Source organism: Helicoverpa zea, chromosome 23 (assembly GCF_022581195.2).
Source record: "Helicoverpa zea isolate HzStark_Cry1AcR chromosome 23, ilHelZeax1.1, whole genome shotgun sequence".
Lineage (NCBI taxonomy): Eukaryota > Metazoa > Arthropoda > Insecta > Lepidoptera > Noctuidae > Helicoverpa > Helicoverpa zea.
This window is the reverse complement of record NC_061474.1, coordinates 8,065,243-8,333,327: the sequence shown is the minus strand read 5'-3', so window position 1 is coordinate 8,333,327 and position 268,085 is coordinate 8,065,243. Positions and strand designations below refer to the sequence as shown.

The 268,085-nt window shown below is 36.6% G+C and overlaps 13 protein-coding genes across 17 annotated transcripts; 7 read left to right on the top strand and 6 right to left on the bottom strand.

The window, feature by feature from the left end:
* Nucleotides 1-1,645: 1,645 nt before the first annotated feature.
* LOC124641981 (protein glass) lies at nucleotides 1,646-15,257 on the top strand. Its single transcript, XM_047180265.1, has 9 exons — nucleotides 1,646-1,890; nucleotides 3,037-3,224; nucleotides 7,301-7,418; nucleotides 12,141-12,272; nucleotides 12,908-13,312; nucleotides 13,843-14,060; nucleotides 14,391-14,474; nucleotides 14,808-14,912; nucleotides 15,151-15,257. The coding sequence occupies exons 1-9, from the start codon at nucleotides 1,756-1,758 to the stop codon at nucleotides 15,221-15,223; spliced, it is 1,458 nt and encodes a 485-aa protein (XP_047036221.1). The 5' UTR covers nucleotides 1,646-1,755; the 3' UTR covers nucleotides 15,224-15,257.
* Nucleotides 15,258-17,225: 1,968 nt separating this feature from the next.
* Nucleotides 17,226-46,144, top strand: LOC124641831 (protein O-GlcNAcase). Its single transcript, XM_047180064.1, has 22 exons — nucleotides 17,226-17,583; nucleotides 17,695-17,746; nucleotides 20,467-20,695; nucleotides 21,041-21,145; nucleotides 21,932-22,094; nucleotides 26,739-26,867; nucleotides 27,281-27,424; nucleotides 27,783-27,897; nucleotides 28,082-28,167; nucleotides 28,629-28,822; nucleotides 29,526-29,904; nucleotides 30,395-30,522; nucleotides 36,039-36,127; nucleotides 36,444-36,627; nucleotides 37,101-37,275; nucleotides 37,512-37,565; nucleotides 37,795-37,985; nucleotides 38,424-38,512; nucleotides 39,055-39,182; nucleotides 39,647-39,795; nucleotides 42,591-42,756; nucleotides 43,397-46,144. Exons 1-22 carry the CDS (start codon nucleotides 17,517-17,519, stop codon nucleotides 43,522-43,524), a joined length of 3,144 nt encoding a protein of 1,047 aa, XP_047036020.1. The 5' UTR covers nucleotides 17,226-17,516; the 3' UTR covers nucleotides 43,525-46,144.
* On the bottom strand, nucleotides 46,137-48,352 carry LOC124641830. The gene is made up of 4 exons (XM_047180063.1): nucleotides 48,133-48,352; nucleotides 47,099-47,808; nucleotides 46,504-46,843; nucleotides 46,137-46,283 (listed from the first exon to the last, which is right to left on the bottom strand). The coding sequence occupies exons 1-4, from the start codon at nucleotides 48,259-48,261 to the stop codon at nucleotides 46,215-46,217; spliced, it is 1,248 nt and encodes a 415-aa protein (XP_047036019.1). The 5' UTR covers nucleotides 48,262-48,352; the 3' UTR covers nucleotides 46,137-46,214.
* A 446-nt stretch (nucleotides 48,353-48,798) lies between these two features.
* On the top strand, nucleotides 48,799-64,378 carry LOC124641889 (negative elongation factor A). Of its 2 annotated transcripts, none has more exons than XM_047180142.1 (12): nucleotides 48,799-49,098; nucleotides 51,242-51,496; nucleotides 52,487-52,664; nucleotides 53,870-54,022; nucleotides 54,427-54,543; nucleotides 54,901-55,016; nucleotides 55,504-55,668; nucleotides 56,387-56,476; nucleotides 57,105-57,254; nucleotides 57,834-57,933; nucleotides 59,725-59,803; nucleotides 61,972-64,378. In XM_047180142.1, the coding sequence occupies exons 1-12, from the start codon at nucleotides 48,889-48,891 to the stop codon at nucleotides 61,988-61,990; spliced, it is 1,632 nt and encodes a 543-aa protein (XP_047036098.1). In that variant the 5' UTR covers nucleotides 48,799-48,888; the 3' UTR covers nucleotides 61,991-64,378. The 2 variants fall into 2 exon arrangements, with proteins under 2 accessions (XP_047036098.1, XP_047036097.1); XM_047180141.1 differs by having other exon boundaries at nucleotides 48,808-49,098; nucleotides 59,725-60,309; nucleotides 60,734-64,378.
* A 63-nt stretch (nucleotides 64,379-64,441) lies between these two features.
* LOC124641718 lies at nucleotides 64,442-67,797 on the bottom strand. The gene is made up of 4 exons (XM_047179883.1): nucleotides 67,768-67,797; nucleotides 67,104-67,256; nucleotides 64,855-65,008; nucleotides 64,442-64,515 (listed from the first exon to the last, which is right to left on the bottom strand). Exons 1-4 carry the CDS (start codon nucleotides 67,795-67,797, stop codon nucleotides 64,442-64,444), a joined length of 411 nt encoding a protein of 136 aa, XP_047035839.1.
* Nucleotides 67,798-68,363: 566 nt separating this feature from the next.
* LOC124642045 lies at nucleotides 68,364-69,867 on the top strand. Its single transcript, XM_047180342.1, has 2 exons — nucleotides 68,364-68,466; nucleotides 68,865-69,867. The coding sequence occupies exons 1-2, from the start codon at nucleotides 68,364-68,366 to the stop codon at nucleotides 69,842-69,844; spliced, it is 1,083 nt and encodes a 360-aa protein (XP_047036298.1). The 3' UTR covers nucleotides 69,845-69,867.
* An 8,825-nt stretch (nucleotides 69,868-78,692) lies between these two features.
* LOC124642065 (zinc finger protein 358) lies at nucleotides 78,693-79,610 on the bottom strand. Its single transcript, XM_047180365.1, has one exon. It carries the CDS (start codon nucleotides 79,608-79,610, stop codon nucleotides 78,693-78,695), a length of 918 nt encoding a protein of 305 aa, XP_047036321.1.
* A 30,242-nt stretch (nucleotides 79,611-109,852) lies between these two features.
* LOC124641887 (probable sodium/potassium/calcium exchanger CG1090) lies at nucleotides 109,853-145,132 on the top strand. The gene is made up of 16 exons (XM_047180138.1): nucleotides 109,853-110,232; nucleotides 135,398-135,578; nucleotides 136,135-136,289; nucleotides 137,245-137,349; nucleotides 137,675-137,816; nucleotides 138,703-138,813; nucleotides 139,298-139,475; nucleotides 139,900-140,046; nucleotides 140,318-140,412; nucleotides 140,748-140,854; nucleotides 141,207-141,335; nucleotides 141,719-141,800; nucleotides 142,118-142,282; nucleotides 142,816-142,918; nucleotides 143,235-143,365; nucleotides 143,704-145,132. Exons 1-16 carry the CDS (start codon nucleotides 110,221-110,223, stop codon nucleotides 143,901-143,903), a joined length of 2,043 nt encoding a protein of 680 aa, XP_047036094.1. The 5' UTR covers nucleotides 109,853-110,220; the 3' UTR covers nucleotides 143,904-145,132.
* Nucleotides 145,133-150,934: 5,802 nt separating this feature from the next.
* LOC124641962 (casein kinase I) lies at nucleotides 150,935-182,067 on the bottom strand. Of its 4 annotated transcripts, none has more exons than XM_047180234.1 (9): nucleotides 181,824-182,067; nucleotides 171,805-171,911; nucleotides 165,034-165,155; nucleotides 163,914-164,108; nucleotides 162,594-162,693; nucleotides 160,630-160,732; nucleotides 158,451-158,537; nucleotides 156,335-156,511; nucleotides 150,935-152,658 (listed from the first exon to the last, which is right to left on the bottom strand). In XM_047180234.1, exons 1-9 carry the CDS (start codon nucleotides 181,953-181,955, stop codon nucleotides 152,656-152,658), a joined length of 1,026 nt encoding a protein of 341 aa, XP_047036190.1. In that variant the 5' UTR covers nucleotides 181,956-182,067; the 3' UTR covers nucleotides 150,935-152,655. The 4 variants fall into 4 exon arrangements, with proteins under 4 accessions (XP_047036190.1, XP_047036194.1, XP_047036189.1 ...); XM_047180238.1 differs by lacking the exon at nucleotides 181,824-182,067 and adding an exon at nucleotides 179,978-180,273; XM_047180233.1 differs by lacking the exon at nucleotides 181,824-182,067 and adding an exon at nucleotides 176,610-176,964.
* Nucleotides 182,068-182,919: 852 nt separating this feature from the next.
* On the bottom strand, nucleotides 182,920-206,668 carry LOC124641961 (4-hydroxybutyrate coenzyme A transferase). The gene is made up of 10 exons (XM_047180232.1): nucleotides 206,343-206,668; nucleotides 195,593-195,755; nucleotides 190,817-190,955; nucleotides 190,302-190,392; nucleotides 188,067-188,255; nucleotides 186,574-186,700; nucleotides 186,165-186,253; nucleotides 185,712-185,831; nucleotides 185,086-185,232; nucleotides 182,920-184,545 (listed from the first exon to the last, which is right to left on the bottom strand). Exons 1-10 carry the CDS (start codon nucleotides 206,524-206,526, stop codon nucleotides 184,361-184,363), a joined length of 1,434 nt encoding a protein of 477 aa, XP_047036188.1. The 5' UTR covers nucleotides 206,527-206,668; the 3' UTR covers nucleotides 182,920-184,360.
* Nucleotides 206,669-212,717: 6,049 nt separating this feature from the next.
* Nucleotides 212,718-227,001, top strand: LOC124641848 (V-type proton ATPase subunit B). The gene is made up of 11 exons (XM_047180088.1): nucleotides 212,718-212,889; nucleotides 215,064-215,182; nucleotides 215,679-215,808; nucleotides 221,941-222,072; nucleotides 222,460-222,584; nucleotides 223,072-223,302; nucleotides 223,679-223,781; nucleotides 224,570-224,724; nucleotides 225,168-225,305; nucleotides 225,776-225,904; nucleotides 226,306-227,001. The coding sequence occupies exons 1-11, from the start codon at nucleotides 212,805-212,807 to the stop codon at nucleotides 226,441-226,443; spliced, it is 1,485 nt and encodes a 494-aa protein (XP_047036044.1). The 5' UTR covers nucleotides 212,718-212,804; the 3' UTR covers nucleotides 226,444-227,001.
* Nucleotides 227,002-228,592: 1,591 nt separating this feature from the next.
* Nucleotides 228,593-236,296, bottom strand: LOC124641869 (serine/threonine-protein phosphatase PP2A 65 kDa regulatory subunit). Its single transcript, XM_047180117.1, has 6 exons — nucleotides 235,926-236,296; nucleotides 234,046-234,280; nucleotides 232,526-232,712; nucleotides 231,797-231,951; nucleotides 230,175-230,292; nucleotides 228,593-229,819 (listed from the first exon to the last, which is right to left on the bottom strand). Exons 1-6 carry the CDS (start codon nucleotides 236,149-236,151, stop codon nucleotides 228,968-228,970), a joined length of 1,773 nt encoding a protein of 590 aa, XP_047036073.1. The 5' UTR covers nucleotides 236,152-236,296; the 3' UTR covers nucleotides 228,593-228,967.
* A 689-nt stretch (nucleotides 236,297-236,985) lies between these two features.
* LOC124642059 lies at nucleotides 236,986-237,758 on the top strand. Its single transcript, XM_047180358.1, has 2 exons — nucleotides 236,986-237,153; nucleotides 237,343-237,758. The coding sequence occupies exons 1-2, from the start codon at nucleotides 236,991-236,993 to the stop codon at nucleotides 237,756-237,758; spliced, it is 579 nt and encodes a 192-aa protein (XP_047036314.1). The 5' UTR covers nucleotides 236,986-236,990.
* The last annotated feature ends 30,327 nt before the right edge of the window (nucleotides 237,759-268,085 follow it).

Genomic DNA, 268,085 nt, shown 5'->3' with positions numbered 1-268,085 from the left:
TATTCGGAAGTAGCACAAGCTTATCGCGGAAGCAGCACATAAAAATCCGTTTCTATTCTGGTTTGAGTGCAAACATATGGCCGCCTTACAACCATTAGCATTTTTATATACCCAATGTATATAATCAAAAAAGTTTAGCCTTAGGATATCTGAGCCATTAGGCAATAACTAACTGTAAACCGTTTGAAACAATCTCGCATCCTTGGACAATTAGTTGACATAGGTATATGTAAATGATAATGTCCTCCTATCCGATTAACAGCCACTACGGCTGTTCTCATATACGTAAGGAGATCAGCCAACTGCACAGGGCACGAGCATTTGCGCAGACACAGATGGACTTACTATTCCTTCACTCTCATAGCGCGATGGGACGGAAAATCCAACACGACCGTAGAGAGATGAGGGGCCCGATTCTCCTAATTTTAGTTAAGCAACATACGATTCACGTTCGACTGCGATCCAATCCCGACTCGATTACGATTGTAACGTATGTGGCATTCCGCTATTTTTTCTATGAAATAAACGTTTTTATCCTTTTCTGTCATTCAATAATGAATCATTTTGTCTGCAAATGATTAACTATTGCAATATGATTGTAGAGCAATCTACCGTATAGATCAAAATCACCAAAATAGCAGAATTAGGAGAATCGAGCCCCAGGGCGTAGGACCGACAGTTGTCCTATTGGAACAATTGCACATCCTTGCATAATTAATTAGCGATAAGCACCTATTAAGTATTATTAGGTATATTTCCATTTAAAAATCATACATGCTTACCACAGGTTCTTTAAATCGAAATGAGTAAAGTTTTCCATAAGGTAGCGATCTTGTGGTGAGGAGTATTAAAACGTAAACTGATACGGGATAGCGAGCGAACGGAGGTGTTTTAAAGTAAGAAGGACAGCGCGTTTTAAGCTTCGTAAATACTATTATGTACCTAGTGTTATGTACCCGTAGGTTTTTTTTTAACAAAAGCAATGGTCAGATGACCCCTCGAGCTTTGGCGCACCGAGAGAGAAAGAGTGTCATATTATCTTCTAAAGAGCCGTTTTTGTACCAGGGCCGAGGCCTTTCGCACAATATGGCAGCCCTGGTAGGATGAATAGGTACACCTGATAAGTTAATTATTATATCGTTTGAAGTGAACATAACAAAGGACAAAGGACAGTTTTAATTTTACTTTAGAGCTCTAGAGAAATAGTTAAGCAAGAACGCGTCCTACTTTTTATTATAGGTTTCCTTTTATGAGCTTTTGTGGCAAACTAGTAACCCATTGACCTAAAAAGCCTTCAGCAGTTTTAAAATAGAGCTTTCTCTTATTTCAATTCAATTTCATATTCTTACCAACATTTGGACGATGTGATCGTATGACGCATCGTGCTTTTCTTTTTATTTTATGACAACGATGTTGTTCAAGGATACATTTTAAACTGAACGCAGTACAGTAAATAAATAGGGCTCTTTGTAAATGTTTTTCGTGTAGCCTATAAGTGGCAATCAGAGACAAACGGCAAAGAACGACTTATCCGAAAAAAGTGCACTTTTCATCTCTCGATTTTTATGACATACTTTTCTGACATATATATATATTCTATTCCTATATTATTAACTACCTAATAACTAAAACCAAACCTCCAAATTCCAGCATGCCAACCCGCGACTACAAACGTCGGAAACTGAGCATCTGTTAGAGAAAACAATGCTATCAATCTCCGCCCCTGCGCCATAGAGATGCGCGAAAGGCGGGGCCATGGATTGCTATGTGCCGAACAACCCCCAGTTCGGGCTCGTGGAGTACTGCGCGGACCACGGGCTGTGCTGCGACCCGCTCCAGTGCTCCTGTGTCGACAACTCCTTGAGAGACTTCCCCGAGGAGTGCTGTCAGGTGTGTATTTGGGTCAGCGTCATTTGTCATCTTGTGTGCAGGTGTGTAGGTGAATTATTTCAAGAGTATTTTTTGAAAATATTGTAGTCTGTGTGAATATGTATTCCAATCAAACAGTCCATTTATGTATTAGGTATCCTTCAAAAAAAGATTGTAAATGCGATAGGTGTAAGGTATAAAAGTAAGGTCCCATGTTGGGCGCCATATCAAAGCTATACGTAAGTAACTTTTGTTTATCCTCTGATTTATCTTCATGGTTGAAAAACAATTGAATTCACAATTGTATAAAGCACGATGAAAGAACATTTGATCTCTTTGAATGAGCGATACAACTCAGTTTTCCACGTGTTGATTTAAATGTGTAGGTTCTTGTGGTTGACGAACGTACTTAATTTTACTCATGTTGAGTAAATGTAGTTAATTGAAATCTTATAAATAAATAACTAGGTTTCACCATTAAACGTCACCATAAAATATGTAACTAAAACATTCTTCATTAAGAGTGTCAGTTACCGTGTTTGTTTAAATGGACGTTATACCTAAATACTTACCTACCATTGGATCTTAATTAAACTAGGATTTTTAATGTCACAACTGGACGTAAGAGTAGATAGTGGTCATCTTCGGCGGCTCATTCAATATCCTTAGTTTAAGCATGGCTCTATCAAGCAGACAAGAAAAGTTAATCAACTCGTCAGTAGCCGGTTTTGTCTGCAGGGTTAGTCAGTGTGCAAGCTTATATTTAATTTGAAGCTACATTTTGGTGTAATTAATATTCTGTTTATGAGAGCTGAAGAGTTGTTTGTTGGAACGCAACGCGCTAAATAACAACTGGTCCGATTTGAAACAATTCTACAATGTTAGATAGCCTACTTCTGGAGGGAGGCTATAGATAGACTATTTTCCATCAATATGTGCTGGTGAAACCGCTTTCAGAAATTAGTAAATAAACGATAGGTACTAATACAGCTTGGCCACGTAAGGGCGAGATTGAGAGCTGACACGATTATCCCGCGCTCATCTGTAATCACACCTGCTTCATACCTCCCACTGTCCGCAACGACCATGGCAGTGTCACTAACGAGCTGGCCAAGCTGTAGGTAATACAAATATACCCACGTTACTAATAAACACATCTTCTTACAGCAGGAAAACGAAAACTGCTGCCCAGAAAATGGCGAAGAGCTAAACGCGTTAGGCGATACCATCGCTTGCTCGGCGCTGTCGCCGGACGAAGCCTGGCCCCCGGAGGACATGGGGTCATTCTCTCTGCCCCCCCTCGACCTGGAGCCGCTGCCGTCGCTGTTCCCCTTCTCACCATGCTCGGGATACAAGTATGTGTGGTTTTGATTTATACACCATTATACTACAACCTTTAAAAACTTTGCTGACGTACATTTTAAGGTAACAACTTACTCCTTACAGGGTTAAATAGGTATTTTAAATAATCTCATAAATATGTATCTTGATATAAATGGTATTGAGGACATTAAATTAAAACGATCAGGTAAGTAACCGCAGCCGGTCGTGGCATCAAACCGACAAAAAGATCGAATTTACTATTATTTTCAAAATGAACTGTCAGTCAACCATTATCGGCCGACATTTTTTTTTAGTCTAAAGTTCTCTCTGGCTCTTCGGCTCTGTACGTCGATTCTACAAAATCTCACATTTCACTTCGACATCACTCTCACTTCGCATTCGTTCTAAAGGTAGAATTCCGTGGACGCGACAATAGTCAACCTATGAAAATGTATGGCACCGTTGCCGAGGCCCGTGACAGTCGCGCGCGGCCGACGAATTTCGTAAGCCGCTCGCGGCATTGTCTTGAAATTAGTAGATTTTGTTCGTCCGTTGCTTCTAGTCGAAGTGCTAATTGATATCCTTGAAGAAGAGGAGGATGACGTGATGCTGTGGCTGTATTATGAAAATAGATTACCAATCGACCCTATCTTTAAAAAGTAGAAATGAAGAAGGATACTACCATATACTGATTCAAAAGCATTTGAATTGTAATGAAAACAAAAGGAAGTTTTGCCGACTAAATACAAAACAATTTAATTCTGGTTTTACTAAAATTCTATAGATGTTATTAAGCGCTAGACCTTGAGAAGCGTACGGCCGCGAGCGGCTCACGAAATTCGTCGGCCGCGCGCGACTGTCGCGGCTCTCGGCAGCGGTGGTTTCATAGGTTGACTATTGTCGCGCGCGGCTGCGACAATCGCGACCCACGGAATTCTACCTTAAAGATTCGTGATTGACATTGTCAAACTACACTAGCGCTACTCTTTCGAGCGTGTTGACGAGTTGAACTAAATTAAACTCGAGATTTTGACAGATCTGTCAAAATCTGTCTATCTATAGGGGAGGTAGGGGAGAGATGGGCAGTTGGCAGACATGAGCACCCCCCTTTTATTCTGATTTGATCATAGTTTTGTTTTTTTTTATTGGGTAGTTCACGTTACCGACTGGTAACGGTGTTCATCCATAGACTATCTGTCTTTCTGTGAGTTGTCAAGAACAAACACTCGTAAAAGTAAATATTTTGTTGCGGTTTCGGATCGTTATAAAGAGAAAACTAATGAAAGGTATGTGTATTTTCTATTATTAATTACTGATTGTCAAAATCTCCAGTTACGATTATAGTAAGTCGATGCAATCCACACCTATTATACCTCTAGAAGAGAGTACTACAGCAATAGTTAATGGGCCCCACGTTTTTATTTTAGTCTAATATGACCGGGACCACCTACGTAGGTTGACAGGTAAGTAACTATTTTTTATTTTTTAGTTTTCAGTGCACATAAGATAAAACCGTTTAACTTAAAAGTTTTTTTACCGATTTTTTTTTATAAACTAAGTCAAAAGTGTCCAATACTCCCTATGGTAGGGAAGCTTGCACATATCATGTAATGTATGTAATGTAATTTGTAAATTTTTGTTCTTCTTCGTCAGTGAAAATTTGTGAGGTTATAAATCTGCGCGAAAAATCCTTTATAGAATCTTGTTTCAGGTACCGTTGCCAACTTGATCTAGGGACTCCATATTTATCAGCTGCTATTTTTATTTTTGAACCTTTGATACCTCTTGTATTGCTCGTTATATTAAATCATTAGGAATTTCCCGTCGCAAACCATTCTTTTTGAATTTAAACTGCATCTTTCTGTAATTAACAATAGTTAAAAATCCTCAACTGAACATAATAGGCGTTGGGCATGCCCAAACAAGTCTAGATGCCCATTTCTCCCTCTGTATACATTTTCGATATAAGTTACCGATATTTTTTAGAATCTACGTATTTAGGCTTGGATTTCAGTTTAATGTATAGATTAGTAAACAAACAATAGATTAATAGTGCACATAAGATAAAACCGTTTAACTTAAAAGTTTTTTTACCGATTTTTTATTTTCTAGTTTTTAGTATTTAATGAAAATGCCTACCGAATATTCCTCATTCTATCTAATTCATTTAGTGCATCATTATTACACGGTCTCTTACCTGATAATTTATTACAATCTAATTAAAAAAAAGTCTATTTTTTTTAACGACGCCAAAAATCATCTAGTGACCCCTCCCTGGGTCAGCAGCGGTAAGGGAATGCCAGACTTACTAACTAAAAACAGTTATGTTTCGTTGTAGGCCTTTTATGTACCAGGGCCAAGGTAACTCTTTCGAACAATCCCGCAGCCCAGGCAGGCCTTGGCCCTGTTGGGCCCCGCTGGGGTTGCTGACAGTATTCTACTTGTGTAGCCCTTTCATTTGATACCCATATTGAGGGGGTTGTGCCATTTTGTGCCGGCGGCCATATTGGATTTACAATGTTATTGATATTACTATATTGTATTGTCATCGGAATTAAAGGTGTATACAAAATTTCAGATCAATCGGTTGACAGGAAGAGGGTGAAATTTGAATGACTAAATTTGACCCAAGAATAAATAATAAAACAAAGGGGGTGAGCTAAATATAAAAAAAACCGTTTAAATATCTCGTAATGTTGAAACTGATTGTAATTTTTAGGAAAGCTCTTTGATTATATCTAGCCAAACATAAGAAATGGCAATAAAAGTTGATTATCTATAAAATCTGATTTTTTATGCAATAAATAGTGAAAAAGTGCCCATCCCTCCCCTACCTCTCCTAAAGTATGAAATGACTTTTAGAAGTGAAGTGAAATGCGAGTTGTTATTCGAATTTTATAGAATCGCAGTACTGTAAGAAAACACATTTCTTTCAAAGCCATTACAAATACTGACTTCAAGCTTCATCTCATTGTCACTCGTACTAACCAAAGCTGTTACATCTGAGTAGGTACAATGAGATTAACGTGTACGTGATTTTAACATATATGTGCGGCTTATATTTGCTTACCGTTACAAATGTACAGATAAACTAGTAAGCATTCCTAGTTTTATAAAAACCAGTAGCTGTTTTCCGCGGTTTTATCATCGTCCCGGGGAACTTCATCCCGTACGTTCCCAACAATTTAATATTTTTGGAAATTGATTCAGTTGTTTTCAATAATCAAAAAATACACACACAATCAAAAAATACAAATCTTTCCTCTTTATACGTTGAATTAACAGTTTTCCGCTATATTTAATTCCCAACCTAGGTACTTGCTGACCATCCAAAATTCGTACAACGAGAAAAAATATGTAAATTATCTAAAATCTAAAATCAATATAGATACTACTTACCTGAAAAAAGATTTGCTAAACCGCGTAGGTATACCTACTCAATCCTTTGCCATGAGTTTCGTAAATAAAGATTGATTCGCCCATTAAGATAACAGAGGGTTAACAGTTGAATCTGAGTTAAGAGTTAATTCAGACTTCTTACTAAAATCCACTTACTTACCTATATTTCTTATGGAGCCCTTTTTTTGAGCCGCCTTTTGGGTCCCGGTAGCATCTTTCGAATCGATCCCTAACAACGACAGGTTTTCATATTATGTGTTTTATTTTTAAGATTTGTATGTACCTTTGTAGATATAGAGTACCTATATATAGTTCGGCCATTCAGAGAATGCGTTCCTGACACGTCGCGATTGAACTGACGACGTAACTACATTCATTGATTATTGATATAATAATGTTGTTTTAATGCTCCTCAATTGTTAAAACGGTAAACAACCAGCAAAAATATTTTTATCGTAACTGCAACGCCATTGCAAAGTTACGTCGTCAGTTCAATCGCGACGTGTCAGGAACGCATTCTCTGAATGGCCGAACTATAATAGGTGGTATTTGTGTGTGCAAGAAATTTTTAATGTCTTAAGTCAATTGTTCGGGACGTTGTCCTGCTCTACCCAACTTCAACATTGGTAAATACACCATTCACCATTATCTGTGATCGTTAATCTGAGTTTAACAAAACGATGGAACCCAACACATCCCGTTTCACCAGCAGGAGCGGCGCGGGGGAATGCAGGGAGCGAGGAGGGGGCGAGGCGGCGGACGTCCTCCTCTCACTCAAACACGCCGTCGTCCATGGCGACTGCGCCTCCGAGGCCGTGCACCCACAGGTACAACCATCCCTTTCTCTCACACCAACTTCCCGACCAACAAAACAAGGACGGATGTATTTATCACTGTTCAATTTTGATAGAGTATCCCATCTCGTTCGTTCTTGTACGTTTTTGATTCGCCATTTCTGTTGTACAAAAGGGGTGTTTGGAGGGAAAATCTTTGTATGGAAAACTGTGGAAACGGGGGTTCCGCCCTACAAGGGTTTCGATATGAAATAATTGTAATTAATACGGCATCTTGGATTATTATCGGCTTCCCTTTACTAATGTTCCTGTGAGGCTTCGCAGGATTTATTGAAATTAGAAATTTTGATGAAATTATTAAGTCGGTGTATTGACATAGCAAATCCTATTCTCTGTGGTGGTTAATACAATTATGCAATATCTATTCCTGTTAACAAAACTTATTAATTAGGATACAGAGTTGATTGTTCAATGATAACATTTAATCTATTTCTGGGTTATTATCATGGGCGTAGCCACACTGGGGCAAGCTGGGGCACTTGCCCCACCCCGGGGCCTGGCTCTGACCTATAAGGTGTCTGATTAAACAATGTTTTTTTTTACTAACTCTAACTAACAACATCAACAATCATATCTACTATCCGTAAGTAATTGCACAAAAAAAATTGTCGACTTTGAAAAGAGCGCGATCAAAACAAAATGCACGCTCGAGTTCTCGAACGTGCGCGGTGCGCGCGTCATTTGAAAGCGAGCCGTATTCCCTAAAAGAATGGCTGCTATGTAGCGTAGCGAGCCGAGCCGTCCATCTAATCCAAAAAATAATGCATTGAAGGAGATGGAACTGGTAGATGTGGTAAAAATTTCAGAAATGCAATTTTATCCTAGTGTAAAAACCGCGCTCGCTATTTTGTTTGCCCAGCCATGTACAGGCAACTTCAGGTCAGTGGTAACAGTTTTATAGGAAAATCGTACTTATTACTATTGAGTCAAGGTGCATGACAGTTACCACTGATTTCCTGTACAATAGAACGATCGTTTAGCACAGTGGTTCTTAACCGGTGGTCCGCGGACCACTGGTTGTCCCTGGAGGCATTCCAAGTGGTCCGCGAAGCTTAGCTGCGCGACGTTGCTATTCGTTATCTAACTTTATTTTTATCGACTTATCTATGCGAGCGAGGGGGTTTTCGTATGGACGTAAATCGGGTGTCGTACCTAGTCCCCCTATTCGTGAAAATGTATGTTTGGGCTACATTTTACGTACTTTTTGGTTTTAAGTCTTAAAAAATAATTAAAATTTCGCGCTCGCTTCGCTCGCGTATTCAGAAACTATATTATTTTTGTATTTGTCAAGAAACAAAAAGTTAAGTACGTTTGGGCTAAATTTTAGGTAACATTTGGTTTAAGTCCGATAAAAATTTCACGCTCGCTTCGCTCGCGTATTCAGAAACTATATGCCCTTATTTTTGCATTTGTTAAGAAACAAAAAGTTAAGTACGTTTGGGCTAAATTTTACGTAATATTTGGTTTAAGACCGCACCGCGGATTTTTTTGATTTTAGATAGCTCCGCCCACTACACTTCCGCGTCTATCGCGTCGCGCAAGCTATACTCTTCACTCAATGTGTAAAATTTGAATTTCGCGCCAATCGCACACGCCGAGGTCAGCGCGGGGTCAGGAGAACCGAACAGGGAAGATAGGGAGCCGCAACTTACCTAAGTTTTTTATTTTTTGATCGGATTTTTTTTTGTTGTACTTACAAAAATTATTTGTAATGAAAACTTTTTATGAAGAGTAATATGATAATTTGGACGCGTATGGTTGTGTGTATGTATGTGTGGTGTGTCGTGTATGTGTGTTTGTATATCCAGAACGGATGAATCGATATGTATTTAGGTTTTTTTGTTTGAAATGAAATTAATCGGGAGTGTTCCTAGCTTTATTTGGTGAATATCGGCCCAAGATGGCCGCCGCCACAAAATGGCGAATAACATATTTTTTTTACAATTCCTTCAGTATGGATATCAAATGAAAGGGCTTGATTAGTATGTAGAATCATGTATAATATTATTTAAAGTCCAAGATAGCCACCGCCAGAAAATGCTGAATTGCATTGTTTTTTTATAGCTCTCTCAATATGGGTATCAAATGAAAGCGTTTGACCAGTGTTAAATAATTTATACTAATGTTATAAATGTTGTGTGAGTGTTTGATTGTTTGTTTCTGTGGATTGTATAAGCTCTGAAACTGCTTAACTGATTTGATTTGCTTTCATAATTAGAGATTTACACTATCCCCAGTGAATGTAGGCCATATTTTATCCGGGCACAGGAAGAAGTTCCCCGGGAATGCGGCTAAAATCGCGTTAAACAGCTTGTAAAAATTAAGTGGTTAAGGAATAAAAGCGTCGCAGATCTTGTGTGTTATGTATGCTATAAATGTATGTAGTGAAGCTGTAAGGTATCAAAGAAGTAATGAAGCTAAGTAATTCATTTTTAAACATATTTATTAAAACTGAAATATAAATAATAATATAATGTAAAAAAAAAGAATTTATAGTATAACACGGTCTCCATAGATTTTTTGTTCTCAGAGTGCTTATAGTAAGTTCAACTCAGTCTTGCGCGCGGTTATGTGTGGGTAACCCTTGTACATATACAGTGACTTTGTGTGCGTGACAAGAGGTACAGTCGGGTACAAATACAGTTATTTAGGGGTTACGGCTGTTTAAGGAAAAACAGTTATTACGTAATTTAATGTTTATTTATCTGTGTAAATATCTATTGAAATTATTAAGTTAGTTTTTGATTTGTTTAATACCCAATAAAAATATTTATTTATTTATAATGATTCTGAATAGCTACTTGAAAAATCAAATCCACACTTTTATTTATTGTCCTCGTACCCCGAGCTAGAAAATATGTAAGGAGTATTTAATTCATCTTAGATATTTCACCTCATTTATTTCTTAGATACTGTCAATGTCAATTTGAAAAAACTTATGAGAAAATAATGAAAAACTGTAAGATGTAATAATAAAAAGCTTTGGATGTTGTTTCATTTTTTGAAACGCTACCTGACTCCTTAAACATTTTCTTCGTGAACAACTAGACATTTTTGTAAACGACTGTACCCATAACAAAAAGCGATAAGAACACGTCATGCTCGGACGACGTCACTGTCACACGAGCGAAAGTTGTATATTTACAAGCCGACGCACACATAGGGCCGCGCGCAAATCTGAGTTATCGTCACAAATTATTATACCTACGGCCGGAGCGACAACATGCGCAGGTCCGACCTCGACGAGGGCTATCGCCGGACTGGCTCGTCTCCGTACACATTGTGTATCAATCGCTAGAGCACGGACATAAGGTTCAGAATTGCGTAGCGTCTATCATGATCGCTGCCGCTCAAAAAATCCAATATCTTAAAACTTTAATTAAAAATGTTTGGTAATAGTTATGGAAAAATGACTTTGACAGAACGTTAATAATGATGTTAAGAATATATTAGAGTAATTTTTAAACATAAAGATAGTGTAACTTCCTTGTAATTTCAAAACTAGTACTTTTTTAGACATGTTTTCGGAATTAATTATGATCGAGTAAAATTATCAGTATCGTGTTTTCGTTCTGGCAGAATCTAGATAAATATATCAATTTACCTATATCAAAATTTCAGATCCATTGGTAAGCGGGTAGTCCTATAATTTGGCATGGCAAACGGCTATCAAAATCACGGTGGCGTCTTAAGTCCGATAAAAATTTTGCGCTCGCTTCGCTCGCGTATTCAGAAACTATATGCCCTTACTTTTGGCTTTTGTCCTGTGTATGATTGTTTATTTTCTGTACCTGAAAATATAAACTTCTCAAATTAAGAGATTACCAAGTTTGAGATTAACGGCTTAAGATACAAAAATCGGAGGGCCCCCGCCCTCCCCCGGGGATAAGTTGACTGCTGCCCCACCCTGAGCCCAAAGCTGGCTACGCCCATGGTTATTATGAGGAATAATTCACAATTACATAAGAGGTTAAAACAATAAGCTGGAACTAAATGTTTAGTGGACCAGAATTTTGGTTAAATCTGCCATTCGAACCTATTACTTGATTTCAAAATCACGTATAATTAGGGGTTTGAAAACAATTGAATGAGCGTAGTCCTATCTTATCCAAAAAGTAAATTAGCTTAGTATTCATCTGCAGGTTGAATTTTTACCATCACAATTCCTATGTTGAAAAGTAATGTTGAATGGAGAATTAACTGCGACGGCTACGCAATCGCCGTAGCTAGGCGCGTAGCAAACCATTGTAGCAGCATAGTCAGCCGTGCTACAAATACATACATTATGTATAGCCACGCTTTTCCCTTTAAATATGTTTTTAGGGTGAACCGCATTTATTTATAACTGACCTTATTCCTTGCCGTCGGAGAGTAGTTCAGTTTTTGATAATAGTTCAATAAAAGTGATAGTAAAATGAAGGGAAGCTTGCCCGAGTTTACACTACAGTAGACAGATAGCGCTTGGTCGAAATCCTTTAGTAGTCTTTTGAAATTGGAGTCAGTGTAAATAGGTTGTGAGGTAGTACATACTATGATTACTATGTGTTAAGTATATCATATTCTTTGTACCTTTTCAGACAGTATATTTCGTACGCAAGAATTCTTCATTGATTTTCACACATCCACATTTATCACTTTGCTTTTATTTTTCCTCAATTTAATTGAAAGCTCCTTACCCACAACTCTTGAACCCAGATGATGGTGAACAACGGCGGGTACCCGTACTACGAGCACTACGGGGGGGCGCCACTGTTCCCCACCATGAGCGTCAACGTGAGCATGAACATGACCATGCATGGCTGTCCGCCGGAGCAGCTGTGCTCGCAGGTCAGTTGGATAAAGACAGTTGTATGCATTTGTATGTCTTAGTTATCTAGGCCTGAAACGTCCACTGCTATACTTTTACAAACAGAAAGGAAGATTTGGCAATTTTGTTGCTGGTGAAATTATGTGGTGAATAAAAACGTAGGTAACTCTTTGAGAAAGCGTGGTTTTTGTTATAGGTACCGTACCTAAGCATTTTTGGCGAGATTTAGTAAAGACAAAATTGCTGGTTAGTAGTATTTTTAATTGCTGTCATAATACAGTGACTTATATAGTGCATAAGTGAAGTGCTACTAACATAGTTTTAAGTTTTTATTTACTAACAATTTTGTATATCATATTATGTATGCTAGTTTTAAGGTATTTATCTATGGGCCTTTGATGCCTGAGAATAAAGATGATTTGATTTGATTTGATTTGATTTGAATACATAATTCCAATGGACTTAATTTATCGTGGTACAATCAAACCGATTTGTTGTTAATATGGATTAAATTATTGTATTACATTTCACAATAACAAAAGAAAAGAAAAGGTATCATTAAACAATTCGTGCTAAACACGACAGTTATTATAATTTAATTCTAATTCTGGACATATTTTTGTTGCTAAAGTTTCATTTTATTATTTATTTCTAGATGCAATGGAACCAGAACGCATCAACGCCATCAGTGAACGTGGTGTACCCTCAAACGCAGAACGTGATCAGCTCGTCTTCCTACCCTTCAGCCACTTATTCCTTCACCGCCGACTTCCGAGCGCCTAACCAGAGTGACCCCCTCATCACGGCCACTTCGACCTTCAAACCACTGCTGCAAAACCCTCAGAAACCAAACCCGAACTACTCGTTATTTCAGCAAAAACCAAACTTTGCTAACCAGAAGGGGTTAGGGCAGAGTCTAAAGAGGCCTCCCCCGAAGTTATATGCCCAAGAGACGCAGAAAGAACAGAATATGGGCAGTGGGTATATTCTTAATCAGGGTCAGATGCATCCTCAGGAGTATGGGTATGCTGCTTGTGTTAATTCTTCGGGGAAAGTGCCGGTAAGTGGTATAGTTTGTACCATGTTTTCGTTGTTATGAAACTGCGGCGAGAAATCTACCAATTTCAATATTAAATTCAGTTAATGTAAATACTTAAACGTATTACTTACCTATGTTAAATGCACTGCGCTTAAGTACATCCTTTTATAGATACTCTTTCTATGTACTCGCTTTACATATTCCTTCATGTTTTTTCCTTATGAACTTTCTTACACAATTTCTTCCTAATGTTTTCTCTCCATATATTCCCTTTATATTCTTCTTTCCATTTCTAGTTATGTACTTCATTATATACTATGTTATAAACTTATCTATGAACTACCTTATTTATTCCTACTATACCTATACTTTTAATGTATTCCCCCTACATGCTGTTGGACCAGAATTTAAGGAATGTTTTGAATGTATGTGAATTTTACGTCATACTCTCCGATGCACACCTTTTTTTGTCGGCTGAATCCACCGCTGCTAACATCACCTTATATGTGCAATCTTTATATAATAGCCAAGTCTCCTCATACTCTTCCCAGGTGGGAGCCCTCAGCACATGCTCAGAAGATGACGAACAGAAGCCAAACCTATGTCGTATCTGCGGGAAGACGTACGCCCGGCCCAGCACGTTGAAGACCCACCTTCGGACCCACTCTGGAGAGAGACCTTATCGATGTGGTGATTGTAACAAGAGCTTCTCGCAAGCTGCTAACCTGACTGCTCATGTGAGGACGCATACTGGTCAGAAACCTTTTAGGTGAGTTAAGATATCAGAATTTTGGATTAAATTTTAGTTTCGGTGGCAAAAATCTAATATATTTGAAAGACTTTGAGCCATCAGTGGCATCATCTACCTAGATTCGGTATGTAGTGACATACCTACTATTATTACCTATCTAGGTATGAACTGCCTAAGTAACAGGATGACTTGATTATAAGGTACTTTATCCCGTTAGAAAAATGCATTACCTACTCATGTCAAGGATGAAACCTAAAATTATGAAGATGGACAAAACCGTAGGAACTAATTTTTCTACTGTTGTGAAAATACTCTATATATTTATGTGTACGTTGTTAATTTCCTTAGGTGTCCAATATGTGACCGTCGGTTCAGCCAAAGTTCCAGCGTCACCACACACATGAGAACGCATTCTGGAGAACGACCCTACCAGTAAGTTTTTTTTATTTATTCCTACATTCGCAAACTTAATTGTTGAAGATCGTGATGAGATTTTCTAGTAAATAGTTGAAGAAAGCAGCGTTCAGCAGCTACTGTCTCCTTAATATAACACAAGCTTCCATCAGCTTTATCCGCAGCCAGATAAAAAATGCTTATAAGCCTTTTATTTAACACTGGAAGATTTTTTCAAAACGGTCCTGTTGTTCCTGAATCGAACTCTTCAGCTTTATAATATTAGTAGATCTAGCCACTGATGCTATTTACAGTTTTTTTCTTTTGCTTAGTTTTTGTATCTTTCTCTGTCATGTTTTTTGTGATTGACAGGTGCAGATCCTGCAAGAAAGCCTTCTCGGACAGTTCGACGCTGACGAAGCATTTACGTATTCACTCCGGAGAGAAACCGTACCAGTGCAAATTATGTTTATTGAGGTAATAAACAAAAACATTGTATTTCTTTCAAGGGGTTCCATTTTTGTGTGATTTTTAAGGGGTAAAGAAAAATTTAAAAAAAAACCAAGAGCTAAACAATCATCCATTCTCGTTACTTTAACGCCCTTTAACATTCCTGGTCTTTGATGAGATGACTCCTTTAAATAGCTAGAAGTTAGTACCCAGATTTCACAAGCAAAGCTCGTAATACTAAGGTCATTTAATTTCTGGTTCACAGGTTCTCCCAATCCGGCAACCTGAACCGTCACATGAGGGTCCACGGTAATATGTCAGGAGGCATGCTCGGCTGACACTTGCAGAGGTGCGGCCTCTCCGCCGTCTACTATTGAACTGAAGTTTACTGAAGTAAAACTGTCATGGCGCATGTCATGTTGAATCGGAAGAGACTTTAAAAAAAATGTGTTTTGATTTATTGAACTAAGTAGTCAAAAAATATGAACCAATATTACTTGTAAGGATTTTACGCTTAGCGCTGCAATTCGTAGTAAATTCATGAGTAGATCTCAGTATTTTTTTGTGTTTCAATAAAAGTTCTTCTGCTGTAAAAACGTTAGGTGTAGTGAGAGCATTTATGTTTGTATGCACGCATACACAGAAGTCATGAAAAGCCAGAAGCTATATTCCGTTTGACAGACATGGAGTATTTATGTATATTTACCATCACATTTTAATAAATTGCTCTATGCATCGTGTAAAAGTACCTTTTATGATTGACATAATGGGTCGATTACACCTAACGAGTACAGCAGCGAGTCAGTGTCCTCGGCCGAGTGCTCGGTTGGTATAAACACGTTAACGAGTGCTCGGCCGAGTACTCGGTCGAGAAGAGAGGCGAGAGGGTCACTAGAATCCCAATTTGTTTACTAGGCCGAGTAGCTTATTTACTGACTCACCACTGGGGCCCGATTCTCCTAAGTTAATAATGTCAAAATCTAATAGAAATCGAATCGCAATATGATCGCAATAGCAGTTTTAACCATATCGGTATTCTGCTACTAATAAAAGACCAATCGTATTCGATTGGTGTGCGATTGGTCTGCTATTTTGGTGATTTTGGTCTATACGGTAGTTTGCTGTACAGTCATTTTGCAATCGTAAATCATTTGCAGACAAAATGATTCATTATTGAATGACAGAAAAGGATAATAACGTTTATTTCAAAGAAAAAATAGCGGAATGCCACATACGCTTCAATCGTAATCGAGTCGGGATTGGATCTCAGTCGAATCGAGTCGAACGTGAATCGTATGTTGCTTAAGTAAAATTAAGAGAATCGGACCCCTGTACTCGTTAGGCGTAATCGACCCATAACAACTGAGACTTCATTGATTTGTGCGAAACGGCCCTTATACATCTACGGTTCGTTCTTCGAAAAAAGTCCAAAACCCAGTCATAGCATTGTACAAAAAGGGTTCCAGAATTTTGTATCTTATATCCAGTTTTGAAATGTTAACAATTTGTTGTAAATATGACGAAATTATGTGAAAATGTTTGTACATAAATATTGTTAGTTTATAGATATTAAGTAAATATTCCAATATATCAGTATTAAAATGTTCTAGTCATTAATTGATAGCATTATTAAAGTTACTTAAGTGATGAGAATTTCTGAAATTCTGTCCTACCTATATTATACTGGTATTGTGAATAAATATGAATAATTTTAGATTTACAGCTGCACTCATCAGTCACCTCTATCAGTATTATTGAATCTTATCTTTGTAAATGAAATTGTGAAATATACATAAAATAAATGAATACTTCAAATGTATGCATTGTCGATTTATTTTAATTTTTACGTTTTAATGAAACCCTGAAACCCTACAGCATTTTCACCATTTTCATCTAAGCTCGATGATTTTCATTTATTTAAAAAAGGCGCTCTGGTTTCGGGTTGCCAGCCATAGATCCAATGTTATTACCATTTCGTAAACGTGTTTAGTTTTGAGCGAATATTTATGTTAATAAACACGTAAACCTGTAAAAAATCAGGGTCCAACCCAATACTAATAAAAAATTTGATGCATTGTCTTGCATAATAAAAAAATTGCAGTTAAATCTTAAATCTGTCACCACCAGTATTTTATTTCGGAACGCAGAAGAAGCGTTCACAAATAAATTAACGTCGTAGGTTTTTTATAAGTCACGTACTCACTTTCTAAGACTTGATTATTATTTTTTTATAACAACAACGACGTCGAATTTATCAACCATCTCATTTAATATATAGCGGTGATAAAACATTTTAGAGTAATTCAGTCGCTATATTAAATGAAGTCTATAAAAATAGAAAGTTTTTAATACAACACAACGCAGACACTAAACGAACCCATCCGTTTGACACATCATGATAATCTCCGAGAGATTTCTATTCGGGAGTAAAGTAATTCAATAATTTACGCCTGTTACAGGTCAACCGATGCTCTAAAGTTAAGAAATTGATAATACAGTTATTTACACTGCCGCTGTTTGTTAGTGAGACAGTGTCGGAGTGTAAATATTCTATTATTACTTCGAAAGAAATTTTATCAGTATATAACACTCTTGCTTTTTGCGAAGTAAATCTTTAATTTACTAGTAAATATGACTGAAAGTTCGCCGGACGAGCCGAGTTCTAATCGAAAGGACTTCATTTGCGGTGTTGTTGAAGGTAAAACTAGTTATTTTGACGAGTAAATATGTAATAAGTACGTTGTACGTATTATACATTTTCTATATAAGTTTGCAATGGAGTGAATGACCTAAAACTTCACTTTTACAGGCTTTTACGGACGACCGTGGACTACTGAACAAAGGAAAGATTTGTTTCAAAAGTAAGTATTGTTTTTGATAACCTATTTACGTTAATGATTTATATGTCAAAGGCTTTTCACAACATTTAGAAAAATCATAAATATTTCTGTTGATTCAGACCACCTGCTGTTTTAAGTCGCAATAATTAATGCATTAATCTGTATTTAATTGATTACTCTCTATAATTTTTGCCTTAGGAACAAAATAAGCAACGAATTACAGTATTTATTGATGTCAAATGTATTTGGGATACACATCAGTGATAACATAAACAACCTATTTATAGCCTATTTTATATTTATTCTATAAAAATTCTTTCTAAAACCAATTTGGAAGTTCCAACAGACAAGCTATTGGTTCTTAAACCTTGCTTTAAGAAATTGGTCAATCTATTGATACCGGAATGAATTGGTTTGCCAAAGACTAAGTTATATTCGGTAAAAATTTAGTATCGTTTGGCAGGCGGAGGGGGAGGAAAAGGGGGGGAGGGTGGTGGGGGGCTCCACCCCTATCCTCTGGTACCACTCCCGTTACAAGGTAACGCATAATTTTTGAGAAAAATAGATATTTGTAACCTAACCTCAAAACACTATAATCACCCACTACGGTCGGAAAATTAAGTGCAAGTACTTCTAATCAATACGAACAAAGGCAAAGTCGACGGAGCCCCGCTACGCGGGGCTCCTACTTCTGGGTGGTTTAAAAAAAAATAACCACGAAGGGAATGGCGGGGTCTTGCAGACCCCGCCATCCCCTTCGAACCTAACCTATCCGAGTCGGGGGTGCCCTAAGTCGCGAGCTCGCTTCGCTCGCTCGTGCATACTAAGAGGAATAAGATGTTATTTGATATAACATCATAGTACATTCACGCAACTCGAAGAGATACGGAATGACACTAATGACAGCTAATCACAAATGACACTTAACCAGAGACATTTATTTATTTTTTGCGTTCCTTTTCACGGATTTGTACACCACAGACGATATACTAAAACACATTCGGTTGTCGATCGCCCATTTTAACGTTCCGTTTTACCGAATAACGTTGACATTACGCGTTTTATCTGATTTGAGGTTAGAAACATTTTTTGTAAATTTCTCGAAAAATATCCATTACCTTGTAACAAGAGTGGTAGCGTTATAATCGGAGACCCACCCTCTACCAGATTTAACCACTTTTAGCCCCGTCCGCCTGCCAAACGATACTAAAGCCAACCCTTATATTCTACTAACCATTGTTATGATAGTTTTCACTGCTTATGAACTTGATTATCTATATCCAAAAGATAAAGCAATATTGTTATAAACATAAACAATTTATGAGTCATGTTAAATACAAAAGTGAAAGTGTATTCTGCATTCCTGTTGTAAGCAAGTTGACATACTTTTTAATGTTTAATGCTTATCCAACCTGATTCTTACAAGTAGTGAGGATATTTCAACATACTTACAATATACAGTATAGGTTTTATTGTTTGAACATGAAAACCTATATCCTCTCGGAGTACCAACGGTGTACCATACAACAATCTATACTAATATTATAAAGAGGAAAACTTTGTTTGTTTGTTTGGCTGTAATGGATAAACTCAAAAACTACTTCAAATATTCTTTCACCATTAAAAAGCTATATTATCTGCGAGTAACATAGGCTATATTTTATCCCGGTGCGGGCAGTAGCTCCCACGGGACGCGGGTGAAACCGCGGGAAAACAGCTAGTATGTTATAAATTATCAAGTTGTTTTATTATACAAACAACCATGCTGCCATGAATCTCTTTTAAATTAGCTTTTTGATTTTATGTGTTGTATGACCGTCAACAGCTCAATTGACTTTTGTAAAAATCATTAATTAATTGTTATGTACATCCTTTTGACATTCATGCTAAATTTAAAGATGACACAACAGGTTTACTGAATATTATCCCACTATATGCATCATCTTCATCATCATTATTATCATGACGATGATGATGATGATGATGATGCATTTTACACAATACATTTACACAATTTTTTGTTAATTGAAAATATGCTATTGAAAATATTTGTATAGCTAAGTGCATTTGCCTTGTGACTCAGATGGAATTTTTTAAATGGTTTACTGCACTAATGTTTATTGTATTTACATTATCTTTGTAAATGATAATGAAGGCAACAGAACACTAACAAAGTATAGGATACTAAACCACAGACACAGCTATGAATTAGTATTTTATTACATGCTTGTTTAATTAGAATAAGGTTTCAACTTAACCTTGCTCAGCAGTCGTCATTGGCTGAGCGCAGCCAGTTAATTGAGTCATATACTATGTGCTCTACGCGATTGGTCCCTGGATGGGGTGTCCATCTTGTCATGACGAGTTCCCCCTTGTTTTTGAAGGCATGTTTTATTGGTCCCATCTGTCATTTGCTAATTTTTTTAAGTTGTTATGGGTAGTCAGAATTCAGGATCACAACAAGTCCTCTTAAGGGTTGCCATGCTAACTGGGTTGAGATCTGGTGGCAGTCATTCCAGGTAAAACACTGGTACTCAGCTGCAAACAGTAAATCTCTAAGGCAACCCCAAAATAGTTGGGAAAAGGCAGACAATGATTGTATTGATGTGTCGTAGCAATCCATCAAGAATATCAGATATTCCTTGCTTAATCTATCTATATAAAAATCCCATCGTTTACTTACGAAAGGTATCTATCATAACACCAGATCAACACCCACTAACTTAAACTCAACTCTGCAGGCTCAAAAAATGGGGCATGGACATGTATGTGTATGCTCCCAAGGACGACTACAAGCACCGAGCCTACTGGCGAGAGCTGTACACCGTGGAGGAAGCTGAACATCTGACGTCACTCATCACAGCTGCTAAGGACCAGGGCATCATATTCTGTTATGCTTTGTCTCCGGGGTTGGATATAACGTACAGTAGCCAGAAGGAGATTACTACGCTTAAGAGGAAGTTGGAACAGGTATGTAGATTATTTATAAAAGGTCTTGTGGGGCTTATCTACTTACGTTATACATTACTTGCCAGAAAGATCTGTCTCAAAACAAATGCGAGTGAGTCTAGAAGCTGTAGTACAGTTGACTACTTGCTTACTTGAAAATCAGAATTGTAACTAGTTACTATTGTAGAACTAAAGGAATTATGTGAGGCATTATAATGAAAAGTTATATCTCAGAAATGCCCTAGATATGCAAAATTTTCCTATAGAACATATTTTTCGAAGAACTTCATAACTTTATATTTTGTACCTATCTGACTAGCTTCTTGATAATTGTATTTCTATTTAAAATTATTCATTCTTTTCCAGGTGTCCCAATTCGGCTGCACATGTTTCGCTCTTCTATTCGATGACATTGAGCCAGAGATGAGTGAGGCAGACAAACAGATATTCCAGAGCTTTGCTCATGCGCAAGTAAGTACAATTGAAAAATATTGTGAACAATCGTAAAATAGTAAAGTAAGGCTCAAAGATCAATGAAATATGAGCGGAGATCCCATAACGCAGGTAGGTCCGGCGCCTTCTTCTAGGTCAAGTTCGGTGGGCGTTAACAAAACGCTCATTTACGAGTGATCTAATGATGCTTTTGGGTTCGGATTTTACAAAAAATGGGCGGGTTCCAAAGAAGGCGTAGCCAGTAAGGTTCCTCGTCCTCCAAACACCTGCATTTTGGCGCGCTACTTTCTTTGGAGATTTTCCGTTTCTGCTCGTCATTTTGTTCACCATGGCTATCTAAGATCATATATTTTTAAAAATCCGTTAATTAAAAGCCAAATCAACCGATAGCTTATTGAAATCCACAGTTAGTTATTTAATCTTTTAACCATGCATGATTAAACATCTTAGTAGGCGACGTTGCTAGGCAACGGCCTTCATAATACTAGGCCGCTTGAAACCGGTTCTGTTATCTGCAGTATCAGGTGTATTGATAGCATTATGCACTTACTCAGGCTAGGTTTCATTGAGTTTTATTTGGATAGAAAAATATTCCAAAAAGGCTTTATTGAACACCTGTAATCATTTATTTATAAAATTGGCCCTTTACAGAATTAGTTGCAATTTTAATTTTGGTACCCCCTGTTATTTTCGAATTAGAATGGGCGTGCCTCGTTTTCCAAATTAAAAAATGGACCAATTTTTTTTAAACACAAACGACCTCCTTTTTGGGTATTCGATTAAAAATTACTCCTTCATCCCCAGGTATCAGTAACAAACGAGATCCACCAGCACCTAGGCTGTCCCCGCTTCCTGCTGTGCCCCACTCAGTACTGTTCCACCCGCGCCGTGCCTTCAGTCAGCAGCTCGGAGTACCTCAACACTTTGGGCAGCAAGCTGTCGCAGCAGATCGACATCATGTGGACTGGTGAGTGTATACCTACCTAAAGAAGATTTTCTGTGTGACGATCAAAATCAAAATGTTTTTATTTCACATAGGCCTTTGCAGGCACCTATGAAACGTCACATTAGTTGCACGGTTCCAAACAGTTGGTCTCATGGAGAAGAGCCGGCAAGAAACTCCATAGACACTCTTTTTTAAAAAGTAATACAGTCTCAGTACAAGCAGTCTATTACATAACAATAATAAACTCACAAAATTATACAATGCAAGAAAGTTAAACTGTAAATCTATACAATGCAAAAGGGAAAAGAAAAAGTCGTTTAATTGCCAGGGAAGCCGCACATGGAGTGATGAGTTATCGCCATATATCTTTATCGTCAACAAAGTCTTGAATTTTATAATATTTTTTTTTAATTAGGGTGGATTTTACTGTGTTCTTAAATTTTATATCCATGAGATCGGTTACACACTTAGGCAGCTTGTTGTAAAAACGGACACAATTCCCTAGAATCGATTTATTTGATTTCGTTAATCTGAACAGTCTTTGGTCAGCTTTCAAAAAGCAGCTCGGAGTCTGGAAGTTCGTGATTAATACACCCGTGCATCGGAGAGCACGTTAATGTCGGCCCTGCGTCTGATATCTCTCCGGTCCAGATTGCCGTCCCTTCAGGCTATGAATAATTCTATAAACTAAGAGAATCATAATATAATCAATAGAGAAATAAGAGACGTACCAATACCAAGTAACTGTTACTCATATACAGTCATAGTAAATAAATAACCTGCTAATAATGTACTGACCATGTGGGCGCTAACTGAATGGAAAAGGTCGACCACTGCTAACATACTTAACGTACGTCATAGAAGGAGACAAAAATACGCCGATAAATTAACCTCACGCAATATAGCAGACATATTTCTTTAAGAATTTTATAATTTAACTAGCTTCTGTCAGCGGTTTCACCCGCATCCCGTAGGAACCCGGATAAAAAACCTATAGCCTTCCTCGATAAATGGGCTATCTAACGTCTTTGGGTTAAATGGAAACAATTAAACATTAAACACTACAATGAATTCTCGGAATGCAGAGCAACTTTCAAAGAGGCGTGTAAGACCTGCTATTCAAATTACATTAATTCAATCGAAGATAGTCTCACATCTAATGTTAAGCACTTTTGGAAATATATAGCAAATCGTAAAAACAAATCAGGTGTCCCATCCACGATGCATTATCAGAATACTCAATCAAGTGAACCAAAAGAAATTTGTGATATGTTTTCCAAATTTTTCCAGTCTGTTTTTGAATCTAACACATCCCCAATACCAGCCTGGGCCCCGCCTACAAACTGTAACGATACTGTTAATCTGCTTGACAACTTACATATTAATGAGGATAAAATACTCAAAGAATTAAAATTACTTGACCCAAACAAAGGAGCAGGGCCGGATGGGTACCCAGCACTTTTCTTTAGGAACGTTGCTGGCAGTATATGTAGACCACTTTATATCATTTATAATAAGTGTTTAACAGAGGGTGTCTTCCCGGAAGAATGGAAGCAGGCTAACATAACACCGGTGCATAAGAATGGCTCAAGGCATGATGTGGAGCAGTATCGTCCTATCTCGATATTGTCGACCTTGTCAAAGCTTTTTGAGAGACTAGTACACAATGAAATCTATCCCATATTACATAGCATCATTATCCCTGAACAACACGGATTTGTCAAGCAACGCTCGACTGTATCAAATTTGCTTATATTTTCCAATTACCTATTTGAAAAAATGGATGGGAGGTTGCAAGTTGATGCTGTCTATACAGATTTCAAAAAGGCTTTTGACAAGGTCGATCATGATATTTTACTAAATAAAATAGCATTTAATGGGATACGAGGTAGTTTGCTGCGCTGGTTCTCATCTTATATTAAAAATAGAACACAAAAGGTTGTCGTAAATGGACATCAGTCAGAAGTAGTACGTATAACTTCAGGTGTTCCGCAAGGCTCGATTTTGGGACCGCTACTATTCATTCTTTACATAAATGACATAGACAAGTGTTTTAAACATACAAATTTTCTGGTATACGCTGATGACCTTAAAATTTATAGATCTATACAGACCTTAGAGGATTGTCAGCTGTTCCAGCAAGATCTAAACAGACTCTCTGAGTATTGTCAGAATAATAAACTGCACTTAATTCTCCCTAAATGTAATTGTATTAATTTCACAAAAAATAAAGTGATTGTAAACTTTAAATATTCATTACAGAACACAATACTCAGGAAATTATCCGCTGTGCGGGATCTCGGTGTGCTGATTGATGACAAGTTATCTCTAAACCAGCATGTTGAGAAAATAGTTAAAAATGCCTTTAAAATGTATGGCTTTGTTATGAGATCGTCCACTGCATTTAAACGAACCTCTACTTATCTTTGTTTGTATAAGACGCTAGTCCGGTCACAACTGGAATACGCCGTGCCTGTCTGGAACCCGTTTTACCAAAAATATAAAGATGAAATTGAAAGAGTTCAGCGTAAATTTCTACGTGCTATGCATTACAGGTGCCACAAAGTATATTTATCCTATTCAGTGCTGCTTGATAAATATAAACTGAACACCCTGGAAGATAGACGTAAATACCTAGATGCATCTGTATTGTATGGTATCGTCCGTGGTAGCTTTGATAGCATAGATCTCATAAGTAAACTCTGTTATGCGGTCCCACGCACGGTTAATAAACGCAGTGTCCGTGCTGGTACTTTATTTGCTGTGAATTCTTGCCGAACTAATGCTGGTCTGCGCTGTCCTATCCGTCGTATGGTGGAATCTTACAACTGTAACTTTGTTGACATAGATATTTTTGTATGCTCTAAATCTAAATTCAAGTATGATGTATTAAAAATTATAAACAAAAATAAATAAAATAATAACTGGAATGTATACTAATAGGTAAATTTATCTAATTTAACGTACTCATTTAATTTAATATCTGTGTTAATCACTCATTTTGTTACTTTAAGCTGTTGTTGTTGTTATAAATTAAAGCAACATGCTATATTAATTTATTAATTGTTACTTGCATGATATTTATTTTTTCTTTTCTCATATTTATTGTACTGTTAATTTTAATTCTACTTTAATTTTATTGTATTGCCTTTCTAGCGGCACCCATTATTACCATATCTTTGCTAATATGTGGATAATGTAGTTGGCTGCAATATTGTTAAATTATAAGTAATTATTTTTGTAACATTTATATTGTAGCTGTTTATTGTCCCATGATGAATAAAATAAAATAAAAAGAAAATAACACTGAAATATTTTTTCAAATCGGTCCAGTAGTTCTTGAGATTAGCACGTTCAAACAAACAAACTCTTCAGCTTTATAATATTAGTATAGATCAGCGATGAAAGGAGCCACTGAGATTATTTTCCAAATCGGTCCAATGGTTCCCGAGTCTAGCGCGTTCAAGCAACCAAACTTCAGCTTATAATATAAGTAGAGTAATATGACTTTTATAACTTCACACCTAAATAAAAACAAGAAGGCATTTCCGACAAAAGTAACTTTGTACAAAATAAACAGTGACGTATATCCCATAACGTAAGCTAAGTATAGGCCCGCCGAGTTTTCCATAGATTACTCATAGTTCATAGTATTTCTTTAAATGTTTGCCATGTTGCTAACAGTACCTGTGGTTAGTTTCCTATTAGATTCTTATTGTTTTTCTATTATGAGGTCATTGAACCTTGGTGGTGGGTTAATGACCTTTAGAATGTGGTTTTTTTGTCCGTATGTATGTTAAGAGAATCCTTATAAGGTAACTAGTGTGTTAAAGTTCATATACGTTCAGTTACTTTATAGTAATACAGTCGACTCTCGTTAATTCAAACCTGCGATAATTCGAACCTCTCTTTAATTCAAAGTTATCACGAGTTCCCTAGAAAATCTCTTTATATTTCGAACTAAATCAATACATTTTTATACACTTGGTAATTCAAACGAAAAAATCATTGCTATGTATCAAAACGACGCGTTATTTCGAATTCCTAGTCGTCCAACACTTCGACAATTCAAAGTAGCAGAGAGAAAGGGGCGGAAAGATTGTAGGTTAGTCAGAGAGCATTCTGAAGTATTTCTGAGTAGCAGCAATCTGCTCTGAAGAAACCAGTATGACGACGGGGTTGTTTCGAAATTCATATTATGAATACATGTGTGTACACAAATGTATTTTTAAACTTTTGACATTGTTATACAATAGCAGTTAATAAATAATAATTGCTCAACCCTTGATAATTCGAAATTCTATTTATTTTCTCTCACAAATTTCGAACCATTTAATATTTCAAAACCCCGATAATTCGTAATATTTTTAGAGTCCCTCGAGTTTCGAATTAACGAGAGTCGACTGTATTATATTAAGGCTTGTGGTAATCACGAATGTTTGTGAATGATTTGATTAGGTACCTCTGACTAGTTCGTGGGCCTAACTTTATGTGTGCGTGATATGTTAAAAAAAAACCCTAATTCTTAAAGAAAATAAAATGTGACGGGCGTCATAAACGAAATCAGAATACAGTTCCAACTCTTACCCCAGTCTTTGTAAAGTATGCCATGTTAATAGAGCTAATTTGGTTTTTCTAATATTAGTTGATGATATTCTCTTGCAGGTCCCAAGGTGATATCGAAGGTGTTAACAACAGAAGCGATAGAAGAGATCACGCAAGTGCTTCGACGTCCGCCAGTCATATGGGACAACTTGCACGCTAATGATTATGATCAGAAACGAATCTTCTTGGGTAAGTACAAGCCATTTAAGTACATCGCTATCATAGAATACTATAAATGCATGAATTGCAAAAAGAAAGAAATGAATAAACAACCAATGTGTTAGATTTTTATATAATTGCAGGCAAATGTAAATCAAAATAACGGTAAATTAAAGTATCTTCATTATGGGTCTTGCAATCATTACCTATTGTAATAGAATCGACTAGAAGGTCTTTATAAAACAGTTGAAACTTTCTTCGCATTTGAATCTGCTGTATTCATTTTATGCCGTTAATGTATTTTGGCTGTTTTGCAAAAATAAGAAAGTCTTCTTGTATGTCGATTGTCAAAACAGCGCACTATGTAATTTTTAAGACATCGTTTATAATTTTCACCTATGTTAACGAACAAAGGACTATGATGATTACAATTAACCTTACAGGACCATACTGCGGCCGTTCACCAGAGCTGATTCCCTTACTCCGCGGAGTACTGACGAACCCCAACTGCGAGTACAACGCCAACATGATCCCTATCCGCACTCTCGCGCACTGGGCCAGCTGCAGCCTGGATGCGCCTGCGCATAGTGAGTTATATATAGTCTGTATAGTCCTCGGGAAGCAACTAGGGAAGAATTTATTGATAGAAGTCGTATTTCTGTCAACCATACCTGAATACAAAAAAATAGGGGAGACAACATGTGCCCGACAGTATTTTATTGACCTTGGCTTCAGGCATTGAAAAAATAGTTCTAATTTCATAATTAACAGGGACATGGTATATTAATTCGAAGCGTTGAAAACCCATTAAGTTATGTTAACCCCCGACGGCTTTGTTATAAACGTCTTTCACAGCAAATGTGCCTGCAATCAACGTCTAGAAAGAATCTTATAAGTTTGACTAGTGTTTCCAGATAAATAAGTGTATGTTTTTCCCTATTCTAGTGGAAGCCGTATCTTGGGACATAAAGTTAGAGCGAGAGAGCGAGCAAGGCGTGTGTGAGGATGAAGCACCGCTCACACTTGGCAAACATGTTTATCACCATAGACAAGCTCTCAGGTACATCAAAAATTATATCCGAAATACTCTTATGATCAATATGAAATGTCACTTGTGAAATTACGGAAGGTAGAAGAGTATGGAAGGAGAAAATGTTCTGCGCCGACTTCAAATTAAATTGGGTCGGAAGGATGGTGGTCACTATGTATAGAAAATATATTATTTAATTTCCTTTGTTTCACAGACAAGCAATCAATGAGTGGCTACCAGAGTTTTCTATACCGAAAAATGCTCAAGGACCTGTTATTAAACCACAAACTACTATTACAGGTAAGTATTCAAACAACCAAAATGTAAAAGTTAACCTTTAGTTTTGGATAAAGCCTTTGACAAGGTTATTCATAATGTTCGAGTTGGGTGGTCTACAAAGTAGTAGTAGATTTTATTTTTTCAGTTATTTGACAGTAACCTCTGCACTTTTAACTTGTTTAAATGTTTTCTGAGCTCATAGCGTTAAAGTTCTGTCAGATATGTGTAGGGAGTGCCACAGGGGCTTAAGCTCGGTCCTATGCATTTCAGTGATTTATAAATACGAATTGGTTACTTACACCACCATATTGGCATATATAATATTTTTTCTCAAATCTTTTTTTTTTACATTCATTATGGTTGTTTTGGTTGTTAGTGTCATCTCACCCATCACCCAATCATATTCCTAGTTAACACTCCATAATGCTGAACCTTTGTACATACAAACTCAGCGTATTTTTTTATTGTAGCTATACTTTCAGTGCCGCCGGTACCTATCATACCGATCCTACCGTCAGTGAACACTTGTATGTCGTTGATGACGGCAACTTCTAACACGTCGACAACGAGTACGGCTGATATGGCGCCGGCTATACCGACTGTTAATACGTCACAGTTACAAGCTCTGGCTGATGGCTGTTCAGCTTCTAATGATCGGCCTATTCTGTCTACTAGGGTGAGTTTTGTTTGGTTTTAATTTGACAGTGTCTGCTTTAGAAATAAGCTAAAACATTATAATGATGTTCAACATAAAAAAATAAGCAACTACATAAGTTATGTTCTAAAGGTGACGTCACTATAGTTCGGCCATTCAGAGAATGCGTTCCTGACACGTCGCGATTGAACTGACGACGTAACTTTGCAATGGCGTTGCAGTTACGATAAAAATATTTTTGCTGGTTGTTTACCGTTTTAACAATTGAGGAGCATTAAAACAACATTATTATATCAATAATCAATGAATGTTATAATTCAGTCAGTTCAATCGCGACGTGTCAGGAACGCATTCTCTGAATGGCCGAACTATAATGTACCGTATCAAATGTTATTTTCAAGTAATTAAAGTGATAGACTCGGCTTTAAATAAGAGGCAATTAAGCAACTTTCCAGAATAGAGCAAATAATTACCTCATAACTAATAAACAAGTCTGACTAAGTTTTTTTTCCCATTTTTACGTCGTCTCTTTATTTAACAGATTTACTTACACACTTAATACAAGCAAAAAATTACACGACAAGATGTCATTTCTAACTTGGCATTACAAAATGATTGTAGACTGACATACGCTGTGCGTTTTTAACGTCCCTAAATTTTTTAAAGAATAAAAAAAAATGATTATAATTGTCATTGCAATTAAAATTTTATTTTCTCTCCACAGGTATCGCCAATAGAAACCTTCAACCCCGTCCCCAACCCAGTCATGAACTCGCTAGTCTCCCCCACCAAAGTTATCCTCAACGAGTCCATCCCCAACCCCATCATCCCCATCGCTAGTTCCAACATATCCCTACCTTCAGAAATCCCAGTTTCCACTCTCCCAGTTCCCATCCTAGGTTTGAAGGCTTTAGAAGAAACAGCTAACAAAGATAGTATGGATAAAAGTGATAATGGTAATGATACGTTGTTAACGGATAGTATATTGGAAGGCAGTTTCGATATGAAGAAGGATAAGGATGGGGATGAAGATCAGATTATTGTGGATGATGTGGAAACTCCGGTTGAGGAGCAGCAGAGAAATGGCGATATGAGTGTTGGTGGTGAGTTCACTTTGAATATTTATAAAAATGTTAGTGGATCTAGAATTATAGATTAAATGGGTATTTCGTTCTAAAATATAACATATAAATGGTCAATCTGGCAATAAGCGTTATAATCTACATTCATAATCATTGTTAATTTAAATATTCAACATCACATATCCACCGTCACTTCATTTGCCATTAACTGCTTCCAATAAATAGGGAAACTTGCAAATACTCTTAGGTGTAATTGAAATCCAGCGTCAGGCACTAGTTGTCTGGCATAATGCTGCATTGGACTTATTTACGCTTTTGCTTATTTGTGTTCGCCTTTTGTCATGTCAACAAATGTCTTTTCCTTCCTTTCTTTATTTCTTAACGTAGCTGTGGCTATTAATTTAATCCACTATTGAACCTATCTCATTTCTTACCATTGTCACTTCATCAATCATTATAAACCAGAACAGTATAATTGTATACAAAGCAGGCTACGTGTTCTGTTGCCCAGACACGCCGCAGACGTTGAGCCCGAGTCGCCCGTCTATACCCGAGGTGGGGGTCGAACCACTGGATGTCGACCCCCCGTCGACTGCCGCTACCGATCCTGATATCGTCATGAATGATGGTATGAGTGAGGTAAGTACAAGCTGTAGAATTAAATACCAACATGATGTAATTATGAGAATCGACAGATGGCGCTGTCGGTATAAACATCTCAAAACAAAGGTTCTGTGTTAAAATTAAGTAAAAAATATAAATAGTTGAGTTATCTCCACAAAAACATTGTAAATATGTGTCCCAGTGTATAGACAGTGTGCACAAGTGTTATCCACGAAAACAAAGTGGCATCAGTGACGTAAAAAACAATTTAAATAGTGCCTAGTGATTTTCAATAAAAACTAGAAAGTAACTTTTATTGAGCAAACAAACAAAAATAACTTCCATAAATAGTCATAAAAACGTTGTGAGCCAGCTGTGCAAGTGATTTTATGGACAGAAAAAGTGTTTATAATAATTCAAAAAGTTTTTAGTGCAAAACAAACACTCACATGCGTCATTCTAACGGATTGCAATTATTTAAAAATCTGTCAATGCACAAAGTATTCATTAATTTCGAAAAAGTTTCTAATGAGCGCTTAGCCTATTCGTAGAAGAGAGCGCATGCGGAGCAATTGAACGTGAGATCGCGCCCGGCATCCTGCACGACTTTTTGTGATTCTTAGAAATTTAATTTGGAGTATTTATTTGTTCAACATGGATAGTGAATACGTAACACAACGCAAAAACAAAACTAATACGACAAATAATGATTCCCTCAATTTATCGTTCATATCGTCACATTCCGACTACCTATCAAGCAGCTTACCCGATCTATCTACATGTCAACAGTATAATGTAGATATTGAAAGTTATAAGGAAGAAATTCAACGCCTAAAGGAACAACCGGAAATTGCTCATGCAGAGATAGAAAATAAAAGTACGAAAAACCGCTTATTGAAACAACAGACTGTTGAGCAAGATCGTATTATAATCGAATTTAAAAAAATATGCACAAGTTCGCCGTATTCCCCCAAAAGTACACTAAGGAAAATCAAACAAACACAGCGTAATCCAATATTAAATAACAGTTGTGTAGATCTCGCACTGAAACCCGACGACGAAAGGGATGGATCTAAAGCTAACCTTGCTTGTAAGAACACCGTAAATACACAGTTGTATGATCATCAAACGAGTACTCAAACCAATCCGCCGCCGAATAATAATTCAAGTTTAACCCAGATTAGTGAACTTGATGCCACGACTTCTCCGGGGACAGCACAAAGTCATCCACAAATTATAATAGTCGGCGGACAACAGCTGTCTGGACTCGCGTCGGAACTTATCCACTCACGAATGGGATCCAATTATGGGAACTATAAGGTATCTTCTTTGATAAAACCCAATGCTACAACTCCAGAAATATTAAAATATTGCCAAAACTTACAACAATCTAAAGACAATTACTTAATTCTCAGTGTTGGTGAAAATGATGTTAATCCGAATAACTTACTATATGAACTTGTAGCTACTTTAAAATTCTTGGAAAATGTTAATATTATTATTGTTAATGTTTGTAGAAATAAAAGCCTGAATGAAATAATGTTAAATAACCTACTTAAAAACATTTGTCATAATTTTGAAAATTGTCGTTTCTTAGATATTGGTTCGAATGTACAATTCAAGAAAAATTATTTACTTAATGCGTGCAACAAAATTAACTTTATATTGGATAATGAATATTACACTAAACGTTTCCTGACCTTTAAAAACATTGCTCTTGTAAAAAAGTCTCAACCAAATAAAAAACAACCACTTAAGGGTACCATCCCCTTTTATTTTCCAATAATATCGAAGCCGCAAAACTCAGAACATACAAAAAATAATTCAAATACGCCTGATCAGTTATTTCGTTCGTAAAAATAATAATCGCATAACCAATAAAAAAAAGTCATACGGTTCGTCTATTTCATCAGAATATAGCAGGCTTATTAAATAAATAGATCAGGTAGAAATATGTCTGAATGAATTTAAAGAGAATAAAACTCCAATTCGTATTCTATGTTTATCCGAAACATTTGTAAAAGCTGGCGATGAGTATAATATTCGCTTGCATGGGTTTTATGTAGGTAGCTCTTTCTCTAGACAAAATGAGAAACGCGGAGGTGTATGTATATTACTTGATAAATCCTTAGGCTGTAAACCGATTAAGGTATGTGAGACATTATCTTGTGAAAAAGTATTTGAATGTTGTGGTGTTGATATACCAGCGTTACAATGTGTAGTAATTTGTGTTTACAGAATACCCGCATCTAACTTATCTATATTTTTTGATAAATTAGAATTGCTTATGTACAAACTTAACTTAAAAGATAACAAAAGAATAATTTTGACTGGTGACCTAAATATAAATACCCTTATAAATAATAACACAGTTTTAGACTTACAAAATTTTCTTCTAACACATAATTTACAGCTTCACATTACTGAACCGACCCGTAAGTATTCCTGCATAGATCATATTATTAGCAACATGAAAAACGTTATTGGTAAAGTTCACCATTTATATTTATCGGATCATGATACTGGGCAGACTCTAGATTTTCCTGCTAAATATCAAAAACCGGGACCTCTATTTATTTATGTAATGAAAAGAGATTATTGCGAAGATAACATCTTAAAGTTTAGAAAGCATCTTGCAAGTTTATCGTGGCAGGACGTACTAAATGAGCCAGATTTAAAGAGCGCATTTAGTTTATTCCATGAAAACTTTACAATGTTATATAATTTGTGCTTTCCTATTAACAAAATTAGGGTAAATGTAAACGTTACTTCGCCTAAATGGATTACTAAAGGTATTAAAAAATCGACAGTCACGAAAAGAAAATTGAGACAACTATGTTATAAGTTAAAGAACGAAAAGTCTAAATCAGAATATATACTGTATAATAAATTATTAAAAAAATGTATAGTGCACTCTAGAAGGCAAGTAAACCAAAAACATATTTCAATGGCTTCGAACAAATGTAAGGCTACATGGAAGATAATTAAAGATAAACATGAAATTAGATATGGTCAACAAGATATAAAGATTATTGAAAATGGGGTACTTATAAATGATCCATTAAAAATCGCTAACTTATTTAATACATTCTACATACAAAAAACTAATAAGCAAAATAATAGTTTACCAAATTATAATCTAATAAATAAAAATAATTCAACTATATTCTTAACACCATGTGACGAAGATGAAGTAAAAAAAGTCATCAAATCATTAAAAGACACTAGTGCTGTTGGGTATGATTTGATATCGACAGATATTCTCAAACATGTTTGTGTTGAAATTCCCCCAGTATTAAGCTATCTTGTAAATCTTTCATTTTGGCAAGGAGTATTTCCTGAAGAGTTAAAATTATCCATAATCAAACCACTGCATAAGAAAAATGATAAAGAGGATCTTAATAATTATCGACCCATAACGCTCATTCCAATCCTTTCCAAAATATTTGAAAAGTTGATGCACTCGCGTATTACTAATTTCCTAAATAAACATAATATTATTACTCAGGAACAAAATGGTTTTCAAAAGAACAAATCCACCACACTTGCAGCTTACTCTTTGGTAAAAACAGTCACAGAATATCTTAATAAAAGTAAACAGGTATCCGCAATCTTTTTTGATATGACGAGTGCGTTTGATTTTGTTGACCACAAAATATTGCTACAAAAGTGCGAATACTATGGTATCAGAGGAAATGCCCTAAAATGGCTAGAAAGCTATCTATCAAACCGCAAACAATGTGTACAGATTTCTAGAACTAGTACAAAAGATGAGGCACAAGTACATAGATCTACATATCTAACAAATACATTTGGTGTTCCTCAAGGGAGTGTCTTGGGCCCACTTTTGTTTTTAATTTATATAAATGACATTCCGAAGGTAACGGAATACAAGTGTACATTGTTTGCGGATGACATATCTGTGATAGTTCCTGATCTCACCACCACATCTGATTACAAGCGAATCTTGAATGATACGGTGGAAAATATTATGCGTTGGCTCGATCAAAATAACCTTACAGCCAATATATCCAAGACAAAAGTAATAAAATTTCGAAATTATAATAGTGTGGCCTCAAGTGTTAAATTAGAATACTGCGGACAAAACATTGAAGAATTGGACACAACCAAATTTCTAGGAGTGTTACTGGATAAAAATGTGAACTGGAAAGCTCAAGTAGCGAGTGTCTGCTCTCGTATAAATAAATTTGTTTATGCCCTTCGGAAAATTAGAAAGCTTACTTGTGAAAAAACGGCTTTACTAGCGTATCACGGTTATGTAAGTTCGGTACTCCGGTACGGGTTAATATTATGGGGTAATTCTACAGAAGTCAGTAGGGCATTCATATCTCAAAAAAAATGTATCCGGGCTATCTGTGGAGCTGGTCCAACAGAGTCGTGCAGACCACTATTTAGAAGATTAAATGTATTAACCTTAAGTAGCCTTTATATTTATGAAATCGGAGTATTTGTTAAAAAGCACAGTCAGTTGTTTGAAAAAGTGAGTGATAATAAAAGGTACCAATCACGCGACATAACAAAATTAGCTCTGCCGAGAATTCTAACAACTCTGTACAAAAAAAACTGTAGCTGTATGACGATCCATATTTTTAACACAATTCCAAAATCAATTAGAGAACTCCCATTATCCAAATTCAGAATCAAACTTAAAAAGTGGTTACTAGACAAATGTTTTTATACGGTTTCTGAATTTATTAAACACAAAAACGCATGATACAATGCGTAAGTAGTGTCTAACACACTATGATGATTGTTTGTAAGTAATATTAAAAAGATTATAAATTAATAATGTTTAATTTAATATTTTATGTTATGTGTAATTAAATAATGTTTAATTTAATATTTTGTGTTATGTGTAATTAAATAATGTTTAATTTAATATTTTGTGTTATGCGTAATTAAATAATGTTTAATTTAATATTTCGTGTAATTGAATAATGTTTAATTTAATATTTTGTGTTATGTGTAATTAAATAGATTGTGATTGTATAATCTCGATTGTTGAATTTTTATTGAATTGTCTGAAATAACACTTTTGTATGTGTATGACACTGTAATATTTATTTTTATTTATGTCAATGTAGTATGTACCAGTGTCTACTCGAAATTTGCATACCGATTGAGCGGTGAGATATGCATGTACGTTATGTAATTTACCAAAACACCTGTACCTAATACCGTGTCTCTGCAAATAAAGATTCTTATTCTTATTCTATTCTTATAAATGCGAAAGTAATTGTTGTAAATACATGCATATAAGAACGCATTTCTGTCAGTCGTCTTTATTTCTGCCGCTTCACGGCGTATTTTATATTATGATCTGTGGTAATTCTGACTTTCTTTATCATTCTATGTTTTACGTTCCTCTCCATTTTACTTTCTCGCAGTATTTTATAAAATACTCGCTTCATTTACAATAATCCTACAGTAACTCTGTCTTTTCGGTTTTCACGCCGAAACTACTGAAATAAACTGGATACACTGGGTACAGAAAAGACAGAGGACACATGTTACAATGTACTTTGTTACAGAATGGATCAATGCAAGTGGAACCTAGTCACAGTCCACTAAGTACTGACATGATGGTGGAACCAACAGAACCTTCGGAAGCCGTTGACGAGTGAGTACAATATACCTTACATTTAGGATCCCGCCAACCCCATAGATTGGCAATGCGTGACAGATAACTACATGTGGAACGAGTCCAAAAACCAACTCATGAGGGGCTCCTCACACTTGATGCAGATCAAGCGCAAATGTCAACAATAAAACCCGCGATATTAAATCATATAGTAATAAAAATGTTTTTTTTTTTTTTAATATTATATGTATGTTTAAAATCAATCAAAACAAAAAAAAATATCGTTAAAAATGTCCACACATAAAATCACCCTAATCTCTACTATGCCAATTAAATTGTATTATTTTCTCCCCAGCCCCGTAGACAACGAGGACCCATCAATAGACTCCAACGCTTTAGTAGCAGATGATCTACTGTTACTGTGCGATCTATTCTACTTGCCGTTCGAGCACGGATCCCGCGGTCTGAGGCTGCTGCATGACTTCAACTGGCTGACTACTCACGCTGCTAGTCTACTGCCCAGAGGGAATAAGCCTGAGGTATGTGGTCTTTTAGATACATTGTAGTTTATATTTAGAATGGTAGTCGATTTTTTGGACAGAAAAGTAGAATTTCGCAGGCATTTGCAGGTCTCATTACAAGTTAGTCGCGTTCTATCACCAGAAAATGCGTTTATGTAACAAATACCACAGAATGCTGATCTTAATATACCATTATGTGTACCTTGTGGAATGCCGCCGTAATTCAAAGAAAAATACTTGTAAATTCTTAGGGTGAATTGTCAAAGGCTTTGTAAAGGTCCCTTTACTATTTGGGAAGAATACCTGAAACTTTTACTATATCGTTTTATTTGAGATATAATCATGATTATATAATATAAAGCTGTTTTATACATTACACGGCTAAAATAGGGACAGTGGCAAATGCATTTCAGTTGCTTGTGCAACGACCAGGGAATATCTCAAACGTGTATCCCATGTTTCCAAACGCTAAGTTCGTATTCGCTCATCAGACAAGCGAGTGGCGCCGCCGCCGCAGCCGCTTCGCGTGGTGGATGTCCCGCACCAGACGCGTCGCCCGACGCCTCGCCGCCGCCGCCAACCGCGAGCTCAGAGCCGAGCTGCAGCCCTACCTGTGGGAGCTGTGTGCCGTGCTGGCGCTGCTCGACGCCTTCCTCAGGTGGCTAGGTGAGTGTTACATGTACTGTGCTAATGACACCCGTCATTTTAAGAGTACCCACTGTACATATAACTCAAAAAATTATAGAAAATATGTCCCAGAAACTTAGATCACTTCTGAGCAAAATTCGGGTTCGTTCATGTGTCTTTGAAGGTATTTTATTCCCCCGGAAAAAGTATACAAGCAAAAATTTAATTTTTCCAGGAATAAAAGTCACCTTCTTTATACGTTATTTTTGTTTCAGAACTCGGTAAATACCCCCAAAATATTGCAGCAAATACACAAGGAAGTTACACGTGTAAGTCCGTCATTTATTCATTAGATAAAATCCCCCTTTAATTTGTAAATAACGCACGGGTCAATTAAAATTGATTCACCTCTGGGTGTTGTAAACATGTGTGGTAAACATTTGTGAACAACATTGGAGAAATATACAATGTGTGAAAGAATATCAACACCTTTTCAGGAATGACAAAATTATCAGTTTCCAGAATGGCACAACTAATAATATCCCCTTTCCTCCATAGGGTTCTCAAAAGGCTGGCGGGAAGCCTTCGAGAGCGGTTGCCAGGAGCCCTGGGTGTTCCGAGGCGGCCTCACGGCGGACCTGCGTCGCCTACTGCCGGTGGAGTGCACCAGTGACGCGCTTAGGACTTTGCCCCCGCCCACGATATTACCGCTCACTATCAGGCCTTATACTCCTAGTGACGAAGAAGCGGTGAGGATTTGAAGACTATTTTTGTGTTATTGGGGTCTTTTGGGGGGGAAATAGTGTGACTCTGTTGTTGTAAAAAAACATCTTTAGTTTGCGTGATATATATTTTTTTATTTCTTATGCATTCATTGTTGTAAATTGGTCCTTTGCCACAAGACTTATAGAAACAATATTCAATAAGGATCTGATATCGTCTTTTCGACCTTCAAAAGGGCTTCACTGTACTTCTAGAACTTTCTTTTTTAACTTTGGAAAATTTGTATTGGCTTGAATTTGTATTGGCTTGCCCCACTTCTGTATATGATACAGATCATATCATATCGTTTATTGCATTCCAAAATGTACATTAGATGAAAAATATAAACCGTTTGTCACCTGCACCCTGAGTAAGAATCTTCTTCTGAAAAGAAATAATAGTGAAAACATTTATGTATTTATCAGGTATGCGCGATATGTCACAAGACATGTCGAGACGGCTCCGACTGCAGTGATCTGTTCCCTAGCGATCTACAGACATTGCCGGCTGACAGGTTTGTGGTATTTCTAGTTCCAGTTTTTTTTTGTTCCAGGATTTTTGAGAATATCATCAAATAACAACATATCAGGTTAGGCAGGCAGAAGACTTATCGAGCCACTCTTTTTATTATTGACTTTACTCGGGAGGTAAACTTCAGCAATAAAAATATCGAATTGGTTTTATTGTACTTAAAATTTTAGGGACCTTAGATTTTAATTTTAATTTTGCATATTGGAGGATCTATTTTCTCTACTTCTTAATGTCTACACTGATTTAAATTGACTTATTATCATCCTCCGAGCCTTTTCCCAACTATGTTGGGGTCGGCTTCCGGTCTAACCGGATTCAGCTGAATACCAGTGCTTTACAAGGAGCGACTGCCCTATCTGACTTCCTCAACCCAGTTACCCAGGCAACCCAAAACCCCTTGGTTAGACTGGTGTCAGACTTACTGGCTTCTGACTACCCGTAACGACTCTACTTCTTAGTGTCTACACTAATTTATATTGACTTATAATGGCTCACATAGCCATATCAACAAATGTTTAACCGTAGGCTAGTGGCACCATTCCTGACTCTAGTCCCGGAGCTGTGCATGGTGATAGAAGATGATGAAGAGTGTGTACCACAAGACGTGGTCAGCGGTGATGATGATGACAAGAGAACTGAACCTAGAGTTAATGGTAAGACGTCCCTTATACATGGTAGAAATTTTTATGTACTCATAATAGAAGTATGTAAGGTCAGACCGTTTTTTTTGGGGCAGTTGACAGTTGCTGCCAGCCAGTACAAAAAATACTATCCCTTGAAAACTGATAACTGTTAACAGTACAAGATCTAGTGGCACTACAATCGAGTCTTAACTGTAGCTAAATGAATCTTTTCACTCGTCTTGACAGATGAAAGTAAAAACTTATGAACTTATGAACTAAAAAAAAAAACTTATGAATTTAGTGTAATTTACGTTCTGTTTCTCGTTAAATTGAGTCGATTCAAAGAAATATTTTAATATATTTCGCCACAGCAGCGAATTGACTGAAATTGCATATGGAAGCCTTAAATCAGGGCCCTTACCCTTAAACTCCCTACAAAAATAGATTCTTTAGATTTCTGCTGCCGATTTTTAACCGTGAACAATTTACTTCAGGCATGAAACCCGAGATAGTAGGGTACGCGTGTGCAGTCCTGAACAGCAAGGAGTTCTACAAGCGCCAGGAGATCGCGTGGATCCCGGAGATGTGCACCAAGTACCCGGAACAGCTCACCGAGAGGCAGGACCTGAGTCAGGCTGCTAAGGTAAGAGTATAGGAAATAAAGATTTATTTACGCCGTGAAGAATTTTAAGGATAATATTGTTAATCATAAATTTTCCAGTTCTGAATTTATTTTTTGAGAAAAATAACAATCGCAGTACAAAGTTATAGTGATTTATAGAACTCAACAGTCTCAGTTGTGTTGTTTTTGAGTAGTCCGTCTACCAGTTTTTTACGACAGTTTCAAACGATTTTCGACAAATTGAGTTATCATAAACATAAGCGAAAGTCGCGAGTGTCGTATGTCTCGACATCATTTTAATGCATTCGTACACGTTGACAACTGTCGCGCGAACCGCGTGCGACTTTCGCGGGCCGCACCTCTTGAGGTAGCTTTTGGAGACGAGTTAAACGAGTCACTGCTGAGTAAATACTGTCCTTTATTGAACTGAATCAATGGTTGGATGTATATAATAGGTACTAGGATTATAAGTATACGGGGTACATATCACACTGTCGGAGTTATGCCCGCTTTACACTTAGGGTCAATTCCCACTGAAAGAGCAGCGGCCGGCAGCGGCCGGCAGCGGCCGTAATTGCAAGGGATTGAGCGCGAGCGCGGCGGGCCGCGCGGCGCCGCGTGGCGCCGCACCGCGCCGCGCTCTTACATTTTCCGTGCTCTTACGGCCGCTGCCGGCCGCTGCTCTTTCAGTGGGAATTGACCCTTAGCCCGTGGACTGCACGCAATATGCGAAACAGCTCCACATGCGTTCGCGCCCGCCCGCGGCCATCGCGCCCGGTCCTCGGGCTTATCTTGTTTTAACAATTGTAAGTCAACAAATTAATAAAAGTCGCATTAATTTATTATACGAATAAATTATTTATATAAATTATAATTCTTAAAACATAAACAACATATTTTTTTTTTATTTTTTTTTCTAGCGGTAACCCTGAACATTCTTGGCGCGTAATCTATTAAATCAATTTAAACTATTTAAATGGTGAAAAAGTGTTGCGTTTATACTTGTAAAAGTGAATCCTATGGTGGTTGCAATATATCGTTCCACAGGTTAGCTAATAATAACATTTTCGTAAACCAAACAACTAGGGTGCCCATGAATTCTTGTAATGAGTGAAAATATGGGTGATGGATTTTAAAACTGTTGTACTATTGTTATAGCTTCCCAAAAAATGAAGAAAGGCGACATAAATGGCTCAGCAGTCTATATATGAAGTAGAAATACAAAAAAAAAACAGTCTTCACTTCGAATCTTCCTGCTTTTATACTGCTAATTCCCGCTTATTATTAAAAGCCTTTATATCTTAAGGTCACAAACTGTGTAGGTTAAAACTTCAATACCAATCTGCGTTAAATAAATCTTACCAAATTCGGATTTGTCTCACATAGCTTAATCTCATAGTCACCCTATTAGAAAGGGACAGACAGCCTCCGTACTAACTGTTTCACTCGGCTCGTTTTTTGGGTTTATGTGCGCAGTCCTGTTTACTAATATTATGTCTATGGATGGCTTCTACTTGTTCATGATCATCCTTCAATGTTTTCCACCTGGTTTTTAGCTATAATAGGTTCTAAAGCTTGAGCCTGCCTCACTGAAAGGCCAATGAGCGTTTTGGTCTACCTCTCCTCTATAGAGGACCTCTAACATGAAGTGATATATCAATAGAAAGTTTGTGTTATGTAGAGTATTTTCTTGTATGGCGGCGATTGTCATTTGTTAGTATTTAGGGCGTTAGAACGTGTTTAGTGAAATAATATACATATGTCTAAAACTGCTGTAGCTTCTAAGGTACTGACAATTTGTTGGAGGTATTTTAGTACGAAATGTTATGTTTAAAAAGGCCTTTCCAGTGATATATAATTCATTACTAGAGAAGGAATCTAAGAACTTGAAACTGACTATCCATAAAAAAACCTTAAACATGTTCTAACATCTAAAGTACTAAGAATTGATAAGTATAGTATGTTAGTACAAAACTTTTTTACAAAAAAATTAAACCGACTTCCAAAAACACTAAAAAGCAAAAAAAAAAACCTAATTTGAGGTGCATCGGCCTAGAAGTCGGTGTCTAATGGATGTTACTAAGTTGATTTTGTTTTTGTTTTTGGAAGTCGGTTTAATTTTTTTGTAAAAAAGTTTTTTATTTACAGCTTTTTAGTGACACGAATAGTTGTCACTATCTATATTAGTGGAAAGTTCTCATCAATACAAAGAATATAAGTAATAATATTTCACATATTCAGTTGTCGAGTTCCCTCGACTTTCTCTGGTCTCCATCATCAGGTCAAATCCAAACCTTCACTGTTGCAAAGGTCTCGTCAATACAAATAATATGAGCCCAAACACGAGGTACTTTACATATTCTGTTGTCGAGTTCCCTTGACCCTCTCTGGTCTCCAGCATCAGATCAACTCCAAACCTTCACTGTTGAATAGTGTTTTCAGGCATACACCTGAGTGTCAAGTTTTTACTCTATGTATGCCTACAACTTTCGAAGGTTGCCCTCGATTTCTCAGGGTTTCCATCATCAGATCCTGACCTGATGTCTATGGGACCAACTGGCAGCAATTCCGCGTCGAACAAAAAAGAATCACGTAAATTGGTCTATAAACCTCGGAGTAATCGATGTACATACATAGAAAAAAAAAAACATACCGGCCGAATTGAGAACCTTCTCCTTTTTGGGAAGTCGGTTAAAAATGTAACTCTTGAAAAGACCTTTCAAATGATGTGTGACTCATTACTAGAGGGGGAGTAGACCAACATTCAAACATTTCGCCCATTGTCCTTTGATAATATTGTATGATATCTTTCCTAGGAGTGCGTCCGCCACTTCCACCAGTTCAGCGTGTCGGAGCGGGCGCCGGAGTCGGTGACGCGCGCGCACCCCGCGCTGCTGACGTGCTGCGTGCTGCCCGCGTGCCGCGACCCGCTCGCGCCGCCGCGCCTGCTCACGTGTCTGCTGGCCGCGCTCAGGGCACACGGTCCGTACCTTCCACCAGTTCAGCACGAATTGCTGGATCCGCATGTGCCTCAATATGCGCAAGCTGCTTGCACCGTGTAGATGCACCCTAAGTTATTTTGTAGCGAGTCCAAATTTGTATAGACATAGCATAGGTAGGTATCCCCCCAAGCGAGCCGTCACCGCCCAGCGCGCAAAAGAGACACACGAACTGTTCAAAACAGCGCACCATCGGCCCCAAGCCGAGTGTTCAGCTAGATTGGTGCAAAATCTAGGAGTCCGCGATCCTCTCTGTAGTGATACCACGTGCGCCACGACCCTCAAAATCCCATTGTTTTTACTTGATTTTAATGCTCAATCCTTCTCTGTGTGAGAGGAGGCCTGTGCCCAGCAGTGGGACGATAAAAAGGCTGTAACAGAACTACATATAGTTTGTAAATCCTTATTTGTGTTGTTTTAACATTCTTTTACATCATTTGCGTCTTTTTACGCTCTTAGTCGACCTTTTATATTTTTTTTGTCCCTGTACCCCGAGCAAGAGTTCATAACAATTGTTGTATGTATATGATATAGTTATATGTGTAGGTAACCATATTTTCTACGTGCCCTGGCTGCCTTAAATAAAGGAATAAATAAAATATAAAACATCTACCTTCTTACAGGAGCGAGCGGCGTCCACGCATGCATCAACGCGACCGACCACTACTTACACCAGTTCTACAGCAAGCTAGGCTTTACAGAAGTGACGCGTGGCTCGTGTGGCCGGGTATATCTCGCCCGCTCCTTCTAGCAGCCCCCGCTGCCGGCTCAACGGCATCGGAACCGCAAGTGAAATGATCTAGCACTATATTCTTCATGTATTAGGTCCCAGTTTACCAACAACATATACGTCAGATTTCTTATGAAATTCTACGTTAAATTTTTAAAACAAACATTTGTTTTAAGAAATTAGACGTTTATCTTGTAGGTGATTTGAGCCTCTTTTTACTGACCCGATTCATGTTTTTACCTACCCTCTATGATCAGTTCGAAAACTCAATTCATCACATGTATTGTTATTTGGCACGCTACAAGAAATGTAGCAGTCGTTACTTTGGAAAAATATGTAGCATTCATTACAGTTACATATACAAAAAAAAAAAACTAACGCCTGATGTCCTTCTGCAATACCCTTATTTCCATTTTTCGAAGAAGGTATCATTAAGTACATGCACCGCATACAATTGTATATTTTAAGTTCCCATTGAAGACGAAAGGAAAACTGCCAACTTCATATTATTTTTTTACAATAGCAACACTAACACTTTATTTTTCTCATATTGCAATGATCTGAAGTTCATATCAAACTATTTTGAAAAGTAATGTTATACAATTCTAAGCCCTTTTGTATAAGTAGTATAAACATGTATTAAAATATAAATAGTTGTATATTAATTGTATATTTAGCTTGTTGCTTTATAAGTATCACCGCGATTCGCTATTTGTTTCAATAAAGAAAGTGACTATTCAATTATTTTGTTTATGTTTTATCTTATAGTAAGTTCAGTAATTTTTCAACATAAAATTAAAAAGAAAAAAATATATTTAACGAACCATCTTATGATATTTTTTATAACAAAACAAAATGGCCGCTGTATATGCGTTTGCGCAAGTCAAGTGCTAATTTGTATCACTAAGCTTTCATACCACTCGGATAACTGCCTATCCACCGATATTTCGGTAATTCATTCAGCAAAATAATGCATGTGAAATTATTTGAAAGCTTTCGATGTGGCTACAGAATTAGGTAAGTAGATTATTGCCAATTACGCTAGCCAAATAATTCTGCCTTCCATTATAATGGTTATGTAGGTAGTAAAATCTACACACAATATACTAAGTTGTTTGATTGCATTTGAGAAGCAATTGCTTTTTGGAGACTTCCAAATCTAAAAAAAAAATGAAAATGTGGATTTTCTCTAAAAAATACTCTTTTGGTAAAATTGGAAGAATAAAGTTTGAAATTGTAATACAGAACCTTCTTAGTTGAAGTAGGTTAGAAAAACACGCGGGCAGAGATGCCACATTTTACAAAAAGACAAAACGTTTTTTGTAATTTGTTTGTTGACATTACATCCCTAGTCAAGTTTTGGGAAAGACTGAGATTATGTGAATGGTAAAGTATTGGTATTTGTTTAAAGTTAGATAGTATGATTGTAGCAATCTCTGAAACTGCTGAATACGCACGAATGTTAAGCAAAGTGCACCTTGATTTCTGCATATAGACAAGCTATATAAGGGTTTGATGTTTGTGAAACAAGATTGAATTGAAATCATATTTCTTTAAATATTTGATGGCTAACTATTATATAACTATTGCATTAGGCTTCAAGATTGTATGGTCAGGTTTAAATTTCTGTTAAAACAACACTGGTAAAATTGAAAAGATTATGGCAGCTGATAAAATAATTTTCCAACAGGCAATCATGTTTTCGAAGATTGTGTTTGTCCTATACACCTAGTTACTACATCATTTTTGTACGCTAGTCACACATTATGTTATCTTCCGTAGTGATGTAATCTCTATAATACACGTATTGATTTTGGAAATTACTAAAACAATCTGTTTTCTTAGAATAATCTGACATTTGCCAGATGAAGCATACTTTACGCTTATAAGACATCATTGCCATTTGCTAACACAAAATTGGTAAAACACTTGAAACATAATTTAATAATAAAATTGTATTGCATTTTCGTACGCAGTAACGCTAAAAACATTCATGAAATTACAGATAAATCTTTAATTTCACGTTATTTTATGATTACAATTAAATTTAATTCATATGAATATACTTCTAGTGAAATATTATGCTGTCTATATATGTTTTTTGCACAATTTTGCATTTATGTAGTTTGCTTTATATATCTTTAGATATAAGTATGATTTTTATATAATTAAACCCTTTGTATCGTCAATTACTTTCTGTGTTTTCAATATTAAAAAATATTTTGGTAAATTAAAAATTTAGAGACCTTCATCAATTTGTCAAAATTGCAGAAAAAAGTAGTTTTACAACCTAAATGATGTAGTCATTAGTTAAGATAAATTAACAATTTTATATGTCTAGATATATATTAATAAATATTCTGAATAATTCAAGTGTAATGTTCCTTTTGTAATATTATTTTAGTAGTCCCTGCTTTGTCAACATTGCCCAGTTTTACTTATAAAAACTATAGTATCTGGGCTGAGGTGGAAAAGTATGTTTTTAATATATGGCAAGTACTTTTATTACGACATATTGTGTAACCATTATTATTTTAATTATAGCATTAGTCCTATATTGTGTTGTTTATATATTATGCGTTTGTCTATGGTGCCGGCCATCTTGACGATAAATCGGTAATAAAAATTGTAAAAAACGAAATGTGTATTTTATTTTCTTAAACCTTGTGTAAATATGGGCCCTATACTAAACCTAAATAATTTAGCGTTGTTTAATCGGTCTCCACCGATTTAGTGTTTGTGGTAGAAAGTTCCATCAGCTTCTGCTTTATTTCAGAAATCTGGAAAGAAATATAATACTCTATAGTTATCTCTTCATGTCAATATTAATATGATAAAGAAGAAAGATATAATAAAAAAGTTTCCGACTCTAGAATATTTTTGAGAAATTCATTTGTAGCTTTTCGTATGTTTCAACAATCGATAATTTGGAAAATATCTACTCCCTACATATTTTCCAAACAGGTAAGTGGAAGTGTGAATTTAAATACCGAAACATACCTTTTGTATCTCATTCATGAGCATTTTCTGTTCAGTTCTGGGTGTCATGTCCTTTCTATTCAAATCGATGGCTTCTAAATTTTCAAACAGTTGTTTTATCTTCAAAGCCAAATGGACATCGTTATTACTCTTCCTAGGCACAGTCGGCTTGCTCCTCCGAACCAACTTCTTTCTATATTTGTCAGGTAAATCTTTCTCGATGTCATCTCTAGTTAGAAGCGTCATGTAGTCTGGGTGAGTGTCATAAGGATAGTCTTTGCGATCCAGTTTGTATGAACTTTTGGCTTTGCCTTTATTAATTCTGTACTCTGTCCGCCAGTTTTTGAGCATTTCCATGTTTCTGGAAGATAGTATTACAGTCAGATATACCTACTGTATGAAGATAAATGATGAAGAACTTTTTACTACAAATCAACAAAATGGGATGTAGGTAAGGTAAATTAGGTAAATAAAATTCTTAACAGCACAATATTAAACAAAAAAAATCATTTGATATTATTTTTCCACGAAAAAAAAAAAGATTTCTAGCCATGCAATAATAAAGGTGCAATAGGAGGTAAGTACTGAAAAAAGCTATCTGAATAAAAAAACAAACTTTCTCCCTTGCAGTATCTTGTCCCTCGTTGCTAATAATTCTTTGTGCTTCTTTACGGCTAACTCTTTCAAGTAACTCTGTTTTACTTTCGCCTCAAAAGTCTCTTTCTCGTCTGACTTCGACGGTCTAACATATTTCGAACTCTGATAATATGGCGGGATGGTACAGCGGCTCTTTGCCAACTTTGGACACTTTCCTTTAACTCTCGTATACAAATCTTCTTCAGAATCTTCTGATTCTTTCTCATTAAACTTTACCAACATAGCTTTTTTCAGTTTGGCCTCGTCAATTACTGAATTGTAACTCAAGCCTTCTTGACTATACGATTCGCGATAATTCCCACTTGTGCTTACCGTGTCCTCGGATATATCTGATTGGGACGCATCGACAAACATTTCTTCAATGAATTTACTATTTAAAAACTCCTTTATTTTTAAAACTCCCGCATTTATAACTTCCCTTGGCGGGTACATTAGTGGGTTCCCGCCTAATTGCAAAACTTTCAAATTAATGACAGTTCCTAATTCGTTCGGAAGCGAAGTTAGTTTGTTATTTTGTAATAAAAGGTGCGTGAGACAAGGATGATGTTTGATAGATTTTGGTATATCTGTTATTAGGTTGTCTCTCAAATCTAAGTACATGATATTTGGTAAAGTAACAAAGAAATCTTCTGGTAAAGTAGTGATTTCATTGTTTTGTAGATAGAGTACCTGCAATACAAACATGACCCAGTTGTTAATGATTGATTTGATTTTTAAATAAAACTACTTTTACGGATTTTATCGCGTTATATTAATATTATTTAATCCCGACGTTTCCCGAATCCGACGTGTTGACGTTTGAGTCTGCCCGTGACCATGGATGCTGTAAAGGATCCGAAACGTCAGGATTAAATAATAATATTAATATAACGCGATAAAATCCGTAAAAGTAGTTTTATTTAAATGTCTATATTAAATGTATATATTTTTTAATTAATTAAATCATTATCATAATCAGTAAACATTGATATGAAATTCATCACTACAACTTACACTTAAATGATGATTGTTTATTTCAGGCACACTTTGCAGACTTTGAGATGAGAAGTCCCACGTAGTATCTTGGTTAATGTCTTCTTCATAAATATTCAACGCCACGGGCGTATTTGATGTTTCAGACATTGTAATTAGCTGTGAGAACAATTCCTAAAATTGTAATGTTTGATCAATAAATGTAAATAAAATTTAAGTATGACGCGGAAAAATATGACTCCTGAACTCCTCTATGGTTACTGGGTTGTCTATGGCAGCATGGTATTTCTTTTTTTTAGTTAAGTACGAGAATATCTACCGTAGGTAGTAGTTCTCGCCACAGAGTACATTTGGTTTTCGTCTCGCTAAATTCTCGTAAAATTCTAGAACGCTCCGTAGCTTCATTCAAATAAAAAAATGCGCACGCAGCCATCATCTATTACTTATTACAAATCAATTACAGAAAAAGTATTTAAAAAGATGTCGCTTATATTTGCGAGAATGCCATTTTACATTCCAAGTGTTGAGCTGTACAACTCGCGATCAAGATTATATCGATATATCAAGTTTTTTGGAAAAAACAAGATTTTGTGATAAAACTGTCAAAATTAATATCTTTTTCAAACAAAATCAAGCAAATCAGTTTAGTCTTTCTTAGTTTAACATGTTTTATATCCTATAAAATGATTTTTGTATAAAAAACATATTTTTATCGATCTTCGTTTACGAGTTCGTTCAAAAGACACATGGCGAAAACGTCACTAGTTCAGTTGCAAGATGGCGAACGTTCGGGATAGTGACACATCTTTGTGGCTCCACAATAAACTCGGTACTTCGAATGATTCGTGGACAAGCGGCTCAATTTGTACGCAATTAAATGCTGAAGTGTTGAAAAATATCAAGGATTGTTTTCCAGATTTGCAAACGCAAGTGAAATTGAAATTATTGCTAAGTTTCTTTCATATCCCGCGCAGAAATGTTGAGGAGGTAACTTTTCTCTTTGATGTTCTATGGTTTTGCGTAACTGTATTGTGTTTTTTGTCCCTTTCATGTCATGTTAATAACGATGAGTACGAATGAGATGCAATAATACGCATGTATGTAGTAGTTTTATTTGTTGTCATCTATTGAATTTACATACTAACATTTTTGTTGAAATTATTTTAATTGGAATTTTACAGCAAACCAATTACAGGTTAGCTAGCATTTAGCATGGGCGGTAAATTTTCTCATGCCTGGTGGCATAGTTTGGTGTAAATCATGACTTATGACTTGGATATGGTGTTGTGACTATTTACGTTTCTAAATTACGAAACAAATCAGTTTTATTAGTTTTGTTCTACGATAAGAGTGTATTAGAGCCCACAATTATGGTTGTGTCTATGTTTACATGAAGCCCTCGAAATAGATATAACCTTTATGTAATTTTAGTCTTGTATTGTGAAATGTATTCAAGGACCTTGCTGTTAACTATTGGATTAGGCAAAAGCATACAGGTTGAACAGCCTACATGGCATAAACAACATTATTATTTCAATTTTGAAATTGGTTTTGAAAGAAGTATGGTGGAACTTGATACCATATGTTTTAGAATTTTTAATTTGATATTTAGTTTTTATAGATGAACACTTTCCATTCGAATATTAGGCCTTATAATATTATACTTGTATCAATGATATATAGAGAATGAATATAAAAAATTTAATCAACATTTCCCTCCATTATTTGTCATGTTAGAACAAACATGTTTTGAAATATTCAATGGTATTCTTGAACTGTGCTTCTGATATTCTTGAATTATTAACTTAAGTATAAGGATATTTAACTGGTCTTTGCAAAGCATGTCAAAACACACAATTTAAAATGCAGCATATACCTACAACATAAGCCATTCACTGGTACACACCATTAATACTACTTGTATCTTTTAAATTGCCTCCCAAGTTCTCTTTTGGTCAGCATCGTTATCATCCTGTTGCTTGTATCCCAATTTCATTTGGCTTCAGCACAGCATGTTTTCTCCTTCCACACTCTTCCACACTCTTCTGCAGTCATCTCACAAGTAACATTATTTCTAAGCATATTTGACTTTCACACAATTCATCCATTGTTTCTTTCATTTGATAACTATATTAATATGATAACCTAAAGTTCCGAAACTAACGAATTGATTTGAATGTTTCTTTGACTGTTGGAGAGGTACACGAGGTACACTCCTCAGAAATAATATAGGCTATATTTTATCCTGGTATGGGCATTAAGTCCCACCGGGCACAGATGAAGGCATGGGAAAACGGCTAGTTTGTGATACAATACATTAGAATAAGAACTTCTTACATTTGTTAGGCTGTTCATGTGTGTCACCTATTTGGAGTGTTGTATTATGATTCAATTGATCAATTGTAGGTATATTGAAAAATTGCATCCAACTCATATCAGAGTCATGCATCTATAGTAAAAATATGTATGTATTGATATGCTTTTTTATTTATTCTACTAGCAAGGTCATCACATTGTAAATTAAAATTTTGGAATATGAGAAAAGTTCATTGAATATGAAAGTATTTGTAAGCTATGATGTTTTAAAAAATGTTCAATTAATTTATAAAAATTACATTCGCTCTAAAGAAGTAGTATTGTGTATTACAATTGCTTACCTAATGTTCTATTGACCGTGAACTGTCTAGAATGATTGACACTGCAAATTGTAGACCAGTTGTACTGTAATTACAAGTTAATTACTCTATGTAAGATTAATTGTAGTCTGTATTGGAGCTGTAGTGTTTATAAGGCAACATAGAAAGTCTATGTTAGAGATTTATAACAATAGTTTTATTTATGACCTTATCACACCTGATGAGGCAATCAAATACTTCAATGAAGTCCCATGTCCCTCAAGTTGTTCCATTGGAATCAGCTTACGTACTATATTCCACTAATCTGTGCCCTAGGCCCATATCCATAGGAAAATAATCTTTGATCAAAACCCTAAAAAATAACATGATAATTATTTTTTACTATGCTTTTTCTCCTCCACCCAAAAGCAGAGTAGTAGACAACGCCCAAGGCTAAGTCGGCCATTATACATTCTGTGCAAAAAGTATTAAATGATTAACTTACTATGTTCCAGTGGAGAAATGAACTGGAAGAGATCATCGAAGTCGCAGCCGTGGACTCAGACCTCTGGGTGGCCATGCTCGCAGAGACCCTTAAGACGTTTCCCTCAGCGGGCACTCTCAACACCGAGATAGCGGAGTTCGATGAGACCAGGCCTATATTCAGTGATATGATCAGCGAGCTGAGGAGGGCTTTAGCTAAACACTCGGATCTTGGACTGTTGCCGTTAGAGTGCCTGTATTTAAATAAGAATGCTTTGGTTTCTGTGGTAAGTAGTATATAAACCTTTATTAAAAGAAGTAAGCATCATTCATAGCGACTTGTTGCATGAATACTAAACTATTACACACTAAAAGAAGGATGTCTTTTGTTAAATATTATAAGGCAACTTTCAATCAAAGATTTCGAAGAGCAAAGGAAAGGAAATCCGCACTGGATGCGAAGCGTGATGCTCTTAAGGCTAAAACACCAGCAGCCATTCATTATAACTACGTGGACGGTATCCTAACGTGCAGCCAATGCTCGCGCACGTTTACACATAAAATAGGGTACTGCAGCCATCAAAGGGCGCATAGAAGAGCTGATCATCCTAGCTCTTCTCTCAATGATAACTGAAAGCAGTCACCATAGCCGAAATCGGCAGGGAAGTATATATATAAGGCAACTTTTAAAGAGTGATTAACAGAAAACAACTCATTAAATATAAAGAACAATGTCAGACGTCCATAGTAACTTAGGCTCAATAAAAATATTTCATGTACAGTGAAAATTCTTACAGTTTTTTGTGTAGTTTAATGTCAGAAGCTTTTCTATGTTTTCCACTTTTGCATTGAACTTCTCAAAACCAAATTATTCCAAATTATTCAAACGAAAAACCTGAACTCGATAAACAAAATAATTACTTATTAACATGATATTTTTTTTTTGGAAAAGTTCTAGATAACAATTAAATATTTTATAAGAAGTTAGTATTTTATATGTAAATTGTTGTAGTAAAGAACTTTGTGTCCGTGAGAATTCAGTTTTAAAAGTTGATTGGGTGGGCCGAAACCTGACATTGTTCTTTAGAGTATTGAAGGTAATGAAGTTGGATTATTACCAAATCAGAATTCAAAGTGGGCAACACCTAAACTCTTGTTCTATGGTTTTCATATACTCTTTTTTTTTTTATTTACCCTCAAAGTGATGCTTTATTTCCCAAATATAATAAAGCATTAAAATATTCGTCACAACAGCTCAATAATTAACCTTATTCCAGGTGGGCCAACAACCGAATCCCGTAAAACATTTCACACTGAAACGCAAGCCCAAGTCAGTGGCACTCCGTAGTGAACTCCTAGCCAAAGCAACTGAAGTACAAGCCAATCAGAAGAAGGCTCAAGCACCGACCGTGCCTGTTCGCAGTAGAGGCATGCCTAGGAAGATGACTGATACCAGTGAGTTTTTAAATTATGCAGACTATGTAAAAGTTCTATAATTACTGCCGTTTGAACTGAACAAATAGCAAATTAAATACGTATGGTGCATATGTAGACATAGCAAGAATATTATGGGTCGATGTCTGTGCTCGACGTATCGCTCATATGCGCGTTAACTATAAAATACTAAATATAGTTTACCATTATTCTACAATATACCAGAAATGTAATATCTATACCAGTGGTTCTTAACCTTTTTGACATGAGGGGGACCATTTTAACTAAAATTTGTCTTGCCGGGGACCACCCCATCATTACCTAAATTGAGAGTTCTTTGATAAAGAATACAAGCATAGGTACTTTATAATTAGCACTCACTTCTTTATTATTTAGCAAAAAACTAAAAGTTATACAGATTTTAATTTAATGAGATTTTTGTGACTGCATTCTCTTTACAAATTTCTCAATTTTTGGTTCAGTACTACTCAAAGCTAAACGCATGTCGGCAGTTGTAGGTAAGCAAATGTAAAGAAAGATAAACACATGCCTATGTAGTTACCAAATGCGCGAGCGAAGCGACCGCGAAATTTTTATCGTACTTAAACCAAATGTTACGTAAAATTTTTCCCAAACGTACTTAACTTTTTGTTTGTTGACAAATGAAAAAATAAGGGCATATAGATTCTGACTACGCGAGCGACGCGAGCGCGAAAGTTTAATTATTTTTTAAGACTCAAAACCAAAATTACGTAAAAATGTATGTTTGGGCTACCCCAAACATACATTTTCATGAATGGGGGGGACTAGGTACGACACACCCGATATACGTCCATGCGAAAACCCCCGCTCGCATAGATAAGTCGATAAAAATAAAGTTAGGTAACGTATAGCAACGTCGCGAAGCGGAGCTTCGCGGACCACTTGGAATGCCTCCGGGGACCACCAGTGGTCCGCGGACCACCGGTTAAGAACCACTGATCTATACTGTATGCCGAATAATTCTTATCAAATCCACACATGATCCGTAATATCGGTTTAGTTAAATATTTTTGTAATCGGTTTAGTTTGTAAATAAACTAGATGTTTCTATAAGCAACATCAGATGGTTTTTACCTTATTCATCACATGCCTAACATTCACTGCTCGCATCGGTTGAAGCCGGTGGCCGCAAAAGATGAGACAGTCATCAGAATATGTAATAATAATATTTATTTCTCCCACAGCACCCCTAAAAGGCCTGCCGTCTCGTTTCGGCGGCGGGCGCGGCGGCACGTGGCGCGGCGCGGCCCGGCCGCCGCCCCGCGCCGGCATCAAGCTGCTGGACATCGCCGAGCAGCCCGCCACGCACGCGCAGATCAAGAAGCGGAGGAAACTTGGTATGTACAAATATATTATCTGCCTGGAATTACAATCCTAGAACAATAATAAGAAAAAAATATTTCAGACAAAAAAGTCCATAGGCCTGGCATAGTTCTTAGTTTTTTTACTGAATTTGGTGAAAAATTGGTACAAATCTATGTCATTTTATGAATATGACATTAACTCTTGCTGTAAAGTTTAAATAAGAAAATCAATTTATTTACTTACCAACTGTCCTCTGTTTAATCCACTGCATCCTTCTGTCATATCTCATTCTTTCATAAACATGTTGTATTACAATCAAAATTTTCTCCGATCAGTTAGTAAAAGTAATAAACTCAGATTAGAAAAATTAGTTTAGCAGTCAAACAACATCCTAATCTGATGATTCTCGAAACTTAATATATTTCCTAATGTACAGAAATGGAGGAAGGTGCTAAGAAGGCAGCGGCGGCCGCCCCGCCCTCGCCGCCGCCGCCTGACTACGCTAAAGGACTCAACAACTACACCATGCCTAAACCTGAGGAGAATACCAACCGTATGTACATTCCTATTATTTAATAAGCTAATCCTTATCTATAAGTAGGACAATTGATGTGTAGCACATACATATATGATATGATTCATGGGCCAGAGTCTCGGATAATGTATAGTATTTTATTCATGGCGACACTTGCACTAATGAAAATTAGGCATGTTCACATTAGAGAAAAATATTACAGAGTATCTGCAATTTTGTTGTTGTTATGTAAAAATTTAAATGCATTTTAATTTTATTTTATTTTCAGTATCAAAATACCTTCTCCTTTTACTTTTGTTCACCACCATCATCAAATATTTTACATTTTAGGGTGGGTAAATAAATATAACAACTAACAACAATTATATTTCACAGCGGAGCCGAGCACGCCAGCGCCAGCGGCAGCACCGGCGTCGCCCGGCGCCGCCGCGGCCGACGCGCAGGACCCCGCCGACTCCGCGCCGCCCGCGCCCAGCCCGCTGCTCGTACATGTATGTATTTATATATACCATAGCCTGCAACAAGCATCTGTGGAGATCTAAGGGGAGACCTATGTTCAGCAGTGGACGTCCTATGGCTGAGATGTTGGTGATGATGATGATGATAGCCGTTTTCCCGCGGTTTCACCCGTGTCCTGTAGGTACTACTGCCTAAACCGGGGTTAATTGGGGTCATGTAGCTTCCCAAGTCCGAACAGTAAAATAAATTTAACATATCGGTCATGCAACGGAGCTTTACTATATCTAACAAACAATCAAATCTTTTCTCTTTATGAAAGTAGTGTAAATGAGAACATCTACACTAATATAAGGTTGACAGAAATGAAATATTATTAGTAGTATAAAACAACTTAATTGAATTCTGGCATGCATCTGGATACACATGGTTTCAATTATCCATGGAATATTTTATGGATTAAAACATGTAAAAGATACATGATATTACGTTTACCTAAATCTATGTTCTTCATTCCCACAGGGTACCGGTGCAAAACCAATAGTAATAGGCCAACAACCCAAGCTACTGATAGCAGGCCCAGCAGGAGGCAAACCTCTACTGCTGTCCACACAGAACCTGCTCAACACGTCCACCGTGATCCTGCAGCCCGGCGGCAAGGCTGTGCTGCTGCAGAACATCAAGCCCGTGAGTATTACTGCACAGTAGCTACTGGTAGCCGCTACTGCTGTCCACACAGAACCTGCTCAACACGTCCACCGTGATCCTGCAGCCCGGCGGCAAGGCTGTGCTGCTGCAGAACATCAAGCCCGTGAGTATTACTGCACAGTAGCTACTGGTAGCCGCTACTGCTGTCCACACAGAACCTGCTCAACACGTCCACCGTGATCCTGCAGCCCGGCGGCAAGGCTGTGCTGCTGCAGAACATCAAGCCCGTGAGTATTACTGCACAGTAGCTACTGGTAGCCGCTACTGCTGACACACAGAACCTGCTGAACACAATATTATTTTGCTACCAGTCACAGTTACATAAACATTCATCTGACTAGCCTCTTCTCAACTATGTTGGGGTCGGCTACCACTCTAACCGTACGCAGCTGAGGACCAGAGTTGAACAAAGAACGACGGCTTATCTGACCTTTTCCACCCAGTTATCCAGGCAACCCAATACCTCTTGGCTTCTTACTATCCGTAACAACTTCCAAAGATGTTCAAATGATAGCCGGGATCCACCTGTTATATAATCGTGCCTTCCGAAGCACGGGGAAGAACTCGTCATGACATCCATCCACGGACTGACCGCACCAAGGGTTGCTTATTAGGTTAAGCAACGCTTGGTGCTTGGTGATGGATCGATTCTCGCGTCTTTGACGATATAACATCATAACGTTGTTGGTTGTTCCAGATGACACAGTCGGTGGTACAGCAAGCAGCGCGGACGGTGGTGCCGGCCGTACACACGCAACCGCCTCTGCAACACCAGATCGCGCAACCCGTGAGTAGTAATTATATATTTTTGAGTTTTAACTCGATGGAAGTGTTGTTAAAGATCATCAGGATAAAGTCATTTATTCAAAGTTGGCTGAAAATCAGCACTTTTTGAAGGTCAACTTTACAAAAGACAGCCACCAAAAGCGCTCGCCCGCACTTTCTGTGTTTTTGCTGCATTATATAAAACTAGCTGGTGCCCGCGACTTCGTCTGCGCAGGTTTAGTATTTCGAACAATATGTTTACAAATTGTAGCCTATGTGTTATTCTGATGTATAAGCTATATTATTGTAAAGTTTCATTAAAATCCATTCAGTAGTTTTTGCGTGAAAGAGTAACAAACATCCATACATCCATACATACAAACTTTCGCGTTTATAATATTAGTAGGATGCATAAAGTTAGTGGAATAATATAAGATTTTCTAGTGATTTATTTAAACTATTACATTACTTATTAATACTCATCCCTCTATGACAATATTTAACTACTCTTAACGACGGTATAAAAATATTTACTGGACTTCTCAGTAAGTTCAAAATATGTGAGTAAATAGAAGGTTATGAAATTGAGTCATCTCACAAAAACATGAAATGTAACAATCCATGATGATTAAAAATATTATGTTCCACAGGTACAGATAGCACAAACAGTGCAACAGCCACAGGTAGTGCAAGCGGCGGCGCCCGTGCAACAGCCGCAGCAACAAGCAGTGCAACAGCCGCAACAGAACGTGCAACCCGCGCAGCAGCCGCTGTTGCCGCGTAGAGGACTCTCGCTTACGGTCAGTTTATACATCCTCACGTGTGTCGCATATAGTGCAACAGCCGCAACAGAACGTGCAACCGCCGCGAATCACTTTTTCTGTTTCAATATTTATTCGATATTTACAGACGGAATAATGAAGACGTGACTGCCTCGTTGGTCTAGTGGTCGCAAGCGCGGCTGCTAAGCTCGAGGTCTCGGGTTTGAGTCCCGGGTCGGGCTGAAATCGCTTTGTGGGTTTTCTTAAGCAAAGCAGCCCGTAGTCTGGAAGTTGGTGATTGATTCACCCGCGCATCGGAGAGCACGTAAATGTCGGTCCTGCGCCTGATCTCTCTCCGGTCGTGTCGGATTGCCGTCCCATCGGGTTATGAGAGTGAAGGAATAGGGAGTGCACCTGTGTCTGCGCAAATGCTCGTGCACTATAATATGTCCTGCGCAGCTGGCTGATCTCCTTAAGTGAGAACAGCCGCCCTGGCCGAAATCGGCCGTGGACACCAATATTATTATAATTAAAACGATAAAAACGACAATAATAAATTCGATTCCTCAAGTATTAAAAAAAGGTTTTTTATTAATAAATAAAATCTATTTGTTGCAGCGCGAACAAATGTTGGAGGCACAAGATATGTTCCGCAATGCGAATCGCGTCACGAGGCCGGAGAAAGCGCTTATACTTGGTTTCATGGCTGGCTCCAGAGGTAAATATTATTATTACATACATTTAATCTGTCTAGCTTTTTTTATCCTGACTAGGGCATGCAATACCGGTTTACCGGTTTCGGTTTTACCGGTAAAACCGCCCATTTTCGCGATTTTTAAATTACCGGTAAAAATAATATGTTACCGGTAATTTACCGGTTTTTACGTTTTGTGATAAAATATAGCAATTGTTCATTTAACGTCAAATCTTTGTTATATAGCCTGAAAATAATGTAATATTGCATACATTACATATTGTAAGTGTGTTTAAGTTGCTGTTTTTTAGGAAAGTAAACTTGTGTCCCCTTAACTATCTCTAGGTTAGATACAAATCTTCATTCTCATCTTATTTTATAATATCTAAACAAATTTTATTCATTCGGTTATTCCGATTTTCCTCATAGCTGTCAGCTCATATTAGGTAAAAATGTAGCTTATGCTTATTTTACCTACTCTATGATCTTGCTGAGTAAGGGCTTTTACTTCACCACCATGCGGACAGCTCTGAGGACACGGTGGAGCACCCAGTCTAGGTGTGCACTGCCTGGGAAGGGTACCGCCGTGTCGTCGTCGAGGCAATAGGCAGCGGCGACCTCTCGCGTCCGGTCGTGGTTCAGGCCATGGTCCTGAGTGAATGGGAAGCCTCCTTCTGCGAAGCAGTCATGCTCGAGAAGGAGACGGCGGAGAGACTGCGAGATCGCACCTCTCATCCCAACCGCTGTAGTGGACCAGACACCACGGGCGCTGAGTGTCGAGAGACGACACCCGGCCACCGTAGGCGTCGGTCTGTGGACGGTGAGTTCGGGTGGCTCATCGTTCCTCCGTCTGCATAGATAACAGACCCGTGTTGGCTTCGCGTGTTGTAAAGGCGGGTCTAGACGAACCGAGCACGAGCGAAGTACAAGCGGAGCCGTTCTCGGTTTCATCGTTCGCGGCGTCTAGTGTGGACGCACAACGAACCTACAACGACCACTGTTAGCAAATCCATTTGTGTTCGACAAAAACCGACAACAGGCGGAACGCAGCCGAGCACGAAGTGCTCGCAGCGCGCTCGTTAGAGGCTTGTAAGTTGGTCCACACTTATAGACGAATTGTGTTCGGCTCGTGCTCGGCTCTCCTAGCGTAGACGCAGCTTTACACATTGTTCGAAAGAGTTACCGCGACCCTGGTCCATAAAATGCCTACGATTTACTTTAATGAAAAAAAAAAAATTTTCACAGTTATTCGTAGCGTTTATCCCGTCTTGTGACGGGGTCCGCTTTCCGTATCTACTTCTTCCATTTCATTCAGATGTTCTTTCCAGGACATCTTCCTCTTCGAGTACGCAGATTTTCATGTCATTCATTACGACACTCAACCACCACAGTTTCGGCCTGCCTCTGCGCCTTTGACCGGGTATATCGAGATTGAGTAGATAGCATTGGCGATGTATTCAGGTTGTCTCCTTTCTACATGTCCATACCATCGCAGCCGTTTCTCTTGCATATTGTCGGCGACATCGCGTATGGATGGTACTAACATGTTTTTTTGTTACGGCCCACGTCACAAAAAATGTTTACCACCTTATACCCTGTATTTTTATTTATTTTTTTGCTTTTAGACTACCCAATCTTATTGTTATAATATCACATTTTAAAAATTACAAAAATTACCGTTTTACCGGTAAAAATATTTTTATTACCGAATTTTAACCGGTAATTTTTATTTTACCGGAATTGCATGCCCTAATCCTGACTATCTTGGCGCGTGAACATTCCAAAAAATTTTGAAATTTAAAATTTCTTTCGCAGATAACCCGTGTCCAAACCTAGGCAACATAGTAACGATAAAACTATCAGAAAACATCGAGAATGTTCTACAGTCGGACGACACATACCTCACCATGTTGTCTGAAATGCACTTCCAAATGAACTATAACAACGGCCAGTGGACGAGGCTCAAGAAATATAGGCATATAGATGGCATGGTGCCTCAGAAAATACCTCCGGGCTCCACAGTCATCTCAACCAATAACCAACAGCCTATAGTGTCAATAGCCAATCAGAGTGTTAGTTAAGTGACAGTGTATGTGACGTTCAGTGATTCAAAAATGGAATATGTACTAAAGAAAAGTTGGAGGTTTTATTTCGAAGTAAGTCTGATTTTATTTTTTTCGTTCTTTTTTTTAAATAGTACTGGATGATGTGTCAATTAGGTTTTTTTTTTGTAAAATGGCTGGATTTTCAATTTGCTGCCTAGAAGATATTTACAGAGAATTTTGCCTGGTTTTCTTTAAACCTAGTTGAAGGTAAAGATTGTAATGATAATCGTGTGTATTAAAAAATGTCGGGCAATCAGATTTGAGTTATCTTATTGGACATGCAAAATCGAAGTTAGGCGATTATCACACTGCCCCGCATGATGCAGCGTAGTGCGTGGATGCGTTTTTTTCCGTTGTATGGAAATATCTCCGTTTGTATGGAAAACACGCATAGTCCAACACACTGAAAATGCATCCACGCGCGTTCATGCGGATCACGCACATACATGCGGAGAAACACGCACCCCCGCGCGTAGGTGCGGGGCGAGACGCAAGGTATGGCACACTGAATCCCGCAATGCCGCGCGTGATTTTGAATGGGCGTGACGTGTATATTTGAAAATGGAACTCGCTGTGCGTGAATTTACAAAACGCACCTACGCGCGTGAGTGCGTGAAAAACCCGCACGATGATGCAGATCTGCACTCCCGCAGGAACGCGCGCAGGTGCGTCGACACGCAAGATGCAGCGTGATGCGGGGCAGTGTGAAGATCACCTTTGAACGTCGTAACACCGCCATATTGGAAAATGACTTTTTTATGTTACAAGGTATAAAAATCGAGATACAAGCTAGGGTTTACATCAAAATACTGCGATTTGTCAAAGAGGACAGCAAAATTGTTATTTTTGAAAAAAAACTGTGTTCACAAAGTAAACTATAAACTCAGGCTGTGATTTCAAATTATATTACCACTTATTGGTTCACTGTTCGTCCCATTTCTGTGTTCTAACGAGTTTCTTATTCGATCGTCATTTAAAATACCAACAAGATTTTCAAATTCCCTTTAAATGATGCCCTATAAGAAGTGTTCGTAAAGAAATATTTTTTTGTAATATATCATGATAATTAGTAATATATTGTTACATTAAATAATACGAAAACACGAATAAAAAATATACACATTTATTATGTTTATGTGAATTCTTATAATTGTGCAATTTCAAATGAGATGCATTTTGAACTTTATCGTCGATGAAATAAGGTTTTACATGGAAATAATATGGTGGTTTTGTAATACATAGACATGGAGAACAAAATGAAAAGCGGAGATGTCATAACGGAAAATCTCCTAAGTAGCGCGCCAAAATGCGGGTGTGCGGGGGGACGAGGAACGTTACTGTCTCCGGCCTTATACGCCTTCTTTGGAGCCCGGCCGTTTTTGTTGATTGTCTGAAGAGACCCGAACACTTCGTTAGTATACTCGTAACTGATAATTTTGGTCACGCCCACCGTATGTATTCGACCTAGCAGAAGGCGCCTGACCATCATTCCTCCGCGTACCTAGTACAGTCGAGTCATAGTACTTGTATCGTTATGTAAAGCAGATAAAGTTCAAAGTTGCTGTCATCATGAAGTTATAAGACAGAGCCAGGATAATTTAGCCAGATGCGAGAATTTTCCATGTTTTTTTTTTTGTAAAGTGTCACTTGCGACCTTTTCCAAGTTGTAGGCCTGATATCATTTTCAACGTCACTTTATTTTAATTGGCTTATGTCAAGCTTTAATTAACTTCTTGGCTTATTTCGTTTTCAATTTACTTATAGAGATGGCGATTAGAAAAAAAAAACAATTAAATAATCGACTAAATACAAGTCAACAAAGTCGAATATTTAGAAAACTTTGAGTTCCTTCTCTAAATATATTTTTTCGACACACTTCGCAAAACATGCGGATTTCAATAACTTACCTATCAATTGATTTGCAAGTTTCTTGTAAGCAAATGTATCGATATATAGTTTATTGGAATTCGGCGTAAGTGTTGATGAGTTTACGTGTTCGAAAGGTTTTGAAGATAACTTTAAGTTGTGATCTCACTGGGATTTGACATAGAAATTGGACATTATTACTTTTCAGTATAATTTCTAGTGCCAAAATGAGTTTCGGTAAATAAATCTTGAGTAAAACTATTTGTGAATTAGTTTGTATTGTAAACTTTTATGTATATTTAGATTAGATTTTTGTTTTCCGTAGAATTGAATAATATGATAAATAAATATATGCCTACAGAGCCTTTCTATGTAACTAAGGTTAGTTATATCATTAATAACTTGCATTGTTTCGATAGAGCGGCAAAGATTATGCCTCATATGAGTTGGAAATGAGGCAAGTAGATATTTACAGCTGTTCAAATATATTGCGTGCGTAACCATTTGGATTTTACAAATAAATTTGATTATTTCGAATAAATTCGATTTGATTGAAGGAATACCAACTTTTTCGTTTTTAACAACGTACTTTTAGATGTCTTGATTAAAATGTCTGCTCTATCAAAATAATGCAAGAATATGCAGTTCGTGCCAGTTAACTTCGCTATTCTGAAGTTAGACATTTGACGCCTTACGCATGGTAGTGTTTTGTTCATATTTTTAACACGCTTATATTAGCGTCACTTGTAGCTATGTATGTAAGAAAGTTTTGGATTCTTAATTTGTTTGACTATAGTGGCTAACTTCGGACAAACAAAGCTTCTCTACAAGATCTGTGCAAACAAATTCAACGTGCAACGTCAAATTCCTAACTTCAGAAACGCAAATTTATTTGGTGCGAACTATTACAAGGATGCGAGATGGCATGAGTCTGTATTTCAATGTGTAACATGCTTTAGATGTTAAAAGTTTAATAAATGACCAATTGTGCGGAGTGAGATAGTTAATGTTCATATCGTGTTTATTGTAATGTACGTTCAATGACGCGTCAATTCACGCTGTGTTTTTATGTCAGAAATTGTACTTGACGACAAAAAAAATAAATTATCTTGAATAGCCTTTTTTGTGTTGATGGGAAATCTAAAAATGACCCCTCTTGTGGATGGTGCAGCGTGAGGGATTGTCAGAATTTAACTGACTAAAACCCACCATGTTCCTTCTGGAGCCCTTCATGTACCAGGGCCGCGGTAACTCGCGCGAACAATCCCGCAGTCTCGATAGGGTGTCAAATTTAATAGCCTACTGGCGGCAAAACAGCGAAAAAATCACGTATCTGCGACTTTAATAAAAAATAAGGCATTTTGCATGATTTATTGTATGTATATTATTTTCATGGTATTTTAGCAACTTTAGCGTTGTTTTGCCAATAAGTAGTTCAATGAAAATTATGTCTTGTACCTCGAATAGGGGTCGAAATAACCGCGTATGCCTCGGAACGAGTAACGAATTTTATCATGTTAAATTTATTTTCCTACAGCCTATGTATTCCTCTGTGAAAACAACAATAATAGTAAATAAATAATTAAATGTAAATGATTTTCTAAACAATGTCAGAAAGTACTTTTAGTAATAGATGCGATGTTTGTATCGATTTTGTATGTACCAAAATCATTGTTAAATAGTGGGACTGGGTCGAAGTTGTTTTGATGCGGGCATCGTGCCTTTGTATTATAAGCCTTATAGATAGATTCAGATTGACTGCGACAACAATTTTTATACATTTAACTACCACTTTTTATACATTAATTAATCCCAAATGGGCAGTGTCGATAAGTCATGACGTTTGGGTAGCCTGACCATTGTCGTTTAAAAGTATAATTTGCAAATATTATCGCGTCGAAATTGAACTTCGATTCAGTTTCACAGCTTTTGTTTCATATTGTTTTGGGAGCTATTTCGATATTTTGAAGTCGAAGCTTTTAAAATTATCTAGACAAAATTACATTTATTAAGCGGCTTCTCAAAAAAGGAGGAGGTTTTCAATTCAGATGTTTATTTTTGTCTTTGTCACTCGATTTCTCGATGGACCGATTTGGAAATTTTCATTTACCTCTAAATGGTGGATTTCGACAAAACAATGTACCTATTTAACCATGCTGACTGATTATTTGGTGCAATAACAACATTTTTTAAGAGTTCATCATTTAGTCTTGAGGCACTCCTTTATATGTAGATTAGTGAGACATATGTTTTCGAGCATAAATATAAAATAGCTTCCAAAATGTTTGGTACTGAAGAAGAGTAAGCGATTTAAGTTTTTTTTATATATAATAATAATTAAGTAAATGTGTGTATGCGTTCAGCGGGAACCGTGTTATTTTAGTATTCGCGTTAAATCTAAGTTTTGTTGTACGATGTTTTTTTTCTATAGATATTTAATATCCACATTGTATATAGTAGATAGTACAAAAATATAAAATGAAAAAGTTAAAAAATTATTTTGTGATTTTTTTATTTTTACCTTAATCAACAAAGTAATATAAAATAGTGTTATTTACAAGCTATGATGTTATAGAAGACTCGCCGCCGATGTGCTTTCTGTAAGTATCCACGAGAGGCAAGCAACGAAATATTACTGAAAACAAATAAATGGGCAAGTAATATTATATGTACTTGAAAATAAACAAGACACAAATATAGCCCGAAGGTTCCGCACATTGATCTACACGAGGTTTTGGGTTTTCGCAAGTGTCTATATATATTTTCTTCACGCGCAAATGGCTGAAAGGCTTTTAATGAAACTTGGTACCAATACCTACTTATAACTTATACATCAGAATAAAGCAGTCCGTTTTTACTCACACATGAAAAGTCACTCTACTGATGTATATCCGTTTTGGCTACACTAAAATCACTTGATTGAAAATCTATCTAATAATCTATTTAAAAAGAGAAATAAAAAGAGAGTGCTCACCAAATAAGAAGCAGACTTCAGTGACGAACCCGACGATGCAAGAGTTGCCTTGCGTCTTGTACTTCAGCAGAAAGTCCACGACGTTCACCACCAAACCCATGATCACGAACGCCAGGGTGTACCACACGTATAGTTGCACTAGGACTGCACTTTCCTGCGTTTGTCAGAGAGCTTTTATTACGTAAATAACACTGGTCAACAAATTATTATTTTTTTTTCGGTGCAAAGGTGAAATATACAATTTCTTGTAGAATATTTGATACGTAATCGAAGTCCAGAACATAAAGTTGCACTAGTACGTAGGGATTTAGAGATATACCCCTCCTAAAGTACCAAAAACGCGTTTTTTTTATGATATTTGATGTAATTTTTTGGGGACAGCAGAATTTTCTAGTAATTTATAACTAAAGCATTATATAGTACTACTTTCCCCGCATTAACCCCATTTTAGTATATATTTTTGCAAGTTTTCTTTCTCAATATATACCATTTTAAATATAAAGTGGAGTTTTTTCATACTAACAGGCCAAATAAAATATAGTGAAGATCGAACTATCGTAGCTGTATACATATTTCATGGAAAGAACAATGTCAGACGTCCATAGTAACTTAGGCTCAATAAAAATATTTCATGTACAGTGAAAATTCTTACAGTTTTTTGTGTAGTTTAATGTCAGAAGCTTTTCTATGTTTTCCACTTTTGCATTGAACTTCTCAAAACCAAATTATTCCAAATTATTCAAACGAAAAACCTGAACTCGATAAACAAAATAATTACTTATTAACATGATACTTTTTTTTGGAAAGTTCTAGATAACAAAATTAAATATTTTATAAGAAGTTAGTATTTTATATGTAAATTGTTGTAGTAAAGAACTTTGTGTCCGTAAGAATTCAGTTTTAAAAGTTGATTGGGTGGGCCGAAACCTGACATCGTTCTTTAAACTCTTAGCGTTCGAAATAAAAATGAATTTCAATCGGGAAGAGTAGTACTATATAATGCTATAGATAGAAACTAAAAAACAATTTTGCTGTCCTTCAAAAAAATCGTCAAATATCGGTAAAAAACGCGTTTTTGGTACTTTAGGAGGGGTATATCTCTAAATCCCTACGTGCTAGTGCAACTTTATGTTCTGGACTTCGATTACGTATCAAATAATCTATAGATAGTTCAACTCAGATTTGCGCGCGGCCCTATGTGTGCGTCGGCTTGTAAATATACAACTTTCATTCGTGTGACAGTGACGTCGTCCGAGCATGACGTGTTCTTATCGCTTTTTCTTATGGGTACAGTCGTTTACAAAAATGTCTAGTTCTTCACGGAGAAAATGTTTAAGGAGTCAGGTAGCGTTTCAAAAAATGAAACAACATTCAAAGCTTTTTATTATTACATTTTACAGTTTTTCATTATTTTCTCATACGTTTTTTCAAATTGACATTGACAGTACCTAAGAAATAAATGAGGTGAAATATCTAAGATGAATTAAATACTTCTTACATATTTTCTAGCTCGGGGTACGAGGACAATAAATAAAAGTGTGGACTAAAAATGCAAAATTCATCATTTGATTTTTCAAGGAGCGATTCAGAATCATTATAAATAAATAAACATTAAATTACGTAATAACTGTTTTCTTTAAACAGCCGTAACCCCTAAATAACTGTATTTGTACCCGGCTGTACCTCTTGTCACGCACACAAAGTCACTGTATATGTACAAGGGTTACCCACACATAAGGCCGCGCGCAAGACTGAGTTGAACTTACTATATAAGAAATGATATATTTCACCTTTGCACCAAAAATGCTGTTGACCAGTGTAATTCAAAAGGTAGACGGATTGTTTCATGAAAGCGGGTGCGATGTATGTAGGTATGTTACGCTTTCGAGAAATATATAAGTTCAGCCGCTTAATTTAGTTTAGGTGTATCCTATTTCTCATCGGCTAAAACTAGGTTTTCAGAGCATGTTGTTCATCGTGAGCGATACTTCTGTATGATTCTATTTATTTATAACTACCGACCCGCACCGACTTCGCACGGGTGCAAAGCTGATATAAAATGTTCACCACTATATAATGGATGATAGGTATTATACACATAAACCATCCTCTTGAAACACTACCTATCTGATAAAAAAACCGCATGAAAATCGGTTGCGTAGTTTTGAAGATTTAATCGTACAAAAGGACAGAAAAAGCGACTTTGTTTTATACATACTATGTAGTGATATGTAGTGAAGAATACTTACAACAATAGAAGCCAGCAGTAACAATAGGTTAGCCATCTGAAACAGTGTGATGAGTAGCTGTTTGGCGCACTCCACGTATGAAACAATCATGGCGCAGCTCGCAGGACATTGCGTGCACGTTTCATTGGTCACCACGTCTAGGATACAGGCTATCTGTAATAATAAACGTTCTGAGATTATAGGTTACTAGCTGTTTACCCGCGGTTTCACCCGAGTTTCCGGGAAACTTCCCGTTCCCAGATCAAAATTATGTATAGCTTATGTTAGCCGGAGGTATTATAGCCTACCAACTGTGAGGAATTTCAAGTGTATAAAAGTCCTAAGTGAACAAAATACTTAAATGAGTACTGAAAATGATTGAAGAATTAAAATGGTTTTAAATCTAAGTCTATGCTAAAGAAGAGATCAATGTTTGATTTGTAAGTGAACTAAGTTCAAGAATTGTTTTGTTCCTGAAGTCTGATCCTTTTACTTTGATGGTTTGCTATTTGGGCCTCCCCCGAATATCTACACAAACCCACTGATGAAGGAAGGTCCTTAGACCACAAACGTCGCTGTTTCTGTGTAGGTATCCACAGGATCTACTTTGCCTCCTATAGTAATAGGATCTAATAGAATAGCAGTACTTACTTAGATACGGTACATTAGCATGATATTAACTTACTAAACTAATGATAGATATGAGAGCGATCATGCTCCTGTGAGGAAGGCAGCAGCAAGAGCCATCTCCACACCGGGACATTACAGTCAACGAATCCATATTCACATTTACTAACTATTCTTAAACTGTTAGAGCTTATACGTTTTACATGGGTGCTTTGTTTTTTTTTTAACAATTTATTTATTAATTAAATGTGATTAATTATATTCTTCTGGACACTTCTTTTGATTGTTTATTTAATAATACACAATGTTTTTTCTTTGCTCTTTGACAAAGATTCTGACAGTCTCATGACAACAGAAAAATCTGCTGAAATGGGGCACGGGACATGCACGGGACCTGCATATTATGTAAATTCATGAAATAATGAGAAATATTTTTTAAAGATTATAATAAAAATATCAACTCACGTTTCCAGTGTAGGTATTTATATTGATCTAAATAGTTTTTTAGTTGTAGTTTAGGTAGGCAGTCCCCTATTCAAACTTTTCAGATGAGCGGTAAAGATAAAGATGTAAGTCCTATTTACGCTTTAACCTTCTTTTTCAACAGCAAATTCTCTTTGAATTTTTCTTTATTCTTCTGTCAATGAAAAGGACATGGGAATTGTAAAGATGTCTCGTATTTTAAGTTTAATTTGTGTTATAACGCTTTTACTGGACACCGTTACCGGTGAAGAAGTTACTAAAGCAACAATAGGAGGTAAACAATATTTTAATTTATTTTAATAGGGATATCTTTCGGATGCGATTCTTCCACATCTTTCTTGAAGATTCCAACAGTAGGTATTGTTATCTTCAAAAAAGTTCGGGCAAATTACATGTGGGCTTTCCGGCAACGGTACAAGACAGGCCATGATGAAGTTCAGGAGTCTTGTTAAGAGGAAGGTCACCTACCTGTAGACGACAGACATAATAAGTGTACCAAAAGTGATCTAGCTATTCGCCAGTGTTTTAGCATATACCTAGCGGGAGCATATACCTAGGCAACCAGCTCACTTTCCTGACAGACCTCTTCTATTCTACCAATTTATATATGTACATACTTCGCTGATGTAAATGGCATGTATTAAGTAAAATAATAATTAATCTTTATTTCAGTGGAAGCTCAAAAAATGGGTAACCAAGACCTCGATCTCGAGGATCTCATCAACCCCGACATAGAGACCGCGATAACAAAACTAGAAAAACTGGCAGAAACACTGGACCAACTGAACATCGATGATTCCAAGTTGATAGCAGACCCTGAAGAGATCAGTGAAGAGATGACTAAACTAGTTCATTACATCAACGAGGCTGTCAAACTGAATCCAAATAACGCATACAAATTCCTTAAAGCAAAGGGATTAGATAGAATCGTTTCTCAGGATCTCAAAGTAGACGATGACAAGCTTAAAGTTCACGTTCTTATCCTTTTGAAACTTCTTTTTGAAGTCGCTCCGACCACCACTTCAGCAGTGATACCCATAACTGTAGTTGACAGACTTCTAGATATTTTTGAGATTGATAACTTAGCGTTAAAAGCCCATTCCTTGGATGTCCTGTATCTTTGGCTACCTGACAATCCTAAGGTACAAGCTAGAGTTATGAAGCTTAAGGGTTTAGTACCTTTTTACGAGCAAGCAGCCAAATTAGATACGTCTGGAATTAAGACCCTTCTTGACCTCTTCAACAAGATACTAAAAGAGCACTTGATAGTAAGGGAGGATCCGCAAAAGACTATCGTCGAACCTGAGAAAATGAAGTTTTATGTACGAACAGGTTTATTGGAGCATATGGCGACTCCAGCGGTCTGCAACGGGCTCCTGAATATATTTATAAAGACCTGGACATACAGTACGGATGAGAACAACATTATTGCAACAGTTTTTGACATGCTGAAGGTAATGAAAAAGTTCTGTTTGAAGATGTATCGTGGGAAGGTGAAGGCGAAGAAACTGTTCGCGGCTCTACAGGAATACGTGAAGGAACCTGAAAATATTGATTATTTTGAAGCGAACGGTTTGAATGTGACCGATGTTTCGCTGGTAGTTGAAGAGTATGTCGATAAAATAAGATCTTCTGTCAAAGATGAGATGTAGGATTTGTTTTCTTATGTTATAGTTTCGTCATAATATAGTTAGTTAATTACGCATTAAATATTTTGTTTTTATTTTTGTTACTGAGCCTTCTTCAATAACTCTGTCACCAGTTATGTGTTTGTATCATTTCAACAACACATGACAGGCACAAGACTGCCTCAAAAATTCAAACCCCAACTTTTAATTACGCGTTCTCCATACCACCAAAACTTAGGGTGTTGCACCCCAAACCCAGTGGATATAAGCCCAACCCCACGTGTGGTCTACCACAACCACGATAGTACTCCGGGGTGCATTGTACCATCCCTCGCATAGGGGTGCCGAGTGCAAGCTACAATAGCCAGCGATACTTTGAAATGCGTCCTTACGATTGTTAGCGGAAATTTATAGCTTTAGCTTGTTGATAGAATGTTGTATTTAATTCATTTAATAGGCCCTGGTTATAGGTAGTTTCATAACGTGATATCGAGATGTGGTATTTCTTTGGACAGTCTGAGTAGATTTTGGAAATGGTAAGTGTCCTTCGTAATGGAGTGTGGAACGTCTTAAATTCTTGAGTACACAAAAGTTTATCTACCTCATTCCAACAACACACCCATAAAAATATAGGTATGCTGATATTCTTCAATGCCCTATGAAAAGATTTTGTTGCAGGCAACAAGTATGATTGTTAGGTATATTAGGTAAGGTCCCAATTGTTCTCCCGGAAACTTGTTAATTAACATAATAAAGATTTATCTTAAGCCGTTTAAGTTGAGCATTAGTTATAAAAAAAAAATATTAAGACAGCGAAGATCTTCCTTGAGTGATTGATGCGCAATATCTTCAGATGACTACAATTAATTTATCAACGCCATTAAGAAAGGTTCCATACAAATCATTCTGTATCCCAATCAATTGATTTGCCATCAACATTCACGCAATTATTAAACCTATTTCATTTAAATCCTACTCGGGATGTTTTCGGAATAACAATGCGATCTTTATGCAAGTTGTGCCATCATTACCGCAGTGACAAATCACGCGCCATGGGTGGCCGCCATGACAGTTTGTTGAGCTTTCCCGCGCTTCCGTTTGTGAAGGAAGCTGTCATTAGCGTCGATTTTTTTTATTAGATTTGAGGTTGGATACGTAGGTTATTATTATTTTTGAGAAAAGTTCTACTTTAAACTTAACTTTAAACCATATTTCATTATCTATCTTTGTGACTGTAACCACTGATTACTTAAAACATATTTACTACGTACAATATACCACTTTCTATATAGATAAGTCAGACAAATTCTATGCTGAAAACCGCATAAATCGGTTGAGCCAAACACGAGATAATCGCGAGCAAACATACATAGATCGGTCAAATTGAGAACATATTTTCTTGACTCTGACAAAAATATTGCGTGGGAGTCTCAAAAAGGTGTAAGTGTCAAAAATTACAAGCCAAAGGTCGACTAAACAAACACAAAAATCGCATCAAATCGATCATGGGGTCTAAAAAAGGAGCCTTTTCAAAATCTGTCAAATTTTTAGAGGTGCAACCTGATTTGGGCCGAAGCGAATTTGCGCAAAAGTCAAGTACTCCCTGGGAATAACAAACTCACAAACTTATTTTTTTTCTTGTGGATCATGAATGAGTATTGTAGTATTGTATGTAATGGACGCGGTAAATAATCCTATTTGTATTGTTGGCGAGTCTTTAGCGAATTGTAGGTGTTATGTAGGGTGACCATGATGACTGCATCTATCAAGATACTTTCAACTTTAATTTGATCATTTTTAAGTAGGTATGTAAGTACATGCATTGACGATAGGTAAGAGCTTACGACCTATTAAACCCTAGTTATAGGTACCAATAGGTTTTACTAATAGGTAACCGTTTCAATCTACTCACACTCTAACAAATGAATCCATAGATTTTTGCTTTTTGTCTTTTGATTTACAGAGAAAAATATTTATTAATTTGTATTTTTTTGTTAAATATTTTTGTGCTCTTGCGCAAAAAATAAAAGATTTTTCTTTCTTCTATGATCTTACTTAAACAAATATTTACACTAAACTGTCTCAAACAAATCCAACTTCATGGCCTCCCTGTTCACAATAATCGCGACTTACTTCAGGTAGCCATTATCTAAAAAAACTGCATTGAGGAGGCGTGACACCCACCTGACCGATATTCCCATGGACTTCACCATTGTTCTATAGTTAGAGAAAGGCTAATTTATTGCTCTGGGTAAAGAGTCAATTATCCCGTAGAATACGGAAAAAATACTTGGTAATTAGGTATTTGACAGGTATGGTATGCGGGTAATGTGGTCAATATTAGAAGAGAGATGTGTTTCTTTATAAATCTATCTTTTAGGTACATCACTACATAGTGTAAAACAGTCGCTTTCTCTGTTCCTATATCTCTTAAGTACGCTTAAATCTTTAAAACTACGCAACGGTTTTGGATACGATTTTTTTAATAGATAGAGTGATTGAAGAGGAAGGTTTATATGTATAGTGTATTTAGAACATATATATCGACAGCGTCACGTATCCAGTTAAAAACAAGGTAATTTATAAAAAACTTCATTGAGGAGGCGTGACAGTGACACCCACGTGACCGATATTCCCATGGTCTACTCTCTCCCATTGTAATACTGCTAAAGAAGGGCTAATTTATTGCTCTGGGTAAAGAGTCAATTATCCCGTACAGTAAGGAAAAAAATACTTGGTAATTGCTTACCTACTTGAAAAGCATGCGGATAATGTGATCATTACTATACTTCCCTCGAGCAAGTGTTACTATATCTACCGACTAGGTATATACGTAGGGCTGCCATCTCGAATTTCGCCAAACCCGGACAAACATAAAAAACCCGGACATTTGGCGTAAATCGCATTTTTTCCCCGAACGAGTACGATTTTTTTTAAACAAAATAATACCTAATTTGTAATCCATTTATTTATTTAAACTTTATGCAATAAAAATATTACATAGGCGGACTTAATGCCGTAGGCATTCTTTCCAGTCAACCTTAGGGTGATGCAGAGAAAAACATGGTAGGTGCATTAGAAAATAAAACGAAAACATAATGATGAATAAAACACTAAATACTAATTAAATACAACAATATTAATACAAATAACAATAAATAAATACATACATACATATATACATATAATATACCAATAAATTATTGTGATGATGATTTACTATTAACATATACTTAAATTCAATGAGGTGCTTCCTCACATGAAAAGTGTCCGGGTTTTCCCCGGACACTTCTTGAAACCCCGCCCGGACGCCCCCCGGACGGCCTCAAACGAGGACAAATCCGGGGAAACCCGGACGGATGGCAGCCCTATATATACGCCTAGTATTTAGCTAAAAGATAGCTAATCTAAATATATCAAAAGGGTTACAAGAAGTCCTGAACAATTTTTATTTATATCACTTCTATTCTAAACAACGGTCAAAAACAGGTTTATAGAGTATCTTTTGCATAATAATTCTCTTATATGTATTCTAGTAGGTACACTTAGGTTCAGGACGGTTTTGGTGTAGCGAAGTTCTCAGGGAAATTCTTAGTATTTACAAACATAATGAAAACGCTACTTCTACCAAATCCAAATATTGTGTATCTTTCGCATTTAACTGTTCTCGTACTTCCAACCATTATTTCAGTTTAGCAGTAAAATATAGTTTCTTTTGACTAATAAATCAAAACTTGCGTATAGATAGTTCAACTCAGATTTGCGCGCGGCCCTATGTGTGCGTCGGCTTGTAAATATACAACTTTCATTCGTGTGACAGTGACGTCGTCCGAGCACGACGTGTTCTCATCGCTTTTTGTTATGGGTACAGTCGTTTACGAAAATGTCTAGTTCTTCACGGAGAAAATGTTTTAAGGAGTCAGGTAGCGTTTCAAAAAAATGAAACAACATTCAAAGCTTTTTATTATTACATTTTACAGTTTATCATTATTTTCTCATACGGCTTTTCAAATTGACATTGACAGTATCTAAGAAATAAATGAAGTGAAATATCTAAGATGAATTAAATACTCCTTACATATTTTCTAGCTCGGGGTACGCGGACAATAAATAAATGTGTGGACTAAGAATGTAAAAGACCTATAATTTAGTATAATAATGGAAACAAAATGTGTGGGGAATTTTAAAAAAATATATTGCTTCGCATAATGTCGACCAAAATAAGACGGAAATAATGAAACTCATAAATGAACGTTTAAGTCAAATTGATGAAGGGATGTTGGGTAATACTTGTCGACATGTACAAAAGAAAAAAGAAGAATACTATAGACATTTTGACATGGAGTCAGAATTTATAATTAACATTGGTGAAAGTAGCGAATCCGAAAATTCATCATTTGATTTTTCAAGTAGCGATACAGAATCATTATAAATAAATAAACTAATTTACGTAATAACTGTACTTTAAACAGCTGTATACAACCCCTAAATAACTGTATTTGTACCCGACTGTACCTCTTGTCACGCACACAAAGTCACTGTATATGTACAAGGGTTACCCACACATAGGGCCGCGCGCACGACTGAGTTGAACTTACTATACAATTCGCAGAGCTAATAATACTCCCTCATTTGTCGAATAAAACTCCCGATGTATAACAAAACCAATTCATTCAAACAAAAAATGTTTACACGGATTCCATCATTAATTTCCCTAGCTTTGTCGCGGAGGTTCATTCAGGCTGTATCAAATGCCACCTGTGCCTAAAAAAAGTATAAATCGTTTTTTTAATCTTGCAACACTGGCCATATGATATTTGGCCAATAAATTTTCTATTCATCGAATTTGTTGAGATTGTAGGCGGGTTATAGTTATAAATATCTCGGGATTTCTTCTGTTTGTCGAAAGAATTAAAAAGGTTATGCTTAACAGTTAAAAAGTAGGGTCACACCTACGTTGGCGATGTTGTCCAGTTTTTTGGACGTGGGAACTATCGGAGGATTTACAAAGGGTCGCGAAATGCATCCACCCACTACACAAGTTCACATTTGTTCACATCACAACACAAATCACAATATTCATGCAAAGTTAAGTAGGTATTTTTTATTTATTTATTTTATACATTAGTTCCACCGGTTGACGTCATCGCGGTAGCACCGGCTATCGCTGAAAACCAGCGCTGGGACTCTATCTCGTTTCGGGTCGCAGCATTATGCTGAGCGAGGGCCGTATTGCGCGCTTTAGGACGCATATTTTCCCTTAAATTTGTGTTATGTTCTTTTTATATTTTTATCCATACTATGCTCATTTTGTTAGGGGCATTTATGCGTCTTATATTTTGCGCAATTAAACTGATTTTCTTTCTTTTCTTTCTTTCTTTCTAAATAGTTTCAGTAGGAGTTAGGAAGTGATAGATTATTGAATGGATTAGCGTTTTGATGTTGTCCATTATTTATCATATTTCTTCAGAGGTTTAGTTTAGAAAACGGCATGCTTAGTATTATGTACCTACTTAGACAAAGTTTGTAACAGACATGGACGTAAGTAGGTAGTTAGTTTCATATATTTGTCTAGCAAGATGCGGTTTGCCGTGGTAATGTAAATGATGAAGCTACAAGGGCAAACTTGTTGAAAATATACGAAACTGCAAATCAATATGATTTCTGACCTACCTAATATGATTATTTCTAACTGTAGAAAAAAAACACAGAGTAAAACTTACGCTCTGCCTTTTTACAAAAAAGATACCTATCAAATTTCAAATAGCAAGTTAACAGCTCCAATTTAAATAACGGAAGTCAAAATGCAATAAAAGATTTCCCGCGGCGCGCAATGACAACACTTCATTCATCCAATTAAATCAGTGTGACCAGCGCAAAAATATCTCAATTTCTTAGGAAATGTCCTGCTGTGTACACGGACATCCGAAATGTACATCTTTAATATTATTTAGGGAGTATTTAGGGCAAATATGTGAACGTGGGAAAGTAGCTAATTTGTTTGTTGCGTTGACGCGAAATGGGCTGTCTTTAATTTATTAGGTTAGTGTGTCTATTCACAGAAGGTGTAAAATGTATGGCATGTTGGAAATAATTGATGGCAAGTAAATATTAATAAATAAACAGATAGTGTGAGGATTTACTAGTTAAGTATGTGTGTTGAAATAAACCATAATTACCTATTTCTTCATTTCAAAATGTTTACTAGGAGAATAGTGAAGCTGGAGAGGCAATTTGAATGAGAAGAAAATAATACTATTAGTTCAATAAAATAAATTCTCAATCCCTCTTTTGCTCTCAATTGATACGCGAATACTTATGTAAGTACACCGAAGAGCATACAAAGAAACTATAATATTGCAACACTTCTATTATCCCTATGCATTTGTTAACTCTCAATCAGTTCCAACAATCAGCAATCCATCACGTTCAAGTATGATATAACCCTTTGTTGATACTAAACTTTAAAATTGTCCTGTGATGTCAAATTGAGATCGATCGGGGGTTTTCGTGAACTGATTTGCGCATTTACTCTGTCTCTCTGTGTTCACCTTTGATGTATGCAGAATACGGAGAAAGGGTCACTTAACAATCATGCTTTTTTAAACAAAAAATATTATTCCAGATTGGTTCGCGTATTTCGAGTTTTTGCGTGACTTACAGATACATATGTAGGTATTAGGAAAAACATCACAGATGATTTGAGAATTTCATTTTTGGGAAATATTTTTCCATCAGTCAGCAATTTAAAAAACTTTCTAAGACCGGGATCTTTCGCAAACTTTGAGATTATGAATATTAATCAAAATTCATCAGTCGGCGAATCATTAAACGAAGTTTCTAATACATGATAAGTAGGTATGGTACCTAGTAAAACAATTGTTACAAACATCAGTAACTTGAACATAAAAATGGTGAAGATGAGACCATTCTTTAATCTTCTGCAAAAATTTTATAAAACTTTAATGAGTATTTCTCAAAAACCTTTTATACGCCCAAGTGTGCATCCTTACAATGACTTTGATGTAAAAGTCAAAATATTTAGGAATAACAAATTGTTTGTATGTATGTCCATTCATGTATTCAGAACGCCGGAAGTCCGCACTTCAATGTTCAGATACCTTATTTGCGCAAGTTTTTTTCGATTTATATCGTTTTCGATTTCTATGAATGATGTATCGATTTTAGAATACTTTGGAAGGAGAATTTTAGTTCTGATCGCTTTGTCAATTGTGTTTCTAGAGGCTCAATTCTATGATTGTGATTTTGCAATCTCTAAGTGTTGTATCCGAGCGTTTTTGATAACTTTTTGCTCGCCTATTCCATACTTTTATATTATCTATGGGCCGTTTACGTTATTCATTGGTGACTTTATTGTTTATTTTCAGAGTTAAATGGCGAAAACTTGCATAAAAAGTTCTCCTTATTATAGCATTATTTTAGCTTTATTTCACCTACCTACTTATACATATAGTGAAAATTTACCTTTAGCCCGTTTCTATGGGTCACACAGCAGTTACAGACTGCATATACAGTTAACAGGTGCAGTCTGTAACTGCTGTTATTTCACTGGCTCTAATCAGAAAGGAGAGACTAAAAATATAGTTATTAATATCACTTCAATTTGTAAAATATAAAGTTGAAAGCAGAACCCACCGTACCTAGCCAGTAAAGTTTAGCTAAATGACTAGGCAGTAATTTAGTTTACTTAACTAGTAGTAGTGTGTTTTAATTAGATTCAGTTTTTTTGGTTCCGAGAGGTTTTTTTTACAAATCTTTCAACTATCTGAAACATGCTTTAAGTTATCCAAGATAAAATATGCAATACTTAATTTTAGAAACAGCACTAATTCACAAATTAAAGTGAATAGGTATAGAAGGATCTTAGAGCTAGTTGCGTTCTTAGATATTACTAAGCGGTTCTCAAGTCGAGATTATATACCAACTTGGGCACTGTGACGCACATAAATGTTTCTTCTGATCTATTTGCTCTAGCACACAGTAACAAATTGCGAGCAAACATATCTGAAAAGGTAGCGAAACTGCAGCCTTTTGCGCAAACACGTGTGCAGTAGACTCTCACCGACGCGCACAAAGTTCGCGATCAATTTTAGTGAAAATTAAAATGCGGGAGGAGTTTTGGTGAAATCTCGCCATAAGAATCCCAGTCTAGGGTTCAATCAAGAGTAGATTGAACATGTACTTGTACAATGTAATTTAAACAGATAATTTATGTACTTGAATAGCGAAGGAAGGATCTCTTACTCTTATATACTCTCGCTATGAATGAGTTTTGGCAAACTATAGTGTTTCAAAAGAGCGTGCGTGTGTGTTTAAAAATAAATTTCTGTGTATTTAATTAAGTCTTGCACATTACTACATGTAGTAGTTTATATGTAGCCAGTGTTTAAGTCTAGATATAGTGACAGGGAAATAACTAAAAGTACCTAGGTATGTTTAAAAAGGAAACAAAATCATTTCAATAAAGCTCCAAATATATTTTATTTCTTATTCTCTTATTCACAACCATTGCTCATCTTAAAATATACAATTGACGTAGGTATGTAGAAAGAATTACCTCTACCTATTATGTACAAATTGTCATCTACTTACTAGAAATAATTATTACAAAAATATCGCATTTATTTATATAAAACTTTATATTAATAAGTATACTATATCCTGTAGCGTTTCGTATTCAAACTATTTACTTTATTTTATACAAAAGTAACATTCAGACCTGTTAACTAAAACCTTGATCAAATATTAAAAACCAAGTCAGTTTTCCCAACAATTTAGATACAGCTGAATACAATTCCAGTTACAACTCAATCTCCTGAATATTTTCAGAAAATTTCCGCCGTTTCGAACTTCAGTAACCATATAAATACGGAAAGCCGGCCATATGAGGTACTGCAGACAACGGGACGAAAACTGGCATCATTCGATCCGCCTGAACAAAATGCGTTCGCGTATGTTTCTTCAAATGATCGCGTCTGCCAAACTTCTTCCCACAAGTAGAGCAAGGAAACGGACGAACTCCCGAATGAATCCTCTTATGTCTGGTCAACTCCTCATTCCTCGTAAAAGTCTTGCCACAATTCTTCTCGTCACATTTATAAGGTCTCTCACCAGTGTGAATTCTAATGTGACCTTTCAGTTGCCCGTTGTTGGAAAACCCGACCTGACAGTGAGGGCATTTGTACTTTTTCGGTCTTTGTTTCTTCGCGTTTATTTTCGCTTCGTTTTCTTGGTGAAGGATTCTTGCGTATTCGAGCTCCATTGCGTACCCTTGGGCGAGGGATTCGAGGAGTAAAGGGTCTGTTGGTGGAACGCCCAGTGCGTGTGCTATGTCGGCCGTCGGTAAGTAGTCTGACATATAAGCAGGGTTGTATGCAGGCATCTGAGGCAGTGGCGGGTAAGACCGAGGTTTTAATTCTACCTCCGTCGGCTTTTCAACGTTTTCCTTCTTTTCAGGTTCTTGTAAAAGCCTGTCACAGCATAGAGTCAGCTTTTCAACGGGTGAATTCAGTTCAGTAGCAGGTTTAACATCGTCATCACCATCACGCGTGGTCGTAGAAACAGTAGCGTCTTGGTGACCCGTATCTGACTTCTTAAAAGTCCCGCGAATTTTCCGCAGACGGTTTTCTCTTTTAGTCTCATCTATGACCCTTTTCTTCGCCTTTATTTCTGTAGGGGTACTAATATCACAGTTTATCTGTCCATCATTCTTACTATCACTCACATCCCATGGCCTGAAAAGCCTGGAGTAACTTTGTTCAGAAAACATATTGGAACACTTGTATCACTCACGATCGAAATGGAACTGAGACCCTTTTTCATTTCAACAACTTTTATATACATTCCTTTGACAATAAATTTAATAAAAGCGCCCAAAAGTAGAGGGATTGTGTCTATTGAATGGACGAAAGAGACGAAATATTTTTCAATTGTTGCACACTTGACGTTGGCTTAACTTTTTTCGGTAATGGCGCGTGGGTTTTCGCGCCATCTTGAGTTCTGTGTTCGGATACACAGGGGAGAGTTTGGGTTTGTATTTTAGATGGCTGTTAGACCTTTTTTGTAGTTGAAGGTGTCATGGTGTCTGAGATAGGGGTGTGTATTGTTATTTATGTTGATTTTTGTGCGTGGTCGGGGGGCGGGCCCGAGGGCCGAGCGTTCCGCTCGAGTGGCACTCGCTCGCAGCTGCAATCCTGTTTGTTTTAATGGTTTCTGCAATTGTTGCGGTTCCCGATTTATATTATATAATGTTATATACGCACGCATGTGTTATGTATGTAGGGATATTGTTAGCGGTTTATGGGAGACTTAGCAATTTTAGTTCGTTATACCACTGGGAATAGTTAAAATTTGTTGTTGCTCTCCAGATAACTTGTTTGTTTAATTATATAGACGTGACTTAAACTTTCGTTGCTCAAGCAAAGCTCCTCCACCTTTAAGTTATTTTTTCTTGATGCTTTTACAATTTAAAAAAGTTGTAATACTGTTTTAGGCCTTTGCGACGTTTCCACATTACCCAAAACGATAAAAGTTCAAGCATCTGCTGTATAAAACTCAAAATATCTACTATTAGCTGTTACTTGTGGCATTACCCACCTCTGCCAGGAGGAATTACTTTCGCACCTTAGATGAAAAGTATAGTCTATAATATATGTTAATATATGATGCTAAATTAATTAAGAGGAAAACACCATTCAGAAGGAAAGATTCACAAAAATCCGTTTAGTAGTTTTTGCGCAAAATTAGGTACATAAAAAAAGCTGCAATAGGACATCTTAAATGGTAACTAACCGTTTTCGGAATACGTTAAAAAGGCAATATGTAAAAAGATATACATATGACGCTATCATCTGAGGCCCAAGTTCACCGACAACATAAAGGACAGTTTTTTAAAGCAACAACAAGCACGCGTTAACACGCCTATTTACGTTCAAATTTCATAGCAAAACAGTTGTTTTAAGCAAAACGGACGTTTATTTCGTCATTTCATTCTTAATCTTCTAAATTCAGAAGATATTGAATTCAATATCCAACCTAAATCAATAAGAATAACATTGAAAAGCAAGATTAAAATTGTGTTTCCTGGATTTAATATAAAAAGCTAACTGTCTGCAACCACAAAATGGATGGGTCGGATCAATCTAAACAAATCCAGTTACATCAATTCAGATACAATAGACTTGATTGCCTTTGATACATTTTAGGATAATATCCGAACGCACTTTGGGATTGGCGCGAACTGTCAAAATTTGGCGCGCATGATCGATCGGGCGCGTTCGTTTTTGATTTGATTGTACAAAAATTGTGTTTACTTATAAAAATGTTGTTTTTCACAAAACATTATTCTATGTTTTTTTTTGGCTTGGAGTTTCGTGAGAATTTTTGCTCGTCTCCAACTTTATCTAAATACAGGTGTTCGAGGTGGACAAGCACTTGTAAATTACAAGAAGTAGCTGGACAAAAAAAAGTTGCCAAGTAACTTAAAAGTTCATGAAAGAAACGTTTTTTATTTTTTAATAAACTAGATTTTCCACACTTTTCGGTACTAGACTATCTGTGTACCCATTTAAATCGTTTTAATAGTTTTGGCGTGCAAGCTGGACTGCTGGTTACTTTCACAATTAGTAGACAATAATATTTTTATAACGGCCCGATTTCTTACCCAATGCCAGAAAATTCAGAAATCCGTTGCAATTACAAAGACGCTCGATTCGTCAATATCAGACAAGGCATACATCTTGGCTATCTGTCAAGGATTCAAGTTATTTTGATGTTTTGTGATATCGCGCCTTAAGGACTGCGGATGATCGATATGCCGTTATTCTGACTGACAATATCTTTGATAGGCGAAGAGGGCAAGATCTTAGTAAAATGTAATCATTTATTTTTTGTAGAATATGGATAGTCCGTTATGATTTTACTTTGTAGTAGGTACTAGTTTTTACAGTTAGCTACGTAAATATTCAGATTATTCTAAAATGAGTGAGTACATACATATGCATGTAGGTACCACACGACTTAAAATTATGCCTAAGTAGCTGAACATTTTTATTGCTAATGAATTAACGTTGTAAAGTTGCAATCGTACATATTGACAAGGCAACAACTTTATCTATTTAATTTTAAAGTAGGTATTGAAGAATGTTAAAAATGCGATACAAATTAAGTATGTCCATAGCTCCATCTCCAGGCCTTTTCTGAAAATGTAGGTAATCTTTTCCACATAAATATGAAAAAAATGTATATTAGAAGTTTAGAAGCTTTTTTTAGAAGTTTAAAAGTTAGAAAGTATCAACTAGTTCTTTATGAGTATTTCATTGTACCTGAATAATAATTATGGTGTGAAAAAACGCGACAAATATGCAATCCATTCCAATTTTAAAAACCGTAGCATCTACCAATGAATGGGCATAATCTATGAATGAATGAAGATCGAATTATGTCATTCACTTCATACATTTAGTTCGATCATAAATCTTTCACAATAATCCTAATAAAGTTAGTGGTTTGCCTCAATGTCTTTATGAAATTCATATAAATCTCTCGAAGAATGCTAAGGGATAATATTCGAGTATCGTTTAGTAGAATTTCTGGATAACCGTGAAGAATCTATGAGTATTTTTTGGTATGTTTCTTTGTAGACAATTACTACGGGTGTCGTAAAAATGTTGTGCACTTGTGAATGGAGCGCGACCCGCGTAGGTGTAAATGGGGTGTTCTCATTTTGAACGGTGTTTTTTTAATTTAATTTTGATAAAATTGTAATGCTTAGCTTGCTTTTTGTGTTTGTGGTTTTAGTTTATTTAATTTTAATTTTTAGAGATAATTTGATGATCAAAATCTTATTTTAGGAATCAAAATATGGCCTTTTTGTTTACCGTTTTGAATAGATCCAAAGCAATCAAGGAAAATTAAACTTAAACTTTTTCCACCTATTTATGTATTTATACACATATTTTATTTGACATTACAAGTACCTAAGTAGGTAATTAGCCAACTATATTTTAATGTCTAAAAAGTGTCTAGAACTACTTAACACATTAACTTAGCAGTAGGTGATACGGTAAATGATTTATTTAAACCTTCCTATTTACTTATATTCTTGTTCAATAACAGATCTATCCATTATTTTGAATACTTACTTAAATGATATCTACAATCACATTCATTCTTAGGTATAAGTCTTTCAGATTTAAGAAAACCAAATCAAAACACCCAAATTATCACACTACTTTTCCAAAACACCCTGTAAACTAATATTTGCACCTTCCGTGTGGTCCTACCTATGGCGCAACTGTGGCGAAACCTCATAATCGTGGCGCAAAACAAAAAGCGCCATAAATCCCCCGCGCCATTGTGGTCGCCACCCATTCATGTTGGCGCAGACGAAGTGACGCCTCGCTATGTTTACGAACTGGTTCACTAGAATAAGTTGTAATAAGTTAATGCGAGTAAGTTGTATGAAAAACTTTGTTATATCTGTAAGTTACGGCATTAAATGCGTATTTATTTTGTGTTTACGGAAAGTTTTGTCAGAATTTTTTAATATGATCTTGATCATTGACATAGCTTTCAAAGTAGCGGATTTGCCCTTCGGTTTTTCGCGTTTGGGTGTTATTTACAAGCATTCGAGCTGCGACTACTACCTACCTAGCTATTTACTGTAAGTAACTTTACAGTTAGCGCCAAATATACGCCAAATAAGTTTGCGTCCCTGAAGTTTTTATTTTTTGCGTATTATTTCGTACAGATGGCGTCACTTTCCTTGTTCGGGTATATTGGTGTTCTTCAGTCAAAAATGACTTTCAGATTTTTTATGTAAAATTATTCGAAACCTTAAAATAAGTATAATAGTGAGCTCACGGCACAAACATACTGAGTTTTATAATTATACTCAAATAAAGCTTACATACAAACATCATGGAAAAATCTCGAAATAAATAAGTAGGTACCTATCTAGCCGTTCACCCGCGTCTCGAGGAAATTGCTTACCGCTACCGAACACGAAGTAAGTAGCGGAGTAGGATGGCCTCTCTGTCCTTCTATAATACTAGCCGTTTTCCCGCGGTTTCACCCGCGTCCCGTGGTAACTACTGCCCGTACCGGGATAAAATATAGCCTATGTTACTCGTGAATAATGAAGCTTTCGAATGGTGAAAGAATTTTTAAAAACTGTCCAGTAGTTTTTGAGCCTATTCATTACAACCAAACAAACAAACAAAGTTTTCCTCTTTATAATATTAGTATAGACTAGCTGTTGCCCGCAACTTCGTCTGCGTGGGCAATATAGAATCGTCAAAATACTACTTATCCCGTAGGTGCATTCTTTCACGTGACAGTATAATTAGGATTAGCACTTCGCAGTCGCATAGATTCATTGATCAAGGTTGTGTTGTGGATGTGACCATTTATCTAAACAAAAGAAGTAAAGTTTGTGACGTTGTTCAGCCAATTTGGAAAATTATTACGTATGGTGCGTAAGTAATTTTCACAGGAAACAGCTATAATCTATGTCTGTCTACATGCTTTGAGTCTGATAAAGCTGTCATTTGTACATTTTCTGCAGCTGCTGCGACTAATCAGAAGCCAGAAAGTCTGTCAGTCTTACCATAATATGGATATCGTCTTGTGTAGTTGACTGGATTGTAGATAGGTAGTCGCTCCAAGCAAAATATTGGTACTAAAACAGATTCGGTGACTGGAAGCCAACACCAACATAGTTGGGGAATAGCTGGATGAATGATAAAATGAGTCATCATCATCAGCAGGCGCATAGGGTAGGATAGTTTCACTTACTCATGGTAAGGCTGACCACACATTAGGCGTGCGCGATCCTCGGGCGTGTGAGTTGTGCGGGCGTCGCGAGCGCGCTGCGTGAACGTCGCGTTTTGCTGCCCTGCGGCATGTGTGAAGAGTGCAAGCGACGCGCTCGCGGCGAGCACGCGGCGCTCGAGTTGCGTTCTTACCCCTTCGCCTGCTATCCCCGCCGCCCGCTAAACGCCTTAGCAGTTAAACGTCAAGGAGAGCGGCGCGTGCGCGCCGCGAGCGCGCTGCAAATGCCGCAGGGCAACAAAACGCGACGCTCACGCAACGCGCTCGCGACGCACGCGCGGCGCCCGCGCTACTCACACGCCCGAGGATCGCGCACGCCTAATGTGGGGGAGGCCTAAGCCGGGACTCCACCGAAATGTTTGATAATGACAAATTAGTTCACGAATAGGCAAAATGTACGTATCTGTGAGAGTCCACTTCATGTGTTCGTACTTGAAACCTGTAGTTTTGCCAAGATTTTCAGAATGTACGCTCGCAATTTGTCATTTCTTGGTGGAGCCAGCAAATCAAAAGAAACATAAGTGTTGTATACTGTGCGTCACTACCGCACACCGGGAAAATTTCGCTCTTGCGGAGGACGTTTATATACCATATTTTGTGTCACACGTAAACAGGACGACAGTAAGTATCCACCGAAACACTTTCAAAGATCTGATGAACGAACAAATCAGCCCTGACTTGGTCACCTGGGACCAATCAGAGCTCTATGAAGCGATAATACGCTTTGGCTCCTACTGTTATTGTGGTTTCTGAAAATTTATTCACCTCATTCAACGATGAATGTAATTCTGATCAATTCTGATGGTACTATTAAGAACACTTGCTTAGCGCAGAAGCTGACGTTGGCAGGTCAACTCTTTTGACTTCTCGAATAGGATACCATTGGTTTTTGTGCAATGCACACCTGCAATGCATTCTGGATTAGGATAGGATATAGGTGGATGGGATTTGCAACAGAGAACAATTCTGTCTTTGTGATTAAATGATATCAAACGTAGTTTTATATAAAAGGTGTTTTTTTAGACTTGGCTCGGGTCTTACTGAGATTGTTCGTAATCGTGAACAGTGTATTTGCGATCAGAAGTTGAAAGTAAGCATGTCTCTGGTATGCGGCGCGTAATTTGTACGTTTTCAGACGCATAAAGCATTTTACGTATGTATGGTATTAAATAGAGTATGAGGGCGCGGGTTCGATCCCAGGTCAGGCAAGTACCAATGCAACTTTTCTAAGTTTGTAAGTACTATCTAAGTATATCTTAGACACCAATGACTGTGTTTCGGATGGCACGTTAAACTGTAGGTCCCGGCTGTCATTGAACATCTTTGACAGTCGTTACGGGTAGTCAGAAGCCAGTAAGTCTGACACCAGTCTAACTAAGGGGTATCGGGTTGCCCGGGTAACTGGGTTGAGGAGGTCAGATAGGCAGTCGCTTCTTGTAGAGCACTGGTACTCAGCTGAATCCGGTTAGACTGGAAGCCGACCCCAACATAGTTGGGAAAAGGCTCGGAGGATGATGATGGTATTAAATAGAGAGAGCTCCCATTTCTTATCTGCACTTTGTATCTGGGCTTGTTTTTAAAGCTACAGAATCTTACATTACCTTCCTCACGCTTAGCAGCGCTTGCGAGAGATAGATCCTCATTTCTTCTAGGATTAAGTTTACATATTTTGCATCAGAAAAAATAATTAAGGTCTACTTAATACTACTCACTCAAAGTACTTTGTTTTAAGGCCACCACATTAGTGGAAGATAAGCTAAACTATGTTTATGAAAAAATCCTGATATGAACTCCATCTGTAACTTTAAATGATAATTAATTGTTCCACTAAAGTCATCATTTTTGACATAATGTTCAAAAAATTATTTAGATGGCACCGTTTTAAATTTGGCCGAGAACTATTAATTTTCCTTTCATCAAGGTAATAATTATAGTTGGATTTTGATGTGGCACGGCAAACTGACAAACACTATTGAAATGTCTATCGAAAAATTACACTTCGTGTTAAAATTTGGTTAATTACGGAAAATACACAACTCCATCTGTTGAAATAATAATCCTCTATAAAGAATGTATGGTAATATTGACATTTACCACCTCGCTCCTTTGACAAATTGATGATGTATTTTATTTACCACAGATGGAGCTACTTTAACCTTGGCTAAACAAAATTTTCATTTTTTTTTTCTTCCGATGTTACTTATAAAGGTGTGATTTTCGGTGTAAAGATTAATAATAGGCCGATCAACTAATATAAGTACAACATTCAAATGTACAGTTATGACAAATAGATTGCGTGTCGTAATATTTTACATCTTGAATTCACAAAATTAATCATATCTTTTGATAGAGTGAATCGATTTCGATGAAACAAAAACTAAGTAATACCCCAAGTTACGTAGAATTTTTGTATATAAGCATTGTCTGCATTTAATTCGTAGATTTTACGTGAATCCCGAACAAACAAACAGATAAACAGACAAACAGACAAACAGACAAACAGACAAACAGACAAAAATGACAAAAATGATGGAAATGGGTTCTGTTAGTTATCCTTTAACATGCTGGCTATTTTTTTTGTCAATTTCTTCAATGTACAAAAATTACTTTTCTACAGATTTATTATATGTATAGATAAATTGTCCTTCTGAATATTCCCTTGAAAGCTTGACAGACATACACTACCATATTATAAAACGTGATTTTAAAAAAGTATCAGCTTTTGTACCTTCAGACCACCGTCCCGAACAAAATCAGTGGACCAAAGCTATTACTAAAGCGGTTACTTCTTAAGCCGCGTACGCACGTACGAACAAATTTGTTGCGTTACATGATATGCAACAACTTGGTTCGCACGTGCGTACCACTATCGAACATCGAACACTCTGTTCGTCAAACATGTTCGCGGCGATCCTTGTAGTGTGTTCTGTATGGACGGTGTTCGAAGAGCTTTAATAAATGTTACGCAACAAAACTGTTCGTATACCTAGATCTGGGCGGGGTGCGGGCGCGGCAGAGGTCCTACCCGTACCTCAGTTCTCGACGAGTAGCCGTCAAGGTTATTCGCGTGCTATGTTTATTATTAAAAACATCCCTAAGTTTCCCAGTCATGGCCGACGAAGAAAATTTTCAACGGCGCCGTCATGGCTACTAAGATAGAGTTTACGACTGTTGTTCGCGAACTCGACTCAAACTATATTTGCGTACGTGTTCGAATATGCCGTCCATACGTACGAACCAAATGTTCGGGTCTGGTGTTTGTGTTCGCTATGTTCGTGTTCGTACGTGCGTACGCGCCTTTACAACCACGTTTTATAATAAGGTGGACATTTATTTAATACTTTCGATTTTATGTGTACCTAATATGTATTAGAAAATTAAGATCGTGAGAGCTAAAGTTTTCCCTAAAGCAACTAACCAAATAAACCGAGGATTGACGGCCAAAAATCATTCTGGATCGCTGCATTAAATACTTTTAATTCCCCATAGCTATGGGTAACCGCGACACGGTGAACCCCACCAAACTGTGGTGGCGTGGTGGGTTTGCACGAGGGTCAGCGGGGAGACGCCCCTAGCTGCCAGTTAGCGTAGGGTTAGTTTTAACTATTATTATTGACTTTAACTTTTCAATTCGTTAATCTCGTGGTTTAGGTAGAGTTTGTGTTCAGATAAGTTTGCTCTTCTGAAGTTAGTCATTTGATATGTGTGTTTTCGAACTTAGAACTTCATGACGGCAAAGTTGTGTGACGAGCACTGTACTTATCTAATTTACCATTTAGCAACATCCTCAAAATGACTAATAGGAAGGAAACTTAAACATTAAAGGCTTCCTCGAAAAAAGTTAAACAGAAGTTGGACACGTAAGAAAATTCTCCATACATCTTAAAACACGACGATAAAAAGACTTTTAGCTTTTTTGTAGTGAAAGTAAGTTACAGCCTTTTTATCGTCCCAAGTTCGCTGTCGTGTCGTTTGCTGGGCACAAGCCTCCTCTCATACGGAGAATGATTGAGCGAGTGATTTTTTGTAGCAAGAACATAAAATTCTTAGCTAAATATACTTCTCGTGTTGTTCTATCAAACCTATCTCTTGGGTAGAATTTTACAACTGCGATATGAAAACCTTCACTCCAATCCTACGTAATAAAAAAATCACATAGGTTGTCACAAAACCTATTGTGCGTTATTGTATAACAGCATATCTACCTCAATCCTTCTGATACAACATCTGTACAAGCTGCCGACGCCGACAAACAAATAAACAGACAAACATACAACGTCACTTATGACAGACCCCCCTAAGATGTGAACTTGTAGCAGCGGCCATCATTGTGGCGGTGCGGTGCAGCAGTGAATAGTTTTAATACTTGAAACTTAGAACACAATATATTATGTTGATACGAGCAATTGCGAATACATACTTAGGTACTCTAATATACCCCACCTATTTCTACCTATTTGAGTAGGCACTTATGTAAAGGTAAACAATCGTGATAGGATTTTTGTACACAAGAAACAAGTATACAAGACTGCCTAAAATGTTTCAATTGATTAAGAAATTTTTAGCCGCATTTTATTTTTAAATAAAAGGTATAGAGTATGTAATATAGTTTAGGGTACTATTGCTGTTTTTCTATTATATTATAAGAATAATAAGATATTGGTATATTGAACGCTAAAAAGTACCTATATGTTCCTATATGTACCTATATGTCCTTCATCAAGGTTCCATCCGTTCCGAATGCTCAAGCCAGCGCAATCTTTTTTATTTTCAGTAGTCATGCAAGGCATGCACGCGATACTAATACTAAGCACTTTCATCTGTCACAGATGCTAACAGGCCATAGTCTTCAAAGGGTAAGTTAAATCATTGAAATTGCAATTTTTATACTACTGTTTTCAGCAAAGCGCATTTTGCCAGTCTCCTTTACTAAGTACATATCAAACTAGCATAATTGTTATCCTTATTTAAAAACAACTTACGAAAACCAAAATCAACCGAAAAATTGTGCCTCTAAACACACGCAACATCGTTCTGGCATTTAACTACTTACAAGCACACCTGAACACAAATGTCACCTAAAAACCAAACAGAAATTCGCCACATCAAACCGGCCGACGTTTTTAATTTAATTTACAATCACAAGACTACAGTTGTCACACAATATAATCCATTGTGAACAAATGTATCAATGTCTTCGAATAGAATTCATGACACTCGTGGGCGGAGCGCGGTGACTTTGTAAGAGCGGCATCGGGGCTCACAAAACTTTGTCGGTAAAGTAATCGTTAGTCAATACCTTTATTGGGTGATGTCAAGTGACGTGTATGTTTGTTAAGTGCGAAATCTCTTTATTCCATGCATGTTTAAATGCTTTAAACATACCGACGGCGGTGAGATGAATTGGAGCTGCAAGTGGCGAAATATTTTGAATGGAGTTCATGTCAGCAAGTTCTTTTTGTTGTGAGTTATGTTAAGAGGTTTGTCCAGAGTAAACCTTTTAATTATTGACGATGCCGACTGATGAAAATTGGGCATTATTGTGTCGTCTAAACTAGGTGTTGTGTGTTCTTGTTTCAAAATAAACAGATGAAATTATGTTCATTAAACGCCGTTGCATCACAAAAACTGGTGTTATAGGTGCAATTGCTGCTTTTAATTTCACTTGGAATAAGGTTTGGTAGTAAAGCCCCCTTAGATATTGTTAATTAAGTAACATCAAAATGTGACCTTAGCGGGCATTCTGCAACTAATAAAATACCAATTGTATTCCAATGACATTCGATTGGTTTGCGATAGGTCTGCCATTTGGTCTATACTGTAGTTTGCTCTACAATCATATTGCAATCGTAAATAATTTGCAGACAATATGATTCTTTATTTAATCACAGAAACGGATAAAACGTGCATTAAAAAAAAATGCAGAATGCCATATAGGTACGCTTCAATTGTAATTGAGTCGTGATTGGATCTCAGTCGGATGTGAATCGTATTTCGCTTAAGTAAAATTAGCAGAATCGAGTCCCAGATAATAACTGCAAAGTTTAATCAATATCTGTTCGGTAAATTTTGCATTGTTATATAATATAACATTCCTTCCTATGTGCTTATTTACCTTTTCTTCTCATATACCTACTTGTACTTTATTTTTACATTGTCAATATTGTTTACTTTATTTATCTTTCAATCTTTGAACTCTATTTTACTAACGATTTGTATAATGTATTATTAATATCTCATGTACCTCATTTAGGTTACAACTATTTACTGTTCTCAAAGGATGTTATTAAGTAATTAGCCAATAGTGATTATTTAAGTTGTTATTTACTTTTCCATTGATTTCTTCATATAAATACGTGCCCTTAAGTTAAAGTAAGTCAGTTCTATTCCGACATTCTATTGTTAAACTTGTAATCAAATCTTAAATAAAATAATATTTTATTTTAAAGTCGTTTTTGCCACTATCACATAACAAATTTGGCGCAGTCGGTAGGATCGCGTGTGCATAAAGACGAAGTTAAACGTGTAGACTCCAAACGGTCAAAATCGCCTAGTGACGAAGCACGGTAGCTGAAGGCTTTTAAACAACTTCGCCGGACCTTCGAGTAATGAAGCTCAGCATCGCGACCAGTATTTCACTGTTATGGTAAGTGGCCTAAAACGCATATTGCTCTGCTACCTCTCTATTTCCCATTGATCATTCAATCCTAATTCCTTAAATCTTATATTTTACATTCAAAACCTCATATCACGATGCCAGACACTAAAGTCTCCCCCAACTCAGAGATGGACCTAGGGACTCTCTTAAAACTAATTCCTGACTTTGACACCTCGCAAAATTCTCAAGTATATAGATTCATTCGGTCGTGTGACTCCGCGTTTAACCTTGCTTCAGTACATCAACAGACAGTTCTCTTAACGTACGCCTTAAATAAGCTCACTGGACCAGGTTCATCAGACGTCCATTCTAAACAATTTTTTAAATGGTGCGACCTCAAACAGTTTCTTATCCAGAAATTCTCCCAAACAAAAACGCTAGCTCACTTAAATCTAGAACTACAATCCTACTTCCAAAAGCCTCAAGAAAGCATCACAGAATTCTTCCTTCGTGTTGATTTATGTAGAAGCAAAATTATAGAAAAACTAACGGCCGAAATCATAGATTCTACGTTAGAGGGTCGTAAAGCTACTACCGAAGAGACGGCTCTCAATGTATTTGTAAACGGTCTAAGTTCGGACATAGGGATGATGCTTCGCGTTCGTTCTTTTGAAAGCCTATTGGATGCGGGAAATTTCGCAATTCAAGAAGAAAAAATAAGAAACATGAACAAAGCCAGACAAGTTTTATATAATATCCCTAGCAGTCAGATTAAAAACCAATCGGTACAACCAAAAGCCATTCCACAATTTAGAAACTCACCTAAGCAATGTAATTATTGCAAAAAAATGGGTCATCTGATTTCGGAATGCCGAAAAAGAGAATACAACAATAGTTTCAAAAATCAAATACCACAAAATCAACGCGCAGCAGTTCCATCCGCGAAAATAAATAATTTAAACTCAGAAGCGGCCGAGGTGTTGGGCATGCCTTCGGGAACCGCTTCAGCCCACTCTTACAATGTCCAGACAACAATACCGAGTCTCGAAACACTACAAATTCAGTAATTACCAACTCCGAAAAACATACTTCCTCTTATCCAGTCCATCGGGGACAATTTCGTGACGCTAGCACTCAAACTACAACCACGAAAGAAGTATCGGTTCAAACACAATTACATCCCAAATCTATTTCAAACTCAAATTCTAATTCTATGTCTAAATCCAAATCTAAATCTATGCCAAACTCAAATACTAATTCTATGTCAAAATCAGATTCTAAAGCTATGTATACTGAACCCATTACTATCTCTACGCTAAACGTACCTCCAGAAAATCTTCTACATTGCCAATTCCACGTTGAAGGTAAACCGGTAACATTACTTATCGATACAGGAGCCGCTATATCCGTCCTTAATAAGGAACATATTGGTAGTGCCCCTCTAGACCAATCGTGCGTCGTATCGATTGTAGGTATATCTGGTAACCAATCTTCTATTCAAAGTTTCGGTAAAGCTCAAATCTCCCTAGATCATTTCCCGAAATTCAACTTTCATATAGCAAACCTCAACATTAAAGCAGATGGTATCCTGGGCAATGACTTCATGAGCAAGTTCAATGCCAATATCTACGTACAATCAAAAACCATGCGTATACGAGATCGTACTTACAAATCATTTCATATTGAAGAAAAACCAACCGAACCCGTAGATAACAAACAGTTCATAGGTCGACGATCTGAAACTGTTATCACATGTTGTACTAATGATATTCAAAACGGACCCGCCTTAATCGAAAAACAAACCATTTGCGACGATGTCACTATTCCTAACGCCTTAGTCACAGTAAAAGATAACAAATTCCTAATTACTTGTGTAAATTCCGGTAACAATGATAAACTTGTGTTAATACCTAGAGTTCATGCATCAGAACTAGTCGCAATAGAATCTTCAAATAATATTCCAATAAATTCAACGAATACACATACGTTTAATGACAAACGAAACAAAGTAGACAAACTCATTCGCAGAGATCACCTCAATGAAGAAGAAAATCAATCTCTAAATAAAATTGTCATGGATTTTTCAGACATCTTCATCACAGAAAACGAACCTTTGACATTCACAAACCACACCAAACACACAATCCCCACTACATCAGACACGCCAATTAACACAAAGACTTATCGATTTCCGTATGTGCATCAACAAGAAGTAAAATCACAAGTCCAAAAGATGCTAGATCAAAATATTATTCAACCAAGTTCATCTCCTTGGAGTAGCCCAATCTGGGTAGTCCCCAAGAAACTAGACGCGTCAGAGAAACAAAAATGGCGTATAGTCATCGACTATCGCAAACTTAACGATATCACTATAGGAGACAGTTATCCTTTGCCCAACATAACTGACATTCTAGACAAGCTGGGCCATTCCATTTACTTCACTACCTTAGATCTTGCCTCGGGATTCCACCAAATTGAACTTGACCCTAAAGACATCCCGAAAACAGCCTTTAACACACCATATGGACATTACGAGTTCCTTAGAATGCCATTCGGTCTTAAAAATGCCCCTGCTACATTTCAACGTGCTATGGATAGTGTCCTCCAAGGTTTACAAGGTGAACGTTGTTTTGTCTACCTAGATGACATAGTAATATTCGCATCCAGTCTCCAGGAACACGAACAGAAACTTACTGAAGTCTTCAACCGACTCAGGAAAAACGGTCTGAAAGTCCAACCTGATAAATGCGAATTTATGCGGAAAGAAGTAGCTTATTTGGGACATATTATTTCTAGTGAAGGTGTCAAGCCAAATCCAGACAAAGTCAGAGCGGTCAGAGAATTTCCAGTTCCTAAATCTTGCAAAGACATAAAATCATTTCTAGGCCTTGCAGGTTATTACAGGCGCTTTATAGCAAACTTCAGTCGGATAACAAAACCTTTGACCGGACTCCTGAAGAAAGACGTACCTTTCATTTGGGGTGAATCCCAACAACGCGCTTTCGATACTTGCAAAAATATTCTCACTACATCCCCTATATTACAATATCCAGATTTTAGTAAAGAATTCGTTCTAACAACAGATGCCTCGATTCACGCTATAGGTGCTATTCTCTCACAAGGTGAAGTCGGTAAAGACTTACCCATAGCATATGCTTCACGTACACTCAACAAAGCTGAATCTAATTACTCTACAATAGAACGCGAACTCCTTGCAATCGTATGGGCTGTAAAACACTTCCGTCCTTACTTATTCGGCCGAAAATTCAAGATCGTTACCGATCATAAACCTTTAACATGGCTTTTCTCCATCAAAGACCCAGGTAGTCGTCTCGTCCGCTGGAGATTAAAACTAGAGGAGTATGACTACGAAATTATTTACAAAGCAGGAAAAATTAATACAAATGCAGATGCATTATCACGCCCACCAATAATGAACTCCAATATCGTAGATCTATCTTCAGACGATCCACCGTCTTCCGATTCTACTGATTATCTACAAATGAATTACGAACATTTTACATCTCAAGATGTTTCTTTCAACAGTCCGAAATTAAAAATATCTCCTGATAATCTCTTAGATCCACGAAATAAAAATGTATTTGTCCCCATATCTTGTCAACTCTCAGATAAGAATAATATTTTCAATGAAGCAATTGAATCTTGCTCTCAGACAAAACCTTATTTAGAAAAACCTAAATCTCTATACGATGTCGATCTCCTTATTTCAGATAAAAATCAAAACTTATACTTCTGTCCTACAAGACCTACACATTTTGATCCTTGGGATTCCGAAAGTTACTTCAAATCACTATTATCATGTCTACAACATAACAAAATAGAATCTCTTTTTGTACCTGATCTACAAAACGATCTCACCTGTAAAATGAAAGGCAACGAACAGTTACGCATTACATCATATTTAGCCGAAATGTATAATTGTGATATTACAATCTGTAAAAACAATATAAAATATCCAAAACCTGAGGAAATTCCTCAAATACTGAAGACCTACCATGACGAACCTCTCTCAGGACATCGCGGTATCTTAGAAACTAACAGAAAAATACGTGACAACTTCTTTTGGAAAGGCATGACAAACGATATCAAAACTTACATCGATTCATGTGTTACTTGCCAGCGTAATAAAATACAACGAAAAAACTTTCAAGCTCCTATGATAATTACATCACAATCAACTGAACCATTCGAACGAGTGTCTATGGACCTTGTCTCTTATTCAGACATTAGCGATAACAATAATAAATATGTTTTAACTCTTCAAGATGACCTAACTCGATTCGTACAAGCCTATCCTATTCCCGATAAAGAAGCCGTAACTGTGGCTAAAGAATTACTTTATTTTTGTCAACATTACGGTGTTCCTAAAAGATTTCATTCCGATCAGGGCACTGAATTCATGAATAATGTTTTAAAACAATTAACAAAATTTCTCGGTTCCAACCATACTTTCAATACTGCGTATCATCCCCAAACAAATGGCGCTCTCGAAAGATTCCACGCTACCTTACGTGATCACATACGAATGTATCACAGTCGTCGACTTAAAAACTGGGACAAAATTATACCTTTTGCCATTATGTGTCATAATACCTCAGTTAATAATTCCACTAACTACACACCTCATGAATTATTATTTGGTTATAAGCCACGTCCATTTTATAATATTAAAACTATTCCCGACTATACAGCCTGTGATTATCTAAAAGATTTAAACGAACGATTGAGAATCGCTCGAGACTCAGCCCTTAAAAACTTGCAGGCTATGAAAGAAAAAGCTAAAGATCGATATGATAGTCAGATTAAAAACTTTGCGCAATATCAAATAGGTAATAAAGTTATGTTAAAAGTTCCTAATCCAAACAATTTGGACCCTAAATGGGAAGGTCCTTATCAAGTTATACGTGTTGGTTTCAATCATAACTACGTAATTCAGAAAGCCAATCGTAACCAACTAGTGCATGCAAATAGGCTCAGACCATACCATTTGCATGAAACCTTAGTTTAGTATTAATAAGAATAAGCAGAAAAAAAAATCTATTTTAGTATAATTAAATTTAGATTCTAGTTTTATTTTACTCTTACAGGGTCAGCTCTACAGCGGCTCAATCCCCTAACTCCTATAACTTTAACGATATTATACAGAATCCTTATACTAGTTTCATCATTTGCTCAATTCTAAAATTATTGTTATACATTCTTCTCTACAAGTTTTACATCTATATTAAGAACTACATTATAAGTAAACGTAAGGTTAATTCGCAATCTAACATAAATCAAATTCTGTCGCTTTCAGGGCAACCACGGGAATCGTTGCCAATCTAACTCAACCGCTGCCTACGCATGCCGGATTATTTTATAAAGAAGAAGGCTCTATCACCATATCTGATGACTCATGGAAACTCATCGTTTACCGTGATCTTAAACCACTATTTATTGCTCATGAATCCTTAAAACGTCTAGCTTCTAGATTCGAACAATTTTATGTAAAATATCCCGCTTTTCCTAATGTTCTATCCACTAAATCGTATCTTAAGACTAACCTCGATAAAATAGATAACAGACTCTCCGAACTAAATATTTACTTAGGTAAGAATTCTAGACAGAAAAGAGAACTTTTAGATGGGCTTAGTTCGTTGTTGAAATACCTCATCGGCACTCCAGATGCCAAAGACGCGAAACATTATGACGAATGTATCGATATGCTTGAGAAACGTGAACTCGATCTCACCTCTTTAATGCAGAAACAAATCCAAATAACTTCTAGTACTATTAGGAATTTCAACGAAACGATATTTAAAATCTCTTATGATGAACAGGTCATAAATGAAAACATTGATCGTTTAAATCAATACCTTAACAGTACTTCTAAAACTATTTTCGATTTAAAAATTACGGAAGATATCTCATCAATCTCAATTTTAATACTAGAATCGGTTACCAATCTCGAAAACGAGATTGACGATTGCCTCTCGAGTATTTTATTTGCAAAATCAAACATAATTCATCATTCAATCATTTCTCTTAATAAATTATATAAAAATCTTCTCTTATCCAACCACGCTAGATCTAATAAACAATTAGTTAGTCCTGTTACCATCGACAACATCAATAAAATCCTAGATTCGTCTCAACTCTCTGCTTACGTGTACTCAAACAGATTAGTTTATATATTAGATTTCCCACTCATTAAACCTGAATCTTTTAAACTCTACCATATCTATTCAATCCCTATCCAACATCCCAATTCCTCTCTCTATACCACCATCCTACCAGAGCATAAGTATTTGGCCACAAACCCTAGTGGTGAACACTACGTATCCACGAGCTCCTTGGACAATTGCAAGACATACGCTGAAAGAAGAAGCGTGTGCCGAGATATCATCGTCTACAACTCTGATACACGCCCTGTTTGTGAGCTACAAATCCTACTCAGTGTCTCGAACGACATCCCCACCATCTGTACAACTACAACCTTCGCTGCACAAATCAACACATTCCAACGCTTGGAAAACAACAGATGGCTCTACATCCTCAGTAACGCAACACAGTGCATCCTTCAATGCAACAATCAAGTCTCGCATCACAACATCTACGGATCAGGAATTATTACCCTTGAAACAAACTGTAAACTTCACACGGGATACAGTACGCTGTCAGCACACCAAAGCAAGGAAGACAACATCACATTCCCGATTATAGTTCCTGACATCAGAACTGAAGATTGCTTCGAAGAAACTGAAGATCATCATTTTCCAAACCTTCTACCTATCTCAATCAACGAAACTCCACTAGACTCACTCAACAACCTCAAACATCAACTAGATAAACATAACGAAGAAATCCAGCAGATGAAACAGAAACCCTTCATCCAACGACACCAGAATAGATTTTCTTGGTTCTACTTCACAACAGGAACCCTCATGCTATCATTTTTGATGTATAAATTATTCAGAAGATGTCTAAGAGTTGCAAATAACTTTGATCGCAATAACGATGACAACCACTGCATCCAGATCTTCAACAACTGCTTCGGAAGAACATCACGACGACATCGATCAACACGTCACATTCAGAACATCCCGATGACCACGTTGAACCAAACCACAACGTCATGTATCTCCGAAGACGACAGCGACGACAATTCCTCCACTCCAAAAAGATTCGGCGCTAACGCCCAATCTTTATTCTAGGCGGGGAGGTGTTATATAATATAACATTCCTTCCTATGTGCTTATTTACCTTTTCTTCTCATATACCTACTTGTACTTTATTTTTACATTGTCAATATTGTTTACTTTATTTATCTTTCAATCTTTGAACTCTATTTTACTAACGATTTGTATAATGTATTATTAATATCTCATGTACCTCATTTAGGTTACAACTATTTACTGTTCTCAAAGGATGTTATTAAGTAATTAGCCAATAGTGATTATTTAAGTTGTTATTTACTTTTCCATTGATTTCTTCATATAAATACGTGCCCTTAAGTTAAAGTAAGTCAGTTCTATTCCGACATTCTATTGTTAAACTTGTAATCAAATCTTAAATAAAATAATATTTTATTTTAAAGTCGTTTTTGCCACTATCACATAACAGCATAAAAGAGTAATATTTGTATAAAGCTCAATGTAACGTCCTCCGTAGAAAACTGGAAACCAGACTTTTACACCATTTTCCCTTCACTCATTACAAAATTTAATTTCCCTTCCAATATCAAAAGTTTTCCCCCACGATTCGATAGAACAAATATGTCCCCTCGATGCGGTCAGCCCTTGTCACAAACCCATAGCGAATTTACGCGCCACTTCACCGCGTCTATGGCTGATACAAATCATTTGTTATCTGTGCTCTATTGCTTATATACTTTATGTTATAGGCTGAATGAGCGGCGCCTTTGCCATCTGGTGTAGAAGAAATTATTATTATTTATGATTATGATTTTTAATTCAGGTAAAACCTTGGGTAAAACGTTTTAGATTGAAGAATTTGAGAAATATTTTGAGAGAAGGTTTTGAGAAATATTATCAGAAATTGTATATTTTTTGAGAGTTGCTCAGTACTGTCGCTCCTATATATGTAACACATATGAAAATGTATCTGTGTTCTTCTCTAAACATTATTTTAATATTTGATTACATTTCACTTATTTATATAGGTACGCGTATTTTTTTACTAAGGATATGATGCAATGCATGTCAAAGGAAAGCTTAAGCTTATATTAGCTCAGCTTGTGTACAGATAAATTATGTTATTACTACTAAAACTTATAATTAAAACAGTTTGTAGACTTTTCTATTGCAGTGTTTCAGGAAGATGAAGTGATTTTCTACACATCAATGAAAATGGAAAACTGCAAATCAGATGCTATTTTATGGCGTCTGCTGGTCATCCAAGCATGTTCCAGGTTATTTACCGTTACCGAACCATTAGAAAAGCATAAAGCTCTATATACATAACCGTCGACTGTCGGCGACTGTCACATGTGGCGATGTGGCCACAAACACAATACAATATGAGATATTGGCTTTTCAACGCACAGCTGCCATTTCGAGCCAAAAAAATATCGTATAAAATGACTTTGACACGGGCCAAATTATAATAAGCAGCTAAGATCGTTGGATCCAGAGTTTTATTGAGACAGACGAAGAGACTTCATGAAATATGGGCTTCGAAATATATTTCTACCTAAATGCTCGATTAAATTGGTTTTGGTTAGTTTTGGAGACCATTAGAAAATTGTCCTGCAGTTGCATTCCCTGCAGAAAAATTAATATGCAATATACATTTGTATCCCTATTTATTAGACAAGAGTGCGTTTTGAGGAGCAGCTTAAAAAATAAATTTGGAAACATTTGAACTTAGGAAATTGAACAACTTAAATCTGCGTTTAAGTCTGACCACTGTTCCCACATGCATAAAAATAGCACATCTCTACATCATCATCTGCCTAGCCCTTTAATGACTATTACAGTTTCATTCCAATCGTAAATAAATAAATAAACCAAATTCCTCTTGGTAATCCCCACATATATGTACCTTAAAGTTAATCATAATACTCATATTTAAAAGATTTCCACAAACACTAAATAAATATTGCAAAGATTATAACTTAATAACATTCAATCCTATTCGGAACACCTGCTCATCACGAGCCAAGTCAAGCTCTCACTAAACAAAACAACAAACATTGCTAATCGGATTACAAACAATAAGCCTAAACACTCGAAACTCTTCAATTCAAGTGTCAAATATAAGTTTTAACCCAATTTACTGAACGCAAACCCAAAAAAAATCTATACAAACCATTCTTTTGAAATACCAACTTACTTAAAACACTTCATACCATCCTTATTTCTTTCACAATAAGGTTGAGTTTTCTGAAACTTTGTAGCTGCAATAAGTTGGTCGTCCCTTTAGTACCGTTGACGTATATCATAGAAGATATCCTTTTGTGTCACCACAATGGCTAATGCACTCATGATCCTTTCAACATTGTCATCTATACTAAGTACTTTAACTGACAAACTTTACTTACAATCACTGAATTACATTACAGCTTCTAAAACTACACAATAAGGTTGAAAATTGAGTGGCAATTGTAGAAATAAGTGCAAATAAAAGTAGGTGTAAGTGCGTAATTGAAATTTTGACTTTGGTAAATCGTGTGACGGGGCTGTGGTGTGTGTCGAATGCACGAACATTTTAATTGACAGCTCAGCTTGACACCGGAGAAAGTTGTGAAAAGTGACACAGAAATTATAACAGATTAGCACAGATATATTGTTGGAGCTTTTTTCGTTGGTGTTTCAAAATATTTGAATGGATTTTGTTATCGTGTCGCGACAAGAGATGGTAACAGTTAATATTAAATCGAGTTTTATATAATGTAATCTGCATTCTGCAACATAGATTTTTGCGCATTGGCTTTTGGACAAATAGTATATTGTATGTATTTAAGATGGCCACCAACTGAAGAAAAAAGAATATGAGCAGAAAAAACAACAATTCCAAATGACTGAAGATGGTTTTCGACTATTTCTATTATACCTATATAAAGAATATTTACCAATTTTTGACAAAACTTATATCAGCCACTTATAAAACTAACACATAAATTGTACAATTGATTTAAAACCCACATCTGTTCCGCCACACCCATGCATTTAACTGTTGACATTAAATCGTCACCCCGCTGATACAAGGTTAGTGCGCGCGGACAATTGTTGCGCTAACCACGGTGTGCGAATCTGTCTATATGTGAATTAAAGGGATGGTAAATATGGGCTAATTGTTGCATTTTTATTTCTAGTACAATATCTATAAACTAAAAAAGAAAAATAAATACCCATTTGCATACATATTTTTAGCTGGTTTCTTCTCATTGATATTGCATTTAGTAGCGTGCATAGAAAATCTTTAACATAGCCTGCATAGGTACAATTTTGTATAAGACGATTTGATAGTCTTGAAAAGTCTTCAGATTTTTTGTACTTTGTAATCCAAACTATCTTTTCCGTACCCATCCTCAAATGCTCAAATGCATGCAATTGTGAACTTAGTTTTTCGAATTTTACTATACGCAAGTTAAATTGCCATCTAGAAGAACATATGCGAAACTCTGGCATTCCAAACACAAACCTACATTACTTGGTGGACTCGGAGGGACGATTGCTACCCCTCGTTAGATGGCGCTGTTAACAATTTGAGTAAATCTGAACCTAGCAATACAAATATGAGCTGAATTTTGTGTTATTTTAAGCTTCCATGGTAAAATAGATAAGCCGATAGTTATGGCATTTTAATATGTTTTTTTTTCATGTGCGTGAACAGTGGCATATAGAGTTAGTATAATAATGGGTGAGACCGCGAGAAAAAGCTAGTACAAATAAAATATTAGGTAAAAGTTAGAGCGATGGGTCAGTCAAACTTTGTTTGTAACTTATGATAAGATGGATGATAATAACTTAGTAATGGCTTGGAGGTCGACATTATTAATAGTCCTGTCGCTTTAGTTTTTGTGAGTAGATAAACTTACTTATTGATTACTTGTAGATGTGGGCGAGGTATTTGTGACTCTGACTTACCAATATACATATCTATACTTAATTAATAATACAACAAGCTTCTCCAATAAGAGGGCTATTCGCACATCCGGATAAAACCTACAATTTTTCTCGATAAATGGGCTAACCAACACTTAAAGAATTTTTAAATAAGTCCTGCAGGTATTAAGATTTGCGCTTACAAAAAAATAGCTGTTTATCTTTTGATGATATTAAGTATAGATTAGCAAATACCAAGAAGGATTTACAACATAGGTGATTCTGAGTAAGTTAAGTTAAAGAACCAAAAACATACAGGTATGAGGTATTTTTACAACTATAACACTTCGAGGATAGCATTTTCAAGTTTTAAGTAAAACAATAAATTCCTTCCAGTCGCTTGGCTCTTTGCCAGCAACTAGTAAGAACAAACAATACTTTGAAATATAAAAGAAGATTCTACGAACTATGTGTAAGAAATAACGAATGTAGAGGAATATTTCTTTAATTATAAGGAATTTGTGATATTTTTAAATGGCATTAAAGAGTTTGTGTAAAGTAAAACCTCCTTGGTAAAGTTATACCAACATTCTAGTACAAAACCATGTTGCCAACCTGAAGACAGGTGCATGGGTGCTGACCGGGTGATACAAGTTGGCTGCAAGTGGACAAAGCGGGTGCTATAAGTTTATTTGATCTTACATACATTCAAATCAAACAACTGATAAGATTCTGATAATGGATCTCTAAGTGGAAATTAACGCTCTTCAGTTTTTAAACTCTTATATGATTAAATTCTATGAAATTAAATAAGAAAATGTTATCTAATTGGCTTAACTAACTAGAATAGATGCATATTAAAAGGAATTTGTAGCAGATTTTGTAAAATTATATTCTAGCCTTTTTTCATTGCTTTCTCATTAAAACAATGCACAATTTTCCAAGTAAAATATACTTTGAGAAATTATTTTAAAATGTGCTCAAAGAATATATTTTCAATATTTCTAGTAACTAATTAATTTGCAGTTTTATTCGACATCCACATTTCCATCGACTATTCCTGGACAATAATACCTTATATACGTAATTAAGTATTAATACTTATGTAGGCAGATATACCTACTTTTGCCTAGTGCCTATAGAACCTACTATATAAATTTTATTCAGTGTTCAAAAAGAAATATAAAATAAAATAGAAGCTACTCTTCAATTAAAAGAAAAACCTTGTTTAAGTTTAAGTGTATAAATAGGTGTTTCCCGCGGTATCACCCGCGTCCCGTGGGAACAAGGAACTTTCCGTACACCGATAAAATATGTGAAAATACGTGATCCACACAATCAGACACAGACGATGTGACGTGATGGTCATCCATCCACGGACTGTCCGCAGCAAGCACTGTTTAACCATAAGATCGATAGTCCCATGCGGCTGGTACACGAACCACGGGCCACGAACTCCTTCTTCGTGGCCCGTGGTCCTCAGCTTTTAAGTAACACAAATATTGAAGTTAAACTAACATTAACGGAACAACTAGTTATCAAGAACATTGCTAAAACGGTTTAAATGGAAACCTTACAAAAAATAACCTTAGAACTTAAACAGTAACGCGAGAACTTAACTAATTGATGTGAACTTTGGCTATAATAACTGTTTATAACTTACCTAATCTTACTTATATTATAAATGTGAAAGTTTGTGAGAATGTATGGATGTATGTTTGTTATTCAATCACGCAAAAACGGCTGGACCGATTTGATTGAAATTTGGTATGTAGATAGGTGATACCCTGGATTAACACATAGGCTACTTTTTATCAACCCACCACGCGGGCGAAGCCGCTGGCGGAAGCTAGTACATTTATACATCATAGTAAATAAGTATATATAAAAACTTAAGTATGAGTGGATGTTTTAATATACAGTACCTACCTACATACTTAATGATATACATACATATAAAACTTAGACTTAAAAATGAGCCGACTATTTATTTATAATTTTTTGTACACTCACGATGTAGAAAGACGACAGGAAATAAATTATTTATTTATTTATTTAATACACTGTGGGGGACTTACAGCTAAAACTGAACAATAGAAGGAAGTCATAGTCGACAGAGAGCCAATTAGAAGTCCACGCTTATAAAATCAGCCTAGAAATAACGTGAACAGTGCACCGTTTTTGAGGTAATAATATACATTTTAAACAACAGCATTTCACAATGGTAATGCGAACCTGTGAAAAGAAAATAGGAATAAAAAAGATGTAGACAGATAGAGTGTAAAGGAAAGATAATTAAATTATCACATTAAAACAACAGTAATCAAATCTTATTTTTTCTCATACAGAGAAAGCATAAGATATCTATACACATAATAAATCTGTAAAAAAACTGTGTCTGTACATTGAATATATTAAAAAAATAATAATTGGGTGGGGTTTAGAAACAGTAATGGAGCACAAATCCAAAAAAAAAATTCTGTCTGTATGTCTGTATGTCTGTTTGTTTGTACACGCTAATCTTCCGAACTACTGAACGGATTTCAATGATTTTTTCTTTGTTGTATCAGTATTAAGCCTGGTCAACATATAGGCTATAATTTATGTTCGAAACTTGAAGACCTGATGCAGAACTCCAACAGACTAACAAAACTATAAGAGATACAAAAATGGTGCCGTGGCAAAAATTGTTTCATGTGATGAGCATTTTCAGCTGAGATAATAAATTTTAAGATCTGGAACACCTGATGTGGAACCCCAAGAGCCCAGCTTCTCTGTACCATATACAGGTACGACGTTTTAGCAAAAGTTGTTCAATTTGATAAGCACTTTCTATTGACTTATACAAATTGAAGATCTAAAACACCTGATGTGGAACTCCAGGGGCCCAGCTAGACTATAGCATATAGAAGTATGACATTTTAGCAAAAGTTGTTCAATCTGATAAGCACTCTCTATTGACGTATAAACATCGAAGATCTGGAACACCTGGTGTGGAACTTCAAGAGCAATACTACACTAGAAATGTATAGAAATGAATGTTATGAAATAGGTATCAAAAAAAGTAATTAGTCTGTCTTTTAGATAACCCTAAAATAATGGACACGTACTTTTCTTTTCTCTCTCTCACAAACAGATAATAACGAAGATACAACAAAGCTTGAATTTCGTGTTAAGTCACTGCTTAGTACAAATTTTACATACCTAGACGTGGCGTCACGAGCCCCCACTCTCTGACTTTGTTGCGTTATATCTCATTATTATTTTGTATGTCTCTTCCAGACCTCGGGACTACAGAATTCCGAATTTTTGGAAGGCAAACGTGGGGCCGAAGCCAACACGCTGAAGCCCTTTTGATACGACTTTAATGCAATGGTGACACAAAACCGACGATTATCCCTTTATACACTATAAAAATGAACCCAAGGACAATCCCCGGTGGACGTCGTTAAAAAAAAGACAATCCCCGGTTCTGTGCTAACCTATTGCTAACTATGGAGGAAAACTACTTGGGCTATTGTGATGGGATGTTAGTGGATGACAATGTATTAGGTACCTACATGTAAAAATGGCAGGTGGAGACTCGCCACCTCACTTACTGGGTCCCCGGGAACAACAAGAGGGCAACAGGGACATGAGCGGCTGAAGGGTGAGGATATCTCGGCAGACTTTAAACGCAGATTACGCGCTCCCTGTGCTTACCATGAGGCACCTATCCTCCGAGCAGGGCTACTAATTCTGCTCTAGCGACTCCACTCTGGACGGCCAAACCAAGCCAGAGGCGTGAGATCTACCCCCGTCATGGTTCACTCCGACCGGCCGGAGATGGGGGACAGTATACACTCCCTGAAGAACTCAGTATATATGGCCCCGCGGGGTCGCTACTCCCCGTCATCAGCCTCAGATGTCCTGCGGTGCCTATATCTCATTATTATTGTCGTTATTATCTCAAGAGCCTTTGTCCCAATTATGTTAGGGTCGACCTCCAGTCACGATGCAACTGAGTACCAGTGTTTTACAATGAGCGACTGCCTATCTGACCTCCACAACCCGGTTACCCGCTCAACCCAACACCCCTTGGTAAGACTTACTGGCTTCTGACTACCCATAACGACTGCCAAGAATGTTCAATGACAGCCGGAACCTACAGTTTAACATCCCCTCCAAATAACGGTCATTGGTATCCAAAATATACGTAGAAAGTACACACGAACTTAGAAAAGTTGCATTGGCAGGCACTTGCCAGACCTGGAATCAAAGACGCACGCTCATACTTGAGAGATTGGTTCTCTACCCACTAAACCACCACGACTTCCACTAAGTCACCATGACTTTGTCATCTATTTAATATTTTTTACGTAATAATACGTGTAATATTTTTGCCACACACAACTTAAATGCGGACTAAAATAATTAGAATCACTACTTTTATCCCTATGGTCACGTCTATTGCGGTTCAGTTCTCAGCGTTTTGTTTAGTCTGCTGTGCTTTTGCCGTTAAAGAACAAAAATTTAATATATGGAACGTTTCTAATGGTTATGCGTATTCCGTTGTTTTCAAGTCAACGGGCCCTTAAAATTCAATATCAGACAATTCAGATCTTTGATTTTGCTGACCCCGTAGTCGCTGGCATAAGGGACAGGATCCGCGTACGAAGTCACGGGCAGAAACTAGTATGGAATATTTCTAATGGCTATGCGTATTCCGTTGTTTTCAAGTCAACGGGCCCTTAAAATTCAATATCAGACGATTCAGATCTTTGATTTTGCTGACCCCGTAGTCGCTGGCATAAGGGACAGGGTCCGCGTACGAAGTCGCGGGCAGAAGCTAGTAAATAATAATACAAAAGCTTATAAAAAAACTACCAAAAAGTTTTCAAAAAACAACAAATCAGTCTCAACTCAATTTTATCAGGTTTTCAACAAAAAATACTGCTTCCAAATTCGACAGCGCACTCAATATTCCCTCGGGTCCCTGCTAATTAAGTGGCAGTCCTCTGTGGAGGGAAGTTAGAGGGCTCCGGGACTTTTACAAGTTGGGTGTTGAAAAAGAGTGTTCGTTTTTGAGTTTTTTGTCAATGTTTTGTGTGTTTTGGTTAATATATGGTAATTTTGGTAATTATATGGTAATTTTGGTAAATATATGAACAGAATAAAGAGCACTTAAAAACTTAAAAGTACTTTCTATGACGAAAAATCTACAAACTAGAATAAAAAGAACAAAAAATAAATACCTGAGTGTTAGGCGTCAAAGAATCATCTTTGGCAGTGGTAATGGGTAGTCAGAAGCCAGTAAGACTGGTTGTCAGATTATTAAGTGGCAGTCCTCTGAGGAGGGAAGTTAGAGAGCTTCGGGACTCTCACGTCACCCGACTGTTACAAGTTGGGAATATACTGTGAATAAAGAGAGTGTTTATTTTTGAGGATATTTGACAAAGTTTAGTGTGTTTTGGTAAGTATATGGACAGAATAAAGAGCTTTGTTATATTTAAATAAACTGTATTTAAAAACTTTTACTTTCTATAACTAAAAATCTACAAACTAGAATAAAAAGAATAAAACGAACAAAAAATAAATACCTAAGTGTTGGGCGTCAAAGAGCTTTACCTTGGCTGTCATTTGACCATCTTTGGCAGTGGTAATGAGTAGTCAGAAGCCAGTAAGACTGGTTGTCAGACTATGAAGTGGCAGTCCTCTGTGGAGGGAAGTTAGAGGGCTCCGGGACTCTCACGTGACCCGACTGTTACAAATTGGGAGTTGAAAAGAGTGTTTATTTTTGAGGATATTTGACAGATTTTTATTTGGTTTGGTAATTTCTGTCATTTGAACATCTTTGGCAGTCGTTACGGATAGTTAGAAACCAGTAAGTCTGACGCCAGTCTAACCAAGGGGTATTGGGTTGCCCGGGTAACTGGGTTGAGGAGGTCAGATAGGGCAGTCGCTCCTTGTAAAATACTGGTACTCAGCTACATCCGGTTAGACTGGAAGCCGATCTCAACATGTGTAGTTGGAAAAAGGCTTGGGAGAGGCTGATTCTTGTAAATAATGTAGAGAATCTTCTTTAAATTTAATAAAAAAAATAAAATTACGTGTTACACACACACGCTTAAAATTAACTTCAAATAATTAGATTTTGCGCCCTGTAACCTTAAAAAGTAGTTTCAATACAACATTTCCCTCTTATTGTTTTATTAGGCAAACGTAACAAAAGTAGTTTTTAAGCTTCTCAAAGGTTAATTAGCAGGCTTAAAACTAAGACTAATTTAAAAACAATTAGATTATTCCACGGTGGGCGTCTGGAAGTTTTTTGTAATTAAACTCGAAGTCGGACAAGTAAGGTTTATTTTTAGTTTCTTCTGAAGTTCCAGGAAGCGCCTGCTTTAGATTGGTTTTATAATTTGATCCCTGTTTTTTTTTATTTTTTATAATAATAATTCCGTAAATAATAAAGCTTGTTTTCTGTATACTTGATTCGTTTATATTCTCGGTGTCGACTTTATGTAAATGGATTACTTTATTAGAAATCTTTTATACAATTGTTGCATTTTTTTAGTATTTGCTTACACACCTCAATCAGTATATTATTGTTATAATTACTTCTGTTGCATATTTTAATCAAGCCATATTTTTTTAGGTATACTAATAACAATAAATTCGAATAAGACACTTTCTAATAAGACGCCGAAGATAACTTAGTCAGAAATCAAGATTTTAGACTTCAAACAGATGAATTGAGAGTTATAATATAATACTATAATGTTCCTCAGCGAATTCTATAGTTGACCTACCTCTTACATACACTGTGACGTCATGACCTGTATTTATCTTATCTACGTCATCGTATGTGCTACGAAATTTCGTAGCGCTACAATTTGTTCACCTTGCTACGCTTGACTACGAGGGCTACGAAATTCTAGTTATGATATTACTTGATTGTAATAGTAGAAAATGTAGTTTTACACTCAAAAAAGCTATCGAAATATTAGTAATTGTGAGTTGTATATTTTGAGTAGAGAGAAAAATGTACATATTTACAAGTATTTTTTGGTTTAACTATTTATTTTAAATGACAGAAATGATTTTTCAACTAGACGGCCATTTACCTAATTATAACAATAATCTGCTTAAACTGATACCTATCTCGAAAGTATTTAAAAACACAAGAGAATTAACATTAACCAAACAAAAGCGATACGATGAATTCATTAAATCAAATGTTTTGACAAATGAATGAAAAATAGGCGCCATCATGTCTATTCTTCCGTCAGTACCGAAACAATACTTGCTTAGAACATAAAAGCACTTAACACCATTCTGCACAAAAATCAACCTTATTACAACGCAATAAGGACTACAAGTCCTGTAAGAAAATGCCGCCCTGGATTTAGTAGTATTGCTAAGCGAAATTGAACTTTAAGATAGTGCGAATAAGGTGTAACGGTGTACAATGTGGTTACTTTGTATGTGTGCGTGAATCGCGCAGTCGCCCCGTGAAACCGGCAGTTTGCTCGGGGGCGCCACTGAGCATGGTTGTCAAACCTCCGCGGAGCCTACACCACAACGGAATCACAGTAAAAAATTGAAAATCGAACGAAAAAAAAATCCCTCTCAATTCCCGCCTTCGATTTTTGATTCAAACTTTTTTTTTTAACAAAAGTGCGTTCCGTTTTACCCAAGTGATTTTTTTTTGTAATTTTAAAATTAATCTGAGTAATTTCTTATTGGTATTAGCGTAAGATGTGCGTTTTATGAGTGTAACAGTCGACGGCGAGGGACGTTTTGGCCGTGTCGTGTATTACGTAACTGTTCCGGGGAAAATCGATACCCTGGGCGTATAAATAGCGGCGTGAGGTTGAAACAGCTGGCCAGACGCCAGCATCATGCAGCCTTCGGTGAGAACTCGCCATCTTTTATATTATCTGTGGTTTGGATGAGCGTCATGGATTGAATGATGAGTGATGGAGCGTTTGCGGGTTGATTTGTCATTTTCGTTTTTCATTACCTATTTTTGATAGAAATGTGTCTTTTTAGGACCCAAATTAACCAATTCAAGCTGTATGTATATTTCTAATAGGAAAAAAGATTGAAATATTTTTTATTCTCGTAAAAAAATGAAATGATTTCATATAATTCAACATTTATGAAAATTCCGGAAAAATCAATAGCAGCATATTCTTTTTTCAAACACGATTTTGATATACTTATACCTAGATGCAATTTATTCGATACTTTAATCGACAGGCTAAAATACAGTTAGCATAAGCGCTGGTTAGAGCACTTTTCACAAAATTAAAACGATATTCACATATGCATGTTATGTAAAGCCCGTAGTTATAAGCACACGTTTTATTACCAATTCATTAAGTTACATAATTAACCCAAAATCAATGTTTTATACAAAAGCTCGTAAGACAATATCATTGTAACCTTGATACAGCTGTACAAATGTGTAAATTAACTGATTTTCGAAGGCATCTCCTACTTATACGTAACCATATAGAAAAAAACCAGGCTCTATATAAACCTCTAATAAAAAAAAACAAGAAATGTCATAATGAAACAGAATATATTAATTAATTAGTCACAGAATTTTTTTGTAAAATATTCAATGTCCCACTGCTGGGCACAGGCCTCCTCTCTCACAGAAAAGGATTGAGCGCCAATCACCACGCTTACTCAGCTACACTACTCAGCTACACTACTACAGCCGGTAAAAAGCTGTATCAAACTTTAATTAAGGTAATAGAATTCCGTTTTCCACAATACAGGGAGAGTTAACAGACGTAAATACGCCATGAACAAACAACTACTGGGACCCGGAACAAACTATTTGTACGCTTTGTAATAATATTTGTTAGTATACGTACACTGCAGACTAACTAAACAGTCGGCCGACAATTGAAAAAAAATGACAACCTTCGGGGTAATATTTTTTAAGTAAATCTTGATCCGATCAAAGTTTTCAATCGGTCTGACGACTTAGCCCGATGCTAACCTAATCTTTGCAATGTGCGAGCTTAAGTTCGTACGGTCGGCATGACCAAAACGATTAGTGACGAGTGAACTAACGAGGCGTTCGGGTTCTTTGAGACATCTGTCAACTGTTTTTTTTTTACAAAAAATGGTCGGCTCCAAAGAAATTAAGGCGAAAAGAGTAACATTCCTGGAACCCCGTTCCCATTAAGGAGTGTGTGACATCTCCGCTAGTCATATTTGGTCTCGATGGCCCAAACAAATTATCGGCCGACTAAAAGTTTGCAGTGCGCTCTAACCCGGAACAAACTATTTGTACGCTTTGTAATAATATTTGTTAAGCGAATCAAATTGTACCACCCTTTGTAACAGGCAAACATTTTCGTAATAAGCCGCTCACTTGCATGACGGTAAGTAATTTTATCGTAAAGTTAATTGAATATTGCTATTTCTGTTTAGTATTTGAAGTTCAAAGGTATAATGTGTTTAGTGTTTAATGGTAATTGTTTGTACCTGACCGTATTAGTCTTGGTGTGTCATTTACTGAATTAAATTCCAGTGTACTTGTGGAGGTTGAGTAAGAAAAAAAAATTATATAATTAAAAAAAAAATGCTGTATTATTTTCCTGGCCAACTAGAATCAAACCTATTATATTTTTGACGTTCATAAGTGCTTGTAAAGGCCTAAATGATTTAACTTTGACTTATATAAGGAGTCTTTTGTTTTTTACTTACATAACTTTTTCGACTTACATTTCACCAAAAACTTAGCACATTCTCTTCTAAAATCACCACCAGGGCACGTTACAACACCTGAGACCCTTCTTACTTTTATGTATACTTCAACTTTTTCCTCCTTAGAAAAACCTCGACCAGGAAATGTATTTTTCAAAGACATACATGAAAATGTGTCCCTTTGATGTTATTTTTCCAGTGCTTATCGTTTCAAGGAGGTTTCAAGGCAAAGACGATGAGGGTTGATCCCTCAAAAGGTCGGCAAACTTTATGTCGTATGTCGTAAAATACGTGTCAGGGTGGCTACGTCCCATAATCGGTGACTGATTTTTTGTAGGAGAATAATAGAAGACGCTAATAGCAAAAGTGCAGAGCGTCCTATAAAAACTTAATCAGAAAACCCTGGTCAGAATTACGTACAGGAAAACGTTCCGATAGTCTGTCCTACAAAAATCTGAAGTGGGTGGGCAACAAAGTAATAAAATAAACGATGCATCGCATCAGCTAGTTTAGTAAAATTCATTTAACACCTACTTCAATGTATAATCCAATATGTCAAAGTAATTTCTTTCGACATAACAAATACTTGTCCAAGTATTTTTTTAGTAATAATGCAGAAATCTTTATACCTAGATTTTTGCAAAAGTAGAGACAAAAACAAATGGAGGCAAGCGCCTCTTTCAAAAGACTAGCTAATTTTGTGTGCGAAAAAAACATACAAAACTCCTGTCTGATATTGTACGCTTCGGTTCGGTGTTATGGGAGCTTCAAAGTGATATCGACTTTGCTGCAAAAAAGGTGTCTTTTTTCTAGAAGGCTCTATCCATCCTATCTTGGTAGATTCTAGCAATTTTTGAAAAGGATGAGATTGGTTGGATGAAAACTACCTAACTATAACTCAGTTATTTTCCAATCTTATGATAAATCTTGGTATCAAAGAATACCTGTTATAGTACCCTAGCACTAAGGCCTACCTAGACTACTGTATGGGCAGCGAAAAAAAAATTGGTATTTTAAAAACTGCTCTGCTCCCCTGGCAGAGCTAGCTGATCTTCAGCAATGGCAATCTACTAATATAATATTAAAAAAAGAGTCATGAAGTACTGGGAAGTTTTATTGCCGCTTCTAGCAAGAACATACGGTGAAGGTGGGCATTTTGGTGACTGTCTTTTGTTTTTGACATTCAAATGGTTCCAGTGAGGTTTGAAGACATGATTTTAAGTGTGATGAGAATACTGCTGTGACCCGACAATGGTCGATTGAACAACATGAAGAAGTACGTTCACTTCGTTGATTTCACGCCTCGTATATTGTCGCGTGTGTGACCTGCCTTCAGCTAGTTATGAAGCAATCAATAAGGCGAAGTTCAAAGGCTCACCTTGCAGTCATGGCGGTCAACAGTCAAGTGGAACCACGTAATCCGATTGTGTGGCCTTCTCAGCTCAACATACTTTGTGGGATTTCCTACCGTTTACTACCAATTTACTGTACTAATTTGTAGAAAAAATATAAGTAAAAAAAATAAACGGAAACTTAATTTTTGTTAATTGACACTGAAATAACCCAAAATTTCTAAAATCAACCCTGCAATTTTGTATAGATTTACTCTCTAATAGCGGAATTCAAATAAAATAAATCTGTGTACCTATTTGTATACAAGAGGTTGACATGAGCCCCATTACTATCAAATTCATATCTCTAGTCACCTAATTAACAGATAGATACATGCTATTGAAATCCATCTTATCTTAAGGGACTTTAGCACAGTAGATAGATATATCATACATACATAATGCTCATTACCCTTCTTTTGATCCCCGTCAGCCGTACAAAAGTCAGCACAAGTTAAAAAGCATAAAATTCTCTCTGGCACAGTCCCAGCGGTTTTAATTTCGACTCATATCTGTTATGTGCGAACGACATCTACAATTCGGCAATTTTGTGCTTCACTGTACATTGTACATTGTGGAGTTCAATGTACATACATTTGCGTTGGTCCTATAGCTTGTGGTGGCGAACAAAACTTTCAGGGCACTCTCAATGTTCCTTGACAATGTATCGGAGAGCACGTTGATGACGGTCTTGCGCCTGATCTCTCTCCGGTCTTATCGGGCTATGAGAGTGAAGGAATAGTGAGTGCACCTGCGTCTGCGCAAATGCTTGTGAACTATATTATGTCTCACGGAGCTGGCTGATCTCCTTATATGGGGACAGCCACCGTGGCCGAAATCGGTCCTGGCATTATAAGTGAAACCTGAAGATAATGCTTGAACCTACATATTTGACAAGAGGCCTTTGCCTAACAGTTTAAAATATTAAACACAATAGTACCTTTAATCTTTTAAAACTCACGTAAATAAATCATAAATCCTTCTAGTACCCGCAACAATTTGTACACAGCTACAGTTGTTTGTACCACCAGTACCACTAAGTGCTCCGTCAGGACTGGGAACACGCATATCGGTTTATCGACTTTGAACACTGCTGTACACTTTTAACAGGACAGTTTTACGAACTGTACTTACAGCTTTGGAAATAAGGAAAGCTGATGGGGTCAGCCATTTGGGATATATAGTAGGAAAAGAAGATTTAAAGCCTTGGACCTTTTCAGTGCAAAATGTATTATCACAAGTATAATAATGTTTCTAGCAATAGATTTCGTAGTCTATACAAGTTATGCTGTTCCCCGCAGTTCCAACGACATCTCGGGAAAATTACTCTATGCTAGCCGACAAAAAGCAGATATAGTTCTCCCTCGATGAAGAGTCTAACAATACATATATTGGTTCAAATCGGATGTGTGTGAAGTGGTTCCTGACATAAGTATAGCGCGTTCAAGCATATAGCAACCATATATAAGTTCAACCAACTCTTCTGCTTTATGAAAAAAACCCTTGAAAAGCTCTCAAGCTTATTCTACTCGTAGAAATAAAAGTTTAATTTGCAATCAACACAAGCTCACAACATTTACTTGAGACACAAAGCCTCTTTAACATAATAGCGTGTCACGAAATCTTGTACGCGTGTCACATAACGTAATGACACGTACGTTAACTTAGGGTGAATTCAGACAAGCGATTTTTACGACTAGGTCTAGACTAGGTCAAGTAAGAGCCGTCCTAAGTATGTATGATCAACGGTTAATCATCGCTTGGTGCGGACGCTCTGTAGATGGATTTTAAAATGCCCAACAATCTCATCAAGGAGTCTTGATAATTTTAACCGAATTGACGAGGTCTACCTGTGGGACCCACTAGGACTGAAATTTTCCGAAGCTGCTGGATTATTCGAAAGTGTTACCGCGGCCCTGTTACAATAAAAGCTTAAGAAGGAACATGGTGGGTTTTAGTCAGCAAGAGTCTAACACTCCCTCACTCTGCACCCACAGCGGAATCATTTGATGATATTCCCACCAAGAAAAAAATTTGGCGTTCAGAAAAGCGATCCATTTAACAGACTTGGAACATAGTGGCTATATTAATTTTTGACAGCACTGGATTGGCAGCGACACCAGCTTTACGGGCGTATAAAACGTCAGTCTGAAACCTTTGTAATGACACGTCCCCAACTCATTTGACTCACTTGACATACAGGACACGTAACAAACGCTTACTTCAATAGCACATGTGTTTATTCTTCGCACTTTGTGCTGGGATACATTTAATCCTTGGTTTTTCGGCAAGAGAGAAATGTATGATTTAAATTGTGTCAAATGTTGTAGATGGATTTTTGTCTGATTTCATGCTTTCATGTCATATTTATGGGTGAATATAGCTTCTAAGCAGATTGAGGTGATTAAAGGGACAGATTTAAACCATTGTCTTTTTCGAGATACGGCTTTAACTGCATTAAAGCCGGTATTTTTTAGATTCTATCATCATCATCATCATCATCCTCCTGCCCTTATCCCAATTTTTTATCATCATGTTTTCATCCTACTGCTAGGCTGGCTTCCTCTCACACAGAGAAGGATTGGGCGTTAATCACCACGCTTGCTCAGTGCGGGTTGGTGATTTCAGACTTAATAGTCCAGGTTTTCTCAAGATGTTTTCCTTCACCTTTAATCAGTCGTTGGTGTCCTAAAGTCAAAGTCAAAAACGTTTATTGAAACTAGGCTAGTTTTTAGCACTTTTTCACGTCAAATAATACAAAAGGACAGCACCCCCAAAACGCCCCCCTTTCACCACTTCCTAGTGTTATGGCTGGGAAGAAGAAGTGGTGAAGAACAAACTTCCCAGCAACAGCTGTCTATTACAATTTAATTACAATTATACAATTCAATATCATTTCAAATTATATTCCCATATTTAAAAATATATAAAAAACACTTTTTGTCCACTTCAGAGCTGCCATCTGCGTGTATCTGTGAAATAATCATTAACATTATAATAAGCCTTTTTAATAAGAATATCCTTAATTTTGATTTTAAAAGAACTGTCCGTTAGTTCTAACAAATGAACTGGGATTCTATTATAAATGCCTATACAAAGGTCCTAGATACAGAAGTCCAAGTGCAGGGCTTATACTTCACTATCATACTAACTATTAGTAGTAAGACGATGCAATTCCCCCTAGACCAAACTATCGATTGAAACCACAACCGTGGTACATAAATAATACGAGTTTACGGAACTTAGTTAGATATTCAACTGGCACCCAGATTCCGGGTTCTGTAGTCACTAATTAAATTACTACAGGCTATTATTCATTCTGTTTACGTTTCCTTGGAGACGATACTTCAAATTGTTCTGTAGTTAAAGTCATTGATTTGTTCGATTTGTAGTTTTATGGATAGATAAGTAGTCATTTTGTATTTTAAATATCTACCGAAACAGCAGTATTAAAGTTCTGTGGATGGATATCGATTAGAACAGATTGCTCGGTGGGACCGTACTAATTAAGTTTATGTGTGAGACCAAAATATGATATTCAAAAATAATCAGAATACTCTGAAACAGCCTAGATGGCGATTGACTTTGATTAGTTATATAGTGCTTATTCTAAGCCTAATTAATTTGAGTAGAAATGTGTCTGGTATGTGTTACCGATACGCAGAAAACTCCAATTTTAAAATTGACCCCAAATCTCAAACCTAATAACAACCTCCCATTTTCATCTGAAAAAAAAAACCTTTTAAATGAATAGGTTAGGTCATAGGTCCCGACATTATTTACTGTCGTTATACTTAGTATAGAAAGTTCTAGACACCGTCTAGACAAACATGATATAGTGATTGTCGTACAAATAACAGACGAGGTTACCAATGGGTCATGTGATAGATTTTCACATTATAATAATGGCGTCCTAGGCTGAATTTCAGCCATGGCGGATGTTCTCATTTAAGGAGATCAACCAACTGCACATGACTTATAGTAGTACACAAGCGTTTGCGCAGACAACGTAGTCCAATGAACGAATGAACGGCAATCCGACACGACTGGAGAGAGATGTCATTTTGGAAGAAATATCATGTCAGAATTTAGAATTATTTTATCATCAAGTTTGAACCCACCAATGATTATGTAGAAGAGGTGTAAAAACTAACTTTAATATTATTTTCACTGTTGATTTTGGGAAAGAGAATATGTTTCAGGACTCAAGCACCATTGAAATATATAGCGCAAACCAATAAAATTGACCCAAATCTACTTTCCAGAACATATTGTCTACCATTTTATAATACGTTCCAAAATCCACTAACCCACTCATATTCATAGTGCAATAAAGCGGTAAAAATTTAATTTAAATGGCATAAGTTCAGACATAAAACAATTTATAGTCACGCTGAATATATGAGAGGGTCATAAACTATTACACGAAGTAGTTCTAACATAAATCTGGTCTGCATGTTGGCTATTGTTTAGTATTCAAAAATATGTGTCAAGCGTATGAAGCATGGTACCTATTCATTGCTTGTTATAAATGTAATACTCTAAAATTATGCAAGTTCTGAACTTGGAAATCATGGATGGATTTTGTAGCTGAGTATTTTGTAGAAATAGATGTTCCTTATTCAAATTGGATCATGCATCTATTGAGAATATGTTTCAAGAAATCCGAATAGTCAATCTAATTTGGATTAGCATAATTTCCCAAAGTGTTCTAACATGAATGTCCTTTTAAGTATTTGGCTTCAGCTTAATATACAAGGTGTTGATTTGCAATTATGCCATAGTTCAGGAGGAGGACATAAAATACGTAAATAATCGATTGGAATTACAGTAGATGGGAAATAGCTAATATGCACTGCTTTTTTTGTAATGTCGTGGTATTTCAGAAGTAATCCAATTTTATGAATGAAATTTATGAGTGATCGTTGCGTATGCTTTGTGTTTGCGTTTGTTTGAGGGCGCAGCACGGTTTCAAGGCCAGTAACTTACGCGCCAAGTTTAAATAAGGCTAGATGACATTTACGAAATTCCGAAAAAAAAAAAAAAAAATTACGTGCCAATTTTTTTGTTAATTTGGGTCGAGAATCATTAGCATAATTACCTCCTTGAATATGGCACGGATGCAAATCAACAGCTTATAACAATATTTTTCAAAAAGTCAAAATAAAGCACGTGTTCTTGTTAAATAATGTGTGGCAATTGGCTCGGCTGTATTGCTCTCCATCATCTTAATTTTATAGTAATATAGATAAGTACATTTTATTGTGGCTTAGGGGGCTATTTAAAATAGAGCATAGACACAGAAGACCAAATAACTAGGGCATAGACAACCCCACATAACTTTTAACCTAATTCCCCAAGCCATAACCTATTAAGCCCTCCATTGACCTCTAATTCCATATTACACACTCCATCACGCTATTTATCCCAAAAGAAATATAATACATACTTATTTTTGGCAAAAAGCCCCGACCTACAAGCAGGGCAGTCTAGTGTCATCTTGGCGCCAAATGGTCGCCATTTTGTTACGTCATCAGGGACGTCATGGAATCCGATACGTGATGGTTATGTTAGTACTTGGGAGATTTTTATGTGGTGTATTCTTATAAGTGGTGTTATTGATGAAAATTAGGTCGTTGTTTTATTATTTAAGTTAAAAGAGCTCGTGATTTCGTGACAACCATACGAGTCGATTGATCATAAGGTTAAGCAACGCTTGACGCGGTCAATCAGTGGATGGGTGACCATCTTGTAATGGCTTTAAGTGTTTTTTTAATCTATTACAAAAATGACATGACTATAGGCATGTTAGCTTGTCGTGGAAACCTAGAACCACAATCTAAAAATGATTATAGCATACCCAAGGGTGTTATAACCTTACCAAAGGGGAATCTTACCAAAAAATATAATTTAACGACACCCAATAAAAATATCTCTCTCGTCACTAAAAAACAAAAGGGAAGCTCTCATAAATAAAAAATATCTCGTCAAGTAAGCTGAGATCCATCCTACTTTATTTGTCCCATCCATGGAGAACAAAATGACTAGCGGAGGTGCCATAACGGAAAATCTCCTAAGAAAGTAGCGTTGACAAATGCGGATGTGCGGGGGACGAGGAACGTTACTGTCTTCGCCCTTGCACGCCTTCTTTGGATCCTACATGTTTTAAATATGTAAACCTCACCGGCAATTGCATTTTTGAGCCGTTTGGGGTTGAAACTTTGGGACCATGGGGCCCAAGTGCCCACAGACTCTTTCGAGAAATCAGTAAGCGATTAGTGGAGTCCACTCGTGACCAAAGGGCTGGCCTATACTTCGGTCAAAGGATATGCATTGCCATCCAGCGTGGCAATGCAGCCAGCCTTTTGGGCACGATCCCAGCTGACAGCGATGCGGATGAATATTTTGATACTTAGTTTTAATGTTTCCCTTTCATAAGATCATTGGTTTTTGATATAAAATAAAAGACATGTTTTTGTAATACCAAAAATCGTTGATAGATATCTCAAGGAACCCGAACGCCTTGTTATTTCACTCGAAACTGATCGTTTTGTTCATGCCCGTCGTACGTTTTTGACGTACGAGAAGGCGCCTGACCTACATTCCTACGTTCCTTATGGCATCTCTGTATATTTCCTTACTCCGTGGTCCCATTCACTGTATAGTAGGGTACAGTTTCGTCCGTCAAACGGCGGTACAATCACGAACACTAAATATTTACGCGCAGTAATGGACGGAGGTACAGTCGCGTCCAAAACTGCTTGGTCGTCCGGAAATAAACCGATTTGGCTTGCCGTGTCAATAATGTGTGTGTGTAAAGTTGGATGGGGGTAGTCGGAGGTAATATTTAGTATGGTCGGTTAGATTTTATCTTGTTACGTAGGACGGGGTTGAGATTTGAACGGGCTATGGATAATCTTATTTTAAATGGAGTTGTTTTGATGTAGTCTCGATAAAACTCGTGTGTAGTCTAGTTTTCTTTTTTTGTGCTATATAGAATACCAGTTTACCTTGCATTTTATACCTTTCTCAGCTTACTTTAGTTTTGTAACGGAGTCCTTCTAGATATATAAGGTACTAGCTTTCCGCCCGCGGTTTCACCCGCGTCCCGAGATAACTGCTTCCCGTAGCCGGATGGTGACAAAAACTATTCTATGTATCTCCTGGCTCTAAACTACCTCCCAGCAAATTTTCAGCTAAATCGGTTCAGCCGTTCTTGAGTTATAAGTGTAACTAACACGACTTTCTTTTATATATATACTAGCTTTTGCCCGCGGCTTCGCTCCCGTCAACTGACTTCTCTGACAATAACAAACACAACAAAAAAAGAATTAGCCAAATTGGTCCAGGCGTTGTTGAGTTATGCGCTTACCAACACATTTTGCGATTCATTTTTATATTATAGATATTATAGAATATAGATATAGATTTTCCCAAATTGGACCAGTATTTCCTGAGATTTACGAGTTCTAGCAAACAAAAAAACTTTTCAGCTTTTTAACCAATTTCCAAAAAGGTAAGCTTTTTTATAAGAAGTATACATTCGACGTTCTTACATTCAAAATAATGAATTCACATGACATTATAAAATAAAATATATTAAACCAAATATCGAGCTCGTAATCCGGGGTGTTGTCCGATCATCCGGAATGCATCGGACGTCCGGCGCCGTTGTATGAGACAAATACCGGAGAACAAAGACAGGTGGGTTTCAGCCCATTATGCTATGTTATATTATATGTTAGGGGAGATTGAATTAATGAGATCCTTTGTAATGTAATATAGGCCGGTTAATTTTGATTAAATTGTAATATTATACTCGTATGCATATGATATGAATGTGCTATTTACCCGGCTACCAAGAAGTGGCTATGTTTCTATCATTATTGTCCAAGATATGCTTTAGAAAGTTGTATTAGTACTTGGCTGACCTGGAATTGAACACACACATTCATACTTGAGAGGCTGGTTGAGATGGTTTTTTACCCAATAGGCCACCATGACTTAATATACAAAAAAAACCTACAAGAATTTTCACATCAAAATAAAACAGAGTTAGAAAAAAATATTTGAATGACACAATTCATAAAGAAGCAGCTTTTAGTACAAACAAGAATGATAGCGTTTTCAAATACTAATTAATGATATTAACTGACTAGATTTTAGTCCTGGCAGGTACAAATGAGTTCAACCTTTTTTCTTTAGACTTCATTTATCATGGACTTCAAGTGTCATTCTGTATAAATAGGGACAGTTAAAATTCTTGAACCCGTGATTTAATTTACATAATAATTATGGGGGTATTTTTCTGTTGGAAAAGAAATGGTATGGTATTTAATTACTTTTGGGCTCATTTATATTATTATCTATATTAGATTCTGTAGTATTGCCCATTTCTGAGGGAACTACTTACTGTGTATGGATAAAAGTATTACTGTCAAGTGTCATCAAAATCCATTTAGTACTTTTTGAGTAAAAATGAAATTAAGACATACTCGAATTTGATTAAGTGTTTCGGTCAGTATTTAGTTTTTGTCATTTTGTATAGGAATATTGTATATTTAAACCTATATTTTTATTTATTTACTCAGTAACAGCGAACACTATAAATACCAAGATTTACTTCACAAAATAAACAACTAGAGAGGTTTAAAATATCACTATCCAAGGATTTCCAAGGAATACCTACATGCTACAAAGATCGTAGCCTCCTAGTCTTGCTACGTACTACGAACGCTACGAAGTAGATTTAGAGCGTAGCAAGTGTCTACGTGAACCAATTTACTGTAGATCGGTTTATGCTCAATTTAAGCCATTCTGTTTCTGTATATGTGTATGCTGAAAGTTAGTTAGTTTGGTTGTTTATACGTATTATATAAACATAGTATATATTTTTTTCGTCATTTTAGTGCTATCCAAATTTTAAATAAAAAAAGGATAGGTATAAGATAAAGTTACCCAGAAGATGTACATATTTTATCATATCATACCGAAATGACTGAACCGACTTAAGACATTCCTGTACCTGAAAAAGGATAGGTTTTTTTTTTACTTTTTACTCGATTACGGGAAATAAGTGAAACCTGGGGGAGCTCCTAGTCTTCCACACATTTGTACACATACAACATAATAGAAATAGAATTGTACACATATAACATAATAGAATATGTGGGCGTTACATAAAACTTTTTATGAATTACTCTTTGAAGTAGTTCTATTCTGTTCGTGTTTATTGTAAAGAACACCCACATTCCACCTACAGGGTCTTGATTTCTCGAAATATTCCAAGAACAGTTTGTTTTGAAACCAGAGGACCAAAGGAAAATTGAGATAAAAAAATAATGGAAAAAAATATGTGATTAATTTTGTAATAGCTCTTGCCTGGGGGCTTTGCTTGTATTCTGAGATAATTATTTACCAAAAAAAAAACATCATCTCATTATCTGCCTTTTCTCAAGTTATGGGGGTTGAGTACTACCAGTGTTTTACATGGCGCAAGTGCGTTTCTGATTTTCTGAACTCAGTTTACCGGGCAACCCTATAAACTTTGTTAAGACTGATTGTCTAGTTTTCTGGCTTCTGTCTACTAAAGATGTGCAAAATACACTAGTACCTATATGCATACCTATCACATCAGAATGAAAGTCCAAAGTCTTATTTTCTCTATAATTGAATAGCGTAAAAGCACTGAATAGTATTATTTGAAGCAAGAATAATATTCCATGTTATCTATAATTTACAAGGCATGAAGAGGTCGTTCACAGTTTATTGAATTTTCGAGAGGTCTGTGGGGTCAAAGTTCAAAGCTCCAACCACCATCACCTTGTAAGCTTCTTATAGATATCGAAAACTGTTGAAAGTAATGATTATTTTAGACTAGCCTCGCGGAAAACAGCCAGAATGAAATAATGATTTTATTAGTGGATGCTCTAAGGGCTGCGTGATTGTTCGCGCGAGTTACCCCGGCCCTAGTACATAAAGGGCTCCAGAAGGAACATATTTAAATACATAGGTTTTAACCACAGCAGGAGGGGTCATTTGATGATTCGGTCAAAAAAGTAGATATATGCTGTAAACCTCTTATGACAAGACTCGTACAAAACCTTTGACTCAGATAAATAATCTCTTTGCACAGATAAGGGTTAAAATATGAGGTTATGATTCACCCCTTTCAGACCCGGAACCGACCAGTTATCTGTCCAGAATTATAATTAGCTTTATTAATTTGCTATACACAATGTTCTCTTGAACGAAACGATTACGTTTGTGCCGATAGTAATAAAATGTTCGCATAATTTGTATGGGTTTCTTTCGTGATAAGCGGTTATGAGAATTACCTTGAAATGGAAATGTGTACTTAAATGCTGTGTATAATTTTAGAAATTGGATTTTTGTGTATTTTAATTGAGGTAGGCTTTCCGGCTAAGCAAATGTGGCAGAATACCAGTATGTTACTTGGACATCTCAACATGGTTTTACCTTCCTCTTTTCCCGCAATTGGATAAAAAACAAACCTATATAAGTTTCATATATACTAGCTGTAGTACTGCAAAGTTTCAATAAAATCCATCTAATCGTTTCAGCGTGAAAGAGTACCAAACATACATTCATACTTACAAACTTTCGCATTCATAATATTAGTAGTAAGTATTAAGAAGACTGTTTATCAGACTTTCAAAACCCAGTTACTAAGGACCCAAGGAAGACAGAAATCAATACACCAACAACTGAAAATTACGAAAATAGAAAAAGAAATGAGATTCGCGGAACTCCTTTCATGAAATATATCAAACATCAACTTTGCTTGGAAACTCGTTCAGTAGAGTACCGTCAAGTGATTTCTATACCGGTTCTAACTCAATAGGGATTACTTTCTCATGAAAAAATTCACAATTCATCCTTCTTCTATTCTATTCGATTGTGTTTTGTTTTTAACGAGGATGGCTGTACAAAGTTCTAGGTATTTTTTATTAGTTTATATGTATTGTTATAATATATTTTTATGTGAATATTTCTTATTTAAAATATTTTTTGTGATTTCTCTTGCTTTGGTTACCTAATTATCGCTCTGAAGTGGGAATAGGATTACCCATTATTTAGGGGATGATGTTATTTACTCCTTTAAGTTTAGGCTTCTCTCAATATACAAGCAGGTATGTACCTAATATAAAATATGATTTTGGCTAAGACTTTGGAATTTAATATTATTTTAGCTAACACTGGATTTTTTTGTCGATTTTTCACAAATTTACCCGTGAAAGAGCCTTTTTGAAATTTAAGAAAATCAGCTTTATTCACTTTATAACTAACTAAGTTAGGTATATATCCACTATTTACTAATACACTAGAACTCAGGTCTAGTTAGACTGGGAGCTGAACCCAACATTGTTAGGAAAAGGCTAGGCAGATAATGCTGACTTGGAAGTGGTGAAGACTTGGTCTGATAGGTTTGGGGTGGAGGTTAACCCTACCAAGTGTCAAGCTATCATTATTGGGGTTAGTGTTTAACGGGATTAACATTCCGTACAGCTGCACTGTGAAAAATCTTGGCCTACACCTTGACTCCACGCTGAATTGGCAATCACAGGTTGCAGCTGTCAGTCAGAAAGTGACCAGCACGCTTCGGTTCCTCTATCGCTTGAAAAAATTTCTCCCGGTAAACGTGAAGGCGACGCTTATGCAAACCTTAATCTTTCCCATAATCGACTATGGTGATGTTTGCTACTATGACCTGAATGCAGATCTGCTGAATAAACTCGACCGGCTTCTCAACAATTGCATTCGATTCGTTTTTAATCTCCGCAAGTACGATCATGTGTCAGCGTATCGAGCGCAACTTAAATGGCTACCGATAAGACAACGACGTGTGATGAGGGCTTTAACTACTCTTTTCTCTATTCTGCATTTTCCCACTTCACCTTCTTATTTAACTCCTCACTTCCAATATATGTGTTCTCAACATTCCAAAAATCTTCGCTCTTCAAATAATCGTCTTCTACACTGCCCTACTCACCGTTCAGACATTATGCATTCTTCCTTTTTCGTTAAATCCATTCTTCTCTGGAATGAGCTTCCTCTGGAAATCAGGATGGTTAATAGTCGTTATTCCTTTAAAAAGAAGCTACGTGACCACATCCACAGGAAATTGGCAGAATCGCTACCATAGCTTGTTTTCTTTTCTTTTTTATTTCTTTGTCTCTCATGGCAAAATGTAATATGTATGTATATATGTATATATATTATAATTATGTATTATTATCCATATATTCTATATATATATATATTTTTTTTTTCTCATGTAGACTATATTAAATACTGCACCTACCACTGCTATTTCCCCACCACCCAAAGGTAGACTGGGAGAAAACGCCTAAGGCGTTAAGTCCGCCATTGTACTGATTGTGCAAAAAGTATTATAAATAAATAAATAAATAATAACAAACTAACTATCCTAAATTATAATACAAATTATGTCGCAAAACCATATTTTCTCATTTCCCCATCTCCGTTCTGGGAAAATGTATCGCATCAGGCTTCTGTCACAGATTATACGGGTCAATGGTACCAAGGGTCTATTGTAACAGAGAATACGAAGGGTTTTCATACAAACTATGTTATTGCTGTTTATGAAAATCTTATGAATTGTGTGTAAGATGGTATTTCTAATAGATATAACTACTGGTACTCTGTACTCGTACTGATATTATAAAGCTGAAAAGTTTGTCTGTTTGCTTGAATTCGCTAATCTCAGGAACCACTGGACCGATTTTGAAAATTCTAAATAGCGCATTTATCTAGGCTTTTTATCCGTGTGTAAAATTAATGTCTCTGTGAAAATTAAAATATAGTATGCTGCTAACTTTTGTAAAAAATACCTTTTTTGAATCAGTAGCTATACCTACGAGCTATCTCAAGAAATATAGCTTACAAGAAAAGGTCATTAATCTATCAGCTTTAGATTACTCTTCTAATAAGCATTATTTATTCCTAAAGACTGCCAAATCATCTTGACGTTATCAAAAATTGAAAATCAAAAGATCAGATTACCAAAATCTTCCCTCATAATAATAATTGTCAGACTGTTTTCCAACGCTTTCAAAAGTGGAAAAATATCTGTCATCTCAAACCTCTTGGTGTTCAATAAAACTGAATAAAATCCTTCAAGCAGCCAATATTTTTCATCTTCACTCCGCAAATCGTTCACTCCTCATTCCGTTCATTCACATCATGGCCGCCGAAGCGAACAACGCATTCATTCCTTTTGAAGTGCAGTGTAAAGGACCGTCACTGTATTGATCGACGCTATCTATGTGTGCGTGGAACACCGTTCACGCCAACGTAACTTTAGCTCTCAATGTGTGCAACGTTCTATCTGTGTTAACAGATTTCAAAGGGGCGCGGGAGGTCTAGCTATATTGGTTTATTTTAGAATAATGTTCTTGTACGCGATTTGAATGTGTGAAGTTATCGCGTGGTAGTTAATTTATTTTTGAAATTCGAATTATGTTTCGTTCTAGTATTTTAGTTTGACGTATTTTGAATGACTGGCTGGTTTGCAGTGACTGGTGAAAAAGAAAATTGGATGACTAGAAGCAAGTTAACTAATTTTATAGTAGGTATCCAAGTTCAAAATGTTTTATTTCTTAGTCAACCATATTAATGGTTGCCTGTCATAATAATGGTTGACTGCTCTTTTTATTACAATGTCCGCTGAAAGATAAATAGTACTTCCCTAAAAGGGGTCCGTCATAAGCTTTCTCTACGACATTTTTTTTTTCATATACCTACATAACACACTTACCTATGTATGTAAGCTTTACAACACAGAGCCATATATCTATCAGTCAGTACATATTTTTTATTCAGAATTCCTGAAACGAATATCCTCCGTAACGACTTTTTCATCAGAAAAATCTTGCGTTCATTGAAATGGTATTCCAAAAAATATGAAAAATTCGAAACCTTCATCAAAAATTGAAAGAGACCAAAAATACGTTATGTTGATTAAAAATATATGCTGGACATTTTTCGAGTTTCTCTACTGAAGTAGGTATTTCTACAAGGAAATTTAAGATTTAAGAATTTGAGCTGATGTTTCTCTGCTAAAGCGAAATATTTCTCGTGAAACGAAATCAGCTGATAGAGAAAAAAATACGGTTACAGTTGATACGATGTTCATTATGATGATTTTAAATTGATAAAAAAAAGTATGTGTTTGTTACATCTTAATGTGCTAACGACTGAATGTAGGTACTTTGATGAAACATGGCAGTAACATAGCTTACGGAACAACATAATATGTATGTAGTCTTTATCTGCGGTAGGAGTTCCTCCGGGGCTGTGAAACCAGGGGCAGCAACAGTAAATAAAAAGAGGTTTTTGTTAAAACTCAAACGTGGTCTGGAAGAGATCGTTATCCGATAGGACCGCCCATTATGTCACCTATTTTAATTAGTCCTAAGATCAAAAATGAACGGGGCTGCGGGTTGTTCGAAAGAGATACCGCGGCCCTGGTACATAAAAGGCCTATGACGGAACACGACGGTTTTTAGTCAGTAAGAGTCTGACACTCCCTCACCGCTGCTAACCCACAACGGGAGGGGTCATTTGATGATTTTTGACGTCGGAAAAAAAAAAGATCAAAAATGAAAAAAAAAAATACGTTGTACCTACTAAAGGATGCTTAGCTCTATGTAAAAGTTTAGTTCGAACTTGTCGAAGTTTTTTTATGTATTCCCGTCGCGATTGGTGGGGCTTCAGTAAATCGATAGGAGAACCTACAATTGATAGTGTCAAACCTTATCCCGGTGGCTTTCCATGGAGGGTAGAGCGGTAACTCTTGTTAGTCGTTATACCAAGTTGATAGGTGATTTGGGGATTTTCAGTGTTCGATTTTGGGTTCCGAAAGACATTATCTGTGTATTTTTGGTATGCTCTGTATGTCATGTAAATTTATATGGAATTAGACAAAAAATATCAATTTTGTTCTTTCAATTTTTTGACAGATTAGTGAAAGACCTTATGGTGATCTTTCACCTAAAACCCTGGAGACTGTTTTTGTATTCGGCTTGTCTATAAAATACTATACGCACGACCAAAAATCCAAATCCGATATGTAGGTACTATAAAGTCTTTAAATTGCAGTATAATGATTGAGCGGTTTTTTGTCGTAGGTTAATGTGAAAATATTTCCTAGTTAGGTACACAAATTACTATTACTTTACTATGTAACCTAAACAATACATTATCAAGTTAATGAAACAACTATTACTAAAGATAAACTTCATTTAATTTAATGTGAAGGTTATGTTATCAGGAAATTAATTATCCATGTTTCATAATGAGCCGCCATTTTGGATTTCAAATATTAAACGTATGTATTTCGTTGTTAACTGTTCAATCAATAACTGTCCGGTATTTTGCAGTTTGTGGTTGATTTCCATATTGGCATTCATATTTAATTTGTTGATAATTTTAAGTATTTGCAATCGTTGTGGTATAAATTTATGTGAATTTGGTTTTCTCGGAACTTAGGTATTTGGTAATCATACTCGTAAGTCAACATGTTCGTTTTTACGATTCATTTTATAATATTATATATTAGCCGTTTTCCGCAGTTGCACACGCGTCCGTGAAGTGAAATTTAGTAAGTAGCCTTTACACACAAAAAAAATACATTTCCTCTTCATTATCTTAGCACCGATTGGTACAGATTTGCATTCTAAAACAAAGACAGATTACGATCTTCACTCCAAAAATCACATCCAAAAACAAACGAACACTAATACACTCCAAGACAAAAAAGAGACCAACACAAAAATCTTAACACGTAACACGTTTAACTTTCAATAAAGCCGACAATTGCAAATACGCCGTGAAAGTGGCACAGCGGGTGTTTGTACAGACGGTATTGGGTCGGTTTTTCGGCACTATAGTACACTTGCGGACCGAATGAGGTGAACGTGAATTTTTAATGTGCACACATAATGTTTGGGTAGCTGACATGTTCCTTTTTTGAATGTTGTTTGAATTGAATGAAAGTGTGGGCGGTTGTTTAGTAAGTACTGGTGAATCTCAGTTTATGTTTGACTAGTTTAGATTTCATTGATTTAAAAAAGGTAACGTTGAAGGTATAATTTTGGATTCCTTGTTTTCTTTTATATTAAACTGTTAGTTATCCTTTAAAATGCTGGCTATTTTTTTTTGTCAATTTCTTCAATGTACAAAAATTACTTTTCTACAGATTTATTATACAAGCTGTTGATTTGCATTTGTGCCATACTTCAGGAGGAGGACATACAATACGTAAATAATCGATTGGAATTACAGTTAACGGGAAATAGCTAATATGCGCTGCTTTTTATGTCATTGTAATGTCATAGTATTTCAGAAATAATCCAATTTTATGAATGAAATTCATGAGTGATCGTTGCGAATTCTTTGTGTTTGCGTTTGTGTGAGGGCACAGCACAGTTTTGAGGCCAGAAACTCACGCTCAGAGTTTGAAAACGGGTAGGTGGCATTGACGAATTTCCGAAAAAAAATTAAAATCAAAAATTTTCGTACCAATTTTTTTGTTTATTTGGGTTGAGAATCATTAGTATAATACGTCCTTGACTATGGCACGGATGCAAATCAACAGCTTGTATGTATAGATTATGCTCTATTAAAGCTACATATACCTTAAAGAATGCTTGTTTCTAGGGAAATACTAGGCAAATAGACAGCTCCCAGGAGGAACCTAGACATTTTCTATTAGTCCGTTTTTTTTTCGATTTTGCTTTTTGCACATCTTCTGAGAAAACAAAACAAGTCATGATTAGAGAAAACTACAAAAAATCTAGCAAAATCAAACCAAAAATTCTTCCAAAGTACTCTCGGAAATCTTGTATTAAAATCACACTATGTATTTTACCTTGGCCTCAAGTGTACCTACCTATGTACGTCATGACCACCAATGACGACTACCAATGTTACTCTAGAGACGTGTCGTGCTCAGCGATAACATGCCTACCCTGAAGGCATTACTTATTATCTTGGGCCTAACAATCGACAACATATAGGTCCGTTTTTCTTAAAACAGCCGTTTACTTGGAAAATTGAACGTAAAAATTCTCAGTTGTTTTGAGGAAAACGTACATTACGTTTACTATCTAAGATAATTTTACCAACCGGAGACGCCATTGTCGTGTCTTCCACTCTGGCAAAGGTGCGTCGCTAACACTCGTATGTGCACATCAAGTTTTAGCTCAAGTTTTAGCTCAAGTCGGCTTAGCCTTGTTTAAAGTTACTAGCATTCATTATGTATATTTTCATTCTACCAGGTCTTTGCTAACCCACTTGAAACTAAACTCTCCCTAGTCCCCAATGGGTTAAAAAGCCAGTCCGTACCATAAAATAACACGTTTTTTATCTGTGTTTCAACAGAAATACATCACCGATGAAAACCACTGTCTAACTATCGCGGTTCTCGAGACACAGCCTGGTGGCAAACAATAAAGTCTTAGTAATATCATTAGTAGTAGATCCCATTTTACCCTTTACCTACGGAATGCTAAAAATGGTACTCAATCCTAATGCCTTTTAAATATGAACGAAGCGTAGTGTGTGATGTACTCGCGGCGACATCAAACGGATTACGTAATAAGATGTGTGACTGAACGGTAATCCTGTATTGCTCTAACTCATTTTACATATATTTCGGTCCTTTTGTACGAGACGATTTGGTTAAGGATTTGTGGGAACGCGCTATATTTTATTTATTTGTAAAGATTTACTGGATGAAAAACGTGTTAAAACTGGCTTTTTCCTGAAAACGTCATCATAATACATGAATGTAAAATTCTAAAGGCTATATCATAATCGGTTTCATATAGAGAAGGATTGAGCGTTAATCACCACGCTTCGAGGCGGATTAGTGATTTCTGACTTTTAAATCCATCTCATGATGTTTTTCTCCACGTTTACTCAGTCATTGGTATCTAACATCTACTTAGAAATTAAATACAACTTATAATAGTTGCTTTGGTATTTGCCTGACCTGAAATCGTACCCACATACTTGAGAGGAGGGTGACTGAATTTATTAAGTTCACAGTTACCTATATTATAAGTACGCTTGTTACCACAATACATTTTACAAACCGACATAAAAAGCCCTTTCACACCTGGGACCCGATTCTCCTAATTTAACTTAAGCGTCATACGATTCACGTTCGACTCGATTCGACTGATATCCAATCCCGACTCGATTACGATTGAAGCGTATGTGGCATTCCGCTATTTTTTCTTTGAAATAAACGTTTTTATCCTTTTCTGTCATTCAATAATGAATAATTTTGTCTGCAAATGATTTACTATTGCAAAATGATTGTACAGCAAACTACCATATAGACCAAAATCACTAAAATAGCAGACCAATCAAATGTCAATCGAATACGATTGGTCTTTTATTAGTAGCAGAATGCCCGATATGGTTAAAACTGCTATTACGATCATATTGCGATTCGATTTCTATTCGATTTTGACATTATTAACTTAGGAGAATCGGGCCCCAGTCAGTGACTATCGTCAATCGATGTTCAACGTCAGAGCGATCGATTGACGCGACGTCACGACGTCAATAAATTGTGCTGTCTGTTCTCGCCTTTAGGGTGAGTTTCCACTTCGTCGTAAGAAAGGAACCGACATTATATTTGAAAGGATTAATTTATGTATGGACAGCAAGGTTATGTATCATGCACGTATGCAGGCTATTGGTATAATGAATTTTATGAATCCAGGGAAAAACGGATCAGTCAACGTTATCGCTCAGTTATAATTAGTTATTAAGTACTTATGTTCTAAATAAAAATAGACGCTGAAAATTAAAAAAAACTTTATCAGTAACAAGCCACGCCAAAAGCCTGCAGACATATTTAAGAAAACTCTGTGATGTTGGTAGTTAGACGAGAGTAAATGTACTGAAAATTATTAAAACATGAAATTATCATTCAACACCCATTTTTTTTAGATCAAATGCTGTAAAACCAAGTTGTTCTGAACCCGGTTTTTATTCAAAAAGCTATAAAATACCACTCTGATATTAATGCTTGCTTGCTAGACCGAAAAGATTAAAGGTACGTTTCCACAGGAACGACATTCGTTCGACATTCACTCGACGGTCGTGGGACGATTTTTTAAAACAGGACTTCTTAAAACAAATCGTCCCACGATATACCGTTGCCATGGAAACGTACCTTTAATCTTTTATCAGGAACATCTTGCTAACGTCAGCGCTAGTGATTGATCGGGAGCCAAAGGAAGTGTCGCGTCATTGCTGCGTCTACGTTTTTGTAGAAAGAAAGTCTGTAGATGGATTTATGTTGTACATATTGTAGACTAGATATTGGAAAACAAAACTATTATTTAGTAGCCATTTTCAAGCGGTTTCAATCGGCTAATAATATATATTTATATATCCCTATAATCGTAGGAATTTGTCCCCTTAACGGGATAAAATATAACAGCTTCGCCCACACGGTGATAAAAAGTATCCTATGTGCATTCTAGTACCACCAAGAATATGTGTACAAAGTTTCATGATGATCGGTTTAGTAGTTTTTGCGTGAAAGCGTAGCAAACAAACGGACTTCCGCATTTATAATATTAGTAGGATCTATGTTACTCTGAAAGAGTATAGCTTTCAACCATTGAAACTTTCCCAATCGGTTCAGTAGGGCAGGTTTCAAAACTACAAACAAAAAAATGTGTCCTCATTTAATTTTACCCATAGGACACGAGTGAAACCGCCAGCAATAAACCAGTGCAAAAAAAAATCGTAATCAGTTACCCGTATTGATTACAATGGTATTTCTGTTCGATTGTACAGCCAAGCTATTAAATAGAACGTTTATTTTCATGAAATGATTGTCTTGACTTTAATGTGAGCATTGAGCATGACTTGCATGCAGCCAAATTAATTTCAAACTACAACTATTTCGCGGATTTGCAATTGTATTGTAATCTGAAGTAGGTACATGTCGTAAATACAAAATCTTATCAAAACAATATGTTTAAACTAGGTTTTGCCCGCATTTTCGTCAGGGTCTTGAACCAATTACGTCTCGTACCCGGATAAAAATAGCGATTCTTACATACCTATATAAACCATAGGCTAATCAAATCCACATGTAGGTAAATATCCACTCATCCAAACCTTAGTAGGTACCCACATAATAAATGTGTGTGAAGTTATATACCTTTAAGATAGGTAGGTATAGTTATCGCCACAGCAACGAATTTTACAGGCTTCACGGTTATTTTCACAATATTTTATATTTTTAGGGTTCCGTAACCAATGGGTAAAACAGGTCCATATTACTTAGACTCCACTGATCGTCTATCACCAGACTGTATCTCAGGAACCATGCTATGTAATTCAAATCACGGATAATTTCTTAATGTGTAATTCTGTTGTAGCATCAACTATATAAAGAAAACCATGCACTTATAATCAAATAAATATTTTTAAGGGGATCCCATACAACAAAGGTCGTTTTATAGCTAATGGTACGGAACCCTTCTTGCACAAGTCCGACTCGCACTTGGCCGTTTTGTATCAAAGTGTTTCGCCATCCACGTGAAAAAATAACCCGAAGCGTGGTGCTCACTAGCGATATTTTCGCAACATCGTTAATTCCCCAACGTTTTTCAATTTATTTGCAATGCTTGCATAAATACGCAGATATTTTGTTATTTCAGTTTCAGTGTTTATATGCGAAGTTTTATAACTGTTATGCAGGTGCGCTATGTTTGGTCATGGAGTATTGTCTTATTTACCAATACCTATTTGTCAAACTGATTGGAATAGTAGGCCATTGAACAACTTAGCGGGAGCACAGATTCTACTAGTAGGTATTGTCCTTGCTACCTTTGAATTGGGTACTTTTTCCCTATGTTTGATAAGACAATCCTACTAATATAATAAATATGAAGTTTGTAAGGTTCTATGTACCTATGTGTATGGTGTGTTTCATGCAAAAACTACTGAATACTGAAAACACTGCAGAATAACATATAGGCTGCTCCTATCCATATGCGGGACATTATGTCTCCGGACACGGGTAGAACTGCGGGCCTAAGCTAGTTAAAATGTAAATAATCTCAATTGATACCTAAACATTGTACAAAGCACAAAACGTAACTCAAAATAATTGCCAAAAGCGTCCCCTCGCCCCCAATTCACTCAAACTGCTCGACCTTTATATTTACGCAATAAAATCAATACACAACATAAAAACACCGATAATTTGCCACTCGATAAACTCCAAATTTTATTACGGTAACATTTTTACGGGGAGATATCATAAAATTAGGGTTTTTTTATCGGAAAACGGAGTACCTATTGCTTTGAAAAGCGATTCCGATCTAATAATGTCAATAAAGAGGTTTAATACAGGCTGTATGACGAGATGCCTTCGTCACGTCATTAGAAATTGTAATGTCATGTTAACACGATTATTTATTTTCAAAGGAAAAATGTAAAAACGTATTTAAGGTGAATTGGAGCGTTTATTGTTAGTTTGATTTTTGTAACAATTTGATTTCGTGAATTATGTGACAAGGCTTTAGCTGTAAGCAGATTTATAATGATATCTAAGTACTTTTCAAAGCAGGAAAAGTCTCAATATTTGAACGAAGTCTTAAGTGGGCTTCTGAAATAAAGCTACGCAGTTTTATCTCAGAAATCTATCAAACAGCCAGAAACTCCCTACTTTCTGCTCTATTCAATAGTAAAATGACCTCGAAAAAATATTTTATTACGAGTCAATAATCTGGCATAAATACTGAACTGTTACTTAGTCTATTTGGTACATATTTGGCAAAATCTATTTATTTTATTTATATTTCATGATGCGTAAAAATATATTTTCTTTCTTTCTAGTAACAAAGCTCAAACTACCTTCATTTCGTTTCAGAGGATGAGAAGACCCCGCCGGCACCGATGGCTGACCGTGTCGGTCTTCTTCATCGCGTACTCGGTCTTCCAAGCAGTATACAGCCCGTCAAACGCTTCGGAACCTATCAATAAGGCTGAAGAGGTTGTTTTCGGACCCTCGGAGAAACCTGAAGTTACGCCTAAACAGGGGACTACTATTGGTGAGTTTGAGACTACCCTGCTATAATAATGAGGCTGAGATAGATTGCCCGCCTACCTCCGGTAATCGGTGATCGATTTTTTGTCGGAGAAAAATTGTATACGCCAATAGCAACACTGCAACGCACATGTCCTACAAGAAGTCGGTCAGAAAATCCTAGTAAGAAAAAACGGCCTAAAAAACGGTCCGATTTATCTGTCCTAGGTACTGAAAGACTGAAGTGGGCGGGCAGCGTTAGAGATGAAGTAGCTACATTTAATGTAAAAATAAATTTACTACTGTGTAGTCAGCCATTTAGTGTATCATGAATTGTTTTGTTCATGTACTTTGACTACTCCGATGTCTTCAGTTCATTCGTTCATCAACCTCGAAAGTAACAGATGTATTCAGTTACTTTCGAGGTTTTTTTGCTGTAGCTGCCTACATCTTCGGCAAATCAATCTAATTCAATTTTCCAACAATCAAATTCCCACTCTCTCGTCTATCGCCGCCATTATTCCAATTATTTTTTAAACGTGTGAATCAACGTTAAGTATGTATTTTCTACAAATTCACAGAAGACAAGCCGATATCTGCCGCGCCGAGTACACCAGCCCCGAACAAGGACAAAGTGGACGAGGCACCTCCCGAGGGCGGCAAGAAAGGCATGAAGGGCCTCGAGGAAGATGATGAACCGGATAAGAAGGGACAGAAGGACGCCGGATATGTTGAGGTACTTAAAACAAGACGAAAAATGATACAACGTAATAAATAACCATTTAATCTACTGCTAGGATTTTCTTGGATAGATGTTCTAATAAAGAGCTCAAAGCCTAAAACTAGTGTTCTTCCGTGTTTCGAAAGGCATGATAAATTGGTGGGTCCCAACGGTTATTGAACATTTTAGGCAATAGTTACGGATAGTCAGAAGCAAGAAAGCCTCACAACCAGTGTTACCCAAGGGTATCAAGTTGCCCGGAAAACTGGGTTGAGGAGGTCTTTTAAGCAGTCGCTCCATGGTGCTCAGCTACATTCTTCTAGACCGAAACGACCACAACATAGTCGAGAAAAGGCAATAGCAATAAAATACGTAAATCAACTTCAAATAATATAACTACCACACCATTTCCACTTTCAATTGACGTGCCAATTTAACCGCCATATTTCAATCATGACTTCTTAGAAACTTAAACATGAACGGAGTTTTCAAAGACTTGACATCCCTCAGGTGCGCAGATCGAAATTGCGAAGAAAACTGTCGTTTATATTGAACCAATGTGCTCTTTGTAAGGTACCTTGACTTTGTAAAACCTTTCTTTGATGTAATTGTAAATGTCAGCGTAGTTAAGAATTGGTAGTTGGCTCTTGAAGAGCTTTTCCGGGAACAGTTATGCCGTAAAACGTATTTGTAGTTGAGTAGGTAACTATCGTATTAAAGTTACCTTAGAAAATGGTCTAAAAATTTAATAATGTATTAGGTACTAGACTTCTTTTCGCCCTGTTCGAATGTTCCCGATTTTGTATGGGGAACAATAAACCTACAATAATTTGTTCCCTCCATATAATAATGCTTATATTCGTAATCGGCAAGTTTTACGATATTCTCGTACATGCTCGTTAACTTCGTAGAAATGTTGTCTCTTCTTCGATAATAATATTTCAATGACTTTACTTCTTTACAATTTCAGGACAGCGAAACGGACGAGATGAGAGAAGAGGAAAGGTCTAACTGGAAATCGAACCCAACCGTCAAACCTTTGCGAGTCAACTGCTCCCCACCTGCTATTGAACAGGTAAGTTGGTGTAGAAGGTGTAAAAAGATGGACCTTAGATGAAATAAAAAAATCGTTATGAAAATGAAGGGCAGTATAATATCCATTTAAAGATAAAATTACTCTAAGCCTACAAATCAAAATTAACGTCTATATTTTTATCAAAACTGACGTTCTGATAACCAGTCTTACTAAGAGAAAATTTTTCCATTCTATAGTTCACTTCATTTAAAGATGAATGAATCATTTACACATATCTTCCATAGTCTTCATCTACATACATGTCCTTTCTCCATTCCTCGTTTACAAAGGTTCTCCCAACTAACTTCTGACGTTTATCTCCCAGTTCCCCAAACCCCTGATGGGTCAGAACGCTCGCAAGCACGGCGGTCTGATCGTGCACATCTTGGTAGCGGTGTTCACATTCATCGGCTTGGCCATCGTCTGTGATGAGTACTTCGTCTCCAGTCTTGATAGGATCTGTGAAGGTAAGTTAATACGGCATTACAAGTGGTCCAAGTTCATCTCTACAATCATTTGCAGATAATATGATTCATTATTGAATAACAGAAGAGGATACAAACGTTTATTTAAAAGAAAAAAAAAATCTTGCCTTCGTAATTGAGTCGTGATTGAATCTTAGTTGGATAGCAATCATATGTCGCTTAAGTAAAATTAGCAGAATTGACTCCCAGGTTGTGGTATTCATCTTAATCGATATATATGGCATCGTGTTTTAGGTATTTTGGACAGCCTAGGTAGGATCAGTAAACGTTTGAATGCTTAAAATTCCAACCTTTCAAACTGATCACGGAATTTTACGATCGAATTATTTAATTAGATCGTAAAATTGTTATAAAAGCTAAGCCGTCAGTAAGCTTCTGTATTGTTTTAACGGGAAGACACAAAATTGAGATCCACTTTCACTACCATATTTTTTCTTAGATTAATAAGATAGAAAAAGAAAAAGAAGACTTATACGTCCAAGGCCGATTTCGGCCACGGCGGCTGTTCTCATATAGAAGATCAGCCAGCTGCGCAGGATATATTATAGTGCACGAGCATTTGTGCAGACACAGGTGTACTCCCTTCACTCTCATAACCCGATGGGACGGCAATCCGACACGACCGGAGAGAGGTCAGGCGCAGGACCGACATGAACGTGTTCTCCGATGCACGAGTGAATCAATCATCAACTTCCAGACTACGGTCCGCTTTGTGAAAGTCCCTAAAACCCACAAAGCGATTACGGCCCGACCCGGGAATTGGAACCGAAGCCTCAGTCATAGCAGTCGAGCTTGCGACCACCAGTTGAACATAATAAATGATGTAGAATACGTAGACAAGGAATGATGATAGTATCGTTATTTGCAGAGTTGAAGCTGGCCCCCGACGTGGCGGGCGCTACGTTCATGGCGGCCGGCAGCTCGGCGCCTGAACTCGCTACCGTGGTCATTGGAGTCTTCTGCGCACAGGATGATATCGGTAAGCAATTCTACTAAGTGGGTGTTAATAATAACTTAATACCTATAACCTATGTTCAGGAGTGATTTCATCATTCGGGCTAATATTTTAATTTAATGTTCTCGAGAAACGTTTCATTTTATAGATACCCAGTTATACAATCTAACAAACTAGAAAAAAAATGAAAATGGGACACCGCAATGGGAATTACACCAATGACATGGGGACGGAGATACCTTTATATTCAACCATAAAATTGTTAATTCTACTCAGGCTAATTTTCACTGACACCATAAACATCACTTTTATAGTGAAAATAAAAAAAAGAAATGAAAAAACATAATACTTCTGCAGTTTGCTGACAGCTGTAGATCCCGTTAAAACAACTGCTCACTATGAATGTTGTTCAATTTTCAAAGCAAACAGTTGCTTTAAGAAAACTTCGTTGTTGGTGGACTTGGGCCTTCCTTATTCATCATCTTCCTAACATTCTATTCAACCCCAGGAGTATCAGGCGTGATCGGGTCGGCAGTATTCAACATAATGTTTGTGATCTCTGTCTGCGCCCTGTGCGCGGGCACGGTGTCGCACCTCAACTGGTGGCCGCTGTGTCGCGACTGCTTTTTCTACGCCATCTCTATACTCGTCATGCTGTGTACGATTGCTAATTCTATTGTTTCTTGGTGAGTTTTGGTGAATTTACTTATATTTTAATTAAGGTATATTTGGGTCATAGATGTCTTTAGGAGCTTACTTGATATTAATAGATGATCTTTATCCAGATTTGGATATTAGCATTGTCGTATAACAGACAAGCTGTTCCCCGCAGTTTTACTCGTATCTCGGGAGAAGTAATTAACATAACTGGGTTAAAAGTAGTCTATGTCCCTTCTCGGGGCCTACACTGCCTGTGTAATAAATTTCATTTAAATCAATCAGTTGAGTATTTTTGATGTGAAAGCCAGACAGACTGGTATACAGACAGACTTTGAGGCGACTGACTTTATATTATATGCGACCAATGAATTTTGAACACTTCATTCGTTATGTAGAAACAGTAATAATGTTTTTTCTTATTATATTCTTAATAAATTGCCTTTTCTACAGGCCAGAAGCCCTATTCATGTTGATAATGTACGGCGTGTACTGCGTCGCGTTACGATTCAACACCGCACTCGAGCGCTGGGCCATGACGCTGCCGCTGCCATTCAAATTACCCACTAGGGAAGAACAGGCTGCTTTGGTTACATACAGGTAAGAGTACTTGAGAAAAAATCTGTATTTTTACGTTGGCTAACCCATTTAATGAGTAAAGGCTTTCAGAATAATCTTAGAGAGTATATAAGAGTTGTAACAAGATGTCTTGTGAAAGTCCCAGTTTGGGCGCCAGAAAGTAAATTGGCGCCCAAGATGGGACTCTTTGCCTCTTTACTTTAGAACCTCGAACAATGTCATCTATTTGATTGAAGTGATGTTTAATCGTCACTCAGAAGTAAGGTAATTAGGTACATACTTTTTATCTCAGGAGTGCGGGTGGTCAGCCGCCTGCACCGGCTGCAGGTGACAGCACTTATGCGCAAATGGACGGACAGACGAAGGAAACGCCATTACAGGACTCACGTAAGATACTAAAACTATATAAAAATATTTTTTTAAAATATATACCTGTGTATGTATGTATGTATTTTATTCGTAAATGTTTCAATACATAAACTCGAAACGTTTTTGACGTAACGTGGTCAAGCGTTGAGGTGCCAAGCGTAAGGACGCCAAAAAGTTTCAAAAGGTTTTAAAGGTATGTTCAGTTAGGTTGTAGTCCTGCTGACCTGACATCCTGACGCTTGGAATCTATAATTTTAAAGTAAATTAAATCTAGTTACAATATCACTTCGAACTACCCCGTATAACAGTATTTATCGAATTGCCATTACTGCAAACATGGTCTCTTTGTGCAGCTTACAACCCGGACGGCGCGTACGACAACGCGGCGTACAACGCGGAGCCCACGCCCGCCTGGGACCCCAACCACGAGTGGGACCCCAACCGAGCCTGGGACGATACTGTACGAATATTGCTTTATATTTCATTTTTCATTCCTAGGAGCATTGACGCGCTTCTAATCATCTAGAAGTGCGAACCTCCACAATACGGTATTTGACAACTATTCAAATTCAATAAATTTAATGAACTGTCAAAAACGGTTATTTTCCATGCCATTGGACGTCATATATATATTTCAAATCGAACTATGTACTTATTTTACTTATAATTGTTGTTCCAAGTTTTTTCATCAAAACGGTGTATAAAAGTGTCATTATTTTAACATGCTTTACCAAATGTCGAATAACCAATTTCATACTATCGATTTGAGCGAACTTGCATTTCTCTAATTCGATTTCTTAATCCTTTAACAGATGCAAGCCCCAATCTACAACGCTCAGATGGTAGGGCAGCAACAGCAACAACAACAACAGCAACAGTCGACAACAGGCCAGCAACAGCAGCAACAACAGCCACAAGATCAGCAACAGCAACCCGTGCAGGTAAACAAGTGCGGTGTCCAAAGCAAACAATTGTTTTCTTTTCAAAAGTTGTTAGATCATTTTAACGCGTTCGTGTTTTGCAAAAACTTCTGATTCCTAGAGCCTTTCTTAAAAAATACCATGGAATATTTTGCTGTTTACTAAGGAAGCCCAGTTTCACTGGTTACCGATAAAGTGTCAGATAGTTATCTGACAGTTAATGCTATCTGCCAAATAAAGGATGCTAATAATTTGCCAGATATTGCAAGCCAAGACCTGTAAAACACTAAGTTTATCTGTCAGATACGTTCCTGATAGGCTAGCAGGGACTTTATTGATATCCGGTGAAACTGGCCATTATAGGTTGTTTAATATAAGGTCAAAACTATTATGATTGATTACAGCCGGCCGCACCAGCCTACTACAAAGCTAAGGAATACAACCCCGAGACTGCCGTCGACCCTCTCGTTAAACCCATCGGGGCTAGTGAGTTTACACTTCTGTTTAAGTTATTCTGCAGAGTATGGTATTCTGAGGAAGATGGTTTTATTTTCCCTTATCTGACCAAAATAAAAATAAGGCATTTTCGACGAACTTTTCTTCAGAAAAAATTTCAAAGTAATTTTTACACGACATAAGAATTTTACTTTGTCTATAACCTATATGTCCGTTTATTTGCGAATTTTGACATTAGCGCGGCATATAAATTATGTCAAATCATTACCTTATCGGAAAACCGCATAAATAAATACCCTGGGAATCTTCCTTCAGCACCTAATATAATACACAATCACGTTTCACAGACCACTTCCAACTAGCGTGGTGGTACCTAGTGTTCCCGATCCACTGGTCGTGCCGCCACACGATGCCCGACTGCCGCGGCCGCTGGTACCCCGTCACCTTCATCATCAGCATGCTGTGGATCTCCTTCTACTCCTACTTCATGGTCTGGATGATCACTATCATTGGTGAGTTGGTTTCTGGAATTATATTTTTAGTTTTTTTTGGAAGGATATTTTTAGGACAGATTAGTGCTATTCTATCCTTACTACTGTAGAAAAGGCCCGAATTACGACTTAACTATGAATTATGACGTGATTTTAATATCGGATTGAAAAGGTGTATAAAACGCATTTATTCTTACTTTAGCCGTTCTCAAAGAAAATAGCAAGACTTGCAATTGCACCAAAATAGTCTTTAAAGCAATATTTTGAGTGGCTGCTCGAAGCTTTCACAAAATCATTTAACATCACCAAACAAGCCTATCATTATAGTTTTATTTGTTTTGTCATCTACCGGTTGAAAGGTCCTTCTAACCTACAGACAGACATCTGTTGCTGGGGAGTTTGTTGCGCCACTTCTTCCCAGCGAAAATACATAGAAAGTGGTAAAGGGTGGGCGTTTTGGGGCTGTCTTTTTCAATTATTTAACGTTCAAAAAAAGCTGTTTTGCAGCCAACTTTGAATAAATGATTTGAAACATTAACTTGGTGTTTCCCTAGGCTACACGCTGGGCATCCCGGACACGGTGATGGGGCTGACGTTCGTGGCGGCCGGCGTGTCCGTGCCCGACGCGCTCTCCTCGCTCGCCGTCATCAAGGAGGGGTGAGTGGCCCGCTATGTCTCCCTCAGGCTACACGTGATGGGGCTGAAAAAAAAATTGAAATCAACAACGAAAACTAAAACTAGAATTTTATGATAGCAAACTCGAAGCAGGAATTTGCTGTAAAGTATAAAACCCACCGTAAATGGTTGCATCATTTAACTATAGCGATAACCGAGCCATTTTCAGTTGTCAAATCGCCGATTCGATCAATTAGTGGCCAGTATACGGCGGGTTATGGTTTTGTTATCGTTATAGTTCAATGGAATGCAACTTACCCTTAAAATTCAATCTTTCATATTTTAACTTTTTCCACAGTTACGGAGACATGGCGGTATCGAACGCAGTGGGCTCCAACGTGTTTGACATCCTGGTGTGCCTCGGCCTGCCCTGGTTCATTCAGACCGCCATCATCCACCCGGGATCGCATGTCAATGTTTATCATAAAGGTATGCGATTGTTAGGTATTTTTGGTTCGATGATTTTGACTTTCAGTTGATTTTGAATAAATGAAAAGATTTTGTTTATATTCTATGCCAATCTCGCTATTTTTCGATAAGAATCATGTTCAAGATTAATTTATAATTTTTTTTCGTTTTGGATGATGCCAAATGTCTGATGCATGCCATGCCATGCCATGCCATGCCTATCGATATGATCGATATCCGTCAATTTTGACCTCTCAGCAACTACAATACAAATTGCATAGTGTTTCGTTACCGACTGTATGAAGGGCCTCCAATATTTAAGTATAAAAATGCATATCAAACATTTCTAACAATTCCAGGTTTGATCTACTCAACGCTCTCTCTATTCTCCACCGTGATCTTCCTGGTGGTAGCCACTCACGCCAACGGCTGGAAGTTGGACCGCAAGTACGGCGCAGTACTGATGATATGGTACATTCTCTTCATCACTCTCGCCAGCCTCTACGAGCTCAACGTGTTCGGATACTACACGCACCCCGATTGTGTCTCTAGCTATTAAATTATTTCAACTGGCAACATTCTCTTTTGACGTTTCTTTTTGGCGCGCTTGTCAACTGTCAAATGTGACAGATGACGTTTGTGTTTTGACAGTTGAAAGCCTAATGTGGATACGGTGTTTGAGTTTAAAATGCACTTCAAAAATTGTTTCCTGTTTGTAAAGATTAAGCCATTTTATTAACATTATGATAAGTTAAAAGATTAAGTTTTAGTTGATTTGCGTTAAGGATTTGTAGATATTTGTATTTATTAGTAGGGTAGTAAGGTTTGTATTTATTAGTGTCTGTTTTTATTATTTTCTGTATATGTACTTCAAGATCAAATAAACGGCCGGCCTATGTTTAATGAATTAAACATATTATTTTACAATATATATAGTTAAGTTTGGTAAAAACGCTATTGTCTTATGATTAAAGAGCATCGATGTTAGTTTCAGTACTTTATAAACGAAATAATTATATTACTCTTTAGGACTAATTGGTCTTAAGTAAAATGGTCACCGACTTTCACAATAGAAATGCTAGAATTGATTTTTCGATAATATTAAGCGGTTTCATAGTTTGAGCGTCTGTTTCTGTTAAGGCATGCTTCTATTGATAGAATGAGTGCGTTTTTTTGTAAAATGCTTCTGTTATTATGAATATTTGTCAGTAATTTTATCGAAATATTGTCTAAAATCAAAATTTTAGTGGTAAAATTACTCTCGAATGTGCGCTGTTTAATAATGTAAAGGTTTTAAGTTTAGTTTTTTTTTATGTAAATAGCTTTGTGAGGCACTGGTGTTGCTTGCGCACAAATTTCTGTTTTCTACCATTGCACCTGTGAAATTTTAATTTCTCTGTTTTATTATATTGATTAAGCAAAATAGGAAAGGTTAAAATAAATCACAACTATCTCTTTAGAAAGTTTGTAAGTGTTTAATAAAATAATGCAAAGTGGCTATTATGATCTTAAGCCAATATTTGAAGATAAGAACTTAGTAACGCAAATCCATGCATATTCTTACTATAATTTTTTATTTATATCTATGGCGTTTTGTCTGTGTAAATGTGACGAAGCAAGAAAGAATTATTCGCTTTAATGTATAAATATCTTATGAATATTTGCATAGTTTTAGACAAATTACATTTTGGAACGTATCTAGTCGCGTATTGTAATGTCTACTATAAATAAGATATTTTTGTTTGTGATATTATTTTTAAAACCAAAATGACTTAGTCACTTTCTGAATAATGTATATTTAGTCTAAATCATTATACTTCGGCCGTTCAGAGAATGCGTTCCTGACACCTATCAGTTAGTCACGACTAGTGATGGGCACAACATAACACTGAGTTCGTTACCGTTCCTTCAAAATGAACCGCCGCATTATTTTAAGATTATTTTCGTTTTAAATTGGCGGAATCATTTGTTTTATATTTTAGTTATTTAAGTGGAAACCAAAAAAAGGTAATATTCATATAATAAAATTGTTTTATTTATTCTTTGTTACAAGTACATTGAATTGAATGTGCGAACAGAATATTAATCAGACTCCGATTTGCTTGAGGAGGTGGTGTCTTCATCATCATCTTCGCCTACATGTATAATTATATTATTATCAATAACAGAATCAATCCTGATATCTCGGTCTAACAAAAGCCGGGTAATCAAATAAAAACAGATCGAAAACACTTGAAAAACGTGGTCTATGCGCACGAAACGACAACGGACGACTGTTTTAGCGTCACTTGAAAAACGTGTTATTTTATATTATAACTGTATAAGAACAGATTACGATACTTGCCTGTTATTTTTAGCACAGCACTACAAAATATAAACCGCTGACATAACCTTGTAATAGCGCAGTATAGATTTAGAAAAATATTGTTTACCAAGTTATTTGACACTCAGTTTGGCAAAAAATTATAACATTCATTGATTATTGATATAATAATGTTGTTTTAATGCTCCTCAATTGTTAAAACGGTAAACAACCAGCAAAAATATTTTTATCGTAACTGCAACGCCATTGCAAAGTTACGTCGTCAGTTCAATCGCGACGTGTCAGGAACGCATTCTCTGAATGGCCGAACTATAGTTAGTTTGAATATAATTTTGTGTAGTAGATTTTTATCACAAAACATCGATGTTTGACGAATTACTACAATAGTTATGTGAGAAAGTTTAATTTTTTATTAAATTTTGTACTTTTACTACAGCTATTCATGATAGTGGCAGCAAGTAGGTAATTTTGTGTAAATAGTTTTTACTTGAACTAGTTTCTATCCTCTGATCTTCCACACGATGTATTTATATTTTCATTCTCATGTTTACCCTATTTATTTTATACATAGTATTTTGTATAGGGTTCCTAAGTAGTAAATGCCTAAATTAATATATCCAAATTATACTAAATGTACGTAACTCGACAATTATATTAATATAACATATTTGTTAGCTTAAAGCCTTACCCTCGTTAGGTAGTATCAAAATGTATGATCCGCTGAAATCTCCCATCTTCCAAAGACCTGTTCCACCATCCATCTTCCATGATGATCGATATACCTCAGCATATTCTTCTTCCTTTGTAACTAAATCACTATATCCCATTCCAACTCTGTGATCTCTTTAGCGATAATACTTAAAGTTAATATGTGTCTATATTAAGAAGAATAGCTGTTTTTATTAGTTAAGAATTTTTTGCACCACTCGAGGGTGTTACCTGAAAGGATGCATGTCTTGAAGCATGAAACACAAAAAAAAACTTACTTAAAATTTTGCTAGACATTCCAACGTAAAAAACGATTACCTAGTTAACTACAGCGCGTGTAGTTTTAGTAAAAATAACAGTTTTTATACTTACAACATCAGCTGATACGTCAGTCAGTAATCCCTAAGTAAAATGCGTTCACATTAGAATAAGGAATAACTTAATCACTTTAGCTTAAGTTAGACCAAAAAGAGCCTTAACATCGCTCAAAGTATTACTCGCGACGTGTATTTAACGCATTTAGTCTGTAATTATATCCCAACAGTATTAGCAAAGCTGGAGAATAGGAATTGTGAATGAACAAATGGTTGGAAGTGATTTTATTCCAGCAAAATCCTTTACTGGCTAAATATTAGTCGAACACAATTCCCCGATTACGTGTACAGATTCTTCTCACATATTGAGAAACTGCCTCATATAGAATATTGGAAAAAAAGTTAAAGAATTCATAAACGGACATCCGTTCATAATTCTGCAATGACTGCAATATTCTCTAGTTGGATGAAGTCGTATCCCTATTTAGATCAACGTTCTACCGATACGTCAGAACTAAAACGTGGTAACCAAAATTCAAGAAAGTTTTATAATACTAGGTAGGTACATTATAGTGTACAAGAGCACCAAACAAACACTTTGAAAGCATAAATTCGGATACTTTATAAGACATTTACCAACCTAGTCATCGTCAATTAAAAACATCGTTGTCTAACATGTATTGGCAAATATTCTTTCGACAATAATCGGTATTGGCTTCACTTAATATTCGGTGTGTTGCTATTGTTAAAGTAAGAAGGCTGTATTATGCATCGCTTCTGAAGGTGATGTCGTTAAATCATTGGTGGAGTTCCTAAATTGAAGGAATAGCATGCAAACATTTAAAAGAATGCATTTGCCGATTACGGACGTTGAACCTTCTATTCTTTGCGCTACAAGTAGGTCTCTCCTTGTAAGCAGTATTTACTAGTTTGCATTGAATGAATGTTTGCAAATCAAATTAATAAATAAATTAAACAAAAACAGTTCTAAATTTATAAAAAAAACGCATCAATTATAAATGTCAATTTGATGTTGAATTCAATTAAATAGCTATTAAGTATAAGTAATTGTATAACTATTTCCAATTTCCATCTGTTTTACATTTTGGAGAATTGATAGATAAACGAATGTAATGCTACGTGCTAATATTTAAAAGCTTATCTAAGTTTGTATACTTAGATTACCTAAACCTATTCTCATTAAAGACCTATTTATGATAAAAAAGGCAACGCCTAGAAAGTAATCGTTTAAACGTAAAAATAAACATTATATTTAAAAGACCTAAAATGTAAATAGTAGTGGACCATCATAGAACATGTATTTTTAAACTATTTATAATAATATAATGCTGCCGTATAATTTCTTTCTGTTTTATAGCTAATTATATCATGTTTATGTAGTTGCAGAAGCTTTATTCATATCAGTAATTTAGGTACGTAGTTTGAGCAAGGTAAGCTTGTACACTTTAGTCTTGAAATGATAATTTTGCAATATAGGTACACTGTTGTTTACACAAGACATGATGAAAGTACAGCATGCATTTTAAAAAATCGGTTGAGTTTTGGGCGTCAACTACAAGATTGTTGTGATAGCAGAAAATCCTGTATATAGCATGTAATAATAAAAGTGAGAAGAGCTGCAAAGATATTGCGAGACAATTAGTAAATCGTGAATCGCATCACCACCGAAGCGTAGAAAAATAGCGAGGATTTGAAATACATTCTGTACCAAGTAAAATCTGTAATGGTGAAGCATAATATCGACGCACATTGCAGCTAAATTGATGATTTTTTTCCGTTAACGTAACCAGTCAATAGAAATTAGAGCCCAATACATTTTGCTAAACGTTAGAATGATAACATAAAAAGTAATTAAAATAGCACTGATAATGATAAAGTAAAACCGTAGCATAGCAACGTAACAATGCTAGATCGACACAGCAAGACTTACATGGGTCCTAGGCTCTAGCTAGCGTTAAAATTAAGATCACAAGGCGACAATCAACGCATTTGTAATATTTTTTTCTAATGTATTGAGAGTCTTGCACGCTTTTATTAAAAAAAAAAAACAATTTGTGAAACAAACCACTAAAAGAAGCATTAATATTGAGTTTGTTCTCACTCTCAAGAATGGAAGAAACGTAACACAGCAATTGATTAGCAATTAAAGTTCAATATTAAGCTACTCACGCAAAATAGTTCACTCTACATGTAAATCACAGTAAAATACTAAATCACAAGTCATTTCACAATTCTTTCTATAAGTGACTATTTTATATTTTAAATTAGTTACCAGGTTTTGAAAGTGAGTTGCAGAAAACGTTGGAGAAAACGTATCTCGCGCGCTACGAACTTTATGCTAGAGTGAACTATTTCATAAAATTTTAAGGTTTTATATCAATGTAATTTTCACACAACGCGTAATTTTACCAGTAACGTCATCGTTCGATAACTACCCATAGTGTATGTAGATCACCTTGCTAGGAAGTTTATACTCATAGTCTATCATAGCCTTTTCACCTGTTAATGTATTCGAAAGAGATTTTATTATTTTGAAATTTCAAAAAACTTGAACAACTTGAAAGGTCCATGCGTGCTCTGTAGTCTAAGCTACGTGTGGTTCAGATTGTAACTTGGACGTTTCTAATACTTAATTACATGTGTGCTCCTCAAAAGTACCCTTATTTGAATAGATAAGGCACGATCTCTTCACGTACCTACATAGTATATTTTAATGGGTGTGAACCTATTTATTACAATTCACAAGGTCCACATAAAATGTAACTTTTGGTGTCTATATTCCTTTGTCATTTTAAGATAATCTAGAAGTAGTTTGCATCTGCAAGATTTTTTTGACGCTCGGTGTGACCAAGTAATCTAGTGTAACCACTTTAGGTAATTTTTCATTTTAACAATAGCTCATAACGTGGCTATTTTAATAATTAAGTTGCATTTACCTATAATCGTGTATGTTTTCTATGATGCAAATGAATCTTTTTTAGTGTTACTATCAGTATTAGATACCTACGTACCTATCCTCGTTATGCTGTTTAAATCGGTGTTTTTCTCGAATGTTACGACTTAGAATAGGTGTTCTGTACATAGCCAGTGACGGCTAATAACAATTATGTGAAAATTTATTGTTAATTACTGTAAGTTATATGACAATGTTGAATAAAGTGTAAAATGTATAATTGGTTTTATTATACTTACGACGTTACATCCTCAAGATTTAATAAACCTTGTATATAGTTTTCTAAATAAACATTTTTATCCTTTTCTGTCATTCAATAATGAATCGATTTTGACATAATTCGGGCCCCTGGTAATATTGAGGAAGGTTAATACCTACTCTAATAAACCGCTTGTTTACTATGTTCCTAATCTGAATTATATTGCCTAACGACTCTGCCAGCAGCGCCAAAATGTTTTTTCACCGGAAACGCGGGTTATTCCCGTTCGGTAACGCCCTTTCGTCGACATTGTGGACGATCGGGAAAAACAAAGTTTCGTTCGTTCACTCACAGTGTTGACGAACGTTACTTATTATTTCGGATAATTCCCGTTCGGTAACATCTTTCGTTCCTGTCGAAAAAAAAGTTTCGTTCGTTCAGTGTCCATGAATGCTGGTTTTTATTTGTGTGGATTTTTAAATTTTTTTAATGGATTATGTTAAATCTTTTAAAACTAGAAAATAAAAAAAATGGCCTTATCATGTTCATAATAATCATTTTACACTTTAAAAATCCATGACGTTTTATTTTTATTTCTATATTTTAAAAATAAAAACCAGCATTCATGGACATTGAACGAACGAAACTTTTTTTCCCGATCGTCAACAGTGTTGACGACACGACAGGAACGAAAGGTTTTACCGAACGGGAATTACCCGAAATAATAAGTAGCGTTCGTCAACACTGTGAACGAACGAATCTTTTTTTTCCCGATGGTCAACAGTGTTTACGAAAGGGTGTTACCGAACGGGAATAACCCGGAAACGCCACCAGAGGGCGTGTTGCGTCTCGTTTAGTGTCCGTACTAAAGACCGTCTCAGACACATATTTTTTTAAAATACATATTATTTTCGGAGTAGTCTCGGGAAAAAATGCGATTTACGCCAAATGTCCGGGTATTTTTTAATCTTTGTCTGGGTTTGGCGAAATTCGAGATGGCAGCCCTAATTATTGCAACTAACGTCTTGCAAGGGTGAAGCAAACTCAAAGGATAGAAAAGGAAACCAAAGAATAGTTTATTACTGTTTATTAATTTATAGAGTGTTGACACACTGAGTATACACACAACTGGAGACAAAATGCGTGTCCTGAACCAGTGTTACTGAGTCTCGAAATAAAACCGAATTTGCAAGGAATGAGATCCATAATATCACTCACAGTGGGTCAAACATACCAACATTGTAACTAAACATGGTATATATAACGTTATTATAATTTTGTCTCCATTTGTTCGTTCACACTTCGTTCGCACTAGTCATTCCGGAAACTTATAGTTATGTCTTAAAATAACATGGTGTATTATGATACTTGTGGCATTCGAACTATGGAAGCATTGTATAGTGGTCGTTCAATATAAAAATATTTCACGGCGTCGGCAATCACGACGAGACTACGTGAGTTTCCTAACGGGAATCACTTCATGATATAATATGGTGAAGAAGGTTGTATAAAACATGAATTCCGTTCAAGTCTAATCATTGATAGCTTGAGTGGTAAATGGAATGTTTTTCATTCGAAAAACTGAGGCGTATAAAACCCCAAATGAAACTCATTCCAGTTAAAATCAAGTTTCAGAGTCTTTGGAAACCTGATAGATCGCAGTCCCGTTTGGGCTCTCTGCGTGTTGAGAAACATTAGCGATCTCAGTGACTCAACAGTTCAGTAGTGGTTACTATTTCCAAGTATCTAACTATCCGGACAAGTTAGTTTCTCTAAGTACTCAGGGTCGAGCCCTCTCAGTACATTACATTCAGTATCACAATACGCCACAAATCAAACGCAATTAGTGCTTTCTTAAAAAAATATGTAGTGATTAAAACAAGTTTACTAGCTTATGTATTTACAATTTTATAACCATCAAATAAAATATACCGCTGTACCAGCATCCGCTTGGAACGCGCACTACCCGCGGCTATGTACAATTTATAAGTGAAATATTCCCAAAATAATAGCAATTATTATTAAAAAATAATCTTAAAGTCTATGTTTGTTTATTTAGGCAGTGTGCGTTCCAAACGGCAGGAAATCAATTCAATTAATTCACTTATCAACTACCACATCGTTTTCTTTTTTTTTTTTTTCATTTTTACCATTTTTTCACGTTTGTTATAGACTACTATATTCATTACAAATCTGCAAATTTTAATGAACAATTCTAGCCGATATAGTGTTGCGCGTCGAACGGCCGGCGGTATTCTCAACACAATTCGCGTATGTACAGAGAACAGATTGCAATACCGACGGCACTAACGATACAATATGAACACTAGCTAAATTAGAAAACTAACATCGAAAACTAAACAATCATCGAGTTACATAACTACAAACTGAATTAATAATGAATATTTCTCTAGTGTAATTTTATGAACATCTGTAATCTGTAATCTGTAATGTAATTTACAGTTAAATATTATACAGTAAAAAAAGACGAATGTATCTGTGGCCACACAGAAAGATCAATAATATAATAAGACCACTGTGACTGTGGTTCTGCAGTGCAGCTATGTATTAAAACAGTGGCCGGGGCGTCCGTCGTACGTGTCGCGCGACAGTATAACGTTTGTATGAGTCGCGGACAGTAGCGGCGCCGCGAGCTCGACTGAGCGAGTCCTGAGGAACGCGTTCGGCGGCACACCAACACACACACACACACAAGCACGCACACACTGACATATGTTATCGCGCTCTCTTCTTCACCGGACCACCCGGGGCTGCCGAACGTCGTAATCTCTTTCACTGCGGAAGAAAAAAACATTTATTAGTTTTGTCTATTAATCAAGCTACGTAAATACTAAATACTTGGCGTTGGATGAGAAACAAAATAAACATGTATTGAAAATTATAAATGATTTAGTCTGGTGGGTCTATACTCTGTTTTTTAATCTCGTAGAGTAAACTGACATTACGAGTGTGGACAGTTTATTGCAATTTTTAAATAGTGATGTGGCACAACCGAAACTAACCGTTGATAAAATCAAGTATCGTTTTTTACAATACGTTATCCTGAAATAAAGTTTAGGTACTTATTTAAAACATTAATATTATTACATAATTTAATTACTGGCATTCGCGTTAATCTGATTCAGATAATGACTCCATGTCTGAGGAATATTCTGAATCATCAGTTCGTATGGTGTCAAGTTCCATAGTTGCCGTATTTCTTAAGTTGTCGTTTCGTAAGAGAAAAGGCTTAAGATTGCCGTTTTAACGCGTACGGGAACAACACTGATGGTGTCTATTTTTTTTGTTTAATTTAAAGGCATTGAAACATGGTCGGATTACGCATGGCGTTGCGTGGTCAGATTTCCCTGGCAGTTTGTAGCACGTCGTGCAGCCGTGTATGTGTGTAAATATATAACTTTGAATGAAAAATAAATTCGTCTATTATCGATAAAAAGTTACGATTCAACAAATCGGTATCGTAGGTACAACACTGCACAAACGAGCTGGCAACATTATTTGTAAGTTTGACATTTGCAAGTGTCAATTTAGTCTACGAGATTAAAAAACAACTATAGTTACGTTTTTCTCTATTCAGCAATTAAATGTTAGGAAATACGTCTACGCTATTATGTAGTGGGTGAGACCTACGTTGGAGGCCCAGGCCCAATGGACGGCAATTGGGTGATATGGTGATGATTTGATCAAGCTAAGAATGATTACTTTTCTGAATCAATACATATAATGTTTCATTTATTCAGTAATAATGATTTGTATCTACTGAAACTTGTCCAACACTACAATTATGCACGTTAAGTTACCGCAGGATCGCAGTCTTCCTCGTCGATATGTTAGTTCTATATTGTTCGCAAATTATACGCAAGTACTACTTGAAGGTTTTTTATTCAAATTATACAAAATTCACATCGTAGCGTGTCATGTTGTATCTTATTTCAAACATTACAGTATTTTTAGTGTTGGCAACACTCATTTTATAATTTATACAATTTTTTGACAATTAATTAAAAATATAAAATTTACGATGCGTTATATCGAAAGAGTTAATCATTTCAAGTTCGTAATAATAAATTATGTACGGTTAGCATCAATATGATTGCAAAAGCTTAAAAAAGGTTTCGTTCAAAATACTTTGCTAACAGCACACAACTGGGGGATGTATTAATAATACTATCAATAATGTTTTTAAACCTTATAAAGTAAAAATTTACAGTGAACGAACCGCACACACACATACACACAACGTTACATTCAATCACAGTTGTACACAAATATACCATAAAATAAAACAGATTAGGGAACGCGACAATTTGTTGGACAATGTTTCCGAAACGTTCCGCCGACCGTCGCGGCCGGAGTGGCGCTAGAGGTCCACTGCACGATCCACTGATAATATAATAAAATATCTAAAATTGAAATAAAACATCATCTCTATTGCCACTCGCGTAAACTTAATGCTCCTCGAAGTTCAAATAAAGGTTTGATTGTCAAACATTTATTTAGTATATAACTAATTAGCGCGTTTACTAAAATTTACTGAGTTATGTTACGTGAATATGCACCCATATTCTTGTCAATCGATTGAATTATAAAGAAAAACTCGAATTTTCGTATCACATTTTACGTTATTTTATTTTGTGTCATGTTTTTGACGACTTTATTTTTAAAAAATATAAACTTTTTATTTTTTGTGAGTATATTTCTTGACAATGAACGAGTAGATGTGCGTGACCGTGGCATGAGTCACACTTGGTCACGCGTACCTCGCAATTTGTTACTTAAAGTTCAACTTATCAATTGTAAACAATACCACAAATACCGCTCGATACGATGTTTATAAACACAATACATTGATTTCATACTAGAGACATATTATACAGTACAAAACTACGATATGGTACAATTTGAAATCGTGCCTTCGACAAACTAAACGAGACATTATGAAGTCCATATAAAAAGTTTTTAAAAACACCATTGAGGGGAGTATTTTATGGAAGGATGGTATCTTATGTACAGGCGTTACCACTCATTTTCTATGAACATGGTGCATATTCAGGTGACATGGGAGGTGTTTGGGAGACTGTATGTTTATGATATCGCTGTGAGTTTCTTCTTGAGCTGACTGACGGACTGGTGGCCTTTGACCGGCTGTTTGTTATTGGCCGCTGAGTCGTTCGTTACGTGCACGGATTTGACCTAGGAAATAAGGATAGGTTAGGATCGTATGGGATAAAGGGCTTTAACGGACGTCTCCAATATTCTATCCATGTGCTGATTTGCTTACACGAGATAGGAATTGACATTATTGTACGGGCTTAAGGCAAAATTCTTCTCTTGTGAGTAAATCAACACATAGATAGAATATATATTGGTAAGGAGTTGAAGTCAAACCTTTTCGAGAAATTGTGGATGGAAAAGATACCTAACGTTATGAGACGGGCGCAGTAATTTGGAAAGCGTGAGAAACTCCTTTAATTGTTTTGAAAATAACAGACGCATTGTTCATTCAAAACAATAATTACGTTATGAAAATCCTTTTTCGAAATTATTTATAGCTAACATGGGTTTGGACTTCACAGTCTTGAATAAACAATGCTAGCAATAATGTAAGTGACAGTGCAGTTGATAACTGCAAGAAAATTTCCGACACTTGATTTTGAATTTTTGGTTGAATACATTTTGAGAAAGTGGGTACATACTGCAACCACAAAAGCTTATTGATTCAGATTTTTTTCAACAAAAGTGTTATCGTGTCAAACATTCATATAGTAATTTGGGTTTCAGGGTAGTTTAGGGAAACTGGATACTTTTATGAAGAGAGAGAATGGATTAGGAATTATCATGTGGCTCTTTCTTCAAAAGGCTATTCACATAATATTATATAATATTTGATTTAAAACATGTTTGGACTTTAAAAGAGACTATGACCTGAGTTTGTTTCAGCGTTTCTCAGAGATCAGTCAGTTAGGAAATGTCGACCCCAGCGTTCTTAAAATGAGGTGTAAAAACTGATGTAATGTCCAACCAGCGTCAGGTATTCTACCTGACACATGCTGAGCTGGACTCCCATTCGGTGCAAACTTAGGTCACTGCACCGCGCCGTTAATTTCTGTGTATATTTTATGTCTGTCTTTCTACCCACTTTTTATTTTGTTTTATTTCTTATTGTGTATCTTTGTAGTGTCTTTTTGTTTGTCTTAAAAACGCTTTATCTATCTATCTAACTTGCAAAATTTACGATTTCATTTCATATGAAGGAAGAAGGAACGGGGTTGTGGAGGTCAGATAGGGTGTACCTGCCGGGGCTGCGGGATTGTTCGAAAGAGTTACCGCGGCCTTGGTACATAAAAGGCCTACGACGGAACACGACGGTTTTTAGTCAGTAAGAGTCTGAGACTTCTTCACCGCTGCTCAGCGGGAGGGGTCATTTGATGATTTTTGACGTCGGGTGTACCTCGTTGTTGGGCGGCGGCTGCGAGGGCTGCTGCTGGGCGCGGCGCTGCACGGAGGGCGAGCGGCGGTCGGCGGGCGCGGCGCCGGCCTCCATGTGCTGCTTGCGTTGACGCAGGATCGTCCAGTCGAACGTGTAGTCGTACTGGTAGTTCATCGTGCGGAATAGGATGCGGAACAGCTGTGCAAAAGAAACAAAACCATTATGTCATATATTATTTTACTTAAAAATAAAAAAAACATCAACTGGTGGGTCAAAATTGTCATCTAGTGGAAGTGGTCGTGACCGAGCGGGGCAGGCCGATCTAAACAAAATTTCATTTTATCCGGACACGGTCAGTACTTCCCCCGGGACGTGAGGGAAACAACCTTTAATAAGCCATTTTTCTACTCTAGATTGTGCTTTCCAAACCTCTTTATTTCTCATTTTTCATTGATACCTTGTAGTAAATTCTAAACTTAAATATATCAAGGCATTCTGATAGCCTAGATCAGACGCGATAAACTCAAACCCAGTACTTCTGTACTCTAAGGCCACAGTTTAGATAAAATCTTCATTATTAAAATGAGAACATCACTACAATACGATAGGGCAAAACGTTTGCATTGAAATATAATTGCATGTGACAGTCTGAAATCTGCATTTTACTTTGTAATCGTACCTACTCACGTGTCTGAAAAGCATGTAGAATATAGGCTTTGCAATAACAATGCAGTATCTGATAGACTTTAGAGATAAAATGACAATATCTGTAAGTATAATTCGTCGCCTTGCTGGCAATGCTGTGATCAGTCCCAGAAATATGGGTTCCTTCTATCTGGCAGAATTTTATTTGGCCGAATTTTATTTGGCATAACACACTTGGCATAATTTTTTTTCAACGAATGTTTTTAAGGCATAAAAAATATTTAGCATAATTATTGTTTCACCGAATATTTATATGCCCGAATTTACAGTTGCATACTTTTAAGATGGCAGAATTTTATTTCGCATAATTGCTTTTGGCATAGTTAGAGTTTCGCATTATTTCGTTTCGCATAATGTATATTTTGAGAAACTATTATTTGGTATAATCTCATTTGGCGTACTATGAAGATGGAAGAATTTAATTTAGATTCAATTTATTTAGCAAATTGTCATTTATAACCTTCAATTAAAAACATTGTATTAAAAATTGAAGCTAGTAACGAAAACGAATCGCTGCAAAACCGACACCACGTAGTCTTGTCTGCCCTACCCCTAGAGTGCAATTCAAAACCGCGTAGGCGCGGAGGGGCGAGGCGGCCTGCGAGCTGAGGCGCAGGTAGTTTTAACGCTTGCCGACGCGGCTGAGGCTGGCCGGCTCGCCGGCCAGTAAGCCGAAGCTGCGGTGGTGAGCGTGAAAACCATCTGCGACGATAAGCTCGCATGGTACCGCCGGAGACCCGCAGCGCCGGAGCCGTGACAGAAGCCATGCTTGCTCCATGTTGCATGCTTACTTCCATACTGCATGCCTGCTTGCATTCTGCATGCTTGAAATTCTGACTGACAACTTTCTGCTAAATGATGTTTCTACTATTTAAGTATTATGAATATGAAATTTATGCCTAAAGATGATTCTGCTTGCCAAAATTATGCGTTTTTAAATTATGCGAAATGAGTGTATGCCACACGATTTTCTGCGAAATGAAGGTTATGCCAACTGTTGGTATGCAAAATAAGATTATGCCATAAAAAGTTCTGCCATAAAGGGGGGACCCCAGAAATATACCTTTTATTACACTTTAAATTGTAAAATTACTTTAGATATAATTTCAGTTTTACCTACTTTACGCATCCTGTCATCATTTTTAGCTCCTATGAAATTACAATACGTAATTCTGACGGCTGAGAAAATGCAATCCCAAAGACACTATCCAATTCAGGAATCGAACCCATGATCTTTATAAATTAACAGGATATTTTACAACTGCAATATTAGTGTCAATTTAAACAAATTTACAGCAGTCAGTCCCTACTACGCGTAATAAATTTTACTACGCAAATTCCAGCAAATTAGTAATTAACAAACATTCGTACCTACGTGACACATTTACGCGTAATTCAGTATACTAGTGAATACAATACAATAGTGACTCACCTGTCTTAGATACATGTAATCAGGAGCCTCGTCGAAGGTCAGTCCACGGCAGTAATTTAAATACATCGCAAACTCGGCCGGGAATCCCTGGGTAAATAAAATGTTTTAATTAATGTTTTTATAGTGATAAGGTTTAGCTGCGAAATTATGATATTTGCTGCATTGTTGCAGCTGTTATGAAACTGAATATTTTTATGTTAATCAAAATATTTAGTTGGTATTTTTCGCCCCTACGACGACCTTACGACGATTTTAATAATAGGGTTGTTTCCAATTTCTAACTTATTCTTTTCTAACTTTCTTTCGCTCAAATACAAATAAAAACTAAAGAAAACATCACATCAATTCTCAGTTTATACCTGTCATAGACTGTCACTGTCAAATACTTGTCATTGTCAATGTAAAGTGACGACATCGGACTCGATTCGCCGTTTTCAAGGGCATGACGTAATAGACGATAAATTTAAATTTCATAAATTATTTAAAAATTATGTGGTCAGTTATTATTAATATAATATAGCTTATCGTGTTTATAGTTTTGTAAACATTCGGTACATATACAAATTTTTAATTGACTGAATACTAGGAAACAACCCTATTATAGAGATGGATAAAAAAGGGATTTAATCCTATCCTTCAATGTGGTTACAAATACGCAACATATTTACTTTCTTCTGCACAATTACTTAAAAAGTATTAAAGTTAGGGCAACCGAAAAATGTAAAAGGGTCAAAGTTGTTGAAGGACCGAAAAGTTCAGCAACATTTAGTATTTTTTGTCACATCATTAAGTGCACATAATAAATTATGCAGGTTTCGTATAGGCACTGCCGATTTTAATATATCTAGTTTATAAATAGTAATACAATTTACTTCAAGTCATCCATGGCGCTTTTAGCCATACCAAATCAATGGTATGGCTATGTAGCGCGTCAATCAGCAGTTTCCTTTCGGAATGCAGTGTGTCATTTCAATGATGGTGTATGGAACATTATACTAAATCTGTGAGCATTCAAAACACCTTATAATTCGAGTATTCATTATTGTACATAATTGTTATATCGTAAATCATGCTTCTAACACTTATACTTATTTCTTATGATATCTGCCAAAGATATTCGCGACAACAATCGCTTATTCTCTATATATGGAGTTGCTTACTAGAAGTTGAATTTTAATATTAGCTTCATACAACTAAAGTTAAATTCATATCTCTAATATGCAAAACAAAAGATAACAAAATTGAGAACGGGCGTAAGTTGCATCCATGTTTTAGAAATGATTTTCTCGATATGTAATACCACGTATTACATTGCTATTAGTCGACGAAAATTTAATATTCTATATGCGCAATTACTACAAGGAAGACTGATTGAATTTAACGTAATTAACAAGTGCAGGTGTCATACGAAGACCTTCGTATTTATTTATACAAGTTTTACATCCGGCCTATTGGATTTGCCATTTAAATTAATTCACTAACATCATAAAATGAATAAATAGCCAATTCATTATAATAAGGGTGAGCCATTTAATTGTGTAAACTTGGCCAATAAGAGGTCAAATCGGTGATTTCAAATGGTGTCGTAATTTCGACTAAAAATGGTGCCGTTACAAGTTAAATGGTCGAATTCTAGTGTTAGATAGTTAAAATGTATCGATAATACTTTCCAATATCACCAGTTAAAAACTAACAAACTACACAAACTAAGTATAAATCAGTGACGTAACAAGCCAAAGAGTTAAGATTTAATTCGCCGACCTTCTCCGCGAGGTCGCAGGTTCAAATCCATTACCGCTCACGCGCAGTCAAGTCGGCTGTGTCAGTGGGCTATGCACAACGCTTATTCAATTACCGTGGACCATGGAAAGATACCTGCGTCTGTGGTAAACTTGTGTCTAATCTCGTCACATTCACGTGTGCCACACGTGACGAGAGAAGCGATAACGAGTAATGGAGTGAAGTTTAAAAGAGCGGACTGTTTTTATTTTCATTAATGGGCTGTTAGTGTGAATGATTTCATAAAGGTACTTTTTGAATTACCACACTTCTCTTAGAATTAAATATCAAAGAATATAAGTGAGATATCTACTCTGTTATGCACCCTTTTAGAAGGCGAACGTGACTTTGAGCATGAACGTCAGAATCAGCGTAGGTATAAAGTAAAATGAAACCTTACCTTACAGAGCACCTCAACCGGTGTAGACATCTTTTTCTCGCTGATCCGCTCGTACTTCTGCTTTTTGGTGATCGCCTTCAGGCCTTGCCACGGCAGCGAGCCTCTGTTGTAGAAAACAAAATGTATTATACGACAACTCTTACGCAGCATGTATCCAAATTAGTTATAGAAGAGAAAAAAAATAAAAATATCCTGAATCGTTCGAAATCTAACGATTTTTGCAACGCAAATTGACCTATGATGGAACTATGCAATGGAATCTGTAACCTAAGAATATAGAAAATATCCTTATGGTATACTTTAGACATGTCTACTGGATCTTTATGTTTGAAGACCTTACTATACAATAAACCATACAAATGCAATAGCCAACAGTAAAATTCACAATAAAATTGCGCAAGTCCCAGCAACCAGGCACATTTGAAATGCAACGGCCTTATTGGACCGGTAACGGATCGAAACGGGTCCTCGCTGAGTCAGATTGCAACAAGTCGGGACATGCACGCCGGATCAACCGCAAGACAAACCGGAATACGGCTATCGGATGACTGAGACCAGTTACGATATACATATTTTTTTTGTAACTTGGGATAATTTTCTCCGTTACGACTAAATGGTTGTTTGAGCCCTTTAATCCAAATTAATAAATCTACAGCTTATTGAAAGTGTACAAAAATCATAGGATTTAAAGACATCCTATTCTATTGATAAGTTTCTGTCGTATAGAATAATTCATTAGTGCTTTCGCAAATTATTGCGAAAACATGAAACGTGGAATGCATAAGGCGATTATCACACTGCCCCCCGCATGATGCAGCGTAGTGCGTGGATGCGTTTTTTTCCGTTGTATGGAAATGTCTCCGTTTGTATGGAAAACACGCATAGTCCAACACACTGAAAATGCATCCACGCGCGTTCATGCGGATCACGCACATACATGCGGAGAAACACGCACCCCCGCGCGTGCGGGGCGAGACGCAAGGTATGGCACACTGAATCCCGCAGTGACGCGCGTGATTTTGAATGGGCGTGACGTGTATGTTTGAAAATGGAACTCGATGAGAGCTGTCGTGCGTGAATTAACAAAACGCACCTACGCGCGTGAGTGCGCGAAAAACCCGCACGATGATGCAGATTTGCACTCCCGCAGGAACGCGCGTAGGTGCGTCGACACGCAAGATGCAGCGTGATGCGGGGCAGTGTGAAGATCACCTAAATCGCAGCGTCAAGGATAAAGAAAGATCCTGAATCTTATAAGAAAACGTTCTTGGGCATCACGCCAAAAAATCAGGCTAAGAAAGCGTCCGCTTATTTTTGCAGATTTAATCTCGACTTCACGTGCCTTTCGAAAAGGCCAACACAGCTTCAAAATGGAAAATTCTTTCATATTTTTGTTTTAGTTTTCTTGGTAATTTTGACGTAAAGATTCGTGATTCAAAGTGACCTATGAATCATGATACTCAGAATCAATATCAGTTGAATGGATATCGAACAGGAGCTACGCATTCCGTGACGTTGTTCGATTAACAACCCAAACACGCACGACTCCGGTGAAAATAATGTACGACTTGTCTGTGTTTCTATAGAAATTTTCTCATATAAATGTATAGGTACTATGTGACTGACGAATAACGATTTTATATTGCGTAGTAAAAGTTGTAGATTGGGAATTAATATGAAAATGTACTTTATATCCTAAACAATACCTATATGAATTTGAGGACCCTTTTTCTGTTAAAAGCACCTTTCTGAATTGTATCTTAGTCACAAAATCTCAGTTTCTTTTCTAGAAATGCCTTTGGATTTCAGGGTTTTTGGTCTGGTCACCCAACAGAGTAGGGCCTACTCTCAGAGCAAAGTAAAGGAAGACTGGAACTTTACCAGACTTTACATACATAGGTTTGGCATTTATTACATAGCAAAATATATTTTAGCACCTATTTCTAAGTTGCAAGTAAACTTACCTGTTGAAATACATGAGCACGTATCCAAGAGACTCCATGTCGTCCCGCCGCGACTGTTCGATGCCGAGGTGGGCGTTTATCGATGCGTACCGAGCCGTGCCTGATACAAACAATTCGTATTTAGTACAAGTTCTAATTCGGCAAAAAGCTTTCAGTTGATTTTTAGGCAATTTTGCAAAGATTTGTTCCATGTTTGGTTATTCTGGGTCTCAGAAAAAAATATTTTTTCTTTTGATAGATTCTGAAATCTATGTAAGCCAAATATATTCATCGATTCAGATCACGGAATGCTTTTAGTATTTACTTGTTCAAAACAGGATTTTTGATTACGGAATAGTGCAGTTTCCTAAAATATCGATTTCAAATTATCTTCAAAATAAATTGCGATTAGGGTACTTTTTGTACGTTTGTTTGCATCGTTATCGTACTGATAAAAGTTATATTGAATTACTAGAACGATAAATCTATTGATTGCTATAACTTTATCACGTGACACAACAGTTCCTTATTTTCATGCTATGATGCAAGTAACTTATCAAATACCGTAAATGAACAATTATGTACTGTTAGAAAATGCATTTATTGCAAGTTTACAGTAATGTTGCAATTACTAACTAATGAACTGAATAATTCCTACGCTGTGAAAACAGGCTTTTCTAGTTCCCCGAGTACTTAAAACGAAGCTCCGATCTGTATCAGCTATTGTTAGGTAACCATGGCAACGGCGAGCACGCTTCAAATACCAAGTACCATGACTCACTGTGGTATTAAGTTAACTGTATAAACGAGGGAACTTGTACGGGGCTGGGAGATACTACTGTATTTCTCAGCGCGTTTGTTTATTTGTTCGTTGGTTTAATAATACTAATACTTGACTGTCCCAGACTGTGAAGATTTTAATTTACACAATATATTGGTAATGGAACCTTTGTTATTTCATATTTCAACAAATTAGGAACATAGCGAACGCCGCTGGTTCACAGAAAAAATATTCAAAGTAACCGTAGATACGCCTACGACGTTTAAACAGCAATTTAAGTCCAAAACCTGACACTTTTTAGCCATTATTACCAGACTAGATGTTCCTCGCGGTTTCACCCTAATCCCGTAGAAACTAGAACGCACGGGAGGTTTTTTATTTTATTTTAAAATCTTTTGTTGATTGATTTTGGAAATACACATATGAAAAACTTGACATGTAATTTTTTCAAGGATTAAACTGAACCAACATCCGCAAAACTCTCTTCAACAAATTCACACCAAAATTGCTCTCGTACGCTAAAATTTCTATAGATATACAACCTACTTTCATCAACTCACCAGTAAGATTCTTATCCTCGCGATATGAGATGTGGGCACGCGTGCGGAGGTCCCGGAACTTCTTGGCGAGACCGAAGTCGATCATATAGAGCTTGTTGCAATGGCGGCCGATGCCCATCAGGAAGTTATCCGGCTTGATGTCACGGTGGATGAAGCACTTGCAGTGGATGAACTCCACGCGCCCGAGCATTTGATCTGAGGACCAAAGGGGGGATTTGACGTGCTGCTCAAGTTTGTTGAAGTTAGTCGATTTCAACGAAAGAATACGTGTTGGGAGACATTTGCTAAATAATGAACACAAGGAGACTGTGATAAACTGAAGGTATTTGACACTTTTGACCAGCTAATAAAACAGCACACTTGAGGCTACAACAAAGTCAGTCTACTAAGGTATCTTCATTCAAGTTATAACAGAAAATAAATAGCAAGATAAATATGTGGTTAGAAGTTAGTGAAAATTACCTTGATAGTCCGATGTGTGCATTAAAAAAAACAACAGTAAAGGAAATGAGTAAGACGAAAATAAATAATTAAAATGTTGTAAGCATTGTTTTGATCAACAAGGTATTATTTCAATTAGCCCTGCACGTTTTGTTTTGTTTGAACATATTTTAATGCTAATCATACGTAATTACTTCAAACAAGTTATGTAAACAATAGCGAATGTGTATGAAAAGAAAAGTGAACATAATCATTAGCATAGAGTGGGTACTTATACGCCTAATTATATCTCATTATACTGCAAACAATTATACATTAACTTCAGAGTATACAAATTACAAGCTGACAAGAGATCATATTTTCGATGAATACAAGTCATTTAACATCCTTGGCAGTCGTAAAGGGTAGTCAGAAGCTAGAAAGTCTGACATTAGTCTTACCAAGGGGTATTGGATTGCCTGGTTAACTTAGGTTGAGGAGGTCAAATGTGCAATTGCACCTTATAAAACTGATATTCAGCTGCATCTGTTAAGACTGAAAGCCGACCCCAACATAGTTGGGAAAACTACTGGCCAGTGCGAGTAGTGAAAACATACTCATGTGCCAAGCTTTTCAAACGCTGAAAATTGTCGTAGATCATTCTAAAATCCCTATGGACAAGAACAGTACGGATACAGACCTGCCAGCATAAGAACCGTCTTGATGGTGAACTGGCGCGAGCAGAAGTTGAAGAGGTCCTCCAGTGATGGACCAAGGAGGTCCATCACCAGGATGTTGTGGTCCTTTTCGTAGCCGTACCATCTGCAACAAGGAATTACCACATTAGATAATCTGTACTAAAACATAATATTTGTTAACCGATTACTAAACAGATTTGAAAAATTCTTACTCTGTTGGAAAGCTACAATATTCCTGAGTAACATTAGCTATATTTTTTATAGGTACGGGCAGTAATTCCACCGGGACGCGGGTGAAGCCGCAGAAAAAGCTAGTAAATATAAAGCTAGAGTGTCATTGTTTTAACGCGCTAATTTCAAGAACAAGTCTGGTCCGATTTAAAAAAATATTTCGATGTTAGTTAGAGCATTTATCGAGGAAAATAATACGCTACTTTTTATCGGGGCGTGTGGAGTAATTCCCACGGGAGTGAAATCGCTGCCGGAAGTTAATGATAAATGCTATCAGCATAGTATATTAATCATCATATTAATTGGACATTTTAAGTTTGATTGTTTTTGTGGTTCTGAAGGAAATAAAGTTTTTGATTCTTGATTGCATCTGACTATCAAAGAAAGAGCTGGCTAATCTTTGTATTACTAATTTTAGTTGTAATAGTTAGGCATAAAAAATGTTCTATAGCGATACCTAAATGTACCTGAGGCTTATTTAGTTTTCTTAAAAATACTTATGAATGAGGAAGGAGTGAGTTTATCTAGAGAATTTCATGTAAATTAGTACCAGGGCGGTGCAAGGTTATCGCACTAGACGAATTCAAAACAGTAGCGAGTAAATAAACTAGTTTTGAAAAACAAGGAGAAATTATCAAGACAAACGTTTTTATTTAAATTACTCGTTCCGAACCAAAAACTGCGAGACGTATTAAGTCATCTCCTGTAACTAACTGTCTAGTAGGTTTTTATAATAAATATAATTACTTCAATATAATTATGCTCTCCGTCTAGACTAGAAACTACAATGTATTCATTATCAAGAGTTGACACCCACAGTCGCGTGTCTGGTCATTTTAGGAACTGCGCGCCTCAAGCAAAATACGTTACGCGAAATGCATTCGTAGAAGCGACGTTGCCAGACCGTCGGCAGGTTATGTTTCAATACAATAATATTGTTCCAGACACAAACATGTTGCCACTCTTACGAGGACTGGATGTTCTATTGTACGTCACTACGTTTTCTCCAAAGATCTGAGGGGAAAATACTGTTTTGGGTACCATATTATGCTGTATCAACGTATATGTTAAGTGGACGATTTGAAGGTGGATCCAGTGGGAGGTGATTTTTTAACTGTTAAAAAAGATCTCGATAGAAGCGAAGTTTCAATACAAACATGGTACCGTAACACCATACACAACATCGACACAGATGAAAATAGTTAAAACCGACGACTCCAAACCAAATATCGAACTTTCTATGCAAATTGGCAACTAAAAGTTAGCAACAAAAAATAAAGTATTTCCCCCACGTTTAATAAAACAACGGGACCTTGCGCAAATCTTAGCGGAGATCATTTTCACGGCTTCGCAGTACTTTTCCAATTGCGCAAAAGAAAGTGCCTTGAATGTTAGGGGAGGGCTTTGTCTGTCAACGTGCTGAACTTTCCGAGAAAAATGTTTGTATTTTCCCCTTAAAAAGGGCATTGCAAAAAGAGAAGGAACCACTCAATCATGCAACAGTTCGACGAATAACTAAAATGGTAACCAAAATACAAGTTATGCGAATTCATAAGGCGTAGGCAGCTGTCTAACAAACACTGCTACATAAGCAGAGTTGTTCTTGAAACGATTGCGGTTTAGACGTTCGCATTAATGAAGATAAGAAGTTATTATGAACATAAAGTAAAGCCGGAATCAGAACGGTGGCCGATACTAATATTTGATAAGCCCTACCCACGAATATCCGTCTGGTAGTAATTTACCGCACGCAAGATTGTTGTAATCCTTTGAAACTGTCATCGGGGGATCCCTTTTAGGGCTTCCCGTTACATTTTCCTCGTTTTAATCAAAATTCGCGAGAAACTCACTCAGCGGTGATTGTTAGAAAAACGTGCAGATTTCATGTGCACAATTTCATGGTAGGTATGACGGGGCGCGGCGACGCGTAACGAACGTTTAGGCGGATGTAAAACTTTTCTCCGCAAACAATGTAATGCTAGTCTAGGCTGCGTACAATTGTAGGCAGACGGTGAGTAATGATACGCTGTTTTCGTATTCCGTTGTTTATTTTAGGAAGCACTTGGCTGTATTGAAGGATAAACATTAGCTGTGAACACGCTAATATGGTAATCAGGTGTTTAATGAAACTTCATTCAAGTTATGAGTTACATGTAAAACATGTGGAATAGAAAACGCATGAATATTAAGTCTTGATAACTCTACTCAGTACAATCTAGGTTTAAAGATCATTTCGTCACGTTTGTCTTCACCGTACTGCAGTCCAAATTGTTTGATTTATCATTTTAAGACGGAATAACAGCTATTGCATTGGTTTTATCAAACAATCAGTTGATAAGATGCGTCTCGCAAACAATGGAAGAAAAGACAGACCAGTCTTGTCTTCCAATTGTAAACTTTGCGTGGAACTGACGTGTGTTTGTTATTGATAAATCTTCAATACTGAACAGATATACACATGCGTACGCACAATAATAAGGAAGTTCCGAAAAGTAATAGAGGAAGCGGAAAAAATTATGGTAATGCTACGCAACCAAGATCATAACATTATCTATTATTTTAAGGCGGACCGGACGACATCGAACTTCCCAATATCAAGAACGGAGCAAAAAGTTTAGAGTAACTCGTACCTACATCGAATTGTCTCCTAAAATCACTTCACAAATGACTATCAGACTACTTTCGTGGGCAAGTTGAATAGGACCAAAAGTGGCAGTTTCTCGCCAGATTTCGCAATCGCGTGTAGGTAGACCCAACCCGTTGTTATTCAAATTGAACGCTGCAACGAAGGTTGTGCTCATGTTCAAACTAATAGTGTAATAACCGCACTCCTAACAATGATGTGACATTTCATAAGTGAACTGCGAACATCTATTCATTTCAGACCTTGGCTCTACGTTTTTATACGATAGCTGTTGCTGTTATAGCAAGATTGACCTTCAAAATGTCTGGATTAATCGTCTCGTCTCAGATATTGTAGCAAAAAATTATGTCAAGTATGTTTGTACAATAGTAAACGAGTCTGTTTGTAGTTTTTGTAGGTGGAGCTCTGCACGAAATTGTGACGTGACCCAACCATCAAAACTACTGTTATTTTTCATTAAATAAGCCGCGGAAGTTTTTGAACAGTATTTTGTATCTATTAATTTATGTATTTGAGACAGTTTTAATTCTTGTTTTACAACATTAAACATGTCTTAATTAAGTTTAATTTGAGAGAGTTTCTAATTTACAAAACATGTTTTGGTGTCGTGGGTAGCCTCATTACATCAGTGGCCGTGCTTTAATATTACGTATACAGTCAAAAGCGCGACCTTTTAAGCTTGGTTCATACAACACTTGACTACAGTCTCTTTGCTTAAATACAAATAAAAAGAGGTAATTACTACTACGGTCGACAGACAGGATAACCTTAATTGCCTTCCGAAAACAATTTGTTCGTGACGTATGTAGCCGCCATTAAAGAAAATCCGTGAGTAGCCGATGATGGCGTGCTCCCGTGATTGATGTTATAAAGGCCATAAGTAATTTATGGGCGTAACTTATGGGGCATGACGGTTGTGATGATAAGTAACTTTGGCCTCATTCTAAGCAGTAGGTCAATTATGTTTGTTTATTCTTGTGTATGAAATCGATTAACATAATTGTCTTGGCTATCGCTAAGGAGTTTACAACTAGAAAAAATGTAGTCAAACAGTCATCAAACAAAAACTACTCGAAGAGACTTCATATCCAAAAAAATCGTCAAATTTCAGTGAACTATGATTCACTTTACCGTACATAGATAAACATCTTCAACGAGTGACAAGCACATTTCAGAATCTCCTAAACCGCTAAATAGAACGTCAAGAAGAACAACCATAGTCTCACAGAACACTTTCAAAAATCTGAATTGTTGCCAAAGCCTCGCAGGCCATAGAATCGCATTCGCGTCCACGTAACGCGAAATTGCGAGTTAGGTAACAAACTTTCTATGGTTTATAGTTGTAAAGAACAGCTATAGCTCGTTGTGTATCGAAATCTGATAAACCTTGTAACAATTTAACATTGTATTCAGGTCAGGTTTGATGTGTTCCGAAGGTCCTAGACAATCGATTGAAGGACTTCTACCTGTGGAGAATATTTAATAAGCGAGAGCAATATTTTGTTCACTAATTGGAAAGATGGATCTGTGCCAATGTTGTGGTGATAAATAGGGGCTTAAAAGATACGTTGATGGATATGTTGTCGACGTAGAGACAAATATAGGTTGTTTGTTTATTTTGGTTTAGTACACACTCGGAAGCAGCATTCGGGCCGGTTACACAAATGTTTATATCATAAAATTATTGCGAACTATCTCTATGATATGAAAATTATTCAAATACAGGTAGTAAGTTCGGCCATTCAGAGAATGCGTTCCTGACACGTCGCGATTGAACTGACGACGTAACTTTGCAATGGCGTTGCAGTTACGATAAAAATATTTTTGCTGGTTGTTTACCGTTTTAACAATTGAGGAGCATTAAAACAACATTATTATATCAATAATCAATGAATGTTATAATTTTGTGCCAAACTGAGTGTCAAATAACTTGGTAAACAATATTTTTCTAAATCTATACTGCGCTATTACAAGGTTATGTCAGCGGTTTATATTTTGTAGTGCTGTGCTAAAAATAACAGGCAAGTATCGTAATCTGTTCTTATACAGTTATAATATAAAATAATACGTTTTGATTTTCTTTTTAAGAATTGGAAAATAATGGACTATAAGACTTAATTATAACGTTTATGAAATATAAAAATAAAACTATGACCAAACCGCATTTTTATACTTAGATTAAAAATGGTAACCCCAAATGGCGTTATGGGCCGCCATTTTGTGACGCTAAAACAGTCGTCCGTTGTCGTTTCGTGCGCATAGACCACGTTTTTCAAGTGTTTTCGATCTGTTTTTATTTGATTACCCGGCTTTTGTTAGACCGAGATATCAGGATTGATTCTGTTATTGATAATAATATAATTATACATGTAGGCGAAGATGATGATGAAGACACCACCTCCTCAAGCAAATCGGAGTCTGATTAATATTCTGTTCGCACATTCAATTCAATGTACTTGTAACAAAGAATAAATAAAACAATTTTATTATATGAATATTACCTTTTTTTGGTTTCCACTTAAATAACTAAAATATAAAACAAATGATTCCGCCAATTTAAAACGAAAATAATCTTAAAATAATGCGGCGGTTCATTTTGAAGGAACGGTAACGAACTCAGTGTTATGTTGTGCCCATCACTAGTCGTGACTAACTGATAGGTGTCAGGAACGCATTCTCTGAACGGCCGAAGTATAATTTCATGTATTCGTATTGAAATTGATCGTAAACAGGTTTTTTATTGCATTACGATACAGATACTAGGTGCCATAAAAAGCTTGTTTAAATATGAAAACCGATATTTTGAATATTAATTTACAGACTGACAAAAAACTACTTTACAGACTATTTTTTTTTCTTTACTTTTAGAATCAAAACTCAAAACCCACGTGTTGAAGACTGTCTTGAAGCGACACGGGCTACACTTTATGCCGATGACCAAATAAAGTCTTAGTATTAGGTTAACCGGATACTATGGTCCCGTTTTATACATTTGAGTAGTCCAAAAACGTTTAAGTACAGACTGCCTTGTTTGTGTTATGATTGGAAGAACGCCTGCTAAGCACATTTTGTTGTATGTATTGGTTCTTTCTTATTTATTTTTCAAGCCAGGATATTTAAAATGTATCCTCTATTTTGAGCACTTCGGAAATCTGAGCACTAAATGGTAATTCTGATTGACCGTTCGGAGTAAAGCAGCGAGCGAATTCTCCTGCATGCGATAGAGTTCATGTTTGTGACTCTTCAATCATTAAATACAGCACTTGTAATGTAGCTTTTATGTAAATACACACGTTTACAGTAACAACCGTTGATTCTGACCTAGCAACTAAAACTTCGGCTTCGACAAACAACAGTTGTATGACAATCGCGATGCGGTTCACCGCTTCCTGCTGACGATTCAGCTACATTTATTGACGTCACTTATATGTAGTATGTACTGAACACGTAGGATTTATTTACTAACAGCGTACAACGTTTACTACGTTGTAAATAGATGAAGTTGTTTGTCGGATCTTCCTACTGTGGAGGAGGAAATTATATATTTTGTTGAGAAGCATCCAGCTACATACTCTTAGTATAACATCCGCATTATTTTGTGGAATCGGTTAAAAGGCTAAATAGAATCCCCTCACTAGAAGACTAATATCCCCAAAAAATATTGAGTATTTGCTTGATCAATAAAACTGGCATTTCAAATGTCGTATCTGAAATCGAATTTCAGCTGTAATTCTTGTTATGTTGTTTTACGTTCCAAATGCACTTTACTAGTGCAACTCTCACGCTTAACCGTGCGCGCAACACGCTATAAACCAACTGTACGAAGTTAGTTTTTTATTGTAGTAGCGCGGACTTCAATAACCGATCCATCCACGATTAGAGATAGGTAGAAACTTACCTTATGTGTGGTATGCCGATGCCCCCTTGGAGCATCTTATACACTCTGCTCTCATAGAGAAGTTGGGGGTGTCGCGCTTTTATAGATTCTACCTTCACTGCTACCTCCTGCAACAATGGAAACACGAATTAGTACATTGTATTACAGAAACATATTCCAACTTTCCATGTTTAATTTATTACATGCATATCTTCAGTACCAACCCTCAATGGCGTCACCCGCAAGGGTGGTAATTTAGTGCTCAATCCTTCTCTGAGTGAGAGGACGCCTGTACCGAGCCATAGGATGATAAAAACCTTTAGTGCTAATGCCCATAATAATAACCAAAATTGGGGAGAAATCTGAATAGCCTAGTAGTAAACAACAAAACTTTGTAAAGTATCTGATAAATGATGGAAAACCCAATGCTGAACAAAGACGGGACCCTAAAACACATTGTTATCAAAATTTATGCATTCAAGACCAAATTGCAACATTGAGGTCTCAAGACGAAACAAAGAACTCAATTGTGTTTACAAATAAATAATTTTTGAGCTTGTTTTAATGTGCCCGTAAAGTGGTACTGGTAGTGATCAAACCAATTACAAAGGCAAACTAGGGCGCCACGAACAATGATGTAATGTAGGTATTATCAAACCGAAACCATATCGTCGGAGTGCAGTGGAACCACGTAACTGCATACAATGTTACAGGAGATTATAAAAACTGAATGGTGAAAGTACTTTGAAAGACTGTGTTTAAAAGTGCAGTGGGGTTTCATCAAATAAAAAGAGTTTTGGACGTTTCTATTTATTTTAAATGCATCGGGCTTGGGCTGCATGTATACAATTAAAAAGCCATGCAATGAATAAGTTCGAGATCAATGCTCGTTTCTTATCTGTCAAAGATGCTGAAGGTAGAGACAATAATAGGTCTTTGGACTATAGCTGTTAAAAATAATTGCATAAACTTGACTGTGCATCTGCTAAGAAATTCATTGTACGTGTATAATTATAGGGGTTTCGACAGCAGCTCTATCCGTATCCCGTGGGAACTACTCCGCACACCCGGTTAAAAAGTGTCCTATAAGCCTTCATCAATAAGGTGCCATTTTACACTGAGCAAATTTTCAAATTGATCCAGTAGGTATTTTTTGAGATTACCACATTCAAGCAAACAACAAAACACTTCAACTTTATGAGTACAGATTTTGAATCAAATGCCACAGCGTATTAAAAGTCAGCTGCACCAAAACGTCACGCATGAATGAAACCGTCTATTTTCCCATGGGTTTTGGGAATCAACAAAGGGTTGTTTCCACAACATCCCCTTGGGAGCTAATAATATCTTGAGATCAACCGGTCGCTACACGCTGCACACAACAACAGCTGTTTTGTATTTCGAAGCTATTATGCCTGTAGCACACCTCCGCTGCGAAACCCAAAGGGCGAAACCGCCATAGTTTCGCTGTGAGTTGTGAGTTGTTGGGCGGCGAAACAATAGCGAAATTCCCCGCTCTAACGTACAAAACTGACTATGACGTTGTCTCTTTCTAACATGATTTCGCTCATTTGCTTAGGCGCCGTCTACATCTCCGCTCGTTGTCCGCCAGGGCGGAGATGTAGACGGCGCCTAAGCAAATGAGCGAAATCATGTTAGAAAGAGACAACGTCATAGTCAGTTTTGTACGTTAGAGCAGGGAATTTTGTTTCGCCGCCCAACAACTCACAACTCACAGCGAAACTATGGCGGTTTCGCCCTTTGGGTTTCGCAGCGGAGGTGTGCTACAGGCATTAAGATGATTTTCAGGGGAAACTACGTATCATCGATTATGTTTTACGTACGTAACTTTTTTTCTTTTGGCTATGTAGAATTTATGCCTGATTCTATAGATTGTCCTGCTAATGCTAATAAGCGTTTTAAAGAAATGCTAGGGACATTTTAATAATTAGACGACTTTTCCTCATGCGTTGTTTAATTTTGTCAGTAAACAGTACATTTTTCTGCAAATAAACAACAACCAGTTTTTCATATTAAAATGCGTTTTTAATAATTATCGTAGCCATTATTGATACTTCTCTGTGTACGAGTCTGTCGGCACGCAATACGTATTGCGTTTTAGACGGTCCTACATGTTCGGTATGAGTCATAATGTTTTACGTGTAAGTATGGGGGAAGCCTTTGGTTTAATTGAGAACAGAGGTTTTTTTTTCGTGCCCCGAACTTATTTGTATTATTCTTTTACTGTTGGGAGCGGAACTAACCCCGAGTAACGTGGGCTATACTATATTATAGGTATCAGAGTACGCGAAGAAGTTCCGTCAGAACACCTGAGCAAGTTATATGTAGGTATATACTTAAATAGCCATTTCAAAGTTTATTGTATATGCGATTAGATTCAGATACACCCTGAATTCTAAGGCATTTTCGCGGTTCAAGAAGTGTTTGCGAGAGCTGTCACTCGATATGTCGGTATGTCCACGTAAGATAACATATGGCTTACCACCTGTGTCCTGTCTGTAATTGGACCGTTATTTATAAAGGGCACCTGGATCACGTATTGTGGGAATGCAGAAGTAGGTGTTTTTTTTTCTACGAATGACTACCGGATCGAGATGGACATGCGAGTAGTCGTCGCCAATTGTTCATGGAATACCTGCGCCCGATATGTATTGTACCTAAACTTTCTTTATGGATTTCGAAGATCCATGCAGCCGTTTGTGTCAATCGCGAAAAAATACAAACATCCACATTGAAAACCTCCTCCTTTTTTGGGAAGTTGGTTAAAGAACAGACGGACGCAACGGTGGACTTGAATTTTATAATAATTAAGAAAAAGTTATGTATGAAGTAAACAAGGGTGAAGAGGCCTTTACCAAGCCTTATGCTTACATACTACTTTTTGTAACGCGAGTTTTTGTGACGTAAAATTTACTTTTTCTCTATGGAATTAATTATACATAATAATATATTATACCTATGAATTCTATGTTTTATGATAAGAACATACGAAATGCGATCACATGCATGTGTAACCACCAAAAGAAAAACATGTTTATTTGCCAGAAACAAACATTTACTTAGTCAATATTGTGAGCTTACAATATGCAAGCATAAATAGAAAGATTACTTAACAGTCAAGGTCTATTACCTTGGAACCCACTTCTGCCCACATCTTAGGTACCTATATTGTATGCACAAAAATTGCAGACTTTTATACACTAAACAATAATCTAGCTTCTAATGAGTGAAATATTGTTTAACCAAAATCTGAATTATAACCACAACTGAAAAAAATATACTTCTTTCAAAATGCAAAAAAAAAAAACAATAATACAAACTGGATGTCACTTAGAAAGACTATGAAGATAAACAGATTTTATAAAAAAGAAAAGAAACATGTTAATTTTCAATATTCTACAAATGTTTTCTTATGCTTGTGATGTAAACATAAGCATTCAAAACAATAAAATATATTCTGTAACAAAGGTCAAGTTATTTATGTATGTAAAATTTCTAAACAATGAGATATTAAAACAAACACACAAGTTATGTTGAATATCAAATTAATTTTTATGGTAATAATATGAGAACTTTTAGAAAGAATATGAAATCAGATTTTTTTATTAATATCAGTCATTAATTTCTAGATTTAGATATTTTAGTGTTAACATACTTTTAAAGTTGCACTTCTTATATAATTATTTAAATCTATGTCAGATAGCATAATCAATATTAGCATAAATCTTTCTCAACATGCAGTTTCTTTCTAACATTAAAGGAGGTAGAAAATTGAGTTTTTTTTTTTTTTTTTTTGATAATTTGATATGAATTGATTAACATTCTATAAACATAAATGACCTAAATCTATGTGTTGTGTACAAACAACAACAAAGGTTTAAAAATTGGTTTCATTAATAATAGAATACACTATATTTGTGTTTTTTTTTTCATATGGAATAGAGACTCAGAGAAAAGCACTTTAACATAACACAATTTTTGTTTTACTTCATATACCCCTAGTAAATAAGCTGAAAATAATAACATTAGAGAAATGTAAATTAACAAAAAAATAACTGTAGATTATAAGACCACATAGACAAAACATTTTGTTACTAAACTTGTCTGAAATCTACTAATGAGTGAAAAAACCAGTTTGTATACTTTGATATTGAGTGTAGATCACTAATAAATTAATAGAGAATCATGATGCCTCATATATGGAAAGTTGTTTGGAAATGTACCTTGCTACACAATGAGTCATACTGAGCCCTAAATATTGATATACACCACTGATATGGCAATACTTAACAACAAAAAAAATATGGTGAAAGAAAGGAGTTTTCATTTAAAATCATTGATTTGGAACACGCATAGAAGACCTTTGTTGCCTAACAGCTGGTAGTAAAAAACATAAATTGCAACTCTATGAACTGAACTCATCAGGGATATTTCACAATCAAACAACATAAACCATTGTTAGGAATATTGCAAAACATAACAGTGGTGTGTCTGCAAAAATAATGAATTAACATACAGCTAAAATGTTCCAAGATCGTTACAAAAGACCTCTCATACATTTTTGAACTAAAGGCGTATTTTTCAAACAATGTCCTAATTACGTAAATCAGCAAATGCTTGGCAAATATCCTTATGTATGAGCTAAAATACAAAATACTACTCAATACTGTGGTGGTTACAATCAAAAATACGCCCAGACCGCCATTTTCAAGAACAAAAACCCCGAAATACACGGCCGTCTTGACACAAGAAATCGTTCGTAAGATTGTGTTCCATGAAAAATCAATATCAGAAATGTTATTTACCTCGCCATCGTTGACATTTATTCCTAAAAAGATATCTCCGAAGCTGCCACCGCCAATTTTGCGGATAACGTTGTATCTTTCATTTATAATTAAATGTTTCCTGGCTAACAACATGCGTTCGAAGGTAGCCATTTTCTTTTTCCTTCATCACTCGTTGTCACTAAAATTATTGGTGGTCCATCGCACCGAGTGAAATTTTAACACAACACTTAGTTAATTTATCGTTTATATTTGTACAAAATCACTATAAACCGTAGAAACACTACGAAAAACCACTGAAAAATATTTTATTACGAAGTCTAAAAAGGTGTCGTCAGCCTATTTCATGTGACGTCACAATGGCAGTGTTGCCAGATACCACGTTAATACAAAACTACCATGATCGAACGCAGTGGTGTTGCCACCACATATAATTTATTTTACCTGGTAGTTTTTTACCTAATGCTCCTGCTCCACCTGCGTTAGCGTTAACGTTAATGTCAATGGCCAACTATACACGTTACTTATTGCATTAAAAATGCGTGTTGGCTACACTTAGGTTACAATGCCGCAAGAGTTAATCCCTCATGAAGTAACGCGTTAACACACATTAAAGAGGTTAAACTTAGGCACACAAAATAATTCTAAAAACTAAAGCTTTCTCATTTGACCATTCCATTATCGTGCTCGTAAAATGCAGTTACAACTTAAACAAAGTATCTACACTCGTCCTTGCATGCGTGCAATGAGATGGCATTAATGTAGCCAACATCACTTAGCGCTCTAAGCTACGCACTAAAACCCTTTGATGTGTCCAAAAAACCGACACCCGAGTTATCGCTTAACGTTTAATGCTATTAATAATGCCATTAGTATAAATTGCCATTAAAACGTTGGCCACATCTGCGTAATGCCAAAATTTAACGCGTTAAGACGCAGGTGGAGCAGTAGCATAAAAGTGGCTATATATTTTTACACAATTTGTCTTTAAAACGAAGTCAATGATGCTCGTTAGCCTTTTTAAGTTTTTAATGGTTGAGAATTAGGGAACGATTCATTTTTTATCAAGTATATTTTATTATTTAAACTGTATTACAATACAAGATTTGCAAACCCGTATTTATTTTTATTTCATGTTAAAAACACAAAATATTACACTGAAAAGATTAGTCATGGTGCATATCAGTGAAATACTATGATAAAATACATTTTAGATTGTTAAGTACCTGATAGTAATGAAAATCTTTCGATTATCTTGGATATTATAAATAGAGAGTTGAATAATCGAAAATACATAATTGATACAACATTATTAAATGAAATAGATTAATTACTGGCTGTTTCCTACAGCTTTGCTTGCTTCCAGTGGATTGCACCCAGGGTTGCTTATTTATATGTTATAGCATAGCTATACCAAATGGTTTGAGCTTTTCACTCAAGGAAATTGTTCATTTTTGTTATATCAGTATAGAAGGAAGCATAATTATAATTGTCATCACCAATTACTCCATGCCAACTGTTCTGTTCTGTTACAGCCTTTTTATCGTCCCACTGCTGGGCACAGGCCTCCTCTCACACAGAGAAGGATTGAGCATTGATCACCACGCTTGCTCAATGCGGGTTGGTGATTTCAGACAATATAGTCCAGGTTTCCTCAAGATGTTTTCCTTCACCTTTTTATCAGCTATTGGTGTCCAAGATATACTTAGAAAGTACATACAAACAGAAAAGTTGCATTGGTACTTGCCTGACCTGGAATCAAACCCGCGCCCTCTTACTCGAGCGGATGGTTCTTTACCACTAGGCCACCACAACTTTTTTATCCACCAATCAACCACCAATCATCACCAATTTTTTTAATTAGATATCATATTTTTTACTTTTCTTCATAAGAGACATGTTAAAGTAGGTATATGATGTTGAAGAAATGGGCATGCATTTTCATTTAATTTAGAAAAAGAGTAGACAGAAAATGTGAAATCTTCTTCGACTTCTATTAAATAGTGTCTTATAGGTTAAACATAGAATTTGCAAATGCCACTTGCTAAAACAAATAGGTGGAAAACCTCAGAAGTCTTAATGCAAAGAAGTTTAACAGACATCCAACCACAAGTGTTAGGAAATTTTGTATGAAGAATTTTCCTTAATAATGTGTAATGTGTTTTTGACTTTTTTGTAGTAAAACCATTAATGTCTTGACAGTCAGTTTCACCAACATCAACAACATTTGGCAATCGTAAATTCAGAAACTACAACGTTTTCAGAGACCTCTTAAATAAACCATCAAGCGGATTTGAGAAAACTCTGACACTAGGGCTTGTTGGGATTTATTTTATTTCTTGCTGAAGAGTTTGTTTGTTTGAACACGCTAATCTCAGGAACTACTGGTCCGATTTGAAAATTTCTTTCAGTGTTAGATAGCCCATTTATCGAGGAAGGCTATATTTAAGGCGTTCCCACGGGATGCGGGTGAAACCGCTGGCAGAAGCTAGTGTTATGATATAATACATACTTGGAAAAAATTGAATTATATTTTGTTTTGTATTCTCATATTTGCAGTTGTTTCTAGTTCAACTACAGTTAAATATTGTGTGGTAGAATAGTGTTTAGTAAAGTACAGCTTACAACTGACTATGTTTGTTTTATTGCGCCAACACAAAGACCTTGTTATTTTCAACAGTCATAACAATGGACATGCAGAAAAGATAAGAATAAACCTAATAATGACTGAAAACATTTGTAATATACCAAGATTCCTGTATTTCTCTATTATTCTAGCCAGTGACCCAATAATCTAGTTTAGCCAAGGTCACAGCTGCAACTATTTCTGTACTGATATAAAACCTATTTTTTGCAAGTATTTCATGAAGTCTTAAGCATAAAGGTTTTTATCATTGTCTCTGTGATGTAATATTGACACAGACCTTATGATCCATTGACCCACTCGCAAATATGGCAATCAGCATGAGTATTATGATTTTTATTGCTACAAAATGCTAAAATATAGTAATTTGTTCAGATTGCTCTCGAGGGGGTCATCTCCGAACAATAAACGAACATAATGAGGTGAAAGCTGACACAGACGCGATTTATGGTAGAAATCTTAACCATTGTGCGAGTACGTATTTCACGGAAATATTTCGTGTTGCAAGTTTGATTTGGCTAAAGATTAGTCATACGATCTCCAACGACCCTGGAAATATCATATCAATGTCCAATCTTCGTTTCCCTTAGTTAGTACGTCATAAAAAATAATCAACATGCACCCCCCTACCCGCCATAGAATGTGCCATCCATCGATGACGCGTGGTGGGCCTTCATCATTTGTTACGAAAGAAAATTAATGTAATCACGATTTACTAAACTATATACGAAATAAATCACATTACCTCGCCACTCGCGATGTTGATCGCTAAATAAATATCACCAAACGATCCTCCGCCAATTTTTTTCAACACCTTATATTTTCCAGTAATCAATATTTCCTTCCGTGAACTCATAAAAGTCGACATGGTTGCAGATTATTATTAATCGTCCAGATGAATGTAAAATATAACTCGAAAGCACAAATTACGCACTTTTAGAATAAAAACAATAATAAATTCACGGCTACATTTTACGAAACTGTGACTGAATGGAGGACGTAATGCGTTCGAAAAGTAGGCCACGCGTAAATCTCAGTACTTTCTTCCGATTAGAATTTTAAAAAATATTTGTGTCTCAAAGGTTTTTTAAATAACACAACAAATATTTTTAAAATTAGTGTGTAACTTTTGAAGTGAAAATATGCGTTGGATACTGATACAACATGTTTTCTATTTTTAAATATCATAAAAATCAATAAAATATTGAGCAAAGAGGTAACCTCATCTAGTTTCTAAACGTAGCCATTTAAGAATAATGTTGCCAGTTTCCAAAAATCTACGTTTTTTACTATTTGGTAGAATCTTAAAACAGAGTAGGAATATAATAGACGACCTATTTATTAAAACGTAACTTTGTGTCTATAAGGATTTTAGTGGTTTCATAGGGAAAAGAAAATATATGTGTCTAAAACATGCTTCCAGAAATACAAGTGCAAAATTATAATATGCATTTCTATAGTCCTATGTGCAACTATTCAAGTCTTAAGGTACATACTTGTACAATATTATTTTTACTGTGATTCAATTTGTACATCCCTCGTAAAGTGGACTTGGTCTCAAGTTAAATTACTGCCAAGTTTCATCAAAATTTATTTAATAATTTAGGTGAGACACAGTAACAAACATACATACATCCTTACATACAAACTTTCTCATTTATTATATTAGTGGGATACTTATAGATGTTTCATATTCATATGTTTCCTCATGAACTGTTAACATTGCTGTTATCATAAATAAAATTAAAGATATTGAGTCATCAGAATTATTAGCAGAGTGATAATTTAATTTAATCAGCATGTGTTTTACCTTTTAGATTATAACTCTTATCTATCTATACATCTTTTTTACATTTTATGAGAAATCTTAAAGTAATCTTTAGATAAGAACAATTGAAAATTCCTGGAGCTTGAATCAAATACCTCTTCACTTAATAAGAATGAGTAAGTATAAAAACACCATACAAATCTTACAAAACATTGTGTAATCTTAGTAAATAAAAAAAAAAGATCCTGGAGTATTATTTCAGGGAGCTAAATTACTTTAAAGTCAGTAAATATCTAGGGTATATTAATAGCTTATAAATAATTCATGATTTCATAAAACACAGTAGGTGTATTGAGTTATGTTATTATTTATTAATAATGTTTATTTTCCTTCCCACACATTCTCTTAAAGGGAATATTGGAAAGAAAACTCTTTTATGCATAGTTTTTACACTGTTCTAGGCTGTGGTCCAGTTATCATTATGTTGATATACATGCCTATAAAGTATAGAAGTTGCAAAACTAAAACTTTTATTTAACTAGCGCTAAACTGCAGCATGCAATATAAATGAACCCTCTAGCGACTAGTATTCACTGCCACGGTCGTCTGTCTTAACAATCACCGACGTATTCGTGATGTAACTAAGAATAAATTGATAATAGAGCGACTCAACCGTATGTAGGTTAACATTCAGATGCCCTTTGCATACCAATACTTTTACTATTTTTTTAACCACTCTCGCACAATTTAGGAACACGAAATTTACTGTACACACAGATACTTAGTTTAGCTCTTAATTTACCATTAAAATACAGCCACTTACCTCACCATTTGAAATGTTTATACCTAAATAAATATCTCCGAACGAACCGCCACCTATTCTTCTGATTATCCTGTATTTGCCGGCAATTAATAACTCTTTCCTAACAGCTAATGCATGTTGAAACGAATTCATGGTAGGTTTCAGTTGGTCAGTCTAATTTAAATTATAAATTTTGTAAGGAATTAACACAAAAATACTTCAAATAAACACTCCGACACGCGAACAGCTGGGATCGGGGTTGCCAATTTTTTTAATATTAGACAAGACACCGGTTCGGTCAACGACACTTTTGAATGACAGATAGTGTTTCTGAACGAAATCTCGGAAAGAAAAAGGAAGTTTGTATTCTTTCATCAGAGAATGGAAATCCAGATTTCAAAGATCCAGAAGCAAAATTATTGCTATGTAATGTGAGATTATTAATACTTATGCACGTGTCAAGCCACAATATGGTTTCCTTCACTAGTTGTCGTAACCTAATTTTACATTGTAATCATTCATCAAAAGATGTTCGACAAACTAATGAAAAACTGAAGAACTAAACAATATTATTATCTTCGTAATTCTTTCTAAATTGGCATTTTATTTCACAGTAATTATTTTGAGACGTAGAGTCAGATTGAAAGCGATTTTACTAGCGCGAATTTCAAACAGTTCATAAAGTAGCTGTAAACTTTTAGTCATATTTTTTTAAATACTGTAGTGTAATGACGCAAAAACGGAACCATGATCATCAATTCATCTTTCGTCATGTCCTTCCAAAAATATTAGGACTAGGTACACAATTGAAACTCACATAGTAAATAAATGTATTCTATTCGGCTTTACGCTTTACGCTGCACTAAACCTGTACTTGGGGTATACCTTTGATTATGTGTCATTTACATGGTATACATACATAGGTTGTTTTTGAAAATGGCACTGAGGTTTATTTCAAAGTCAATAGATTCAAAGACACGCACATGCAAAGTGCTAAAATATGTGTACTTTGACTGCTTCTATGAACCATGCATTATGAGTCCTAATCGCACTAAGCCGGTTTTTTCAGGTTTAAAATATTTCGATGTTGGAGGAATAGGTCAAGACATAAACATTATTTTTCTAATGTAGGTATATGATCTTTAATTCATTAAAAACACAAAGTACAATATCAGCGTTGTATACTATAAAACATCGTGTATTTTAAACAAACACGTAACATTAAAAAATGATTTAAAAACATTTCCAAAAAACGGTTTCGTTAATAAATTCGAGATAATTCTAAAAATAAAGCTAGTTTATTTATTGCGCATGTACATTTACTTCGAATAACATATTTTCGCTTATTTCATTGATATCATTTCGTGTTTACTACAAAAACTAGGCTAGTTACATTTATAATGAAATTCTAGCAATCTAACACGCAAGTGCGTCGACACTTATCAATACTTTTTACTTTAATAAATGTCCGTCGACATTTTAACGATGTACGAGTGCAGTTTCTATTTAAAAGTACTAGACAAAAAGCAAGTCTAGCTACTAACTGGACTAGGGAATTTGATAATACTTTTTAATATTACACCACTATAATTTTTATTTGATGGTAACACTTATAAAGAAAAAAAAAGTATTTTTTATATTTTTACAAAATGCACAAAACTTTTAAACATGATTTGCATTGTCGTTTATTTTCTGATATTTGTGGTATAATATTGGGGCATATTTTTAAACCTTGTAGAAACAGTAATAGTACTATTTCTCTCAACTATATTTTAGTATTTTTTTTCCCCATAGCCAACCAGTTTTAAGGTAAGTTTACATATCAGGCAGTGAGGTCTTTGAAATATATTTCAAAAATTGATATTATGAAACTATGTACTTTAAAACAAGTCAGCCCAGGTCTTAATCAACTTGGAACCCAAAACCTATTAAAACAATCATGAACATTTCATTTCATATAATAAAAAATATTTCATTGCATGGAATAAAAAGCACTTAAATACTTAGGATAACGGATGTACAGTTTGTTTGAAAATATTCTATAACAAATACATTTTATTGGTGTAGATTTAAAATCAGCTGATTAAAAAAAAACTGGGATTTCTGTTGACAAGATCTTGGTATAGGAAATAAGAAGCGTTTTATGCCATTTTTAAAGGACTTAAAAAAGGAGGTTCTCCGTTTTTTGACTTGTAACTGGGCTAACAGACAAAACTACACATTGATAACGCCATCCACTTTTTCCTATATAACTTTTTATTCTTTAAAATGATGTTCTTTTAAACTCCCAGTAACTATCCTACCTCCAAAGTACATTGCATTATGTTAACGTATGTATTATTAATCGTTTGCTAATACATAGTAAATGCAATATTTTTTTGGCAAAAACCAACACATTTTTGTAAAAATTGCAAAGCTTTTACACTCCTTTTTAAACGACAAAAAACGCTTTCTTATTCAAAAAAAAAACCTACACCAAGATCTTACACAAAAAATCCCAAAAAATACAACATATAATAAAATTAAAAAAAGAACATAATTTTTTAATTTTTCTTTTTCTAAGGTGCAGGCATGCATTTAAGGCGTTCAAATGCGGCCTTTTCCAACGCTTCTCTGTGGTCGGGGTGTGAAATCTTGATCAGTTCGTATGCGCGTTGCCTTAGAGTCTTGCCAAAGAGATCCGCTATGCCTTGTTCGGTTACTACGTAGTTCACGTGGGCACGACTTGTTACTACTCCCGCTCCTGTGAAGGGATTTTGTGGTTAGTGTTTGTAATATGGTAGTCTAGGCCTAGTTGGTGAAGCACTAAATTCTCATGTGTGGGTGTGTGGATTCAGTCCAAGTCAGGCAAGTACCAAACTTTTGTAAAGTTTGTATGTACTTTTTTAAGATTACCTTGAACACCAATGATCGTGTTTCGGAGAGCTGGATTAACTTTAGGTCACGCCGACTGTCATTTGAACATCCTTGGCAGTGGTTACGGTTACTCAGAAGCCAGTAAGCCTGACACCAGTCTAACCAGGGAGTATTGGGTAGCCCGGGTAACTGGGTTGAGGAGGTCAGATGGGCAACCACTCCATGTTAAACATTGGTACTCAGCTGCATCTGTTAGGACTAGAAACCGACTCTTACGTAGTTGGGAAAAGGCTACGCAGATGATGAGATGAGGTGGACGATGATGAAATCAACGCATGTGTCGTGTCATGATCATTTCAAAATATGGATCCATTTCCAACATTCATTAAATTGTGAAAACATAGTAACATATCTGTAATATACTGACCAACTTTAAGCGTAGGAACGATCTTGGACTCTCCCTTCTTGGTGACGGAGACCAGCGCGATGATGGGCTTGCCGCGACCGTCCACTGACTCAGCGGCACCGCGGATGAAGTCCACCTGACCGCCGAAACCCGAGAACATGCGAGTACCTGGGGAAAGAATTAGGTTATTTTAAGTAAGTAAAAAATATTTTTGATCTTCCTACTGCCCATTTGTATAAAAAGGTATAACAAATGTTTGTAATAATTGGACTTTTATATTATCTAGGCAACTCGAACATAGCATATTTTATATTCAATTATAATTTCTTTAAGTTTATGAAAATGAGTTATAACATTACATAAAAAAGTGACATTATCACTTTTTTTTATGTAATTTTATAACTCAAGAACGGCTTCATCTATCGCTAACAAATGTTTAGGTTTAGTTCAGACTATTTTGTAGATGGTGTAGGTATGTAAAGTTTGAAGAAAATCGGTCAAGCGGCTCTTCATTCTTCAAATTTTTTGTAACAAAATGGTAGACTTTATGTGTAGCGTACCACGGGCCACTATTAGTATATATAATTATATATGTATAACTCATCAAGGTTCAGTTGGAAGTACAAACATAAACGTTATTATCTTACCAATAGAGTCGGCACACACTTGTCCCGTCAGATCGACTTCGATGCACGAGTTGATGGCTGTCATCTTCGGCTGCAGCGAGACGATGTGTGTGTTGTTCACGTAGTCTATCTCCAACATTTCTGTGGGAAATGGATATTAATAGGTGAGAAGATATAAATCTATTTCTATACGAATATAATAAAAGCTCTGAAAACGTCGACCGATTGAACCGATTTGAAATATTCGTTTACTCTTAGAAAGCTACACTCTTTCCGAGTAACATAGACAATTTTTTATCCAGGGCAGTCTTTGAAACCGCTGGTGAACGTTTTTTTGCAGCTGAGAACCATTTTAAGGTTTTAACGGGTGGCGTTGATACGCGAGGGTTGAGGACTTTGGCCCATATGCACGAAGTTGAGCTCGGAAATTATTTGCGAGCCGCCATTAATTTTGGCAAATACATTGGTACTTACCAACGAAGGGGTTGTTGTCGACAAAGTCGTATAACGCCCTGTTGCCGACGAGGAAACTGCCCACCATGCGCCCTCTGTGGAACTTCTTCCTGAAAATATTAATTTAGTAATCAGTTTTTACATTCTACTTATCAGACATCAGAAGGTCATGGTAGACCATTTTTCATGATAATATATATGTTTGACATTAGGTATATAATAGAATAGTATGCCATCTATAATCTAGTAATTTCCCTACAACAAAAATTTAATATTCAATATTCATTTATACTTCTCATACTTATAAAAATTCAAACTGTCAGCAGTCTGAAATATTTTTACCTTCAATAATTAACATATTATTATGTACTAGGTATAAATAAATGATGTTATTAAAAAAAAAACACTATCAGAGCCAAAAAATACGTACTCGTTATTAGTAATACATCCCCGCTTGACTAGGTCAATGACCCCGACGCTGAACATCTCCGAGTGGATACCCAGGTCCTTGTGATCCTTCAGAGCTGACAGCACCGCGTCGGGAATACTGCCGATACCTGGAGAAGTGCAATAGTTTATTTAGCAAGGAAATAAAGACAACAGCTATAGGATGCCTAACACTTGTATTGTGACGTTTTGTTTTGATATTCGCTACTTAATCAATGCCTATATACCTGCCTGCCTACTTATATAAAAATTTTGTACGCCACTCACAGGCAAAATATGTATGGCTCTAATTTCTCAACACCTCATGTTTAACAATACCTCTGGTTTGTAAACATATACCCATGTTTTAACAAAATAAATTATCTTTATCTTTTATAGGTACTCCTTTTGAAGAAAGACGAGCGGAGATGCCATAAGGCAGGTCAGGCGCCTTTTTCTAGCCGTGAGACAGAAGCTGGGAAGGCTGATGAACATACCAAGGGTATTGGGTCGGCTAAGTCGGCTTGTGGTCAAATAGGCAGTCACTTAATGCAAAACTTACTTATCTGCGTCTATTAGAATTCATGTCATCGTCACGCTGTCATCGGTTAGATTGGAAGCTGACTCCAACATATTCAGGAAAAGTCTAGGCAGATTTTCACTCACTCCTTCTCTGTATCCTGTGCTCTAAAGTTAGACAATAAAAAGCCTGATGCTGATAACTTACCCATCTGCAGCGTAGCGCAATTTTCCACCAGGTTCTGTCCGATGAGCTGTCCGATCTTGGTCTCCTCAGGACTGGCGGGCTTGCCGCCGTGCTCAGGAAGCGGCGTATTGTCTTCCACGGCCGTGTCAATGTGAGACAGAAGCCAAAAACTGTATTGTGTTACCTAAGTAACTGGTTTGAGGACAAAAAGGCAGTCGCTTTATGTAATAGACTGGCACTTACTTATCTGCATCTGGTTACACTATAAGCTGACCCCAACATAGTCAAGAAAAGTCTAGGCAGATGATTATTTTCTCTCGCTCCTTCTATTGTGCTCTAAAGTTGGACAATAAAAAGCCTGATGCTGATAACTTACCCATCTGCAGCGTAGCGCCATTTTCCACCAGGTTCTGTCCGATGAGCTGTCCGATCTTAGTCTCCTCAGGACTGGCGGGCTTGCCGCCGTGTTCAGGGAGAGGAGTATTGTCTTCCACAGCCGTGTCAATGTGAGACAGAAGTCAGGATGTCTGACATCCAGTCATACAAAGGAGTATTAACTGGGTTGAGGTCAAATAGACAGTCGCTTCATGTCAAATACTGGTACTTACCTATCTGCACCAAGCTGACCCCAACATAGTTGAGAAAAATTTAGGCAGATAAGGAGCTACTACTTACAAGCGTGGTGAATAACGCTCATTCCTTCTCTGTTTGAGAAGAGGTCTGCGCTTGGAGAACAACTTGACTATATTCCTGATGATGCTGATGGAAGAAGATTTATGATGAAGACTTACCCATCTGCAGCGTAGCGCCATTTTCCACCAGGTTCTGTCCGATGAGCTGTCCGATCTTGGTCTCCTCAGGACTGGCGGGCTTGCCTCCGTGTTCAGGGAGAGGCGTATTGTCTTCCACAGCCGTGTCAATGTGAGACATGTGGATGATCGCATCGCCGAATGTACGGGGCATGTTGACGTTTATTTGGGCTGTAATTTAAAATATTTTGATGTTAGTGTAAGTTTAAATGGGACGGCAATAATCGGTGACCAATATTTTGTGGGAAAAATTTGAACATAGTGCAAGGCACGCGTACTACAGAAAGTCTGTTAGAAAATCATTGTCAGGGTATAATCAATTATATGAATTACAAAGTCTGACGCGGGCGGGAAGCCCAACGGGCTCAAACTCGTCATATCTTTCGAGTTGTCAATTGTTTGAAGTTTGAAAGTGCTGTAAGGTTTCAGGGTGACAAAGAAAGATGAAGAGAGATGAGATTCATCAATTGAAAGACGAAAACTTCAAAAATATTGTACAGTAAGTACATGGGGAATTAAAATTTATGAACTGAGATACTCTAAAAAAAATACCATTTACTTGCGAAGTCTACCACCCGTAAGTTGTTTAATAGATATTAGAAATGCAAATCACGTGAATTGTGTGTGTTGTGAACAGCTGTAAGACCTGGGATCAAGTCTTACAACAGTCAGTCATTATATCAATGGGCTGCTATAATCATAATTACTGACCATTTACAGTATTAATTGAACAAGGAGTTCAGAGATCAACATCTATTTATACAACAATCAATGTAATTAATACAATTAATGACCTTTTACAGGTCAAAAGCCACTGCACATGTGACTATTTCAATATATTTTAATTACTGAAAAAAATAGAAATATACACATACAATACACATACGTAAATAATAAAAAAAAAAACATAAAAAATAAAGATTTATTTTTTGAACAAAGACAAAAGAAATAATACCTACTTATTTACCCAACTTGTAAGGTACTTTCTACATTTCTACAGCAATCAAATAAAAATAAACAAAAAATCTTTCACAATGTGTTACCGTTTCAAAAAAATTGAGCTGGCGAAAGGGTTTTCATGGAACATAGTAATATTTTACTGGAGCAGAATCTTGGTCGGGTCTCGAGTACCTACATAAAAAGTAGGTTAGTCTTCCTGTCTGAAACCGGAGATCAGCTATTCATTATCTACCTCCATATACATTACTAGCCGTTTTCCCGCGGTTTTACCCGTGGTACTACGTCCCGTGGTAACTACTACCCGTACCGGGATAAAATATAGCCTATGCTACTCGTGGATAATGTAGCTTTCGAATGGTAAAAGAATTTTTAAAAACGGTCCAGTAGTTTTTGAGCCTGTTCATTACAACCAAACAAACACAGTTTTCCTCTTTATAATATTAGTAGTAGATACATATGTAAATAAGTATCTTACAAAGATTCAGTACGCAATGTACCGGGATGACAATGATGATGATGATGATGAAAATGTTTGGCGCGCACTCTACATACATTTGTAAAGGTGGTGATGTAATGTTACTCTTATCAAAAGAATCACTCAATCATGTTGAGATCGCCGATAGCAATGTAAGCTGTCGATAAAGATTATCGATTGACATCTACAACCTAAGGGTGCGTCCACATCTGGCGAATGCGCCGCGAATGCGCAGCACGCGAGCCGATCGCGAGCTGTCCGCGAGCTGCGCGCGTGCAGTCACTGCAATAGTTCGGTGCGCCTCTTTAGCGCAACTCACGCAAGGCTCGTATAGAGCGCGCGAGCGGCGCGCGATCTGCGCGCAATCAGTTCTCGCCCTTACAGTTCCGTATATTGGCTCAGTACTATCGAAGATGGCAGACGTCGCGCGCCGCCTGCGCGCCGCTCGCGTGCGGCGCTTAGGTCGCGCGCGAGCTGCGCGCGGGCCAAGCAGAAGCGGCGCACGAACAAAAATGCACGCGCGCAGCTCGCGGACAGCTCGCGATCGGCTCGCGTGCTGCGCATTCGCGGCGCATTCGCCAGATGTGGACGCACCCTAAGGTGTTTCTTCTCTTTGTTACATTCTGTTATGGTAACAAGATATAAGTAAGGCCTTGGTACACAAAGGAAGGACTCTAGACGGAACATGGTGGGTTTTAGTAAGAGTCTGACACTCCCTCACGCTGCACTCACAGCGCAGCGGGATCATTTGATGATTTCCTAGAAAAAAAAAGCTTGCTTACCGACAATAATTGGGCTGTTGACTAGAGCAGCTCTCACGCAGTCGACTGATGTTCCCAAGCTGCAGTACCCGTGTTGGTCGGGGGGAGATACCTGGAAACAATATAAAATAAATATATAATATTATTTGTAGAAATTATTAATGAACAATTTCCAGCTTCAAGCAGATTGAAACCAGGGAAATACTGCACACGGCAGCCTGTACTGAGTACCACCCGAATTCCTTGGGAACTACTTCTCAACGGCAAAGAAACGCTTGGTGAGGTCGTCCGTAGATTATGAAGAGATAGATGGTCGTCATAACGAGCTCCTGCTTGTTTCGAAATACCCGTAAAATGATTTGAACATCTTTTACAATCGTTACGAGTAGTCAGAAGCCAAACCATGTAAAAACTAGCCCCAACGGGTATAGGGTGGCCCGGGTAACTGGATTGAGGAGATCAGACAAGCTGTCGCTCTAGGTAAAACACTGGTACTCATTCTGGCAACCATCCTAATTCAAAAAAATCCAACTAACCTGAATTAAAGCGATGTCAGGCTTGATGATCTTCCTGTGGAACAGCTTGGGGATGTCCTGCAGGAAGATAGGGATGGCATCAGACCGACCTTCGGCTACCGACTTGCGGACATTCGCAGCCATGAATAGTGACACCGACCTGGGTAAGGAGACATGATGTTAAAGATTAGAATGTGTAAAGTTTTCTGTGAAACGTTGAGGGGACCTTTGGCGCAATGGTCACTGTATCGGATTGCCGAACTAAGGGTTCAGGGTTCGTTTCCCTGTTTTTTTCCTTCAATTCAAATGTTTATCCATTTTTTTTATAACACCTAATAATAAAATTTAAAGAACTTTCGGGCTAAAAGAGGTATTGATTTCTGACACTTACGCGAATATTAGACATTTAAATAAATCTACTTTTACGGATTTTATCGCGTTATATTAATATTATTTAATCCCGACGTTTCGGATCCTTTACAGCATCCATGGTCACGGGCAGACTAAGGTGTTGGTCCTCTTGATATATTAGTTACAAACAGCTACCCTACATTTTGTTGATTATTATTGACAATCCGATTCACGCAAAACGAGCTCACTGTATCCATAGGTCGAGCAGTTGTAGGCTTGGATTTTGATTTAATAGTTTCTATGATGGGATTCCAAGCAGGTGGTATGCACCAGCCATCTTCTCTATTGAAATTTGGATGTTTTTTAATTTCAATAGCCTCGCGAATCATCCTAGGTAGGAATCGGTTTTCTCTTGTCAACATGTCAAGCAAGTATTGTTGTGTTACATGTCAAGCAAGTACTGCACGACAACAAGCTCCGAGTACCGCGCCCTCGTCGCAGAACCCGCGTGAAACCAGCCACAGTTGAGCGTCTACCTGCTGTTCTTCCATACATAAGAGGAGTCACAGACAAGATTGGCTACATCTTGAAGCGAGCTTCAATCAAAACCTACTTCAAGCCGCTGAAGAAGATCAGTCAATTCTTACCACCTGTCAAGTGTCACATACCTCTACAAGATGCGGGTGTATACAAGCTTGAATGTGATTGTGGTCTCTCTTACATAGGCCAAACTAAAAGAAGCATAGGGACCCGCGTAAAAGAACACATCGCCGATGTCAAACACCGCCGTTCCAGACAGTCAGCAGTTTGTGAACACACACTAGACAAGGCCCAGCATTACATCAGATTTGATAAACCACAAGTCCTTGCAAGAGAAAACCGATTCCTACCTAGGATGATTCGCGAGGCTATTGAAATTAAAAAACATCCAAATTTCAATAGAGAAGATGGCTGGTGCATACCACCTGCTTGGAATCCCATCATAGAAACTATTAAATCAAAATCCAAGCCTACAACTGCTCGACCTATGGATACAGTGAGCTCGTTTTGCGTGAATCGGATTGTCAATAATAATCAACAAAATGTAGGGTAGCTGTTTGTAACTAATATATCAAGACGACCAACACCTTAGTCTGCCCGTGACCATGGATGCTGTAAAGGATCCGAAACGTCGGGATTAAATAATATTAATATAACGCGATAAAATCCGTAAAAGTAGTTTTATTTAAATGGCTAAAAGAGGTATCAAAAATTTCTTTAAAGTGTATTCACAGAGCAAATGTTAAGATCATGGTTTAAAAAAAGCTGGAAAGATATCATAAAAGACGTTAGGAGCGGGAAAGTCCGGTCACATTCTCTTTTCCAAGAACTCAAGATCGGTTTGAGCCATATAGTTATAAAAAATAACCCAAGTAAATATATTCCCTATGCGTCGCAAACTTATCTCAGTATATTTTGTCTGCCTATGTGCCTTATCATTTAACTTATCATTAAAATACTTAGTTTAAACTGGATATTCTGCTGCCCGACATTATCAATCACAATTAATTCGTTATCGATAAGAGATTATAATGTAATACTCAGTCTTCACTTATAATAAGGAGTGTCATTATTATACTGCTCATTTGTATCGGATGCGCCTGAGTCGGTATCAAATGTTTGATGTTTAGTTGAGACAAGATGGTTCTAGCTGTGTTGCCAGCTTCCCGAGGGGACTATTTCTAACACCCGGATAAAAATGCTGTGTTAATATCGAGGGAGTAATTAATAACATCAGTGTAATGATAACAACGGTGTGTGAAATCTAGATATAACAATAATGTTTTTAATGGTCTTTGATTTTAGGAATTCATCACTAAAAATCGTAGAATCATTACTAAAATAATATACATAAGGACATAGAAAATAATCGAAATGCAAAGGCGGAAGTATTAACCAGCCCTATAAAGTACTTGAACTTGACCACTGAATGAATAGACATACATACAATTGCTAGGATAAACAATTACCTGTAGAGGTCAAAGCATAGAATGACTAGATTGCTGATATTATGATTCATTATTTTAATTTAATGTTGCATCCTATTCACAGTTATGTCCAGGTAACTGGGCTGAGGAGGTCAGATAGGCAGACGCTCTACTTAGAACACTGATACTCAGCAACCGTTAGACTGGAAGCCGACCCCAACATATTTGGGAAAAGGGCTAGACGGATGACCTTGTTTTCACTGCTATTAAATGTATTATCAAAAAGGGTGGATTCTTCCGCTGCATTCAATTGATAGAACAATTTAGTTTGTAATCAATGAAGATAAATTACGTAATCTAACCGACTTGTAAACAATTGATTGAATAGAAGACACAGCTTAACAAACAACGGAAACTATACAATCAAATGAAACGAACAAGAACTAGATTGCGACGTAAATACATTTTTATTGCCATCTAGGTGTAAGTATTTAACAGTACATATTCTTGCTTTCAATATGACCAGGTATAACTCTTCTAGCTAGACTCATTAGGTAATATTGTTAGTTAGTATCTTGTAATGAAAGTAGCTGCAAACAATGAAGTCATATTTTTATCATATTCACTGTTTTCTACAAAGTTTCACAAAATCTGGTTTGATCGATGTTTTTCGACTTTCGAAGGCTTGCAAACCTTAGCAACACCCTCGGAACCCAAAGAACATAGGTGTATAGGTATACTTGTTATCGAAGATATTTATGGACGCATACTTTATACAACACATGATATTTCTTTGTAGGAGATATGAGATAAGATACAGTCTTTGGGATTATTTTAAATGTCAGTAATGTCACCAAAGTAACTCATTTTAAGGGGAAGGTAATAAAGTTACCTAAACCTATAGGTAGGTAACTTATTCTTTATCTTTTGGTACAGACAGTTACGTCTATATTTAGATGTTGTGTAATACCTAATGTGTTAAATACAGTTACAGTTACAGCCTTTTTATCGTCCCACTGCTGGGCACAGGCCTCCTCTCACAGGGAGAAGGATTGAGCATTAATCACCACGCTTGCTCAATGCGGGTTGGTGATTTCAGACTATATAGTCCAGGTTTCCTCAAGATGTTTTCCTTCACCTTTTTATCAGCCATTGGTGTCTAAGATATACTTAGAAAGTACATACGGACTTAGAAAAGTTGCATTAGTACTTGCCTGACCTGGATTCGAACCCGCGCCCTCACACTCGAGAGGTTGGTTCTTTGCCCACTAGGCCACCACGACTTTTTTATGTGTTAAATATATGGTGATAACTCCTCCGTGGGTGATAACTATATTGCATAGTCACGTGTTGCTTGAAGTGAGACAAAGCAGTGAAAAATGTCATTGTATGTATTGTATTTCCTGATATATGTATCTAAGTGAGAATGGAAGAAGAATCTAGAAGGTAGATCCCGTAGAAATCTTCAGTTACTTGGAACTACTAGGATTCAGTACCTGCATGAATGCATCAATCTAAAGACATTGTTAGAAAACAAATTGTAAAACTGCTACTTCATAAAATGCATATTAAGGCCGTTAGCTGCACGAAAACATGCTATTCACGTAATTCTGAGATCCTCATTATCTTATCAGTTAAACCAAAATTTAAGTAAATGCTGTCATTCTTGCAATTATCACGATATGTTAAGCATTTTTGAGATGAAATAAAAAAATAAGGGCCTGTATACATCATCCTCCGAGCCTTTTCCCAAACTATGTTGGGGTCGGCTTCCAGTCTAACCGGATTCAGCTGAGTACCAGTGCTTTACAAGAAGCGACTGCCTATCTGACCTCCTCAACCCAGTTACCCGGGCAACCCGATACCCCTTGGTTAGACTGGTGTCAGACTTACTGGCTTCTGACTACCCGTAACGACTGCCAAGGATGTTCAATGACAGCCGGGACCTACAGTTTAACGTGCCATCCGAAACACAGTCATTGGTGTCTAAGATATACTTAGAAAGTACATACAAACTTAGAAAAGTTGCATTGGTACTTGCCTGACCTGGAATCGAACCCGCGCCCTCATACTCGAGAGGTTGGTTCTTTGCCCACTAGGCCACCACGACTTCAAAATAATAATAAATATTCGAAATAAGGGCCTGTATACAATTGTTTCTTTTTTCCGGAAATATTGTATGTATGTATACGACATGACCACGACATGACCTACCAGTTTCAGTCCATTGACCCCTAAAATTAGAGGTCAATTATATTTATTCGTCGAAAACTGTGTTTTATAGTAAAGTGCATTTCTAAATAAAGCATAACTTGCCCTTCTAGATTCAGTTCATTGACGCCTAGGATTAAAATCAAATTATTTTTCTACTATAGATTGATATTAGCCAAAAACAAGTCTTCTGAAAATCCTATCTCCGTTAACAAATCAGTAGACAGATATGTTATAGGACTCCACTCCAATTCTAGCTCTAACAAACCTGAAGATATCCTTGTATTCAGGCGCAACGTATTTGGCCTCCTTCTCCGTATGCATGTGAACGACTTTGATGTCTCTCAGATTCTTGGCCGCGCCGACTTCTGTCATGGCGTCCAGTAGAGGAACCGGGGTGGCAGCCGCGCCTTGCGCGTAGATCGTCATTCCTGGAATGATGGAGAGGATATTTTAGATTTTAGAGGGTTTTTTCTGGTGATTAAGGTGTCTTGAACTATACAGGGTGCGAGACTGAGCCTCGGAGAATATAGGGTGCGAGACTTTGCGCATAGAGCATGCAGTTTTCGTTGGATGACTTTTATCGCAAAATTAACATGTGTCAACAATTAAGTAGGTGTATGCCTCCATTACCAACTTTGGAAAGCAAAGTGTTCAAAACGATCACTTATGAATCTTTAACATTATTTATCAGAAAATTCTGCTAATCTAATAGCAGTTTATTTGATGATTTCTCATCCTAAGAGCCTGTGATTCAGTGACAGTCAAAGTCTTTTATTTGCCAGAACGTAGGTGCACAGAGTACTTATGGCCTTAAATCTAAAATGGCAGATCTGCCTTCTTAATTCTACCATAACATACGATATGCAAATATTTCGCCCGTCAAATGGGTAGGTCTACATCAGAAATCGATGTGTGCCCTTGACCCCTGTAATTTATTTGTTTACATTGTTATAAGGGCCTCAAAAAGGGATGTCAAGAACCTGAAAGTCGAGACCTCAAATTCATTATAATAAAATGTTTACTCAAAATTGGTAGGTAATTAAAATCAGACCTAATTAGCAATTAGTGAAAATACTTTAATTAATGTATTAAGCAACCTTTGCTCCTGTTATGAATTTGGCAATGATAAATAAACAAAACAAATTCGTATTAAAAACGTTTTAATTATCTGCACTGTTGAGGTTAAAGTCTGAAGTTTAGGATCATATCAGAGGTAACAAGCATTTTTGTGTGAAAAAGTTATCAGTTGAACCGTGGTTGAATCCGGTTGAGATTGGATTTCGTAATTTAGTCAACCGGACCTAACCAAAGGACCAATAGATATCCTGCAGGGGCTGCAGGTTGTTCGAAAGAGATACCGCGGCCCTGGTACACAAAAGGCCTACGACGGAACACGACGGTTTTTAGTCACTAAGAGTCTGACACTCCCTCACCGTTGGTAACCCACAGCGGGAGGGGTCATTTGATGATTTTTGACGTCGTTAAAAAAAAAAGGACCAATAGATATAACATTGAATTTATTGGGGGAAGCGGTGAAGAGAATTTGAGATTCATATATCAAGCCCAACATATATGATATGATGCTGTGATTTTAGAAGGGATGAACCAAATGCAACAAAGAGGCGATTTGTCGAGAGCTTGCTGCCTTTTGTATGAAAAAAAAGTGAACGTTCGTGCGAAACAATATAAAATTATATACAGGTAACCAGTTCTACTGTTTCAAGCTGATCTACGTAACTATGAAAGAATAGAGATATTGAGGGCGCCAAGTTTATAAAGTTAGTGTTATCTATACATACTAGTATCATAAAGCTGAAGAGTTTGTTTGCTTGAACGATTTGGAAAATTCTTTTTGTGTTAGATAGCCCATTTATCGAGGAAGGCCGTAGGCTACTTTTTATCCAGGTTCGTACAAAGTTTTAAGTTCAGGTTCCCACGGGATGTGGGTCAAACTGCTAGCAGAAGCTAGTATTTTGTATTACGAAAAATATCTCACGCTCAGCGTCAAGATATGATTAATTACTTGTTATGTATTTTAGGATCGTGCCAATAACCGTAAGAAGATGTTGTTAATAATATAATTTACTATGTAAATACGCTGGTTGATAACGATATCTTACGATGCAGTTTTCTGTTACAATGACCTAGCTTTTATCGTCGTTTCATATGATTTATTAGCATCGGGGGCTTCAGTCATTCACTAGGAGATTACACACATACATAGATCATCATCGGTCTAGCCTTTTCCTAACTATGTTGAGGTCGGCTTTCAGTCTAACCAGCTGAGTACCAGTTACTTGCAGGGTCTGCCCTATCTGGCCTCGATCCAATTAGGCTCTTAAAAGATTGGCCATCCAAGATCGATCAAGACATTTCCAAGCCCTTTTTTTCGAGTTTGGACTTGTGTCAGAATAATTTAAAAGTGCTTTTAAAAGGGAAAATCTTGTTTTTACCTTGCGTAAGGTTGTTTTAACCTTACGTTAACATACATTGTTTATGATCAATTCATTATTGTACAAGTTAACTCATTTGAATTGCAAAACGCAATGTATTGATATTGTTGAACTTGAACTAGTTACAGAAATTATATATTCAAGTGCGCGTAAATAATTAAGGATACATTAAAACAGTATGTATGTATGTATGTATAGTAAATACTGTTTAATTAAACTTCTTTGATGGATTGATTTTTAGACCAGAGATATTAAAATTATACCTAGTAGGTACTGGTAAAAGCTTAATGTTCTTTTTATCGCCCCTGCCCTTATTAATTTTTTTGGTCAGAGCAGCATGTCTTCTTTCTTCCATTCTTTCCTATCTGACGTCATCTGTCAAGTAGCCCTTTGTCATTGCAGCCATATCGTCTTTTACAAAATCCATCCATCGTTCCTTTAGTCCTCTTCTTTTTTGTATCATTCCATTATGAAGTACGGGTCTCATAACTAAGGACTTTTTCGAAATAAGCGCCTTACAGATTATGAGGTGTCATTGCCGATTTACAGTTTTGATAATACTTTATCGAGTGTATCATAAAATGCATTTACAATACGAGGTGAATGTCACAATAGCCTTGGTCATGAAAAGGTTATAAAATAATATCCATGCATTTTTAATCGATACTTATAATGCTGTAATCATGATAAAATTATATTTATTTTGCAAAAAAAGTCGTAAACAACACTTTTACACGTCAAATTTTAATTAACAGCGAGATGAATGTAATTAACTTATGCGATAAGGATCCGATGTACCGAACCGAATACCAGATTAATTGTTAGGTATATGATGTGTCGTGGTGGCCTAGTGGGTAAAGGACCAATCTCTCAAGTATGAGGGCGCGGGTTCGATCCCAGGTCAGGCAAGTACCAATGCAACTTTTCTAAGTCTGTATGTACTTTCTAAGTATATCTTAGACACCATTGGCTGTGTTTCGGATGGCACGTTAAACTGTAGGTCCCGGCTGTCATTGAACATCCTTGGCAGTCGTTACGGGTAGTCAGAAGCCAGTAAGTTTGACACCAGTCTAACCAAGGGGTATCGGGTTGCCCGGGTAACTGGGTTGAGGAGGTCAGATAGGCAGTCGCTTCTTGTAAAGCACTGGTACTCAGCTGAATCCGGTTAGACTGGAAGCCGACCCCAACATGATTGGAAAAAAGGCTCGGAGGATGATGATGTTAGGTATATGATGTTTCATAACATTTCCGTATAAATAACAATTTGATTCAGATGTTTGCAGCTATGGCTAATATTCAGGTTATTCTCAGAACATAGAATACATTCACTTTTCAGGAATAAAACCGAGGAGTATAAGTTTGCTCAACATAGTTTTAAAATCGAACTTATCGATCACCAAAAAATTGCATAAAAAAAAACTACACATCTACATGTGCAAAAATAATTTGAATGAATCACGAGAGTTCAAAACCCACAAACAACATTCATTCATTCATTCAAATGACATTATTGCGCTTTATAGTATCAAAATATGTACTCTCAATTGAAACAAATGGTATATGTATACTCTGACCGGAGAGATCCCTCGTGAATTCATACACGTTCCGAGTCGAGTCATTGACCTTACACTTGCACAATTGCGCTCAGGAGAACGCACGTAAGGTGGATAAAGTATTCTTAGTGCAAATAATCATAATATTATGATGATGATGATGTCCTCCTAGCCGATAATCGGCTACGGCGACTGTTCTCATGTAAGGAGATTAGCCAACTGCGCAGGACGTTTATAGTGCACAAGCATTTGCATTTGCGCAGACACAGGTGCACTCCCTATTCCTTCACTCTCATAACTCGATGGGACGGCAATCCGACACGACCGGAGAGAGATCAGGCGCAGGACCGACTTTTACGTGCTCTCCGATGCACGGGTGTATCAATCACCAACTTCCAGGCACCGGGCTGCTTTGTGAAAGTCTTCTAAAACCCACAAAGCGATTTCGGCCCGACTCGGGAATCGAACCCGAGACCTCGTGCTCAGCAGCCACACTTGCGACAACTAGACCAACGAGGCATCATAATTATCATATCATAATATAATTAATGTATATAAAAACTAAAAAATCCGGCTACGTCATCCTAATTGATCGTGGGCAAAATTACTCACAAGACTTTTCTAACTAGTCCTAAATAGTGCTATCTATGATACGATGTTGTCTGCATGTCTTCTGGCTCCGACAGCAGATCAGTTAGTGTCATAAAATATTATTTTGTAGATCTGATGGCAATGTAGCAGTGGCGAAGGGTGGTTTATTGAAATAGGGAAGCCGCAGCAAAAAAAAACTGGGAGGGGGGTTCTCAGGGACGGGGGGGAGAGGTAATGGAGGTAATTTCTCAGTCCACCTTTTAGCACTGACTGAGAGACTGATGATGTTTTCTCGAGGAATTCTGCAGATTATTAATATCTATAAAACTTTATTCCATAAACTAGGTACTAGAATCTGAGAAAAGTTGGCACTAGAAACAATACATTTTATTTAATTTACAACAGCCTGTTAGCCATTGATATTTATCGTATAGAAATACATTTCATGTTTCATAAATCCGTCACGACGTTAGTAATTTTAATATTGACGTACGATTTTTCGAAGTTGGTAATATTAGTTACCTTTTTTTAACGACGTCAAAAAAGGGTTCGAACAATCCTGCAGCCCCGGCAGGCCTTGGCCCTAATGGGCCCAGCTGTTATATTAGTTACCTTAGATTCCATTACATAGTCACATACAGAACGTCCTAATAAAAGTGTCTTAAGAACTCAGTTTCTATACCTTTGAGAGTGAGGTAACAAAGATACAAAATTGCTTTCGTTTTTAATAACAAAGATTGGAGATGCTGTCGTCATTGCGTTTATCGGCCCCTCCTCCATCCGTAACCTATAAAAACAATGTATTATTGTTTTCACTGGTTTTTTTCCTCGATTGTATACGTTTATTATAAGACTTCTTGTAAACTGAGATAATAAATATAAATAACTTCTCTATCTGAGGCACTCCTCCATTGCGAAAGGAGACATTTGTCGACATTTAAGGTGAACTTACTATTTTGAAGATTTATGTAAGTATATCTTCTATTAGGTATTAAAATTCAATGACTACAAATTAGCCAAGTAGTAAAAGCAATAGGTAAATAAGGAATTAATAATGCAAAGCTAAAGTTAGGTATGTGAAACAACAAAAGGTAAGTCTCTACCTAACCAAAATCTATTTCCGTCCATCGGTTCAAATTATTTCTTTTGTGGCTTTCAGAATAAATGTCAATTAATTATTAAAATTAGTGTTAACTAATTATTATGCTAAAGAATTGATAAGTCACCGGCATTCACAAAACTGTTTGACTTTCAACGTCCTTTATGATGAGTCATGGTTCATTTACGTACCTCAAATTCTCAATATCTCGAATTAAAAAGATTTCAAAAATAATCCTTCTTAGCAGTTGGGTAAAAAAAATGTTATTGGCAGCAACACCTTGGAAACTCAATGCAAAAAGTAGGATTATTAAGTTATTAACTGTAACAATGACTGAAATGAAAAGAAAACAAAAAAGACACCATTATATTATGATCTTGGTGTAATCGATGAAAACATTTATTAACTTCAGTACTTAGATACCAAGATGTTAGCAACGGCGCAGGCCTAAGCTTCTAAGAAGTAGGCCAAAATAATCGATGCTAAGAGCAATGACATCTTATCATCCGGTACTCATCAGGTTCCGCAGTTAGTATGTGGGCTGGGAGCTGTATGGACGTACAGGAGAATTTTACTAAGAATACTACTTCAGAAATCCGAAATACTAAAAAAGAATAACTTCAATTCGGTCATTATCTGGGGATTCCTGGGTTTCTATACACAATTTATTCTTTAGGTTTAAGTTATGTTTTGAGCGAATGTAAAAATTCAATCTCTAACCCCTAAACATGGATGGATCGGTTACAGAAATCCACCGTATACGAGTTTATTAACTTTTTGGTGCTAAAACCAGCAACGCGGAATGTTGCTGGGTCAACAAAAAGAAGCCAGTCACAAAGTGCATAAAGTCCCAACTCGCATTTGAATTTGGAATTCCTGAGTAACCATACATTTTGAATTTGGAGTGGCGCCAAATTATACTGAATCAACGGCCCACGCCGCGATTCTGTTTTGTTATCTCCAACGCCCTTTAAATCTAATGTTAAAAACGAAAAACAATTTTTTTTAATTGAATTGACACAAACAAGCAAACTAGTTTTAATAACTGGTTTACTCAAAATAATTATTCAGGTTGTAGCATCAAAGCATCAAATATGAGAATCGAAGTAAGTCCCATCCTAAGACTTATTTACGTCCCGGGGCTGCGGGATTGTTCCAAAGAGATACATAAAGGGCTCAAGAAAGAACATGGGGGGTTTTAGTCCGTAAGAGTGACACAAGAATATGGTGGGTTTTAGTCAGTAAGAGTCGGACACTACTTCACGCTGTACCCAAAGCGAGAGGGGCATTTGTTGATGTCCCACCAAAAAAAAAAAACTACCAAGTCACGTTATATCGAAATAATTATTTTCGATTACGTTGTTTGACACAGAATTTGCGGTATAAACAAACTAACGCCTTATCTCCTAGTGACGCCATTCATTTGCCTTTTTTACAAGCATACTGTGCTACTAACATTTGCGTTGAGGAAAAGCTGCTTGAAAACACTATTCTACACTCGCTATTATTTTAATATTATGTTAAGGAATGCTTTTGCATGCAAGTAACGTGTAGTCAACGTATTACTAATTCAACCTTGCATTTGCAAAAAAAACTGTTTAGCAGACAGGAGTTGCAAAGGTCGCTAATATTTGATAGTTTTATTATGGCTGAAAATAATATAAGTTCAGATAGAAATATAGAAGAAGAAAAGCATTATGAACCAACCACATTAAAGGGCTAAGGGCAGGAGGATGACGATGAATCAACTTAGCATGTAGCTAATGACACATTCGAACTAAAGACAAAATAGACTTTTATTTTGGCTACTCGATAAACCCAGCTAATTATATAACACATGTTTTGATTGGCAACAGCATCCCATTGTGTCTGGCGCCCTTGACCCAGCCAAGGTGACACAAAAAGTGTCATAGATTAAATTGTAAGAGTTCGCGCGCTTTTATTAGCTTACGTCAAGATATTTGAGTGGAACACACACACAAACACGTGTAATGAGTGTGTATTTTTACCAATTTTTACACGTATAATATTTACACACGCCATCGACCCGGCTATCTATTCCGCTTGTAGTTTTATTCATTTGAAATGAATTGTACAATGATAAGGTTCATGAAAGGTCAGTTAGCAACATAATACTTATAAATAATTCGTGTTAGTAATTATGTTACTAAGTCAACTGCTAGACTAGACCTAAGTTTTGCCGTCTACTGCATTTGGTTAACAGGAGTTTATCAAAGACATAAAAAAATCTTTGAAATTAGTTACCTTGGAAGGAACCTGTTTCAATGGGTCAAGCAAATAAGATTAATAAAAGAATTTCTACACAGCCGTAAAAATACTTAAATCTTACACTTTTTATCTTTCTCTTACTTTACACTTTTTTTTCATAAGACTGCATTTTCGGGTTCATTCAACCAGAAACTTTTTAAAACGCACTGCATTACTGCGTTGCCCAAATATATCGCTGACCCGCTAAAGGGTGTTCACACTCATGCGATATTGTGTGCGCTGTACTAATAATAACACACAGTTATTTTTCAGGTATGAACATATGTATGCAGATGTTATAATTTAGGACCACTCGCATAGGGACTTCTGACTTTAGAGAGAATCGCCCAGCCCACAAGTCCATATAGTAAAAATAATGAAAATCCTATGTTTTATATGCAAAAAAGTAAGATTTAGTAAACAGATCTTTCAGTTAAATCAACCTCCAAGACCTCAGTTACACCTGTCTTTTCTATCTCTATTGTCTTTTCTATGTCTATTTATTATAAAAAAATCGATCGGGGAAAATTGACTAAGGGCGCCGATTAAATAAAGGGGCGCCGAAAATGTACAAGGGCGCCGAAATAGTAAAAACTTTGATCCTATTTGTTTTTTGTTTCTTCTACTTTTAAATTGAAAAAGATTGAAAAAATACTACTGTATGTTATCTACATTTCAGAGTTTATCTAATCTAATGCCGATTCAACTTATCTTAACCATAGTTGTCAATACCTAAGTGGATTTCATGGGGATTGACCTTGGGGCTTATCATAGGTTTAGTAACTAAATCCTTACTAATATTATGAATGCAACAGCTACTCTGTCTGTCTGTCTAACTGGTCCCACTTTCAACCCAAAACTACTGACCCATGCAATTTGATACACAGATTTATAATTTAGTTAGTAGAGCTTAAAAAATAACGCCAATTAATTTGCTTGCCGTGTCCGGGAAGGAGTTCCCTCAGAACGTGGGTGAAACCATGAAAATACCTAGTGTTTTCATGAAGGTGGTTACAGTCTCAATTATAATTATAATATTCAGTAAAGCACTGTCATCTGATGCTGAACACACACTTATATAAATGTCTAATTTGATCAATCATGAGTCATGAGAGTAGTAATTGTCAATTACTATGTAGTCTCATGTAAGCAGCATTTTATCTAATTATAGCAATCTGCCTCATCGTGTATCTAGTACTAATATAATAGAGGATTTCTTTTTTCGTTTTTTGTACCGTAAGGGCTGTGAAACTGAAACTACTACTAAACTGAGAAATTCTTTCACTGTCGGGCAAATAGTAATATAGGCTATATGTATTTTATCCTGATAGGTGAAGAAGTTCCCACGTACGTAACGGGTAAAATCGCGGAGAAACTGCTAGTGAATATTTTTAAAATAGGATGAAATTTACTACCATATGTTAAAAAGGTCTTGTTGTGCCTACTACTCAGTGTATTCTACATAATTTAACAAGACCACAACAACATCAATTTCCGAAGTTGTTACCTGATACAACAGTCAATAAAAATACCAGCTTCAAACAACAGAATAATAAAACAAGTTCATGGTAAATTGAGGACTATTGCCATAGAGTTAAGGTCTAAGGTTGCATAAACTTGAGTCATAGTTTAAAATGTACTTTGTACTTCAGCTGTCAGTAGTAGTTAGGTTCCTTCAAATAGATAATAGGCTTAGTTCATTCATTGGCCCCTGTTGTTACATAAGTGTAGTAACATTGTGTTTGATGTGATATTCTATGATATATGATCAAAAATTCATGAGTTTGTTTTGAAAAATACACAATAATTGGTTTAATTTGATATATACATATACAAATTCGGTGTAGTCTTAAAGAGATGAAAATGGTTTTGTCATCATCTGAGTCTTTGAGAACTCTCCAAGTCACTACTGATTACTAATTCGGAGATGAATGTTTCACTATGTATTTATATATTTTTTTACATTCTACATAAGACCTACTTTTTGAACATATAATAATAGATACATTTGAAATGGAACCTTGAATTTAAGCATCAGAAACCAAACCCTAGCTCAGCTGAAGCCTTTCGATTTTCCTGTTTGAAAATAATAATTATACTATTTTAATCTATTAAACCATTTTTTATGTGGTTATTATAAGCCAATCTATGTAGAAAAGGATGTTTTACGACCCCAAATGACTTGGGAACAGGGCAGGAAGATGATGATGATGAATTTACTATAAGAAATAGAGCAGAACTCTTCGAAAAATTCTGGATAATGCTGCCAGTATTTTTCAGGGTAATAGTGAATCACTGAATCTGGCTACAAGTACAAATATAGAGTACAAAGAGTATGAACCTAATTTTTCTGCTGTAGAGCAAAGTCCAATATTGTGATAACATTTTTTTTACAAGTTTTTTTTTTGCATTGTTTGTGAATTGAATTATGTATGATCTTTTTTATGTAGGTATGCTGCTATTGTTAATTTTACTGTCCGGTCATTTGTTAAGTAAAGTTTCATGTCAACAGAAACAATATGTTTCTTGACAGTTTGTAGTAGAATCCATTTTAGGATTTATAAAAAACCAGAGTTAAGAGTGCAACACGCTATAATATTGTAAGTTAAACAAAGTTAATTAGTTTTAAAAAAGACATACAATTCACGTTAAAATATTTTGAGTCATGTTGTTTGAGACTTGAGTTACCTACCTACACTTTCTTTCATAAATAATTGAAGATCTTTATTGCACTTTGTTGAATAATCGCGTAAAATGACTTGATCTTTTGTTAAATTTATGACACGCAACACAACATAATATGCGGCATCTAAATTAGTAGCAGGGTGGCGTTTCGGACTTTGTAAAAACTGACCGCGTAAACAGAGCGTCGGTCATAAATAAGTTAATAACATTTACGTAGCTCTAAACGAAACGACGCTCATTAGCATAAATTCGACGTCGAACAAGTTGAACATCTACATAAACAGGTAGATAGACGAAAACGGGCCGAACCAAATAGGTTCTAATGTGAATACAGAATTAATTTTTAGAAGAGAAATTTTTGCTTACCGGATTTCAACCATTTCTCGAAGGCTTCTTTGGCAGTCAAACGTTCCGGCACCCGATCTAGGGGCTGAGACAATGACTGGGTATATGTGAAATAACTTCTGTTCAACTTTGCACTACTCAGCGCGGCACTTATTCTACCGAAATTCCGGCTCGTTACAAGCGGCACCACTTTGCACACGGACATTATGCCGATTATTAATTTAAGTTACAGTTTTTGATCTAAATATGTTTATATTATTAGTTTTCTGATTAGCTTATTTTTGAAGAGTGTCCGTCCGGTGTACACCCCTCTTCGTGCTCAAATTAAATCTGAATCTGATTGGCTGATAGTAAAAACATCAATGTTTTTTTTTATTTTTCCGCATGGCAAGTTTTGTGCTTACGTCAAAGTTTTGGGGTTTCCAGAAGGAAAATATAGTGAAAATTTGAATAGGTATACTAGGCAGCGTTTTTTCCACGTATGTAAATGTAACTCCCGAAAATATATTCACTGAAACAAATACATAAACTGTGAATTATAAGGGGTTGATTGTATAATTGCTAGTGCTGATAAATAAATTGTTCACATAGCATCGATGTTTCGTATGGCAGACACGTTTAAATAATCCTGCCTCATGCAAGGAAGAACCTTGCATGGACGAACTAGTTCCAAGAGGCTTGATTACAAAAAATATAAGTGTGCATAAATATCTCATCATTGTTGCTTAATTATTAATTAAGTAAACTCTGGTTGTGATTGATAGGAACTTATACCATAATGCAGATGCGTAATTTGTGGAATAAAAATCCTCCGACGTCAAATGGATACTAAAAGTCTTAAAGTCTTCAAGAGAGTCCAATTATATATTTAATTTATAAATTCACACATAACAAGCTTTTTACAACAACAACATTTCATTTTTTTTTTTTTTAACACACTTCTATCAATTTTTCGGCTATGTACATACCTAACCAAAGAGGTTGTACATACAATAATACTTTCCCTAATTGATGAGAAGTATTCGGATGCCTAATGCATCCCAATCCTTTCTCGCAAATCCACGAGCCGAGGTCTGGGAACTGCCTTGGTAAACACATCAGCCAGCTGATCTGTTGAAGTTGTCTTCACAACAGTTAGAGTTCCTTCTTGCACCATTTCTCTCACAAAGAAGTGTCTAGTACGGATGTGTTTTGTCCTCTTATGGAATTCTGGGTTGTGAGCTAATCTTATAGCGGCCTCATTATCCACTTTAAGGACAGGTATCTCTTCTAGATCTGTCATATCTGCAAAAATTCTTTGCAGCCATACTAGTTCTCTAGCAGCTTCACTAGCAGCCACTATCTCCGCTTCTGTTGTGGATATAGCAACTGTGGCTTGTCGTTGACTAAGCCAAGACACAGCAGCACCAGCGTACAAACATACTACGCCAGTAGTTGATCTTCCAGTTGTAGAGTCTCCTCCGTGATCAGCATCACTGTAGCCTATTAGCTGTTTAGGCTCACTTCCATATGTCAATCCGAGAGAGATTGTCCCCTTCAGGTACCGGAATATTCTTTTAACTGTGTTCCAGTCTTCCTTTGTAGGATTTTCTAGCTTACGAGAGGCTACTCCCACCGCATAAGCGATATCGGGACGAGTGCCTACCATCAAATAAGCGAGGGCGCCGACTGCTTCTCTATAGGGAAACTTCTTTTGTTCTTCTGCAGGGACCACTTTCCCTGACTGAATACCTTCTTTCTCTATAGGAGTAGAGACTGGATTGCAGTCAACCATCCCAAAACGCTCTAATATCTTCTTTAAATATGCTTCTTGATTGATGGTTATAGAACCGTCACTTGCGGTCTTAATTTGAAGGCCTAAATAATATGAAGCTGGTTTGACTGTGATCTTTAATTTCCTTTTCAGATCTTCTAGAAAGCCATTCGCCAACTCTGCGTCTGTAGCAGCGACTAAACCGTCATCAACATACAGAGTGATCAGAATTTTCTTCTGTCCAATTTTCTTAGTGAAGAGACAACAATCACCATCACTCTGTTTGAAGCCCATCTCTAGTACTATGTCCTCAAAACAGCTGTTCCAGCACCTTGGTGCTTGTTTTAAGCCATACAGACTGCGATTTAGACGACACACTTTCTTGGAACCATCACCATAACCATCTGGTTGCTTCATAAAAATGTCCTCCGTCAATCGTCCATTTAGGAACGCAGTGGCTACATCAAACTGAACAATATGTAGTTTTTCTTGAGCACTAACACTCAAAAGTGCTCGAATTGTAGCATGTCTAGCAACGGGGCTAAAAGTTTGGTCATAGTCCAAACCTTTCTTCTGTTTAAAGCCTTTTACAACTAACCGCGCCTTATATTTTTCAATAGAACCATCTGGATTTCTTTTTATTCTGAATATCCATTTACATGGTAGTGCTTTTCTGTTGGGCGGTAGTTCACATAGACTCCATACATTGTTTTCCAATAGCGATCTCATTTCTGCGTTTAATGCCTTCAGCCACTCATCTCTGTCTTCTCTTCCCAAGGCTTCTTCGTAAGACTCAGGAAAATGATCAGAGTCAATGAGGCAGATATAATCCTTCATCCGCTGTGGAGGTCTAAGGGTTGACCTGTCTCTCAAATTATACCTGTGAACTTCAGGTTCCCTTATCTCCTCTTGAGCATCAATGAACTCTTCTGCTTGATCTGCTTCTGAAGCATCATGAACATGATCTCCTGATACAGCCTCGTCATTGGTAGCTGTATCATACTCTCCCTCTAGAGCATGTTCATTAGACTCATTATCACAAGTTTCTGGTTCTCTTATTGGTGAACTTATCTGGGTTGGAACATGTTCCGATAAGATCACTCCCTCTGTGTCTATCAGATCGAAATCTCCCTCTGTCTCACTGCTACTTGGTTCATTAATTGGTGGTAAATTCATTTCTTCTTGAAGACTTGGCAATGCAGTTGGGATTTTCAATTCGATGCTTGGACTAAATATGACATCTCTAGATCTTTCGGTCTTTTTTCCATTCCAGATGCGATACCCATCGTCGTTATCGTATCCAATAAGTCTGCCCTTAATAGCTTTCTTCTGTAGCTTCTTCCTTTTCTGCTTAGGAATGTGGAAGTAACATTCACTACCAATTACACGCAAGTGAGAGATCTTAGGCTTCTTGTTATGCCAAAGCTCATACGGTACTTTCCCTGCTTCCCTAGTGGGTCCAGTGCGATTGAGAACGTAAGCAGCTGTATTAATAAGCTCTGCCCACAAGGCTTGTGGAAACTCCTGTCCTGAGTGCATGTATGATCGAGCGGTTTCTACTAAAGTCCTGTTTTCTCGTTCTGCGCACCCATTTTGCTCAGGGGTGTATGGCATCGTGAGTCGCTGGATTATTCCCTGCTTGTGAAGAATATCTCGAACAGCTTTATTGTCGAACTCTCCACCATTATCGCTCAATAATGTTCTAACTGTATGTCCAGCGTTTTTAGCTTCTTTTAAGAATTGACTAAGCTTGTCCTTTACTTCACTTTTGTTGCGAATGAAGAAAACGTGACGAAACGCGGAGTAATCATCCTTAAAAAGAACAAAATAGAGATGTTTGCCATAGCTCTCCGGGAATGGTCCGCATACATCAGCGTGTACCAGCTCTCCAGGCATATTAGCTCTTTCTCTCTTGCCAAACTTCAGTCGCTGTGCTTTACCATAGATGCAACCTTCGCACTGTATATCACTCTCTAGATTTAGATTAATCCCCAGTTCCCTCTTAACAAGATCCTTAATGTACTTCTTGTTCTGGTGACCAAACCTCTCATGATATAGCTGGAGTAAGCATGATGGATCAACAGCATTAATTTGTACAGGTTTACTCGGTAGAACTGTCTTCATCTGTAACTTATACAGTCCACCATTATGTTCCCTGTTACCTACTGCAATAACCTGACCATTTAATTCCAATCTGCACTCTTTAGTTGTGGAAATAAATGTACTGTTTCGCAGTTTGTCCTGTGCAGCTAGCATAGATAGCAGATTTTTCGTTAGTTTAGGCACGTACCAGACATCACTTAGGGTAAGCTTCATAATTTTGCCGTTAACATTTGTTTCAACCACCACAGACCCTTTCCCTTTTGCAGGAACTACGGTGCCATCTGCCGTCGTCACGGTGTGGTTCGACCCAAAGTCCTCATAATTTATGAATATATCTTCCCTATTGGTTACGTGAGTTGTGGCACCATTGTCCACATACCAATGTTCTGCATCTTTATCCTCTGAGCAAGTATATATCATCAGCGTAATATTCTGCACTTGCTGCTTCGTCGACGTAGACTGTGAAGGTGGTTTCTTCGGTCTGCCATCTTGGATCCACTGCTTGCAGTTCTTGATGCGGTGTCCCTTTTGTGAACAGTACCTACACCTCAAATTCTCGTCTCTGGATTTTATTTTTAGCTGCGGCTTAGAGGTAGAGGCGAGCACTTCTTCAGTCTCTTCATTATGATTACTAAGTGCCCTCTCGTACCCACAGAGTTGTGCTGTTAGTGTGTCTATGGTCCTCTCCTGTTTGTTCAACAGCATCCAGCTGGATTTGAAGTTAAAAAATTTGTCGTCGAGGGAATCCAAAATTTTACAAATCAAAAACATATCTGGTAACTTCATATTGGGATCAGTCTTCAAAATTTCAGCATTCAAATTGTTCCAGATGTTCTTCAGTTTTGACATCATTGTCGACACATCCTCTGAACTATTTTTATAGCTGAAAAACTGCATGCATAACGTGTATGCGCGATCTTCGGACTGTCCATCAAATAATCTATGAAGTTCCTCCCAGACTTCCTGTGCTGTCTCGAACCTCATGACTTTCATCAGCGTCTCTTCGGTCATGTTACTGGTCATTATGAGCAGGGCGTTGCTGTCTGCCTTCCTATACTTCAATAACTCTGAGTTATAGGCCATCACTGCACCATCGCCTGTTCCTAAAATCGGCTTCCGAAGCTTTCCTTCTGCTGCCTCCATGGCGCCTTCTGTGCCACGCAACATGACGGAAACTTTATACTTCCATGTAGCCCAATTTTCACTGCCTTTGAGCTGACCGATTTGAATTTTAGTAGTAAAATTTTCCATATTGACGGGAAAGATTTTCCGCTGGCCCGTAACCTAATGCAGATGCGTAATTTGTGGAATAAAAATCCTCCGACGTCAAATGGATACTAAAAGTCTTAAAGTCTTCAAGAGAGTCCAATTATATATTTAATTTATAAATTCACACATAACAAGCTTTTTACAACAACAACATTTCATTTTTTTTTTTTTTAACACACTTCTATCAATTTTTCGGCTATGTACATACCTAACCAAAGAGGTTGTACATACAATAATATACCACACTTAGGTATACAGAGAAAGTTAAACAAGTTATAGGTAAGCTTTGAAATAATTTGTGAGCAGTAGCATGTAGCAGATAGGTAGGGGCTCATGTGAAGTTATGTTATATAAATGATGAAATGAAGGGAATATACAAACCGTTAGCAATCCATTACAATTTTAATCAAATAATCACGTAAACAGCTAACAAAAAACACAAAAAGACGCAAATGACATAGCGTGGCCTATCAGATGATCGCGGTTGTTCATACAACACCTGTATCCTGTACAGTAATTTTGTGTATTATAACTTTTTTTGCCAAGCAATTTTTAAAGCAAAGAGGTTTTACTAGTATTTCGTTTGGAATCTTTTTTGTAGGTATATATTCCGGAAAAGTTAACTCGTCTTATAAATCCCATCAAAGTCTATCCGTATTACCTATAAATCCTGTCAGCGCCACAATACAACGAGGGACCCAAGCCCTGCATAATTCTGTAGTTGAATGTAATTTCACAAAAGTATAATTTATAAAACTCACAAAGTATACGTAATTTCGAGTTTCTAACTTGTGAGTTTTTATAGTAGAACTGAAATCATAGACGAAAGAGATGTATAAAAAAAATTACTTACGTTTGAGTTGCTACTTAAAGCCAATTTCCTTATTTTGAGGGAAAAACTATACTTTTACTATAACGCAATCCGTGAAAGGTTTTTATTTGTAGAATATTTCTACTTTATTGCTGTAATTATTTAATCTGCACATTCAGTTTACTTTGTAAAAAAATATATTTTGCCACCACATTTGTAATTCAAACCAATCCATCATTAGCCTGAACTAAATACGGAGATAATACTTCGGGTTTTTTTCATGTTTTTTTTGGAACATTTAAATCATTACTTTATGTTTGTTTTAGGTAGGGAATTCTCAATAATTTGAGATTTCAGGGAGAAAAAACTCAAAAGTATCGATTTTAGGGGTAATATGAGTACCATAGAGCAAGTTTCGCCTTGTGATGGGTCACGTGACGGCACGTGAAGCAACATAGACAATACATCCATTCGTCAGTTTTCGGGCGAGGAGGCAGCGCAGTTTGCTGTTTTATTGAGCGGACTGCCAAAAAGTGAAAACTGAAAAATGGCAAAAACCCTCTCGGCTTCCCAGGCAGCCAAGGAGCATGTCTTGGCTGTATCCAGAGACTTCATATCCCAGCCCCGTCTGAGTAAGTACACCACAATTTTGTGCCTCTTTTTCGGCTAACGTCATAATACCTGTCAATGAAAATATCGATTTTCCTTTCAGGTTTCTATGTTACGCCTAATTGGTATTGTTTTGTAGCCCTAGTTTACAATAACAAGGGTTGGAAACCCTGATTTCGTAAGGATTGATGGCCTAAAACTGATTGTATGGCCCAGCCTTGAGATAATTGTCTCATGGTGTTCGGGAGTCCTAATTCCTTAGATAATGGCGTTAGAAGATGTATAGATACGCATATAAGCATATTAACAATCTTCCAGTTGAAAGAAGTGTTAAAATGTTGCAAATTGCTATCGGAAACGAATGTTGTCGTCATAGACACTAATTTGGTCAGCTGACTTTTTTTTTACAATAAGTACCTTAAAGTGGAGTATATTTCAATTAGCTCTCGCTGTTTTTATGTATGTTTTAGAATGAAAATTCAACAGAATTCTTAAGCTGTTACTGATGAATTATTAATTTAATATGTTGATCAATGTTTAAAACATAATTTCTACATCAAATCTATCTCAGAAGGATCTTATAAGATTCTTGTTTCTTATTATGCAGTCTGTGAAAAATGATATAATCAATTGGCTCCACCCTTTTGATCTCAAAATTATCCCATTACCATGGTCATATTCCTATTAAGACAATCCTTAACAAATTATTAATACAATTACATAAACTTTCAGCAACATTATCTACATTGTGTGCACTTAAAAAATATTCTAAAACACTTTATGAAATTCTAGCTTTCTAACTATGGAAGTATTGTTGAAATAAGTATAATAGACCCAGAGAAACAATAGACCTAACAGCTAGATACTTATATACCAATATAAGATGTTACAACATATTGAAGTCTTGATCAGCTGATCTCACATAAAACTTAAAAAAAATATGATATTTCTTAATGGCCTTGTACATTAAGAAGTCTGATAGAGCCTGCACTATTGTCTAGAGATCTATACCTAGTTTTATCATCAAATACTGCATGAAGGTTTTAATATCAAATATATTTCTTTATGGAGGCTGCTAAATAAACTACTCAACCCAGCCCAAGTTTGATTTCAAATAAAGGTGCCTACTAAACATATTCTAACTCCATATTTAAATAATTTTTATGTTAAGTGTTCAAAATCACACTTCTTATAGCTACCTAAATACTAGTTGTCACATGATCAATAATGTTGCTCAATATTTTATAGTGAAAATAGTTCCCTGCAATTCCACCTACTTCTTAGTAGAGTATTTCATGCACTCTCTGCATTGAGTATTTCATGCAAAGCCTTTCTCAGACTCTAGAGTAGCCTATTTGTGTGCCAAATTTCATATAAATAGGTCAGTAGTTTTGGTTTGAAGCTTACTACTTTCTTATTAATAACATAGCATAGTTGAAGATACAAATAGAGATCAGCTGACTTTAGTCATCAATCTATTTGACTAGTATTTATCAGTTTGGTTATGACAAGTTTCTGCTTGCTTGAGCTGTAACACAAGGTAGTCAGCCGACTTATATATATTAAAAGTCAATAAACAGAGATCTGCTGTCTTGATATACTTAGGAAAGGAAACTTCTTTACAAGATCAAATATAAGATGAGTGATTTTGAAATTCAATCATATTTAAACATTCAGTTTCGACAGCTGTTCAAAATCAATCAACTTCAATATATTAACACGTTCGCGTGAGCAATCTCATTTTTAAATGTTGGTACTGTGGCGCACCTTTTTCGCACACAAAATTAAACCAAGTCTTAAGACGTCCCGCCGTTATACGTAGTCTTATAATCTGTGTTATGTGGCGCAACGTTATTTCACGTCCGACGTCTATAAACGTTGTCGCCACCACATAGGTCTGACATGGTCCGTCAAAATAAATATGACAATCTAGAGGCCGTCGTACGACGTTGGGCCTTTTCATACTTATATCAATACGACGTTGTAAGACGTTGCTTACGCGAACGTGTTAAGAACATAAATATGATAAGATAAATGGTTGGTTACTTTCTTGATAGATTTATCTGATTTGTTGCTTAGAAACAGTAAAGTAACATCAAATCAATTATTCCTTCTTGAAAAACCGTTACAAGATATTATAACACTTATGTCTCAAGATTAATTAATTTTAATGAAATATGTTTTTTCCTCTGTGCAGTCTACAAGACGGTGTCGGGTGTGAACGGACCGCTGGTCATCTTGGACGACGTGAAGTTCCCCAAGTTCTCTGAGATTGTACAGCTGAGACTTGCTGATGGCACCCTCCGCTCCGGTCAGGTATGTAAAAGCAGATTTAGGTACTTCTTCCAGCTTTACTAAAATTTACAGGTCATAGCAACAAGACTTTATTTCATTACCCCTACAGTCCACTATAAAAAAATCGAATTGCACAAATCTTAATTTCACAAATAATAAGAAAATATAAAAACCTTGCCATTTTATATGTACAACTTCTGTCGAGATTCTGTTTGTCTACTGCACGTTAGTTGACCTACCAGAGGGCGCCTTATGTACCTTCCTTATGGCTTCTAAGTTAATCTTACCTTCCTCGATGGATTTGACTTTTAACTTATCTCCCAAGGCTTTTTCCAACTATGTTGGGGTCAGCTTCCAGTCTAATCAAATGCAGTTGAGTACCAGTGTTTTACAAGGAACGACTGCCTATCTGACTTCCTCATCTCAGTTACCCGGGCAACCTAGTACCCCTTGGATAGACTGGATGGATTTGACCTTTAACTATTTACACATTATAATATGATACCTTCCTCCCTAGGTGCTGGAAGTCAGCGGCACCAAGGCCGTTGTCCAGGTGTTCGAGGGCACATCAGGTATCGACGCCAAAAACACTCTGTGTGAGTTCACCGGCGATATCCTGCGTACTCCCGTCTCTGAAGACATGTTGGGTAAGTTATGGCAAATTGTCATTTTCTACTTTTATGTAACTAGGTACTTCATTAAAAAAAAAAACACTTAAAAGAATCAAAGGGAAATTCGTGCTAGAAGCAACATTTTGCTTGAAGCAAAAAAAAAATTTTTGCTTATGTCAACTTTGGTCATTAAAATATGTTGAATATGTTATTGAGGAAAAACAAGATTAATGCTGAGGACACTTTCAAAGTACTTACTTTGTAGTTTTTGAAACCTAATGAATTTAGTACGAACGCGTCTAGTCACTACTATAAAGACTTTACATAGTTGCAATGTTCATACATACAAAACTTAGAACTCGAAGTGAATGGAAACACTTAAAAATTATATCACCATTGTTATTATCAGGCGATTGTTATCTGAGTTTACTTTATTACGTATGTTTGTCGTGCCTAGAACTCGACGATATGAAATTGAAAAAATCTTTATGAATTAGGATCATCTTAGCTTCCTCCAGCGTTTCCTCCTGAGTCCCGAGGGAACTAGTCTGCAAACCTTTTTTTTTTTTTTTATTTTTTTTTTTTTTTATTTTTTTTTTTTTGTGGTTAAATCTGCAATCAGTCATCATTAACTATAATCAGATGAGGTGTCTGGATGTTGTTATGTGGAGTGCTGTCTCCAGTGAGACATCTACTCTCCTATGCAGTATTGCTACAATCTAGACTGTAGCTTCAGTATGTCATGTCTCTTTAGGCGATTGGTATAAGTCTGAGATATTAGTGTGGCTGCCAATTCATTGGGGTGGTATGTCAATCGATTTTGGTATTTCTCAGCTGCGTTTCTTATTTCTTCCTTGACTGTATTCATTTGTAGGTGTTCGTGAATTTCATTGTTTCTGATAAACCAATGGGCATTTGTAATTGTTCTTAGGATGATGTTTTGAAATCTTTGTATTATGGAGATGTTCGAATCACTTGCTGTACCCCATAGCTGTATGCCATATAGCCAGATGGGCTTGAGGACAGATTTATATATCAGCAGCTTATTATCAGTAGACAATTTACTGTTCCTTCCAAGTAGCCAGTATAGCAATCGATATCGGATGTTTATGTCTTCTCTTTTAGTTTTCAAATGTCTTTCCCACGTTAGACGACGGTCTAGGTGCATGCCAAGATACTTCACACTGTCACTGTGTGGTAGGGTGGTGTTGCCAAGCTGCACAGGCGGGCAATCTCCTTTCCTTAAAGCAAAAGTTACTTGCACAGATTTGGAAGGACTGGCTTTGATTTTCCATTTCTGGAGCCATTTATTAATTTCATACAGCCCCTGCTGAAGGACCTCAGACGCCACACTAGGATCCCTATCACAGGCGAGAATGGCAGTGTCGTCAGCGTACGTTGCCGTGGTTAAGCCAGGTATTGTTGGCAGATCTGCTGTATACAGAATGTATAAAATTGGACCCAGTATGGATCCCTGAGGCACTCCAGCTCTCATCTCCCCAAAAGCCGAAGTGGATCCAGCCTCTTTCACTTGGAACATTCTTTCGGAGAGATAAGATTCCATTAGTAGGTGGTAGCTGTGTGGAATACAGATTCTAATTTTGTATAGGAGGCCAGGGTGCCAAACTTTGTCAAATGCCTGTTGAATGTCCAAAAATGCTGATGAGCAGTATTCTTTTCGTTCTAGAGCATTTCTTATTGTTTCATAGACCCTGTGAATTTGTTCTATTGTTGAATGCTGTTGGCGAAAACCAAATTGATGGTCAGGTATTATTTTGTTTTCTCTAAGAATCGGTTCGATTCTACGCAGGAGAACTTTTTCAAACAGTTTGGATAAAATTGGTAGCAGGCTGATCGGTCGATATGACGTTACTTCATGTGCAGGTTTTCCTATTTTATGGATCATCATTATCTGCGAAATCTTCCATAGTTTAGGATAGTACTGGACTCTCAGTATTTATGATTAAAGCGTTAATTAGGACTGTTATGAATACAAGAGCCTTTTTAGGTAATTCCTTTAAGACCTCTTTGGTAATCAGGTCGAAGCCAGGAGCTTTTTTATCTTTCAGTCCATTTATGGTCCTTGCAACTTCTCGTACAGACACTGGCTTTGGGGGTAACGACATCTGATAAGGCTGGTTGAGGCATGCCCGTACATTTTCTTCCGATTCAGGATCGCTGGTCTCATTAGGAGTAAACACATTCGACAGGTGAAGAGCAAAAAGGTTGGCCTTTTCCTGAGCAGTTCTTGTCCAGGTAGTGGTTTGGGTGTGATTTATCCTAAGTGGTGTTTTGGCGACCTGTGGGCGATTGTATGATTTTGTGAATTTCCACAGTGAGTAATTTGTAGCAGCAGTCGCCGACAATGATTCCAACTTGGATTGCAGTGTATCGTCATGCCAACTGTGAATTAAATGTTTTAGCTCCACAATTGCTTTATTTAGTGCTGTTTTGTCCGTTCCTAATCTGCTTTGCTGCCAGACCCTACGCAGTTTTCGTTTTTCCTGTATTTTTTGCTTAATATATCTTGGATAATTTGTTGGGTGGTGAACCGGTTCAATGTGTGGTGTATTATTCCAACAGCATTCTTGAATAATAGTTGTTATATATTTTGTGTTGTCATCAATATCTTCTGCAGTCTTAAGTCTCACTTTTAGGTCGATTCTCTCCTCGATCTGCTCTCTGAATGTTGCCCAATCAGTCCGTTTATTGTACAGTACCTCCATTTTGTTCGACTCAATCAGCAAAGGACTGACTGTCAGAAGAACTGGTGTATGGTCTGAGCTACTGTCTAGACAAGACTCTGCTTTTAAATAATGTTTGGAAAATCCTTTGATGACAAAGAAGTCTATTAAGTCTGGCACCTTCTTTGGATCCGATGGCCAATAAGTTGGCTCACATGTAGTCATCACGACTATAGTTCGGCCATTCAGAGAATGCGTTCCTGACACGTCGCGATTGAACTGACGACGTAACTTTGCAATGGCGTTGCAGTTACGATAAAAATATTTTTGCTGGTTGTTTACCGTTTTAACAATTGAGGAGCATTAAAACAACATTATTATATCAATAATCAATGAATGTTATAATTTTGTGCCAAACTGAGTGTCAAATAACTTGGTAAACAATATTTTTCTAAATCTATACTGCGCTATTACAAGGTTATGTCAGCGGTTTATATTTTGTAGTGCTGTGCTAAAAATAACAGGCAAGTATCGTAATCTGTTCTTATACAGTTATAATATAAAATAATACGTTTTGATTTTCTTTTTAAGAATTGGAAAATAATGGACTATAAGACTTAATTATAACTTTTATGAAATATAAAAATAAAACTATGACCAAACCGCATTTTTATACTTAGATTAAAAATGGTAACCCCAAATGGCGTTATGGGCCGCCATTTTGTGACGCTAAAACAGTCGTCCGTTGTCGTTTCGTGCGCATAGACCACGTTTTTCAAGTGTTTTCGATCTGTTTTTATTTGATTACCCGGCTTTTGTTAGACCGAGATATCAGGATTGATTCTGTTATTGATAATAATATAATTATACATGTAGGCGAAGATGATGATGAAGACACCACCTCCTCAAGCAAATCGGAGTCTGATTAATATTCTGTTCGCACATTCAATTCAATGTACTTGTAACAAAGAATAAATAAAACAATTTTATTATATGAATATTACCTTTTTTTGGTTTCCACTTAAATAACTAAAATATAAAACAAATGATTCCGCCAATTTAAAACGAAAATAATCTTAAAATAATGCGGCGGTTCATTTTGAAGGAACGGTAACGAACTCAGTGTTATGTTGTGCCCATCACTAGTCGTGACTAACTGATAGGTGTCAGGAACGCATTCTCTGAACGGCCGAAGTATAGTTTGTTGGTATCAATGCTCAATTTAAGTTGCCTGCCTTTTGTGGTAGTGAGTCTGGAGCCCCAGTATGTGTGTTTGGAATTCCAATCGCCACCAGCAATAAAACGGTTTCCTAGAGATCGAAAGTAGTCACTATACATTGACTCATTTATTTTATGTTTTGGTGGGCTGTATATAGCTGAGACATTGAAACATCCGTCTTGAGTTTCCAACCTCACCGTGGTTGCTTGCAGGTAGTCTTTTTTAAATTCCGGCATTAAGCAGTGTGTAATTGATTTGCGTATGATTATGGCTGTTCCGGCATGGCCGGTTCCATCGGGGTGTTGGGTAACATAGGTAAGGTAGCCATCAAACTTTATGTTTGAGTTGGCGTCAGTGCAGTGGGCTTCCGAAACAAGAATAATATCGAGTTGGTATTCTTTGATTAGTACTTCCACATCGTGTTTATGTGGGGCTAAGCCATTTGTGTTGACGGTTGCTAATTTGAGAGAAATCATTTGGTCAGTTTTTGTACCAGCGTTGTAATGAGGCTCATAAGCATACTCATTTGTTGTAATATTAATTCGAATTTTTCAGATTGTTTAATTAAGAGTATTTCTATCCTGTTATCAGATTCATGTGAGGTTATCTTTTCGGAGTTATGTTTAGTATTGGTTTTTGCGGTTTCAGCATAGGTTTTATCTAAAGGTTGGACTAGTAAGCTTGAATTGTGAGTTTTAGGTGGCTTCTCGTGGCTAGGCAGTAAAGCTGGGGCTCGCTGTTGATTATCAGTAACTCGCGTTTCAGGAACATTTTTATCATAGACTCTAATAGTGTTTTGAGGTTTAGATTTCCTTGCTAATATTTGTTGGTAGACTTCACATCCCTTGAAGTTAGCTGGATGGGCTCCTTGACACAGGGTACATTTTGCAGGTGTATTTCGGTCTCGTTTAGGGCAATCCGAGGTTTTATGGGGTTGTGCGCATTTAACGCAGCGGTAGGGCCGCATACAATAATTTTTTGAGTGGCCATATTGCTGGCATCTCTGGCACTGTACAATGGTATTTCTCTTCTTGGGATCTTCTATAATTACCGATTGGTGATAAATATATTTCACGTCTTTTATTAGTTTGTTGTTAGGCCCCGCCACAAAATTTACAAAGAATGTTGATGTTGGTATTTTATCAGGTCCATATTTGGCATTTACAATCTCGCCTTGTACAGTATTTCCCGTGCTTTCCAGTTCTTCTTTTATCGCACTGACAGGAGTTGAGTGATGCAAGTTTTTAATGACCACACGGTAGCATCTGCTTTCTTTTCTTGTGAAAGTATGACCAATAAGGCCTTTTTGTCTGATCAAATCGAGTGTCTTTTTGTAATTTTCAGTTGAGTTTATCATTAGCCGCAAGAGGTTTTTGTTGACTATTCTGTATCTAAAGTTGGAAGCATCGATTGTGGATTCGATCAATTTCGTTAATTCATTGACATCCTCAATACCATACAACATGATAGGTGGGGGCTTATTCGGAGCTTGAGTGTTTGTTTCTTCTACTTGGTCAACTGGTAGTGCGCTAAATCTGTTTTGAGTTTCAGCAGGTGTTAATGGTGGAGAATCGGACATTTTACGCTTCTTGTTCCCAGTGCCAGGTATTTTTTGCCATGGAGGTGGCGCTTGTTGAGGAATTTCTTCTGGAACTAGCTGTTCACTTGATCTCTGATTCTGTTCCATTAAATGAGTTAGATCTTGGTCTAGTTTCAAAAAAACCTTTATGGAAGATCTGTTGATGATAAACCTTTCGGTTTTGTTGAGGTTGATTCATTTGACAATGTTTTTTTTCACTCATTTTGCCTTAATTTCTACCATTCGATTTTTTTTTCTTTTTGTAGAAATTTTAAATGAGACTATGGCAACATTATCCTTTGACTTTGGCAGCAACTGTCATTTTGACAATGACAACTTTAACCGCTAAATCTTTTATTAATTTTGTGAGGGTAGATGTTTTTTTTCACTATGCTATTGCAAAGTTTTACTACGAAGTTTAACGTGTTTTTGCACATTAATTCACTAGAAAACGTTCACAGGGTTGTCTGCAAACCTGAATAAAAGTAGTTTGACCTGTCTCAGGCTCTAGATGTGTGTACCAAATTATATTCATATCGGTTCAATAGTTTTGGCATGAAAGCGCGACGGACAAACACAGACATATACCAAGCTACTTTCACATTTATATTTTAGTAAGAAAAAGATACCTAAGTAGGATTAAGTCCATAATTAAATAGCTAATAGATAATGATATTGTCCACCAGGCCGTGTATTCAACGGTTCCGGCAAGCCCATCGACAAGGGTCCCCCGATCTTGGCTGAGGACTTCTTGGACATCCAGGGTCAGCCCATCAACCCCTGGTCCCGTATCTACCCTGAGGAGATGATCCAGACTGGTAAGTTTCTATACAAGTCTTTTTGAAAATTAGAAAGCGGGTTGACGTTCCACTGTTTTTAGAAACAATATGGAAGATTTTTAAGACTTTATTTTAAAAATTAGAAAAGCGTGTTTCCAATTGGCCGTTCTTTTTAATAAAAACATATGTATGGAAACAGTTACCAAGAATTGTAATGTATGAAACTATTTGATATTTCAAGCTGCTTGTAGTGAAGAACTTCTTCATATTAAAAAAAAATATTAAAAGTATAGTTGAAGGATTCCTTTATAAGTAACTCTCAGTTCCCTTTTTTTATTCCCACTTATTAAGTTATAGCAGAAGTTGGCATAGTCCTACCGAGGAACATAAACTTGTAACATCTACTCAAAATCTTATCTTGCCCAGGTATCTCCGCTATCGACGTGATGAACTCCATCGCCCGTGGACAGAAGATCCCCATCTTCTCGGCCGCTGGTCTGCCACACAACGAAATTGCCGCCCAGATCTGTAGACAGGCCGGTCTTGTCAAGGTAATTGTTTTCTGTTGATTTTTTGACGTAGGTATGTCTAAATTATATTTTTGGCACTATCTTCTCTTCAATAAAGTCCGATGGGATAGGATTATTATGGGATTTTTCAAAAGAGTTCATGCATCATGCATCTACTTAATGTAAAAGACAATTTAATGGTTTCGGATTTTCCATGAAATCTGATGAAATCTACTTCTCATTTTGGAGTAGACATTGATTAATTAAACTTTAAAATCTAAAATAATTTAATTGTTATAAATAAGTTTCCTTAATTAGTTATCGCTTAAACTCTAATAGAAAAGATATATGTACATAGTTTCGTGTTTTAGAAGTCTTAATATTTATCGCAATTATAACAAAAACTATTAATGAAATTGAGACACAACAAAATTACTTCCAATATCCTAAATACTCTAGTTACAAAATAAATAAAAAAAACTTCACCCATCATTATAATATTCTCCATATTTCCCAATCTTCTCCACAGATCCCCGGCAAGTCAGTTTTGGACGACCACGAGGACAACTTCGCCATTGTGTTCGCTGCTATGGGTGTGAACATGGAAACCGCCCGGTTCTTCAAACAAGACTTCGAAGAAAACGGCTCCATGGAGAATGTGTGCCTATTCTTGAACTTGGCCAACGATCCTACTATTGAGAGAATTATTACTCCACGTTTGGCTCTGACTGCTGCCGAGTTCTTGGCTTACCAGTGCGAGGTAAGGTTTTTAAAAATATATTTTGGATGGTGAAAAGGATGATTATAAGATGTGGAATGACGGAAATAGCAGATAGCTGTGGAATGTATTTTAAATTTTTCAAAGATATTGTTCAAGTCTTTAATCAACTTCCCAAAAAGGATGTTAAAAAGTTTTTCAATTATTTCAATCAACAGACACTAGCTTTGTTCCAATTAATAATATCTTACGTAATTTACGTAAGACGAGTAAAGTAAATTGGAAAATTATTCACCTTATACAATGTGCTATTTCATACCAAGAATAAGATTCCTTTTTAAATTTGTTAACTTGAAAATTAAACGTTTAAAAGTGTTTTAAATTAAAACAGTTAAATAAAATGTGTATGTATTAACAGAAACACGTGTTGGTCATCTTAACCGACATGTCTTCGTACGCCGAGGCTCTGCGTGAGGTGTCCGCCGCCCGTGAGGAGGTACCCGGACGACGTGGTTTCCCAGGTAACGTATCTTTTCTTGCATTTATTGCATATCTGATCTCCACAGCCCAGTTACCCAAACCTTATTAAGAGGACGAATTGGAATTTTTGGCGCCAAGGATCTCAATTTTTCTCAGTAAATACAAAACGGATCAAAATACAACTTGGTTAGGTACCTGAAAGTTCATGATATAAACCTTATTTTGTTAGACGTCAAAACATGATTAGATAACTTTTATAACAGAGAAAAATATATCAAACATACCTCTTTTTAAAAAGAGATTCACATATTATGGGCAAACGGGACCGATTTAAGCCTCTTAACTTTTTTAGTAGTTGAGTATATACATACTCTTTAAAATTGTAGAAGGAATTTTATGAAATTATCATTTCAAAATAATAAAATTACAAAACCATTTTGTCGCTTACGACTTTTACTTATAAGCTAGCACGCGTATTGTTATCCTCGCCCCGCTCAGACGCTCCGACCCCTTTTGGCGCCTTAGATGCGCAAGCCGGTTATGGAATTATTGTTGACCAATTCGTCGCCTTAAGACTGGTTGTCTGACTTTCTGGCTTCTTACGACCTGGAACTATTGTCATCACTATTGGTAGCAATAGATATCTTTTTACCGTGTTTTGAAAATTACCAGTAAGGATTATGTCTCGAGTGATGATGGCCGCATACTGTGGAACCTCACTCAATTTTGAGTGGTGTTCATACATCATTCTATTTCTATACAATCAGTTACAAATCTTTTACGGACTTGATGCTGTTTATCAATTCTACAACAATGTATTTCCCCTCAGGTTACATGTACACGGATTTGGCCACCATCTACGAGCGAGCTGGACGTGTGGAGGGCAGGAACGGCTCCATCACCCAGATCCCCATCCTCACTATGCCTAACGATGACATCACCCATCCCATTCCTGACTTGACGGGTTATATTACTGAGGGACAGGTGAGGATCACTTGTGGAATTTTATCTCTTTACAGGATTCTATGTTAAAAAAACACGTAAAAGTACGTGGAAATTAGAGCTTCTGAATAAAAAAGGCTTCCTGAAAGCTAGACTTTATAATGACGTATATTGTTTATTTATTTTATTAATTGTGAAGTAAAAAGTTATATACGAAGTTCAATAAAAATAGTTGATTTCAAGAGGTTCAAACTAATGCAAAGTAATCACAAGTTGGGTCAAATGTGAAATACTTTTAAGTTACAGTCAAAAAAAGAATGCATTGCACTGTTGCAGATATTGTAACAAGCTTTCGATATCTTTTTTTATAGCCTTTAGTTCCTTCTACTGCAAATATTTAAACGAAAATTGTGAAAAACACGAATAGATGATTCAACCTAATTTTATATACCTAACTTATCGTGTAAATACATTATTTCGTACAGATCTACGTAGACCGTCAGCTCCACAACAGACAGATCTACCCTCCAGTGAACGTGCTGCCTTCCCTGTCGCGTCTGATGAAGTCTGCCATCGGAGAGGGCATGACCCGCAAGGACCACTCTGACGTCTCCAACCAGCTGGTGAGATATTATCTTATACTAGTAATGAAGACTGAAATAACGAGCGGAAATGTCATAACGCAAAATCTTTAAGAAACTAGCGTCGCCGAAATGGGTGGATGAGGAACGTTACTAGTTCCGGTCTAACGCCTTCTTTAGAACTCGCATCACATCTCAGTTATATAAACCAAAATCTTCGACAATGTGTCGGAACCCGAATGCTTCATTGGTTCAATCGTAACTGAGCGTTTTAGTCACTTTATTTGACCTACAAGAAGGCGCCTGACTCACTTGCCTTATGCATTTAAGAGGAAACATTTTTTTTGTTTGCTCAGAAACTACCAAATTATTTTTTATTTTTTTTCCAATTTTGAAAGCTACACTATCTCACGCGGACGAAACCACGGGAACGATCTTTATTTAATTATTTTAAATAATCTTATTTCATAATTTCATTTTGACAATATCCTACAATACTTTTTGTCTTGCAGTACGCTTGCTACGCCATCGGTAAGGACGTGCAGGCGATGAAGGCCGTGGTGGGAGAGGAGGCGCTGACGCCTGATGACCTGCTCTACCTCGAGTTCTTGACCAAGTTCGAGAAGAACTTCATCTCCCAGGTATGTACATATAGTAAACTAGTTACAATAAATAGTAGGTCTTACACTTTAGTGTAAAAGGAATTTTCATTTAATTATCTGAGTCTGTCTGAGTCAGTTTTATTTGTCTGAAGTTAATACAGCAGTCTACTAGAAGCTATTGTGTTAATTTAATTTATATTTAGTGTGGATTTATATAATGTAAATATCTATACGTTGTTTTGCGATAAGAGATTGAAATTCGACAATAGCTCCACTTAAGTTACGTCAAATTCCAATCTCTAATCGCAAAACAACGTAAAGATAACTTACAGAAATCCAACAATCGCACATTTTTTTTCTTCAACACTTCGGAAAATTTTACTGGTTGTTTTACTTTGTAATTAAAAATGTGGTTTCAATATGGCTTCTGTGTGCTACAGGGTAACTACGAGAACCGCACAGTGTTCGAGTCCCTGGACATCGGCTGGCAGCTGCTGCGTATCTTCCCCAAGGAGATGTTGAAGCGTATCCCCGCTTCCATCCTCGCAGAGTTCTACCCGCGCGACTCCCGTCACTAAACGATCATATGTCTGGCCCCGCGGCCTACATACTCTTGTAAGATAAAATAATACTGTTTAATAGTAAGTTGTTAATAGTTATTATAATGTGTATCACATACATGTATTACGATCATGTGCAAAATTATATAAAAGCGTTTCAATCGTAGATAACGACTTGTGTATATATTTTCACGCTATATCCTCTACTGAGCGGTTAAATTATTGATAGATGCCATTTATTTTGTCTTGTTTGGTGCTTCGGACACAGTATAAAGGATATTGAAAGATTAAACAGTTATTTTTGTGTGCACAAATTGTTGACATGTGTTCAAATTATATGTAATTATCAAAATCTGTTGTAAATCAAGATATTATTACTATTTATTGTGTGATGTCGCATGTCCAATTGCGAACTAACAGATATTTATGTAAATAAAATACAATAGCCCAGTAACGACACGTTACATTCCAAATTAAGTTTTCCGGTTCACTCCAAAGCTACATTCTGTATTCAGCTAATAAAAGTGAATTAGGATACTGTTGTTTTCAATGGAAATAAAAATATAGAAAGTTTAATTTGCTTATTATTTCTTTTTACCCTTTCAACTTGCGAGCTAATCTGTTTCTTAAATATTTTTTCCCTGTATTTATCAGATTTTCCAATCATGATTCGCTCGCAAGATCAAAAAAAAACTACGTTTGAGCAGACTACACCAAACAGGAGGCGAGACGAGCGGAACTGATGCTTTTGAAACAGCCAACATTCTTATCTATACGGCCACACCCCAATACTTACCGATTTGAAAATTACTTTCATTGCGTGTGCGTTCGCGCAGCGGAATGTTGTTGAATTTAAAGATTTTAATTATGCAGATAATTAGTGTAAGACGTCCTATAATTGTATATGGTAAAAAAAAATTGTGTTATCACCTGTACCAATTCAATACTGGTATTATAATGTAAATGGGATGTAACCTAAATATATTGCACGGCCGCTTTTTTATAGCTATCTGAACTTGGTCGGAATATGTAGGTTTTCGATGCTTCATCAGTATTATAATTAATTGTCTTTCTTTAATTACTGAATTTAATGACATGAAATTTTGCAAGTGAATAGTTGAATGATTAAACAAATTATTGGCATACATTAAATTTTACCATGCAATTCCTTTAGAACGTCGTGATATTCGACTGCTTCGTAAACAGTGATCTATTCATGGTAAATTATCCCATAACTCTTTAATTACTAACGGAACATCGTTGATACTTGGCAACATGTTGCAGACACTTACAAGGTTTGTGTAAACGTGAAAATGTAGACTCCAAGATACTTTAAGAACTAAGACCTAATAAGTGTATTTTACGTTTTTTTTTCCTTTTGAACCCTAGGACTTTTTCTAAATCTGTTTTTTATACAAATTCAAAACAACGTATGTAAAAATCTACAGCTCTCTATGTAAGCGCTTTATATGAAAACTAGCTAATGGCCAAACGTTCGCGTAGCGGAAACTTGAATTTCTCCGAAGTTTATCATGAAGTTTATGCATGCACAGATTTCATTCATACATAAACAAACATACACAAATAAACACTAATTTTTGGACACATCTCTTTTATTCTAAAGTCTATGGATTAAAAAAAGTTCCGCCAGGACAACGTTCCCAGCGGAATCAGTTTTTGGTGAATTTCTCCACAATGGCTGCATACACATTTTTTTTTTACCATCCACAATTATAGGACGTCTTACACTAATTATCTTATTATATCTAGCCTGTAGTGTCCCACTGCTGGGCAAAGGCCCCATCTCGCTTCCACCCTTCCCGATCATTCGACCGTGTCCACCAATCCGGACGATAGGCGTCTAGTTCGTCACGCCATCTCTTCCGGGGCCTACCCCGCCTGCGGTGTCCACTGGGTGATAATAGTGGCCCATCTCTCCGGATGCATTCGGCTGACGTGTCCGGCCCAGTTCCATTTTAATGTTGCCGCAACACTAATTATCTGCATAATTAAAATCTTTATATAAATTCAACAACATTCCGCTGCGCGAACGCACACTTCATTGCTGGGTACGGTACATTGATAACCTATCCTATATTTTGTCCGGGTGTGGGAAGAAGTTCAGGTGAAGCTGCGGGAAATAGATAGTTACTAAATAAAACAAATCTTTGTAGTTTATAATATTTTATTGAATTGTATCAGACACTATGTACATGCTTTGCGTAGCCATGTAAATAATTTTATATACGTTTTCAGATGTTAACTGGAATGAAGAAATTAGTTTTCTACAAATAGATACGAAAGTTTCCCTACGAAACTCGAATTCCGCCGGGCGTTGAATGATAAATACTAAGTTATAAAATACTCCAGCTTAAACCTAGGCACATGGGTCGTATTGTGTTCATTACTAACATTATTTATATTGAATATTGTAATAAAAAACTGCATCTTCTATCTTCCGAATCATGCCCTGATATTTAATACCCGCAACTGTAATTTTGCTACGTCGAATGCAATTTTTTTGTGTGGCCTTAGAGCTATTTTATCCAGCGATGCCGGCGATGGCTTCGGAGGCGAAGTACTTGACATCCACGTCGGGATCTACGTTCAGTTTCTCGAGGACTGGCTTCACTTGTGGCTGGATGACGGCGGGATCTAAGAATGGCGCCATCTTCTGCAGAGTCTTGGCGACGTTGAATCTCACGTTGGCAACATTGTCATCTGCCATGGACAGGACAGTGGGCAAGAGTACTCTAGTAGTAATATCCTTGCCGCAAACTTCGGACAGCACATTGATGCAGAATAAGTAAGTCATTCTGTGCAGGTAATTCTGTTCGCGGGACATGGCCAGTACTTTGGGGATGACATTAGTCTCAGCCCACTGTGATCCGTATTGTTCTACTAATTTCTTAAGGTTGAGAGTGGCAGCCTCACGGATAGCATAAACGTGGTCGATGAGCCAAGACATGCATAGACCGGTGAGTTTTTCATCGAAGAACTCTTGGCCGAGCTGGCCAGCGAGTAAAGGCATGTGTTCGATGATGGCCAGACGGACGCGCCATTTTGTGTCTTCAGCGAGTTCAACGATGGCGGGGAGGAGAGATTGCACTAATTGCTGGATTCCAATGACTTCGTTGACACACTCAAGGTTGGAGATGATGTTGAGCCTGACTTCTGGGCACTCGTCTTTCAGTTGAGTGAGGAACAGAGGCAGGAGATGTTCGATGGTGTTCTGGCGACCGACAATGGGGCTCAAGCCCATGATGACGGAAGCGAGAGCGGACTTGACGTGTTGGTTCGCGTCGCACACTAAATCCTTGATTTGCGGTAAGATCATTGTCATGATGATGTGCTCTTGATGCGCCTTGTCTAAGTTCATGCAGAAGTCCTTCACCTGGGGAGAAGAAGATATTAAAATTAGTAAATTACAGTATTAGCTACCTGTCTACATGAGTTTGACAACCTTGTGAAGAGATAGGACATTTTACTATGCTTTAAATTATTTAGTTTTAGACTACATATATAGAACCAAGAGCCAGCCCAGCTTTTGTTTTGCATCATTATGGTGTTTATTCAGGTTACAAATAAGCGAAAGTAAAACGTGCCTGCTGGAAAAGATTTCATATGAAATAAGCTTTTTTCTTGTCTGTGTTCTGTATAAAACTGTGTACATCAGCTATTAAATAAATAAATAGTGATCTCTAACTCATCACAATAAGCTTCTATCTATATTTGCTTGGTTGTCTCACCTTGCCAGCGGCGGCAGCGCGTACTTCAGCCTCGGTGTCCTTGAGCAGCGCCTGGAAGATCTGCGCCAGGTCTGACCGCGCCAGCTCAGGGCCTACTGCTTGCTGCAGCTCCACGAACCTGAGACACAGATAGATTATGTTAGTTATGGGAAACAGATAGATGAAAAGTTTCGTTGGCCTAGGAGTCGCATAGTGGGACTGCTGAACACGGGTCTCGGATTTTAGAGACTTTCACAAAGTAGCCCAGTTTAGAAGTCGGTGATTGAATCAACAGTGTATTCAGTGCCGGCTTTAACTCTACTAGCGCCCTGGGCGAGATTTCTACGGCGCCCCCAACTGCAATTCAAACCCATACGAAAAACTGAGACATTATGTAGTTACCGATTGCGCGAGCAAAGCGAGCGCGAATTTTTTTTTTATTGTTAACAAGTCAAAGCAAAAATTACCTAAAATGTAGCCCAATCGTACATAAGTTATTGCTGGTTGGTGAATGCAAAAACACGGGAACACAGGTTGTGATTGCGCGAGCGAAGCGAGCGCGAAATTTTTTGTTATATTTTAGAACTCAAAACAAAAATGACTTAAAATGTAGCCCAAACGTAGATAACTCTTAAACTCTTTGTTGGTGTTGGCGCCTATGAATAAAAATTTTGGGACTTAAAGTAGTACCATAAATAGAAACTAGAAGTTACTTTCTTATTAATAAAAGGACTTAAAAACGACGCTACCTTTTTGCTAGGGTAGACAAAAAAAAATTGAAAAATAAAAACAACTATAAAGTGAAGCGAGCCCGAAAAAGCTTTTTTGAGATTTGGATCACTAAAAGTCCTTAACATATATAATAAAAGGCGACTGTGAAGTGAAGAAGCCGCGAGCGAAGGGAGCGAGAATTTTTTTGAGTATTGGGACATTAAATTAAAAGTAGCTATATGTGAAAAAAAATGTAAGTGTAAAGTAAAGAAACCGCGAGCGAAGCGCTGAAAATTTTTGAGTTTTGGGACATAAAAGAAGGTGTATCTAACGCGCGCGGCATTGTATGACAATACATTAATTTAATTGAAATTTCTTGGTCCAGGAGCGTACCGCGGGGCCCCTGAGCCCGCGGCGTCCGGGTTATTCGCACACCCTGCACCATAGGTTAAGACGGCCCTGATGCTATCCATACATTTGGATACAGTTCTTATAAAATGCGATCTTTGATGAAATTTAAAACAAAAATAGGAGTAAAATTCTGATCAAGGATTGGGGGCGCCTGCGGCCCCCTGGGCCGTCGCCCAACCGCGCCCTACCCTAAAGCCGCTACTGAGTGTATTAGAGAGCAAGTTAATGTCGGTTCTGCGCTTGATCTCTATCCCATCGTGTCGGATTACCATTCCATCGGGCTATGAGAGTGAGGGAATAGAGGGGTGCACCTACGTCCGCGCCAACGTGGCCGATAATCGGCTTTGGCTGCTATTAATTAACGATCGTCTGTTAGTTATTAAGAGGGCTATGTTAAAACACTTGCACAGTACAAGCTAATATGGGCCCGTGGCTACACATAATATCTTGTCAATAATACTCAACATTTTCTACACAATCTTCATACATCATAAACAAAAGTAAGTCATAGCATCACTCACTTGTCAGCGACCATATACCGCACCCTCCAGGAGGTGTCTCCTGCTCGGGCGCGAACTGTGGGCATCACCAGCTGCTCCATGTCTTCAGGAGGCAGGAGCGCAGCTACGGCGGCGCAGGCCTCTGCTGCGAGTAGACGCACTGAGTCTTGTTCATCCTGGGAAGAGGATACGTGAGGATAAATAAAAGATGGTTGAATGAAGAGGGACAATAAATAAATTCTGTTGACAACATGTTCCCAATATTTTATCCTGTTTTTGGCTTCATATAAGTTGGTGAATTCCTATCTCTAGTGAACAAATCAACTGATAGACGAAATATTGTGAATGGCCATAACAGAGAAGGTATATTATATTATGTAGACCACGTTAAAGAGAAGAAACATTTACTGGAATGATTTGAAAAAAAAAAAAAATATTTTCGAAATAAAATGTTGTCTTAGTACAAACTCTGTCTGAACAGTTTTAAATATAATCTGGTACCCGCAAGTTTAGAGCTTGAGGAAGGACATACACCACTTTTTATCTTGGTAGGGGCAGTCTGTGTATCTCCGAAGCTAGAAATCCCAAACATCGCTCACCAACATGATATGCTAAGCGTGGTGAATATGGGCACATCTCTCCAGTTTGGGGAAGTTTTAGGACGCGACGACAGGCAGTATTTCCCACGCGATGCTGTAGGAACTACAAGGAACAGCTAGTACAAAAAATAAACACAAAAATCCCACATACCTGAGCCAGCGTAACGAACATAGGTATCAGGTCACTCTTGACGTATTCCACTTCCACGACGCGGGCGAACTCGCCCAGCTTATAGGCGGCCGCGCGACGGACCATGGGGGTGTCATCCTGGCAGAGGGAGCGGAAATGTTGGCGTAACTCCGCTTTAACCGGGGCTGATACACGGGGGTAGCAGACACTGGAATACAATGTTAGGTTAATTAGTTGATTTGTGATGGTTTTTAGGTAAAGTTTATTCTACTGTCTGTTATGGGCCCGTAAGTCTAGTAATCAAACTGTAACATATCACGCTAATATTATAAATGCAAAGGTTTGTATGTTTGATACCTCTTCATGCTCAAACGTTTGGACTGACTTTGATGAAACTTGGCAGCAATATAACTTATCAGAATAACATATAGGCTTCTTTTTACCCATTGCACATGGACTCATAAGGAAGGACTAATATGTATTCAGCAATAATTACTTCTGTGCTTTGAAATATTGTAAAAGAGAAAGGAAGGAACTCCTTATGATCACCTTTTACAGTTCCACTATTTTACACTTTAATATTTTAACTCTTATAAGTATAAGACATTTTGTACAATTTAAAGACTACTAAAAATCTAGTACCATCGTAAGAATGCCATAAGTGAACAATGCACTGAGGATGTTAAATAATGACCGCAGTGTTGAAGATTAAACAGATGACTATCAGAGTGTTTATAACATTTTCAGATAATTCCACACCCTGAGCTGTATGTAAACATTTGATAAGAACTTTGTATTGTTGAGTGAAATTTTTTGCAAGAATCGAAGTAAAAACTACACCAGTAGAACAATTAATTACAAAACATGGCTGCAAAACAGCACCTTTTGAATGTCAAAATTAACAAAAGACAGGCTCCAAAACACCCACTCTTCACCACTATGTGAAATATAATGTTTGTACAGACTTATTTGCTTAACTCCCTTGCCATTGATTCTACAGATTTTATACTATGGTATGCAAAAGGTAGAGACTGTCAGCCTCACACCATAACTTGGGTACAATATAAGGTTTGCGTTTTGTGCTACTGGGATATTCCCTATGGAACCCTGTGTTCCCTGAGTAACTCTGTTTTATCTTGTCTATGGTGAAAACCATTTTACAATATTATATTTTATCCTTAATTGTGTATTACATGCATGTCTGTCATATAACTACCTAGTGCTAGAAATAGTTATGTGCAAAGAAATTTTGTAACATTTTCACTTTGTTGGTATTTGTAAATATTATAAATCCCAAGGCCGTGTTTCTAAATGCTAATTATTTCAAGGTAAAAAAATATTGTTCTGCATACTAGTAAGTGCAATATTTCACTCCATTTCATTTACTGTGGATATCAGTAACCTATTATATCGGTTCATCTGATAGCTAGAGATAGGAATTTGTCATTTCTGCTTGTATGGGGCTAATGTAAATAGATGGATTACTGAAAACAGCCTTAAGTCCATAGTCTCAAATAATCTTGCCAGTATGGACTAGTTACCTGAACAGTCCACATGCAGACGCACGGGAAGTAAACCAGTCACCACCAGCAAGACGCTGCACCAGCGGTACAAAGTGCTGCTCCAAAGCTTGAGGAGTGTGATGAGCAGCCACAGCACGGAGCGATGCTACAGCCTTGTCACGGACTACCGTCTCTTCTACAGTGGCCAGAGACTCCAATGGGGGGAGCAGACAGTGAGCAAACTCACCACCACCAACCAGATTGATGAAGTTTCCTGTAATTTATTTTTGTTGTCAAAAGTATTTATTTAACTGTTTATGTACACAGTAAAGCCATTAAAGAAGTAGAAAAGACATAAAATAGTACAAAGGAACTACTTATTTCTAATGAAATCTCTTAAAGCAATCACTATGATGGAGAATAAAGTTATTTGATAGATAAGAGTTTTTTTTAGGGATCCATACCCCAAACGGTAAAAGGGCTCTATTTCTGGCTTTGCTGTATGTCGTCTGAGCATCATGAACATACAAAAAAATTGATAAATATTTCAGGGGGCTTCCATACAACAAAAACAAGTGTTTTTTTTTATTATTTTAGCAAGAAGTTTTGTTTTATGTACATTAGCTTGTTCATCAATATGATGTTATTTTATTGTGTCTATTGGTGTGCAAAAACAAACAATGATAGTCTTTCAGTCCTCAGTTGGTCAGTTTCAGTCATCTAAACATCAAGCTAATTTTATTGTATGCAATTATCTAGTTTCACAATCAGTTTATCATTGAGGATTGTCAATGATATTTATTCATTGGTTGATAAAGGGTTATCAGAAAACTGACGTTAGGCAATGAGATAGCACTTTCTTTTTTAATATTAAATCTGTAGTTTATAAACAACAGTTGTTAGTTTTTGAAATCACAAAAAAATGTGATTTTGAAGTCAGCAAGATTTAACTATGAATGTGAATTGTAGGTAGAAATAGCTATGGATATCTATTGGTCTTTTGGGATTGTATTAATTAGTGGAAAACTGGAGCTTCAATCACATTGACATATTGTCAATTGATACATTATCATAAATAATAAAGTATTTAGAGTACAGTAAAGCATAAAAGTTACATATTAGATTGATTATTTTGTACTATTGCAGTAGAAAGAGGCATCAATATTGTTTTATGAACTTCATACTTTATTGGTGTCCAAATATTCCCTTTAATACCATCTAATGTTGCTTGCCCAGATGGTTTTTGTCTTATTTTTAGGTATTCTATACGATGGAAATGAAAAACTAGGCAATTTCAGAAATTTTCATTTTTTACGACAAATTTTCTAAGTCCCAAAAGCCTTGCACACCCTTTGCTACACTCCAACCGTTGCTTGCTATAATTTGAAAGCAGTGCATAACAAGTTTCAGGTTATTTGCATGTTTGACGGGTAAATCAATAACAAAGTAATTAGTGCTAGCAAATGTAGGTATGTCGGTTTATCCTTAACCATATGAACACTGTAAGGTCATTCATCAAATTGATTTATGTAGTGACTGATATTTTCATGTTTTTAGAAATCATCATAAGACCACCCACAAGGAGACTGAAATTGAAAGTTCTTTGATAATGACATTCCTATTTTTCCTGTTGAAGGTATTTAGCACGAAATATGCATATTTTCAATAATAAAATCAATACATGTAGTAGTAACCATGACAGTATTAGGACAAAAGACATGTTTACACTAAATCAAGGCCTAACCAACTATTTTTGCGATTTTGTACCCGATTTTAATGAAAAGATTGAAGAAAGTAGATAGTAATGAGCTTTGTATACACAACGCATGAAAACATGTAATAAATAGGCTATCAAAACATACATAGTTAATCTAAACACGCAGTCTGATGATAATTTTAAACATTTGCGATGTACGTACCAAGTTGTTCGGCGAGGGCGAGTAGAACCTCATCTTCGTCGTAAATAGTCTCTGTCAGGAACGGGATGAGCTCTGAACGAGTCCTCTCCACTCCGAGGGCCAACGCGATGGTGGATAACTTCTTGATAGAGTTCAAACGAAGCTGCACATCCTCGTTTTTCAACTCGTCGATGAGCACCGCAATAGGATACAGTGACTCATCCGTCCCAGAGTCGCTTGCTGCCATTTTTATGTTTGTTGTGCTGCTTCGATTTCAAATTTCACGAACTTATAAAGATTTTCAATAGATTTACGAAAGAAATGCGAGTATTATCATAAAAACGAACGCTATTGAACTCAAATGCAGCAAAATGGCAGCTAATGTTTTTTTTTTTAATTCTCAACCACCATTCGGTCAATATTTTTAGGCTAAGGAACAAAGACATTCAGCCACAGACTAAACTACAAACAAGCTGTCGTTCAGTGATAAAAAAATTAGGTGAATGTAACATTTAGTTAGAAACGGTTTTCATGTTCAAAAATTATAGCTTGAAAGTTTTTAAGGCAATCATTTAATTTTTGAATAAATGAAATTGTATTTAACGCCATCTTGTGGATATTAATGTGCTACTTCCATTCATTCACGCACGAAACATTTTGTGATTTGTTTTATTTGTAAGAATCGTTTTAGAATTTCGTTATTGACTTTTATTGAAATAGCTTCTCATCAATAAAACACACAGTGTAACTATTTTAATAACCACCGTATATTCAAGCATTCATTACTTTTAATAATTAAAAAAATATTGAACTTCTGCGTCTTTGCTATAGCATTTTTTGTAGGCGCTGAAATTGTCTAATGAAGAAGGCCTATTTCAATGATGAGATGATTTAATGATTTCATTAAATACTTCTGTTACTTTAATTTTCTTTTATTTTTAATAAGTCATATATTGACAAAAATATCAAAAACCGGAATGACAGTTGACAATTTGTTTCTTTGCTCAAAAATGAGTCATGGAGTGAAGAATTTTTAACTTTTTGTTGTCAACAACATATTTTGCGATTGGATAGGGTATAAATGCTATGGGAAGCGATGCCGATAGCCTCAATGCGTCGGTCGCACACATCGTGCTGTGCTGCGTGGCCGGGAAGGGAATTAGCCGCATGTCTGGTAAAAGCTTTACCCATCCTGGGATGCATGCCAATTTCTTCATACACGGAGTGCTGGGATTCTTCCACTACCAAAGTGAGTATCAGTTTCTATGAGTAAAAGTAGGTAGGCCTTTGACTTACAGTGTAGCAAGGCGGGCCTATCTCGATATGATCGATGTCAAAGTTGTCCCAACTTATAAGCAATGGCATCATATTTTGCTTCCTAGATTTTTCTGTAGACTTTAAAGTCCAAAGCCATAATTATTGTGAATTTGATTTTCAGGTGGAATACTCAACAACGACTTTAAAGAAGCCTACATGATAAGCCTGCGTGCGTCCCGCTACCTCGCTCTGCCATGTCTAATGGCGGATCTCCGGCGGGGTGACCACGCCATCTCTGCCATTCACCTGATGTCAGGGCTCGTACCCTTTGCCCTCTCCCTCGTCGGCGAAGACAACGTCCCTCTAGGAAACCTGATGATCGCTTGCAATATTATCGCACTCTGCCACTATTCTTTCTCCACGAACCGCGAGTGGGGATGGTATACCGCGGGTGCAGCTGTCATCGCTTACTTCCTCTCCCCCCAGACAGAGCAGAAGATGCTTTACCCCCTAACCTTGGCTATGATGGAGTACTGCGCATACAGAGTCTTCCACATTCACTATGACCCCCCGCCTGCACCGCCTCCAAGGCGATAATTTATTTTTTAATTTATTATTGAAATACATTGCTTTTTTTGTTTTATTTGTTGTTTTATTTATGGTGAAAGTAAGTGTTGCATTTACTATTAGTAAAAGAGTTAAAAAATAATTTTGAAGTGCCTTTCAAGTACTGGAAGTCTCGAAGAATCTGTCAAGATCTTTCAACACGGAATTGTGAATTGGCCGTATGATTTTGGCCTGCTTATATACGAGAGAAGATAAATCTAACGACGAACTTTTCTTCTCATATAAACTCTCGTACCAAACATTTCGTAATATATAATTGAATCACACGACGAACAAAAACCTACTTCCCCCAGTTGGTTTAATGCTACTTAACGTGCGTCTTTTGTTCTTATTCAATTTAATCTTTACATTAATTTTGTGAGGAACAAACATTTTGGCAATGGTATTACGTAACTTTCGCAGATACAGGTAGGAACGCACTGGAAAATATATGCGTGGTTCTATATATATGCTCCTCAGATAATAGCTTAATTCGTCATTATCATCATCATCATCATCAGCCTTTTTATTGTCCCATTGCATACCGGGCACGTGTCTCCTCTCACACAGAGGTTTTCTCCTAATAACCTCTCCCAAATTTGCAGCAGTTTTACATAGAAGAGTTACCACATGTTGGTACATGTAAGGCTCAAGAAAGAACACGGTGGGTTTTAGTTAGTAAGAGTCTGACACTCCCTCACGCTGCACCGGTCATTTCAGTCATTTGATGACATTCTACAAAAAAGGCGTAATAAACAAACAAACAATCATTTTCAAAATACTCATTTTATGACAGTGTAGGTAAGGGATATAACCACAATATAATGTAGCAACAATATAAAAAGTTTATTCCATTGTCTCCCTCACATGTGGGGGTTAACCAACCATACTGGTTAGAGAGGTTGCCTAATGCATGCCCTGCTGTCTCCTTGTTGCTCCCCTGCTGAGACAAATCCCATTAGAACGAAAGTAAAGTTGTTATATACTTACATAGGTATTTCTTTATAAGCCTTGCTGCTTTGGAACAAAGAAAGTCCTTACAAATGCAAAAATAATCGGTTGAGATTAAATAAAAGTCATTGATATAGGTGATGGCAATGATGAGTTCGATTCCAGGTCAGGCAAGTACCAATGCGACTTTTCTAAGTTTGTATGTACTTTCTAAGTAGTAGTTCCAGTGACTGTGTTTCGGATGGCACGTTAAACTGTGGGTCCCGGCTGTAATTGAATATCTTTGGCAGTCGTTACGGGTAGTCAGAAGCCAGTACACCAGTCTAACCAAGGGGTATTGGGTTGCCCGGGCTAATGGGTTGAGGAGGTCAGATAGGCAGTCGCTCCCTGTAAAGCACTGGTACTCAGCTGAATCCGGTTAGACTGGATGCCGACCCCAACATAGTTTGGAAAAGGCTTGGAAGATGATGATGATGATGGCAATGGTGATGGAGAAGGAACTTGTAGATTTTTATCCGGAATCGGGACGTAATTTCTTCAGGATGCAAACAAAGTCTAGCTGTAAGTAATAATAAAGCTTTATTTAATTCCACATTAAATTCCACAATCAAATGATTTTGCAGGATATTGGTATTTTAATTATTTAGGTTATGTGGATCCCCTTAGGGTGAAAGCTAAGGAGGCTTAGCTGTAAGTACTTCAATCATATATTTTTGTGAAAATTCTTCATAGGCGTTTGATGCGGAAGACTTATACACATTATTTTATTAGGAAGGTGAACGGAATGGATATAGGTAGGTAGAGAAAGGAGATGACCAAAGAAAAACTAGGGATAAATAGAAAGAATCAAAGAATATTTATTTCAGTCACCGATAGACAAGAAAGGAAGAAGATCGGAAGTGGTTCGTCCAAATGAAATTGGGATTAATAAGGAGATGTCAAACCTAAAATCAGAAACAGTTTCTCTTTTGTGAAATACAGTTTTGAACTTTCTTTTGAAAGGCTATTTGCGACAAATCAGCGAGATTGAAGCGTCAAGTTTAATGATTGTACATAATAATTTATTCAGTTTCTTGATTTGCTTCAAGTTTTAGGCCTTTTGAATTCTCTACAATCTGTGAAATTTCATTTTCCACAAAAAGCAAGGACAGCCAGTAGATAGTAACAAATTTCGGATAAGCAAAGTTTTAAAAGAGATAACAAATGCTCAAGGAGTCAAATGGCTTACTTCAGAAACGCAAAGTTATTTGGTGCGAATTGTATCTGAGTATCCAAGTACCTATTGTAATTAACAATCCCATGAAATAAAGATCAAAATGTAAATGTATAAGGAAAACATTCAAAATGAGAATCTATTTATGGTCCGTCCTGACTCCCACGAGTTTTTTATTCACCTCATTGATAAGTTACAGACGCTGGTTATTTTTGCACGGATTACATTAATTTGCGACTAGGTTCCGCCTGCAATTTCACTCGCATAGCCATAGACACAAAAACTAAATAAATAATTCTGAACTTTTACTTCATTTTTAAATGATATAAAGTGACATGGCAACCTGATTTTTGCCGTAGGTAAATTGATAGATTTCTCCTAGGCCCTTCTTTTGTATAAAAAATGCTAGCCAAATAAATAAATACCTAATTCAAATAGGTTAGGTAGGAAATCAAAACCTACACGTAAAGGCAAGATAATATAGGCGCCAAGTCGAAGATAAACTTTGGTCTATACGCAAAAATCATGATGTATTACGGAAAAGCAAACAATCAGATTTTATTCATGTTACAACGTATTCTTTTTGTTTAAGTATTTTGATTGATTCAATATGAGCCCTCAGGGCATACTTACACGTGTCGATGTTATATAATTTGAATTCGGAACGTGTAAGAACATCGATAGAAGATGGTTTTATCGACCTGTCCTCGTTTTGATTTATTTTTCGAATTAACTCATCCTCAGCTCTAGGAAATTAGTACTGAACTCTACAGTCATTTATTTTTGTCTCTATATAGGAGTAGGTAGGTACTAGCCGGTTTCCGCGGTTTCATAGCCTATGACTCGGGAAGAGTGTAATTTTCCAACGGTGGAAGAATTTTTTAAATCGGTTCAGTGGTTTCGAAGTCTTTAGGGTACTAACAAACAAATAAACGTATTCTCTTCATTATATTAGTATACATAGTCAAGAGTATATACAGAGTCATGTCATAGCATAGGTGATAATTTCACCTAAATTCCAGTGTATTAGTTATTACATGGTTAAAGAACCCGCAACAATTTTCGCATATCAATTTTGTATCTGGGGACTCATTTCAATACAGTTACTGAAATAAACAATCAAAATTAAACCCAAATGCATTTTAATTTATCTGTACTTTTGTGGAAAAATGACTCCAGTACCAAGATTTATTTTTGAGTATCCTTCTTAGATCTAAAAGTCTAGAATATCAGCGAAAGTAAGACTTAATGTCTGTCTATCAATACTTGGGTACCTACCTACAATTAATAGATATATCAGTATCAACATATGTTAGCGTTCCCTCGGCCATTAGAAATTGATACTTTCACGCAAAGAGAAAACATAAATAGACATTGCCAAAATTATTTTGTTACCAGCCTGACTTGTTTTTGAGTTTTCATCAGCTCAGTAGCTACTATCAGCATAGTATTTGTCAGACATATATTACTGAAGTAGGTTTTATTCTATGTTGTATACATACGGGTGCTTGAAACCGTGAACAGCTTTATCGATTTTGATGAAATTATAGTGTGAGTTATAGAACCGATTTTAGTTGATTGCAACACTCAATGATGGCTTGACCACCTAATTCATGAATTGCAAAATACCAAAACCGATTTATAACTGAATAAAAATCCAGTGTATATTATAAAACGCTCGATTGAACTAAATGCTAATAAAATAAAATGTTTCACGACAAACAGAAGGAAGAACTAATGCAATGCAATTAATTGAGAAGCTGACACTTCGGCCAATTAGATTAAATCCTCAACAAATGACGCCCGTGTATACGTGACCGGAAAGTTACAACATATTCCAGTATTTTTATTAATTAAATTATTTATTTCAGGAAGCCCATAGTTATACAAATACAACACTCAAACCATTACATAATAAACATTCAATAAAAAGCCAATTCGTTGACGCAGAAAACGAAACAAAAAATATATAAACATGAAACACAATAATATTTATTTTTAAACGACTTCCCAAAAGGAGGATTTTGTATTTTTTTATGTAAGTACATCGATTAATCAAATCGAAATTCTATTTTTTACAGGTAGGTTACTTCCTAGCCTCAGCCTTTTCACTGTCCAATTACAAAAATATACGTCTAAACAACCATAATATTATTTCATGTTTCAATGGATAAAGTGTTACAGAGTCTATTTATGCACATTACCACCGACTCTAACATGTTATGAGCAACAAAAACAAATGTGTCATAGTTCACAACCACTGAAATTGTAGGCTTGAATGTTTACTTTTTGTCCCAAAAAGTTAAAGGTTAGGGTTACCTCTAACATCTGAAAATATTACTAGTTTTTTTTTTGTTTTTATTCTCAGAATACCAGCCCCGGTTCACAATGTTTAATTCCATTGAGAATGAAAAATAAATAAGAGCCTACTGAAACTTACCAACACTTTTAAAAGTAAGTAGCTTATGCTCAGCATATTATTAATTTATTTTTATATCGTGAAAATGTGGGAAAAACCCTTTTTCAGCGTAACAAAGAAACATTTCAATTTAAAACTTTCTTCCGGCCCGCCCAGGAAAATAATTCCGGTAATTTCGGAAATTGTTTTGTAGCACCTAAGTATCTACGGAAATAAATAAATAAGTATAAAAGAAAATCAAATTATTTTCATTAATATCATATCATCCTTCTGCCCTTATCCCAAATTTTTGTTGTTTGTTTTGTCCTTCCATAATCTTCTATCTGCCGTCATTCCACAAGTAATATTATTTCAAACTATCCATTTCACACAATCAATCCATGTCATCCATCGTTTCATTTTGCAACATATTTTCACTTTGATATGTGAAAGACAAGTTAAACTATCTAAGCTAAGTAGGTAAGTATTTCAAATTATTCCCTACAGCCCTACAAATTAAAGTTAACTTTCAAAATGCTACATAAAGCATATGGAGCAGTCGTAAAAAGTACCTAATAAAATGGCGAACAATTATAACGATCTATGTGGAATATTACAATATTACTCCTATCATAAACAGCCGTTGTTCTGAATAATAAGGAGTCTGTGGAAACTTTTGTGTGTGTTAATTAAATAGAGTGCGTACTTACGTTGAAAGTTTCTGGTACTGTCTGGAGTTCAACTTTCAATAATACCAACCTGTTGACTGACAAACTTTTCATACCTTGGTCTGCTTTTTACAACATCAAATCATGTATGTGGGCACCTCGTTCTTATGAAGGCACAAGAACTATATCGACTGCAAGCAAGCAATACCTCCTATCTGACTCCGGGTGGATTTTAAAGGGGAACAATAAAACTTAATAAAATCCTTATTCCGAGGAAGGTATAATGAGATACTGAAAATCCAAGTTTTCTTTTTCTAAGCATAGTATTGATTAATAAAGTTTTTTGTTTTTATTTTGAATCTAAAGGTAGTTTATGGTAGATACAAGTTTTTTGGTTTTTTGAAACAAAAATGTCAGATAGGAGGTATTGCTTGCTTGCAGTCGATATTGTCTTTGAATGCACCATCCGTATAGTCCATCGTAAGGTTTTTCTAGACAAAATAGTTTAAGTAATGTGATCAAGAGCTTTGTTGTTGTTGTTTCGTAACTTTCTTGTCTCATAGATCTCTCCATAATTAGTTAACTATTGTTTGTGGAAAGCACAGTAGGAATTCTGGTTGATTATGAATTGTGCCTGCCTGCAGCAAGTATGAAAATTAATGCTCACTTTTCAACCGAAATAAACGCCTATCAAGTACAGTGTGAACTAAGGAGCCATTCCAAGCAAGCTTTTGCATTATTGCGTAAAAAGCTAAATTAATTATTCAACTTAAACATATGAATCAAACAATTAACAAAATTGTGCCCAACATTAGAAGCTACTTACTCCTTTTAGGCCCAAGTTCACTTAAAACATAAACGTTAGTTTTCTTACAACAATTGTTTAAGTACTATGATTTTTCACGTTCAATTTTCAAAGGCTTTTATTTCTCCTAACGCTTAAGCATTGCCATTTAACGTGGCAATGCAGCCTGCGTTTTGGGTACACTGCCAGGTGACAGCGATGAGGACCAATTTTTCGACGCCCTTCATACATGTCTAAAAATAAAATAAAAATATTCGTAAATATTTTAAAAAAAGATTCAAACTGAAAAATTGTTTTAAGTAATCTGAAATCTGTCGTTTATGTTTTCGGTGAAGATGTGCCTTGGTTCCGTCGTTTTTATTCGTCCCAATTAATCTTCTGCCTTTTCCAGAAGTTTGCTTCTGAGCAGGATGGATCGCGATTCGTAAATCCGTACCATTCTTAACACAATGTGTGTGTCTCGCTAAATAGGCGTAAAGAAATAAGATTTATTTGTGTAAATTAACTTCTTTATTACGTGTGTTTACAAAAAATTGTAAATAATAAATAAATATAGTGCAAAATTAAGGATGTTGTTTTTGTATTTAGGTAAAAAAGATTTTGAAGACATGCATGTTACACATATTATAGGAAGGTATGGCTCACCTTTCATGATGACATTCTGCCAAGTTTGTGTATAGTTTGTAGATACTTACCACAGATAACAGACTGATCTGCCTAGCATACTGAAACAGTACAGTACCTACTTAGCTATCAGGCTAGAATGAAATGCCTTTCTGGCAAAGGTTTCTGTGGTAAGTATCCACAAAGTTTTAGAGGAATAATGTTTGCGGCCAAGGACAATTTGCTGAGGGACTCTTAATATTAGCCAGAACACTACTAATTTAGTTATTTGGTACCTACTTATCAAGCAGCGAAATTAAATCAAGAAAGAACAATACAATAAGTACCTACCTAATGCTTTGTTATAAGCTCTAAGAAGCTCTTTCCAGTTAAATTATTATTTTTATTTTGTCACCAGAATTAAAATTAGACAGCTATAAAATAATTCTATCCTTATGAACTCCCCCATTTCCTCGTGAAAAAACATGTTCTATCTTCTTCGCGTTGCCAAGATCTTTGCTACGTAATAAATACTTAAAATATCACACATAGTAATTCCTCCAAAAGGAATTTAAGAGACAGGATCACGCCAAACACAGCTTCCGAAACGCAGAAAGTAATAAATTATTTAAAAACATACACATGACATTAAAAGCCAAAGCATGTTTCGCGCCAATTTTGCCAAGATGGCGGATTTGTGTCGCTATTCGATCATTTGTTACAATAATGGCAGCCTATTACGTGGCTGTCGTGAAGTCTTTAAGCTACATTTATCATCGCCATCGGCAAACGTTTACCGAGTATTATTATAGTCTAACAATTACAACATAATATTGTAGGATTGTTATGAAATATTTCTGATTACTTACTAGTTTTTCGATTAGTTATCCTATCATAATTTCTAGCCTGGAATTCTCTCTTTGTTTGCATTATTATTCGAAAAGCTTTCTCAAACTGTAGTTTGCCTTCTTTTCTTTTAGATTATTTCTATTTTTTTCACTTAGTTAACTTTGCAATATAGTAATATTTGACTAAATTCGTCACCTAAAAGAACAAAACCAAAATTGGAAAAAATAGTGATATTTTTGATAATCTTTTCCAGTATATTAGTGACAAAATAACTACAGTAGTAAAAGCTGTATTTAGTAAAACAGGCACGTCAGTTAATGTCGTTAAAGGAGCAAATGGCGCGTTAACTGCTGACCCGATTGTGTTGTGTATAACTGTCGTCTAGCTACTAACATATTTTTAGGGGTGGTGGACATACAATGGAGATACATTTTCTCAATTTTTCGTGGAAATACTGGCTTGGTAAATTTTGGTCCAAACTTATCACTATCTTGTCAGTGTAGGCTGATACTCTATGGCCCAAGTTCATCGATAACATAAACGCCAGTTTTCTTAAAACAACTGTTTCTTATGAATTTTCTCGTTTAAAAAAACTAAACAATAGTTGTTTACAAGATAACGGAAGCATGTTGTCGGTAAACTTGGGCATATAAAATCAGGTAGATAAGTAACTGGCAGAGAAGTCCCGTAAAAATTATCCTGACGTCCGTTTCGAAGATGACCTGAAACAAATAAAATTATTACAGAGAGTAAAGAATAGAGATAAAGTACTTACATAGGTACAATTTTTTCGAAATAGAAAGTGTATGGCAAGGGAAAAATTCTTTTTACTATTGGTGTCACCATTAATAGGCATGATGACAGTAATCAAAGATCATTAAAATAATATATTTATTAAATTAAACTTGAAGCTTGGAATATAAAACGCGCATTGTTTTCTTTATTAATAATGTGATTAATATGTATTTTTATAAAATAAAATTACGAAATAAGGCAATCCAAGCTCGTGACGTCATCTCTCAAAAGAACTCGCGCGAAAGCGCGCGAACGTCACATTTCGTTATTGTGAACTTCCACTGCGATCTTTGTTTTTAATTAATTAATTGTTTATAACACGAGTTATGGAGCCCGGATTTATCAAGGCAAACAGCGCTTATTTGCCTAGAATTGATATCATAATGCTGGGAAAGTTTTTGGCATCAAATAAAGATTTTTGTTCAGCTGAATTTAGAAATGTTAAAACTTCCATGTAAGTATACTAGTTTAATTAAAAAACAATGAGAGATGAAACCTAACCTCGAAATAGTTATTTACATTATAAACTATGCTAGAATCTAGAGAACTAATGTAATAACTTACATCAAAGTGATCTTCACAAAAATAAAGTTGTACCCTGGGCAATATTGCTTTTGAATCTCGCCTTGCAAGTTTAAGCCACTTGATTCGTATTTTTTTATTGTGAGGAACGTACACAAATAACTTATCAGGAGTTGTTTTGGATGTGTTCTTACACTGGGGGACCCCACAACACCTATGCCCTTTCGAATTCATATTTAATAACACAAAAAACTTAATTATTACACGAGCGTTGTTTACTTGCGTCTTGTAATTTCAGTCGTGACGTCACAAGTGACGACATGACACTGACAAGCGTTTTCGCGCCGGATTCAAAGTGGACAGAGAAAAATGCAATTATTTGATAAAAAAACTTCGCATTTTCTTAAAATTAATAATTTTTCATATAAAATAGACGTATACCTACATCATACAAAGGAATTTAAAAATTTGTCATCATGCCTATTGTCATTTGCGCGTCTCCAAGGCAGAACATACCAACATAATTAGTAAGTAACTACTGGGATTGAGTACTAGAACACCTAACGACTAAATTGTAGAACACTTGTAGTTGCTATCAAAAGTTTAGTATCAATTTCTGTGTTCCATATCTGCCATTTGTAGGTTCCGTAAACGATTTATGGACCAGTACCTACCTAGTAAGCAATATTGGTGTTTATAGACAATACGACAGATATACAACATAGACAATACTTGTAGATACCAATACTAAACTTTTAATAACAATTCAATATAGCGTTCCTATTTCGTCTAGCAATTAATGGTTTCCATATTACATGTTTAATATTTGATTTCATACAAAATACATTTTGACGAGTACAATTATAAAATTCTGAATAATATGCATAATGAAGTATTTCTTTTATCTTAATATTAGTAATCCAATGATTTTATAACTCATCTTTAGTTTGTAGTCTACAAAAGGACTCAAAATATTTTGAAACAATGACATAAAGACACGATATCGCCGTGTATCACGGACTCCACGTAGTTTGAAAACACGTGAACGAAAATCTGATAGGTTGACACAGTTGACACAGATCCGTAGAGCATTGAACCAACTGGAGCCGCCAAGAGAACAAATCTGAAAAATGTATATATTCTTATTTATTTATATATATGGAGTTTCTTGTCGGTTCTTCTGCATGAAACCAACTCTTAGCACCGTGCAACTAGCTTCGTTAAACGTCTTTCGAAAGAGTTTTTATAGGCCTATTTCAAATAAAAATAATGTGTTTGAGTTCGAAATCTCTAAGATGCGGTAAAAAACCTATTAGGTACGCGGTTTCTGTCTTCGTTCGAACCAGGTGGTTCTTAAAAATATACGTTTGATAGCTAATAATTGATGTTTTCACTGAAAAATCGAGGGGAGGCACGACAGTGGCGCTTCCAGTTAGTTTAATTATCTAAGTTTGACACACAACTGAACGTGTTCCCGGTTCGAACATGAAAACTTTTCCGATCCTGCTGCCTTTGTCCGTAAATAATATCTGGTGACGTTTGTAAGAAACAAGAAAATCATATCGGCAACTGTCATGACATTTTCAATCTTATTGTATTGTTATTATAGACTGCATTTTTGCTTGCATTTAGTTTTAGGACATTCGATTTTGAAATTTGAAAATGGAACTCAAAAATGATATATTATAATGGATCTTTGACCCACGGACCGCCATATATTTTATTTTTATTTTTAAAAGTTTGTAAAATAACATTGCATATTTGTTTTGTCGGTGGCATAGCGCATCTAATAGCGACTTGCCAAAAAAAAATGGAAAAAACTGAGAACATCCTGTTTTGAAGTCGGTTAAAAATAAAAAAAATGTTAAAATGAGTCCAGAGATGAATTCTAGGAAATTGGTTCAGTACTAAAATAAGGTAAAAGAAAAGTCTTCGTTAAAATTACGGACAGTCAAACAAAAGGGGTTGAGACAAAGACTAAAGACACAGTTTCATTCGGTCTTTTTACTTCAGATAGAATGGACGTGAAGTTTCAAAGATTTTCGCTTCAATAGTTCGTTATTGTATAGCTGTTTGTATTAAAGCCACGATTGGACTTGCTATTTCTCTTTGGTGGTCTTTTCAGTCATGATTTGGTTAGTATTATTAAGTGTAAGATTTCTCATCAAATAAGTTTGAGCCTCTGAAGTTAGCCATATGACAATATTGGTATTTCATTGTATTTATTTATTAGGAAAAAATGTATGCTTGTAAGATTTTTGCATGTAATTTTTTTTTTCTTTTAATTATAAAAAAAATACATGCAAAAAAGTTACAAGTTAAATGCATAACCTATTACAGGCAAACACCAAGTAAAGTTTTGCCTCCGAAAAGTTACTTTCTAAGGCTAGTTTGATTTATTGATTTTGAAAACAGAGTGTCAGTCTTTTCTCCCACTATAGAGCACAGTCCTCTTCACAGGAATGAGCGTTAATCACCACGCTTACTTGCGGCAGATTTTTGATTTCGGACTTTTAAAGTCAACGGATTCTTCCAGTGCAAGTCTCTATCTAACTCAAGATTACAATTATAGACTAACAAGTTTATCAATTATAGACTCTATACCGAAACTCACAAGGACGTCTTTCCCTTGCACCCTCAAAACCCCATGAACCAGTAAAATAATGGTTTGTTGATAGAAAAACAATGGGAACAGGAACACCATGGACGTAAATGCTGACGTCAGATGTTAGGGTGAGGAAAATAATGACTCAACTTTACCTCAGTAGGGTAGAGTGGACAAACTATACGTACCTATAAGACTAGTGCACACACAACATACGACATACCACCTTTATTTAGCTATAAATATAAGCTTTTCTAATATTAAACATATGTATATGCGAAAGTAACTCCGTCCGTCTCTCGCGCATTCACGCCAAAACATTTGGTCTGCAAAAATGCTAAAACTCAATTGTGTCTTAGTAAGGTAGGTAAGTATTTAAAAATCTTGTAGCCCTTATTGAGAACTCTCTTTTTCTAAATTCTGTTTTAACTGAACTAGGTATACTATAACCATTTACCATGGCATAGTGACCTAAGAAGTCTAAATATCGAGCGAACAACATTTTGGATGAAGACGAAGGGGTACCTCTGGACAACGATAGCGCCTCAAAAGGGACAGATGCCAGGAAATTAAGATTTCGTCAACATTCCAATGATAAACAGGTGCAGAAGTTCCACTGTTTTTTATTAAGGTATGCCTGTGTATTTTATTTAAAGTTAATATATACAACTTCGGTGGAGCTAGGACCAGATTTTTTTACCGACTTAAAAAAAGAGGTCTCTGTTTGACCAGTATGTACGTATGTATGTTGGTATGCGTTATTATTACACGTTTGGGTAAACCGATTTTGATGCGTTTTTCAGCAAAGTATTAGTCAGACTTAGGAAAAGGTAGTAGGTATTATTGAAGTTGATTTAATTATTTTGTAAAAAGTTTTTTGCATTTACACTTCTGTGAAATTCTTACATTGTACCACTGGATCTACATTTCCAGAAGTTTCAGTGTTGGAAGTACAATTTCCGTTTCAGTAGACTTGCGGTTTCTTATTTGTTAGTTTTTTACTATTTATTTATTAAATCTGCCATCTACAGAGCCAACGCTGAGAATTTGATTCCGAGATTGCATGAATTTGTACCGAGGAAATGTTTGGTTAAGTATCTTGTTTCGGAAATACATGGTTGAACAGTAAGTATAATGTTAAACATGCAATAACTAAGAAGTAAAAGTTTTCTCAAAGATGTGTACACTTTTCCTGGCTGAACTACTTTTTGTTTGTTTGTTTTGCCGTGAATGAGATTGTTATCGGTCGGATCATGCGAATAAACTATCGGCCTACCGTTCACTCTGCAGTTTGCAAAGGCTCATCTTGCTCTATTAACCGACTTCAGAATAAGAAGGAAATAGTCCTATCGGAACGAGGGTAAAATCACTGGTAGAAGCCAGTCCTCTATATGTCTTAAATTAGAATTACTCTAGAACGACATTTCAGATTACCATACCAATAAATGAATAATTTCTTTAAACCTAGCATTCCCGGATTTACCCACTTCCCATCAAGTGGTCTAATAAAAAAGATTAATAAGTCCATATAAAGTCCGGACATGACAAAGAATTTAATCAGCGTATAGGTCCGGTTTTTTATACTTTAAGGCCTCCATATTCTTTGTTGGGAGACATTACGGCCTATAAGTTGGGCAATAAACTTGGGAACAGGCTAGTTTGTGAATATGTTACGTAGTTAGGGTATGGCAGATTAGTGGAATAGTAAAAAGGATGCGTAAAGAGTGTAGGTAAACTGTTTTATGTGTTACTTTAGCTGTTTCTCGCGGATTCAGCCGTGGCCCGTGGTAACTAATTCTTGTACTTGGATAGAATATAGCATATGACATCTAGTGATAGGGTAGAAATATTTTTTTTAATCGGTTCAGTAGTTTCGGGGCTTCGCAAAAAAATATTACCAGGAAGTTCCGCAGAATTTCGTGAAAGTACGAGGATAAATTGCAACAAAAAGCGACACAGATCATTCAACAAATTTTCAATGAGGTTAATTTAACCTGAATTCTATCAATAGGGGACAAAACTGGATCAGACACGGCATTCCAAAAGTTATCCAACTCTGGAACGTATGAAGGTACCTACGTTGGGTGGATGAATGAAAAGAGAACGAAATGGGACGAAGAGGGAACGAAAGGGGATGAAAAGGGAACCAGAGGGGACGAATAGAGTATAGATTAAGTTTGACAAGACGTTTAAAGTTTCGTATCAGTTTAGTTTGTGATTGAATTAATTTGAAGTTTATTTTAACTTGTGATAGCTTTATTCGAGTTTTTTTTTTACTATTTCTGATAGTTCTATTGTGTTTTTTACGCTTAAATTGTTTGATAAATTGTTCATTTTTATCTGATTCAGTGATTTTTCATTTCTTAGATGGGATTTTACGCATCATCGTTATTATTCGTTATGGTACAGTATTTTATTAGGTATGTTTGTGCAAATTGTTAAAAGTCTACTAATTAATAATTCTTGTTTAATTTCAAGATGATATTGATGCTGGAAATCTAAACATTAAGTAATTCGAGCAAAGGAAAATTGCATCCTCAACCTTGCCATTGTTGAAGACATACAAAATAATGTATTCGCTATTATTTTGTGTAATAACAATGATTAAGTTGAAGTAGTTACCTACCAATTTACTGTTAAAACACCTAGGTAAGTTGGCCGTCATTCAAACGTTGAAGTTAGTTTATATTTACCTAATGCACAGTTAAGTACAGCTTTTAAGATAAATACTGTCGTGAAGTGATGTTTTGTAATACACGCAAATGGTTTGTTTTGACATTTTAAAGTACTATGTAGATATGTATTTTAAATTTTTCTCCCTATTATTAAAGATATAACGATGTTATTAGATTTTAAAAAGATGAATCGATTTAAATGATATTTCATCACCGGCGAAGAAATAACTATTGGTTATTGGTATTCATTTATAAAAGTCATTGATCAGTTATTGATTTTTTAGAAATCATCGAATGGAAGAAGAAAGAAAGGAAAACATTTAATTTTATTTTCACAAAAAAATCTAGCAGTCGTAGGTTTAGCGTCACCCCGAAAAGTTGAAACTTGAAAAACTAAAACACGATAATCTTTCTGGAAAAATCAACTTAGTGCCTAAAATATTTGGCAACAATAACAATGGTTATTTTATCCCATTTTCTAGATAGAAGGCTCTTACAGCATTAAAAGTCGACCAACCTGTCAAAATAATTCATAACAATTTCTATGAAAAATATTCTTATAATTTATTTATATCCTAGAACTTGTTATTTTCTTCTTTCAAAAGCGTTTTCGTTTCCCCATTCATCTAGAAGTCTGATAAAACATTATTCGTTTATTGGCCATTATGAGTATTTATGTGAACTCCCTAATGCGACAAACAGTCATACATCAATACAGATTGGTTGGTTGAGTCAAGTGTAAGGGTGGTTGCAAACTGACGATTGATTTGTCTTAGTTGGCCGAAGTAGGCCTAAAGGCTGCACTTGCAATTATGTTAAACTGGCATAATATTGGTGGATTTTCATAGATAATGTCGCAGTATCTTAATCCTTACTACAACAACTAACCATAATTAAAAGCATTCATAAGACTAATTGAAATAAAAAAAAATACTTTGACTTTGAATACCGTGAACCTAGTTGTGTGCAGAGACTGGTTGATCCATCATTAAAGTACTTCAGTTTTTTCTTTTCTCGCTTCAGGCATATCGATTGCTGAAATTGCATAAATATTTATTTCTTATAGTAGTGAGAATAAAGTGTGTTAAAAGTTTATATTAAAAGTTTGTGTAAAAATACTACCTAGTTAGTGCACATTTCATTTTTGGCACAAATGAAAAAATAAACTATCAAAAAATCATAGTCGCAGAATCGCAATTACGCGTCCAGCCTAAGCGACGTTTCACTTTCGTTCGGTTCAGAATAAGCGACTGTTTATCCGTACAGAAATGGTTTTTCGGTTATTTTCGTTCCATTTGGGGCTATGTTACGAGACGATTATGGAATGTTTTGTTTGGCTTATAATTCTTAAATATGTCTTTATAATGGGTATAAGAATTCGTGTTATGTGTTTGTTATGCTTTGGTGAACTTTGAATGAAAAGTAGGACTTCATTTAGATGGTGATATAAATAAAATATACCTATTAGGTCAACAGTTATCAGTCACACACCAAAGAATAAGTACAGTATCTTCAAAGAAATCAAGAATTATATATTTTACATCCTTTAATTATTTGTATATTTTAAAATACCTATTTTTTACATATTCTTAAAAAAAATTGACTCTTTTCTTACCCTCTCTTTTTCTTGAGACTAACTTTTTGTAACCGTGTGTCATGAGAGTCTGTACAATCTGCCTATTGGTACTAACTGTTATTACCGCTAAGCATATCAAACATATTTTTAACCGACTTTCCCAAAAAAGGAAGAGTTTTATATTTTCATTATTAAATGTATCGTCATAAAACCGTTCCTCTTACCCAAAACCAAGCAATGAATAATTTATCCGGGTCGCGGATGGCACGCGCAAATAATTTGTGTCCTCGCGAAGCTCAGTTTTATTGCGCGGACTTTTTGCACAGAAACAGATGATGGCATATTTGATTGCCGGCTCTGGCAATGATGAAAAATTTTCTACTTTCTACACTTGAGTTTTTTATGGGGTATTTTTGAAATAGATGGTTTGTTTTGATTTGTGGATATGTAAGTTTTGAGCATGATTTCACCCTTGTCGAGAAGAATCCCTCATCACTCATCATCCCTCACCCTGGTCATGCTTATCGGACATCGTTAATATCCCTACTAATACTGGTATTTATTACACCTAAATACGAATGTCACTCTGTCTGTCGTCCTTTCACGACAAAACTATCTACTACTCATCATCATCAATATAGCCCTTTAAAGCTTGTGGCACATTATAGCAGCACCGCAACAGCACGGCTGCAGCACGGCGTCGCCTCGAATTAAGACTACGGCTAGCTGCCAGCGCGCTAACCACGCGCTGTCCGCTCGCCGTCGGCGCGCCGTTAGCGCGCCGGCCGCGCGCCGGCCACGAGGTGTAAGCTTGCTGTCACCGCAAACTCAGTATTATTTTAAGACGATTATGATTGATGTTATGATTGAACACGACGCAATGACGTTGTTTCGCTGCCGGCTCGGAGTCGGCGCGCAATTAGCACGCCGTCGGCGCGCTGTACGCATGAGGTCCGCTCGCTTGCAGCACGTAGACGGCGAGTCGAGTTGTGTGGAAGCGGCAAGCACGCTGACTGCTCGCCGTTGGCTTTTTTATATTGACATTACGAAATATATTATAATATACACGATTTAATGCTCCAAATTGAATGACACCTTAAATGCTGGTGTGGAGCCGTGCTGTTGCGGTGCCGCTATAATGTGCCATAACCTTTAGGCTTTATTTATATTTTAGGTTTATTTTTGTCTAAGATACTGAGAAATTACATACAAACCCAAAACTACTGAACCGATTTAAATGAAAAGGACACACACAGGCAGTCTCTAGAGAGTGGAAACGGACATTATTTCCACGTGCGGTAAGCAGTTTCTTGAGGATGCAGGTTTAACTGTTCGGAACAGCCAGTTTCGAAATAAAAATGGCTCCTCACCAATGCCTATAATTTCTCTAAAGATTGGAGTGGAAATAAAATCTATTGTTCCTACATTTTATTCATCGTGTCACTTGCAAAACGATCGTTTTCAAAACCATTAATTAAAAGGCCCTTGCCACTTATCATGAATGGTTTTCAGGAAGGTTATTAGCATATCAAGTCCAAGATATCTATTCTTTATTTAAACTAGCTTTTACTTTTGACCTCGTCTTTATCATCCGCCTTTTAACAGTCCCACTGCTGGGCTGCGGCCTCCTCTCACACGGAGAAGGATTGAGCGTTAATCACCACGCTTGCTCAATGCGGGTTGCTGATATCAGACTTACATAATTGTTCAGGTTATAATCATCATCATCAACAGTATGTTTTTATTGTTTCACTAAGGGTGCGTCTACACAGCGCATGCAGCTGGAGCAAGTTAACATGCACAAGTGACAAGTGACAGTACTACTACGTTGCTTTAGTACATGCGGGAGTCGCTGGACCCGCACGTTTTTAAAATGCATATAACCTGCGCATGTGCCTCAACATGCGCAAGCTACTAGCACCGTGTAGATGCACCCTTATTCTGTATAAGAAGAGTTACAGCCGTTTTTTATCACATTCGTCATTTATCAAAGCTAAAATAACTCCATCTGTCCGTCTATCTCCACTTTTCACGCATAAACTACTAAACCGATTTACATGAAAGGAATGTGATGGTCTGTAGAAGGTGGCAAAAGACATCATCTAGGTACTTATTTAAAGTGCAGGAAGAAGTTCCTTCAGAAATCGGGCAGAACCGCGGGACAAAGCTAGTCAAAAATAAATGTCATATTTTAAGAATGACACACCATAGATTGGTTACAATAATAATTTAAATTTTCCGTAACAGACGCGATGACAAGTTCATTAAATTTTCTGTTAGCTCGATGTCAAGGAATAATAAATTGTGTTGATGATACTCATTTACAAATGTTGGCTGTGAGTTCATTTTTGTGGATATTTTAACGTGTTTTCAGGGTTCAGGGGTGAAATTAGTTTATGGTTGAAATATTTATGGTTACTTTGAAGTTTTCAATAGAGCGGGACTTAAAATCTTCACAGATGTTTGAACGCAAATGAACTGATTTGAAGGATATTTCAGATCTAGGATTATTAAAAATACAAGCATCCGAATTGAGAATCCTGTTTTAGGAAGTCGGTTAAAAGTAGAATTTTAAAATTTGATCATATTTTGTTTTCTTAATGTCGAGATTACACCAAAATTGTTCGCGCACATCTGTTGACCAACTGTCACCTTGTTCTACATATTTACTAAATATATGTAGTTTTCACTTATTCTCACGGAATCACTTATCTAGTAAACGTATGTATACTCAGTCTCATCTGAATTCCTATATTCTATACCTAACAAAATATCACTATAACTGTACCTCAATTAAATTACAATTGTTACAAAAGCGCGCTAATTTAAATAGTCTGAGTTCGCTATTTCACGTAAATCGGAATGTCGACCGTCCCACTTTAATGACGTTTTATCGATATGAAACTAAATGTTGTAACTTTTCCAATATAACTGGTTGAAAAGAGTGTCACTGGAAAACTTTATGTTAAATGCCGAGGTTTAAGAAAATGAAGATGAATGTTCGAAATTCGAAAGGAAATAGGAAATGAGAACTTTTTTTTGTTGATATGACTGTTTGCAAGGATTAATTTTGCCATGATGAGAGAGTCTTAAAAGGATATCAGTAGATAAAATATATCCCATTACATGTTTGAAGGGTTTCTGCCATCATTATGTAAAAGAAAACGTAACAAACTTTTGTGAATGCGCCTTTTAAGTTTAGGTATAGTTTTTGCTTACCTCAGGATTAAGATGAAATAACGAAAAATAAAAATTGTTCATAAATATTTGGATGATAAATTAAACACAAATAAACATGGAATATAAAAAAATTGTAATTAAATGCTACGTCTGGGCCTGTAAAACTATTGTTTGAAGTCGATTTCAATATTTTAACGACTTTCGAGTTTTGCTGAATAAAATATGAGCTGAATGCAGAAATATGAACACAGGTTCCTGTAAACCAGTTTAAGCGACAAACTTTTAGAAGTATAATAATAACTAACTATGTATTTTAAAATGAAAAGATTTGTTTTTATCTGTTGTAAAGGATGTTTGCAAAAAACTTCTTAAAGGAATTTGTTTTTAAAGAAAAATATAGAATACTTATATAATAAAATATTAAATAATAATAATGTACGTTGTGTACATTTTGTGTCACCACTTCATTAAAGTTGTCTCAAGAGGGCTTTAGCGTGTTGGCTTCGGCCCCACGTTCGCATTCTAAGTACTTTTAAATTTTTAACCTCTTGAAAGGTATTTAAATCTTTATTCTTATCTTTAACCATCAAACTGCATAAAAGATGTAAATATGTATTTCAGAGCCCAGTTGCGTTAACTTTTTTTTTTTATAAATTTTTAATGGCATGGCCTTGCGTTAACTTCATAACAAAACTCCACAGACGATACTCCTTACAAGTTTTTTTTTCAATCTGTGTGTTCAATAAAAACAAAGTTCACTTTTAAAACCTAGATTGTAATGGAAAAGTAACATTACTGCAGTATTACTATCTAGACTGGTCGTTAGCGGTTGCACTGTTTTCTAACATTTGTAGGAAACTAGGAGTCTGTGTACTCCAATTATCAGCTATATCGTAAACTGGGGCTTGGAGAAATAAGGAAATGGTTGGTAGTAAGAAGATGTTATTGTAATCTTTTAGAAGAATCTTCTGGTCTACTCGAACATATGCTAGCACTGGACTCACGCTGACGAGTACACGTGTTTTGTTCACGAACATAATTATGTGCTCGAATGTTTTGGTGGAATCGCGTCCTTGAGTTTCTTCATCAGGGGCACGGAAGTACCCCAGCCAAGACTCGAGCAAATCGGGCACGGCCGCACCATCCTTTTCTCGTAATGTTTTGTCAAAATATTTCTTAGGGTATCTTAGGTGGGTACCAAAATGTGAAGTTTTACCTTTTTTTCGAATAGTTAGGTAGTGTAAATCAAAGAAAGTTTGCTGTAAAATTCACATCCATAATAATCATCCATAATTTATTTCGAGACAAGAGTATTCATAAACTATTTTTGAATGCAATTCCGGCCATCCATCACATTAGTAGGCGCAGACATGTTAAAAATCTTTCGACAAATTACAAAATGACACTTTTTGAATTTCCTTAAATTAATTCTGGTCAGCCGGGGTTAGGAAGAGAACAGTGATTTATAGAGGTATATGATATATGGAATGGAATTAGAAGTTGCTGGTGTTAGGGCTTAGCTTGTCATTTGATTTTATGGATTTTATTGTGTCATTATAATTTAAAATTGATGATTGATTACCAAAGATTTAATACTGTTCTGTAACAATTTTTTATATGGTTAAGTTAGCTAATATTTGTGTGATTATTGAGTTCTTCTTTTCAGCCATAACACTAGGAATTGGTGACGTCAAAATGTGCTAATCTAATTAGCCTACCTTAATAAAAGATTTTGACTTTGAGTTTTACGTATATTAAAAAAAACCGTTAGTATTTACTAAAACCATTTCAGGCAATTCAATTAATCATTTCAGTTTTGGGTAACCATTTTATACAACCAGCAGCAGGTGAAAAAAGGTTATGATATAACTAATACCCCTTAACACTTGATACAATATCACCCTTAGTTACCTATCTCTTAATGGAATCAGGATCACTTCAACGGCTCGCAATACAGCATCTAGAATGCTTTGACAGTCCAGGCTTAGTTTAATTAATTGTCATGCCATAGCAGAACAGATTAGCTTCAATCAGTCTACCCTTGTAGCCACTTCTTAGTTATAAGGTCCTCGAATCTAGGGGAGATTCCACCTGCACATTGACGCACATAAATATTCTTTCTGGTCTGCTCGACCTAGCAAACAGTAATAAGCAAATTGCTTGCAAACATTTCTCTAAAATGTAAGCGAAATAGCAACCTTTGTGCCCAAACACATGCTAGCAATGCACTCGCACCGGAGTATACACAAAATTGTTCGCGAACATTTGTGTGAAATCTCGTCATCTCACTTTAAAATAATTTTAAATAGGTACACAAAAAAAAACGCGAGTATTCGAAAAAAGAACACCTAGAAAAAAGTTTCCATTTCAAAAATTGCTAACGTCAACGTTTCGGTGTCAGTTCTAAAATATAAGTTTTTGCTAGGCCCAAAGGCATTTGCGTACCTATACGTTATCTATACCTGTATCATGTACGTTGATCATACATTTGAATGTATGTATATCAGATGACACGTAACTGTCCAGGGAAATCACTGTCAGGTGGGTACCGGAGTGACATATGTGTTGCCAGCCTGTTTAGTTTAGAGGGCAATGTACGGTGGGAAATGATTGCGAAAATGTTTTTAGAGGAATCTATGGGATGGATATGTTCGCATTTTGTCTACTACATCAAGTAGACATGTTACCTTACTTAATTAATTCTGTAACAGCGCTTTCACACTACTTGATTTTCCGCTCGGTTTTCCTGTCGCTAGCTAGATGTCGGAAAAAATAACAGAAATTCCAGTAGTGGGAAAGCGCCGTAAGTGTTTGGTGAACGCACATGGACATAGTGCATAGAGAAGTGGTACTTACATAGATTTAGGTTTTATTTTAAACAAACAAGTTTTGAATTATATAACGTGTATATGTTAGTTTTTAAGCTATATATCTATGGGCCATTATTGCCTGAATGTAAAAGATTAAAATAAATAAATAAAATCCACGATGTCGACAATAACAATGGGTAAACGAGTTCTAGAGTGGAGACCACGCCTCGGCAAACGTAGTGTAGGACGTCCTCAGGCACGGTGGAGTGATGACTTGCGCAAGACGGCTGGCAGGAGCTGGATGCGAGAAGCCGAAAATAGATCTCAGTGGCGTGCACTTGGAGAGGCCTATGTCCAGCAGTGGACTGCGATAGGCTGATGATGATGATGATGATGATGATGTCGACAATACATGGTCCATATTGGTTTTCATTCTTGCAGGGCAAAGCAAGAAAATAAATAAAATTTCGGGTTCACGAAAGTTCATAAACTTATAACATGACTGAAATATTTATAGTTTTGACACGTTCGGTATCTACGTTACAAAAATAAGGAATTACACGATTCTCCCGAGACCTTTCACAGATGCAAAGAAAAACAACATTTATAGGTAAAAATAGACTGAAATGACAAGTTATTGCCTTTTCCTTGTCACATTTAATCAGAGAAAGATTTTGTGTAGGTATTATTTTGATATAGGAACATCAAGGTGTGAAAGTTAGCATTTTCTTGTCGTGATACATAGTTTATTCACCTTCAGGGTGACATGATAACTTTTTGTAAGACTGGCAAACTTTTCGTCTTCTGAAAATTTGCTTTGAACTAACTAAGCTTTACTTGATGACGGTTCGTTAGGTACTAATTTCCGAGCATAAGTACAGCATACTTCTGATACATTGTGTATAAAATGGTAACTGAAACTTTGGGAAACGATGGACTAAGTAGTGTATGGTTAGATGTGGTTCAATCAAAACCTTAATTTAAAAAAGTGACTTCCAAAAACAAAACTAGGTAGGTCATCATTGGTCAATCTCATAGGCTTTTTGGGTTGATGTAGTTATAATTCCTAATGCATTAGAGTCCCAATACTTTTGACACATTTAAAATATCAGTTACAAAAAATAACCGTTCCAATAAATAACAGTTATAACTATAACGAGTTATTTATACTAGTTTGTTAGCTGCGCGTGAGTTGATTAATCTCTTATTTATTATAGTAAATTGCAATAAATGTCGTATTTTGTAATTTTTATTGGCTATATGGATGTGAATGAGCAACATTTTGTATCGGTAGTTTGTCTTAAAAAAAAGGAATATAGGTTAATATTTTGTTTTGAAACCTGTATCATTTCAAATTGCAGTTTGATGTCGGATTTAGTTATTTAATATTTTTTTATGCAGCCAGTTTTAAGTTTAAATAGAATTCTTCTATTGAACTACAGAAAACTGTGACCTAGTTCGAAAATATAGTTTTACCTTTAATCAAAATGACGTTTGAAAGATTAATCACCACAATATCAGGCATAAAACTCAATAAACAGATCAAATGAGTTCTTAAGAAACATCCGTTCATTGAACTTTGATAAACAAACAAACGTTGCAATATTAGTTTATTTATAAGAGCGCTTTGAAGATTGTCGGTAGTGTTCTTAGAAAATACAACCTACTGGAGACGCATTTTTTGAGACCGGTCATCGACCGTGTAGATCATGTTTATGCCTATGTTTGTCTGTATTGTGTTGTGTGCGTGCACAACGATGAAAATGCACAAGTAAGCTGTTTATATTTGCTGGGGAGTTGGTTGCACCACTTCTTCTTCCCAGCAAAAATACAAAGGAAGTGGTGAAGGGTGGGCATTTGATGCCTTTTGACGTTCAAAAAGTGCTCATTTGCCAAGTTTGAATACATTATTTTGAGTTATGTTGCGTTGTAGTTAAAGGATTTTTCGGCTACAGATTTGTGTTCATGGCAGTTCCCGTTGTTTAATTGCTCTAAGACAATGTCGCAATGTTTGAACGCTTGAAGTTTGATACCCTTTATGTTTTCATATCTGTGAAGTGCTCGTATAGTTTTCACCTTTAAGTCTAAAATGTTATTCTTATTTTTTGTTGAGATGAAAGATGAAATACGTATTGATAGCGGGAAACTTAACATTTCCCAGATTATATTTCTACTAGCTTCTGCCAGCGGTTTCACCCGCATCCCGTGGGAACCTCTGCACGAACCCGGATAAAAAGTAGCCTATAGCCTTCCTCGATAAATGGGCTATCTAACACCGAAAGAATTGTTTAAATCGGACCAGTAGTTCCTGAGATTAGCGCGTTCAAACAAACAAACAAACTCTTCAGCTTTATAATATTAGTATTGATTTCTACCAACAGTTTCACCCACATCAAATGGAAACTGCTTTGCGTACCCTGACAAAACGTGACTATAGCTTTCCGTGATAAATGGACTATCTGACACTGAAATATTTTTTCTAATCGGACCAGCAGTTGCTGCAGATTACATAGCATCATACTAAACTTTATGTTTTATAAATTTTGTATAGAACAGTGTTGCTTCTGGTACAAGAGTTTTTAAAACTAGCTTTTCCTTTTTCAGCTTTCTTACGTCGTTCATAAAAAGAGGTCTTTAGAGGTCAAGCCGGACCTTCATACAATGTTGCTTCATTCCTCAGGGAAATAATTCTCGCCGATAAATAAGCAGAACGTCACATCTCACCTTATTTGACAAGATAAGTTAGTGCCAAAATTGTAGGCCAATCTGACCTTTCATAGCTTGGAGATAGTGCAAATACGGGATAGGAAATATGGGACGGTGGCAAGGATAATGATAGAAATGGAGGAGGCAGTATTTATCATTCATGTCAATCTCCTCCCGTTGACCCCTGCCGTTGTGTGTGCAGCGTGAGGGAGTGTCAGACTTACTGACTAAAACCCACCATGTTCCTTCGTAGGCCTTTTAGCATGGCTGCGGTTAGGTTCGATTCCTGGGTTAGGCTGACATCGATTTAAGAAATTTTTACAAAGTAGCACAGAGTCTGAAAGTTAGTTATCGTTAAAAAAACTAAAACAGCATTTAAAAAATAATATGGGGATGAATTTTTTTATGCTTTCGAAAATAAAATAAACTTCAATAAGTAATAATAGGTACATCTACATATCCATCTTTTCATCATTCCATATCCTTATCGAATGATCCGCCTCCTATATTTGCGTACTTGCAAGCCGATCGGCTTCAGATTGAAGATCTGTTTATATTGTGTTAGCTGTTGACTTTCGGTAGACCATCATTCCCGACCTTCGATCTGAGCCGTGTTTGTGTAAGTTTACCTCTTGAGATGTATGGGCGCCTGGTAGCTAAGGGGGTTATACTTTACAGGATAGAGTTTTGGGTTTTCTTAATTTATTGATGGAACAAGGTGGGATATAGTGAAAGGAGTCTACCGAAGAAACGATGTAGTTTGTGTGAAAGACGTGTGAGATGACGTAAGGCAGAGAAGTACGGAAGATGAAATCATATTGCACAGGCCACAAATATGATGAATATTACAATATAATGAATAATGATGGTGAATTGGGATGCCCCAAGGTAGCTATTATAGCGTTCCTAGATAAATAAAAATAAGCTATCTAACACTGAAGGAATTTCTTAAATCCGCCCAATAGTTCAAAAGGTTCAAATAAACAAACAAACTCTTGCGCTCTATGATATCAGTGTAGATTTATGAGAAACTTTTATTTGAGAAAGAAAGTAAAGCTTGTGCAATTGCAACGCGATACAATAAAACACTGACGTATGTCTTACGTCAACAACGTTCTATTGACGATAGTGACGAACGAACTAGTTAAAAATAGCAGCTTGATTGAAAAACTATCAAATATGACCCACTTACTGAACTACGTTCGACGTAGGTCGTCTAGGAGGGTAGGAAATATATGGTTACATATTGCGAGCTTAGACGCCTTTGTTAATTACAATATTCTATGAACGAGCCGACTCCTGGAAGCTGTTTCCCGCAGGAGGATAAAAAATGAACTTTCGGCTTACCACAGTCAGTGATAAAGTTAACCTAACCAGTAACTACCTCCTACATATTATTTACTTGAAATCTTTTGTAAATGGTAAAACCAATTAGAGTTCTCTCAAATATTTGGATTTGTATGAAAGTGGATTGATCATCCTAATAGAAACATAACATAAACATTACATCGTTGGACAGTATTTATTAGTTCATTAAACTATCAATAATAATGTATATTCATTATTGGACATAAATAAGAGTGTTAACTAAATTCGTAGAAGGAAACTTAAGCTTCATAAATCATCATCCTCCGAGCCTTTTTTCCCAACCATGTTGGGGTCGGCTTCCAGTCTAACCGGATTCAGCTGAGTACCAGTGCTTTACAAGAAGCGACTGTCTATCTGACCTCCTCAACCCAGTTACCCGGGCAACCCGATACCGTGGTTAGACTGGTGTCAGACTTACTGGCTTCTGACTACCCGTAACGACTGCCGACTTAAGCTCCATAAATAAAATAATTAAATAACTATTCACCACCCAAAATGGTGTCTCCATTTACTATAACTGACATCTAAGATAACAAACAGATTGGGGTTTCCATCACCCACGTATCTATTTTATTTTGGACTGTAAATTGTCTTATTACCGCTACCTACATATTCTGTGTCTTGAACCTGAAGTACGATTTTTTGTATAGAGTTGATCTTTTTTATCGTCTTACTATATGTTCTATAACTTCGATAAACTATTTGTTTAATGTCTTTGGTTACACTTCAGATGGATTTACATAGAATTAAGTGTTTACAATAGAACTTAAAATAATCTGAGTATAAAGTCAAACCATAAAAGCGTCGTAAAATTCCTCCGTACCAGTTTCGACTGGGAGTTTGTCCAAGAGGCTGTCAAAATTGCCTCGTTAGATTTTACTGTGTTACTGTTATCCATATCATCTTATACTGGATTCCATTTGATTAAATAGCATTCAAAACATCATCCTCCGATCCTTTTCCCAGCTATGTTGGGGTCGGCTTCCAGTCTAACCGGATTCAGCTGAGTACCAGTGCTTTACAAGAAGCGACTGCCTATCTGACCTCCTCAACCCAGTTACCTGGGCAACCCGATCCCCTTGGTTAGACTGGTGTCAGACTTACTGGCTTCTGACTACCCGTAACGACTGCCAAGGATGTTCAATGACAGCCGGGACCTACAGTTTAACGTGCCATCCGAAACACAGTCATTGGTGTCTAAGATATACTTAGAAAGTACATACAAACTTAGATAAGTTGCATTGGTACTTGGCTGACCTGGAATCGAACCCGCGCCCTCATGCTCGAGATTTTGGTTCTTTGCCCACTAGGCTAGCATTCAAAACATTAAAACAAAAATACAAAAATTGCTGTACTAAGTAAAAGTCTACACCTACAACGTTATTTTCCTACTTAAATATTTATTTACTTTTAGTTGATTATTATACTGGAGGCGGGCTTTTCCATAATCCGCCCAAATTCATCATCTGCCTATGTTGGGATCGGCTGCTAGTCTAACTCGACCGAACCGATGCAGCTGAGTCTCAGTGTTTTACAAGGAGCGACTGCCTATCTGACCCTACCGTAATCTGACCTACTAAAGTACCGCCCACATTATACCCCCGTATATTCCAAGTACCACAAGGGTAGCGCGTGGGCGAGGGAACATATCATTTCGTTACGATAACATTGCACTGCAGTGTGCGTGTGTTATTCCGAGCCATGTCCTTCTGTGAAATATTGAAATTATACTTCATTTTCTATTTGAAGAAATTTTAGATTTTTCCTGTCATCTCTTTGGATTTTGCTCGTTTATAATATGGTATGGCGGTGTAGCATTACTTGGTACTAACTAGACTAGAATCATTTTATTGAGCTCATGCTTCTGCTAGTAGCTTCATTCGTCTAGTGGGAACTCTTCCCCGTACACCGGTAAAAAGTATCCTATATGTTATGTTTGTTAGTAATTTTTGTGTTTAGCCGTTAAAGCGTGAATGTGAAACATACATCTTAGGCCCATTTTAACCGACAACATGTCAGTTAAAACAAAAATACTTTTTACTTTTTACGTTTATGTTGAAGTGGGGTACATATTATTGTCATAGTTAGAACATAATCAGAATAAAGGACAGCGTGAACCGCAACAGTCGGGTTATTTATTTACACCAGCACTCCTCAAAGTGACTTTCATATCCTAACGCATAAATATTCTCAGTTATAACGTTAGTAGGATTATTCGAGCATTATTTCGAAGTATGAAACTAGTCAAAATTCTGCCCATGCTATCTAAATACTCCATATTTTCCCATGAGTATGGAGCGAGGAGCCTGATGGTGACACATGCACTCCACGGGAGATTAATGACTCTTCCGATTCACTGCCTTTTTATCCGCCTCCCTATTCTGAGGGCCTGATTGTGGAAAGAGATTGTCTGCAGAGGACCTGTTTAATGGGTATGATGATGCAGCCCCGGATCTAGGGGGGGGCAAGCCGGGGCCCATGCCCCGGGCGGCAAATTCAGGGGGCGGCAAAATAAGGCGGCTGCCTGATTTTAAATCCTACATCACAGATTACCATAATAGTTACCTACAGGGCCGTCTTAACCTATGGTGCAAGGTGTGCGAATAACCAGGGCGCCTCGGTCTCAGGGGCGCCGCGGGACACCCCACCCGTTTGATAAGGAACTTCCATTGTATCATGATAATGACAAGCAAAGTTTCTAAAAAAGTCGCCTTCGCTTTGTTTAATTGATCATTTTGATTATTTTTCACATTTAACATCCTCCAAGTAAGTGAAAAAATTCTCGCTCGCTACGCTCGCGGCTAAATGACAATTTATGTACTGTTTTTCTGATTGTTTATTATTTTTATTGACGCACCGAATCAACGAACACAAATGGCACTCGCTCTAATCATGGTTTCTTTTTATTTGTACATAATTCCCAGTATAATTTGTGAGTCTTCAAACAAATAACTTAAAAAAGTTCGCGCTCGCTACGCTCGCGGCTTCTTGTTGTTTGACAATGTACCTACTTAATCAGGTACTTTGGTGTCGTAGACACCAAAAATTTCGCGCTCGCTTCGCTCGCGCGATATTACACACGAATTACCTTGTTGATTACATGAGTCAAATCCACGCTGTCTTACCTTTTATAAATCAAATGTAGCAAAAAAATATATTTATGGAGTCCTCAAAAACAAAAAAGTTTGCGCTTCCGACTGCTTGTTACTTCACAGTGCTTTTTAAAACTTTTTAACTTTTTGTGTACATTAATCTGATTCGACTTTCATAACTTAAACCTGGTCAACAGGCTCACTACAATGATTTCGACACATTTTTTTAAGTCCTTTACCTACCAAAAAAGTGACTTTCGTTGGTGAAAATAAACATAAGTAGGTAGGTAGGCGGGGCGGCATTTTTCAGTTTTTGCCCCGCCTGAAAAAAATAGAAGATCCGGCGCTGTGATGATGAAAGCTTGTGTTTTCGTTGTAAACGTACGTTGCGACTGCTTTTTTGTTATGGTTTTAAGTTAAAATTGTTAGGACGCACCTCGACACGTAAATAAGTTTCAGCCATTTATATAAGTCGAAGGACCCGTGCAGATATAGGGACAATATTGACTGTCATTTTAACTTGTATGGGCCCCCGGGAATCAGTCACTGAATAGCAACAAGAGGGCAACAGGTACATGAGCGGCTGAAGGGTGAGGATACCTAGGCGGACTTTAAACGCAGATCACGCGCTCCCTGTGGGTCCAGCATCACCGGCCCACTCACCACTTACCACAAGGCACCTACTTCCGAGCGGGCTGCTAACCCTACTCTAACGACTCCACTCTGACCGGCCGATGAAGGCAAGCTAAGAGGCGGGAGACCTATTCCCCGTCATGTTTCACTCCGGCAGGCCGGAGATGGGGGACAGTATTCTCTCCCTGGAGCACTCGGATATATAGCCCCGCGGGGTGGCTACTCCCCGTCATCCGCCTCAGATGCCCTGCAGGGAGTGTCACTTTATTATTTAAAAAGTTACAGCTGGTGCCATAGATATGTATATGTCACTATCACATGATAAATTGTTGGTATCATTTCGAAATCTCGTTATCTAAACAGCTGTATTTATAAGCATGTAATACGGAAAAACATGATAATGATTTGAGTAATATGTATCAATTGAAACACCCATGTAAGCATCTCCAGATGATGAAGGATATGCGTATATCAGATACTTAAAATTTGAGATAGAGGTTTTGCAAACCCCTTTCAATTAAGTGCCACTCAATAAACAAAACACAAATGCTTGATATTATCGCAAATAACTGGTGATCCAAAACGTGCTTCTAACACTAGATGTCGGATTTATTAATTGTTCCGTTACTCTGATACTTGTTGAGAAGAGCTTAATTTAAGTAGTAACGTATTTAACTCGTATGCTAGTTTAGTTAAATGTTGAGAGCGGGGGCTGACCTATTTCACGTTAATCTTATTGCGGATAATAGATTTATGTATAACAGTGTTTTCATACTAGCGGATTTTCCGACTGGAAAAATCTAGCGACATGATCCGGTTCGTATACTCGACGAGTCACAGCAAAAAGTTGACAAAGGCCCGTGTACGAA

Bases quoted from the DNA above. Each gene is read 5' to 3' on its own strand.
- LOC124641981 (XM_047180265.1), top strand. From the start codon at position 1,756: ATGGATTGCTATGTGCCGAACAACCCCCAGTTCGGGCTCGTGGAGTAC. The intron at 1,891-3,036 runs GTGTGTATTTGG...ATCTTCTTACAG, and splicing joins TCCCCGAGGAGTGCTGTCAG to CAGGAAAACGAAAACTGCTG. The intron at 3,225-7,300 runs GTATGTGTGGTT...CCGTTTCACCAG, and splicing joins TCACCATGCTCGGGATACAA to CAGGAGCGGCGCGGGGGAAT.
- LOC124641831 (XM_047180064.1), top strand. From the start codon at position 17,517: ATGACTGAAAGTTCGCCGGACGAGCCGAGTTCTAATCGAAAGGACTTC. The intron at 39,796-42,590 runs GTAAGAGTATAG...TATCTTTCCTAG, and splicing joins ACCTGAGTCAGGCTGCTAAG to GAGTGCGTCCGCCACTTCCA. The intron at 42,757-43,396 runs GTCCGTACCTTC...ACCTTCTTACAG, and splicing joins GGCCGCGCTCAGGGCACACG to GAGCGAGCGGCGTCCACGCA.
- LOC124641830 (XM_047180063.1), bottom strand. From the start codon at position 48,261: ATGTCTGAAACATCAAATACGCCCGTGGCGTTGAATATTTATGAAGAA. The intron at 47,809-48,132 runs GTAAGTTGTAGT...TTTGTATTGCAG, and splicing joins TAAACAATCATCATTTAAGT to GTACTCTATCTACAAAACAA. The intron at 46,284-46,503 runs GTATGTTTCGGT...ATTTCTTTCCAG, and splicing joins TCATGAATGAGATACAAAAG to ATTTCTGAAATAAAGCAGAA.
- LOC124641889 (XM_047180141.1), top strand. From the start codon at position 48,889: ATGGCGAACGTTCGGGATAGTGACACATCTTTGTGGCTCCACAATAAA. The intron at 54,023-54,426 runs GTATGTACAAAT...CCTAATGTACAG, and splicing joins CAAGAAGCGGAGGAAACTTG to AAATGGAGGAAGGTGCTAAG. The intron at 55,669-56,386 runs GTGAGTATTACT...TGGTTGTTCCAG, and splicing joins TGCTGCAGAACATCAAGCCC to ATGACACAGTCGGTGGTACA.
- LOC124641718 (XM_047179883.1), bottom strand. From the start codon at position 67,797: ATGATCGCTCTCATATCTATCATTAGTTTA. The intron at 67,257-67,767 runs GTAAGTTAATAT...TTATTATTACAG, and splicing joins TCATATCTATCATTAGTTTA to ATAGCCTGTATCCTAGACGT. The intron at 65,009-67,103 runs GTAAGTATTCTT...TGACAAACGCAG, and splicing joins TACTGCTGGCTTCTATTGTT to GAAAGTGCAGTCCTAGTGCA.
- LOC124642045 (XM_047180342.1), top strand. From the start codon at position 68,364: ATGGGAATTGTAAAGATGTCTCGTATTTTAAGTTTAATTTGTGTTATA. The intron at 68,467-68,864 runs GTAAACAATATT...TCTTTATTTCAG, and splicing joins TACTAAAGCAACAATAGGAG to TGGAAGCTCAAAAAATGGGT.
- LOC124642065 (XM_047180365.1), bottom strand. From the start codon at position 79,610: ATGTTTTCTGAACAAAGTTACTCCAGGCTTTTCAGGCCATGGGATGTG.
- LOC124641887 (XM_047180138.1), top strand. The intron at 135,579-136,134 runs GTGAGTTTGAGA...ACAAATTCACAG, and splicing joins TAAACAGGGGACTACTATTG to AAGACAAGCCGATATCTGCC. The intron at 143,366-143,703 runs GTATGCGATTGT...TAACAATTCCAG, and splicing joins TGTCAATGTTTATCATAAAG to GTTTGATCTACTCAACGCTC.
- LOC124641962 (XM_047180239.1), bottom strand. From the start codon at position 181,955: ATGAATTCGTTTCAACATGCATTAGCTGTTAGGAAAGAGTTATTAATT. The intron at 164,109-165,033 runs GTCTGTATCCGT...TTTGGTCCTCAG, and splicing joins GACGGTTCTTATGCTGGCAG to ATCAAATGCTCGGGCGCGTG. The intron at 156,512-158,450 runs GTGAGTCACTAT...TCTTTTGCACAG, and splicing joins ATTACATGTATCTAAGACAG to CTGTTCCGCATCCTATTCCG.
- LOC124641961 (XM_047180232.1), bottom strand. From the start codon at position 206,526: ATGTCCGTGTGCAAAGTGGTGCCGCTTGTAACGAGCCGGAATTTCGGT. The intron at 188,256-190,301 runs GTAAGCAAGCTT...TTTAAATTACAG, and splicing joins CAACAGCCCAATTATTGTCG to CCCAAATAAACGTCAACATG. The intron at 185,832-186,164 runs GTAAGTACCAAT...CATTTCCCACAG, and splicing joins CGACAACAACCCCTTCGTTG to AAATGTTGGAGATAGACTAC.
- LOC124641848 (XM_047180088.1), top strand. From the start codon at position 212,805: ATGGCAAAAACCCTCTCGGCTTCCCAGGCAGCCAAGGAGCATGTCTTG. The intron at 215,809-221,940 runs GTAAGTTATGGC...ATTGTCCACCAG, and splicing joins CGTCTCTGAAGACATGTTGG to GCCGTGTATTCAACGGTTCC. The intron at 225,905-226,305 runs GTATGTACATAT...TGTGTGCTACAG, and splicing joins AGAAGAACTTCATCTCCCAG to GGTAACTACGAGAACCGCAC.
- LOC124641869 (XM_047180117.1), bottom strand. From the start codon at position 236,151: ATGGCAGCAAGCGACTCTGGGACGGATGAGTCACTGTATCCTATTGCG. The intron at 231,952-232,525 runs GTATGTGGGATT...TCCTCTTCCCAG, and splicing joins TGTTCGTTACGCTGGCTCAG to GATGAACAAGACTCAGTGCG. The intron at 229,820-230,174 runs GTGAGACAACCA...TCTTCTCCCCAG, and splicing joins GCGCTGCCGCCGCTGGCAAG to GTGAAGGACTTCTGCATGAA.
- LOC124642059 (XM_047180358.1), top strand. From the start codon at position 236,991: ATGGGAAGCGATGCCGATAGCCTCAATGCGTCGGTCGCACACATCGTG. The intron at 237,154-237,342 runs GTGAGTATCAGT...TTTGATTTTCAG, and splicing joins GGGATTCTTCCACTACCAAA to GTGGAATACTCAACAACGAC.